The 287,737-nt window shown below is 44.3% G+C and overlaps 12 protein-coding genes and 1 non-coding gene across 23 annotated transcripts in view; 8 read left to right on the top strand and 5 right to left on the bottom strand.

Annotated features, from left to right (window-relative positions):
* Nucleotides 1-9,898, top strand: part of LOC137791399 (chloride anion exchanger-like) — a 12,747-nt gene extending 2,849 nt beyond the window's left edge. For all 3 annotated transcript variants that reach the window (XM_068586315.1, XM_068586318.1, XM_068586317.1), the window contains 18 exons: nt 1,198-1,308; nt 1,537-1,697; nt 1,806-1,970; nt 2,062-2,214; nt 2,428-2,510; nt 3,195-3,342; nt 3,429-3,542; nt 4,010-4,087; nt 4,195-4,290; nt 4,411-4,517; nt 4,597-4,666; nt 5,652-5,744; nt 6,758-6,853; nt 7,571-7,798; nt 8,026-8,080; nt 8,248-8,393; nt 8,505-8,564; nt 9,568-9,898. In XM_068586315.1, coding sequence (XP_068442416.1) covers nt 1,198-1,308; nt 1,537-1,697; nt 1,806-1,970; nt 2,062-2,214; nt 2,428-2,510; nt 3,195-3,342; nt 3,429-3,542; nt 4,010-4,087; nt 4,195-4,290; nt 4,411-4,517; nt 4,597-4,666; nt 5,652-5,744; nt 6,758-6,853; nt 7,571-7,798; nt 8,026-8,080; nt 8,248-8,393; nt 8,505-8,564; nt 9,568-9,594 — 1,991 coding nt within the window. In that variant the 3' untranslated portion in view covers nt 9,595-9,898. The remainder of the gene's footprint in view (nt 1-1,197; nt 1,309-1,536; nt 1,698-1,805; nt 1,971-2,061; nt 2,215-2,427; nt 2,511-3,194; nt 3,343-3,428; nt 3,543-4,009; nt 4,088-4,194; nt 4,291-4,410; nt 4,518-4,596; nt 4,667-5,651; nt 5,745-6,757; nt 6,854-7,570; nt 7,799-8,025; nt 8,081-8,247; nt 8,394-8,504; nt 8,565-9,567) is intronic.
* Nucleotides 9,899-12,243: 2,345 nt separating this feature from the next.
* On the top strand, nt 12,244-20,823 carry LOC137791846 (chloride anion exchanger-like). Its single transcript, XM_068587038.1, has 19 exons — nt 12,244-12,371; nt 12,535-12,674; nt 13,521-13,631; nt 13,930-14,090; nt 14,188-14,352; nt 15,354-15,506; nt 16,031-16,113; nt 16,383-16,530; nt 16,819-16,932; nt 17,099-17,176; nt 17,312-17,407; nt 17,499-17,605; nt 18,519-18,588; nt 18,709-18,801; nt 18,886-18,981; nt 19,079-19,273; nt 20,122-20,176; nt 20,261-20,394; nt 20,714-20,823. Exons 1-19 carry the CDS (start codon nt 12,244-12,246, stop codon nt 20,732-20,734), a joined length of 2,148 nt encoding a protein of 715 aa, XP_068443139.1. The 3' UTR covers nt 20,735-20,823.
* Nucleotides 20,824-21,499: 676 nt separating this feature from the next.
* On the bottom strand, nt 21,500-26,915 carry cbll1 (Cbl proto-oncogene-like 1, E3 ubiquitin protein ligase). Of its 2 annotated transcripts, none has more exons than XM_068586043.1 (6): nt 26,850-26,915; nt 25,674-25,838; nt 24,070-24,176; nt 23,724-23,807; nt 23,556-23,629; nt 21,500-22,860 (listed from the first exon to the last, which is right to left on the bottom strand). In XM_068586043.1, exons 1-6 carry the CDS (start codon nt 26,860-26,862, stop codon nt 21,852-21,854), a joined length of 1,452 nt encoding a protein of 483 aa, XP_068442144.1. In that variant the 5' UTR covers nt 26,863-26,915; the 3' UTR covers nt 21,500-21,851. The 2 variants fall into 2 exon arrangements, with proteins under 2 accessions (XP_068442144.1, XP_068442143.1); XM_068586042.1 differs by lacking the exon at nt 26,850-26,915 and adding an exon at nt 26,431-26,761.
* A 1,348-nt stretch (nt 26,916-28,263) lies between these two features.
* ppp6r2a (protein phosphatase 6, regulatory subunit 2a) lies at nt 28,264-44,854 on the top strand. Of its 2 annotated transcripts, none has more exons than XM_068586039.1 (24): nt 28,264-28,925; nt 32,204-32,373; nt 33,046-33,300; nt 33,852-34,038; nt 34,209-34,346; nt 34,708-34,773; nt 34,885-34,997; nt 35,600-35,713; nt 35,801-35,927; nt 36,100-36,252; nt 36,926-37,150; nt 37,261-37,325; nt 37,914-38,029; nt 38,100-38,212; nt 38,842-38,922; nt 39,042-39,139; nt 39,865-39,922; nt 40,094-40,221; nt 40,323-40,447; nt 40,554-40,725; nt 41,962-42,050; nt 42,153-42,348; nt 43,219-43,326; nt 44,318-44,854. In XM_068586039.1, the coding sequence occupies exons 3-24, from the start codon at nt 33,074-33,076 to the stop codon at nt 44,364-44,366; spliced, it is 2,748 nt and encodes a 915-aa protein (XP_068442140.1). In that variant the 5' UTR covers nt 28,264-28,925; nt 32,204-32,373; nt 33,046-33,073; the 3' UTR covers nt 44,367-44,854. The 2 variants fall into 2 exon arrangements, with proteins under 2 accessions (XP_068442140.1, XP_068442141.1); XM_068586040.1 differs by having other exon boundaries at nt 28,265-28,925; nt 38,127-38,212.
* Nucleotides 44,855-53,119: 8,265 nt separating this feature from the next.
* sbf1 (SET binding factor 1) lies at nt 53,120-102,781 on the bottom strand. Of its 3 annotated transcripts, XM_068586124.1 has the most exons (42): nt 102,578-102,781; nt 86,073-86,158; nt 84,408-84,545; nt 83,672-83,800; nt 83,217-83,327; nt 78,573-78,602; nt 76,871-76,976; nt 76,379-76,511; nt 76,160-76,268; nt 74,747-74,860; nt 70,839-70,916; nt 70,231-70,344; nt 69,999-70,127; nt 69,805-69,903; nt 69,156-69,363; nt 68,749-68,861; nt 68,459-68,608; nt 68,296-68,364; nt 67,934-68,095; nt 67,582-67,841; nt 66,740-66,912; nt 66,567-66,640; nt 64,277-64,469; nt 64,010-64,137; nt 63,742-63,917; nt 62,470-62,606; nt 62,144-62,351; nt 61,759-61,955; nt 61,237-61,374; nt 61,009-61,104; nt 60,662-60,736; nt 60,024-60,196; nt 59,757-59,933; nt 59,569-59,670; nt 59,262-59,447; nt 58,337-58,463; nt 58,017-58,147; nt 57,524-57,868; nt 56,727-56,932; nt 56,502-56,589; nt 56,293-56,424; nt 53,120-55,987 (listed from the first exon to the last, which is right to left on the bottom strand). In XM_068586124.1, exons 1-42 carry the CDS (start codon nt 102,630-102,632, stop codon nt 55,889-55,891), a joined length of 5,754 nt encoding a protein of 1,917 aa, XP_068442225.1. In that variant the 5' UTR covers nt 102,633-102,781; the 3' UTR covers nt 53,120-55,888. The 3 variants fall into 3 exon arrangements, with proteins under 3 accessions (XP_068442225.1, XP_068442226.1, XP_068442227.1); XM_068586125.1 differs by lacking the exon at nt 78,573-78,602; XM_068586126.1 differs by lacking the exon at nt 60,662-60,736.
* Nucleotides 102,782-113,292: 10,511 nt separating this feature from the next.
* On the top strand, nt 113,293-124,962 carry adm2a (adrenomedullin 2a). The gene is made up of 3 exons (XM_068586738.1): nt 113,293-113,434; nt 113,786-114,073; nt 121,648-124,962. Exons 2-3 carry the CDS (start codon nt 113,976-113,978, stop codon nt 122,063-122,065), a joined length of 516 nt encoding a protein of 171 aa, XP_068442839.1. The 5' UTR covers nt 113,293-113,434; nt 113,786-113,975; the 3' UTR covers nt 122,066-124,962.
* An 11,096-nt stretch (nt 124,963-136,058) lies between these two features.
* On the bottom strand, nt 136,059-138,013 carry LOC137791847 (E3 ubiquitin-protein ligase TRIM39-like). Its single transcript, XM_068587039.1, has 2 exons — nt 137,469-138,013; nt 136,059-137,372 (listed from the first exon to the last, which is right to left on the bottom strand). The coding sequence occupies exons 1-2, from the start codon at nt 138,011-138,013 to the stop codon at nt 136,427-136,429; spliced, it is 1,491 nt and encodes a 496-aa protein (XP_068443140.1). The 3' UTR covers nt 136,059-136,426.
* A 1,834-nt stretch (nt 138,014-139,847) lies between these two features.
* glt8d2 (glycosyltransferase 8 domain containing 2) lies at nt 139,848-153,296 on the bottom strand. Of its 3 annotated transcripts, none has more exons than XM_068586321.1 (13): nt 153,165-153,296; nt 152,925-153,036; nt 151,776-152,308; nt 150,011-150,186; nt 147,540-147,583; nt 144,596-144,688; nt 143,588-143,786; nt 143,321-143,438; nt 142,776-142,860; nt 141,823-141,935; nt 141,544-141,722; nt 140,801-140,913; nt 139,848-140,419 (listed from the first exon to the last, which is right to left on the bottom strand). In XM_068586321.1, the coding sequence occupies exons 5-13, from the start codon at nt 147,556-147,558 to the stop codon at nt 140,241-140,243; spliced, it is 1,098 nt and encodes a 365-aa protein (XP_068442422.1). In that variant the 5' UTR covers nt 147,559-147,583; nt 150,011-150,186; nt 151,776-152,308; nt 152,925-153,036; nt 153,165-153,296; the 3' UTR covers nt 139,848-140,240. The 3 variants fall into 3 exon arrangements, with proteins under 3 accessions (XP_068442422.1, XP_068442424.1, XP_068442423.1); XM_068586323.1 differs by having other exon boundaries at nt 141,544-141,710; nt 149,927-150,186; XM_068586322.1 differs by lacking the exons at nt 150,011-150,186; nt 152,925-153,036; nt 153,165-153,296 and having other exon boundaries at nt 151,776-151,788.
* On the top strand, nt 150,866-154,973 carry ankrd16 (ankyrin repeat domain 16). The gene is made up of 7 exons (XM_068586320.1): nt 150,866-151,295; nt 151,797-152,017; nt 152,242-152,284; nt 152,943-153,051; nt 153,140-153,301; nt 153,673-153,751; nt 154,385-154,973. Exons 1-7 carry the CDS (start codon nt 150,958-150,960, stop codon nt 154,546-154,548), a joined length of 1,116 nt encoding a protein of 371 aa, XP_068442421.1. The 5' UTR covers nt 150,866-150,957; the 3' UTR covers nt 154,549-154,973.
* trnay-gua (transfer RNA tyrosine (anticodon GUA)) lies at nt 151,399-151,486 on the top strand. The gene is given in 2 exon segments: nt 151,399-151,435; nt 151,451-151,486. It is a non-coding gene; the product is annotated as a tRNA-Tyr (tRNA).
* Nucleotides 154,974-155,604: 631 nt separating the features above from the next.
* gdi2 (GDP dissociation inhibitor 2) lies at nt 155,605-165,266 on the top strand. Its single transcript, XM_068586319.1, has 10 exons — nt 155,605-155,763; nt 160,195-160,302; nt 161,131-161,230; nt 161,671-161,805; nt 162,062-162,260; nt 162,374-162,505; nt 163,012-163,111; nt 163,211-163,382; nt 163,543-163,742; nt 164,145-165,266. Exons 1-10 carry the CDS (start codon nt 155,719-155,721, stop codon nt 164,295-164,297), a joined length of 1,344 nt encoding a protein of 447 aa, XP_068442420.1. The 5' UTR covers nt 155,605-155,718; the 3' UTR covers nt 164,298-165,266.
* A 2,055-nt stretch (nt 165,267-167,321) lies between these two features.
* On the top strand, nt 167,322-180,881 carry LOC137791645 (ankyrin repeat and SOCS box protein 13-like). The gene is made up of 7 exons (XM_068586746.1): nt 167,322-167,434; nt 168,071-168,258; nt 168,486-168,642; nt 168,754-168,888; nt 169,597-169,788; nt 169,944-170,067; nt 180,824-180,881. Exons 1-7 carry the CDS (start codon nt 167,392-167,394, stop codon nt 180,846-180,848), a joined length of 864 nt encoding a protein of 287 aa, XP_068442847.1. The 5' UTR covers nt 167,322-167,391; the 3' UTR covers nt 180,849-180,881.
* A 60,445-nt stretch (nt 180,882-241,326) lies between these two features.
* Nucleotides 241,327-269,627, bottom strand: net1 (neuroepithelial cell transforming 1). 3 transcript variants are annotated; one of them, XM_068586944.1, is made up of 11 exons: nt 269,448-269,627; nt 261,646-261,709; nt 253,793-253,855; nt 245,395-245,502; nt 245,102-245,266; nt 244,543-244,605; nt 244,152-244,325; nt 243,787-244,044; nt 243,527-243,697; nt 243,212-243,398; nt 241,327-243,099 (listed from the first exon to the last, which is right to left on the bottom strand). In XM_068586944.1, exons 1-11 carry the CDS (start codon nt 269,588-269,590, stop codon nt 242,639-242,641), a joined length of 1,857 nt encoding a protein of 618 aa, XP_068443045.1. In that variant the 5' UTR covers nt 269,591-269,627; the 3' UTR covers nt 241,327-242,638. The 3 variants fall into 3 exon arrangements, with proteins under 3 accessions (XP_068443045.1, XP_068443046.1, XP_068443047.1); XM_068586945.1 differs by lacking the exon at nt 269,448-269,627 and adding an exon at nt 262,042-262,126; XM_068586946.1 differs by lacking the exons at nt 253,793-253,855; nt 261,646-261,709; nt 269,448-269,627 and adding an exon at nt 248,049-248,310.
* Nucleotides 269,628-287,737: the final 18,110 nt, after the last annotated feature.

Consider the following 287,737-nt stretch of genomic DNA (forward strand, 5'->3'; position numbering starts at 1 on the left):
ATGTAAAACAAGGTAGAAAGTCACACAGACAATACCTCACATACATACATTTGAGTCTGTATTATATATATATCTGATGCCTGTAATCATATTTTGACACAACCGGGACGTGCGATGCGTCGTGTGTCTGCAGCCGTCCACAGAGCAACAGTTAACAGTGACGAGGACTCTGTGACGTCAGCGGTCCTTCCACTCTGGAGTTAGAGAAATGATAACGCAATCCAAAAGATAAAAGGGTTGTTTTTATCAGAGGGCCTCATTCCCACTGCATGACCTCACCGAAGGGAGCAGACCAATGCGTCTTCAATCGCACTGCGTCGGTATCGGTAGAAGGGAAAAAACAAACTGTGTGAACTTCCAAGGGAGGGGAGATCTGTAGTATTTTGTTACTGATTTGCCTGAAAGGTTCCCGCATTATTTATGAGGGTCAGTTGGTTTTAATAGAAGAGGAATACTTTTTTTCCATTTTTTTTACTTCCCCACAGAATCAGCATCTGTTATTATCACCTAGTGAAAATGAGAGGCACTTCATAAATTATCTAAATTCTTTATTGTCTGTATGTTTAAAAAAAATCTGTCCTTATCAGAACTATTTTATCATTTACCCTTGAGTCTGATCTGATAATATACGATAGCCTCCACTGTGGTTAGCTTTAGCAGCAGGTGTGACCATATACACACACACACACACACACACACACACATACATATATATATATATATATATATATATATATATATATATATATATATATATATATATATATATATATATATATACATCAAACAAACAAAGCTATATTTGTATACATATAATCCAGTAGCTAATAATTTTTAGATCTGGATGAAGTTGTTTAGCATACATAGACAATGGTAATCCTCATATTGATTCATTTCCAAATAGGTGCTTTATTAATATTCATAAAATGCAATAATCCAACGAAATTTAAAAAAGCAACAAGTCACGACTTCTTCTGTACATCTTACAACCCAAATGTTTTATAAATATCTTCATCACATTAACAAAAGCAAAAAACATATTTTTACTGAGGCAATATATTTGAAGGAAATTCTTTAGGATTTCACGTCCATTTTGAAGGGACTTAAACTACCGGTATAAGGTGATAAGGTGACCGCAGCTAAAAGCAACTAATAGAGACGTGTGTGTGTGTGTGTGTGTGTGTGTGTGTGTTTCAGGTCTGGCCTACTGTCTGCTGGCCTCTCTGCCTCCCTGGTACGGGCTCTTCTCCGCCTTCTTCCCTGTCGTCGCTTACTTTTTTCTGGGCACCTCCCGACACATCTCAGTGGGTAAGGCCACTGTGTGTGTGTGTGTGTGTGTGTGTGTGTGTGTGTGTGCATGTGTTTGTGCGTGTGCGTGTGTGTGTGTGTGTGTGTGTGTAGGTGTGTGTGTGCCTATGTATCACCGGCCATAGGCTGCAACTTTGCTCATCTACTATCCTCTCTCCCTCTCTTTTTCCCTCTCTTTGTCTCTCTCTTTCTCCCCCCCCCCCCCTCTCTCTCTCTCTCTCTTCGCAGGTCCGTTCCCAGTCTTGTGTCTGATGATCGGCTCGGTGGTCACCCGGTTGGTCCCGGATGAGGGCCCGCCCCTCAACATCACGGGCTTCGATGGCCTCACCAGAGACGAGCAGCGAGTGCTGGTGGCTTCTTCTGTCAGCTTCCTCGCCGGCATCATGCAGGTGAAACACACGCTTCCTCTGGGTCTCCTCCTAGATCTGTTGCAAGGTCCTCTGACCTCTGAAGTTCTAATTATTATTTCACCACCTCCCCCTCTGTGTCTCCTCCAGCTGGGGATGGGCCTCCTGCAGGTGGGCTTCGTTGTCATGTACCTGTCTGACACGCTGGTGTCCGGCTTCACCACGGCGGCCGCCGTCCACATCCTGGTGTCCCAGCTCAAGTTTGTGTTAGGGCTGGTCGTCCCAGGCATCAGCGGTCCTCTGGCGCTCATATATGTGAGTACGGGGCGGCCTCCTCGCTGTTCGGCGCATTCAACATTCATCTGTTCGACTTTTTAGTTGTTGTTTTTTTGTTGGTTTCTTTCAGACCCTAGAGATCATCTTCAACAACATCACCTCCACCAACGTGTGTGACGTGGTGATCTCTCTGGTGATCATGGTGGTGGTGTTCATCGTGAAGGAGCTGAACGATCGATTCAAATCCAAGCTGCCGGTGCCCATCCCCATCGAGGTCATCATGGTGAGCCACACACAGGGCGAGAGGATCCTTTTATCTATATTCCTACACTGCTGTTGAGTGTCGTCTGTAGCAATCATTAATCGGATTTATGAGATCATTTATGACAGCGCTCATGTCAGTTTCTAGGAAACAGCTCACAGCACCGTGAGTTAATAAAGATCTCTCATGGATCCAATGGTCAGGCCCTAACGCCTCGTGTCTTCTCTCCTCCAGACCGTCATTGCGTGTGGAGTTTCATACGCGTTTGACTTCAAGACAAGATACGGCATTGACGTTGTCGGCCATATTCCAAAAGGGTGAGACATTTCAGCTAAAAGCAAGGGATTGTGTGTGTTGCGTGCACAGCAATAAGCCATCAAGGGTAATTAACATGAAGGCCAAGCCGCGACTGGACATCAGGACTAGAGCGAGATGCTTAACTTGCCATCACTGCTCCTGATGTCATCTACCATGCCAGTGTCAAGATCATATTTTTTTACTTTTTATATTCTTGATGCCTCAGCTGCAGCCATGTGAATGACGTCGCCGTAGAAGAATTACATTTCGGGTTTTTAAAACGTCAACATTCAAGATTACACTCTATTCACCTCCATTTCATTGAGGTGCAGGCATCTCAGACATGTGTACTGAAATTGTGTTTTTAAGCTTCATAGATTTCTCTTACATGACACATTGTCATAAACAGCTGTCAGGGCTCAATGCACCTGCTTAAGGCACGCACTCAGATACACATTTGTTTCTGGGTCTCTCACTATCTGTCAGAGCCGACGAATTCATGGACCATGACACTCACAGTTTCAAGATAATGAGGGAGTAAAAAAACAGCTATGCACATATGTACATGTATGTGTAAGGCTACGCCTAACAGTACTGCTGGGACATGTTTGTGAGGTGATCATCTGAGGTGAAATTGAAATGGAAGTTTCGTTGTCGACTACTACAGAAACATTTCAGTAAAACAGACTTCCATCTGTTCTCAGGTACGAGGCTCCGATGGCACCAAACCTGCACATCTTCCAGGAGACGGCGGTGGAAGCGTTTCCCATGGCCATCGTGGGTTTTGCTGTGGCCTTCTCCGTTGCAAAAGTCTATTCCATAAAACACGACTACACCATAGACGGAAACCAGGTATGCGAATGTATGTAGCGCAGAAGTAAAAGCGCAAAGTAAAAAGGTTTCATTAGGATTTAAATGACCAGACGTGTTTTCTGTAGGAGCTGATAGCTTTTGGAGCCAGCAACATCTTTGGAGCTTCCTTCAAGTCTTTTGCTGCGAGTACAGCCCTCTCCAGGACCGCCGTGCAGGAGAGCACAGGTGGTAAGACTCAGGTAGACTACCTCCAAACGATTAGTTACCTTAATCTGAGCCTTAATTTATCACGATCTCAACCATTACCCTTCGGCTGGCGATATCTGTAGGCCTGTGCACAAATGATGACCCCGTAAACCCCCCGACACAAACCCCAAAAATCATCCATTTTCACTTGTTATCAGCAAACAGACAATAGGCAACGCAAATATTATATTGTGAAAGACCTTTAAAGGAGTTTTTGAGACTAGAGCACAGACAATGCAGTCAAGTCACAGTAAGGGTCTAATAAAAGTGCTAATCAACAATGACCTCTAGTGTTTGGGCGGGAAAAAGATAGCCCTCTACAAATAGTCTCATGTGATTTATAACAGGTTCGTGGAAAAAATAGACTTTTATTTGGCTGTATAACCAACTGGGACCAACATGTTGCAGCACAGGGAAGCAAGTATCTGTAGATTGACATTCCTGCTGTGCCTTTCCTCAGGTGGCGGGTTTACTGTCAGCTATCATCGTGATGATCGTCACACTGGCCATTGGATTCCTACTGGAGCCGCTCCCGAAGGTAAACCTCAGATCTTCCTCAGATCTTCCTCGCTCTGCCAACACGCAAGTGGCGTCTTTGGAGTTTGGACTGGCTTAAATCTGACCTTTGACCCCTCATTTTACCAGTCTGTGCTCGGTGCTGTGGTCATTGTCAACCTGAAGGGCATGCTGATGCAGTTCAAAGAAGTCCCATACTTGTGGAGGAGGGACAAACCAGACTGCGTACGTTCTCACACATTCACTCATCAAAGACTGTTTTCAAGGCCAAACATCTTTGCATTTGAATGTTTAATATTGTATTTTCCATTCTTGCCCCTTTTTCTTACCATCATCTACATCCAGGTGGTATGGATAGGTACCTGTATTGCAGCCATCTTGCTGGGGCTGGATCTCGGATTGGCTGTAGGCCTTGGTGTTGAGCTCATCAGTGTTGTCCTCAGGGCTCAGTTGTAAGTATCTACTTGATAAATGTAATTTCTGAACTGTTTCCTGAGCAGTTTACATCTTCTCTCTGTGTGTTTTCTTCAGCCCTCGCTGCAGTCTGCTAGCCAACATCAAAGGAACCGATATCTACAAAGACAGAAAGGATTTTGTTGATGTAAGTGTGTGTGTGTGTGTGTGTGTGTGTGTGTGTGTGTGTGTGTGTGTGTGTGTGTGTGTGTGTGTGTGTGTTCTGTCAAATCAGGTGTCGAGTAGAGTTTGATGAGAAAAATGTATACTATTTCCATACATTCCGTAACATTGAAGGCTACAGTTAGCTAAGCTTAGCATGAAGCGAGCTAGCTTAACTCTATCCAAGGGTTTAAATAGAAAATACAAGATATGTTATGTGTATTAGTGATCTTTAGAGGAGCTCGTAGGCGACTTGACAGTCAGAAAAGCTTCCCATGGTTTTCAGTCGTTGAGCAAAGCTAAGCTAGCCAGCTCAGGGAAGCCAGCTACACATTTAATGAACAAATATGACAGTGGTGTCAGTCTTTTCATCTCACTCTCCTTTAGAGGATCAGTGTGTAGGATTTGCAGTACTTTCTATCTGCCCAGTCATGAACATCTAAAGATATGTTGGCTGTATGTTTCAGCAAACCACGGCTATGTTGGACCTATGCATTCGGTCAGAGCAAGCGACGTAGTAAATAAATCAACCTTACTGAAAGTTACATGGTAGAATAATGGGGGATGATTTATGTCCCGTGTGAAACATTATTACCTAACGTTACGTAAGAAAGTGTGCTAAAAGCGGTCGTTATTTACTTACACTAGTTACGCTACTGCGTCAAGGCTGTTTCGTTGTCACATTACGGTTGTTACATTGCGGTTGTTACATTACGTTGTTACATTACGATTGTTGAATTATCATTTAAACACAAAACGTAATTTTTCTAACCTTAACCAACAACTTGTGTTGCCTAAACCTAGCCAATTGTTTGATAATGTCAACAATGTGGCAATGTGTGTGTCTGCTGGCTTGATACGAGGCTGTACTTTAAACCAGAGAGTTGATAAGAACCATGCCTATGCATTTTACAGTCAAGAGACTGTACCGTGGTTTGGGTTAAAAGTCTAAAAGTCATTTCTCTCTGCAGATATATGAGCCAGAGGGAGTGAAGATCTTCAGGATGCCATCACCAATCTTCTTTGCCAACATTGAGTTCTTCAGGAGCAAGCTGGTGGAAGCTGTGAGTACAAAAGCGACAAGTTAACTTCATTAAATGTCTGCAAGCATATTTTCTGGGCTTTTTAACTGCATTACTCTTTATTTTAACTTAGAGGAACTGGTCTCTCATTTTAACTTACACCTATCAGACTGTCCTGCACTGTGCTGCACTCCTTGAAAGACAAAACCTCAATGAGAACACCTCCAGCCCTGGCTAAACAAATTTACGCAAGAGCTGAAGAGAGACTGTTGGGGAAAGCAACAAAATGGGAAAACGTGTTTACATGTATTTTATGAGATTTGGAAAGATTCAATGGCGATCCATCAAATGGCAGTTAAAGAAGCAAAAACTTGCTTTTCTTTCAACTTAATTTTGGCAAAATGTTTTAGAGCTTCACAGAGGACAGAAACTGCTCTTCTTAAAAGAACAAAAGATCTCCTTTTAGAAGCCGACAGGAGAGAGCTCGATTTGAATTGTTTTAGACATAAGTACAGCTTCTGTCGCAGTAGACCATGCCATTTTACTCAACCGCCTTAAAGCTTGGATTGGCATCAAGGATGCTGCACTTAGCTGGTTTTATTCCTTCCTCATCCTCTACATCTCACATTACCTGTGGTAAAGTTCCCATATCCGTGCTCCCACTCGGTCAAATCATCCAACGTCACAACATCTATATTACTACGCTGACGACACACAGACATACCTTTCCTTAATACCTGATGACCCAAGATGCCTCGCTGCTGTTTTAGACTGTCTTCATAATTTTAGCTGTTCGATGGCACAACATATTTGATTTAATTTAATTTTCTAATTTAAATGTATTTATTTTCTGGTCTTTCTGACGTTGTATTGCCTTGATTTGTCCGTCAAAGCACTGTATAAACTCTGTTTTCATAGGATCTGTGTAAATAAAGTTAGTATTATTCTGAATGACTAATAAAAAAAATGATGCTCACAAATAAAATATGCAAAATGCTGAACTTAGCTAATTCAGTTTACAACACAACATCTAATTCACATCTTTGTGTTCCCAGGTTGGCTTTAACCCGCTCAGAGTGTTGAGAAAGAGAAACAAAGCACTGCGGATGATCCGGAAACTTCTGAAGAAGGGAGACCTTCAATGGACTTCAGTGAGTTGTGACTTTGACCGTTTTCTGTGATAACAACCAGCAGGAGGTCAGAGACGGACCTGAGAGCCCATCAGCCATAAGTCAAGTTTAACTTAAGACTCTCTCCAGTCTGTTCCTAGAGCATTTTGTTGAAACAATACACCAACTTTTCCACCTCAGCCAAGCATAAAAACCCTTTAGCCTTTTTTTAATTGTTTTTTTCACCAAATTTCAGGTTTCAACTGTATTTTCTTTTTGTGGGAATTGAAATGTTGTACGAAAACAGGTGGATAGATTGTGTTTGATGAGGACAAACCAAAAGAGCCACAGCTTTGATTACCTTGGAGTCCAAACCATCAATGACTTCTAGCTGAATTGTACTTTGTACCTTGAACTAGTGGAGAAAAAACATCTGTAGTGATATATCTCTGAAAGCACTTCTGAGAAACACAATATCTCACTCACTACGGGAGAGACTTATTCTAAAGACGTGTGATCTGAAATCATGTTTGGGTAAAATAACAAAGTAATCCTATTTGTTACAAAGTAATGACTACAAACAGTACAGCTTATGCTGCATGGATTACTAATTACAATAATCCTGTGGCAGGCAGCGAAGCGCCTCGTCCTCCTCTCATTCCTTTATCTTTCAGCCATCATGCACTGGGATGTGCCGCAGCTCTGTGTGCAGCGAAGACAAGAGAGCAAACGTACAAACAGCATTTGAATCCATTGCAGAAAGGCTTCATGAACACCTCGCGTGGACCCATCAAGGAGTCAGAGGACAGGAGCAACATGGAGGAGCTGGACCTGCCCACGGACTTCAAGGACCTCCCGGTCCGGATCGACTGGAGCGCCGAGCTTCCCGCCAACATCAGCGTTCCCAGGGTGGACGTCCACAGCCTGGTGCTGGACTTCGCAGCCGTCTCCTTCCTGGACATCTCCGCTCTGAAGGGACTGAAAACGGTGAGATGTCACAGAAGCAGTTATTTCAAACATCAGGCTATTTCATTTAAAATGTGTTTAGTTTCCTGTCTATTTAGATTATACTTATTTATTGCCTGTCTTTATTCCACAATATTTATTTTCAATGAATCTATTATTTTTATTTAATCTGATTTATTTTATTTTCATTTAATCTGATATGATTCTTTTCATTTCTATGTAATCTAATTTGGTTTATTTTTCTACAGATGCTGAAAGAGCTAATCCGGGTCGAAGTTGAGATTTACATTGTGGCTTGTGATCGTGAGTATGAAACTACAGTATTTAAAGTAAAAAGCTGATTTTGTCACTTCCAACAGACTTTTACGACATGAGCATAACGGAGACACACAAACAACCAGAATAAAAGATTTCTTTTAACGGGTATAACTCTGACCGAAGTGCTTTTGACTAACCTCCTCTTCCTGCAGCTTACATCCTGGAGAAGCTGCACGACTGTTGCTTCTTTGACGACGAAGTTCAGCCGTCAATATTCTACCTGACTGTGCACGACGCCATGCTGCACATCCTGGAGAAACACCCGGAGTCCGAGGAAAAGAAATCTGACTATGACAAGGTAAGAAAGACGTGACAAACAAAGCATGACGCTATATATACATATATATACACACACGGAATAGCCTTCAGTGCTGCGGATATGTAATATAGACTTCATGTTGCTCTGCAGATTATAACGACGGTCACGGTTCATCACCCTGAAAGCAACTTGAGGAGCAGAGACAGAAGTGTACGTATCAGATCCATACTTTGTGCTATTTGGAATTCATTTTTTAATATATTTATGACTTTTTGTTTCACCTGTTTTGTTTCATGTTTGTGTGACAAAAACTACAAAATGCACCAGTTAGACATCTTTATAACCATAAATATAATTTCTTTCAAGCGATATAAGACAAGTTTTTTAACTACACTTGCCCACTCCCTCGTTTTTTCACCCAAACTTTATTAACGGCATAAATGTAAAAATCTCTCCTGTTGTCCGCTGCCATGTCTGCTGCCTCTACCTAACTGGAAAAACAAAAGCGTATCCTCTTTTGCGCAATGATTAACGTAAAAAATAAAAGTCATGCTTTAAATGAGGCGTTTGTTTTCCCGACAGAAAAGTGAAAGCGAGGCTGAGAGGGAACCAAACTAAATGCTGATTACGTCATTATTGACCGTGTCTACTGACACTTTTAGTCTGTGTCTACACAGTAACACTGATATTATTTTAAATGGAAATTTTGGCCACATGAAAACTGAGTTTTAGGTCACTAAAACAAGTTTGAAAGCGTAGATTTTCATTTGCATCTGTGTGAACATGTAAAGCTCAGCGCTTGATGTCTGAATAGTTTGTGTAACAAGACTCCAAATCAACGTTTTCTTGGGCTTTCATTGCCTCCGATAGTAACATGAAGGTAACCAGCAACTCCATCTTGTCGTCCGTCAACACACAAGTCCATTTTTGCTGTTTGATCTTTTTACACCGCCAAAGTGAAATAAGCTCACTGCGCATGCTCAGAATCTTCTCATCTTGTATTTCACGCATCGCTTGCAGCCTTCGTCGCCTTCTACAGGCCCGGCGAGTCATTTTTGTGTTCTAGTTTGGACGGAGATGATAATATCTGTATAGAGGACAAACAATCTGTTTGAAAAAATATCTGTATACATGTAGAAAGGCCCTAAATATGCCACTTTGAGCTGTGATAGAAGAAATGTTTAATAACCCGGTGTGCCTTCTTCACCCACAGGCTCCAGATCCAGAAACCAGGTTCTAACTTCTGAATGAGAAGACGAGGATTTCTGGAGGAAAAAAAATACCACAAATAAACCACAAAAAAAGTTTTACAGAACATGCTGTAGGCTGCAATACGCTGATGTCATGCATAACGAGATACTGTTTTTATACATCTGACAATCTGAGTTTACATATACAGGATTTACTGTAATGTAAGAAATTCCATGGTATTGATGTTTTTTATATTGTATATAGTGGATTTGTAGGAAATGTAGGTGCAATTTATTTGACATGTTGTATAGTTATATTTTCATTATAATGAGAATAAATCCCGGCACACTGTTCTCTAAAGCAATGTGAAAAAGACTGAATGTGCATTGGCTGAAAGATGGAAATAAATATTTCATCACTCTAAATGATGGCATTCAATGTTTCTGTGTATTTATATATTTTTGCCTATGCGCTTCCTTTGAATTGTTTCTCCATGACGTCATATGTTCATGACTCAAAAGCAAGGTTCAAATATGAAAACATTCAGTATTGTTTAAATAACAGTATAAACTCATCAGGACTGTGTGGGTCAGATTGACAATCAGTCATACTAAGATGAGTTAAATAAAAAAAAATGTTTCGTTATGTTAGTTGCGTGTGCACAGTGTATACAGAAAAGATATATATACAATCCCCCGATAGTATAATCATATAATTCCATCATGGTAAATGGGGCCTTGAGAGGGATCAGGCTTCGTTAATCAGAGACCCACAGAGAGAAAAACGTCTTAAAACAAGAATGAAACATGTAGAATATGGTCTGTGAAGGTGTACCAGTCAGGGGTCGTCATAAAACATAGATCCCAAAGTCTACGTTCAATATCTTGGATTACAGCATAACCCTCATATCAAAATACTCATGGCGGCCCTTTGGCTGAAGTCTACCTAAATTGTCAAACCAACAAAAATCTCCCTTTGGCATGTCTTTCTTTCCATATCTCCTTTCCTTGGCAGTTCAACTTGTCCAGTATAGAGGTGGTGATGCAGAACTGACTCCTGGGTAAACCATATTTCAGAGCTCTGGGTGAAGTACTGTTGGAAATGTGTTTCCATCAGTTTCTTTGTGATATTGGTTCGTGATCAGGATTACATAGTTCAATCCACCTATCCATAAAGACACGTTTATGATCGTGTGATCATATTCCACTGAGAATTTAAGGTCAAGATTTATACTATTAAAGACATTGAGAAAATCATTCCACACAGTGGAAAAGATGTCATCTGGTGTCTGAACCATTTCAGGCTTTCTGTTAGTATAAAAAAACAGAACTGGGTCCAATAAATTAGCATATTCAGGAGCAACAGTGTTTCTTTGTATTGAAGGAAACAATCTCCAATAAAGGAGAAGTACTGCAGTTCAACGAGCAAAGAAGTATAAATTCACTGGTGGGAGATAAAGTATTGCTCACAGGCCTCCAGTCTTCTGTCATGAGAGGTATCAGGGTCGAGGCTTTCCACAGAATATCATTAGATAACTCTTTCTATATTGATATGTTGTTTATTAAAAAGGTGGAAGCCTTAATCAACCAAACTTTTATGGATCATCATGTTCATTCATAGAGATCCACCTCAGATCAGGAACTTGGCTTGTGTTTTTTTTTTGGAAGGTTGGTCTTCAGCTTTCAATAAAAATGTTCTTCACTTAATTGCCGGTCGGCCTTATCTTTGTTGTCTGGCATGTTCCATGACTACAACACACTGCTTGTCAGCAGGTTTGATAATAATCTCAAAGTCTTTCAAAGGTTTCTGTATACCCAAATGTTCATCTCGACGGAACTGATGATGAAATAAAAGTTATATGGCACCCAACAAGAAATATTCTCTTTGTCCCGGCACCTTCTGACAAACCTTGTGAGGTGTTGATAAAGTCAGCTTTGATATGACGCAGTGACGTCATCGCCCTGTGGTCCACATGTTGTGTTGGATGGCAGATTTGCGATTAAAATATGGTGGTGTTTAATACTCTTAAATGCTCGCACATATTCTTACTGGGCTGCTGTACCAATATGAACAATACCGTCCAATATGACACTGAAAAGCTGTGCAACTTTTGCATTATCAGAATGAGATCCAGCTTTAATGGCCATGTACATTTGCACAGATATGGAATTTGTCTCTGGTTTCACTTCGCTCTTTAAACTTATATACATGCAATAAACAAGATAAATATAAAAAAGACATCAAAGAAAACAGTAGTCCAAAAATTGCAGGAAGCGCACATTCACCAAAGTATCTCCGCTGCATTTCTGACTCTCACTGCTTCCGTTTTTCAGACATAGTTTTGGTAAACAACCTGCGTGCCCCTTTTCTTTGGACCTGCCACTGGTCGTTTGAGAACAAGCTCAAACGACAGCAGCAAAATAATTGTTTCCCATTAATAAACTGTGCAGTCCACGTGATCTTTGAATGAAAAGCAAAGTTTCAAAGTCTCATATCAACACAATGAATCATACATCTGTGTTAATGATTGAACGCAGCCAAGACAATAACAACCAGTGATGAGCTTGATCTCAGATTAGAGACGGATAAACCTCACAGCACCGTCACAGGACAGCAACGTGCAAAGGTTCTCTCAGAGATCTTTCCTCCAGAACCTTTCACATTAGACCGGCATTCCTCACGCACCCGAGGTGTGAGGATGGTGACGTTGAGGAAACAATATGCGGTGGTCAGACCAGTATACTCAGAGGACCGCTTGGCTGAAGATCATGAAAAGGTCAACCGGCTGCGCAAAACCATCCCGGACCATCTGAGAGAGTATCTGAAGTAAGAGAACCCCAATTCTTTTGAGTCGTCGATCTGACTTGATCTTTCTTTTTAGTCTTCTGCAAAGTGTCTGTAACCGAGGGTTTAGGGAAATTGTGTCACGGGGGAAGTTGTAGTAAACAAAGTGCAAGAGCTTTTTTTAAATGATATCTATTAAATCCAGCTGGGATTTGAAACGTGCCAAGAATGCGGCGCTCTCTCTCCTGCCCGTCATCGGCTGGATGAAGATCTACAGAGTCAGAGAGTGGCTGCTGGGCGATGTGGTGTCTGGGATCAGCACTGGACTGGTGGCCATTATGCAAGGTGAGGAGCGAGGCCGAGGGAGCTGCAGAGTCCGGCAGCATTCAGACAAACCAAAACCATTTGGCCAACTTCAGGGCAATAATTATGGCAATGCTTGTTTAAGAAAAAAACATTGACTGATGCGTACATGTATCATCTAGACTTATTTCTGCTGTACCGTATGAACATTCCCACACAATGTTGCCTCAGAATGTAGATTGCAAATTAATGTGACTTGTAAGTATGAATTTTGTATTCAGATTATTTTACCCGTTTAAGTAATCACAACCAGATATTTTCTTTTTTAAATTAGAATTTGGCTACTTTCAGACAGTATGTGAAAATATTCTTGTATCGGCTTAAGATAGGATGAAACTTTATGATCCCACACAGGGAAATTAAAGAATCGCAGTAGCATTAGTGAGTGCCAGAACAGATTTATGGAATAGATAAGTTTAATATAATTGTTTTGTCCTCACAAGCGTAACAATTTCGTGAACTTAACATGTCTTATTCAGTGTTTGGTTGCACTTGTAGCTCTTCCCTCTTGTGTTTCTCCTGGTTGCAATTAAACAAGATGGCTGAAAACTCAAAGCTTTAAAACAGCAGCCTACAAACTAATGTCTGAAGTCACTTCTTATATACAGGCTAGGGTCTGCACCAAATGTTTTTTACCAGATGTTTTAATCTTATTTAAATACAGACATTCAAAAACAAGTATTGGTCATTAATTTTACTTATCTTAACAAGCAGCCATTTTCAACTTTTCAAATTTATGTGACAGAAAATCAAGCTTTTCTTTGTATTTCAGAGATATCCGATGATGAAAATCTTCGTACTGTGTTGTTTTGCTGTGGTCTCACTCAGGACTGGCCTTCTCTCTAATGGCTTCGCTGCCTCCGAGCTACGGCCTCTACACGGCTTTCTTCCCCATGCTCATATACTTCTTCCTCGGTACTTCAAGACACATATCTGTAGGTATGTCATGTTGAGTCACTATATTTTTATTTTATTTTTCTCTATAACAAGTCTAAAACCATCTTCTTTAAGTAAATGTGTAGCACTTTTAAACACAACTCTTTATTTATCACAATGTTTTCTTATTTCTTGTCTTGATAAACTGTCCCAAAGTTTTAAAACAGATTTTCTGTCATCAAGCATAAACATCTCACAATAAAAGGCCTGTTGGGAAAGGTCATGGATCTTATCATCTTGACAAGAAGAGATAAGATCGAGTGTAATATGGTTTAACAGGTGCTCCCCCATCTTCTCACAGGCGCTTTTCCAGTCCTGAGCCTGATGGTGGGAGCTGTGGTGACGCGCCTGGTCCCAGAGGTTGGACCACCGGCCAACATCACTAGCTTTGAGGGGCTGACCCAGGACCAGCAGAGAGTCTTGGTGGCCTCCTCTGTGACCTTTCTTATGGGGATATTCCAGGTAGATCTGACTAGCATAGCATAGCATAGCACAGCACAGTTCTAAGTAGAATTTTCAATTCAAGCTTCTTCTTCCCATTTTTTCCTGTCCTACGCAGCTGGGAATGGGTGTTCTGCAGGTGGGCTTTATTGTTGTGTACCTGTCCGACACTCTGGTGTCCGGCTTCACCACAGCAGCTGCCGTCCACATCCTGGTGTCTCAGCTCAAGTTTGTGTTAGGGCTGACCATTCCAGGCATCAGCGGTCCACTCTCTGTCATATATGTAAGTTCAGGATGTATCTCACAGTTATGTTAATATTGTCTATGTAATTAATTCACTAATTAACATTTTGTATCTTGTTTGTTTAATCCATAAATCCTTTAGGCTAAATTAAGCTAACCGGCCTGCAGCTTCATATTTGCCACACAGACAAGAAAATGGCGTCAATCGTCCTACTCACGGCAAGAAAGTGAGAAAGGGTCATTGCACTGTCATCGTACAACACAGTTGCCAAACAGAAAGCAGATTGTAGTTCAATTTTGCTTCACAATGAATAACATAAGTATTTCACGAAATATCAAATCCTTCCTTTAGAAGCAGGCAATTAAGCTAATGTTTTAATATGCTAACGTTGTTAGCTTTTGTTTCATCCTCTGAAAACTAATTTGAAAAGCAGCCAACAGCTGTTCTGAGCACAAGCAAAACCATGTAGCTATCGTAAACTGCCAGGTGGCTAGCTTAAACTGCCAGGTGGCTAGCTTAAACTGCCAGGCGGCTAGCTTAAACTGCCAGGCGGCTAGCTTAAACTGCCAGGTGGCTAGCTTAAACTGCCAGGTGGCTAGCTTAAACTGCCAGGCGGCTAGCTTAAACTGCCAGGCGGCTAGCTTAAACTGCCAGGTGGCTAGCTTAAACTGCCAGGCGGCTATCGTAAACTGCCAGGTGGCTAGCTTAAACTGCCAGGTGGCTAGCTTAAACTGCCAGGCGGCTAGCTTAAACTGCCAGGTGGCGAGCTAGTGGAATTAGGGTCTAAACATCAGTTCACTCAAAGTCAGTGAAAACTCAGTTTCATTGTAGTAGGATGTTGGCAAAGTTTCACAGATCTCAACATAGTTTTGGTAAAGTATTCCTTTACCAATCCTACACTTTCTATGATACAGCCTTTTTATGATTTTTGTACCATGTTCAAGCCCTTTGGCTTGCTAAAACGTGCTGTAAAACTGAATATTACATTTTTAATCACGTTCAAAAATGCTGAGTAAAGAGTGTTTGCTTCTTTTGCGCAGACCCTGGAGAAGGTCTTTGTCCAGATCACCTCCACCAACATCTGTGACCTGGTGATGTCCATTGTAATCATGGTGGTGGTGTTCATTGTGAAGGAGCTCAATGACAAATACAAAGCCAAACTGCCTGTTCCCATTCCCATTGAAGTTGTTATGGTGAGGAAAACCTTAAAGGGGACATACCACTTTTTCAGTGCTTCACATTTGGGTATCTGAGTACCTGCCATCCCACAAACGGAATTAATACTACCCAGTGTTTTAGTATAGTATAGTATATTACGCCTTTTGTAGACTATATCAGCAGGAATACGATTCAATGAGCCATTCAGATTTTGCTGCCCTTTCAATGCATGCAGGCTCATTTAAATAAACCACCCACTACTATTGCAAAGCTGAACCATGTTTTTCTAGCAAGCCAATCAGAGCAGGCTGGGCTTTGGGAGGAGGGCTTAATGAGACAGGCACTAAAACAGAGTGTTTCACAAAGAGGGTGAATATAGATCTATTCAGATGGACAGTATGAGAAAAATAAAGTGTTTTTTAACATTCTGTAAACATGTTCCAGTAGAAATCCAAAATGCGTGAAACTCAAAATGAACATGATATATCCCCTTTAAAGTAATATTTTCCGACTGCACAGTTATTAACTGCAAATCATAATGTCTTTCCTGCTCGCACAGACTGTCATAGCTTGTGGGGTGTCCTATGGGTTCAACTTCAAGACGAACTACGATGTTGACGTTGTTGGCAAAATGGTCAGTGGGTAAGTTCTACACGTCTTCAGTAGATGATAGATCAAAATTAAGCAGGCTGCTGTTTTTCCAGGTGATTCAGATGCAGTGGTGGAAGAACTCCTTTACTTATAGGGTAACTATTGCTCCCATGTTTCTATGTAGAGTTTGAATATGAAAAGTAACTAATAACCCCAGCGGTCAGAGACGTGTAGGCAATATTTCCCTCTTTGAACATGAAATGTATTCAGCTACAGTCCACCACTGTTCAGATCCTATGAATGCTGAATTTATCTTGCAGATATGAGTCTCCTGTTGCGCCCGACATGGAAATCTTCAAGGAGAGTGCTGTGGAGGCCTTTCCTGTAGCCATAGTGGGGTTTGCTGTTGCCTTCTCTGTGGCCAAAGTCTATGCTATCAAACATGATTACACCATTGATGGGAACCAGGTGAGTTAGAGTCTCTCTCTCTCTCTCTTTATATATATATATATATATATATATATATATATATATATATATATATATATATATATATATATATATATATATATATATATGTATATATACACAAAGTTATACCAAGTGAGTACGAGAATAAGACTCCTCGTAATTCTGGTCATAGAGGTATAAAATTACATTGCGTATTGAGCTTTCCTGTGCTGCATGAATAAAAGTAGGTCAAACCGAATCATTTAAGTCAAATTAAAAAGGTTGTCCTTCATTTTTACATCCCAGGAGCTCATTGCATTCGGGGTGAGTAACATATTTGGCGCAAGCTTCAGGTCGTTTGCAGCCAGCACAGCGCTCTCCAGGACGGCCGTGCAGGAGAGCTCGGGAGGCAAAACACAGGTCAGAAAACAAACCTCGCTGTTGAGCGGGTCCAGGACTTTTACTAGCTTACGACACACTGTTATTTTCACCTCCAAAAAGGTTTACTGCAATGTCACAATGAGGTTTATAATGACATTTTTATGTCATTGGCATGATAAAATGAAACATTAACTTACAAATGCAGATTGCAGGGCTGCTCTCAGCCATGATGGCGATGATTGTAACCGTGGCTCTTGGTTTCCTGCTGGAACCGCTGCCTACGGTGAGACTCATCTCTGTAAAGTAACAGCTTTTGACAATATGTATAGCATTTTGATTGTCTTGTTTAACATACATGTAAATGTCAAAAGACAGCTTTTTTTCTTACATATACCCTTTATATTTCCTCTCATGCCAGTCTGTCCTGGGAGCCTTGGTCATCGTCAACCTGAAGGGCATGCTGATGCAGTGCAGAGAAATCCCGTACTTGTGGAGGAGGGACAAACCAGATTGTGTAGGTGTTGCCTCATAGTTCACTACTAAAGCAAAGCTGTACTGTATTTACGTGGTTATTTGCTTGATTGACCTCAGGTGTTTGTCTGTAGGTGGTGTGGGTGGCAACATTTGTGGGTGCCACCCTGCTGGGACTGGATCTCGGTCTGGCAGTTGGAATAGGGGTGAACCTGCTCACCGTGGTTTTCAGGACTCAATTGTAAGGAGACTCTGTTAGCTGTTAGCTCAGTTATCTGTTAGCTGTATAAACCCTGTTTGCTGTTCGCTAAACACCCTGCAGGACCCTACTGCCCCCCAGCTGCTAACAGCTAACTAGCTTTCATCCTACCGCACATTAAAAGATGCGATGAATTGTAGTCAGTAGTGATTTGCAAAGTGATAGTTATTCATACGTAGATACATAGATACATGCATGCATGCATACATACATACATACATACATACATACATACATACATACATACATACATACATACATGTACTACATACATAGGAGTGCAAATCAAGAGACGAACAGTTTTCTAAAATGTTGCAGAAACTAAATTTTAAACAAATAAACTAATGCAGGTGTTGAAGATGCTGCGAACTGTGCAAGTGAACGTAGTCGTTGTGAGTCACTCATTGGTTTGTGGACCGCTGTGTTGCTGCCTTGACTTTGGCAAATTCACCGTTGCTGTCTTAGATTATAACCGTCTTCATTTTGTGTTTTGTTGCAACCGATGAACGTAAATTTCCATATGTGGAATGCGGAGGAGTGACGTAGAGAAACCGCGTACGTCTCTGGCAGCGACCTGTAAAAGCCAATCAAATCTGTGGTCAATACATTTTCAAACACTGTGAATCACTGCAACAGGAGGTGCTTGAGAATACAGTCATAAATAAGCCCAACACATATCAGGCCGATGGGTCCAGTAGTATGCAGGATTACCTGTGGACAGACACAGAGATGCACACACACAACTGAAATACATAATCTTCATTACACCCCATGTGTTTTCACGAGACAGACCTTGTATTTAAAGTACAAAAGACAAATTCCTTTATTGCCAAATAAAGTAAATTCAATTCTCGTATATTTTATGGCAATCTTAAACCTCTTCATGTCTTTTTAGCCCCCGCTGTTCCGTCTTGGCTAACATCCCAGGGACAGACCTCTACAAAGATCGCAAAGATTACACGCACGTAAGCTTGTAAAATCCAATCAAATAAAAAATGTTGAAGACGGCTGAATAGTGTCAGTTCATGTTGTGACATCTGTCTGAATCACATTTGCCTATTTCATCGTGACGCTTCTTTTCCCAGATATCGGAACCAAAGGGAGTGCTGATCTTCAGGATACCCTCGCCTATCTTCTTCGCCAATATTGACTTCTTCAGGGAGAAGCTGGTAGAAGCTGTGCGTACGACACGTCCACTCTGCTCGTGTTTGTTTTTCTCAGAGAAATAAATTAACATAATTAACACCTTGTTGTTGTTCCAGATTGGGTTTAACCCACTTCGGGTTTTGAGAAAGAGGAACAAGGCTCTTAGGAAAATCAAGAAACTGTTGCAGAAAAAGGAGGGCGACGTTACAGAGGTGAGACCTCAAATAAACTCCTGCAGCAGCAAGCGCTTCATCGTGTTCTTCCCACTCTCTGAGCACACTTTTCTACATATCATTGTTATCCCACCAGACGACTGATGAGTCTGGCATGGATGTGGAGGCGCTGGATCAGCCCTCTGACCTCAGCGGCCTTCCTTTCCGGATGGACTGGAGAGCCGGGTTTCCGGGTAACATCAGCGTTCCCAGAGTGAACCTCCACAGCCTGATCCTGGACTTCTCTGCTGTGTCCTTCCTGGACATCTCTGCTATGAAGGGACTCAAAACGGTACTGAGTCATTCGACCAGCTCAGTAGATGCTGGTGTGAGGCTCAGAAAGTAGAAGTTGCTTGTGTAGGATGTGAGGCTGTCTCCACCTTCCATCTTTTCACCAAATCAGTCAACTGTTGCTGCTTTTCCACCTGTCCTCACCTGCATTAGAACTGAAATAGTTGTCAACGTGTTGCTGTGTAGACCCAGAAGTGGCAGTCTCAACGAATAAGACTATAGGCTTCAACTAATGATTGCTATCTACAGATTATATTCTCTATTGAACATTTGGTCTATAAAAGGTTGGAACAGTAAAAAAAAACAATTTTTCCTCAAACCCAAATTACAAATTCCCCTGGGTTTGAAAATTGTTTGATACATTATGAAAGGACACAACTCTTCAGAATATTAAACACAGGGATAGTCATTCTTGTAGACATTTTAAACTGTAAAAGTAACATATTATACCTTTAAACAATCATTCAAGTATAGCACATTATTGTTGCCAATTCATTTTTCTTTCCATGAAATGATTGTTGAATCATTTCAGCTTAATTAGGGCTGAAAGGATGAATCATAAGTTCTACCTGCTGTTTCTGGTGCACTTTCATAGTAAAAGCCTCCACCATCTAAACACCTTCCCCTTGAAACAGCACAAGCAGAAAGTGATTTTAATACAGCAACGACAGCTTTAACAGCATGAACGATCCAAAGGACACGTTTACAGACGGTCAACTTTCCATAAACAAACTGTTTTCTGAGCCGTCTCTGCTGCGACACCTAAAGTAGAGCCGCTCACTGCGTCTCATCAGCTGCATGATGTCATTCTGCTGCTTCACACATTACAACTCACTGTATTCTCCACAGGCACTCAAAGAGCTCATCCGTGTCGATGTGGATGTTTACATTGTTTCTTGTGATGGTGAGTCTCATCTTAGATTCAGTGATATCACAGGTCCACTGAGCAATACTACTAAACAAAACTGTTTCCCCTGTGTGTTGACAGCGTGCATCCTGGAGAAACTACACAGCTGTGCGTTCTTCGACGAGGAGATTCTGAGCTCCATGTTCTTCCCGACACTTCATGACGCCATGCTGCATGTGCAAGACCAAAAAAAGGACAAAAGTCGAGGCTCGGCAGTAAGAGAAGCTATTGACGCTACAAATACTAGCGTCGCGTTAAGATAAATATGCACACAAAAGCCCGACACAGGAACAATTAGCCACGGAGATAAAGATGTCGGGTTTAGATTCAGGTTTGGCACCGGAGGAAAGGTCATGAAGGTCACTATGATGAAAAACTTAACTTCTTTGTTATGATTAGAAGAGTATGAAAGAGTTAAAGAGCCTAAACAAACACAAATCAAAGAAATTAACTGAATTATATATATTCATAATCTAATTTTTAGGCATGCAACAACTGTCATCATTGAAAACTGACATTTTGTTATTGTTGCAGTTAACGGAAAGCAAACTCTAGAAGAGGAACCGTCTCCAGCAGAGGAACCGTCTCCAGGCGCTTCCTGTTAAAAACTCTTCACACTACCACAATAAAGAAAACTAATATTTTGTGTTTAGTGAGAGTGAGTTTTATTTTTGTTTGCATTAATGTCTATAAAAGTTCAAAGTAATTCAATATAGGTGATCCAGCCTGTGGTCACATGACTTGATGCTACAGTACTATGAATAAATGCTATAAATGAAGTTATATAAAAAAAAATTGGCATAAGTTGTTAAATGTGTTGATTGCATCTAAAGTATCTTAGATACTCTACAAGTGTGGCATGGGTCAAACCAGCCATTACTCAGGTTTTTCAAAGACAAATTTTTACACACAAACTAAACTTTATAGGTGAAAATAAACCACCGCACTTCAGATATTGAGATATCTGAACAAACAAAAGTTGGTAAGCGCTAAAAAGGACCTTAAGACAATCAGCTGATAATAAATCAGCTGATCCCTGATAAACATTAAACATAAAGTCCTGTCCCGTCTGCTCCTCCACACAGAATGAAAACAGTACGACATGTTGTGTGTGCATTTTACTTGAAAGCAAACCAACAGACGCATAAGCATGACTTCATCTTCAGCTGAAGATGAACCAGACATATCCAATGGACTGACAGAATGTCAGATAGTAAATCACATTTTGTCATTCCCTCATGAAAACCTTTAGAAAGCTTCAAATGTTTAAAAGGATAGTTCTCAACTCCACGGTGAACAAACCAGCTGCTGACCCTTCGGTGTTCAAACAGAGATGAGTCTGCTGTTAAAAATTTATTGAGACATATTTGGCGTCCTTAAATGTACAGATGTGTGAATTCAGCCGACATATATACAGAAAGATTTACCATACGCTATTAAAAAACAAAAGAAAAAAGAGCGACCTTGCTGCTCCTCTGCAAGTCAATTCCAAATCAAGTGTTCAGCAGGAGGTTCAGTACACTTTATTAAAATGTGCAGCGTATACACATTTGATTTTAAGGGTTTTATCACAATGAAAGTCCTAAAACCCTGAGGTCTACTATCACATTATTCAGACGAGTGGTGTGAAACAGAACGACAAAGGCTGTTGCCCCGTCATTCAGTTGGCAGTTTACTGATAATAAGGTCGGTAGCGGCCCTGATCTGGGTGGTGCGGTCCAGGCATCTGGCCCTGGGGGGGACCCTGCATTCGTGGTGGTGGGGGCCCTCTCGGAGCGGGCCACATCCCAGGACTGAGCCCTCCTGGCTGGCTGAAGGGGGGACTGAGGGTGCCCTGGTCTTCGGGAAACTGCTGCATGGAGTTGGGGTTGTAGTGATGAGGTGGGGGGGCGTTGACTGGTGGGCCACTGTGTTGTGGTGGCGGTCCTGGTGGCGGGTGGTTCATATAGGGGGGCATCTGGCCCATAATGTGCCCTGGTGGTGGAGTGATCGGTGGGGGAGCTGAGGACATGGGAGGAGGAGGGGCCTGGTTGTACACCATGTGTGGCGTGCCGGAGGCCTGGGGAGGATGCTGCATGGGGTGGCTGATGGGAGGAGGCGGGGGAGGAGGGGGACCGAAATGCTGCTGCGGCGGGGCCATCATGTGGTGAGAGTGGGACACCACAGGGGGCTGACCGGGATAGTCCCCCGGGTGGTGGTGGGGTGGCTGAGCGGGGCCCGGACCGCCAGAGAGGGGCTCCCGAGAGGAAGAGTCATCTTGGATGGGCACGGTGATGAGATTGCTGTGCTTGCGGGTCGTCACCGTCGAGATGCGGAATGTTTCGGGGCCAAGAGCAGTCGGGGGCGGGGCTTCGTGGGACGTGGGCGGGGGCGGCTGGCTGTAGGGGTCATGACCGCCGTGCTGGAGCGGGTTGGGCAAGTGAACGTGGTTCTTGGGCAGGTGAGGCGGAGGCACGCGGAAACGGTCCGGGACGTCGGATTGAGGGGGCAGGTGCACGGGCTCCTGTCGGCCGCCAGACGACTTGGCCGCCCTCATGTGGCGGTGGTTGACGTGGGCCTGCAGGTCACGCTGAGACAGGTAGGTGCGCTTGCATCCGGGCACGACGCTGCACATGTAGAGGGCACCGCGCTGGCTCTGCTCGATGCGCTGCACTGGGTCGGTGCAGTTGTACATGGTGAGGCTGAACACAGGGACAAACGGTCAGACTCGGCGCCGTAATGAACCGCATCGTGGAGCTGCGTTACAACACACACTACTGCTACAGCAGGGCTCACAACTGATTTAGAGGGATGCAACGGAACAGCTAATAGAACTTTAAGCTGGTCAAAAAATCTGTGCTAGTGTTTTACTTTTTATAAGTTCCTAATGCTTGTGTTCGGAAGTTAAATGGCATAATAGCAACTTTGATGTCTATTTTGTATTGCTGTTAAACCATCTCCTTCACAAAAGTGGATTAATTGCCACCAACTAAACATGATATTACATTTGAACACATCATTATGCGTTATATTTGACCTTCTCTCAACTCATTTTACTGAGTCGAGCATGTATGCGTCACAATATAACTCAATAGAAACTCCATACGTTAGCGGTTAGCGCCGGTGCTGCCACGTTACAAGCTCTCTTTTGATCTCTGCTACATTGTGATCAGTGAGTAGAAAGCATTAACCCTGATCTCCTCAAACTTCATTTGACACTATAATAACTGTGTTAATCTGTGTGTGTCATTAACATGTGCAGAACCGTATGATCACGGATCAACTACAGCCTGTAGTGATTCAGCACTCAAAATATTGCACTTATAATAAATGACGTTAAAAATGCAAAATTCACCGCAACACATTGAAATGGTTAAAATGTCTCCAGAAATCTCACCCAGGACACATCTTATCTCCTTTCTTCTCATGAAGTAAAGCACAGTCGTAACAGAAAACATGTTTGCAGGGGATCTGAGGAGTCAGAGAACAAGAGTTACAAATGAACGTGTCTCAGTGTCGGCATGCAAAGAAAGAAGAGCTCAACGACAATACATACAATACATACCATACGTCCATATAGGTGGATAGGAAGGCCACACTTATCGCAAAAGTGAATTGGTACGTCATCCCTTTCTCCAATCAAATTTAACTGTTGAGGAAAAACACAGGTAACTCCCATTAAAAAACTAAACGAAATGTTTTGATTAATATTATTGAGGATTTTAAAACTTTATTGTCCAATATTTGAGAATGAATCTGAGAACACTGGGAAAAATAGGAATATAGTCATTTAACACTTCTGATTGTCAGAGGTGAGACATCACGTCCTGTCCGAGAGTTATTCGTGATGACAAAGTTGTCTTTCATATGCGTCTAAACGCTGTACGTTTCCCTTCCCACCGGTGATGTACCTTATAGTCCCAAAACAGGGCCTGGGGGAATCGCCTCTGAGTTGCAAACACGTCACCAGATTTAGCTCCACAATCAAACCTCTCCTCCTGTTTGAAGCCAAAGTTATCTGTAACATACAAGAGAGGACTATTAATGATGTAATGCATTTTCTTTAAAAAAAATAAATAAATAAAAATAAAAATTAGGGGCAACTCGAGCTCACGGGGCCGAGTAGTCGTCCCGTAACTGCAAGACACCCGGTTCGATCCCCAGTCCCTCCATAGTTCACATGTCTAATTTATTGTGCAAGAACTTCTGTAGATTATTTTTTTCTTCTGAAATTTATGGTCAATTTTGGTCCCTATGGGTGATTCATTGACACCCTCTGGGGGTGCATGATGTCACAGTTTCATTTAGAGAACTACGGAACCAGTGAGTGAAAGGAGAGTAGTGGACATGGAAAGCAGAAAGGATTAGATAGGTAAGAAAGAACTGTCATACACACAAATTAACATAATGTAGTGTCTCTATGAGCATTGACAGAACGAAATATCAGTTATTATTGAAACAAAAATCACAATTTATATTTTCCTTTAGAACATACGCTTCATGCCAACCCTCGTCCTGATACCCCCAGTTAAAAGAATCCAAGTAAAACAAGAACATCACAAGCTTCACTTATTACATTAACTGCTAATACTTGTGTTATTTATCCCTGGATGAGAACGACTGAGCCACAAAAGACCCCACTACATCAGACACAAATAAAACAATATCCTACGTATCATGATGACACTTCTTTGTCGTTTGTGTTCATTTGTGCTCTATTGCAAGACACATTTTCCCCCAGTAAGACCATAAAAAAAGAGAACGACGGAATATGGCAGAACAAGAGATCTACATTTGCAAAGAGAAAAGAAGGTCCATCTTTGATCCTCACTATCACTGAGTGAAAGACACCAACTCCACTATCTTTGGGTGCTTTCACACCTGCAGCTGGGTTCATTAGATCTGGACAAAGAGGGAAAGTGATCCATTGTTGCATTTTAGTTCTGTTGCAGTTCACATGGTTAATTTAGCAACAAGTCCGTGGAGTAAACCTAACATTCTACAGACTGAAAAGTAACTTGTTGATTGTTCAGTTTTGGCGATTGTCATCTTGCATCATCAGGACCAACATAGGAAAATCAAACTCTGCTGACTGACAAAAGGCAAAGTCTGATTCAAGCAAAGCACTTTTACCAGCTTTTGATGTATTAATCAGGGTAAAAAGCTTATGTGTATAACAGGTAATACACCTATGGCGTTTTACAGATATGTAGCTCCCTTCCGGTTCAGGAATATTTTAATACTCTAACTTTTATCATCGACTTAAAATGACATGTCTGCTATCATACAATCCTGTGTTTGGTTCAATGGCAAACAAACCGGACTAGTCCAGTTGGAAGCAGCATGTGACCTAACATTTCAGACTTGTCTCGGTTCAATTGTTTGGTTTGCACTGGGGCTTGATTGACAGCTTTCACATCAGCCCAAACAAACCATACTCACAGGGAGAACAGGCCTGAGTTAGTTCTAACCGAACCAAATGGTTTACGGCCCGGCTACTGCAGAATGTGCCTACCGTTTTCTCCAGCTTCAATTTTAGATGGCCTGCTGCTGGGTCTCTGGTTGCGGGGCGGAGGTTTGCTCCTTAAGGGCTGCTTGGATATAAGTTTGATGGGGATTCGTCTACGGACATCCGGGCCACCCAAACTCCCAGAGCCGTCACTTCCTTGAAGATCATTGTCTGTTGGTGGAAAGATAGAAGACAAAAGACTGCTTTAGAGTCTTGTAGTGCATATATCACAAAATGATACAACATGGACTCGAACGAAATGCCAACATCCAGTCAAAGGTGCACCAGCTTGATATGACTTTTGTTAATGGTGGTACAGAATTAAAATGGCATGCGGGAAAGGTGAAATCCCACTGAGTAGGCGATTGATTGTGGCAGTTGTTGTAAAATTAATAGTTAGCTCTTTTGAACAGCGCTTTAGAACTGGCTTTCAAAAAATAAGGTCTAAGTCAGGATGTGCAACAAGCACAGAGACCGATAGTGTGATAGTGGCACCTTCCTGTGTTACGAGGCTCAAATTGACAATCCATTGCTGAAAACGTTACTTTGGAATTAAAATCATCACCGCGGTTGGGATACAGCAAGAATTGGACGCTCAAAGTTAGTAACACACCTGACAATGTCTTGGAGCGGATATCATGAAAAAGCAATTCTTGTATTAAAGCCTAAGTGGTCTGCCGCCACAACCATAAGCACAACGTACCTACTTACACATTTCAGCAAACACTATGCAAGAAATGCAGCTAGTTGTGTCAGCTCTTACCTCGCGTTAGATTAGTTAGCATGATGCTAACGTTGATGATGTAGGTTAGCGTTCGCGCCGCAAGTCAATAGAAGCTAGCGGTTACGCCTACTCACATGTGCAATGTCCACCGTTCACTACACCGTAGTACCAGTCTAAACACATTACCTTGTAGTTTCATTTATAACTTAACGTTAACTTATTGTTAAGTGTACTGGCGCTCCTCCATCGCGAGACAGTTTTTAGCTAACATTAGCCTGAACCACGCTAGCTTTAACGCTACTCTGGAACTAAAGTGGAGGTCGTAGCAGAAGAATGTGCTGAGAGGATGATGTGTCGTTATCTGACGAGTTGATACAAATACAAATATAACTGCGAGGTGACAGTATATCGCGTAGAAGAAGTTTGCTAACGTCCGCCCTACTCGGTATTTGGCTTACCGCTTTGGTCCATGATCCAACGAGTAAACGCAATGCATTGTGGGATAGAGAAGGCGAGGAGAAGAGGTGAGATGAAGGGAGAGAAAAGGAATCGAGGAGAGAAGGAAAATATATATTATATATATGTGTGTGTGTGTGTGTGTGTGTGTGGGGGGGGGGTGTTTTTTATATATATATATATATATATATATATATATATATATATATATATATATATATATATATATATATATATATGTGTATATATAAATATATACATATATATATGTGTATATATACATATATCTATATATACACATATATATACACACACATATATATATATATATATATATGTGTGTGTGTGTGTATGTGTGTATGTGATAGAATGTCATTGTTGATCAAATATTAGTTTTCAAAGAATAAAGCTATTAAACTTAGAATTAATTTATTTTTTTTACAATCATATAATTGAGAGTAGTTAGCACTCATTTCATATGGAAGCAGAGCATGGATTGTAAAGTTTAATCTCTATGATTGTTTAAAATTAAATCCCACCATGCCATTTGCATTGAAATAATTCATTTGGAAAACCTTGTATCTGAGTTTAGGTGGATTGGATTTCCTTCTTGGAAATTTCCAAATACTAAATTGTGCATTTTCAAAAATGCTGATATCAAGTATTACTTGTTTAGCGTAAACTAATTCAAGTATTCAGGTTGCTCAAAGAAATTTTATTGGTGATCTTCAGACATAAAAAAATATACAACATGACAAATTAAAACGATAAAATCTGGGCTTCTGTATAAAAAAAAATCAAGCTTGCATGAAATTGATCAGACCTTTATCCTTTAGGTACATTTTGCCATATAGTCTAAGAAATGAGAAGTTCAAGTGAGGGACTGGTAGACCACCTGAATTTACTTCTGGCAAGTAAATGGCAATACTTGGATATCACCACCTGAGAAGAGGACATCCTATATTCAGATACAATATGATAGGTCAATCCAATTAATTTTGTGCTATTCAAATTGAATCATTGGGGTTTCACAATCAATCAACTGCACCTAACGGACAAAATATTTTACTTTGTAAACCTGCCTGTCCTGATTACTTTACTCCAACTGCCAAATATCATTTACTGCCAAATGTAGTCCACAATGTGTAATATTTAAAGTCTATCTAATAATCTAATTCTCTAAGATTAGAGGTCAGACTAAGCAGCAAAACCCTCTGGTCAAAGTGAGCACAACATCTATTATTTCAAACTTAATGGAACTCAAGATAAAAAAACTAGAGTGGAACTTAAACTTTTTACATATACATAAAACAAATATAAACATGCATTGGCATTACAACCCACGATGCACTATTTTGTTTATATTTATAAATAGTTGTGACCCACATGTATGTACATTGGCACCTTCATAACATCTAGAATGGTGTTAAAATATATAACTGCAGAATTGTTCGTATAGGTCGTTAGAATACCATAAGATGGAAGGTCACTCAGGCTGTGTGGCACATAGACAGGTCCCTAAAGGAACATTATCTTAGCTAATTTTTTGATGTACAAAGAACAGTGTCGCACTGTCGCATCATTCAGTACTCCAAACTGCTCCGCCGTGTTCACTGTCTGAAGTCAATGCACGTCCACCGCGGAGGGCTACTGCGCGCTCTCGTAACCATGTCGCCATTTTGATTCGAAAAATATGACTGAGTTTTTCCTGCTTTGCATGCTAAACTTAGCCCCGCGTTTGAATTACTTTGTGCGTGAGTACGAATCATACACCCTCTCTCTGAAATAACAGCTGTTGTTACCAATGTCAAGTAGCCATTACTGTTTGGGAACTGTTGATTTGATAGATTTCAAAGCCAGATTGGACTAACGTTAGCTAAGTTGAGCTAGCTAACAGTAGCTGTCGCAGACTGACCCCTTCTTCAAAACAAATCACTATTCGCTCACAGGCTAATGTGTGGAAGCTAACACGGCTAGCTCATAGTTAGCTAGAGACTTAGAAGCTGGCTGTTGGACGGGAAACTTAACTACCGATCGAAGACTAAACGGAAGGAATAGCAGCGGGGTTTTCAACCAAGGTAAGTTTTGTACAAAAAGGTCGCTATAAATTCGAGCAACGAGCTTAACTTACGTTAACTCTGATGCTGTATCGACAAAGTTGAGTCTAAGTTGGAGAGCTATTTAAGTTAACTGAGCCCAGTAACGTTACACGTTAACTATAAGTAGCTAATTAACGCTAGCTTACGTGCTAATTAGAGGGAAGGAGGAACTAACGTAAAGTTAGCAAAATTGTTTAGTTGGGTAACTTTGTGACTGAAACTCCCCGATTACCGTTAATAGTTGTTCAATAAACTACTGTTAGCTAATCGGCTAACTAAAGTCGCCGTGGGAATTTGTCTAACGTAAACTGTTCGATTAATTAACGAGTTAATGTAACATAGTCGGTAAGTTACGTTTAACAGTTGTCGTGCAATCAACATGAACGCAACTAGCTAGTTTTCTCAATGATATGTTCTTTACAGTACTGCAGATCGTTATATACCCCTTCCTGTTTGGTAACTAACGAGCTCGAAGTTGTTTAAGTTCTTCAGTGCAGCCATTCGGAGTTAGCTGAGGCCGACAGCAACGAGTCCCTGCTGCGTTTCTGAAATCAAGTTACGTGAAACGCCGCTTTGGTTCATTTGTGCGTTGCTTACGGATGGATACAAAGAGAAGGGACCCGTGCTTAACAACTGTGAAACGTGTAGTTAACCGTGATATACATTTTGCGTTCTTTATCTTGTATTATTTGATCGTGGGGTCTCCACTGAAGTTGACGTAAACAGAAATCTGAGCTCCTACTGCAAGTCAGTTGACGTGCACTTCATGCCAAAGCTACCGGAGCTCAGTTGACATTGCTTTAACAACACATCAGTGTGTCTCTTATTGTTTGACAGTCTTAATAAATCGGGAACCCCTTACCTATAACATAACATATTGTTTTGGTCTTTTGGTTGATCTATACATATCAAATATATCATCATTAGCCATCATGATGGAACATAATGTGAAGTGACCATCATAAGTTATCCAAGTCAGAAGCACTTGTTGATTACGTTTGACAACCAACAAACCCAAAGATAATCAATCATGTTAATGAAATAACCCTCGGGATCTCTTAACATTTATGAAGCAGTATTTGAAGACAACTATTAATTATTCTCAAAGAACTCTGAGTATAAAAAAAAAGTTGATGCAAAGTTTGGACAGTTTGGTTCCAAAACGGTAAAAATAAAAAACCTCATGCTTTGTGCCTCATCTGTGTATCAAACATTAGATCCAGGTCTGTCCACATCATTGTACAACTTCAGTGCAAGCAGGCAGCAACAGGCTGAGTACAACTGTTGGTTTTGTCTGTCCTCAGAAGTGTACCTTTGCAGATTGTTTGATCATTTGTGAATAGGTGTCTCGTACAACATGAAACGCATTCAGTGGCTACGAGTTGCATCTTTTATCTTTACATTCAACAAGTAAAGGACAGTTCATGTAATAAGTGAAGGTGGAATTTCCTTTTGCTTGATTTCACCGCTTTTTAACTTGCCTAATTACAGAGTGTTGTTGGCTCACAACATCTACATGTATGCCCTCAGTATGTGCCATTGTTCCTCTTTTCAATGTCTGTAAATGTGCCAGTAGACTGTTTTTGTTGAGGTTGCCTCTGGTGGGTTCTATTTTGGATGTAAAGTCAAGCGTTTGCTTTCCTGCTCAGTGTCCACAGGGAGCGTTCGCCGAGGTTATTATTGCACTTGTGTACTCTGTAAATGTATGCCAGATGGACGTTGCTGCTCCTGCATGTGCATGAAAGGGTCCTCCTGAGAAAAAAAATTGAAGCGAAGAAGGAGGAAGCGCTTCGTTTCCCCCATTCAGTTTTACTTCCATGATCAACAGTTGGTAGCATGTTGCTCAGGGAGACACGTTCGCTTTGGCGAAGCCAGCAGATGTTATGTTTTTTTGTCTCTACTTGGTGTGTTAGGTGGTCTAGAGTAGCCGCCACAAGGACAAACAAAAGGAACATGTTCTGTTGTCACAAAAACATCAAGTGGCGGTTTTTCATCATTTAGGATCCATTCTCCTTTTACCATCATCTGATAGTCGGCATTGAAAAGCCCCTGCTGATGGGATGGAGAAGTAGATGTTGACTAAATCTAGTTAAGCAGTTGTCTCAGTATAGTAGGACGAGAATGCACTCAGCCGCTGTGTGTTGTATACTAGTGTAGTTCTAAACCCGAATAACATGCAGATTTTATTTTTTTTGTGTCAGCATGGTAACTGGCCACACTCTTTCGTTGTCCTTTCTAGAAGTTAATGTAACATAGCCTAACATGTAGATACACTTTCTGATAACATCTGTGTACTACAAGCTGTGGCCTAATTTATTTTCATAAAATAAAAGAAGTTTACTAAATAAGCAGCGTAAAACCATGTAGGTTTGTCTTGTTGGAAAACTTCTTACTTGCTAGTGAATATTTCCATTGTGTTGAGTAAATACTTCATTGAGTCAGGCATTATTACATGTGGAGCATTGATCTATTTGGGTGGTTATTAAAACCATAAAAGGCTTGTCATTTCAAAATGCATTAGTCTTTTATTTTATACTTTACTAGATTATACTAGATTATAGTTTGTAAAAACCTTGCTCCCAAATGTCATGTTAAATAATCCCAATTAAATAATCCCAATTGATAGCAGACTGATTGAAATATACAAACCCATGCCATTATTCCTATATTTCACAGTTACATATTATAACATGAAGAATCCTAAATATGTTCATATGCACGTTGTAATGAGTATTTTTCTGTCCTCTATCCTAATATTTGTGGTATATTTTTTTTTTACTACAATTTGATGTTTGAACACAACAATTTAGCTCATTTACAACATAATTGTAAATAAACACATGTGATGTTGTTAAATAGGTTAATACTGGGGATGTCTTTTAAATGAACTTTGCCCCTCACTCATGCATATAATGCAATGTCTTTCTTAAATAATTTTGTTGCAAAGAGTAAGCCGAAGTAAGTAAAGTTACATGAATACGTTTGACAGCTGAACGGCTCTGCAGTACGACATCTAGCTTTGTTCTGATGTGCCTGTCAACTTAGATATCATCTGGATTTTTAAAAATTAAATAACCAAATCATGTTCCGTGCTTGGAGATGTTTTGAATGGGGTTTTGTTTAATGGAACAAACTTGTCCTCATGTTATCATTCACATAACATTTATGTACAATGTTAAATGAATGGTTTTATTAACGCGCTAAAATCTTGTTGTACAGTTGATCTAATAATCTCTGCTATGTTTGGTTTGGTGCAGGTTATGGTGAGCCTCTCAGCGTCTCATCTCCTAAAGAGGCCTGCGTTTTAAGAGGAGACCCATGCTGATAAATGCCAGGCCTCGCCACACACTCTGTCGTCTGCACAAACACAAATGCCTGTCTGCCCGTGGGGGAGGTCTGATTAAAGATATCCACATTTCATCCACTGGTACGTGTGAGCAGTATACTGTATGGTGTTTTTGTAAAGGCATTTTTATTTACCTTGACCACAACAATGCAACTGTTATCCTTATCGTAAACCATGTTGTATTCTGAATAAACTGGTTACAGGAGTTGCCAAAAGGTGTATTAAGTTCTCCTGTATTTCGACATCAGACTCAAACTTTCTATCTTTTTAGATCAGTGGCCAAACAATTGCACATTCAGAAAAACAATGTGCCAAACTGTAAAAAAAAAAAAACTATCAAAACTTCAGTAAAGTCTATATCAAATGATATACATGGTCAAACACTATTGTAGCATACATGAAAATAATCTTTGATGAAAAAATCTTAATTTGTTTATAATTAATATTATAAAATGCTGTTTACCCAAAACAAATTATAGAATGAATGCAATAATGTTGCAGCCCCTCTAACCACGTACTGCAAGTGATAGTGCTGTCTTGTTGTTCCAGATATTATTGGTTTAATCCTCCACTTTACATTTTTGTTTACATCCATCTCTCTCCCCTGCTTCCTTCCCCACCTACGCCTCCACTCTTCCCTTTCCTCCCCTTTTCTTTTGTTGTTCTGGCTACTGGTGGGCCCTCTGTTTTCCCCCACCCTCCTTACCTCTGTGTTTTTATCCTTTACCTTCCCTTTCGTCTCACTCGACACAGGGCTGTGTCCCCCATCCCAGCGGCCACCATGTTTTGGAAGTTTGACTTGCACACCACCTCCCACATCGACCAGCTGCTGGACAGGGAGGACGTGACGCTGAGAGAGCTGATGGAGGAGGACGACGTCCTGCAGGAGTGCAAGGCTCAAAACCGCCGGCTGCTACTCTTCCTCTCCCAGGACCACTGCATGCAGGAGCTGGTCAGCCTCATCACCACCGAGCCGCCCGCCGAGCTGGAGGAGCGGAGTCGTTTCAAGTGAGTCCTCACAGCCACGAAAGACGTTGACGGGGACAAGTGAGGGGTTTCAGGATAACCATGTGACTGCTGAAAAAGACAGTGTGAGCTTATAGTCAGTGCCACTGTTATAAACTAGTAATATTACAAAGCCGAATTTATGTCGTATTGGATTGTTATCCATTTTTATCAGATAACTTGAAAAAGGTATTGTGCTAAAAAAAAATACACTAAATTACCTCAAATGAATAGAAAACTCTAAAAGCCTCTCAGATAAACCAGAAGCCAGACATCTTGACAAATGTTTTAACTCTCTTAAGCGTTCATTTTGTCATTATGTTTTCATTAGATGGAGCCATCAGGGCGGTTTTTGCTTTAACTCAGACCTTGTTCTTGTTAACTGTTGTTGTAGTCATTTATTTGATCTCTTTCCATCGTTTCTCTTCAAAAATAATTGGTTTCAAGTTTTAGTTACTTGTGAAATTCTCCAATAAGATTAGATTTAACATAAACAATCATTTTGAAATTTCTCTTTTTAAGTTAATAATTGCACTGACTTCTTTTTTTTTAAGGTTTCCAAACATCGCCTGTGAGCTCCTGACATCAGATGTGTCCATCATAAACGATAAGCTGGGCGCAGACGAGTCTCTCCTTGAGGTGCTCTATCACTTCCTGGAGCAGGACCCGCCCCTCAACCCGCTACTGGCCAGCTTCTTCAGCAAAACCATCGGCAATCTCATTGCCAGGAAAACTGAACAGGTATAATGGAAAAGGTCATAGCTTTCAGAAGCTCTGTTAATCCATTGTACTGGATAGCAAAACACCGATGTACAGTACTAAACAGAAGTGTGGCGTTTTGGAAAAGAGTCGCCCATCTTGATGCTGCTACGAGGAACCTAAAGTATTGAGCGCTTTGTTTTGTTTTGCAGGTGATTACCTTCCTAAAGAAAAAGGAAGGCTTCATTGGTCTGGTGCTGAAACACATTGACGCCTCTGCCATGATGGACTTGCTGCTTCGACTCATCAGCTGTGTGGAGCCTGCTCCCTTGAGGCAGGATGTCCTCCATGTAAGCACTACTGTACTTCCCATAAGTAAACACCAGCTGTTAAATGTCCTCCATACGATATTCAGGGCATCAATATAGTAACAAATAACTATTGTCTATAAAAAATATAGTGGAGTAATGTCTACCTCAGCAGATGTGCTGTTAATAAACTTCCGTGTAAATACAGTTGTTACAGCTGTTGTGGGAGCATAGCACCCAACCCCAGTTCTCCCCCAGGTTATCACTGTTTGCAGTGTTGGCACCGTTAGCTTAGAGCCGCTGTCACCATGTTGAGAGCTGTGTGGTGGCAATAGATATGCTCAGAACTTTGCGTTGAGCATCTTTTAATACATCTAACACCATGTATGTTTGTCCAACCCAGTGGCTGAACGAGGAGAAGTTGGTACAAAGACTCACAGAGCTCATTCATACCGGCAAAGATGAGGAGGTGAGTGTCCTGTCATGATGCTCTCTTTGTCAGATTGAAACGCCATAATTCTGCACACAATATTTAAAGGAGTAAATTATGTTTTTTTTAATTCATTGATTCACATTTCAGAGACAATCAAATGCATCCCAAACGCTTTGTGACATCATCCGCCTTAGTCGAGACCAGGCCAATCAGATGCAGGAGAATATGGAGGCCGACCCGCTATTGGCTGTACTAGAGTCGTAAGTATACAATGCCTCTTGGTTCGTTTTCGAGGAGGAAAAGTGTCTAGTGGCTTGTGGTGTTTAGAGTCAGCGTGTATTGAAAAGCTTGTCATTTATCTGGCAGCAGTACACTAGAAACCAAATCAAAACATGGCACTGGATCTGCTTTGTTTGATGACTAAGCTAGTCAAACTTTCTGCTTCCCATCTGCTGTTAGTTAATGGTGTCACATAATTGGCAGGTTCTTTTCGTGCGTTTTTTGTCTTTGACTTAGTTTGACGGTAGACTTGGAAATAAGTGAGCTCTTATACATGTCGACACAAGCAAGGAGTGTAAACATACGGAAACACTCCTGACTCCTTGACTCCAATGTGGAGCACAGAGTTCATTAAATAATTGTTCTGTGTACAAAGGTTTGCTGGCAGAGCCTGTTTGACAACAGTTTAGATTTTTCTTTGTGTCCTCCATAATGTGTCCTTGGTGTACAACGCGTCACTGTATCAGTATCAACAACAGCAAGCAGAATAATTTCTGGTCTTTAAGAGAAGAACACCTCATTATTATGTCAACATTGTGTAGTCTGGGTGTTCTTGCTGCTTAGATAAACCCTTGTCTTTCAGTAAGGCGAGTGTAGCGGGGCTCCTCAAGAACATGTTTGAGGGGGAGAGGAGTGAGGCCTCCATTGTTAACGGAACTCAAGTGCTACTTACCTTACTGGAGACCAGGAGGTCGGGGTGAGTCAAAGTGTTTCCTGTCAGGTCTTTCATTGTCAACGTTGGGAGCGTTCACGTCTGATGTTTTCATCTGCTTGTGTGTCCCAGGTTGGAAGGGCTGATGGATCTGTATTCTCAGGGTTATGAAAGGTCTTACACTGTCAACAGCAGTATTTTAAATGCCATTGAGCCCCATTTAAAGGACTTCCAGCAGCTTCTTCTGAATCCACCCAAGGTAAAGCCACACAACAGTGACAAGTCATGAAGCAAAATACACTTTAAACATAGGCACTTAGAAATGGTATGGTACGTTATCACTATTTGATGGATTTGGTACAGTTGTAGTATTGAAACTTTGGGTTCTTGTGTATCAAAACAACATTGTGCTTGTCACGTTTCTTCTGCAGAAAAGTGCAATATTGACGACCGTTGGCGTTCTCGAGCAGCCACTGGGGAACGCCCGCCTTCACGTGGCCAGACTGGTGGCCGCCCTGCTGCAGACCAGTGCCCCCAGTATCTGCCAGGAGCTTTGCAACCTTGACACCATGGACCTACTACTGGTAAGGCTAAAGCCTGGCTTGACTCTGCACATTGGACCTCTGTCGCTCCTCTTTGTCATTGCACACATAGTGCCTGCTTCCGTTTGTGTTGTATCTGAAAAAGTTGCGTCAGATTTGCACAAGGTTGGTCGTGAGGCAGGGGAGCACTGATTACCTAATCACTCCACCTGACAAAAGGGCAGTGGGAGGGGCTTATTTGGAGCAGGCCATCAAGCTTTGTGTGTAGCAGAAAGGGGGTTCAAACCCTCCACTGTTACCCAGTATGGTGTCACTGGAGAAGTCACCTCTGGCCCAGATATTACCACCATTATGTTTTGAAATAACCATGTTAGAAAAGCACAGCCATGTGGTGTTGCAGGAATTAGCTTAGAAACTGACATACATTATTATTATTATTATTATTATTATTATTATTATTATTATTATTATTATGTATTGCAGCTGTACGGGAGGTCTCCAGTCAATCCACTGCTGCTTGAATGCAATCTTTTGCAACATGTCACTGATGCTTCTCTCTTTCTTTCTCTCTCTCTCACTCTCACACTCTCTCTCTCTTTTTCTCTCTCTCTGTCTCTCTCTCTCTCTCTTTCTTTCTTTCTCTCTCTCTCTCTCTCTCTCTCTCTCTCTCTCTCTCTCTCTCTCTCTCTCTCTCTGTCTCTCTCTCTGTGAACAGGATCTGTTCTTCAAATACTCCTGGAATAACTTTTTGCACTTCCAAGTGGAGCTGTGTGTGGCGGCAATCCTGAGCCATCCTTCCTCGGAGGAGCGGCCCGGCCCGGCCCTCCAGAACCACGACGGTCAGCCCGCGGCATCCAGCTCTGAGGCGCAGGATGAGGCAATGGAGACGGGCTGGACCAGTGAGCCAGACGCCTCCATCCACAATGCCCTCGTAGCACATGTAGGTTTAGCAGCTCTTTCACGTCCTGATTTTGTCGTCGCCGAATCTTTTCTGGGCTGTTTTGATGCTCTGCCTCAATTCCTTCATTTTGTGTTTCTGTTTAACCTCAGCTCTTCCAGAAGTGTCAACTGGTACAGAGGATCCTCAACGCCTGGGAGGAGAACGATAAAATACAGTAAGGATGTCTTTACATCCGCTGCAAACACATTTGTATCAAAACACAATATAAATTACATTTATATAATTTTTAATAACAGGGTAATGAAGGCATTAGATATGGTGACAGACATTGAACGCTTCATTCAAAAACCTCAATGGAAGCTTTAAATGTTTTTTGGGAAATTACATCTGGTTCAGCCTCCTAAAAAATTATACTTTTTAATTATGCCTCTGCGCTGTCCGTCCCATTCTCGTGAACGAGATTCCTTCAAATTTGGCAGAACCGACCGCCTGGACTCCACCAGGAGCGATCAAAGGGCACCATGACCTCACATGTTTTTGGCCATGATGAGAATTCATCTCCTAATCATAACAATTTTACACAGATAGAATCAGACATGGTTGTAAACTATAAGTTAAAAGTTGGTGGAGGCTCTCTGGCCAGCTGATGTTGCGTAGGTGAATAAAGTAAAGAAAAATATATGCAGCAATATTTAGATTTCTGATCTGAACCGTAACACCGGGGCAAATGGTTTGCTGCAACACTAGTCTTTTACGGACTTGTGAAGCTGCAGTGAAGTTTAATCGTGTTTGTGAATCTCAGGGGTGAGGGCGGCACCAGGAGAGGCAACATGGGTCACCTGACCAGAATTGCCAACATGGTGGTGCAGAACCTGGAGAAAGGACCAGTACAGTCCCAGATCACTGACCTCATGAAAGGTAAGCCGCTACTGGGGCTGTCCAGATGCCAAACATGAGTCAACAGAGGTGGAGTTAACTGAAAAGTTAGTGAAAACGAATATCCCCGTGTCTGCAGAGCTGCCAGAAGACTGCAGAGGTCGCTGGGAAAGCTTCGTGGACGAGACTCTGAGGGAGACTAACAGGAGGAACACCGTGGAGCTGGTGAGACGTCACTCAGTAGCACTTGGAACCTTCAGCATGCAAAGCTTTCGTTTAACTTCCTCTCGTTTCCTCTTCTCTCTCAGTTTGAGCCCGACGTGCTCTGAGAAACCCGTTAATCGGGACATGACCGAGCAGCCCAGCACAGTGTCAGAGCAGATGTTACAGCTTCACGCATTTTCACATGCCATTCAATAAATGCAAGAATATAAGCAACGAAAGATGGAGGTGTTGTTTTAATGGATTTACAACAAAGATGTACAGTGAGCTCACGGACGAGGATGTGTCCTCACAGGAGGAGGAAACGAAACTAGGCGTGTGTATAATTAGATGAAAATTAGAAAATGAGTTTGCCTCACGGAAGTGTCATGTCATGGTATTTAAAAAGACTATTAGTATCCATCCTAAGATAATACCTGTAGAAATAGAAATGATCCTTTATTATTCCCCTTGGGGAGATTCTTCTCTGCATTTGACGCATCCCTGGTTAAGGAGCAGTGGGCTGCCCTGTAAGGTGCCTGTGAGGCGCCCGGGGAGCAGCCAGGGGTTTTTATTTGTTATTAAATGTGCAGCATGATGTTCAAATGTGTCCCGTATGAAGCTGATCAAACCCTCTGCACTGTGTCCTGCAGGTCAGCACCCACAACATGCACTCGTCCAGCGAGGACGACGACATGGAGAGCCCCTTCCCCAACGACCTGTCTCTCCAGCAGGTAGGCTAGCCCCCCGCCGCCCATCCCCCCCCACCCCCACCACCACCACCAGGGACACAGCCCTGTTACTCTTCAATTCCAAAAATATCCATAACGATGTCACCCTTTGACCTTCCCAGGCTTTCTCTGACTATCAAATCCAACAGATGACTGCCAACTTTGTGGATCAGTTTGGCTTCAACGACGAGGAGTTCAGCGAGCACGATGAAAATATCAAGTAAGTGTTTAAAAGTCTTCCACGGGTGCTTGCTGTCTTCAAAGTTCACCCCAAATCAAAACTACACAGTTGTCCTCTTACTTGCAGTGATGTTCATTGATCTAGATTGTTTCGTTGCGAGATGGCTGGTGTTTATAGTTTGAGCTAACCGATACCGCTAGCTCACCTAGCACCACTAAGCCAGCTAGCGCTACAGCTCAGCCGAAGAAGACGCCATTGGTGTCGACATCTTGCGTTGTGACGAGCGGTTGGTGGGTTCAGTTGGGTTGAAAGAAACTAGTTCCTTCATGAAACTATGTTGAGTAACCCGGTCTCACGATTTCTACAAAGAAACGTAGCTGTTGAGTTTTTCAAATGTATTTGTTTGAGGCTTTGAGCCCCACAGCCCAGAGTGCATTATACTAGACGTACATCTCTTAACATCTGGCAACTCACACCGAAATGATCTAGATTGATAAATAGAGCATGAAGTAAGAAAACATGTTTTTCTTTTGGGGTGAACTGTCCCTTTTAAGGGTTAGCTGCTGGGGATGGTATGCATCCCAGCTTGAACAGAACCCTACAACTCCTCACCAAAGCTCAGAAACCTTTGTATTCCTTCTCAGTTCAACTATTTGAGTTGATGCTTGTTGTGTTATTTTAATACTTCAGTGTAGGTGTGTTACTTTTGTTGCTGAACCCGTTCAGTTCTACTAATATATTAATCTCTTGTTCTCTTCCTTCAGTGCCACATTTGACAGAATTGCCGAAATAAACTTCAATCTCGATGCTGATGATAATAGTGTAAGTGTTTTGCTGTGTAAATGTGTAACGATCAATCTGCTCTTTCTGTCCGTGATCTTTATAAAGCAGCCACTGCTGATTGTTCCGTCAAACTAAACTGAGTTAAACTAGCTGAATATTAGGCATCGCCACATAAAGACATAAAGACTGACTTTGTTTAAATGTGTGCAGGCCAACGCGGCTGCTTTTGAAGCCTGCTGTAAAGAGAGGATACGCCAGTTTGATGATGCTGAAGAGGAAGAGGACATTTGGGAGGAGAAGGAGATGAACTATGCAACACAAGCTAAATCCAGAACAAGGTGAACCTTCTGGCTTTCTTGTGTTTGAACCTGTCACAGCAGTTGTTTGGCTTCCATCTTTTAACCCTTTCATCTCCTCAACATTGTCACTTCTTCACCAGGTTTGGGGTCTCACAAACCTCTGAGGAAAGCCCCAGAAACAGCATGGAGAACGGAGGCAGGGAGCGGGACCACGGGTCTGAATCCGATGAGGACGAGGACGGTGTGCAGAACACATCAGAGACGGGTCGGTTACAGGACAGCAGTTACACACAAAACACAGCCGTCGCATGGAAACCGAGGAACCTCGACAATATAGTCTCTCGTCTCTTTTTTCTTGGTCTTGTCTCCAGGTCCAGGCTGGACAGCACATTTCAGGGACTCTGGAGGGACCGCGGCGTCCCAAACCCCGGCAGGGTGGGACAGCTCGTCCAGGACTGGGAGCGGAGCCGGAGCAGAGACGCAGGGAGCGCAGACGCAGGGAAGTGGCTGGGCCAACTTCACTGAGTTCCAGCCTTTCTCCGGGTGAGACGCTAACATGTTGACCCAAGTTAGCACATCTGCTACGTCGGCCCAAGACCAATAAGGGAGCTTGTATTTACTGATTGTTGCAGGAGGCAAACGTCTCTCCTGTCCGGGTTCTGCTTTCTAAATGTTCAGAAACACTCGAGGCAAAAACCCCGCAGCGGAAGTTAACTCGATCTTCTTTTCCACCTCTTCGTGTCCTTTTCCTTCCATCCAGCTCAAACATCAGGGACAGAGCAGTAAACACACATCTGTGGGTCTTTAATGCATTGGTCTAATTTGTCTAATCTGCGTGGTTCTTCAAACGCAAACAGAAAACGCATTAGGGCCTTTTAGTAACTAGTTTAGATGCTGACAATAGGTTTTTTAGTTCCATTGTTCCTGGAACTTTTTCTACCAATACATGTACCTTCTTTTGTAGGAGGAGCTATTGTTTTGGCGTGAGGAAGATTCTTGTTTGTCAGTACAGAGAGTCTACGGTACAGTTTCACATTGTTGGGCCTGTAGAGACGCAACCGTCTCAAAACTTTAGCTGAAGTGCAGAGGGACGACCTTTTTAAAAGTTTAAAATTCTTCCAAAAAATTACAGTGGTGTAGTGGCTAGCACTGACGCCTCACAGCAAGAGGGTCTGTGGTTCGGATCCCGGGCGGGGTTCGGGTACTGGTCTGGCAGGTCCTTCTGTGTGGAGTTTGCATGTTCTCCCCGTGGCAGCGTGGGTTCTCTCCGGGTTCTCCGGCTTCCTCCCACAGTCCAAAGACATGCTGCATAGGTTAATTGGACTCTAAATTGCCCGTACGTGTGAATGTGAGCGTGAATGGTTGTCTGTCTATATGTCTGCCCTGTGATGGACTGGTGACTTATCCAGGTGAACCCTGCCTTCACCCAATGACAGCTGGGATCGGCTCCAGCGCCCCGCGACCCTAATGAGGATAAGCGGTTAAGATAATGGATGGATGGATGGATGAGAGAAACCAGAGCATTTGTCAGGTATATGTAAACACACAAGTGCTGTGGCTGAAGTATATCAGCATCAATACTGGGAGGAAACCATAAGTGTGAAAAAGTAACTGCGATCAGATGATCCTCACCACCAGGAAGTAGCCCATGTCTGCCAGTAAACAGTTGTGTGCTATTATTTTACGGTTTGACTAATTGATCTCAGAGCAAACTCTTCATACATGAACTGTCGTTCTTCTGCGTGTTAACGCGTCGCTCTGCGTCCTTCATGTCTGCAGGACAGAGAGTGACCCCAGGTGCAGCTCTCCTGTGGAATCGGGAGGCGGCGACGCAGAAAAACAAGCCAAACCAAACCACGAGAAGAGTGGTGAGTGTTTCCCTGCCTCCTCCTCCTCTGGTCTGTTAGACGCACACTCAAAGACACCAGCGCTGATGAGAAGAACACAAACTCTTGTTTCTCTGTCGGCAGATGCGAGTGCGTCCTCTGACGCTTGGCCGGTGGGAGAAGAAAGGAAAGCTCCTCTGGTCGCCTCCGACAGCAGCTCCTCCGGGGGATCCGACAGCGAGGAGGACGACAAAAACGCCGGCGCTGCTGCTCCTCCCGCCGCGGCCGTCGCCTCGGAAACAGCCGGCGCCCCCGGCAACAAGACCGCTGACCTCAAAAGGTTTGCAACTTTTTAGCTGTGAGCCGTGATGCTGATTGGTGAAATTCCCCTCTGACCAGTCCACTCTGCAGCCACACACAAAACGCTGCTCTGTGTGTGGAGAAGCATCTATATTTGAAACATAATTACCACATTGAGGTAATTATAGACCGGACTGGGATTTGAAATTACTGGATTCATTCAGTTTTGCCTTTTTTTTAAGTTAAGTACATCCTGAGAGTCTCTTGTTGAAAGTTGAGTGAAAGCAGAGATTTGTAACTTCAGAAAGTAAAATAAGTTTTAGCGTGACGGCTGGTCGAGGAGAAAAGGCAACGTCGATACTTTTTGTAGCCTGTTTTAGTTTTAGCAACAAGTCAACTGACTGTAGGTCATCTTCATCACCCTCTCTTCTCAGAACGGGATGCTAATTATTAACTGGTTAACGGATATTTACCTGTCAAGATCAGCGGCCTGCATGCAGGCGAAGAGCAGACCAGCCTCCCAGCAGAAACAATAGCCGGTGCACAAAGCAGTTAAATCGTTGATCAGCAGCTGCAGAGGGTCCTAAGTGATGACTGAGAAGCTTTTGTAAAGACAATCCTGCATATAATCCTCGTCAGAAACATTAGGTTTCCTGATGTTTCACACAGCTGCAGCTTTCTAGGATAGTGGAAGAACTTCTGCTCGCTGTGTGTGTGAATCCCAGGATGCTTTGTTTATTGAGCCCAAAATAGAAAATGTTCCGTTTTACTGTTTAGGCCGACACGTTGCAGAGTCAAAGGTCAGCCGCAGAACAAAGAGTGAAGCAAAAGTGACGCCAAAGTTCAAAGACTTGAACCTGCATGTGTCCCGCAGTGGACTGGTCGCTGAGTGTTTGTCTGTGTGCTGCAGTGAGGAGAGTCCGGTGTCTCTGGAGAAGCTCTCTCTGTCGGATCCTCCGAAAGCGTCGGAGCAGCCGCCTGCTGAGGATTCACCCGCAACCACACAGACTGACAGGAAGTACGTGCCCTTCTGTTGACACTGGACACACGTCGGTGTTGTCTGCCTGACCTCGACCCAAGAAGCTCATGAGTGTGGTGTTTCCTAATGCGTAGAAAATAAATCGCACAAAAACACCACTGTGTTTATGTTTACTAGAGGTGTTCGTGAGTTTCTTGTAATAAATCATTCAGCATGAAAACGGCATTAAAACGATTAATTGACTGAAGAAATGAGTCGACAAGGAACCAAAACTATCAACTATTCGTCTTATTGACTAACGGGACAGCCCTATCTGAAATAATTCACTCTTTTTCTGGTGAAATGCAATTAGCTGTGACATTTCTTTGATAATTACATTTATATATTACATTTTTAGAACATTGGTCAGATTAAAGCCATTTGATTACATCACTTTGGATATTTTAAACTGGTAATTGCATTTCTTCACTATTATCTGATAATTTATGGACCAGAAACCACGTAGACATAAAACGGAGCGCGAGGCTGAAGGAACACGACACATGAGCACGAGTACACACAGCGAGGCTGAGACACTCGGTAACAACCGGCCATTTTAAATGTGGAGGAGCTTTAACGTTCACAGGAGGGGCATTTACTGCCGTATCTTACGTCGTAGAACTAAATCTGATTCCCTCTGAAGCTCACAGAACTTATTTCAGACATCGAACCAAAAACCATTTGCGTGACGAGGGAGCTGGAAGTGAAGGACTGCTCATCATTCCTGCTGTTCAGGACTCCTTCCTGCAGCACTTCTTTCATGTCACTTAACTGCTGGCGCTGTCTGAGGTGAACTACCGAGAGCAAAGCGTATCTAATCCTCACTTCTTTGGAAGTTAATTTGGTCACTCAATGGCGTATCCTGGCCACGGCTGAAGGTTAAAGGCTTTGCGCAGCTCGTCCTCGTCGCCGTGTGTTTCCTCCCGCATCAGCAGCTGCTCATCCTCTCGGGTTCTGCGAGTGTGTAACTGTGTTCCTCTGTTCCTCACAGAGAGGAAACGCCAGCGCCCCAGGAAGTCTCGGTCAACGGGCCGGTCTGAGCCGCTCTGCTAGACCCGTCGGTGACGGTGCCGTGGACCGCCGGCCTCCTCCAGAGTGACTCCTCCCCCTAAATAACCTCACTGCAACTACGGTGTTTTTTTTACTGAATCACTCGGCCATGTTATTGGACCTGGACACTGCCAATCAACACCAATAATGAGGCGGCGGAACGTGTAGAAAAAGAAGAAAAAAAAGAGAAACAAAACCAACAGACAGAAGAAGAGTGTAGAGGAATCATCTTCAAAGCCTTTTTTTTGATGTTGCACATAATTACGTGCAGTTTTAATGTAGCAGCGATCGTTGAAATGACAGCATCCGGGGGGTAACATTATCATCATCATCATTATTATTTTTCTATGTCCTGAAAAGATTTCTCTCCCGAAGCTGTTGGAATCCCATCGTTAGGGATTTGACATCGTCGCCCCTGAATGGATAGCACAGGCTGACTTTTAATGATGCCTCAACAATAAATATTTTTTTTTTTCTTTTTTTGGAAAACTTTTCTTTTCTTTTTTTTCCTTCAAGCTTGAGAAAAAGCACTTATGCAGCCATTTCCTGTACATTATAGCACAATGTAAGTGTTGTCCCTCATCTCTGCTGCTGCCCTGTCTGTCCTCTCACCAGATCAAGGTTTTTATCCAGTGGTTCCGTTTTCTTTTCTCTCTCTGGGAGCCGTTGGGAGGAGCGTCTCTGGCGGCGTTCCTCTCCAGGTGTCTGAATGTTCTGAAGTGCTTCAGGAAGGTGGAGGAGGCGGTGGAGGTCGCTGAACAGAGCTCTAATAGTATTACTGTCTTTTGCTCATGTGCAATAATGTCAATTAGCCATTTATATTTAAAAATGAAATTCACACTTTTTTTTTTTGTCTTTTTAAAAAGAATCAATCTATTGTTGGAGACTTGGATTTGGTGTAGTTTTGGGGCCGATAAATTTGGATATAATCTCAAGTGGAACGTTCTGATTTTAATGAGTTTCTTTTGTTTTAGTGCATGTATAACCGGTTCTCTGTTGACCTAGCTAGTGAGCTAAGACCTTCTGATTGTATTGACCTTTACGTTCTTATTGCTATCCCCCTTAAATCAACCAAACATTATCTACCTATATACAAATATTATCTACATTTAAAAGTAATTTTACAAGCAATCTTGAGATTACTATTGTCTGTTCCTTTCTGCTCTCTCTCCACCAAGCACTTACTCACAGAGCAAGAGTGGCATCTGCTACGAGTAACGCTGTATGTTTGTTTTTTAAGTTTTATTTTATTTGTCTCTGAGCAGCAGGATTGGAAAGAGGGCAGGTCTGGGTTCTCCAGAGCGTCGGGCCTCTTCGGTGTACGTACTTCAATCATTTTGACAGCGATCAGGTTCTACGATCATTGTTAAAAAAACAAATTTGAAATTAAAAGTGTCTGGTTGACCACATTAATACCAAAAGCTGTGCTTTGACCGTCTGGTTGTTGTCTTTCCACTTCTGCAAAGATCCAGCTGCCTGTGTCCGGCTCCTCTGGAGGGGCACTGAGCTCCGGATGAAGATAACGCGGCTAACATGTCATGCTAACAGAATGAGTCTGCACATGCACATACACACACACATGCATATCTGAAAGTGTATGATAGGCAACTGACGCTGGTGTGTTCAAGGTCATAGAGGTGCGTTGGGAGGTCAGACAGGTAGAAGTGTCTGTATGAGGTACTTCTCCATAGACGGTGTATTACTATGGTAGATGTATTGATGTACTATGAAAGTTGTTCAGACATTTTAAAGATCTCTGTCTATTCTAAGTTGTATTTAGATTATATGTTCCCTGTTACTTGAGCTGTTTTATCTACATTTGCTCTCCTCAAAGCCACACAACTTCATTTTTACCTCACACGTTCTTAATGGTGTTTAAGAACTTTTGTCGATGCCAGAAAGCAACACATCAAATATGAGGAGAGTCCAGCTGGCGACGCAGAACCTCACAGCAAGAAGTGGAACCAAATCACAGAAGCAGCCAGCGGTCACAGTGGTGGAGTCCCTGTTTTCTAAACTGTTCTTTATCTACGTTGTCGATGCATAACATGATGTGTGTGAGTGAGAGAAAGTCGTCCCTTGCACCGGTAATGATGAACCTACAGTGGTTTGGTTCGACAGCCCTCGTCGCTCACCTGCTCTGCACCGACAGCAGCCGGTCGGACGGAGCGGAGGAACCAGAGTTCCCTCAGGAGGCGGAGACCAAAAACAGAGAACCAAGCCGTGCCCCTAGTGGCAAATTAAATAAACCAATTCTTTGATATAACAATTCAGTATGTATTTGTGACGGTTTGCTTTACAAAGTTATTAAGACACAGGCGTCACTATTGGGACTGAAACAGCTGCATGTGTACACACACCGAGGATCTGCCATGATAAGTAAAGGAAGATCAACTTGTTGGGAGGTGCACACACATGTTGCAAGTTGTCATCTTCTGATCACTTCCCCCGTGATGATGTACTCCATCATGACTGGAGCTTCCTCCTGTGTTTACCTCAGGGAGCTGAAATAAATCTCTCTCTATGAAGGCGCTTTGTAAACCGCTTCCAACAGTTTACTGTGGATCAGAGCACGCGGCAGGGTTCTCGTTTTCTTTCCTCGGACCTGTAACCGCAGCTTCCTGGATCCAGATGTGTGTGTCTGTTGGACCAGATGGATTGTAAGAGCCTTCATTCAAACAGGAGACACTTTGTCTTTACTGGATTTGTTTTATGTCCATCCGTCTTTGCAGATTCTTCCCTTCGCTTCTACTTCTGAGAAGATGTCCTCTGGTGACAGTCAAAACATCCTTTGAGGATGAGGGTTTCTTAAGCAGGACTTTTCTTCTTATCCATGATTGACTGGTTGAATCAGGTGGCTTGAACTGAGCTGTTGGGAGATGAAGGCAGCTGAGCAGATTCTGAACATGTATTCATTCATATTCACATGAACAGCTGTTCAGGTCATCATCCACTGGGTTCAATAGCAAAGCCTGGCTTCAAATGTTATGTTCATATGCGGCAGCATGCAAGACACTCTACTTTCATTATTGGCTACATTACATGTTTACACAGAAGAAGAACATTCAATCCATTTTCCATCTTTTATTTTTAATCTTTGGGTTTATTTTGTCTTGTTAAGTCATATTTCTACTGGTAAGAAACGTTACTCACGGTTTGGTGGCCAGTCGATGAATTCAGAGAAGGGTAACGCGTTTGACTTCATTCACTCGCTAAGTTGTGTTGTGGGAACCAAAGTAAAAATAAACTTAAACTTTCACTTCGTCAAAAGGACAAGGAACCGTTCAAAAACCAGAAAGAGCATTTCCTGCAGAAAATGCGTTGGAATGCAAAAAGCTAAAGCTTTTAGCTGAAATATTTGAAAAAAATAGCTGAATATGACTGAACATAGTTGAATATAGCTTAAATTACCTGAATATAGCTAAATAGATTTGAAAATAAAATAATAGCTTATTATAGCTTACGGCCACACCACTCTGATTGAGTCCGATCTCGGAAGCTAAGCAGAGTTGGGCCTGGTCAGTACCTGGATGGGAAACCACCTGGGACTGTAATAAAAGGGCATAGTCAATGATGTCACATGCAGCACTAAGGTCTAACAGGACAAGTACAAAGACAACTCGCCTATCAGATGCAACTTAAAGGTCATCAGTTATTGTCACTAGTGCCATAGTGCTTTCTATAATCCTGACTGAAACTCCTCAAATAAACTATTAGTATGCAACTGACTTCCGACTACCTTCTCCAGTAACTTCGAGAGAAAGGGAAGGTTAGAAATAGGTCTGTAGTTAGCTAACACATCTAAATCGAGGGTGGGCTTCTTAAGGAGAGGTTTAATTACAGCCACTTTAAAAGACTGTGGTACATAACCCGTTAGTAAAGACACATTAATAATATCGAGTAGAGAGGTGCTAATTAAAGACAAAACTTCTTTAAGCAGCTTCATCAGAACAGGGTTCAGGAGACAGGTAGAAGATTTAGAAGTAGAAACCAATTGGTCCAATTATTAGACAATTGATGGAGTTTAATGGGAAAAAAATCTATCCAGACACACATCAAGACCCACAGCCGCCTCCAAGGAGTCCTCTTTTTTACTCTTTTACTCACTCTTAATGAGCCAATAGCACCATCAACAAGACGATCAATCTAAAGTTAACACCGGAGTCCTCTGTTATATTAAGACATGGTAATGAATCAAACACAGAAGGACTCACTTCCTTCAATCTAACAACAACACTGTCAGTTAAACATCAAGTGTAAAAACTCTTGCCTAACGCCGTACAATTCGGTAGTATAAACTCAAAAGTTATAAGGCAATGGTCCAATTATTGGCCCAAAAATATGTACAGGTTTAAGATGGGGAACAAAATCTTAACAAAGCGACAAATAACGGCAAACTAGAATTCAAGACAGACATAATGACACTCACGAGCCATGTACCACTGCATGGTAGATGGCGATCTGTGAGTCCACATCGAGTGAAAGGGGCGAGGAGACCTCTCCCCATAGTGGTGCACAGTAGCCTGGCTGCTGAGGACACCTCTCTGGCTAAGGTAGAAAGACATGGTCCAATCACCCCGGCCAGTCTGATTAGCCAGGTGGGCTGCAGCGGCGCCGGTCTCTTTGAGGGATCGTCGGCTGCAGGCAACTAACAGAAACTGTTAGCACTCAGAGATTGGATGGATGGATGATGATTGAAGGGAGGAAGGTGGGGATGGAGCTGCAGCAGCCTCTTCCAGCTCTTCACTACCACCGCGTGATTTTCTTCCAAATCTTCCGAAAAACCCTGTCCTCTCTTTCTTTTTCTCCTCCTTTGCCTTCATTTTTTGTACCATCTTATCCACCTCTGTCGTTTGATCCGCCAATTTTTTTGCCAAAAACACCTCTGCTTTTCTTCTTCATTGAAAAACATATGTCTTCAAGGTCCTTTTTGTTCATTTTGAGCTTTTGGACTTGGATCTCTTGAGTTGCCAATTCCTCATCCCTCACTTTTGCATTGATTTGAAACAGCCTGATGTCATTCTCGTGACTCCTCAATGTCTTTTCGAGATCTTGGATGCGTGTCTTCGAGCTGATCTCTTGAGTCCCCCATTCCTGTTCCCTCATTTTGCCGTTGCTGTGAAGCAGCTGAATTTCTTTGTTGTGACTCGCCTGTGTCTCTTCAAGGTGTCTGGATTGAGCCTTAAACATCTCAAGCAAATCACTGTACTTCTGCTGATTGAGGATCTCAGCTTGCACGACCCTTCTCATGTTGGCGACATTTTACTTCTCCTTCACGAATCCGTCTGCAGAAATTCCACTTTTCTACTTCCGCTCTGCTTTGTGCGTTAATTAAACGGGCAAAATCTTCAGCGGAAGGAGGTGGAGCGTGGTTCTTTGGGACAGGAGGCTCATACCCATCCATGAGCCGAATGTCGGTGGCACCAAATGTGGCCTTCGGTGGATTGGGGCACTTGTTCTTTGGAACAGGAGGATTCAATTCCCTTGTCTGCCGGCTAACTACAGCACCTTCGTCTTGTAGCAGTTCGGAGTGGTCGTTCTGAACAGTACGAATTAACCTCTTTTGCCGCCGGCTTAATCCAGCACTTGTGGCCTTTGGCAGATGGGGGTGTTTCCCAGCAGGCTTGCCCGTCGTCTCCGATACAGCGAGGGACATGTTTGTATAAAAGGAGCTGTGGTGGACAGATAAGCTGTGGTGGAGTGATGAGCTCTGGTCTGAACAGAAGACCTCCAGTGGACAGATGTCCTCTGGTGGAAACTGGTTGTCTTCTATCGATGTCTTGTAGACTGGTATGACTGCTTCAATACTGGGAATAATGGTATGACTGCTTCAATACTATGGGGTGGTATGACTGCTTCAATACTGGGGATAAACTACAAACTGTAAAAACTCTGGAGAACTGCTAAACTGCTTGTAAGGGTGTGCTTCTGACTTGTATGACGATTTCAATACGTGGCAAAGAATGATTCAGAAGCAGCTCCTACTTATAGACCAAGGGAATGCATTCAAACTGTGCCTTTGTTGTTGACCAATCAGAAGCGGCCGCTGTGAGAGAGAAGTCAGTCTTCTCTCATTAAAGGCAAAAAAATAAGAATTGTAGATCCATCTCCATGGATCCGACAGGGACTACAAACCAAAATGGCGTCCAGTAAAATATCTGAGGTTACATTTCCCCATTTTTAAAAACACAAGTTTACTTTGAAAATACCACACCGGACATAAAAGTCAGTAACGCAGCCAGAGCCCCCGGCTCGACGACGCGGAAACGGGGCCAGATGCTGAGCTGCCAACTTTTCTAAAAACCTTGCCGTGAGATTTTGTCGGAGGGGGGGGGGGGGGGGGGGGGCGACAATTATAGTTGCATCAGATGGGGGACTTGTCTCTGTACTTGTCCTGTTTGACCTTAGTGCTGCATTTCACACCATCAATCATGATATTTTAGACTAGACCAGTTGATTGGTATTAGAGGTACAGCATTAAGCTCGTTTAAGTCATATTTATCAGATCGATATCAGTTTGTTTATGTAAATGATGAAGCCTCAATGACCACTGCCGTTCGTTATGGGGTTCCTCAAGGTTCTGTACTTGGACCAATTGTATTAACCTTATATATGCTTCCCTTCGGGAATATTATTAGAAAACATTCAATAAATGTTGGTGGTTCCCAGAGTCTCTAAAAATAGGTTGGGGGCTAAAGCCTTCAGTTATCAAGCTCCTCTTCTGTGGAATAAGCTTTCACTTTTAGTCCGGGGGCAGACACAATGAACTCATTTAAGAGTAGACTTAAGACTTTACTCTTTGACAGTGCTTCTAGTTAGTGCTGACTCTGATCTTTGATTCAGGAAGCTTTCTTTCAGAGGTTGGATCAGACGACTCTCCTCGCGATGAGGGTATCCACCCCATGGCGACTGTGGCCCAGTGGTGAGCGGGGTCGTCTTTCAATCAGAGGATCGGTGGTTCGATCCCCGGCTCCGCTAGCCCATGTCAATGTGTCCTTGAGCAAGACACTTAAACCTAAATTGCTCCGGTAGCTGTGCCTACGGAGTATGAATAGTTTCTGATACTGATGTGGCACCTTGCATGGTGGCTCCTCCCATCAGCGTGTGAATGATGTCTCGTAGTGTAAAAGCGCTTTGAGTGGTCGGAAGACTAGAAAAGCGCTATACAAGTACAGGACCATCTTCCTTTTTCTCCTTTCTTCTCTCCTTCTGGGTAAATTGTGAGTGATACAGTAAAAGCTGGACGTTTTGTCAACATTTTAAACTTGAAATGGTGTCTCTAGCTGAAAGCATGGCAGAGGCTTTCTCTTTGAAGTTTAAAGCGGATTTGAAGATGTTCATTGAAAACAATTCATTTTTAATCTGATAAAAAGCTGAATAATTTGAATATTTGGAAAAAAAAAATGTAAAAGCATAGAATAAGAGCTGAAGGTTTTGTCAACATTTGAAATTTTAAATCTTGTCTCTAGCTGAACGTATGAAGAACCTGTAAACGTTTGAAGTGGAATTTGAAGATTTCCCCATTGGGTCCCTTTATAAAAAAAATCCTAAAAAGCTTAATAATTCAAAAATTTGAAAAGTCAGATATATGAAAGGTCATAGCCGTCGTGTCCTTAAGTACCTGAATATTTGAATAATTGAACATTTTTCTGTAGCTAAAAATATGGAGTAGATAAGGTCCAAAATACGGATGGAAGAAATAGAAAAATAAAAAGTTTAATAAAGATTTGAAGAACAATAGTTGGAAGCATTCCAACTACACACAGCTGCTGCTAATTACGATGACGCCATCAACAGATGCCAATTAACCAACAATGTCATGTTTAGCCACAAGGGGGCGCAAATGCACAACCCTCAGGCTAACAGTTGTTCTTCACACAAGAGGAGCTCAACCTCCTTTTGGGCTCCTACAACTACACTGACTTTATGACGAACTAAAATTATGTGACTAACTCTAGCGTGACGTGTTGGACATATTTTATCAGACCACATTAAATACATCTTAAAGACAGGTGGAATGAAATGAACCCACATGGTATGGAAATAATGCTCTGCTCTGTTTCCACTCTATGATAGAAGATATGTTTAAACCCTCTACAAAAGAAATGTGTATGTAGTTGTAATTGAATACACACACACACACACACACACACACACACACACACACACACACACACACACACACACACACACACACACACACACACACACACAACACAGATGAACATTTAAACCCACAGTTTTTATTTGGATTCTAAAAACTATATTGACATGATTGACAACATAACCCGGCTCAGAAAGTCATTTCTAATTTAAAAAAAGATGAAAAATAAATAAAAAGGTTTACATCATGCTGTGGTTAATGTTAGCTGCTGTTGAACATCACCACAGAGAGATGAGTACACTAGAGAGAAAAGATGAGCTGAGTCTCACTGGAGGCCGACTGCAGTCAGAATACAGGACAGAGTCCTCTTACGGGCCGGTCCTGCTGCTGCTGCTGCTGCTGCTGCAGCAGCAGCAGCAGCAGCAGCAGCAAAGTTTCCTGCTGCTGCTACAGAGGGTCCTGCTGCTGCTGCTGCTGCTGCTGCAGAGGGTCCTGCTGCTGCAGCTGCAGAGGGTCCTGCTGCTGCTGCTGCAGCTGCAGCGGGTCCTGCTGCTGCTGCTACAGAGGGTCCTGCTGCTGCTGCAAAGTTTCCTGCTGCAGCTGCAGAGGGTCCTGCTGCTGCTGCTGCTGCTGCTACAGAGGGAACTGCTGCTGCTACAGCTGCAGAGGCTCCTGCTGTCACTTTGGTCCATCTGTTCCTTTAAGAGGCCCACAGGACCTGAAACCTAGTGATGGTCATAATGTTGGCTGAGGACTGGAGCTTTACTGTTCATGGACTGAACTCTGTCCTGTTGGTACGATGGTGATAAAAAAAATGCTGCTTTAAATCGGCAAATTAAAATCTACTGAAATTTAATTTGTCATCAATGTAGTAAAAAAAATCTCTTCGACTGTTGGTCAGATATAAAAAAGCAAGTGAAAAAGCTCCCGTGATGCCCAATGGCAGCTCTCCATGTGTGATGAAGTACACCGTGACATCACTCAGGTGATTCAAACTTTCAACCAGAGGGTGAACAATTCATTCCCAATAACGTAATCAACTCACAGAATACATATTAAACAATCTCTAAACTACTTTTGTGCTCCACCGTGCATTTTAACTCCATTTTTTACGATGGACACTCGTCCAGTCACCGACTAGTCCATGAACATAAAGGGGGTCCACTACGCTAGCAGCAGAACCCAGCAGAACCCAGCAGAACCCAGCAGAACTCCCTCCGTCCACACTCATTGTGACTGTAGGCTACATCCAGAACATCCCATCACTGTTGCAGAGCAACACCGTCAGATTCCCCGTCCACTAAACACAGCGTCTCCACTCTGGCTGTAACGGTTGGGATTGCGTAAGGACAACCGTGTTTAAAAAAATAAAAATACAAAAAAACATTGAGGGGTTTACTTGTACATTTAAAAAGAAAAAGCATTAGTCACAATACAGAAATTAACAAATGGCACATTGAATTCCTAATTTAAAAATAAAGTGGTGCTTGAGGAACTTTCTTACTGAGGAGACAAGTTAAATAAATTACTACCATAAACGTTACATACAAATCTGGAGTAGTATATACAAAGGAGTTATTAGACACAAAAAATCTACAATTTCAAATTTGAAGTTCAACAAGAGACAGCAGTAGAACCGTATTTTACATAGCAGGGTTTGTGTTAACAAGTGAGGGTCAGAGTGGTGTGTGTGTGTGTGTGTGTGTGTGTGTGTGTGTGTGTGTGTGTGTGTGTGTGTGTGTGTGTGTGTGTGTGTGTGTGTGTGAGAGAAAGAGGAGGACAAACCAGTAACAAAATAAAAAGTGGCCTAATGTTTGAACCTTCAGCTGACCGTACGTGTCCCTGCAGCTGACAGACACAGGGGGCGGAGCTCTGAGCCATGTCCGAGGCCCTTGAGCGTGAGGCGTGTGTGTGTGTGTGTGTGTGTGTGTGTGTGTGTGTGTGTGAGAGATTTTCCACGTCACAGGTCCTTGAAAGGAAAATTACACGACTCGAGTCGTGTTTCCACAGTTACACGTAAACTCTCACACAGGTGAAGCTGAATAAAATTTTTAAAAAAAGACATTATGAGCACTAAAAATGACACAAAGATGAAAATATTATTTTTTTCTTAGCTCACGAAAGGCCGATGTTTTCCAGATGAAGTTGAATTTAATCGCACACTCGCCTCAGAGTCCAGACAAAAGTAAACAAACAAGTAGCTCCAGGATTAGCTTCTGGAGCTAACGGCGTGGGGATCTACTTTCAGGGCAACCGAGCCGCGGTCTGTTCTTTAACCACAGTGACCACGCAGCTGGTACGCTAGCTGGCTGCCTCTTTACCAACTTAGCTTAAGGCTAGCTCCATAGCTAATCTCGGAGGTACATTTCTGTGGCTACATATACATCTAGTGTGCAGTATACTACTCAAAAGCAAACTAAATGCTCAATTCATCATAGGAATAAGACCTCGGTTGAAAACCACTGGAACTCACCGCTCAGTATCACTCCGCTCTTTAGTATCCCTCCACTTGAACTTCCAGATCTCCTTCTAGACATTTTTTTTTTTAAATAGATATCGCTACAAAATAAATCCCTCCTGTTTCCTTCAGCATCCCTTAAAAAAAACAACTTCTGAGCGTTAATAGTGGTCGTTACTGACTAAAACACACGGGTGAAGAGCAGTTTAGCTTAGTGGGGGAGGGGGGGGGGGGGTCTACTTTGTAAACACTCTCAGCGACCGATTCACAGACACTCAATACCTGACAGACTCCTGCTTTGATCTATGACACGGATTCACGGCTTTCACAGTATATATATATATATAAGTATGTATGTATATATAATGTCATCGCCTGAGCGTTGATCTCTCTCTGGTAAAAATGTGAGATTTAAAAAAGAAAGAAAAAGAAATCCTTCATAAACCGTTGAGGAGCCCCGCCCCCTCGGCTGCACCGTCAGTCTAAGAGCTGCTTCCTCTAGCGGGCTGACGTCGGGCAGTGAGGGGAGGAGAGCCGTCAGCGTTCGGGGTCCTCGGCTCGTTTTGGTCCTCCGTGTCTTTAAAAGGGGCGAGCGGGGTTTCAGTAAAGGGGCGGGGTCAGATCCTGACGCCGGTCCAAGCCGCAGGAAGTCACAGAAATGCAACATGCTCCAATAAAGTCTGTACGTGCACGCGGCAATCCAGCGCACGTAGTGGTCAGACCGCATCGACTCGGCGAGACGACAGTGAGTGGTTCTTTTTTGTACTTTTTTTTTTTTCGATATTCTTTTTATATAACAAAAACACTGAAACGTGGTGACACAATGTTATTAGTTCGACGCTGGCGAACAGCACGGAGCTCAAGTGGGTGAGAGGGCCCGATCCTCCCGCCCCCCCGTCCTGGACGGGCCCGGTCCTGGCGCATCGCTCCTTAAGAGTCCCGCCTCCTCTCTAGGCGTCCGACAGGCAGCTCTGCACGCTGTCCATCCACAGCTGAGCGTTCAGGCTGTCCTGGGCGCAGAAGTTGTACACTCGCTTGGTCGTCTTGAGCTGGAAGACGGCGGGAAAGACAGGAGTTACAGCAACCTGCGCACGTGAATGAACATGCTGGCAGAACACACTGACCAAAAGTAAAGCAAACGGCCTTGCTGAGCAAGGCATCAGGCACTTTAGCATCCGTCTCATAATCTAACCGGCTTGTTGAAACACATGGACGGTTACTGAATAACGTTTTAATATCTTGGACTGTTGGACTATTCCTGGAACCTGACGTCTCCTTGAGGTGGACGCGTTCCACGGTTTTCTTGAAGACCGAGCTTCAAAGAAACGAGCGCACCACGTGAAGGGGGACTTACATCAAAGAAAGCTTTCTCCTCGATGTTTTTCGGCGCTCCCATGGCGGGCGTTCCTGGGATGACGGACTCCACGTCGGCCAGCTCGATCACCCCTTTGCACTCCTTGTCCTGCCGGGTCTCGTAGTATCTCAGCTGGGGGGGACGGGGACGTTAAGGTTAAGACGTTTACCTTTTGCTCTTCAGCTGTCATTTCCTTCCCAAGGACGTACCTGATGCTTGGTCTTGTCCAGCACAAACCACCGTGGTTTCCATGGTTTCAACAACGCCCCTTTCTTAAACAGGATGCCTTCGAAACTCCTGATGGGAGAACAGTCACAAGCAAAGATGAAGACATGTTGGACACGTTATGGGACGTTTTAGACACCCGTGGCCAAACTGGTGTCCACCAACAGGCGTTCCTAAAAGAGGAGATCCCTCCCCCAGCGGGTACCGACCTGTTCTCGCTCTCCGTGCTCTGGAACTGGCTGTACAGCGTGCTGGTGCTCGGGCGGCCGGCGACGGGCGTGGAGGTGGCGCTGGCCTCGCAGTCCAGGGCCAGGTTGATGGAGGAGCCGCCGGCGCTCTCCTGCAGGTAGACGCCCTGAGAACGCCGCTGGTGGCTCAGGTTGGACGACATCAGCAAGGAGCTGGAGAACGACGGCTGAGGACGAGACGGGGAAGCGGTTTCGTGAGGGTTTGGATGGACGTTATGGAAAACTAAAAACTATGGCGTGCTGGGAAGCAGGAAGTAGACAAGTCCTCCAGTCTGCTTTAACAACAGCGTGAACAGCGGTGCTGAGAAGGGGCTCGATTATGATCCAAAACATACAAACAGCAAAGTATGAGCCTCTAGTTTACAACCTGCATTCTGCTTTTTCACCACCAGATGTCAGGAACGAGACATGCGAGGAGTCAGATCATCAGGTTGAGGTTTACACTCACAGCGTTCATCTAATGTTCTGTTGTATGAAATCTCTTCCTGTTTATTATGTTCAAGATGTCGCATCATGAAGGGCACATTGACATGATGTGTGTACGTATACGTGAGCAGTATTTACACCATAAGGAATCAGGATTTGTCGGTGAAAGTCCACAACAGAGTGCAGCGCTTCCTCCAGGCCGAAAAGATATCTGCGGCGGTCAGAGAGCTGGGCGTTGTCGGTGCAGTTGTTATTCACCGGCTGCTCCTCTGAACACAACACCGCAGAACGTCGACTGTATTTCGGGTTATAAACCAACCCCTTGTTCTCACCTTGCTTTCTAGTTTGGTCTCGCTCCTCTGCGCCGTCTTCATTTTATCCCACGTGTCCTTCCACTTCTCCGACGTCTGCCCGAGCTCCGCCTCCAGGCTCTGCAGGTCCTGCAGCAGCTTGGTGATGGCGTCGGGCACCGCCTTGCTCAGGCTGTCGTAGCACGGCCACACGACGTGCCGCTGCGACTTGGGCCCGCCGCTGTCGGCTTTGTCGGGCGTCTCCTCCGCCGCGCGCTCCTGCCGGCCTCTCAGCTCCCAGTCGTAGGACGGCCCCTCCGACAGAGTCTCCTCCATGTAGAAGTCCCACACCTTCAGGTTGGAGTTGAAGGTGTACGGCCGCAGAACCTGGAACACGAAGCCTCGCGTCAGAGGGGCGAGTCTCCGTGACGGTCATTGAACAAACTTATTGCATGAAATGGAAACTAGCTAATTCCACCATGACTCCCTGCTACAGTTACAGAACATTAAAACTGCTCAGAGTGAGCGCTCTCACCTCCTCGTCCTCAGGAGAGAACATGTAGTTGTAGAAGACGGGCGTTTTCTTGTTTAGTCGGTCAATGTAGTCCCACACGGACTTGCACACCTGAGGGCTTTTCCTCTCTCCTTTCTCCTCATACAGCACTCCTACACACACACACACACACACACACACACACACACACACACACACACACACACACACACACACACACACACACACACACACACACACACACACACACACGCACGGCTCGTCAGGAACACAGAAACTGCCTCTATTACTGTTACTGGAGACCAAACGACAGCCTTTCAGAGACTCTGACGTGTTCTCACCCAGCTCGATGCGTTCGTAGTCGGAGTCGAGCAGGAAGGTGCGGAAGCGGTTGGACACGTAGTGGTAGGCCAAGAACTTCAGGTAGTACTGACTGAACTCAAACTCCATGGGGAACTGCAGGTGGATCTGAGGGTGGAGGGAAGGGGATTCAAAGGTCAAAAGGGCCCAAAAGGGCCCAAAAGGGACGAGGACACGGTTCAGACTGCATAGATGCTCGTGTGGACACACACATTATTTATACATCCATGAACTACCAGTCGCCTGGGTCCAGACCTTTGCATTCACTCGGTATAGTTCCAGTCTCCTGACTCGCATCATGACATGAAACAGCTTTTTCTAGATGGAAAAGCAATCTAGCCAATCAGCTCTGGGGGGGGGGCGGGACTAACACCTCTATCACCCTGTTGACCGTGTGAGCTTCACATCCTGTCTCTCTTCCTATCCTTTACAAGGGTGCTACGTTGGCTGTGCACGCAGGTCGGACAGCGAGCGTCCGACGTGTCGGACAGCAGGGGCCACCAAGCGACATGAAGCCGCACTTCCTGCGTGTGATAAGAGGCCGAACCCACGTCACTGATCGGCAAAACAGGAAGCAAAGTGGGACGTACAGAGAAAGACACACACAGCATTGAAACGAGACACAGAAACTCTGATTGTCTTTTGTGTGTTGCTCATTTTGTATCCTAATGCGTGGACTGATGAATCAAAGAGCAGTTAACTATAATAATATTTAAATCTACCGTTATTATTAGCCAGGTTCTGATCTTCCTGCGTTCTTAGATGTTAGTAAATATCTTTTGCATCGCATCAATGAATCAGTAAAGATACGGTCCTTCTGACCTCTGACCTCCCTCTTATTAAAACAGCAGCATTTCAGCTGAGGAATAAACAGCCGAAGCCTCCCACGCGGCGCTGCAGACCCACCTGGTGTACGCAGTCCAGGAACTGCAGGAAGACGGGCGTGAAGCCGCTGCTCTGGCTGCCCAGCGTCTGCGCTCCGCGGTGGCTGAACCGGTGGCCGAACGACAGCCACTCCTTCTCCACGAGCAGCCGGAAGCCGTCGAACGTTCGGTAGTACGGATCGGACAGCAGCTGCACCAGAGACACCACCTACACACACACACACACACACACACACACACACACACACACACACACAGAGCGCCACGTCACTCGAGCGCCGCTCCAAGTTTTCAGCAACGAAGGCGGGGCTTCTGCGCAAGAGTCAAACCTGCGTGGTGACGTCCCAGCCGTCCTCGAGGCTGACCATGACCGACGAGCCCGTGTCCAGGAGCTCCACCACCAGCACCGACACCTGCAGCACCCTGTGTAGCTGCACACACACGCACACACACGGTAAGCACAACGCCCGAGGGTCACAGAATGAGCGGTGCATGCACTGAAGCGGGGCGTACGAACCAGAGCGATCCACTCCGACTCCTCCAGGCAGCGCAGGAAGCTCATGTTGGGGTCAGAGGTCGAGGAGCTGGGCACGCAGGCCTTCATCAGCTTCTTGAAGCTGTTCTTCACCTGCCGCACGTCGCACACCTCGATGGGAACCACCTCCCACTGCTGGAACGTGTCCTGCTTCCCGCCCTGAAGTTGCGACAGCGGCGCGGTCAATACCGGTGATCTCTTTCCAGCCCTTAATCACAGCTGGCCCTCTCGACATCAGCGTGTCCCTACCTTGAGCTGGGCCTTGTCTCCGATGATGTAGAGGTAGGCCTTCTGCTGGCGGAGAAACAGCGCCTCGCTCGGCCCTCCGTTGGGCTGCGCTGACTCCTTCGCTGCCAGACGCGTCCCCACGTCTGGGTTGTAGGCACTTAGTCGCCCGCTGCCCCGGATGCTGCCCCATTTACCTGCGATGAACACACACACACACACACACACACAGAGTCAAGTGGAGTCTTCAGAAGAATCATCAAGCGCTTACGTGGAGGTCTTGTCCACTTTAAACAGACATTAAAAGATCGGAATGATCCTGTAAAACACACTGACGTGTTTAACGTCCTCAGCTACTGATAGCCATGCCGGTAAACGAGGGAGAAATGACAAGTACCAGCCCAGCTCGCTACGTCTAGCTCAGCGACGGCTACATTATGACGTCGACTCTGCTGACATTCAACAGAGGAAAGAATCAAACAGGAAACGACAGACAAGACGTCAGACAGCAGAGCTGCAGCAGCAGCATGCACGGACAGCAGACCGTTAGGACGCACAGGCAGCACGCCATCAGGACCCACAGCAAACACACTACTGTTAGAGAGATCTGATCTGGTTAGAGAGGAGTGGAGGGATGAGGGTGGGGGCGTGGCCTACTGTACCTCTAGGAGGGTTCCTGGCCTTGCCAGACACTTTGGGCTGAGAGAGAGAGATGACTTTCGCCCTTTGACCCAGAGCTGAGGTCAAACGACAGAGATGGCCAGTTAACCAACAACACCACACAATGGAGGATGGTTTCACACACACATTCATTCATTCATTCATCATCCTCCTTGTCGTACAGTCCCGGTTTCAGTTACAACTTTACACAATTCACACATTTTGTTCTGAAACCAGGAACTGCAACCGACTAAAGCTAACAAAAAAACTATAGCAGCAACGTTGGACGGAGACACACTCACACACACACACACACACACACACACACACACACACACACGTGTCTCACCTCCTCTGCTGAAGGTTCCCGGGACGTCCTCCTTGGTGCCCATCACCTGCTTCATCAGAGCGCCAATCTTGGGCTGCCTCAGCTTGTCTGAGGAGTCTGTAGACAAAGGAAACCCGTCAGCCGTGTAACCCCACAGTCCAGTGACAAGTAACACGTGTGTGTGTGTGTGTGCGTGTGTGTGTGTGTGTGTGTGTGTGTGTGTGTGTGTGTGTGTGTGTGTCCACCCACCGGAGGTGCTCATATGAGTGGAGGTGAAGCCGCTGAGTGTGTTCCTGCCGCTGCTCTCGCTGTAAGAAGGCATGGAGCTGATGATGGCCTGCAGGTATTTCTCCTGCTCCAGACTGGTGGAGTCGGCCTGCGAGGGCCCTGCACAGAGGAGAGAAAAGAACCAACCGTTCACGCTGTGAGACGTCTTGTGTTACCGCTACATTGTGTTTCGCGAAAGAGCTTTCTCTAGGGAAAGATACAAGATGCAAAGAAAGCATCTTATCTCTTGATCTCTAGCATCTTTTCCAGGTAATATCTGGACTGCTCGGGTCAGAGTAACAGCTTGCCATGACCTCTGACTCCTGCACCTCTGACTACGGATCACTCCTACACCGGAGGAGCTCTGAGTTAAGAGTCGAGGCGGCTAACCGCTAAAGGACCAGTGAGGACCGACAAATACCCGGCAACATTCCCCAGGAATAAAAGAAGCTTCAGCACACAATTAGACAACAAGGTGCCGATTTGGGTTTGTTTTCTGTTTACCTGAAGCCGGGGCATTGGGGGACTTGAAGAAGCCCACCACCCCCTTGGCGTGGAGGCCTGCGGATCGCAGCAGGACGGCCTTGGTTCGCGGATTCCTCCAGCAAACCACGGGGAAGCGATTCTGCCGGTAGCAGCGGCAGATTCTCTGGATGGTCGTGTCTGGGATGCTCTGAGGCACAATCAGCAGACCCGGGTAGCTGTGACACACACACACACACACACACACACACACACACACACACACACACACACACACACACACACACACACACACACACACACACACACACACACACACACACACACACACACACACACACTCTGTGTGTTAAGCACTGGCAGAAACAACCGCTCGTCTGTGTGCGTGTCCTCCGGCGGCTCTCACCTCCTGCAGACGGTGTACATGCGGTTGACGGTCGAGATGCGGAACGGCTCGTTTTTCGAGCGCGTCAGGCTGCTGCTGAGCGTGCCCAGGCCCAGCCGCTGGTAGTCGCGGCAACAGGCGCGCTCCACCACGTTGCTCATGGTCTGCCGGTCGGACGAGCGGATGGTGGAGGAGAGCGTGAGCGAGCTCTGGTCCACTTCCTCTGAAACTGAGGCACAAGACACGGAGAACTGAGCTATTCCTGACGTTTTGGTGACGTCGCTGCACAACGATGTAAAAGACGAAGGAACGGCGGTCTGACAGAGAGCGTGAAGTGTAAAGATTACTTGAGATTTCATCCTCGTCCATCTCCGACTGGAAGCTGCTCCGGTTCTCCCAGGTGGGGGGAGAGTACTTCTTCCTGGTCACGTACTGCCGGCCGATGGTCCTCTTGGCACTCTTCACCAGGTTTTTGGAAAGTGTCCTGACGAAGACAGAGGGGAACGTTACGCAACACACCGCTGATTTTCCACTAATTACATATTCAAGTGCTTTTTCCGTGCTCCTTTCATTCTCAAGGAGTGTGTGTGTGTGTGTGTGTGTGTGGGTGGGGGCGGGGGGGGATGAGAGTTGATAGGTGAGACTTTGAGTAAAGAGAAAGAAGTGACAAATAAAAAATGACCCAGAAAGGAAGCTGTGGCTTCAGCGGGGGTACTCACCAAAATATTATATTCATACAGAAATGTATAACACCACAGGAGTATTACTCCTCGAGCCACTCTAACACCAACAACATAACAGCCTTTCTTTTCTCAATGCATCACATTCATGATCTCAGATGAAGGTGACAGGATGCAGCCAGTGTGAACTCACTCCTGCAGACACGAGCACGTTTTCACACTGCGCACGATGAGGCGTCACATGACGTGCAGCCGTTTAGAATAATCCAGTTCCTGTAACTGCAAAAGAAACCCTGCTGCTCACAAGGGAACCGGCTCCTGTTTACAAACTGATGCTGCTCGTGCTTTGTGCACATCTGCAGTGACATCAGCAAAGAATAGAGATGAAGACAGACTGACCCTAACAACTTATTTTGTGTTTCTCCTTCAACACATACCAGATGTATTCTCATGTATGCTGTGTTGTTTGAAGCTGTACTCTGCTTCCAATGTAGTCAAATCCTTTTGAGTTGAGCTTTGACTTGTTTTAACTTGATTGCATGACTCGTGTTATATCATATAATTATTAAAATGCTTCATTATATCGTATTATTGTAACAATCACAATTGATATTGTATGTTTTTTTTAAAGATACATTTGATGTTTAATTGATACACTCGATCTCAACCTTAAATAAAGTTTGACGGATGAGATCTGGAAGCATAAGCCGTTAAAACAACTCCAAACACACTTGATGTAAAAAAGCCTTTGGCTTTATCACACTGACTGTTCATGACCTTTAGCCAGCTGACATCTCGGATGCACATTCTTGAGCTTGAGGTGCAAATGAATAACCTGGCAAAGGCAACAGTCGGGGCAGCTGTAAATGCAGCTGATGTGCAGCATCATCAGTGAGTTACTGGGGTGAAAACCTGTTTTCTACACGGAGGGCTGCTTACTTGAGCGACTGGTTCTTGTCCTTGGTCTTGTGTTCCACCACCATCTTCCCGCACTGGCCCACGGTGAAGGCGAAGGTTCCCTGGACGTGCTGAGGATAGCGCAGCTTGTGCATGTGCTTCCTGAAAACCTCGGCCAGGTCGGACGCGACCTCCTCGTCGAACGCGATCTTCATCAGCTGCGGGGGCAGACGGGAGAGAGCGGGTGAAACCTGGGAAGTGAGTACGAGAGCGGGACATCAGCGACGGGAGGTGAAGGTGTGAGTGTTACCTGGAAGGTGCAGGAGCGGAGCTGGAGCCCCTCCTGGACAAACTGGTCCATGGGTAAAGTGACTGAGATCCTCTTCTCCTTCGTCAGAGAGGCGATGGGGAACGAGCGCGTCACCACCTGCTCACCCACTGCAGGACACGGACACGCGGAGAAAAAGAAAGATTTAGACTTAGAGGACCCGCAGACCTGACACAGAGCCGCCATGGAGGCCTTCACAGCTGTGTGCGTGTGTGTGTGTGTGTGTGTGTGTGTGTGTGTCACGCTCACCCAGCGGGTCGTTGGGCGTGCCCTTGAAGATGAGCCGGTAGTTGGTGAGGAAGATGGCGCCCTCGGCAGGCAGCAGAGGCGGACCTCCCATCAGCCCCGTGGCCTCCTCGCGGCCGTCGGGGATCAAGTGGACCCGCATGCCGTCCATCACCAGCTCCTCCCCGGGCAACAGCGTCGGCCTCAGCAGCTTGGGCTGGCAGAGGCAGAAGGAGAGGAGGGAGATCAGTCATCAAGATTCTTTGGCCAAATATTTGACAAACAGTCTGATTTCCAGAGCAAATGAGCAAATAATGAAGCTGACAATTTGTCATAGAGTTCCCTCTAATCTCTGACAGTAAAATCCCTCAAACCCGCCTGTTCTGTCAGTGGGAACCTTGTGTAGAAGTTTATTTTGGCAGGATAATACAGCTGCACTAAAATGATCCTGATAGTGTTCATTTAGTTCTGTGGTTAAAGGTCCCCACAAGGAATCTAACAGGTCAGGAGTAGTTCAAAAAATACATTTAAAAAATCCTCCCTCCATAGTTAAATACTGTTTACTCTTCCAGGCCTTTGAAGATGATTCAGATAAAACCGTCAAACATGCTGCTCTTATTAAATGAGACACTTGGATTATACAACAACACATAAGTTATTGTGCAGACAGTATATATAATACATATATTTATGTTTCAAAGCCAACCACTGCACTCATCAAAATCTCATGCGTTCACAACCATGCTGAGGTTACTGGCTGGATGATGTTTGTGAAGTTTAGTTCTGTTGAAATGATCGTTGCGTAACACACAACACGATCTGGGATCGGTGGGATCTTGGCAGAGAGGATGTAACAAACGATACACAAAAAGATAAATACAGAGACTGTATAATAATATTCATTTGGGTGTGTTTACTCGATGGGATGTTCATTTTGGTATTTCGTACAAATCAAGGACTGTCGAGTTCCCAGAGGAGCCGAGGCTCGTTCACTGGGGCTCGTCCACAGGGGCTCGTCCACAGGGGCTCGTCCACTGGGGCTTGTTCACAGGGGCTCGTCCACTGGGGCTCGTTCACAGAGGCTCGTTCACTGGGGCTCGTCCACAGGGGCTCGTCCACTGGGGCTCGTTCACTGGGGCTCGTCCACAGGGGCTCGTCCACAGGGGCTCGTCCACTGGGGCTCGTCCACAGGGGCTCGTCCACTGGGGCTCGTTCACTGGGGCTCGTTCACTGGGGCTCGTCCACTGGGGCTCGTTCACTGGGGCTCGTCCACTGGGGCTCGTCCACTGGGGCTCGTTCACAGGGGCTCGTCCACTGGGGCTCGTCCACTGGGGCTCGTTCACTGGGGCTCGTTCACTGGGGCTCGTTCACTGGGGCTCGTTCACTGGGGCTCGTCCACAGGGGCTCGTTCACAGAGGGAGGCTCGTTCACAGAGGGAGGCTCGTTCACAGAGGGAGGCTCGTTCACAGGGGCTCGTTCACTGAGGCTCGTCCACAGGGGCTCGTTCACTGGGGCTCGTTCACAGGGGCTCGTTCACAGGGGCTCGTTCACAGAGGCCTCTGTGGGTTGCTGAATACCAAAAGTATGAAAGGTGGCGCTGGCTTTGTACTCAGGACCTTTTTATCTCTTCCTGTCCCCCCTAGCGGGGCCCAGAGAGCTTCCCAAGGAACTCCACCTCGGATCGGAAATGAATTACAACTCTGGTAACCTGTTACACAACACCTACTGCCACACACGTGTCCCTCCAGCTGCAGTAAAATAGGGCGGAGTTTCCTCTGGAGGCATTTAACTGCAGAGACTTCAATGCCTGCACTCAAATGTGTGTTTTTCTGCTCAGATCACAATCTCATATCCACGAGCTGAACGGATTCTGACTTCACAACAAAAAGAGTGCTGACGGGACATTGTGAGATCAGATGCGAGGAGGAAAAGCGCGGTGGAGAAGAGGGGGAGGGGCCAAGAGCACAAGTCTTTAGTGGAAGGACGAAACATGTCAGGTTAAGCCCGGCGTAGCCACCGACACACCGCACGCAGGACCAACAGCACCCTTCAGACTGAAGGCACTCGGCTCGACGGGGCCTCGGAGAAACCAAACGGCACAACAAGGCAGAGCGGTCTACCCAGCATGCACTGCTCGAGCGTGCTTGCGAGTCGGGGGCGGGCGGGAGGGTGTTTCTGCCTCTGACGGACAGACGTACCTGCTGTGACACTGTGAGCCTGTGCTGCAGGGATTGGTGGAGAAGGGAGTGGGCGGGGCTGGCCGGGTGTCTGCGTGGCCTTTGTCCAGCGAAACGTAAAAATAGGAATTGGTTACCTTTTGGATCGGAGGCAGCCGCTTGCTCTCCCTGTGGACTGCGTCCAGCGTCTCGATGTGCATCTGAACGATGTCTGGAGAGAAACGGACAGAAGCATGAAGACGGAGAACAGTTTGGTTTGACGCTCTACGAGGAGGAGATCGGTGAGTGTGGCGGGTGCCGGGCCTCACACCTGGTATCATGGTGTGGAGGGCCTTCAGGTGCTCGTTGGTCACGCCGCTCTCGTTACACACTTTGTCCACGAAGCGGTTGATGAAGCGCACCACCGAGTTCGCCACGTCGGAGCTCTCGGCGTCCTCGAAGCCGCTCTCCGTGTCGTAGCTCTCCGCCATGCTGCCCGCAATACTACAGGAGGAATAAACACAGGAGGAATAAATACAGGTGCAGTGGACGCTCTTGTTCAGTGGGATCAGAGCAGAGTCTGAGCTGAGCGTCCTGCTGATGGAGAGGAAGTGTTTGAATGAAACCACCACCACACCCTCCAGCCACCTCTACTGCTGGAGGTGTGATTGATGAACGTGGGAACAGATTCTCATAAAGAGATATAAACTAAAGCTTAGTGTTACAAAAACTAAACACACATACACACACACATCCATCAGAGCATGCTATATTTGATAAGTTCCAAAATAAAGTTTTGAATTTCCTGCTACACTTAATTTTAAGATAAAAAACAAATGCATGTATAAAATCTACAATACAATATATTAAACAACAAATCAACTTTCCAGTGAAATTGGTTTTGAAACCGTTTTGTCTGAAATAACGGGAGCAACGATCGCTGATTTCAACGTCAATGTGATTATTTTATTAGATTTATTTGCGCAAACATTTGCAGAATCGTGACATAATCAGGTTATAGTGACTTTAACTGTACTGTGAGAAAGTGAGTCTATACTTATCCTTTACAGGACTACCTGGATAGATTCATCCTTGTCTTTTTCAACACTGATCCCTTCTTTTTAAAGATCATTTTAGCGTTTTTATTGCCTTTATTAGAGCATCTGGCCGTACCTGTTGGTGACGTAGCTGTTGCTGACGCTCTCCACGTCTCCCAGGCCGGTGGTCCTCAGCAGCCGGTTCTTGCTGGTGTCCAGCGGCAGCAGCAGGTAGCTCATCCTGTTGGCGTAGTGGATGGCCTGGCTGAACACCGTGCTCTCCTCCTTCTGCACGCGCTCCGTCTGCATCTCCTTGCTGAGCGTCGGCCACAGCCGGCTCTGCTCCGACGCCAGCTCCAGCGCGCTGATTTTCCTCCCGTCGCTCAACCCGTCCTGCTGCTCGGAGAACCAATCAGAGGCTCGTTAGTGACTCATCATTTCTAACCAAAAAGGAAACTTCTTGCTGCGGGGGGCTTCTTCGTGCTTACATGGTTGTTCTGCTGCTCCCCTTCATCTGTCTCCAGGTACAGAGCTCTGATGTGGTTCTGGACGTCGCTGTAGAACATGGCTTCCCAGAACTGCATGGTGGCCCACACCATGTGCTCCTGAACACAGCTGTAGGCAAACTGAGTGATGCCCGCGCCCATTTTCTGTCAGGCAAAACACAGGGAGAGACGTTCACGCCACTTGGAATGACATTCAGATGTGTCTCACCACAAAACCCCCTCACTCAGTCAAATGTAAAACCACGACAAGAGATCGCTGATGTTTAATGGCTGACTGGGTTCTTTGCTGTTGTTGAGGCTGAATTTGGGTAACTTGACTTTGATGATGCTGGTGTTGAACTTACTCTGCAGAAGGCTGTGACCAGTGGGAGGAGAGCAGCTGCAATGCCTTGCTCATCTATATGTGAGCAGTCCTGGACAGAAATAGGGAAGCAAACGAATGATGTGTCTTTTTGTGTGTGCGCTATACTTTTGATTCCAGTCATATTCTAGTATTTGCAGACTCACCTGTAAGGTGCAATTCATCATTCGGACAATGTAGTCAAACTGCTGGTCGTCCAGCACAGCTCGGTTCTGCAGGACGTGCTGATTGAGCTCCTGGGTCAAACAAACCCGAGCTGCCCGACCTTTCAACGCCCGCAGCACAGCTGGCATTAACTGGACAGAGGAGATGAGGACAACAGCTTCACAAAAAGCAAACCAGCAGGACACCATTAGGACAGATTACACATTTTGAAAGTAGGTATGCAGTTGGTCAGAGTTCACTGAAATGGAGGGAGTCAGAGATGGGCTCTTACCTTCTTGGCCTCCAGCATCTTGTTCTCGAAGATGTATGTGATGCAGTTCCGGACGACCTCCAGCCTGCGGGCGCTGTTGGCCATCACGTGGCCGTTCCTGTCCACGATGTCTCCTGTGGAGACGCGGGAGAAGAGATCAGACGCTCGTCCATCACTGCCACACCGAGCTCAACCCCATTAAACACACACTGTGAGACCGACTGTCGGGAGGGAAAAGTTCACACAGGAAGCTGCAGGGGGAAGTGAGGGTGTTGAAGCACCGACACTCGTTTGCCTTGCAAGAAACTTTTGTCAAGTGTTTAGCACCTTATATTTCAAATGATCCAAACCCTTTTAAGACCTGGAGTTGAACAAATTACCAACACAGGCATCAAAACAACTCCTTCTCAGCCCTTTCCCCAGCTCACCCAGTGGGGGCCCCGATGGCACCATGCCCTTGACCTCCGCCTTGACCACAGGAGGCGCCGTCTTGAGCTTGGCGGCGGCGTGGTCGATGAAGAGCTGCACCACCACGTCGTCCAGCGAGGGGAACGGAGACTGTTTCTGTGCAGCGTTCTGGCTGTTTTCCGACGGCCGCTGGACTTTGTGCATCGCAACGGCGGGGTAAGGGTTCTCCTAGAGGGGAGAGACGGGGAGAGGATGAAGAAGAGGGTCAATGTGGAAAACTGAGGGAGTGAGATAAGGAAAGCAGAGGAGCGACTGAACAGAAACAGAGCTATAAAAAAGGAGGATATGTCTCATAGTAGTAGTTATTAGAGACGCAGGAAACACATCAAGACGGGTCGTAAATCAAATAACTCACTTGAAAAACATCCCACACATGGATGAAGATAGATAAGAAGTGAGCTTCCTATATAATGTAGGAGCGAGTTCAAATTGACTTTAAAAGATTTCTGACCGAAACAACACTAACGATATAAAAAGGGAAAGAAAGAAAGAGTCTCACCAGCGGAAACTGATGAGAATATAGCAGGACTAACAGGAAACCAGCAGAATAAGGGGCAAGTGAAGGGCGATCAGTGAGAAATGCCATCTGTCATCAGTTCATCAACATACGTTTCTGAAGAGCAGCTCCGCCAGCTCCTTGACGTGGTTCATGACTTTGTGCGGACAGGTCTCCTCTTGCCGTATCCGCTCCACGTGATTGGCCACCAGCTGTGGAAACGGGACAAAGAAGGTTACCTTTAATATCCCAGCCGCTCTCGCTGTGCGGGGGCGTCTCGCTGCGCGCACGGCGCCGACAGACTCACGTCATCGAACAGGTCGGTGGCTCTGTAAGGCGGCCCTCGCTCCGACACGAAGCCCGCGAACGCCATGCCGTCCAACACCTTCATGAGGAAGTCGTCCTCCGTCAGCGACCTCTGACCCAGGAAGGCGGCCTGCGGGAAACACACGTCACACTGACCTGATGCCGACCTCTCACTGCGGCCGCTCTCGTTCTCTCGTTAGAGCACGCAGCTGATTGGTTGGTTCTTTACTGACCTTATGGAAGCGGATCACCGGTTCTGGGTGAATGCGGATGATGTGTAAACACCAGCGATAGCCCTGGAAGAGCTGAGCGAACAGCCACAGGAAGACTCCCCGGATCTCCTTGTCCTGGAACACACAGTCAAGTTAAAGTACACACACACACACACACACACACACACACACAAACTGAAGGAATAATGGAGTGAGGAACTGAACTGGACACGGGGTCTGGGAAACGTCAAGCGTCCCGGACCCGCAGATTAAATCCAGTTACATTTTTGACCTTTTAACACCCTTTTCATGCCAACTAGAATAAAGAGTAAACTCCACCCTGCTGGTTCGACAATAGGCCTCAGAGCAGCAAGAGTGTATCTGACCACCATACACAACAGTTATGGGTGAGGGTGCGAGCAGTTTGGCTGCAACAATAGTTTACCGGCATCTCAGATTGCAGTAATTCATCATGCCGGCTATTAAAAAATGTTATGTTACAAGCTACATTTAAAGAGGACCAACTTTTTTAATTTGGTTAATTCCTTCCCATAAATATAATAAAGAGAATGAATGTTATAAAAACCTCCATACAAATGGACTTTCCTGTGAGAAAGCTGTTTTATTACCTGGATCTTGAGCGCGGAGGGTTGCGTGGAGAGAGGAGGAAAGGCGTGGTCAGCAATTTCCAGCTCCGGATCCAAAACCTACACACAACAAACACAAAGCCGCCATCAGTCACTGTCTCCCTGCACCTCATAGCGGCTCTGCTGTAGCGGGCTGGTTGAAGCCTCAGTGACTGAGTCAAGACCTGCAGAAACCTGCCAGGTATGGTCGGGACAGTTATTATTTGAGCCTTTTAATGCCTTTGAATGGAGTCAATTTCTTAAAAACACACTATTAACTTGACGAGATGCGTCTAAATACTGTTGGTGCCATCAAAGCTTTAAGGAAAACTAAACCTTTGGAGAGGGAACTCTACCTTGGAAACGTCCTTTGGTCTCGGGCCCTTACATAAACTCAATCAGCTGAGTGGAAGGAGAGCACAGCAGCTAAGCCCTCGATTCACGGTTGCTGCCCAACAATCTGCGGCTCCAACGACCTTCAACCGACCTCCAGATCAGTTTCCCAGCAGCCCTAGCTCTCTGTACGAGCTGATTGGACTTGGCTGACTCTTGTGGGGTTTGCGTAAGTCCGCGTTGGCGTCTGTACACACCGGCCATGACCGGGGGAACTTCCCTTCCACTTCTCCAGCTGTCGCTCCGTCCATGCAGAGCAAGGACCGCAACACAACAACACACAAGTGTCTTTGGGTTAGACGCCATGAAGAGGAACGCTCCAAAACACAACAACACACAAGTGTCTCCGGGGTAGAAGCCATGAAGTCATCTCGGGCATTGAGCGGTGGCCCGGTCAGTGTGTCCAGGTTCAGCGTCTGCTGGAGGACTTTGACACACTGCAACAATAAGTGCTGCCGGGATTGTACACTATATTTCTTAATGCATGGTAGTTTAAAAACTGCGTCACTGATCCTTCAGGGTATTCTATCCTTCATTTCTTTTCCATTCATTGAAGACCTAAATTACAAGATGCCTTCTATCCGTGTGATGACATAATCATAAATTACAAACAAAACTCCAAAAAAGGTCACTTTGTCTCACACTTTGAACGGATGCGAAGACACAGGACATCAGAATAGATACATCGAAAGATAAAACGGATATAATTAAGATAAAGAAGCTTGTGACGGGGTCAAGCGGTCCACACGCAAAACATCTCCAGCAATCTGTCAACGTCTACAAGTTCACAATCCAGACAAAATGCTAACGGCGCAATGCCTTTTACAGGACAAGACACTTTCATCAGCTTAGTGTCGACAGAAAGACAAAGACTCTCTTACTTCTCTCTGCGTCTGCAGACAGAGAGAGAGAGAGAGAGAAAGAGAGAGAGAGAGAGAGAGAGACTTAGAGAGAGAGAGACATAGAGAGAGAGAGAGAGAGAGAGAGAGACATAGAGAGAGAGAGAGAGAGACATAAAGAGAGAGAGAGAGAGAGAGACAGCGACAGCGATAGAAAGAGAGAGAGAGAGCGACAGCGACAGAGAGAGAGAGAGAGAGACTTAGAGAGAGAGAGACATAGAGAGAGAGAGAGAGAGAGAGAGAGAGAGAGAGAGAGAGAGAGAGAGAGAGAGAGAGAGAGAGACATAGAGAGAGAGACATAAAGAGAGAGAGCGACAGCGACAGAGAGACATAGAAAGAGAGAGAGAGAGCGACAGCGACAGAGAGAGAGACTTCGTCTTCGATTTTGTTAAAGCAACAAAAGCTGGCCGATGCACTGCTTACAACACAAAGTATTTTAAACACGGAGACAGTCTGTGGGAAGAGCACGTTTGATTTGCTGATCTCGGGGCTCCTCGCTGCATCCAAATACAGAGTGGAGTGAAGTTGGAGCTCCAGCCTCTCCCAAATAAACACATCCCACCCTCTGACTCGATGACCTCACATCTCCAAAGAAAAAACAACCTCAGCGCCAATCAACCAGCAGAGGGACAACCCGCCTCTCTTTTACCAGAAACACACCAGCCAGAGACAGGAATCCAGTAAAGTGAATCATCGGGTTTTTAAACGTGACTGCAATCGCAAATGACAGCAAACAAATCGCGCCATCCAGGGAGCGATGACCCGCCATCGGAACACACCCACACCACGCGTCAACGCCATCAAGGTCGCTGGAAGTCTTCCGCTTCATCGAGAGGTGGACTCACAGTGTTTGGCCTGAACGGATTTGGTTTTAAGTAGCTGGTTTTTAGCTTTAAGGTTTTCATGTTGTACAACATTGAGTTTCTGTGATTTAGGACTCTGTTTCTTTTACCCCAATGAAAAGAAAAATGAGAACCTTTTTTCAAATAAATATAAAAGACAAAAGCATATCTATTAGAGTTTGATCAGCTCTGCACAACAAGGAGACTTGTCTTTAAAAAGTGTCAATGTCCAGGTCATGGACATGTTAATAATCCACTTCTGTGTAGTTTGAGCTTTATGTTTGGGCTTTGTGAAGATTTGCCTTCACCATGACATTAAAGAGTGCCAGCACGTTAGCGGCACGTTAGCGGCACGTTAGCGGCACGTTAGCGGCACGTTAGCGGCATGTTAGCGGCACGTTAGCGGCACGTTAGCGGCACGCTAGCAGCACGTTGGCGGCACGTCGGCGGCACGTTAGCGGCACGTTGGTGGCACGTAAGCGGCACGTTGGCAGCACGTTGGCAGCACGTCGGCGGCACGTTAGCGGCACGTTGTGGCACGTTGGCGGCACGTTGGCAGCACGTTGGCGCCACATTAGCGGCACGTTAGCAGCACGTTGGCAGCACTGAAACATCTGAGTGAGCATTTAGCTCACGGGGCTGCTGGCTGGGCTGCAGACTCTTCATCTTGTTTTCTGGTAATCGGTGTCGTAAAATCCAAATTGCATCCACTGCATATCAATGCAGTAAAATAATCAACCGTGAAGAAGCTGCAGGGAGTGAATGCTTTTTATAAGCCCTGTAAAAACTCAGTAAAACAAACAGTGTCACCCTTGTTAGTTTGCTCGGCGGACTGTTCACAAGTCTGCAACGGTGAAAACTGTATCTGAGATAAATCAATAAATCAAACATTATCCAAGTTCCAGACAAGCAGAACAATAGTTTGTGTTGACACGCGACTGCAATAAACAGTTCATCCAGTAAATTATTCAAACAGTGTGATTTCCTGCTGCAGCTCAATTGTGATCCGCATATGTGAAACAACCGGTTTACCGCTTTACGGTATCAGCCCACATTTGTTAAGACACGTGCACACAGTTAACAGACGCAACAAAAGGGAAGCAGGAAATACATTCACCATTGATTAAGATCATAAGAAAGGTGAGAAATCATTTGTTGACACACGTAGAAAAAAAACAGGGCTGGCTATGTAATACTGGAAGAGGCTGAAACCGCAGGCTCAATATGAGCTGGAATGATGAGATATGACTCGATATGAACACAAAGGTGCAGGGCTGGAAAGGTACTAGGTAGATAGTGTGTGTGTGTGTGTGTGTGTGTGTGTGTGTGTGTGTGTGTGTGTGTGTGTGTGATCCTACCACGGCCCTGCTCCCTACGTCCTTCTGCTGACATGGACTGTTTGGATCGTGGTGAATACGTATACTGCTCATAATATAAATAATTTCTGCCATATTTATCAAATGTGTGTTACGTTATTCATTCTGGTCATCTATTTATTCTATTCATCTGGGGAGAGGGATGCTCCTCTGTTGCTCTCTTGAACATTTCTTCCCTTTCTTCCCTGTGAAAGGGTTTTTACTGTCTGTATTTGGGGAGTTTTTCCTGGTCCGATGTGAGGTCCTGGGACAGGGATGTCCTGTGTACAGACTGTAAAGCCCTCTGAGGCAAATTTGTATTTGTGATTTTGGGCTTTATAAAATAAACTAAATTGAATTGTGTGTGACTGTGTGTGTGTGTGTGTGTGTGCGCACACAGAGTTTAGGGCTGCAGTTCTTACCATGGAGAGCACGGTCTGGGTCTGCTGGAGGAGCGGCTCTGGCAGCAGGGAGATGTGGACGCACTCGGGGATGGTCACGGTGCCGCCGTCCAGGTCGGCGATGATGACATCCAGCTGTGAACACACACACACACACACACACACACACACACACACACACACACACACATTTCATCTCAGCGAACCAGACTGTTGATAACGCGTACAAAGTGGTCTCTGTCAGCGGCTGCTCATTACAGGACGTTGGTATCAAGCAACAGAACAGTCAGATCTCAGTGCAGACGGCGGGTGGTGGGGGGCGGGACTAACGATAACCTCTGACCTCTGATTGCTGGCACGGTGATGACAAGCATGCGACTACTGTACGAAACAGAGTCTCGTTGTGACGCGGGACGTCTCTAACGGTTCATTACACCTTCATCAAGCTTTAATTAAGACAATATCAAAGGTTTTCTCTGATCTTGTAATCCGGATGGTAATTATGGTCTTGTATATTTTGGTATCATTTATCCTGGCGGGGCCTGTAAAGAGCCTCTTTAGGTAAGGCAGGAGCAGCTTGGATGAACCGCTGCTGAAAGGGTCAGTGAGAGTTTACAAGGAACATTCTCTCCATCGTGATCAAATAGATCAAATAGTTAGATGAGCTCAGTTTATGATGGGATTATACAATAGATCATTTTGGGCTCCTCTGAGTTTTAAAAGTCCTTCTGGTCTTTCTTTAGGGAGAACGTTGGTTAACTACGGAGCGATACCTTCAACTTTTAACATCAATATTGCCTTTTTAAAAAATCACGTTTCCTCCAACAGCTGGAAGCTGGCAGCAGGTGTTCCCACAGTCTTGCACCCAGTGCATGTTGGGTATTTAAATGACGCTGGCTGTTTGCGCGTTGTCGTGCCATTTTTTGTCCTCCAGACATTTTTTGTCCTACTGACTCCATTCAAGAAATACTGGAAGGACAGTGACGAGGTCGTTTCTCTCCTGGACAGGAAGCACCAAAAAATAAGTTAAATGGTCCAAAATAGAAAAATGAGCCGCTGAAAGCTTTGTCTTGTTTTATTGAACTTGCAACGTAAGCCATAAGTTAATTGGGCTAAAGCTTATTGAATTTAAGGTTAAGTCAGATATTTGTTTTCTAGATAAGTCAAATGTCTCCAAGTTAAAAGGATCCTACTTTAAATGTGAGTTGAAATGATAAAGAAAAGCACTTGTTGGTTCTGTTTCATAGTAACTGGACCCCTTAAAACATTAATTGATGATGTACGACGTCATCAGGAAATATTCCAGACTAAATATCTAAAACAAGAATGTAGAACCAGACGTGCTGTTTGGAGACAGCGTACTCCAGCAGAGTTCACAGATCTACAGCGGCATTGTCAGGCTGGTGTAATCGCGCTGCAGTGACGGGAACCCACCAGCTCCTGAGTCTCCGAGCGGAAGAATGAATTGACACCGATGATGAAGGGCGTGGGGGTGCTCAGGACCTCCAGCAGTTTCCCTGGCAGGATGGGAACGTAGGTGAAGCTGAGGGAGACAAACAGCAACCAGGTTCAGCTTCACGCGTGTGACTCCTGAGACTAAGCCAGAGAAACATCGAGAGACATGGCGGAGAGACGCAGGAGTGGATGCCACACCTGTATTTGAGGGGGAACATGATGGCCAGCAGACCCCGGCAGGCGTCCGTTAGCCTCTGGTAGCTGCTGGACAGGAACAGGATCTTGTGCTCCGTCAGAGCGGCACAGAACAGGTACAAGACGTTGATTATACCTGAGGGAGGAGAGGACGTCACACAGAGTCCAGGACACAAAGCACATTCAGACCGGCAGTAAACTAAAGAGCCTGACTCAACATTTAGGGTTTACGTCCTCTCTTACTGATTGGACGAGTAGCAAGCTTTCAATGCAGTTCTGGAAATTCTTTAAAATGATCAATAATGTATGTGATTATTTCTTTCTTTTTTTTTAATAGCATAAAAATGGGGATGGAACTAAAGTGCAGGACTCAGTTAGTGAAATATACAACATTTTACACAATCTGATGTTCATTAGGGTAGAAAGTTGTATTCACCAAGTTCACACGTAAATGAAAAACCTGATTTGTAACGAACCACATATTTATAAGCGTACCAAGCTGTCTGAAGAGCTGGGCCACGGTGCTGCCGCTGACGGGAAGAGAGTCATCGATGGGCGTCTGGATGACTTGCCGGTCGCCAGCACCTAACGTTATGGTCCTCTGTAGACGATCAGAGAGGGAGAGGAGGGACAAAAGAAGGATTTAGCAGACTAAAGGACGCACGCTGCCTCTCAGACAAACAGGGTTTTAATCACAGATTGTGCGTGTCGGACGAGCAGCGTGAGTCAGCGACAGAGATGGAGGACCCAGAGAGGCTTAGCAGGTGCATCACAAATCAAACCAAAAGCCATTCCAGCCGATCAGGGCGTGAATGGAGCCCCATGCCAACGACCTCACTGCAACAAAAAGCCCAACAACATCAGCACCGACGTGTCAAATGAGCCTTTCACGGGAGAGAAAAAACCCAAGCAACGTGGCAGCTGTCATGTGAAGGCGATTTTCCACGGCAGCCTATGGGAAGCACAAGCGGGCAGGAGATTGATCGAAGGCGAGGCCGAACGGATGATTGATTAGGCGCCGTGAAGCGAGTCCTGGGATACAACGAACACCTCCAACCTTTAACGAGCTGGAAACACTTTTCTGAAACAAGCAAGTGATAAAAGCTTTTGTGAGCCGTTGTTGTAATACTCATTTTAGCCACAAGAGGCTGAGTGAAGCTGTAATTATGCTTCTTACATTAAGTAATAGATTCTGCTCTTCTATTTCATTTTGTTTCACTTTTAGACCCTTTGTTGGCCCTGATACACAATATAGGATTATTGCTGGTAGGATTATGTCATTTAAATTAATAATTCTTGTTCACGTTGCTCAGTAACACACAACATATTTCCCTTTTGTTTAGGGAGCATGGAGAAATTAAAAACTCACTTGGAAGAAAACATGAGCGCTTTGAGTCGTATTATAAAATATGGGGGGTGCACTTCAGCCTCTTGTGGCCAAAATGAGTATTACAACAGCAAATGATCCTGACAATAAAAAAGACTATTTGTTTTCCACCTGTTTTGACAGATGAAGAGGGAAAAAAGTCGCAGAAATTAACCTGGCAAAACCTTTATTTTTAACTGCGTCACAGATGGAAAAATCAATGAAAAAATTGACAAGTTTTAAAGAATACTGTCAAGTCATTAAAAAGGAGGGAGAAACTATTTAGATCGGACTCAAGGCTCCCATATTCCCTGACCTTGTGCGTAGAGAAAACACAATTACGTAAAAGCACTTAATCTTGCCAGAGGGCTTTCAGGATTCACAAACCAGATAAGCAATCTGTTCCTGAAAAGTACACAAACAAAACTTCACCTGAAGTGGTTCTAATGGAGCGGGTCAGTGTGCGGCCGGGAGGGGGAAGCGCAGCGTTCATGTCATGCTCTCTACAGCAGCAGCAGCATCCACAGGTGAGCTGTTAGAGATTCAATACTGTGACCCAACATCTGATCATCAGCCACCTTCACATCCACTGAACTAACTGAAGGCAACGCTGTGCGTGGATTCTGCATCATGAGCAGGGGAGACGTTGTAGAAGACGTTTTATGAACTGAACGATCAGATGCCGGTCACACATTGAGCGCACATCAAAGCGATTTAACTTCTGCTGCAGGAGGTGTGCGTGGATTGGCTGAAGGGTGGAAGCTCAGAGCTGATTGGTGTCGGGACAGAGGAGGTAGGGAGGTGGGGGGGGATGAAGTCGGGCCTGCGTACCAAACTCTCCTCTTTCTCCTCCTGGCCCGGCTGCACAAGCACCCGGCAGACAAGCACACACACACACACACACACACACACACACACACACACACACACACACACACACACACACACACACACACACACACACACACACACACACACACACACACACACACACACACACACACACACACACACAACCCCGCAGGATAAGACACAGGTTAGAAACAACAGGAATGAGGCAAAGGATGCCCAAACTAAACAACAACAACAACAACATGACAGTGAAGTCTCAGCATGACGAAAACACTGCAAGACAGCTGCTGAAGTAAAGAAAATATACACGATGAGTGTAACATGAGACACACACATGCAAAACAAAAGCATAGCCATCATTTAGCGTCCGGAAGCAACAGATGATCCATATGTCAAAATAAAGTTCAGCCGTCACATACAGCAGTAATGATGCTCCGTGAGGGGAACGCAGAGACATTACTTTCACTCGAGCAGCTGATATCACACACACACACACACACACACACACGTTTGGACGTTAATTTTGCTGTTTTACAATTCTCATGGACACACAGGTGGCCTCCATCACGTTGAAGGAGGGACCGCCATGAACGATCTCACTCCTTCGTCCATACATTCTTCTGTTTGTTAAATTACATGAGAACAGTAACACTGGTGTGATGCGTGAATTTCTACAGCTGAGATGTTCTTATGTGACACCGTGTGACTGTAATAGGAGCTCAAACTGATTCTGGAAACCAGGCGGCAAACTTCGGCTCTGAAGAGTGAAGCAGATAGAAGTCTATGAGAAAATGACTCTACTTCTCTCGCGATTTATTCCCTCAGTAGATGTTGTAAACATGAATTTATGGTCTCCGTCTCTAATTTCAATAAACGGACCATGAAGTAGGGTATGCTTCAAGGCGGGAATACTACTGATCGACAGGTTGCTGCCGCTACCAGAGCCATATAACGGTGTCTCTTTGTCACTTCTCCACATTCGAAATATAATAACATTACGTTCATTCGCTGCAAAAAAAGAATAAAAAATGGCGACGGACACAATATAAGATGGCGACGGCAAAATTGTCAAACTCAAGGTTTCAAAACAGCAGTCCTCAAACCAATAAGTGACGTCACGATGACTACTTTGACTTCTCACATCCGGTCTGTGGAAACGGCTGAAAGGCAATGATAAGAGGCGAAGCGGTTAAATTCAACCAAATCTGTCACATGTGCTCGTCATGTGACAGAAAGTGTCAACGACCTCCGGCGGAACAACTTGTGCAACTCTCAGTTCAAAGTGTTTTTTCCCTCTCAGTCCTGCCATCGAGCTCTAATGTGTTATTCCCAAATCAAATCCGGTCGGTCAGAGCACTTGGCAGCGGGCCAGACGGTGTCCAGAAACAAGAATTCCCTCCGTCCTGTAAGAGCTCGATCACTGATGGACGGTAAGGCGAGCACTTGACCTCCTTCCATGGGGAAATCTAACATTACCACACAGGAAGGTCAGAGGTCAGGGTCGTGTGGGATCCACGCTGTTGTTCAAGGGGACTTGATGAGAAAGGATGCGTCAGCACTCCGTGATTAGACACGACTGTTCTCACCACAAAGACCCGCTGCTGCACCACCTTTCACCAAACAGCTCGTGTTATAACGTCCTGCTGGTCAGAATAAAACTGCACAGCACTACTGCCACTGGGACGGTTTGTTTTGAGATACATCTGGTCGACCACATATTAAAAGTCAGCCCCATCACCACGTGTGCATGTGCAGCTTTACAAAGTTAAGCTGTACTGTAGCAAGAAAACAGCCTTTTAGGATGAGGACTATAACTGAAGTGTGTATTTAAGGTGACACTGCGAATCAAGAAAAATGTAGAATAAAACGCTACCGGGCCGTGGAAGAAATGCAGAAGGTTAGAGGATTGTCTTCTGTCGCCACGGCAACATGTCTGATGGCCGAAGATTTGGGTGTCACACTGCTAGAGTGGCTCTGGTGTGTGTGTGTGTGTGTGTGTGTGTGTGTGTGTGTGTGTTTTTGGTAGAGGTTGACGTGAACACACAGACTCTACGGTAATGACAGACATTTAGCGGGCTGATGTGGGATCATTCTAGGAATGTGTGTGTGTTTGTGTGTGTGTGTGTGTGTGTGTGTGTGTGTGTGTGTGTGTGTGTGTGTGTGTGTGTGTGTGTGTGTGTGTGTGCGTGTGTGTGTTTCTTCTCTAAGTGCCTCTCCTCCTCTTGAGTCAGAGGAACAGGACAGTTTGTGCTCGGATAGAGAGACGCAGTGTAAACTTACGTATACACTGTGTGTGTGTGTGTGTGTGTGTGTGTGTGTGTGTGTGTGTGCTCTTTGGGTCTGTATGTGCGTTGATACTGATTAGATCTGATTCTCGCTACCCGGTCGGAAGCCATCTGTCGTGCCATATGGTCACCCTGGCAACCCGAACAACGACCTGAACAGCAACGTGTGTGTGTGTGTGTGTGTGTGTGTGTGTGCGTGTGTGTGTGTGCGTGCGTGCGTGCGTCTTAGAGAGTGAAGAATTAATTTGAAAACAATCAGTGTGCTTCAATGACTGCAACAAATCAGCTTTATGACAAATATAAGACATGAAGAAAAAAATAAATAAAAATAAATGATTAACTTCATCCTGTAGAAACTATTTGATCACAAATCACAGAAAACAAGCAGAAGCGCCATCAATCACGCAATGACTTGAAATGATTGCGAGAAAGCAACACATTCCTCAAAGAAGGCTCGGCTGCGCGTGACCAACAGAATCAAGAGCACGGAGCGGGATGCTGATTGCTGAAGCTTTGCAGGACGGAGAGTTACCTGCAGACAGGCCAGCAGCCAATCACAGGCCAGGGCCTGAGACACCTGGTCTAAGCTACAAACTGGGGACTCATCTGTCTGTAACACAGTGTACAGGAGGGTGCACACCAACGACACACATGGTTAGAACACCGGGAAGCAGATGTGCACCGATGGGCATGAACCCGTGAAATAAGGGACGTTTAGTTCACTTCAACGGGGAAAGAAGTCACTGTTTTCTTAAGATGAATTAAAATAAATAAATAAAATGATTCTTATCAAATGTATGGAACAAATAAGAAACGGGGAGGGAGAGGGTATAGATTAAAAAACAAAATATGTTTTGTTTAAAGTAACCCACAATGCTGCTGCTGTTCACTTCATTTACTGTTGCAGATGTTCCACTTGCTTCTCAATACCGGTATGTATTGTATACGATTCCTATAACAACAGATAGCTGCAGTCCTTAACCTGTTATACCTGTATGGATGTGATATAATTCATATCTTTGTTGGACGGCCTGGCTCGAGTTGAACGCTTTGTAAAACACATACAGAAAATAAACGCCTGAAATGTAGTTTCTCGTTTGACTGATTATTCAACATACAATATTGACTAATCGCTAGCTCTGGCTAAAGTAGCACTCCCCGCTAGCGCCTGCCAGATCGGTACTGAGCATGTGCAGCTGTCAGCTAGATGAGGAAGAAGCAGGCGGCTCTGCAGCTACTTCCATCGTCAATATCAGAAAACAGTCTCTTTTTGGTAAAGATGGAAGTCGTGGAGGAGCTCGCCACCTCGCCTCTTCCTCAGCTCTGTCGATACAGAGATATCCACAACAACAAGCCTGGTCACAAGTATTGAGTCGGTACCTCAGCTATGATAGGTTTCTATAAGAGAACACAAACATGTCTGTTTTGTTTATCTGGTTATAAATGGAAGTCTTGTTGTTGTCTTCCATGGACAACGTTGCTTTTGAAATGCAATAAATCTGTCTATATCTGTGAAGTGGGACTAATCATCCATGACAAGAAAAATGAAAAGAAAGAATGCAGCCTGCAATAAAATGGATGTTATATAAGCGCCCGTCCTTCATAGACCTGCTGTAAAACAAACTCTATGGACAACATCAATCCCATTATAAACAGACTCTCTGTACGTAGTAATCCATAAATTATTCCATCCTACATGCACAAAGAACATGTGCAGGCAGTCCCGTGACGAGCACTAGTGCATGTGTGCATGCACTAGTGCATGCAAACAGAGCGTCGAAACTACAGCTAATGCTTCTTTTCGCTGTTGTAGCGCCACCAGCGGCCCCGCGATGGCCGAGCCGCTGCACTCGCCGCCAAGAAACTGCCCTGCTGAGCGATGCGCGTGGAAACATAAGGAGGGAGCACCATCCAGCAAAGCAGAAGAAATGAGACTGGTGTCAAAGCTCATCATCGTCCTCCGTCAGCTTTTGGCTTCGCTGGGCAGTGTGTGTGTGTGTGTGTGTGTGTGTGTGTGTGTGTGTGAGTGAGAGATTGAGAGTGAGAGAGAGAGAGAGAGAGAGAGAGAGAGAGAGAGAGAGAGAGAGAGACAGACAGAGAGAGAGACAGAGAGAGAGAGAGAGACAGACAGAGAGAGAAACAGAGAGACAGAGAGAGAGAGAGAGAGAGAGAGAGAGAGAGAGAGAGACAGAGAGAGAGAGAGATACAGAGAGAGAGAGAGAGAGAGAGAGACAGAGAGAGAGAGAGAGACAGAGAGAGAGAGACAGACAGACAGAGAGAGACAGAGAGACAGAGAGAGAGAGAGAGAGAGAGAGAGAGATGAGTGGTCAGCAGTTACCTGGGAGCCTCCAGCGATGGGAATGATGCAAGTGAGGAGATTTCCAACCACCGTTTCCATGGGGACAGTAAGGCCATCTACGTGGACGGTGTAGATCAGCCCCAAACAGTTCTGTTCAATCGGGCGGGGTCAAGGGTCAATGAAAGCACGCCACGGCTCATGTCAAATTTACAGAAAAGACGGCAAATATGCTTTAAAATAAATGTGAGAACTTGAATTCAGGAGGTGCATGGTGGAGGTGGAAGAATATTTAATTTTTTGTCTGCGTCGGTTTATTTTGTTAGATTAAAAATAATTAGATGAGAGGTTGTGTAACGTGGTCGCTCTGCTGAAACACCAACACGCGCCTGTTGTTGGGCTGTCGGTGGCCGGTTTGTAGATACCGCCCGACCCTAATGTCGACTTAACAACACATGAAGAAATGACGGCGTGTTGGAAGTGTGTGTTTGTCGTACCCTGAACACCTCTGTGTAGTCCAGTCGGGACACCAGCACCAGGCTCTTGGGGGCGAAGACCTGAGCCAGTTGGACGACGGCGAGCTCATCGTCCGCCTCGTCCGCCTCGCTGGCCTCAGCCTTCTGCAGCTGGACAAAGAGAAGCATCGACGTCACGGCACTCGCATCGGGGCCAAGAGATAAACACTTCAAACTGGGAAGCCTGGTTGTCCCACTGGTTCGGTCACCAGTGGGTGCTTCCTGGCTGTGGGATCCAGCAAAGACAGTCGACCCTTCGCTAAGTCCCGCCCCTCAAACGCAGACTGGCCAATCATAGCACAGCATCCGACAGCTCTGACCAAGGGTCCGCCAACGACCAGAGCTCTGCTCCATAGACTCTCGCGCGTTGGTTCCACGTTCGGGCTGGTTTAGTGGATTCGGAGCTGGTCGTGGTTAAACGTGTAACAGCAATACTCGTTACGCGGAGGAGCCGGAAGGAGACACGCGTTTCTAAAACTTTGCGTTTCTATGTAAAAACCTGTAGCGGGAACATCAGCAGAGTACGTTAGTACGTCATGAACTAACCGTGCTACTGTGCTAATGATCCCAGGGAACTTAGCGAATAGTCAATGGCTGGTGTTCATGGTGGGGAAACATCTGTATTAAATTCATATAAATGAAAGATTGCAGCTTCTAATTAGACATTTCTTTGCACCCAATATTACAAATAGCGCAGGATTGGATGAGTCGGCCTCACCTGTGGGTTGTCCAGGCCCTCCCAGAAGGTGAAGCAGGCACAGTAGTGACGCTCCGAGTTGATGTCAGTCAAAACCGCGACAAAGAAGGAGGCAGGTTGTCGCTCGGGAACCAGCTGCCAACCGCTGGGCTGACAGAACTGGAGAGGAGGAGGTCACAGAGGTCACAGAGGTTACAGAGGTCACAGAGGGGAGAGAATCAATAAGTATACGCACTAAACCTTGACAACATATCAGACAATAAGGTGACGTGTTCTCACAGCACCTCAGGGTGACTCATCCAAGGCTATCATTAAACGTATACGCAACAAAACAGGTTCTGAAAAGGTTACGCCTACTTTAATAACACAGTGACTGAACCATGTGAACATCCATGAACGGCAATTTTGCTATTGTTTTTTTTTCTTTTAATCAATTAGTTTGAAGAATCTATGTTATGCCGTTTCCAAATATTTAGTTGCACAACAAGAAGTAGTAATGGAGCAATCCAACAATGTCAGGGTCGACCGAGGCCACCAAACTGAAAGTCAATATTCGCTGTTTTCTTTCTTGGGGTATGCCATTTATTAAATGATGCTCATTATTCATTAATTGGCCCTCAGGTCAATCCACACCAAAACACTTATGAAGCAATTTTGAGTTGCCGGTTTCCCTGAGCGCACACGCTCGTGTCCAGCTGACATTCTTGTGAGTCCATGCTGAGTCAACAGGCCCGACAGCTGACCTGCATTAAGCATCATGAAGAGCGCAGTAATCTCACTCCCCTCCAAAACTGACTCCAGATACCCAGAGGACTGATATCTGAAACCAGCGATCCTATTTTTCAAAATGAGAAATGTTTCTGTGCAAAACTGGTGGAAGAATCATAACGCTCCAACGACTCAGAGCATCCCTAATTATTATCAATGTCCCCCTCTGTTTTTAAGCAAGCGGTCCCTTCAAATCAAACACATGGGTGCGTGTTTCACTTGAATGTCTGTCTCCTTCAGATCATTCTCCACTCTACATGACAGAACTTTTAATATGGTTTCTTCTGAACAAAATATTTCCTGCGACTTTTACGTCCCTCTTGGCTCCACGGTGGCATTGGAGGAAAGAGCAGTGGGTCATTCACAGTATTAATCCTCAGAGGAACATGCATATCCATAGTGCATATGATGCAACCATGTTAGTGTTTGTTAACGCTGCACAATAAACCAGACGAAGCAACAAAGGGACCTTACAATCCTGAGATAACCTTGTGCCCTGAGATCCATGACTTGTTTTCTTATCAGACATCGGGGTTAAACTGGTCCATAGTGGATCTCGAGTTCCAACGTTTCCTCACTTGTTGATGTACTTCAATGTTCTTTTATCTATAAATAACATGAGCTCTGAGGGGATGCACATCCGACAAAAACACAACAAGTCGTTTCATTATAGGCTTTAAAAAAAAAGAAGAAGCTTCCTTAAAGATTTAGATGGGCTAACCTTCCTACAGCCTAGCGTATACATAACTAGTACCAAACCTCTCACCGGGGTCAGAGGGTCATGAAGGCATCAACCCCACGAAACCTGGAATACTTGTTAGTGTCTCGCTCCAACCAACGGAGCTGCCAGGGAACTGAACCCCTAACCCAGACAGGGTCAAGTGCCCCACTGCAGTCTGCCTATAAGGGTTGACTCACCAGCTCGACGCCTTGTGGGAACGGGCTGTCCTCCCAGTCTTTCTCAGGGAACCGCTGGAGAATGCGACCTTGACCTTCACCCTCCACTGCAGAGACAGACACAGAGAGGGACAAATACAGAGGTCAGTCCATGTCACTTACATTGTTTGTTGTCTGTTTGCTTCTTCAAATAAAGTATTTTGAGGGGTTTATTTTCAAGCATATCAGCACATTGATTGTTTTGTGATGTATGTTGACATAAATAAACAATGAATTCCTGTTAAAACACGACATGTGTTTTGCTACAACGCGCCACAGCGATTGGACGGGATGCGGGAGAAAAAAAACAAGTAGCCTCCATTAAAAGAGGAAGAATACACCTCTGACAAGTGTGTTGAGTTGACAACTTCCCTGTGAGGACAGGACTTGGGAGGCGATGCGTGCGGTCACTGGTCATTTACTGTTGTTAGTCAGTAAACTGCTTTTATTTCTACACATTCACTACTAATTCAATAAGGACATATGAATGGACCTTTGGGGTAGAAACATTTTTACAACCACTGAATGGAAGTGACAATATTTGGACTGTGGTAGACGCCGTGGTAGAGACGCCCTACACGGCTCTGTCAAACACCTTGTAGCCCCGCCCCTAAAGTTCCCCTGCTTTATGGTCTAATTCACTTTAAACGGACCATTACTTACGAAATGAACATCACGCTGTATTAAAGAAGACTTGGAACAGTAGATTGAGACATAAACTTATGTTTACAATATTTACTGAGGGAATAAATCAAGAGAGAAGTAGAGTCATTAATATAGACTTCTATACAACCAGAGGAGTCGCCCCCTGGTGGTCAGGAGAGAGAATGCAGCTTTAACGCACTCCGGCATTGAAACCGGAGGTTGCCGCCAGGTTAGTGGTGACAAATGAATCCAGATGAAGTCTGAGAGACATCTATTGGTTACAGCAGTTGTTTCATGTCAATATGGTCTTCTAAATGAGTCCATGTCTGCCTGTTAAACAGCAGAGTGATGTGTTATGCTGCTTTTTTTTGTTGTTGCTACTGGTTAATGAGGCCATTTCCACTGCTGGCCCGGGCCTGGCTCATCACAGTGGCACAATGACACGACAAAGGCCCGCTTATGTAACCACCACAAGCCCGTCTTTCAGCTCGGTTCCATCTGAAGCCCTGCAGGCCGCTTAATGGCAGCATTCATCCGCACAGAGAATACACTTATCCTCCAGATACAAAAGGACATAAATCTAGCATAAAACTAAACAGAACTAAATATTATCCCATGCTGACAAAAAGGAAAAGTTTTCACCAGGATCCAGAGCAAACCTGAACAGTTTGCTGCCTCAGAGAAAACAACAGAGCCCTTTTACCAAGGGAACTAAAACAGAAGCTCAGACACACGGAGACAATACACAAACAGAAAGTAGGCCAGCTCCCAAAACACACAGGGAAACGCTCAAGTCATCCTCGCTCCCTTGCGAACCGGGGCTGCGTGGACGCTTGTGGGAGCGGCGCTCTGGGATCAAGTCATCAAAGACAAGAGATTCATTTACTTGCTGCTTTGAGATGATTGACGACCTTCTCTGAGACTGATTTAAAGTTCTCAGGCATCAACAAAAACGTACTGAAACCACGGAGGGAACAGCATGAACTGCACCGTTTCAGTTCTGTTTAAGGCCGGGTCTCGGTTAGCGGTGCAACAGATCATAAAACCCACGGTTAGCATCGGATCACGCATCAGATCAGCACAGAGGAAAAAGTCTAAAAGTTTTAGAGATACCTGAACATGCATTTTTGCCATTGATACAAATTGCTAATGTAATTGTATCTTGCTGAAATACACGCAATTCAAATGATTATGAAATAAAAGGTTGTGTTTGTATGGATAAGAACAAAAAGTCATGAGTAGTTGTAATTATAAGCTGTTTAGAGGTAGTGTAAACAGCACAGAATTCATCTCTTATATTTATTTATGTTGGTGTGAAAACATCTTCAACATAACATGTTTCCACAAGTTATGTGAACAGAACCTTCGTTGGTTCTCCGTTAGCGGCGTTAAGGTCAAACAAAATGTTTTCTTTTTGTGGGCAGATCTAGAAAAATGTGTATGGTCTTGCTAGCAGCCAATTAGGCGGCACAACGATTGCGTTGATTGGCTGCGAGCAAAACCATACACATTTTTGGCCGATAATAGCAGCAGACACAACCAACACTGCCTGCACACGGCTACACACACAAATGCACACAGTTTCCATTCACAGGATCTGTATCGAATGAAGTACTTTATCAGTATCTTCGTCACTTTACTGGGGTCATTACTCATATCAGTATTTTATAAATGATACACAGCCATACTGCTGTAGCTTTTGTTGTAATTTTCCAAAGGCAGAGTTGAACCATCAGTGATCCAAAGTTTGTTGGTCCACACGACAAGGCGACAATTAATTGACACGTGACCTTGTAAGCTCACACAATAGGCCCTTTACCAGGCAGCCATTTTGACGAATCACTGCAGGGTAAACATAGGTGAAATAAATAAATAACACTGACTAACTTTAGTTCGGTGGGCCGCGGCACTGTGACGCTGGCTCACTGCAGCGGCTGTGACACACTTAACAGAAGGGGACCATAATTCATTCCCTCAATTACGACCTGTGTGTACGCTGCTCGGACTGTGAAAAGGGCCCATTATGTCCTCGAGACAATCCACATACCACAACCCAGCGCGTGTACGATCAAAGATTTCCATTCGTCACGGGTGCTGCGTGCACTGCAAATGAGACCGCGTCAAAATGACATTAAAACTACATTCAGACCACTTCCCACAACACCGACACGTTGTACTTAAATCCCAATCTGCTTGATAAAAAGGTCCTGATTGACTTTATGACGCCGAAGAACATGTGACTGAGCCAAACCCAGCTGGTACACTGTGATGACTCATGCGTCGGTATACCAGAGCTGATGCATGCTGGGACCCGCTGTCACCTCCCAGCTATGTCCTTAAAGGCAAAGAAGCAGCGTGCATGTGTATGTGTGTGTGTGTGTGCCTGCCTTTCAGTTCATTTTGTGTCTTGTGTTGTGTTCTGTAACAATGTGTTGTCATGTGGGTGTCAGAAACACAAACACAAAGAGTGAGGCGGCGTGAGAAGCAGATGCCCGCTTCAGAAACACGTTCAGCCAATAGCAGGGCGGGGCTTGTTCGGCCAGTTAAAGCAGGACAACCTGCGGCTGAGGGAGGAGTACGCAAACCTGTACGAAGCACTGTGTGTGTTCGCTACGTACAAGAGGTGTCTCCTCGTCACAGGAGGCCAATTTCCACTTGAAAGGAATCTATGGAATGCAAACAGAATTCAACGAACTTCACAAAACCAGCAATTGAAAAAAATGAGAGAGCACTGAATGACAGTGAGATGTGGTGATAAGACGAATCACAAACACTGCTCATTACAACGCCTTTCTAACTTAAAAGATGTTTCCATTGGATTTTCTTGGAGCTAAAATATATTTTTCATGACAATGACGAGCCGCTCAAGATGCTGCTTTAGTGAACGCTGCTTAGCCAGAATCCTGTTGTCTCTCTTACTTTGATGAGACCAGCTTCCTTCTGCTTGTGAGGTTAGTCATACATACATACATATATAAATAAGCGAAATGAAATTGTGGTTGTAGCCGGGAGAGTCCCATCTGCAGACAGGAGAAACTAAACTGTGTTTTGTTTGACGTTTCCTTTTGGCAAATGGGTTTGAAATGGTCATTACGATGACAAACGGCACTACTCGTACTGCGTTTCCCCGAAATGCGAGCAGCAGTAGCAGTACACCGCTGCAAAAATGTAACCTCCGCTGATGATTTGTTTTGTTTTTTCAAGAGGAGAGAAGAATAAAGCAGAGAAGAGGAGAGAGAAGAACAGAAGAGAGAAGTAGAAACGAGGAAGATAATAATAAAGCAGAGAAGAAGAGGAGGGAAGAAAACAAAACAGGAGGAGAGGAGATTATATCACATTTGGCATGTTGGCTCAGGTAAAACAGGAAGACGAGAAAGAATCTCTTCATTTGTGGTAAACGTCTAGCTGGACTGACACAAACAACCAGGATGAAACAGGCCACAGGGTCTCACCTCATACCGGTGCGTCATTTGCATTAAAGAAAACTGACAAAAAATATGATCATCGACAACCTCTATCGACGAGTAAGGAGCCCTCGGTGTATAGCCACGCTGCTTTCTTATTATACTGGTGTTTTTCATCACTTAATGAACCGCAAACTAGACTAAAACTATGACTGAAATGTGAGCTGCTCCTACTGTCAGAAGCAAACTCACATTAGAGCATAACGTCATTTCCTTGTAACCACAATCACACAGCCGTGAGGGGAAATGCTCAAATGGATTTCCTGGCAAACGTCCACTCTGGGTGTGTTTGAACAGCGGATAAAAAAAAAAAAAAACATGAAATCTGACTGCTTGGCAGATGCTGCTGATGTGAGACGCCGGCTCGCGCTCGTCCCGCCGTGTGAGTGGAATGTGAAGCGGGTGGCGTGGCCTTGCAGGACAGATACCAGCGCACCTGTTGTGGTTCAGGAGCGTTACTAACTAGACAGATAACGGTTTCCTTTTGAGGAGGGATCCTTATCTCTGCAACTGCCTGCATCTTATACACCGAATCCTTGTGTTTGGGACAACGTCTTTTTGGCACTAGTTTGTCTTCGCCTCCTCTTTGGGACTTGGATGAATTCCTCCTTCAGGACATGTCCTCGACTCTTGATCTTGATCATCTGGCATTTGTCGAAAATGCCCCCATGGTCTACTCCCTCATTATAAAAGCTCATGAAAACACCATACAATACCACGCCCATACCCTCACCGCCTCGCTCCAACAAAGACAAATGTCTCCAACAGTTACAACAACCAAGAAGCGGGAAAAGAATCTTAACACTGTGCCAACAACGAGTCAGAGGAACTGAGTTAAACTACGGTGTCACCAACTAAATCTGCACAAGCACTCAAAACCCCGGACTGGTGGTCGCTGTGAGGCTGCCTCTCCACGCCGGTGTTATTGAGTCCGTCCCGTGAATTGGGAAAGGGAGGACCACCAGCTGTGTGAGCAACACAATCAGCGAGTCACAATCAGTGCATTCAGTTCTGACCGCGCCGAGTTCAGACTGTGAGCAGGCTTTTTTTTTTGTCCTTTTTTTAATTTGCCATTAGAGGCTTTCCAAGCAGACAGTAACGGCCCCACCTTAAAAATAAAATAAAACAGGCTTCCACGCTTCACCACCCAAAGTCAAACACAATAGTTCAGCCCTGTTTTGTTTTTTTCTCAAAAAAAATGCTCCAGAAGTGGAGAACAGACATTCCAAGTGGGTTGAAACGGGTTTTTGTTGGAGCGAATGAAAAGGGATCTGTTCACATTTTAATTTATGCTAAGTACAGTACATATAGCCTGATATTTTGACTAAATGGCCATTTTGTTATTAATTATACAGTCCACTCTTGTAACCTTCCAATCTCACCAACGCCGAGCATCATTTGAGTTCGACAATGAGGCTGTGTTAGCCCGCAGACCGATCATTTGAAATTCAGAACATTTATATGAAAGCAAAACTACGTGTTATGTAATGATATCGTGTCGAGCAGAAGTACTGACATTTGGGTCGATACAGAGTACCAATACGAGTATGAAAAAATACCATCAAAGTTCTAAGAACAACTTTGAAAACGCGTTTTAGTTCATCAGACGTTAACGATGCAACGTGATGCTGCTGCTGACGTTACGACATTCAACGCTGTGCTTTGAACTCGCTCTCAGCTGAACAGTTTGAGCCGTGTGGAGGCTCGATCCGAGGCATGATCAGAATTTCTAATTCAGCACCTTTTAGGCAGACGTACAGAGCACAGCAGACGATACTGAGAATATGTGGTGTAGATGCAAAGTTAACGGTTCTGCTATCGGTACTTTACATGTTACGGAGTGAGATCTCTCAGGGGAAAAACATTACAAACCTCCCCTCTCTGTTTTACTCTGAGGCGCGCACACACACACACACACGCACACATACACACACACACGCACACACACAAAGCCGAAAGCCAAAGCCGACAGAGGACGATGATGAGCTACGACACCAGTGGACTCCAGTAGATGCTGAGAACTCTCCTATCAAATGCACTAAAACCCTCAGCAGGGAGAGAAGTACTACGAGCAACATGACGAGAACATAAATGTGCTGACATGCTCAGTTTTCGACTGTTGGTGGAGCAGCCGTCTGTCCTCGTCCTCTGCAGGTGACGTTAGCGATGCCGTAAGGAGTTGTAGAGCAAGAACAGACTCATCAATGAAAGTGTTGAGCTGCGACTGTATTTTAAGCATTGTGTGCGTGTGTGTTGTGTGTGTGTGTGTGTGTCATGACCAAGGCTCCTCGTTTGCAGGCCTCTAAACCGCAGTGGCACGACATCGGGTGGTGTCCAAGGCGACTGCCAAAGGGCGGGAACAAAAGAAGTCCGAGCTTTGTGCGTTTTCATGCGTCTGCTCGTGTGCAGTGATGTGTGTGTGCAGAATTGCATGAAATAAGGAATACAATTTGGCAACTGACCCCGGCACAGGCTTGGGCGATATGACCAAATTATCGCTCAACGCAACATTTGTAGCGCATCAAACAAAAAAGGTAACATGCTCGCATACGTCTGCTTTTGACTGTTGTGGCATTATTAATGTAATTAATTAATCGGATTGTTGCTCCACCCAACTGTGGAAATGTTCCACTGCAGAGTAACAACAAACGAATCAAGCAGAATATTATGTTGTGAATGTGGTAAATGATTACCTTTTTTCAATAAATGTTGGACTGAGACTGAGAAGACACAACGCCACGTCGCTGTGGATGTGTGAGAGAGAGAAAAGGGGGAAGGAGGCGGACTCGCGCGGTGGACTACTGCACACAGTGTTTCTGTACGTTTTCAATCCTAATAATATGTATGGCAACAGTAAGAAGGACGCTTTGAAGCTTCAAACTATTCGTTACAGCTCCTAACTTGTCTAGCAAAAAGAATAAAATGCACCTTGTTCAGCAATTCTTTGGTTTTGAACCAAAGAAAAGAGGGAGAGAACATGAACAAAGTGATTTGTAAATCAGGACTAAAGACGGAAACAGCACAAATCTCCCCTCCCGTCTTACAACTCACAACATCCAACACAAGTCTTCCTCCGACTCCATCCATAAAGAGCAGCCGCACCAAGGCTGCTCGACTACTACCAATTGAAGGATTTTATCGATCGTCATTTTAAAGAATAGGTTTGTTTTTTTTGTTTTTACATGACCAATATCCTCAGTAGGGGGAAGTTTCATAGCAGCCAACCTTTCCTCTGCCTCAGCTTCAGAGAGGTTTACTCAACGAGACCACCTCCTACTGATGTGATGTCTTCCTCGCGTTCATACTTAGGTTCACTCACAGGCGCTGTGACCTTGTTTTGTGACGACGTTCATGAATAAATCAGTAACACAAAAAAAAGAATCCCATGAACAACTTGCAGCGTTGCAAAGTGACATGGAGTCAGTGTGCTTGGGAGGAGCGGCCATCGCTGCTCTTCTTTTCACAACAGCAGCAAGATCACATCTACCAGAAACTATGTGAAAACGTACATAACTATGACATCATTAAATCCAGGCGCTACACCACACCCTCTCACAGCTCTCTGCTGCCCGCCCAGTTTTCTTATTACACACACACACACAAACACACATTTGGTCACACATGAATGCACGGGGCACTCACTTGTGCTCTCTCTGATACACACACAGTCTCTCTGAGTAATAGGATGGGTTGTGAGTCACTTTCTGATTAAAAGCAGGACACGAGGGGGGCTACGAGGCCGCACACAGACCGCCGCACCTGTAAGTAGTACCTGACATTCAGAGCCGACTGAATTTGGTGTCAGATGGCGGCAAAGATGTCGATCCTGCATAAATAACTTTTTATTTAAACTGTTTGAGCGACGCTGCCAGTCTGGAGCCAAATAAAGAGTGAAAAAAAAAGCCATTGCTCCATCTGGAAACCGCCGTCGCCAGGGAGACAATGTGGGACATTTTCTTTGTGCGAAAAGCTCTTCAGCAAACTCACATCCTTCCTGCAAAACCCATGCAACAAAACCGAGAGGCTTTCCAGGAGGGGAAATGGCATTTCAGTTCTACGTAGTGGGCTGCTTCAGGTCGAACTCAAACCAAGTCGTCAAAGACGGATGATTAATAACAGGAGTTGGATTTCTTCTCACTTCGCCTCCGCGGTCAGGCGGCTGTGTGATAATGTGCTCGACTCGAGTCTGAGCCACCAAACTGACTCAATAGAGCGGGAAAACCTGCCAAAGCACACAGACTCTCCGGCCATCTACTTTCTAGTCACTCCGGCCCGTCGTTGGGACCAAAGCACACCCAGGATTCAACTTCCGACTCCATTCGATGCAACGCTATTAACCACGGAGTTCAAGTAAAAACAGACAGGAAACAGACAGACACGCTCAGCAGACAAGCAAAGGAGCTTTGGGCTGAACACAAACAGACCTCGGCTTGTTTAGTCGTTCACATCCTGGTCCTAAACAGCACATTGCTGCGCTAGTTTGAATCGAATCATGAACCGAGGAATCTCTGTCTCTCTCTGTGTGTGTGTGTGTGTGTGTGTGTGTGTGTGTGTGTGTGTGTGTGTGTGTGTGTGTGTGTGTCGCGTAGCCCAAAGAACCGCTCAACCTATCAGACTGTGCCACAGGACTCTGTGGACCGAGTCGAGCATGACGCCTGCAGCCGGCCTTTTACAGGTTCAGTGACTGCAGTTCACTTTTTACTTCTGGAGGATGGATGTGCTCATGTTCCAACCAAACTCCTCTTCTTCCCCCAAAGTCAATGAGCCACGATCCAAGCAAAAACCCCCGCTTGGCCTCCGAATGCACACACTCCAAACTGCCACTGCACGAGTTGTTTTTAATAGCAGAAAACAAGCACATTGCATTTCACTTGCAATGTCCAATAGCTGAGCAGTTCTGACAAGTACCTGCAGGGGTCAAATGTAACCACAATCCCTGAGCTGACAACTGAACAGAACTTAAGTAACTGAAATAATCAAAGCGTATACTTTATTGTTTCAATATGTCGCAGGACAAATAAAGGGTTCTGGTGCTAAGTGGCAGTTAGCGGGCGTGAAGGGAATCCAACAGCCTTGAAAGTACCGTTACAGCCATCAGTAACGTGCTTTCTTCTGAAGCGTTGACGAAACCCAAGTCAAAAAAGAAAAAAGTCAAGAAGAGGTCAGGGAAAATATTGCAGGTCACTTTACGAGAGGTATCCATGTTTTTGACGCCACACCAAGAGTTTTCCAGTCGCCAAAATATAACATTGAGTCTGGTGTGAAGTGTGAGAGCAACATGAATCAGAGGTAGCACGTGTGTCCTCCTGCAAGCTGACATGACGCTGTCACGGACAAGGTTCAGTCTTTGGGCTCTATTCAGTGAACGAGGCGATGAGGAGAAATAATTCACTGTGCACAAGCAGCTTTAGGATGTGAAGAATACGTCGTTTAACCATCAGGGCAACACTGTTATTGTACCACAGGCCCAGCAACTGCGAGTATAAAAGGCAAGAACATGGGGGGGAGAGGTATGTTGTCTTCACCTCAGATACACAATGACGTACAGGAAATATGGCCCTAATGCAAGCGGCTCCTCAAGAACAACATGCGAAACAAGACTTCCGCGTGCAACCCCAGAATACTGCGACAGGAAGCGCGATAGCTGAGCACTCAATCACATCTTCCGCCGCCCAGACGCTTTGTCTTCCCTCAGCAGCACAATGCATCCCCTCTAATCGCTCCCACCAAACACTCTCCTTTCCCCCTCTTTTTAAATCACGTCGCCTATATTCTTGTGCCACATTGTCTTCTGTTGCAAATCAACCCCGAAGCTCTTTCTCCCACCGCAGCGCCCACGCAACACGGCCCCGGAAATAGCTCTGCGTCACCCGGGCAACCAATAGCCAAGAAGCAGACTTGTGCACGTCTCGTTAGCAAACAGGAACCAGGCCGAGTGTCTCTGAAACAATGGAGGCAGACAGCGAGGTCTGAGCCGAGCGTGAAGCTGACGAGCTCCATCTATTCTCAGAGTGTCTTCTCAGCACTGGAGCAGGCCAAAGAGGCGGATACAATGGACCCCTAAAAGCACAGTATAGACCCACGGACACTTCAGCACATCTGGCTGTTGTCTGAAGTGGGCCGATGTTACAATCGGCATTCATTCCCAGCAACAGTCGCAGGTATTTATCGGCTCCGATCGGCACAGACGGAAACATGACACCCGGGTGGACACGCCACGTTATGAGACGTGCATTAAAGTGAATGTACAATAAATTAAATCAACAAGGGATTGGGACAGTAATTACGATTTATGAACGTTGCAAACATACAATTCATATGTTTGCTGCTTAAAGCCACCAGGCTGTCATTCCAGACACTGAAACTAAATTAAACTCCCCTTTCTAAGTCTTTTCATTGGTCAAAAAAAACAAACATCAACTGTGGTTGAGAGATTGAAAGAGAGATTGAATGAGTTACAAATATTAAAACAATGAATCAACATATTTTCAATGCTTCCAGCGCTGTGACGTTGAACGTATAACACCAGGAGTATGCTGCATTTTTGCAGACATTATGATAAATATACATTACTGTGCTCCTAAAAAAGCATTGACCTACAGTAAAACTGATACAGACCCATCTCAGACGCCGTGCATCGTATGCAACGGTGGCTTCAAAGTCGTACAATCGACAGCGTGATGTCTTACTTTGGTCATATCGCCCTCCCTGTCGGAGGAACCAGGAGACAATAATCTGAGTATCCTTTAAACACAGCGGACCTCTTTCATTGGGGGAGGGGAACACAGTACAGATCAGAGATATTGAACCAGGTCTAAACCCATAACAGTGCTTTAATCGCCATTTTTAAACCAATCACATTCTCCACATCAGATTAGAGCGGGTGCAGTGGTGGGAGGCAGATCTCTTTTTCATTTTTTTGTTTGTTGTCTTAACGAGAGATTTGACCTGGGGGACGTCTTAATGAAGATGAGACTTAATCTTCTCCGACCAGTCACTCGCCCGTGCTTCTGGTGGATTTATTAAGCCACCTCACAGAAAAATGAGGGACATTCAAAATCCTGTTGACCTTTGGAACTGAGCCAGAAACTCAAAATGGAGCCTTGGAAAGCACCGTCGAGTATGTTGTGTGTATCACACCATTTGTTTAGCTATGGAGGCTCCATCTACTATCCATCCACCGACTATCCCACAGTGTTATTATTCAACACTTCAGAGTGCTGTGCTTTTTTTTGTGAGGCCTGAATATTTTTTTGTGTGGTCACAAAGTATCGTCTCCATTTCTTATACCAACTGTAGATAGCGATTTGTCACAGAATATTGAACGTTAACTCCAGGCGTGCGCTTCATTTTTCTGAAAAGGCCCACAAATAAATACTGAGAGTGTCGCCTCAAAGTGTCAAGATTTACTTCCACGATTTTGAGTTAAGTCGCATATTTGAAAAGAAGATTGGCAAAAAGACAGTTTAAGAAGTCAGTAAATTTAGGAACTGTGCTTATATTAAAACACATCTCATAATATTATCTCTATTTAAGCTTAAGAAGAAGGTGTGTTTATCCTTGCAGCGGTGTGGTTGCCGGAGCCTTACACAACCAAGTCTGCTAATCCGAGCGACCCCGTATCTTCAAATCAAACCGCTCCGGACACGCTGGAATCGCCCCTCTGGGATTGGAGCGATTGCTCCCTTGAGCGCCAACTGTGAGCGACACTGACTCAGCCTTTGTCCTAAGAATTCTCTGAATACCGGGGAAACCATCAAAGCACCAAGGAGCAGGGCATCCCGAACGCCCCCTCTGACTCTGACACACATACACACACACACTCCTACAATCATCGCCATGTTAAGATGCATTAACCTTCCAACGTGTTGAAATGCACTATGTGGCAATGAATCATTAAATGTGCACACTGCCTACTTGAACTGTGCATCCCTCAATCTAAATTTAGATCAAGAGACCAAGCACACACCCTGCAGGGGGGGTTGCTGATCACTTAATGACATACACACAAAAAGTTTACGCACACACACTTGGATTACAATTTGAGTATACAGTTTATTACAGAAGAATACGTGTCTGCTGAAAGAAGTGAAGATGTGTGTGTATGTGTGTGTGCTTGTATCCCTACCCCCAACACACAGACACACACACACACACACACACACACACACACACACACACACACACCCCTCTGTATCTGTGTAGCAGAAATGAGGGAATGAGGGCAACATTGGGCCCCTGGGGCCACCGTCTCCCTCATGAATAACAAGTATTCAGCACAGCAGACAGACTGCTGTAATACAGTCACGCACGCGCACACACACACACACACACACACACCATCACTACAGTGATATGATGGAGGTCTTCCCTGATTGATGACGGCTGCCTTTAAGGCTGTTTTTTGAATGGCATAATTATGAATCATAAAATTACTGTTTAGTTCTCTGCCATAATAAAAAAAAGAATAAACATGACCTACAACCGCTATTTCAGCCTTCGTGCAACTGCTTACAATACAATAACTTTAGGGCCAAACAGTGGAGAGTTTTGCTTTAAGCAGAAAAGTGCACAGACTAAAAGTGACTGCATCGGAGGACAAAGAAAAATTGACAGTGGCACCGTCGCATCATGACGAACTGGTCAATATGAGACGCCGACCACAACCACGCCGCCCGCAAAGAGGAGGGGTAAACGTTGCCGTGGTAACACAGCAAACACACACAGACAGCCACAAACATCCAGTCCGCCATCTGAATGGCCGACGGGAGAGAAGCCTGCGCACGCACACACACACACACACAGACACACACACACACACACACACACTCACACCAGTGAGCAGTGCTCTGCCCCCCTATGAAAGGCAGATTGTGAGGGCTATTTCTGGAGGGCCTGAAAGGCTGCAGCCCTGCTCTGGAGCGATGGAGGAAGTGGCTGCCCGCAGGCCGGCACTGCTGGCAGCATCTCACACACACACACACACACACACACCCCTCTCTCTCCTCCTTCGCTCACTCGCTTGCTTCCTCTCAATCGGCGTGGTTTCTATTTCCCCTCGTACGGGCTTTTGCACGCAGTCACACGCCACTCAGTGCACCTGCGAGCGCGACGTGAATTAGTCACGGCTCTGTCACGATAACGGAAACCAAATTCATTCTATATCTAAAATGAGTATGCATTATGTACATGTAATACAGTTTAAAGTACTGAGGTTGGACATGCCTAACATCACTGTCAGAAGAGATGTTCCAATATCATTATTATTTTTTGATACCGAGAACAGATTCATTACCAGTGCTATAATTAATATATATATATATATATATATATATATATATATATATATATATATATATATATATATATATATAATAGTTATAACTCAAATCTGGTGATAAAACTGGTGCCAGCAGAGCAATACCAAACCACTCATCTTCCAGAGCTGACAACCAACTGATAACACAACCTCTGCAACATAACTGTGCCAGTCCAGAGCTCACTTCATGGTGGCTCCCGTATGATTTAGTGTTGCATCACAGCGCCCTTGATCCTCAAACACACCGTTAGCAACGCCACAATTCTACAATCATGAGACATGACAACCCTGCAACAAAGAGAAACTCAGATTTGTAAACACAACAATGGATGCTCGGTCCGCCCTGGGTGCACCTCTTTGTGTGCTCGCTGGCTTCGGATGTTGTGAGCGTTCCTAGCTTGTTGGGATGTGTGCATGCGTGTGTGTGTGTGTGTGCATGTGTGTGTGTGTGTAGAAAAGGCTGGGATTCAAAGCTGTCACTCCGGCCTGAAAAGAACTAGTCTACGGTTCTGCTGCAACAACCGCCGCTTCTCAAACTGCGCCGCCAGAGGCACACAGACAGTGCTACAAACAGAGCCTGAGTGTTAGCGTGTGTGTGTGTGTGTGTGTGTGTGTGTCACAAACACGCACACAATCTGGATTCTCGCTCTGAACATCTCCCTCAGGTCCTCTCCCTGGCTTCCTGTTTGGGCCTCGGACAGCATACGTGTTCGGCTGCTGCTGGGTACCCGGCCGAGCGGAGGAACCGCTGTCAAAACACACCGACACGCTGAGGGACTTTCTCAAGAGACCCTCGCGAGGAGGACCACACCCCGACAGCTATAGATTCAGACCGACCCACACGCAGTGGAGCTTTCATTTAAATAAGCTCCACTGTTAGTATAACTTGAGCACAATGTGAGTGACATGACACCTTAGAGACAAATGTAGAGGGCTTGAATGGAAGATTCAAGGCTCTGCCTTCAGGTTAGCATCTGTTAAACAAGCCAAGCAAAGCTGTTTGTTTGTTTTTTTAAAGAGAGAACAAGGACCACAAGCTCCCTCGAGTAGGTAAGAAACAGACGTTCAGTTGGTGACTGCTCTGAGAGGCGATGATGAAACCTGTCAGTGCCCACGCTCGCAAAACATTCCACTGATTGAGTGACAACCAGCAACCACTTACACACAAACACAAACACACGAGCAGACAGGAAGTATGTTATATTCATACAGGAGGAAACTCCACTGTGCTTCGAAATTCCTGGTATTCTTATAACCGAGGAGCATTCACTCTTGATTCATAGTGTTTCCTTTACAGTAAGTTTAGCACTGCAGATGGGGAAAATAACTAGTGCACATATTTATAAAAATGTAGAAATCTGGAGGGGGAGGGCGGGGCGTCAAACGGTGCAAATTTAAACCCAACTCTTGACGTCTACGAGTCACCGATTGGTGTATGGGAACCTGCCCACAATGTTGGAAACATTCTACATCACTTGTAGGAGCTCGGCAATATCGCGTGAGGACAAAACTAGAAAAGCACAGAAGTCAAGACTGTGCAGAGGATGCATTCAGGGGGTTACAAATGGTTGCCGGTGCATAGAGTGCGGACGGCCACAATGTAATGATGGGACTCATCTCACCCGAGCTACTGCAGGCGTTTAAGACTCTGCCTCCCCCTAGAAACTTGAGCATGGGTTCGTAAACTTACTGTAAACAGTGAGGTTGCAGTAGGGGGTTCAACGCCAACAATCATCATCACTAAGTGTTTGGTTTTACAAGGCCTGGGAGCCTTGATCCATTAAAGTCAGTGTGGCTTTAATGTCTGGTTCCCAGATGCTTTTTACAGGCTCGTTCTGCACTGCGTTGCATGCGGGCCGGGTAGAACAGGAAAGAGACTTTCTGCAGCGCTTGCAGTGTCCACGTTATAACATCCTGTATGCAACGCCCCTCATCCTCTGATGAAAAATACCAGGTGCAGTAAGTGCGTTCATGCAATGAGAAAAGTGATGTAGGTTGCTCCAGCATCATCAAGCTAAAAGCCAGTTCTCTGCCTCCTTTTAGCCACTGAGGGCTTGTCATGTTACGATTTGCCTCTTCTGAATAAATCATAGGCCAAAAAAAAAAAATCCACTCTATATAAAAGACTTCACCGCGTTACAAGCTGCATGCTTCCACTGGATCGGCGGGTTGAATATTTCATGATTAAACGGGCCATTATACTGCAAAGATCTAGGCCACGGCCCCGGCTGCAGGGAGGGGGCGGGGGGCCCAGATAACGGTCCAAACCCCGTCCCAGCAACACAAGGGAACAGAGCCCCGGTCCGAGGGGGCTCAGGGAGGGGCAAAGCCGTCTGCGTTAATCCACAGCAAACACAGACAAAGAAAACAATCAGCAACTCCGCCGAGGAGAAGCATCGATTTCCAGTTGAAACATCACGCCTGAAATAAAGTCCAAGCGGAAATCGGCAGGGGTTTTGTGGTCGGACTGTCCCCAAGTCATTGCCCAGGACCCTGCAGCCTCGACACTGACAACTCGCTGCTCGGCACAGTGGAGTTTTAAAAATGCCACTTCTAAAAAAAAAAGGGAGACGGTGGCAGGCGTGACTTTTGCAGACAACTGGGGAAGATGCAGCGGAAACTGTGAATAAATCCATCTTAGGTCCCAGCCGACCAAGCAGCCCCCCCTTCAGATCTAGCCCGGCTAACGTTAGCTCTTAGCAAATAAAGTTAGCCTAAGTTTGCTGTCAAATAGGGTGCGAGCGCTTCTTTTGCTAAAGCTAAAGTGTGCCTGGGAGCTACGCGTTGCAATGGTGCCGCGCGTCCGACGTGTCCCCCTCCCCTCCCCTCGCCTGGACTGCGGGGCACCAGCTGACAGGCTAGCATTTAAGCACACTAATCCCGTGAGGCCTGCGCGTCCTCGGCACAAAGTTGAAGGCGAACTGCCAGCTGTGGCATCGATTGTCGGTCGGTCGCGAGCGGCGGCCCGTCCCGTCCCCGCCTCCCTCCCCGCCTCCTGTTTACCCACGGCTAATAATACGCCGCTAAAGCTAGCAGGGCAGGCTAACTCAAGTACCCACCTCGCTTGTCGAGGTCGTAACCGACCACTAGATAGTAGTCGGCGAGCCTGGCCATCTTGGGAGCTCACGGCGACAAGCCTTTTTCGCTAAATCCTCTTCTCTTTTTGCCGTCAATTGTCCATTTACGTCCTACCGGCGATAGACACATCACAGGCGACAGTAGCATCCTTCCAGCTGCACCCCGCCGCCATACTGTCAGTATGCCTTGCCCTGACAGCGGAGAGCCGCGAGTCTGCGCAGTGAGGGACTTGCAGGGAGGGGCTGCTCGACAGGAATGTCCCATGCGAAAGGAGCCAAACCAGCTCAGGGGCCAAAAGGCTGACCCAAACCTATACTAAACACAACAGCACCGTGGCTGGAGGGGTTAGAGGTGTTGTCCCCCAAGCTTTGTATCTTTTTTAAATTAATGTTTTACTACTTGGGCTCCAGTTTCTGAATGAAGATGATACATGTAAGAATTCTGTTAACCCAAAAGGGCTATTTGGCCCTTTCATCTGATGTGTCAATTATACTTTCAACGAAGGAAATCTACTGAACGTGGCCCTTCGTTTAGATGCAGTTTGAACCTTTTCTCTGTGGTTGCATAGACAGGACAGGCATGTCCACCACAGGGGCCATTGCAAGTCTTACCACAAACTTGATGGGATGGATGGTCTGTTGTTTTTTTTAGGAGATTGTTTGTGCTTTAGAAAAGGGACTCTTGAATCCACAGTTTGCTTTTGTATGTATAGTCGGAGGGTGAAGTCATGCATGATCGCTTGTAAGTGAGCATGGTCTGATGTTCTCTGGGATGGTGTGTTTTATAACATGCAGACTTCATCTTTCTCTGCTTTTCTACGTGTACTTCAAAAACAGTTGAAATTGTTAGATCACCCAAGCATTTAATTCAATTTAATTTATGTCTTAAACTGATTTGCATGAGTGCATTTGTTATTGACACTGGCTGTGAGAGATGTGGCCGGATCTAAAAGTAAAACTGTAACATATCGTGTTTGGGTTGTAGCTTTGACTTCAGGAGTTACTAGACTGAGTGATGTGTTGGAAACATGTAGTCGTTAAAATACATAGTTCAGGCCAAAAGTAAAATCGGCCAAACATTTTCTCGGCGTCCATACACACAGCCATAGTGCCAAACCACTTCTGGAACATCCTCTTATAGCTTCCAGAAACATTGAACGTCAGAGATGGATTTCACCAAACCGCTTGCGGGCGGCATTAATATTAGTTTCTAATGCTAAACAGTTTCCCAAACTCCAAAATCCATCTCTTTTATGTCAGATATTTCCCCTCATGACAGTCCTCACTATGGCCGCAACCTTCAGCAGCAAACAGAGCATCCTAAGTGAGAAAAATATAGCGTTTACCGGAAATATGTTGAACTTTTGGCTGCGAGACACTTGAATTATGCCAAGTAAGGTCAGGGAAAACCTTGGCATGATGCTGCATCCCCGTGGCCCGTCCTTCGCTGTCAGCACTGTAACGGCCTCGAGATAATTCCAACACTTCCTGCGCTGTGACCTCTGACCTGAAGTGCTTATCGTTCTCTGGCAGAAAACAATCCGAGCATATCATGCCGCATTTTTCTTGAAGAGCTTGGTTTCCCCAACGCTCAGTAACAAACTCTGTCTTCCTCTTTTCTCACACAGTTAATCTGACCCGGACAGTGTTAAAACTGGAGATAACAAGCCACTCAGGCCAGATTGTGAACACTGAGGTCCCGCTATGGTTTTGATCCTAAAGTTGACATTAACTGGATCATAACCTTGAACCAAACACAGTCTGACGAGCTGCCAGAGAGAGAGACAGCAGGTGAGAGAGAGACAAAGAAGAGCAGCTCAGTCTGAACGAACCCTTTAAACAAACAAACGATATATCGAGGCAGCGGTAGACCAGCAGCTCCTGAGTTCTGAGATATAACATTTCTATTTCTGTCAAAGTATTCTGTTGGCTTTGAAGAGAGCATAGATAATGCTTTCAGTTCCAGATCAGATAAGGCTGTCGGACGGCCGGGTTAGGCGATTAAAAAATATGTTAAATATAGGTTGAAAAAGAAGAAGAAGAAGAAGAAGAAGAAGAAGAAGAAGAAGAAGAAGAAGAAGAAGAAGAAGAAGAAGAAGAAGAAAAAGAAGAAGAAGAAGAAGAAGAAGGAGGAGGAGGAGAAGAAGAAGAAGAAGAAGAAGAAGAAGAAGATGATGATGATGATGATGAAGAAGAAGTAAAAGAAGAAGAAGATGTGGACAAGGAGGAGGAGAAGATGAACAAGGAGGATGAGGAGGAAGAGGAGAATGAGGAGAAGGAGAAGAAGAAGAAGTAAAAGAAGAAGGAGGAGGAGGAGAAGATGAAGAAGGAGGGGGAGGAGGATGAAGAGGAGAATGAGAAGAAGATGAAGAAGAAGGAGGAGGAGAAAGAGGAGGAGGAGAAGGAGGAGGAGGAGAAGGAGGAGGAGGAGAAGAAGAAGAAGAAGGGGGAGGAGGAGAAGAAGAAGAAGAAGGGGGACGAGGAGGAGGAGAAGAAGAAGGAGGAGGGGGACGAGGAGGAGGAGGAGAAGATGAAGAAGGAGGAGGAAGAGGAGAAGAAGAAGAAGGAGGAGGAAGAGAAGGAGGAGGAGGAGAAGAAGAAGAAGAAGAAGAAGAAGAAGAAGAAGAAGAAGAAGAAGAAGAAGAAGAAGAAGAAGAAGAAGACCTATCTGTCACTGATAATGTGTTCTTCTTACACTCAGCCCAATCAGAGCACAGAGTCACTCTCGGCAGGATGCGGCAGCTGTGTGACTTCCTGCAGACGAACCGACACACAGGAAGTGGTTTGAAGGCCTCTTGCACATCACTGTTCTTCGTGGGGCGATTCCAGCCGCCGACTTCCCTCCAGCTCAGGTGAAGCGTAGCACATGAAGCCGCTTCATCAAGCAGGCCGTGCACCCATTACTTCAGTTCCCCAGAGCTGAGACAAAGCAGACGTGTAGAGTCACAGCGAGCCTTAATGTGACGCTGTCATTCCTCTGAGCTCACGCATCAGTCGCTCGACTGTACTCTGTGGTGAATGATAAACCGTATACAAACACTGCTGTAATTGGAGCTCCTCTCTTGCTGCTATGTGGCAGAAGACTGTGTGTACAGTAAACTGCTGCAAATCCGGATTTGTAATTCATGTGTTTTTACCCATAATACCCCACCGATGGGACAATAGTGTCAGCAATGCGTTCTGTGCAATGTGTTATGCCTCCTCTGCAATTAAATAGTAAAGTATTGCATGTTATTGCATGTTTATGTAAGCACAAAAAGTTATATACATATTATTAATTGAATTGAATTAAATTTATTAATTTCATACTGCTGAATACAATAATATGAAATAAAAAACACATCGTTCCCTCCATCCGTCCACTATCTTTATTAATTTCATTTTCTTGAATAAAATAAAATAAAATAAAAACGATTCAACCATCATTCCATATATATATATATATATATATATATATATATATATATATATATATATATATATATATATATATATATATATATATATATTATTACCTTCAGGTATTATTTACACAGAGTTTAGATTCTGTAAGTTCTGCTCAACAGTGACCACTGTGTTGACACATGGTGAATCCAGAACAAAGGAATATTGAAATTCCCACATTTTCCCGAAGTCTTCAGTCATTTGCTTTCAAGGTGTCATCATCAGCTGACCTGGAGAGAGTGCAGCAGGAGAGAAGAGCCATAAAGTCAGTGAATGGACTCAGTAATGTCAGTGCACTCATGCTTGAGTCTGCAAACATTCACTATCACTACCTGGTCATACCAGAGAAACATACCTGTCGTTTTTAAAATGAAGATTTTGTCCTTCATGGATCAGGATCGGTGGGGGTGCGGTTAGATCAGAAGTGACTGAAGTACTGAGAACACGCAAACAAAACACCAACTTTCATCACATTTTGGTTTGAATCAAACTGAGTGATCATGTACGTTCCCAGTGCTCATAACAAGCTGCTGATTGAGAGAATACTGTAGATATGCACAGTCTAAATCATCAGATATGGAATTAAAGTGAAACTACAATCAAGGCGGGCTATGATGCCACACAAAGATTCAAGCATTCACCAAATTGCATGTGTATACATATATACTGACATCAGATATGTAACGCTCAGGTAGGCAACATTTAAACTACCAGCAAGAGTATGCTGGATAAGAGTCAACCTAAACACCTTTAAAGTCTTTTTTAATGAAAAGCAGCAAACAGCACCGGCTCCAAAAGTGTCTCCATCGTGTTTGTGATGACTGAATGAAATAATGGACGTGCTTGTTACAGTCCTGCGACGGCTGTGGATGCTGTCGGTATTTCAGGAGAATTTCAAAAGAAATTATAAGGTGCACTATGCACCGGAGGAGCCAACAAAGCAGGCCTGCCTGTCCCTTTAACCAGTAGGGACATCTGGCAGAGGTTTCTACATGATCTATCTGTGCAGTACAGAGTGCATGGAGACAGGAAAACATGACACCGGGTCATGCAAACCTGAAACGCATCTCGCTTCAATGCAACACAGGAAATGACACTTTCTCATGACACGTCTCATTTTACTTGGTAAGGCAGTCATTTGTATCTTTCTTCTTGCAGTCAGCTTGTGTCATAGAATAGTATTAAGCTATTAACCATGTCAACAGATGTCCCGCCGGCTGTGGCACTGAATCCCGCTCTGTTGCCAAAAGTACGTGGACACCTGAAAACTCTACACACACGTGTGATTGCTGAACATTTTATTCCCAGACCTTAGGGCCTCAATTAATTGTTATTCCGCCAGATTTCAGAAGCCTGCTGCAGGGATTTTGCTCCCGTTGAACCACGGGAGCATCGGTGAGGTGCAGCACTGATGCTGCGAGATGAGGCCCGGCTCAAGTCGAGGGTTCTGAATCATCTAGATTAGTTGGATTAGTGGAGGTCAGTACTCAAACCGGAGGAAACTCTTCATGGAGCCGGCTGGCTTTGTGCACGGGGGCTTTTGTCACACCACAAACGCGGAATCTCACTTTTTCTTTCATTAGGCGCCGGGATTTCGAGGGTGCTCCGCCGTTATCAGCCACTCCTGTCCTTTGCCATCGTCTTTCCCACACTGAAATCTGATACCTCATTTGTCCACAAAACCTGGCAGAGCACTGTCCAGTTAGCTGCCTCCTCCTCACACACACACACACACACACACACACTGGTGAGCAGCCATGACAAACAAACTTTGACTGAGAGGGCTCGGGACAGAGACGACCAGGCTTGGTTGAACGTCGTCTCATACCAGAAGTGTAAATAAAGTATACTGAAGCAGCCAAGAGCAGGCGAACAGCACGACAGTGGGAAAGCATCTCCAAATTGATTCTCAAATGTAGACTCTACAGTGACTTGCGCAACAATTACTTAAAAAACTCGAGAGCCAACTCTCTGATATGATGTTTGTTTTCCTCGTCCAAGGGATAAATGGTATTTGTTTTGTATTTAGGGGGGTTAACTCAGGCTGGTCCTCATGGGAAGCATCAGAACAGAGACACTGTCAGCAGGAGCTGCTGTACAGTGTGCACTCTGTTGATGTAACATGAGGTTCACTAGGGGGCAGCAATCATTAGACTATCACACTGATGGAATAAACCAGAGCCTTTGAGAGGATTCACTCCAACATACCCACAACAGAAAGCCCAGCACAGGCCTTAGCACAGATATGATGGTGACTTTAAGAGAGATGCGACTCATGCTCATCATTTCTGTCTGCGTCGCCTCTTTGTGTAAGGCGGGAGGAAGAAGTGGAGGCCGAGTTCCTCCAAGGCGTGGTCATTTTTGTCTAGAATCACTGGAAAAAATCCCCTGTGACAGGAACACCTTGCTGAAGCGTGAGAGGCGTCGATGCAAAACACGTGGTTGTCCATGATCAGCAGGGAGCCAGAACCAGCACCGGACAGTGAGGATGTAACGCTCCACCGTCACGAGCCACGCTCCACTTAAGTGGCGACCTGAGCAAACATGCACTTTGGATCAAATGTTCTTAAGACACACAAGCTGGTTTTCTCAAAAGCCGGGGAAAACCAGACGTCGTTCTCCCGTAACATCAAGCGAGTCCTCCTTTAAACCTGCAGGTGTTGGGTGTTTGCATATGAAGTCCTTCAGCTCAGCCACTTCAGATGGCCAGGATGATTCATGTGTTTTGAATCACAGACATCTCTGTTCAGAGCCAGGACACTTTGGCATCAAGCTGTTGGTCATGTCCTTTTTTTCACGTTGGCCTCACAAAACACACAGCAACATATCTTTATAGAAACAGGGGCACTAACTATGAACAATTTACTTAACTCAGGTCTACTTACTAGCTTTACCTGGAGCTTTCAACTGCATCCCACCTTAGGGAATGGACTGGTCGTCAGCACGCACTCCACATCAACTTTTGAACTATTTCTATGGTCAAGAAAAGTATGTCACCAGGTCTTGTCGAGGCCAAATTCCAACAGCAACTTTTAAAAACTAACCTCCATTCTGATTCACATACATTGTGCTTAAGTCGTAGAGACAGATATTGCAAAACCTGGACAAAGAAAACTAGAAATATCCACAAGGGCCCTTTGAAGCTACTATGTGACTTATTCTACAATGGAAAACGTGATTTTTATCTTAACAAATACTTAACAAATCCCATGAGCAGCCCACAACCAACAATTAATATCTACTAGTATATAGATTGTATATATAAACCCTGATGAATATTTTCCTTTGCTGTCGTAAAAACATGTTTTTATCTGTAAATGAAACAATGTAATTATATACAAGATTGGGAGCATTTCAAAGTCTCTCAACATGGCTTCCACTAGCTAACGGTCCTCACAGCGCTAACAGCGCAAAACAATGGCACCGGTGCTGACAGACTGTTGGGGAACCGGAGGGCTTGTTTGAAATGATCTTGATGGCAGTTGCTGCTTGAGGCCAGACTGGTGTCCGCAGTGCAGAAAGATCACACCATCATCAGCAACTAGCAGTTCATCAGATGCTGTTGACCAACTGAATGAACAATCAACAAGCAACGTACCTCCTGCCTAAAAATGCATGTGAGAGTTCGCTCACATCCTAATGAGACATGCGCTTTATTCGCAGCATTTCGCAGCCTTTAAAGCAGGCTATGTCCCGGTCTCAATGATTCACATGAACAAAGACAAGACAGGGAAAGCCGCACAATCAAGCAAAGGTCCCCCTGCTCTTTGATCACTTGACTACGTTCCCGAAACCCGTCAAACATGGAGCCTCTTTTTAAAACCGCCCATGTGGCCCGCTCCACAGAGTGAGCTCTCATGTTCGCTAATTGCCGCCGAACACAAAAGTAAAAGCAGCGCACAACTGAAAGATCAAACCCGGCGGGCCGCCTCTATTCAGAGCAAGGCGAGTACTGATTCACTGAGCCGCCGTCCCGCGCCAGAGAACGCTTACATAAACGGGTCAGGATCAGAGAAAAAGTGACCTGCTTCCACTGCAAAAGTCTGAGTGATGAAGGAGTTCCCATCAGCCGTTTGTGTTGGTAAACACATCATGAATAGCATGGTGTCATGGCGGCCAAATCAATAGGTGCCATTGCATTGCACGCTTTTGCTGGTGTATGCAACATTCAATGTGAATAAATCCACCGTAACTCGAGCCACCAAGGTCAGAACCGCACCTGACAACCGGGCTGTGAACATCATCCTGTTTCATTTTTGAAGAATACAAAAAAACAAAAGTAACCTGACCTAAATTGGCTCTCGACGGATTGCTTCAATGCGTCTAAACGTGGATTAGTGTGTCACTGACAGGTCAAACACATCCAGCCGCAGCACTGGCTCTGATGGTGTTATAACGACTGAGGGACTACATGAGGCGATCAAAGGGAGGCCTGAGCAGAGCCGAGCTGCGAGGGACGATAGCAGAGTAGGGCGAGAAGTTGGCAACTATCACTGACGGATCTGTCTGAGCGAATATCACTCACACATTACCAGCAAGAGCAGAGGTCACGTACCGAATTAAGGCCGAAAACCTGCGTTGTGAGGAATTCACGACACTGCTAGCATTTTTCCACTGATGCGAATCATGGGTTTGTGATTGTGATTTTGTATTAAAGACAAACATAATCACACTGTTATTCTGAAGATACTTCTAACCCATTTTCTAAGTTGCAGCTCTATCCAGTTAGAACGACAACATGACGTGTCCGTGCAAAAATACACTAATATCACTGAAGATACTTGGATAAAATGAACTGGTTCATCTTGTACAAATTGACACCCTGGGTTTCCTAATCAAAACAAAGATGGTCACGGGAAATAATGTACAGCTTGAAACAAAATTTGAATTATTGTCTATGTTTAGGGCGTTTCATACTGCACCTTCGGCTAGGAGAGCTGTTGGGCTCGGGGCAAAGAGAGCTGTTAGCCTGGGGCTAAGTGAGCTGTTAGCCTGGGCCTAAGAGAGCTGTTAGCCTGGGGCTAAGAGAGCTGTTAGCCTGGGGCTAAGACAGCTGTTAGCCTGGGGTTAAATGAGCTGTTGGGCTTGGGGCTAAGAGAGCTGTTAGCCTGGGCCTAAGAGAGCTGTTAGCCTGGGGCTAAGTGAGCTGTTAGCCTGGGGCTAAGTGAGCTGTTAGCCTGTGGCTAAGAGAGCTGTTAGCTCTATCATTTACCCAGGTAAAATAAGTACAGAAGGCTTAGGCTTAGACAAACCCTCGGTTAAAATGTGTATGTGAAAAAGGAGTAAATTATCCCAGAGTCACTCAGGCTTAGCCAGCTGCGCTAAGAAGGTGAGTAGCATTAATGTTATTATTGATGTTGCATACTTTTTATTATTCCATCATATCATATGGAAATAACATCGTTAAACAACTTCAAAGGACATCTTCAACTTGTAAGCAATTAGACATAAGTGTAATTTCTTGTAGGTTAAAACATGTAACACAGGCAGTATTTTTATCCAGATGGTTGTCTATTTATTCTCAATAGAAACACATGCATTTACATCTATACTGCATGTTCTGTTTTCTGTGGCAGGCCGACTGATGTTTATTTAGATGAGGCCCATGGTTGTGCGCATCCATAAAGAGGAAAACACAACAAACATCCCATCCTTGCATTCCTCATGAAGACTCTGGCTGTGTTTATTGTCTCTTGCTCGCGGATGCGCCGCTTCTCTCCGGGACCAGGAGGCCACTCGTCCGACTGTCGGCAGCCATGCTCGACATTGCTGTCTTGGCAAATGAATGTTGCACAACAGCATTTGAGTCAGGATCAGGTGTATCGCTATTGTGTCGCTGCATCAGTCAACCGGGTTAGAAAGGAAGGAGGACAGTGAGAAAAGAAATAATCCTCTCTAGAGAGATGGAATAAGCTGAAAATGATTCCTCTGCGTCATTAAAATGAGTTGTGAAGGAACCTGTTCAGACTTGTGTATCTGCCTCATTTCCTGCCTCATTGTAACAGGTTTTCAAACCACAACTGACAGCGATAGAGTCCGCGAATCGGGAACAACCACTATGCCTTCAAGACAACTTCTGCTGGATTAACAGCTCCCCCGGTGAACCGTGTGTGTGTGTATACAGTATATAACAGTCTGCTTCCCACCAGGGAGCTTAAGTCAGCGGTGACACCAGCAGTAAACTGGGCGTCAGCGTTCAGTTCAGAAAGAAATGTATCAATGTAGCTTCAATAGGTGTGCCTTGCAAAGAGTTGTGAAGATTCAACGAGGATTCCTGGGTATTCCCCTCTATCTCTCTCACACACTTGGCTGAGGGCAACGATAAGAGACAGAGGGGAGGGCTTGCTCTGGGAAATTGTTTGAGAAATTCTTGCTAATTGGGCCTCTTTTTCCCCCTGAGAATGATAGTGTGAAGCACTTTGTGCTGAGTAGAATATAATTACAGCTACCTTAGCATCCATCCCGAGCGATCAGCCACATTCCTGTTTGACTCAATTATCACTTCAAAATTGTCCATTCATGTATTTTATGGTGTTTTAACACTCACTATGTATACCTTCTAGCCTGGCTAATGGGACCTCTAACGTTGTGCAGTGCCACTAAAATATGAGACTGGATCCGTGCTGCGCAGCACTGTTTTTACAGTAAACGTGAGGTACTTTATAGCAGCTATAAGGAAAATAGTAGGAATATATTATATTTTAGAATCCATTAGGCACTGTTGTTAGTATCCCTTCTTATACATTACATTTATTTTATTTGTTATCTGTATTTCTACTTGGTTGTTTATTATTATTATTATTGTTGATTTCTTTTGTATTTGTAATTTATTTGCCTTGCTCTTATAGCTAGTGAATTCCTTTTACAAAGGTGTCGGTATCATTTATTTTACACTCAATAATTGTTATTATATTGCTCATTGCCGTTCATGTTTTTATTCTATTGTTTTTATTATTATTCTGGTATAATCTTTATTGAAACTTTGGCACAAGAATGTTCTTTTTATCTTATCTGCTCTGTAACAACAACTTCACATAACTTTTTTTCCCCTGTACAATCTCTGCACAATGACTAACTTACTGAGGGCATCCGGCGTTTTTTAGCCACGTAAACGCTAATATACTGAACATGAAAGATAATAATGTTACAGCAGCACCTTTGCTCACCGGCACTTGAGGCAGTGGACTCCGCCCCCTCGGTAGCTATTTAAACCCTCAATGTCACCAGCTCAGCTTCACACTGGAGAACTTGATCTTGACCAGCACGTTTGGATTCAAAGAGAGAGAGAGAGAGAGAGAGAGAGAGAGAGAGAGAGAGAGAGAGAGAGAGAGAGAGAGAGAGAGAGAGAGAGTATAACTTACAAATCAAGTCACATTCTGAGCAGTGAGTGAGAAGGTAAGGCTTCACTTTGTGTTATGAGAAGGTTTATTCATAAAAAATATGATTTGCTTAATGGATCGAGGTTGCATTTGTTTTGGGACATTTTTTTCAGGAGAATGTAAAAGTCTTCATCATTTAATTTGTTTATGTTGTGAAAAAAAGAAACAGAAGTTGTGGTCACGAGTTCAATTAGGTTGTTGTTGTGTGTGTGTGCAGATAGTGTGTTTTTAAAAGCTTTTCTAGAAGGAGAGGCTCTAAATAATAAAGCTAGTTATTTCATGAGGCGCCTTTCACCGGCTCTCTTCCTGTGACTCCAGTCTGTGAGCTGCAGGTTCATTGACCATGTATCCCTCTGCTTCCCCCAAGGTTTCATCTACAGTATCCACTGCCACACCTGGATATTTTAACCTTATTTCAACTTTTTTTTGGGTGGGGGAACAAATATTTTTTGCCTTATTATTTGATCCCCTTGCCCACCCCCGTTGGGAATAACCCCTCGCCGGTCCCGTGTGGCGGTCTCCTCCCCAGAGGGTGGAGAGATAACGTCGGCCCGGAGATGCCGTCCCTTCTCCCGCTTGCTGTGTGTTGCATCAGCCTGGTTTCCCTCCAGCTGCCGCTGGCTCTGGCTGCAAAAGAGGATCCCGACAGTTACAGGTAAGACACCCTGTTTATTTGGGTTACTACTTATATTGAGCATAAAACCCGCTCCGCGCTCCTGATTGGCTCAATATGACTATTTAACTACGCGATAACGCACCTGGAGCCGCGTCACAGTTAATTTGAGTATTCTTGCGCCAATCCGCATAAAATAGACACTTTCTTGCCACTTTGACCTGTTTGGTTTGGAGTTAAGGCACAGTGTTGTATTAATTATTTAATATAAATGAACTGTAATGGAGGTCATAAAGTTTAATGACGTGCTGAAAAAATATATAAATAGTTTACAGCAGTAGCCTTTAAGCTGTTCATATGTTAGTTAGCTGCAAAAACTTTACTTTTTTTAAGGAAGCATATCTTTTTCATCAAGCTAACAACATTTGTATTATTATTCCAGTGGACCATGGCATTATTTAAATAGGCGGACATTAGAAAACTGAACACACAGGACACACACTGACATTCCTAAAGCTCTCACCTCTCTATGTTGTGTTGGCACCACGCAGCTTATGAACGGCTGAATGAGCCTGAATCACACAGGGTCACTGTGTGTAAAAGTGAAAGTGCTGCGTTGTGTTGTTGTGTCGGGCAGATAGAGGATAGTGTGTAGTGGAAGGTCATATAGGCTCTATTGTGATATAATAGAACATGGCTAGTCTCCTTGAGATAAGCCCTACTGGAGACCAGATCTACTGTGTAAAAAGTGATAGTGTGAGGGATGAGTATTTAAAACATCAAGACAATCACAAATATATGTATATTTATGATTGTGTTTATGGTCGGAGAGGCTTGGTTATCACAATTCCTGTTAGTAAAGTAGACCAAAGTGTAAAACAGGTCATCATGAGGTCATTGAGATAAAACTGGTCTTCTCCAGACTGTGAATATATGCCATGTCAGTTTATTGGCATCACTAGCGCAGTTAATCTGTATTGAACAAGTCTTTTGTTCTTCACATTTCAAGGATTCTCTCTTCTCTTCCTCCTCGTGTTCCTCCTCCTATCGATTAGTAAGTAACTGTTCATAAAGGTTGGGTTTGGTTTAATCTCCCTCACGTGATTCTGTCTGCATAAAACTGTTACTTCCGAGGTGGAAAAACTTGTTTGTTCCGCAGCCCGGGCCAGAAATACTAGTCTGGACTTTTGTAAAAGGATCTTGTCAGGCGCTGAGTGGCACCTGTACTTTTCCACGCCTTAAGTGGCATGCCGACACGCACGCAGCACCCTCTGCCTCTCTGAATGTGTGATGGAGGCCTGCCAGCGCATTACGCCTGTGGAGTTGCATGTTGAGGAGCAGGATGAGTCGGTGTGGGATGCCCCCTTCTGGTGGACTTTGGATCCACATCGGGCTTACTGTTAGCACTGACAGGGATGTGATGTGTGTGTGTGTGTGTGTGTGTGTGTGTGTGTGTGAGGGGGGGGGGGGGGGGGGGTCCACCATATAGTTGTGATTGATCAAAGTAAATGTTTACTGATGAAGACATCGGTCCCATTAATCAACAGCAGCTGAAACGTGTGGAGTTATATCAGTGGCTTGATAACATTAATGAAGGAATATGTTTTATATTCCTTGGTAGGAGGAGAGGTTTATCAGGAAGAAATTGTATTCCAAATGGATCATAATCTTAACACGCTTAATCCTAACCCTAACCAAGATAAAGGTAAGTGTGGCTCCTGTATCCGCTCTCTGGTCGTGTTGCTGATCCCCAGCGTTGCCTCCTCTGTTTGAAACACTATCACCCCGGGTCAGTGGTTTTATATTTCTCAGATTGAGAGAAACCCATGCAGCGGTTGAGCAGGATTTATAAGTAAAAAAAATGGATTAGTCCTTCAATTTGTCTCCATTCAAATGTCGACTGTGGATCCAACGTAGATATTGTTTTCATGTTGTGTACTGGAGGTTGTAGAAGTGAAAGAAAGTCTTCCTTATACGTGGACTCAGGACAGTCTCACCGGGAGGGGACGACCTCAACTAAACCCAGACCAACCAACAGAAATCACTTGCACAAGATCACGATCCCTCAGCGGCTGCGTGCGCCACACCCATCCAAGTCAAAAGCGACGCGGCTGCGGTAGCTGGCAAATACTTCTCTGGCCTCCTTAGATCAGACTTCTTACAGAATGATAAATCATGAATAAATCCCATTAAGAGAAACCCCATCACTTTGGATCATGTGTCTGCAGCTGACTGCTGTGTTGTTGGACATTTCACAAACTGAGGGCTTGTGTTTGATAGTGCAATTTTGATAGGACCTTTAGCACTGTAGCTGATCACAGTGTATACAAATATATTTCACTCTGACAAGTGAGAGATCCTGCCGGTCACTTCTGCCTCACGAGCCTCCACATTTCTCCCTTTGCTCATCTCCCATAAATGTCCCGTCTGGCTTCCATGAGGACAGTCCTTTCTCCCTCTTCTCTTGACCACAGAGCACATCCTGTTCTGTTACCATCACATGCTGACAGCGTGATTACAACAGACGTGACGACGACTATGTTTTCTTTTACTGGTGTCGGAGCTCAGATGTCTGTCATTCCTTTCCACTTCCATCTTGGTGTCTGCGTTGTCCCGATGTGTCCTGATAAGGACACGACAAAGTCCCAGTAAGACATTTTAACAATGCCTGGTGGGCGTTTTTTTTTCTCCAAACAAGGACAAATTGCATGTTCCTTGGGAGTACATGCCCTTCCTTGTCGGTATACATAATGTCTGGAGGTTGTTTTTTTTTTAAAGGGAAAATAGCCGGTGTCCGCAGCCAAACAAGTTAAATATGGCTTTAGCACCGAAGCGGCTTTACAATGCAGATTTCAGAAGTGGGACGCGGCTCATTGCTCCGAGACGAAGGATGTGTAAAGCTGATTTGCGATCGAGCTTTTATTACATCGACCTACTCTGCTTCTGCTCCGTCTGGACCAGGGAACGCTCTGACAAATTGGTCTTTGTGTACGTGTTGAGGCCGCAGGTTTGTTGGAACTTTGTCAAGGCCAAATAAAAACGTGTTTTCCCCTCAAAACAATTTGCTAAATCATTAACCCATTCTTGTAAATGTGGATTTGAGAGGTTCAACGTACTCTCAACATATTTACCTGAGAAAACAGACGGAAGTCGTCTCCCACAGGGTGACTTCCTGCCTGGGTGATGTTTGTCGAATCGCTCTGCTCATGCAGTCGGCTTGGGGGTCCATCCTTTTGATTTGCTATCTATATTGTTTACACCTCATCAAGAAACAACAAGAACATTACTTTCCTTTTTTTTAAATTGTGTATACAAACTTTTGATGCTCGCGGACTGATTGAAACACGGATTGCCTCGGCTCAAAATCCGCTCAAGAGAGGCCTCTTCTCATATGTCTTGGAAACAGGAATTTTGGCTTGGACTACCTAGATATATGGACGCTATAAGCAGTCGTATGGCTTCATGGAGTTCAATATAACCAAACACAGGCTGAAGTTGCGGAGGGTGAAAGCTGCGACCAAGCCGACACAGAATTCCAGTGTGGATTAATGGATAAGACCTAAATTCCTCCCTTCACATCCTTAAAGAGCCGGTCTCTGCTCCACACAGAAAGCCACAACGCCGTCAAGGCATGAATGCACATGTAAACTAGACAGTATATATAAGAAGAGTAGCTTATGGTGGGAGTGTGAGGCTTCCAAAACAAAGGCAGCTTCTGAGGGGAGAGGAAACCTGATGTTTGATTTTGTGATTGCGAATGTGTTCGGTCTACTCGTTGTGGTTTCAGAGGAGACATAACGCTTTTACCATGACATCCTGTCTATTGCCTGCGTAAAGTAGATCCTATACCCCTCAGGAGGTTGTGAAATCATGTGCTCACAAACTAGCAGAAACAGTGTTTTGTGTGAAATAAATCACCTCTCCTTTATTTTCTGCTTCTGGCTAATAACAATCTCCCCACTGTTACCCATTGGGAGATTAGCAATGAATGTGCTACATTTTCCGCTGATTAAGGCTGCACTTTGGGAGCTTCAGCCTCTCAGCAGCATGGCACTAGGGTTAGGGTTGAGCAGGGCTTTTCCTCTGCAGGGTTTTTGTTAGGGTTGGTGTTATTGTTAAGATGCAGAGGGGGCCTAATCAGAAGTACTAATCAGAAGGGGCTGTTTTCGCCAAATCCAATAACTTCCCAAAACTGTTAATCTGACGTCCGTGCCCCCTCTGCCTTCCAGTGTGGCTGTTCGGGACACTTCGACAATTCCAGCAGCTCTCAGCGCAAAGGGGGAGGGCTCACCCTCTACCAGGTCATGGTTGGGGTCATTGGGAGGTCGGGCTTACCCTCTACCAGGTCATGGTTGGGATTATTGGGAGGTCGTGCATACCCTCTACCAGGTCATGGTTGGGGGTCATTGGGAAGTCGGGCTGACCCTCTACCAAGTCATGGTTGGGGTCATTGGGAAGTCAGGCTTACCCTCTACCAGGTCATGGTTGGGGTCATTGGGAAGTCGGGCTTACCCTCTACCAGGTCATGGTTGGGGTCATTGGGAAGTCAGGCTTACCCTCTACCAGGTCATGGTTGGGGTCATTGGGAGGGCGGACTTCCCCTTTGCATGGAGGGCAGCAACAGCACAAAGGGAATTGGCTGAAAAAATAATCTACAGCTAGACCTGAAACTAAGAAGACCATGCAAGGCATTGAGAACCACAGCGCGCTGAACAAGTAAAGTCAAAGTAGCTTGGATATCTTTGATCGTCTGCCAATCACAGGGATCTCCATTACTGTGGAGTTATGGGACGAAACTCCTGATAGTCATGGGATCTTGTGAGATCAAATAGGACAGAATGAAATAGTTATCTCGGTATAATTGAACTTCTGGAAGAAAAAGTAGGGCAGTCCCAAAGTACTTTAGGAGAAAACGTGTTTATAACTCTAACTTTAAGGGAGGACTGTGGCTCATTGGTTAGCATGCCCGTCTTTCAGTCAGAGCATTGAAAGATTGGTTCAAACTCTGCTCCGCTAGTCCACGTCGTTGTGTCCTTGAGCAAGACACCTAAGCCCTAATTGTTCCTCATGGCTGTGTCTACTGTGTACAGAGCAGCGTCAGCTAAATGTAATGTAACTTTCAACCTCCAGGATCCAAAGTGCATCAAACAAGATTAGGATACACTTATGTCTTGTACTAAGTAAATCAGAATAGAAATTTGGTGCAGGGCCACCACGGCTGCCTTGTGAATAGCTTTCATGTGCAGTCAAATGCAACCATTCCCTCTGCAGACCAGGTGGGTGTAACTTGGTGATGTGGCACCATGGCACACCAAGCCTGTCCTGGAAATAGTGCTCGCCTCTGTCTGTGGCCTGGCATGGCGCAACTATTCATTCAGCCACTTTCACCTCCAGACTACCAGACCTGCCTGGAAGAGTTTGACTCAGAAAAAAGCAAATGTGGATTTTTGCCCCGATTCTTTATTTAAAACTTAATAACAAATGACAGATCCTATGCTACTGTTGAACATTGATATGCTATTCACCTACTGGTGTAACAGCACTTTCCTTTTCACTTTGGATGACTTTCAGCAGCGGTGATGGGTTAACACTCAGGGGCTTGAGTCCCACTGTGCTGTGCAAACACAGCGGTGACAATTCAGTGAAGAGCTGCACGGTCAAGTTGTGAGAAGCGGCTGTCTTTGTCAAACAATGAACAGATGGTGAGTCGGTGGCCGCTGTGTACTCACCGGTCCACCGCGCTGCAGAACCTGATTTTTTTTTTTTAAGTGTCTGTTCACACAACTAAAAGTACAACTAAAAACAGCGACACATTTTTTTCCATTCAGTAAAGTGATAGTTTGGGGTTTTTTTGCCAGGTTTGAGGTGTTTTGAGTAGCCTTTAATATTAATGTCTGAACACCAAGACAGTGGAGGAAAGTGGAATATTATCTGTTGTGCTCAAGCACTGAACAGTGCCATTTGAATAATTCATAAGCACCTTATCTTTCTCTCTGGGAACAATATGTTAATGTTCTCCTCTGGAGTCCATCAGGACATCGACCACTGAGAAACCACGGCAGGCCGGGCTCAATCTCCCATAGTTACTGTTTGCTGAAACCCAGCTGAGCATTAAATTGCCACGAAGTGCAGGTTTTAATCATATTATGTAATACACTCAGGCTCAGAGCACCTGTTGTTTTCGGCAACATGCGAAAACAAAGCCATTAACTTTTACATTGAACATTAAGAGATGAGCATGGTGTCCACGTGGACGGGTGTGCAGAGAGACACGCTGCGTTTAGACAGCAGGCAAAATATGATTTATTTATCAAAGCTGCTTTGTACTGCTAATCGGATTTCTGCAGAATTACCTGTGTCCTTTTCTTATCGTCACAATGCTGGCATTTATTTTAAAACCTATTCCATCATCGTTCTGTCCCTGTTCTATTCATAGCGGCAGCAATCATTTAGACACAGGTTATTTTGTATTTTTATGAACCAAGTTAGCTTATCGTTAGTTAACCCTGGACAAAGTCTCGCCCCTCGAACAGACTGGCCGATAGTAGCGCAGCATCGGACCGCTCTGACCGGGGTCCGATCCCAGCTGTCATGCAACGGTTTCTTTATTTTCGAGCTTTGTAGCTAGTCGTGGTTAAACATTGTGTAACAGTGATACTTATTACCCGGAGAGGTTGGAAGAAAATATATATGTTTCTAAAAATGTAAAAACCTTTGAAGCTAACATCACACGTTAGCACTTTTATGCTACGCTAGAAGCTATACTGAAGGCACATGCTGCTTTGGCTTTTTAACAACTGCAAAGGTGAAGGAAGACCTCACCGGCTTTACAGGAACAGTATTGTTCCTTCAATTCAGCAGAGCTAACAACTCTCACGGTTTTGCCGTGTGACACAAGCTTTTGCATGTTTTTTAACACGCACTCACGCCACACAACCAATCTCTCTCCGTAAAAAAAAAAAATCAGATTTTGGGCCAAGGCGCGTTCGTTCCTTTTCAAACTCCACAACGCTAGATGGCGCTAAGGAGCGCATCTGTAAACCTATTCGCTGAATAGACATCTTGTTTACCCCAAAGAGTCCGGAAGTTAGCGACAGATCTTCAAACAGCCGCGGGAGAAACTCAGGAGGAGCAGAGAGACGAAGGTATCAGGGCTCCCAAGTGGCACGCATTGACTGTCACTCATTTCGGTCTTAAGTCCCGCCCTCCCGCCACCCATTGTATTTCTCACGCGTATTTGTCATCGTCGTCGCACTATCCCCTCCCGCAATCCACCCCCGTCCGTCCGTCCGTCGACGGCTCTGCAATTTTTTTGTCACTTCCGACAAAATCTCACTCCAAGGTTTTTTTAAAAATTGGCAGCTCTGATTTCAGTGTCTTCTGTCTGCGTCACATGATGTTACTTTTACTGATTTGTAACTTTAGTCACTTTTTCCATAGTTTTTCCTGAGAAAATAGATACGACTTTTCACTGGAGTGCAGTTAGCAACAGTGTGGGCTCCATGGTAGCTCTGACAGGTTGACGCAGTAGCAGCGGTGGTCAATTGAAAGAAATTATGATCTGAATCATACTAATGACTTCACTAATTTTCACCTGATTTCTGTCTTCTCCCCAGGCTGGACCTCCTCAACAAGCTCTTTGACCAGCGAGAGGATAAAGCCTCAGTGTCAGGAAGCCAAACCCACATGGCCGTCCCCTCCTCAGCCCCGGGTCCATCCCCAAAACTGCTGCCCGGTTTCCTGAGACGCCAACCAGCTTCAGGAGTGAGAGCAGCTTTGCCAAGCCTGGCGTGGGCACGACCTGTCGGGACGCCACAGATCGAGCCGAGGGCGCCAAGAGCCCGTCGCCATGCCCACTCTGGATCGCGTAGTGGTCACCACTATCCCCAACATACCCAGCTGATGAGGGTGGGCTGCGTCCTCGGGACCTGCCAAGTGCAGAACCTCAGCCATCGGCTCTATCAGCTCATTGGCCAGAACGGCAGAGAAGAGTCGTCCCCCATCAACCCCAGGAGCCCCCATAGTTATGGATGAGTCAGTCGATACCCCCATACAGCCGCAGCAAGTCTATCTATATCTCCATTTATTTATCTCTTAATGTATTACTGGTATTCTTTGCATTAGAGTTTGATGTAGTCCGTAACTTTTGTTTATCCATCTCAAAATGACAATTATACTTCCCATAAAAGACTGCCGTGTCTCTTTACTTTTTCTGCTGATTGATGGAATCCAAGATTCAAATCCAAGATGATGACCGACTGAAAAGTTTTGAAACTCCCATTTTGAGTTTTCCCACCATTCTGAGAACTTCTTTTCTTTTTTCAGGGACTTTCAAATCTCGTTCAAGTATTTTTGGTTCTCCCTTCTCAACGCTCAAAACAAGGCCTCACTTTGACGTCTTAATCCTGTTAATATTAGAATGAACACCATCCAGGGGCCGGGTCCTGTCTGCCAACTGACCTTTTCGGCGGTGGTTATTCCGCAGCTCATTGATCAAACACTTAAGCCCCTAATGTGGATTTCAACCTGCACTCAGAGGCGGGGTCCTGTCCAAACCAATGTATTCCCAGAGACCCCACAAATGACCCAACGAACCCTTTTACCTCTCTTTTTTTGTGCCCTCTCTTTTTTGTCAACATTGAAACTCGCGGGTCATTTCACAACTGCATATAGAATTACAACATGAACATATTGCACAAGCGCTGAGCGGGAATTTGTCACTCAGCAGGAGTTTTACAGTTTACACTTGAAACCAGCCACCGCACTTGGGTTACACCCGAATTGAAGAGCTTTCTGAGGCAGGACTTGACCACATAAACTTCACAATGAAAATGAGAAAGAAGAGGGTGAGCATCCACTGCGTTGGACAGAACCTACACAGAAACTGGGACTGAAAATTGTCCCAGAGGATCAGTTTCAGTGTTGCAATATAGTAGCCGGTTGGCCAGCACAGTAGGTGGCAAAGTGAACCTTGGAGCCACCGCTGCTGGCATTTTCCCCGCTGGAGGCCGAGTCTGAAATATTAGCCTTTTCCCGTGATTCATAAGTTTCCCTTGCAAGTCAGGACTTTGGGTTGACGGCTGTTTAATAAAACTGACCTGATCACCTCAGGCATATGTAACGCCACAGCAGGAGGGGGCTCAGTTTCCCAGGGTCTGCATACTCCAGGCATGTGGCTTCCACACATGTAGCCTTGAAGTTTGCAGATTTAAAAACAATCGTAAAAAAGAAAAAACGTTCCCCTTACTTTGCAGCATATTTTGGGTGATGTTTTGAGTAACATGGATTCTTACTGTGGATCTTGTTTTTGCTGCTGAGCTCTTTTAAATTCTTTTTTTTTTTTTACTGCTGTGATAAATTCACCTCCATTTGTATTGTGGAGGAGGTAGATGTCTCTAAAAAATAAGTCCAATCGTGAAGACTGGAGAAATACAGGTCAATTGTTCCTTCATCGTTCCTTCAAGGCGGGCGCGCTTGTTCACATGTAGAATGGTAAACGGGTTCAAACAAACCCCTGAGACGACTGTTACATTGCGGTGTTCTTATGAGACACCGCAACGACCAAAATGTTAGTGTGCCTAATTTTAATGTCCACAAAATGGTGGAGCGCCGTCAAAAATATATGCCTGGACATGTCCTCCTTCTCTGCACTCTCTGAGATGGACTGAGAGTAACGGAGAGCAAGCTCTACTCATTGAGCCCGCTTTATTCTGACGGGCCTCAAAGAAACACAACCATATGGATAAAAGCCACATTTTTGGCCCATAATTATATTACATATTATACTTTTATTCCAAGACTACTACACGGCAGCCTGGCCCTAACCTGCAGAGAGTTTCATAGTCATTTAGATCATCACATGTATAATTCCATAAAACATGAAAGTTGGCTATTCCTTCGCAGCATTACATTACATTTAGCATTAGTTTAAACTCATAAAATACCTGGCAATACTTGACAAACTGAACGACTTTACATGTGACCTACATCATATAATAATGTGTCCTTTTTATATCTTAATCTGTGTCTTCTGATTTTTCTTGGGTGTCTTTCTTTTTACATTTTCTCGGACCGCTTGGCTTCTCTGTTTGTAACCGCTGAGGTCACAGGGTGATCATCAGTGGTCCCTTGGTCTTAAAGCTAATCTGCTCAAAGGCTTGCTGAGGTCAAACATGCCATTCCCTCTGCTGTAACCGAGCTGATCAATGTCTCGTGATGGATCATTAAAAGGCTTTTCAAATGCTGATGAATCCTGGTGGATATCTCTGCTTTTTAATAGTGTTCTACTTCACACACACAAACGTGACGCGTGTGTGTGTTGAGCTGCTGCACGTAGCCTATCAGGACACTTATCTGCTGCGGTTCATCTGTGCTCTGGGCCGTTGTGTTCCTCGTCTTTTTGTGACGTCAGGAGTTGCGTCACATCCAGTTTTGATGGGAAATTTGTGCACTTCCACAATTACCTCCCCGTAGAAACACCTTCTTTTTGGGCTCTCTGGTGCAAAGAGGAATGAATGCAGAATGTCTCTGTTAGTTTTGTCGTAAAGCGTCGATCCAGGTAGATCTCGGTAGCTGTCTCTCCGCTGATTTTCTCCTCTGGGGTCACAGGAAAGCACTTTAAGGCAAACGCTAGTTTCCCTGAAACTCCCTCATGTGATGAACTTGTGAAAGTTGGACGCGGTTCCTCTTGTAAATGTTGCGTTTGAGATTGTTTGCAAATGTGTTTCGAGGACGTCGCCTGTGAAAACACACATATATTCAGCCAAACTATTTAAAAAAAGTTATGTATTTAAGTTATGATTGTATGTTAATATATGTATATGTCACCAAAGAGTATTTATCTCACCTTTTCCACTGCTAGCTATTGTAGGAAACAAAATCTTAACTGTAGTTGAAATGTTACTGCTTGTCTTTGTCCTTCACTCTGTAAAATAAAGAACTCCACTGTATTGTGAGTATGGAGTATGATTTAAGGGGGTGTGTGTATATGTGTGTGTGCATTACTCAAAGACATGCAAAGACAGAATCACATGAGGCTTTGAAATGCTCTTAAATGTACCAACCGATTTTAAATACAAAAAATATTCCACCCTCCTCCTCCATGTGACTGTGGCCTTGACCAACCTGTTCTACAACAATAACCTCAAATAAGTCCATCATTTCAAGTCACTGCATGACACAATAATCAATGTAGCGGGGGACATCTTGACTGACACATTGCATCAGCAGACACGTTGGCGGTAAAGGTTGTGCGACTGAACGGAGTTAATGAGTGACGAGAGGTCTGCGTGACGGCAGACAGGCTATTGGATGATTTCACAAGAGGTAAAGGAGAAGTTCATTGCTGTTCATGGTCACATGACATCTATGGTGTATGTCCATCCTGGGGTCCTCCTCTGTTGCTCTCCTGAAGGTTTATTTCTTTTTTCCCTGGGTTTTTTCCTGGGAGGTCCTGGGACAGGGATGTTGTACGTGTAGAGATTGTAAAGCCCTGTGAGGCAACTTTGGGATTTTGGGCTTTACAAATTAACCAGAATTGAATAGAGGGAAGGGAAGGACAATGGAGAAGGCCGTGTTGCATTCATTCACTAATAACTACAGCAAAAATAATTAGTGGCATGAGTCGTTACTCTACTGTAGTGACTGAGCACAGCGCCGTCGTTTCCTTTGAACAAGTCAAAGCCTCCACAACCACACGTCACATACTCTGTGTGGAAAAAGAAAAGAAAACGTTGCGGTTTAACAAGCAGCCAACCTAAACTTCAGAGGTGCAAGGTTAACGTTCATCCTCACACATCCTCACCAACTGCTGTGTATGTTTCCATTGAGGGAGCGCAGACCTCCTCCAAGGCCTTATGCGTGTTACCGCCCAGTGATTCAGATCTTCTCCGAAATGTAGAGGGCTCGTCCTTGGCTCATGCTTCACCCTTCCACTAAATTTCATGAAAATCAGGGCTTGTATCTTTGTGTAACCCTGCTGAAGAAAAACATTGAAAAAGAACCAAAAAATGAACCTCCTCGGGGAGGTAACTATATGAACACTATGCTTACTCAGCACCAAGCAGCAGACACCGTTAGACAGCTGAAGCATTTAGCAGGTAAAGAGCCATATATCTCCTTTAGGAGACCAAAAACTCTCACACCTTTTATGGAGGTGTAATTCTTTAAACTGAGGGGAGAAGTTCTCAGACACCCAAAGGTTCTTCTCTGGTTTTGAAAACTACAAATACTCATTCCTGTTCTGTCTTTATAACTTGTCCCCGTCTCTCTGTTATCTCTTTGCTCTTTTTAATTTGATCACCGTGACAAATACTAAAAGTCAACCGGAATGAATTGTGTCATACTGTCCTGCCTGTGGCTGATGTATGTCTGCCAGCAGGAACTGTGTCACATACCAGTGAACGACCTCTCCTTACATCCACAAGCCAGGCTTTGGGCTGACCCTCGTGGAGTGACATTTAATGAGAGACTGAAGTGATCATGTCACTTTCTAGGCCACAAAAATAGCTCACATACTTATAGTGGTAAAAAAAGAAAAGAAAAAAGAAGCTGATAAATCATTTTGAGAGTCAAGAGCACAGTTTTTGTCCACACTAGCCACTAACTGAATAGTTTTTTTCCAGGCCAAGTGACTGGAGATAGGTGACTTATTACAGTGATTTCTAGCGCAGTGGAAACTTACAGATCTGGTTCATGTTGATGACAAAAGAAAAAGAGAACAACCAAACAACATTTCACACCCGACGGATCTGCACAAACCTTTGGAGCGGCACAATGTTCCACAGCGTCCAGTGGAATGCGATCCTGCAGCGTAAATCAGAGATCTGACACCGACCAAGTGGACGAAGAGACACACAGAGCAGGAAATGAAGAACGAGGTCGGTGGCTCCACCTCGCTGGTGCACGTTGGGACTGAAAAGCTCAAGAAGGTTTTCTAGTAGATGGACGCTGCACACAAAATCCATCCAGGTCATTGGGTTCGTTCGAGATGAGCCAGCTCTGCGCAGAATTGATCAGCAGCGATCAGCAGCGATCAGCAGCGATCAGCGTGCTACGCTGGGGAGATTTGTGTCTGATCCCGACTTGTTCTGACGTCATGCACGCGTGGTCAACGGTACTCTTACGAGAGAGAGGAGGCCGTCGGTTTCAGAGCCAGGCGCTGCAGCAGCTCTCCACCGACTGCCTGGCCCAGTGCATGATGGGAAACGCCTGGCTGTCGCCACATCACAGAGCTGATTGGCTCTTACATCTGACAGCAAACACCACGTGTTGTAGAAAATCCTCATTTTATGTGCAGTTGTAATACTTAACGGTTGACTGTTGACTATTAGTCTCATGTTTAATCTAAAAACATATCTTGTGTGGTTGATAATACAAAATCGTCTATAAATCAGTGACAGAATGGCCACAAAAAGAGTCCACGATAACGTCAATATATGACTTGTGGGTCTAAAACCTCAAATCTAAAATATTTAATATACCATGTATATATATATATATTATAATTGACGGTTTTGATTATTGTGTTTGATTTTGCAGGCCCAAGCCTACCATCGTATTGTTTCCAGCTGCAGTTAGCAAGTTAGCAAGTAGCTGGTGAGCAGAGTGGAGCATTTAGCAACGGAGCGAAAAGAAGAGTGAATGTTGAACGAACGTTCATCAGGTGGACAAACACAACTCCAGTATCTGTGCTAATGTTGCTCCGCGTCATCTGGCTGATGAATAGGCGACTGCCTGCTAATGTGTTAGCCGCAGCTACTTTATAAGGTGGTTATTGCAGTCACCAAAACTTAAATATTACTTAAGAAAACACTGACGTTCTCATAGCTAGTGTATGAGTAAGTAATTTCACACTTTGCGTCTTTAGAAGCGACGCCCCTGTCCTCCACATCGATGCTAACGTCTGTCTGTCGTCTGGTGGTGGACAGCGAGCTGCAGACGGGTTATCTAAGGGTAAAGGAACAGCCTGGTCTCACTTCCAGGGCGTCAAATACCATTGCTTGGTCAGTAGCCCTCGGTGTCTCAATATTGACACACAAGGCACCCTTTAGCATCTGTAAGAGACGCACCGGGCATTCAACTGATTTGTATTAATGACGTTATATTGTGTGACACACGCTATGCCAAAGAGTCACACAACATCATGTCCGCATAGTTTAAGTTACTTGACGAGCATCCTTATTTTCAGCGAAAACATCATGTTTTCTGGAACACTGACCAAGTGGATTTGTTGCCTGAATCCAGCCACCCTCGAGTGAACCTCCGGTGACAAGATGCAACCTGGAGGGCCGCCGGAAAATATGACGAGAAGGGATGAGATCATCATCTGCAGTTCACATTGGCTAATGGGCAACTAAACTCGGAGTCACTTCCTTGGAGTCGACGAGTTATAAGCGGTTCTCAACCACGCCGCACTTCTGAGGCCTCAGTAATCGGCCTGATCCGAACGGTCACGCTTCAAAGGGGTACGCCCTCCAACAACACTGCAAGCAGCGAATGCCAAGCGTTTTCTAAAAAGGCTAATCGGACACGAGGAGCGGTTCATGATTAACGGAAAGGACAACCAGAATGTACTGCATTCCCACGTGACACTTTGCATTCATGTGAGTTTGGTAAACAGACAAAAGGCAGACGCCGTGCTCACGCACCTGTCCACGAGGCCTCCGGATCGGCACTGACTCCCTTTGACTGTCATAACATTTACATTCCGACACGCGACACGACTCAGGGCCAACTTCCATGTAACTTACTCTGACATACTGCATCTCTGACACACCGCCAGGCACACACTTTGGACTGAAACACCTGTTAAGGTCAGATGCTCGTGTGCAGTTGACAACGCAGCTGATTGTCATATTGGGAGTGATTTGCAAAGAGCGCCAACTGCTTCGTTAGCTTTCGTCAAGCATGCACCAGCCCGCCGAATAACAGCTAAGAGTGGCTGTTGTAGCTCCGATATACAGCTACTATGTGGACATTGACAAGGAAGTTGAATCTATGCTTTGTAATAAGCAACCCTAAAATCATCCCTGGACAATCTCGGAGCTAAAGATGAAATTACAGATATATTTATTATTTACCTACATCTAAAACTAAACTCTACAGAATCGTTGGCCCCTGCTGATCCATTCAGTATGGACCAAACTTAATCATGTCTACACAACAAAGCTAAATAAATGTCTTTTGGGTTGGACCATCACCTGCTTGAGGCAAATCTCGGAAACTATCATCTATTGGATAAGCCTGTGGGGGCAAGTAGCTTTATTTCTGGAGTTTCAGGTTAGCCAGCAGATATTAAAGACTTCCTTTTCCGTTTGTTGTTTAAGGTCCAATAAGCAGCTTGAGATACAAGACCGGAGTTGGAGAGAGATGCCGTGTACGACCGGATTATTTCACAAGTACATTTTAAAACCGACAAAAAGCCAAATCATTGTCAGACGATATCAGATGGGTTCAGACTTTGCATTTGGGCAGATGAGTTATGAATGCAGATTGCATAATTAGCTATTTAGCCATTTATAAGCAATGCCAGGAGTTGTTTTGAAACATGCAAATCAACAGAAATCTTTCCGTGTACACTGACACACGTCTTCGTGTCATTGCACGTTTTTTGCGTCTTTGTGTCATTGCTACAAATCCATGCTGACCACAGCTGCTGTCTGGACACTTTCCTTAAAGTTTGAATCTAGACAAAACCATGTTGGCTTTAAGTCCTTCAAGTGGACAGAATCTATTTTTTTATTTGAACACCTGTACATATCCATGCTATTTTAATGCGTCATGATTATTTGGCCTCAATAATGTGTCAATAATGATTCTCTGTAGTAATGCCCCTTCTTTCTGACTTCCACACCTGGCCTTTATTTGTAAGTATGGCACATTTTGGAATTTGTGGAAAATGCCTGAAAAGAGAACAAAGGTGTCACAGTGCAACGCGTGACTCCTACAGACTTTGTATCAGCAGGCCAGCGTGGATAAAAGGGTTGAAGAAAGCACCGAGCTGTTTAGGCTACGACTCAATAATCCAAATGGACAAGACTATAGCTTATATGGTTGGATACAATATCTGTGCAAAAATATCAAAGCTGTCACAGAGTAGATACACAGAGCAGCGAGCACAGCGGTTATCCGTTAGCTGACAACCGTTTGGGCTGTAACACTGAGATAACGCAGAAGTAGGAAATGAAGAAGGAGAGATTGGTTTCAAGGCTTTTGGGTTGCCCTGCTGCTTCTCAGCTGTATGAAACATCAGAGCCGAGTCAAACCGGAGCTCTGTTAGACGCAATAGAGCCGACAGTGTCGACATGAACTCGTCGGATAGCTTAGAAGCCATGCTATCTGACGCCGTTGTAGCGGCGCAGGAAATATCCAAGCCTGACGTCACTCGGGCTACAGTACACCGTTTATCTGCTGAAATACAGTAATGCCCACAAAACAAGTCCAGAAACTTAGACAATACGCTGCCAGTAGATTTCTTTTTTTCAGTGGGATTTAGTTGACAGAATACACTTTTTACACACTTATTTATGATAAAATGCAGCAATGCAGAGATCTTAATCTTCCAGATATCTGCCTGCTCCTCTGCACAGTGAAGCTGAATGTTTCTACACTTTGTGTATTGACTAAGTAAAAGAGGTACAGTGTGTTAACTGATAGTCCGCTGATTATTGAATTATGGACAGCGTCAGGCTCTTTGCTTCTGCCTGGTTGTCCCCCGAAGACAAGATAATTGCCTCCAAGCTCGCTGCAAGATACTAGATAGAGCAGTGGGATTCTTTGTCTCTCTGTCTCGTCCACAAAACACACAAACATGTAGAGTAGGACTATTTACTTGGTACAAAGTAGAAAATAAGTTAGTTTGCCCAGTGGCAAAAAGAAAAAAAAAAGTACATTTTCTGTCTCACAGTTTGGCCAGGTGCTTCTTTGTATTACAAGTACACTAAACTGAGCTTAACCAAACTAAGCTTAATTTAACTAAGCCCCAACCAGTCCATTGTTCTCAGCTCAGTTTGAATTGTAAATAATAACCCAGCAAAATGTGAATCGGGGTCGCCTAACGCATGCTGCTTTCACTTTATCGACTATCAGGAGCAATGTTGCCCTTTGGCCGAATTAACTGCTGACTCTACTTTCAGGAATCTCTCACTCTCTCTCTTTCAACCCAAATCGGGCTCAGGGTTTCTTCCCGTTAAAGGAGTTGAAGGAGGGGGCCGTGGGTGTCGGGTCCCTGTGAACGAAGGAGTGCGGTCTAGAAGGGTCCCGTGATAACTTCTGTTGTGATTTGGCGCTCTAAAAATAAGATGGACTTGACTTGTGGTTACCTGGTGTCAGGCGGTTTTTGCTGAGATAGAAATATAACAGTGAGTCACTGGCTTGAGCAGGAACGAGTCTCAGACATGAATAGGGATATGAATAGAGGCTCCTGAGATACATGCGAAATCACAGGCATGCATCAGATTGAAAAGTTCAAAGAAGTGCTGCAGAAAGGTGTCTGACACACACACACACACACACACACACACACACACAGGGATTCATCCTGTCATCTTCCATTTACTTTGACTGTACACAGCCCGTGGTTGTCACTGAAGGCCGAGGACTTTCGGTTTCATTTATTGCCAGTTGTTTCTACACTCTTGGATGTGTGGGTGGAAACAAACATGGGATGAAAAGCCACACATTCCCACTGTGGGAACATTTGAGATGGAAAAAGTGGACCTGACACTGCAATTGCTTGTCCTGTCAAACGTCGTCTGCGTGTTCAGAGGCTGGGGGAGGCTACCGCTGACCGCACATCTGTGCAGCTGTGCAGTGATGGACCGTCATGGCGTGGTGTAAATTTAGACAGTCAAATTTGTCTGTTCACAGGTTTTCAAGGTCAGAGGGATCACAGCCTTCTGAGGTTGTATATTTTAGGCTGTCAAAAGAAGTTTATTACATAACAAGCAACAAGAAAGCCACAAGGGAACGTTTACGGTGGGAGAAACAAGGGAATATAGAAGAGCATCAAGTTTTGGTATCCAGCTGTATGTATATATGTATATATATATATATATATATATATATATATATATATATATATATATATATATACGTGGAAAACAATCAGCTCTAAAGCTGAGGCTGCCGTTATTCTAAATTTGATCTTTCATTACTATTTGATTTAACAGGGAACAAACAGGAAATTGTGAACCATTACCGAGCTGCGCGTCACGGTTGCTTTTATTCACGGAAACTTTGAAAAGTGACCTATTTTTTTTCCCCGACTGAGACGAGACTGCACACACGTCCTCAAACACGCACTGTTGCAACGTCAGCGCGCAATATTGTTGACAGAAAAACACCAGCTAGCATGTAGTTTAAAAAATGAAAAACCTTCCCAAAGTCGCTTTTTATTCTTCGTAGAGGCTGCAAAAATACCGTCAATCGGGATGAATTGTGACCGCATATACACATAAGTGAATGCACTATTTACACCAGGAGGTGATTGTGGCAGCAGGACGGTGTGTGTGTGAGGTTAGGTCAACGTAAACTGCAGTGTGTGTGTGTGTGTGTGTGTGTGTGTGTGTGTGTGTGTGTGTGTGTTCATGGAGACAAAGGAACAGGACACCCAGATATAGTTATCAGGCTAATGCTTATTAGCAGGATACATTCATTGCTTATCTTTCAAATGGTTATCTGTGTGTGTGTGTGTGTGTGTGTGTGTGAGTGTGTGTGTGTGTGTGTCCAAAACCTCTAAGCAGGGGTGACACAACGTATACCGTCTCGCTTCAGTGGAAATAAACGTGACTCGACACTATGCTACACACACACGCACACACACACACACACACACAAATGTGACACTATTATCTAAAACCTCCAACACACAACAAATGTATCACTTACACACAATCTCTCTTACACACACACACACACACACACACACACACACACACACACACACACACACACACACACACACACACACACTCTCTCACACACACACACACACACACACACACAGCCCTGTCGGCTGCTCTGCAGCGGCATACGTGCCGTCTCACACATCTCACCAGCCACAGACTTTTCCTCACAGTGGTTTTTAACACAACGTTGCCTGGATGACTGGGCTCTTTGCGGTGTCTCCATGGTAACGTGCAAAACTGTCAGAGCAAAGTGAGTTCCTGTCAGGCGAACGCACGCGGTCAAAACACGAGCTTAAGGTTCCTCGTGGAGGTTTTTCCTGTTTCCCCGTCTTTCATCTCCGTTCTTCTGTTCCGCCTCCGCTCGGTCAGGGTGCATTGACACCTGGTGATGTCACTGTCAGGTGTGTTGAACGTGCAGCAGAGCACACTTCTGGCCCCGCCCATCGGTCACATGGGCCACATAACTCTGTGCTTTCCCGCCTCCAGTTTGCACGGATCATGTATTTTGTATTATTTCCCCCAATTTTATTGGATCTTTGTGTGAATTTAAAGAATATATCAAGACTTTCAAACTTATGAACATCAAGAAAAATGATCCACCTGTCAAAATATATGATTATGAAGCGGTCTAAATGTGATGCTGGTGCCTCTATATGGCTGGCCCGCTGGAGGGAAGGGAGGCACGGGGGACCAGAACCAGAACCGAGTCGTACAAACCGTCAGACCTCTGCTGCAGTGAAATGAGGTTTTCTTAACCCTCCTATGACCTTTGGGGTCTATTTGACCTCTTCCAATGTTTAACCACTCGAAAAAAAATTGGTTGACATCATTTTTTTTGCTTTATATTTCATGACTTTTCCTAATTTCATGTGAACAACTGTGCTAACATAACATTAAAATGTGTTTGTCGGGTCAGTTTGACTCCAGCCTTTTTTTCACAGTGTAAAACATATAAATATCTACATTTTACTCACATGGGTTTTGGTTGTTTGGAATGATATTGTCACTGATGATGTCACTAAAACATACAATTGTATAATCTTCAGAACACTTTAAGGGCCTTTACTTTACATAAAGTGGGAAACACGACCACTTACGTCCACAGAGGCTGCCAGAATCAACTAAAGATATTTCCTTGAGGTAACTTTTAGAGTAGAATGTGCTTTTCCCCATTATAATTTTATATTTTTGTAGTTAATACATTGGAATCTACTTAAAATATTCTGTCATTATTCCCTATCTTCTCCTTACGTTTATGTTGACAACATGCCTGCAGTGAATTTTTAAAACACATTTAAATGTTTTATTTTTCAATTAAAAGAAAACCTCAAAGAGGTAAAATCTGAAGTTAAACCCGAACCAGAACCAGAGGAATAACTAAAAAGAAATCATAGTCTCTCATTCAATAACCATAATCTCACTTTCTATTATGATTACATAAGAATGAAAAAAGACAAAACTGGTTAAAGTCATATTTTATACAGCGTGACCTTTCATTCCATTCCTTGAGGCTGCAGACCCCATATGAAGCTGCTCGGCCTGCTGGGACATTTCCATAAGCTTTGCTCTAAACATCGACTTCTGTTTCTGTTATCAGGCTGCCGGCGGTGTGGGAAACGTCTCATCACGCTGCACAACTGTTAAGTCTGAAAGCCTGCTACGTCAGGAGCAGGTGAAGTAAACATGGAGTCAAAGGTATTGCTCTGCTATCAGCAGATATGAACAAAAATTCATTTTCAATATACAATTTACATTCCTCGTGCAGATATTTAGACGAGCGTCTCATTTCAGTTTCCTTTCGGGAAGCTACTTAACCTTCATAACTATTCAAGCTCCGGCAGTCAGCCGAAGAGGCGTGTAAGCGTCCAACAACTCCACAACAACATGAACTTGAACTCTTGACGTCCCGATGACGACATCGGAAAAAAATCCCTCATCAGATCCCGAGAGGGCCGAAGGGGAGCGATAACGTTACAGCACCCCCTCCCCTCTAAACACACACGGGCTAAGAACCTGTGACCTTAACTCCAGTTAACTCCAGCTGATGGACGTCATGACGGAGCACGTGAGTGACATCACAGTGAAACAATAAACATGAGAGACCATCCACTCCAGCGACAACACCTCGTACTAAAGTGTTTCTCTCTCTGACTGCACGTCGCGTGTCAGTCATAGCGTTCAGCATCTTTGTTGAAATGGATGAATTGTTGAAAGCAAAAGAGTAAAATAAATCCCCGGCTGATTTAAGACCATAATCTGTGACGCGAGGCAGAAAGCTGGAGGCCGTCTGTACGGACTCCCACAGGGGCTGCTGCAGCTTCAAAGGTGATTAAAGGCACAAGTCAGCAACACAACACTCACACATCTCCCCTGGTGATGGATGGGACTCATATATACAATGACTCCAGTGAAAGAACGATACAGTAGCTCCTGAACAAGTTCAATAATAATAATAGCAAAGACAGGCCCAATAATGTGAACAATGCACTTTATTAACAGTTTGCTCTTACAGCCCAAAAGAAATAACCAAACAATAAACTTTACCACATAAGCAGAGCATTAAATGGCAGTACAAAAATACATTTACAATTGTATGCTCATAACTCCGAAATTAATAACCGGTAAAACATAGGAATCAACTCAGAAATTGTGATTTTAACACATCCTCATCTCTCAGGACCGTAGCTATAATACTACAATCCAACGTGGCATAAAACTCAACCATCTTTCAGAAAAACAAACATTTGATGAAAGACACTTTAACAGTATAATGAACTACTTTTTTTTTTATGGTGGCCAAGTTTCATTGGTGAAGTTGTATAGTTTTAATTATTGCCATTTTTCCTTTTGGTCCTTTAATGTCAGAACGTGTCGGGACAATGTTGTATCCAACTGCAACAAACTACCATGTGTGAGAATAAAAGAATAACGTTTCACAGTAATGATATTCTTATGATCTCTCCAATTTGTCACAATTTCTTAGTTAAATTAACACATTTTTGTGCATTTATTCATACTTGTAAGTGATTTTCATGGTGTATTTCAAATATGTAGGCCGATTATAGTTTTACCAGACTTTAAATTGTGTCTGCTGCCAAACAGACTGCGTTACCTGGAATGTAACGTATACATTCATACTATTCAATCAGTCAAAACTGCATTTTAAACCTTCAGAGAGCACCAATGAAACCATTAAGGAACTGGACTATTTCTCTGGCTCCTCCCAGTGGAGCAGACCCAACGGTGCATTTACCCTAAAGAGAGAATTATACTCTTTGGGGAATCTGTATTTAAAGAGATTTAATGCCAACAAGTGAATCGTTATACATCACGAATCTAATGTGTATGTGAGGCCTGAAATAACATTTACATGGAATGAAACATTTACTTAAGTTTGCATTAATGACAACGTAAAAATAAAACAATCGAAACAAAATAGGAAAGCGATTTCTGTCATTTACATGGCGGTGACTCGCGTTATGATCGTCTAATCGGCGCGATCGACGGAGCAAATGATCAGAGGGGAGGTGTTTTTACCTTCGTTCCTACGCTTGGGGTTGAGATACGGGTAGAGCTTCTCAGTGAAGGCACAGCCAGTAAAGGAGTAGATGAGAGCTGGAGCGTCGACGTCATAAAAGGAGACCAGACCCTCCTCGTAGTCCACAAACACGCCCACCTTCTGGGGCCTCGACTTCAGAATGAGCTGGATCGCAGGCGCAGTGCAAGCTTTGTACTGATTTCCATTCATCAAGCGTACAATCCAGTAGCCATTTACTGGAGCCATTGTGATGAAGACGTCCTTCCTGCTGACCGACTCTCTGACCACGCCCACAGTGCAGTCAGTCTTCCCTCTCACCTGGACTTCATGGTAAAATCTTCCTGAAGAGAAACTCTGCTTTGCTAAGACACAGCGTGTGGAAAATCTCTTTGGGTTGTCTGGAAGAGTGCGCTGTTTATGACCTCGACTGACTCGCTTCCCATCATCAGACAGGATGAGGTCCTGATGTGCCGTTTCAGGGTCCAGAGTCACATCCACCGCAAACTGCTGGGCGCTCCTCAGCTCAATGAGCCGCGGCCCTCCTAACCGTCCCGTGATAGGACGTGTGCACTCTGACCTTTGTCCAGTCCTTGGTGGGCGGAGCGGGGCTGAAGGCTGGGAAGCTTTGGAGCAGGTGGAGGTGGTCTTCTGTGTGCGAGAGCTGCTCCAGCTCCGAGTGTCTCGCCATGAGCTCAGAGACGTCCTCCTCCAGCTCTTTGATAATGCCTTCCGCCTGATTCTCCGTCGTTTTGTGCTTCTTGTCAATCGTCTCAATGAGCTCAGCCAGACCTTACTCAACAGACTGCGTCGTAGCCGCGAAGACCAGCACACCCTCCGCCGTCTCTTTGCTTGCTCCCTCGTTGCTGAGCTCCACGGCCCGTTTGATCTGGGCAATCTTCAGGCGCCTCTCCTGGATCCTCTGCTGAACCTCCTTCCCAGCTCGGCTTTCTTTCCTCCATATTCTTCAGCTAGAGGGACGACGTAATGGGACCTGTGACTCGAATCGGTGCAGAACCGACACACGCACGTCTGGTCGGTCCTGCAAAACAGCTCCAGGGGTTTGTAGTGGTTCTCGCACAGCCTGCTTTGCAGGTTTTCCACAGGATCTATCAGCGTATGCCCTTGAAGGCCGGCGACCCTGTGATGAGGCTCCAGGTGAGTCTCGCAGTAGGAGGCCAGGCACACCAGGCAGGACTTCAGGGCCGTCACTTTGCTTTTAGTGCAGATCTCACAGAGAACTTCTCCTGGTTTGGACTCTTGCCCCTCTGAGCTGCTGCTGCTGGCTACCTTTTGGACCGAGTGCCTAAACTCAGCGGCCATCTCGGATATGAACGTGTTGACGTGCAGTACCGGTCTTGTTTCAAAGAGCTCGTTGCACATGGGGCACTGACTCCGAGGGTTCATGTCCCAGTGTTCTGTGATGCAGGCCTTGCAAAAGTTGTGCCCACACGGTACGGTGACTGGAGCCGTGAACACATCCAGACAGATGGAGCACAGAAAGTGATCTTCAGAGAAGGGGCTGCTGGCGGCGGCCATGTCTGAGGACAAACGTGTGACATAGAAACAAGAAGAATAACAGGCATTAACACTATTAAATTCAATAAGTATTCTGTTGCAGGACACTGAAACATTTGACTGGGTTATACATTCCTCCAGGGCCTCAACCCTTCAACATCTCGGGGCCCAATCCCAACCCCTTGATGGATCCTTTACATAAAGCAGCATTTCAGCAGACTGTGCCTAAAGGATTTACCCACAATTCACTGCACTGTGACATTAAACATAATGTGACTTTTCTTTTTTTTTGAAGGGAGGAAAAAGGGAAACAAGATCTCAGCACACGGGTGTTCAGTCTGGTACATTACATTTAAATAGAAACATTAAAGATGGAACATAGAAATACATGAAATTAGGGGAATGCGAGTAGATTATAAACCTAGTTTATTCATCAACCGTCTCTTTTCATTTTGTTATTAATGCCGTTGTGACAAAAAACAGTAACAGATAAATGACCTCATCTCCTAAGGGGAGAGACTGGAAGACTTGAAAACAAAAAAATACTGTAATTTTCTGTTGAGATTGTAAATAATGTAATAATAATGTAAACAACCTCCACAATGATGAGGGGGGATTGTAATTATATATACAATCATATTCATAGACTACTTAATGTTTTTTGTTTAAACACTGTAAAGCAACAAGTCAGGTATTACATCATAAAAACATTTAGGTTGAATATTCTGTAAACTATTTAATTTGGCTGCTAAATATTTACTCAAATACACATCTTTAAAAAGAATACTTACTTCTATATATGACCCTTGATATGTAAATAGTGCTTTTATTAAGTACTATATAACCATTTGGGGGTCACGTGATCGCCCGAACCGAGCGCGCCCGACACAATGAAGTCATTTTCTGGCGCGTGGTTCACTCCGGGCGAGTCCAAAGCTAAGCTAAACTTTCTGTGGACATTGGGATTGGGTCAGGGTCGCAGTTTAACTGGCCTGGACCACGACACTGCCAGGAAACAAGACGGACACGGCCCCCCGTGTCCTGGAGGACAGCAGCACGTGTCCACGCGCCGCTGACCCCTCTTTCCTGTTGAGCCCTTTGGGTGCGCGCGCGTGTTTAAAAACCCAATGACTCCCATCAGATGTACTCGCCTGTCGGACCTGTAGGCCTGACCCGGTTCGTTGAGAGGGACAGACTTGTCTTGTCTTGACTTGTCTTGTTCTTCCTTCAGTGTGTCTCACGGTGGCGCGCGCCTCCTCTGCACGCGGCCCGCTGCGCGTGAGAATCTGTAATACGGAGCCTGTCGCCGGCCACAGAAAGTGACGCGCAAAGTTCATATTACCGTAACTCTTCAACAATTTACGCTCTCAACGTAGGTCTAATTGTGAAAGCTAAGAAAAAAAACAACAACAACTAGCGGCTTACCTGTGGGAGCGATGGAGGCGAGCAGGACAGGAGAGCAGCCGGGAGAGCAGTTTGAGTGGGCAAGTTTAAATACATTTTATGACACCTTTATTGATTAAAAAAAGACTAAAAAAGACCAGACAGTCATATTTACACATGTAAAGCACACAGTCTGTGTGGTAGTCTTTTAGGTATGGCGGTCCTCTCAGCAGTGTTTATGGTGACTTTACCACAAGGTACACTGACTACATCACACTCAAATGACAACATATATAAGTTGTTTCATTCAGAAATATTTTTTCATACATATATATATATAATTATTTTTTTATGTTTCATGCTGACGTTGCTAAAGTCGTGTGAAGAAGAAAGTGAGGCTGATGTGAATGTTTATTTCCTGGTTCAACAATGTTCAGAAGCTTAGATTAAGCCTAACTATCCATAACCAGTGACATATCTTAACAGGACACATAAATGTATTATTCAAGATTCCAAAGCTTTATTTGAAACATGAGAGTTCTGGAAATGTATTTCAGGTTCACATGGAAAGACATTTTCTCTTTCTTCACTCGATTTACAAAGACCTGGAACTCTCGTCACATTTTCACCTTCGACACATTCCTCCAAGTTATATTCTAATATCTTTACATACTTGCTGTCGACAATAGATTAGTCACATTTTTGTGTATTTAGCATTCGTAGTCTAAATACGTAGGGCATTGGATTCCTCTGCATTACATTCTCTGTACGTTTGGCAGTACACCTCGCTCCTCTGCTCCTGTGAGTCCTGAACCTCACGCGCTTCATGTCCACCTGAGGCTCAGACAGGGACGTCCCAGAGGCCTCAGCTGTCTCTCTTTTGTCGTACCAAAGAGAACTTCCTGGAGGGGTCTGGGATAAACCACCTCTCCCACAGGTCCAAGTGAACAGCAGGGTAGTGCCATGGTTTAAAGGGCCCGTTCCAGTGCAGCAGGTGCGCCTCCTGGAGGAATTTCTCTGAATATCGGGCGTCTGGACTCCAGCCTGGACACACATGAGAGCGCTTTGAATTCAACTTGCAGCGCCTGTACGTAGCATACGTAATGGTTCCACTTCACTTTACTTGCCATAATTAATGTCAATAAAACAAACGAATTGGTCACTTCTGAATAGAATATGTTAAATACTATTGTATTTCCATTCATCTTGTTGATAATGTATTATTAATAGTCTGGCGCTGAGTCCTCTCTGTGTATTCTTGTCCCTACAATTGATTTGTGATTCACTCTGTTCAAATATTTTAATAACTTACATGTTATTTGTAAAAGTGTGTTTCTTTTACTTTGTATGCTCAAATAAGTTTTCAATTAGCACAGCAAGTAACAACAACTAATACTGACACTATTCAGTGTTGGTCCGTCTTACCCATGTGTCTGACGTGCCACAAGGGGTCCATTGTTGTGTATTTGTCATGAAACACTATTAGCATGGGCGGAGTCGCCACGCCTCCTGCCATCGCACTGCTGTATATGTTGTGCCTGGTGGGGAGGGGAGGAGGAGGAGGAAGAGGAGGAAGAAGAAGAGGAGGAGGGTTTCTGATCATTGAATATAAACATTGAAATATGTATTTATGTTACAAACTACACACGTAAAATGCAGTTAAAAGTGCTTGACATTGAAAAGAAAACAGCCAACATACAATAAAAAGAGAGCTGGAACTATTATAATATAATTTATAATCTTAAAAACCCAAATGTAAGAAAAAACAATGTTAAATGTAATCATTTAAAAAGAAAAAGAAAATCAGTTTTAATTCATATTTGTTGACGTTTATGCTTTCAAAAATAAGAAGTACTCCCCCACTGGCTGCACACAAAACACATTTAATAAAGGTGCTTTAATAAAAAAAGAAATAAAAAAAGACTAACTAACTATATTCAAATACAGGATCTTTTATTTTTTTGCATTCTGTCCAGCCAAGTACAAAAGTTAGAAACTTCATAGAAACTTCTCAAAACACTTAAAGTGCTCAATTTGGTGCAACTACGTCCATCTCTTCTATATCTAGAAGTCATTATGAACCATTTAAATCTTTGTTCAGTGAGTAAATACAACGTGTTGCAAAATGCCGCTGGAGAGTCTCCAGAAGCTGACGGCCATCTGCGTACCTGAAATTCTCCTCCATCCATTTCTCCAACTGTTTAGTGATCTTCTGCTTCTTCCATTCCCTGACATCTGCCACGAACACTCCAGGGTTGAAAGAGCAATCTCTGGGGTCGATGCCCAGGTCTCTAACTTCCTCTTTCCTATAGTCCAGGAAGCCCATGTAGGTCGTCTGGGGGACAGGCTCAGACCAGAGGACGGCACATTTCAATAAACCAGACAAGCAGAATGCCTCTCCACACTCGTGATTATGAATCAATATGATGAAAGACATTAGCATCCACCTGCATGCCGATGCTGCGCACCATCTCATGTGTGGAGGGCAGGTCGCAGTCAGTGGAGAAAGCAGCAGCATGACCGGGCTTCAGCTTCATGTTGAACAGGTCCAAGATGTCGCCTGGGAAGCATGACAAGACTGTAAGTGGTACCACACACACACACACACACAGACACACAGACACACACACACACACAGACACACACACACACCCTACTACTGTTACCCACCATCGCCCATCTCTATACATGAGGCTATATATCTTTTATTTCACCCTCATCTGCATAAAGACACAATTAATATGAAATAAATATAAAAAACATTAACAATGTGCGGATCTAAATCATAAAAACTATTGAGGTAAAAAAGTTTGAATAGTTTAGAATTTGAACGTACATTTATGTTATATATATATATATATATATTTATTTTATATATATACATATCGACATATAACAATACTATATTACTATTTCATTATTGTGTTTCTATATTATTGTGTTTTATCCTAGTATTCACTTTAATTTCTATAATATATACTTCATAGAATTGTACGGTGTTGTACTTAATAGTGTTTTATAGTAATGAGTTCACAAACTGTACATATATTAAACTTACCAATATATACTTAATGGTATCATTATGCATGTTGTACTTATTATTCAGACCAATACCTATATGTTATAGTCTGTATAGTTCACACAACATGGCAGCTGGACTCACACTACTGGACTCTCTTTTTACAAATACTAATGAAGTGTTATTGTAATCTCGTAATAAAAAAATATGCATGATGGTCCAAAGGTTCCTCATCTGTTTCCCCACCACTCAGCCTGTCGGTGCTGCGTTCCGCCTGAGTTAAACGTGTCATGAGAGAAGGCGTTTCATCAACAAGCCAACCTCGAAACCATTTCATCTGAAGGGTGCATGGGCTCCTTCCTCCCAGGATCACACACATACCCTGCACGATGACATCATCGTCTAAGTATATCACCCTCTTGTGTTTGATGTCCAGCAGCGGCAGGTAGAAGCGCACAAAGTTGAGCTGCAAAACCAAAACAAAAGTTATGAATAATGTCTCATCTTTGTGACGGTCACACTCACATTGTGGGGTAGTGCACGTTGGAGCTCCGTCTATGAAGGTGTGTGTAAGGTGTGTGTAACTGTTGCCACTATGTTAGATGAATATTTTCTAAAGGTTTTTTTCTAGCGTGAGACACAGAAAACTAGCAGGTGGAGTTACACACATGTCTAAGAGTTTGTGAGAGAAATATTAATGCCTTTAAAATGTGAAAAGAACTAATGTTAAGGATGTTAAGGTGTTTGCTAACTAGCTAACGTTGTGTGTTAGGGGTTTAAACCTTGTGTTACATAGTTTTCACGGTTTGATGTGGAGAGGAAGAATTCATTAAAAACCCGTAAAAGAAACTATTTTCTGTCTGACTGTGCTTGGAGGGAGTCACAGTGTGTGTCCATACATGAACAAAGACAAACCCAGAACTCACTGGATGTAACAGCTCGGGTCGAGAGGAGTCTGGCTTCACTTTTCCTTTCAGGACCATGGGGTTGAACTCCAATATCTTATATGCGATGCCTTTCAGCTTCGTCTTCACTATGTACTGTCTGGGAAGACGCGAAGAAAGAAAGACTGGGTAAAGAAAAGGTCACGAGGATAGGCAACAACACTGGGATGCCAGGTGCTCCCCTCCTTCCTCAAAAATATTCATTTATAATGAAAGATGCTCTACATTTCCAGAAGACAGGTGACAAACCTCGTCAGCTTCACGGTATCGCGAAGAGTGACGATGTAGAAGAACACGCTGGCGTCTGTGTTGCTGTAGACGCTGTTGATGACCGCCATGGTTGCACCGATGCGCTCCTCCGATGCGCATATGACGACGGGGACGACAGGATCCTCCGACGCTCTCTCTGCGGGAACTCGTGCTGCGTGTCCGAGGTTCTTCCAGTGATCTGAGAGACATTTCCCCCCCAGAGATCATCAAGAACGTCCTAGAAACAGAGTAACTGGTGCATTTGTTGGGGACTAATTTCAGCTGTGCATTGCTACGCCTTTGTCATTCTAGTGAGTGTTTGTTGCAGCAGGACGGTTTAACCTTTTGGAAACTGTGCGCGAAAATCCTCCCACAGCAATTTTAAGTCCCAGCATGCCCCATTCAGACAATCTTTTGGCATAAAATAAGTCATTTTCCCATTTCGACACAGGTTTTTGACTGAAACTCCTTCCTAACAGGCCAAGACTTTGTTTTATTGTGAGTTTTGTTGCAGATTCAGATTCTTCAGGTCCTAATCTTTCCAAAAAGGTGTCTTGTTGACCGCTTCAGGAAGCATTTTTGGGGAATCTGAGTCATATAATGCTGTTCATAGTTATGATGAAAATATCTTTTAAAAGTGTTTTTTTTGGAGATATACATTTTTTTCCCAAGACTTAGCTGAACAAATACATACAATAAATACAAGTATTGTAATTAATTTGGGGTTTCTACGACGACTCAAACACAGGGAAAAAGAGGTCTAGAGACAAAACTGGTTCCACAGTTTTCAACGGGTTAAGTTGGATTTAGTCAAAATCAACTGTGTGTTCATAATAATGGAGGAACGTGTCACCCAGGGCAACAGTGTGGCTCATTGTGTTTTTCATTGTTTTTTTGTAACAACAATGTCGCCCCATGGCACAGAGGAAGAAGATAGATCCGCTTTTTTAAAAACACACACAAAGTCATTAGCTGTGTTCGGATCTGAACGGCGCCTGTGTGGTGTACCTGAGGGCTTAGGCCGAGAGGAGGCTCTGAGCAGCGAGCTGTGCAGCAGGAGACACACCAGCAGCACCAGCAGCACCAGGAGGACCCGGTTAACTGGAGCACAGGGAGAGGCAGGACTCAGACAGATAATGTGCACGAGTTACTCTTCTTTGAGTGACATTCACAAATGAATGACATGAAGCTAACGAATGATATGAAGCTAATGAATGACATGAAGCTAACGAATGATATGAAGCTAATGAATGACATGAAGCTAACGAATGATATGAAGCTAACGAATGACATGAAGCTAATGAATGACATGAAGCTAACGAATGATATGAAGCTAACGAATGACATGAAGCTAATGAATGACATGAAGCTAACGAATGATATGAAGCTAATGAATGACATGAAGCTAACGAATGATATGAAGCTAACGAATGACATGAAGCTAATGAATGACATGAAGCTAACGAATGACATGAAGCTAACGAATGACATGAAGCTAACGAATGACATGAAGCTAACGAATGACATGAAGCTAATGAATGACATGAAGCTAACGAATGATATGAAGCTAACGAATGACATGAAGCTAATGAATGACATGAAGCTAACGAATGACATGAAGCTAACGAATGATATGAAGCTAACGAATGACATGAAGCTAATGAATGACATGAAGCTAACGAATGATATGAAGCTAACGAATGACATGAAGCTAATGAATGACATGAAGCTAACGAATGATATGAAGCTAATGAATGACATGAAGCTAACGAATGACATGAAGCTAATGAATGACATAAAGCTAATGAATAATATGAAGCTAGCGAATGACATAAAGCGAATGAATGATATGAAGCTAACGAATGACATAAAGCTAATGAATGACATAAAGCTAATGAATGACATGAAGCTAACGAATGACATGAAGCTAATGAATGACATAAAACTAACGAATGACATAAAGCTAATGAATGACATGAAGCTAACGAATGACATGAAGCTAATGAATGACATAAAGCTAAAGAATGATGTAAAGCTAATAATTGACATGAAGCTAACGAATGACATAAAGCTAATGAATGACATGAAGCTAACAAATGACATATGCTAATAATTGACATGAAGCTAATGAATGACATAAAGCTAACGAATGACGTAAAGCTAATAATTGACATGAAGCTAATGAATGACATGAAGCTAATGAATGACATGAAGCTAACGTCAGGACGATAAAGACACTACGCCGCAATGAAGTTGCAAGACTTAGCGTCCTCGCCACTGAGTCTGTATCCTATTGTGTATTTATGCACAGTTATGGTTGTATTCTTTTGTAGATATATATTTCACATAATTTGCACACTGTTTACATTTAATTAAATTCCCTTAATTTCCTGCAGTTATTTGTATTCATTGTATATATATATATACAGTTTATTCTATCTGGTGTCTCTAAAGCGTGTAGCGCTGCTACTATGACAACAAATTTCCCCTTGGGGATTAATAAAGTACCTAACCATCCATCTATCCAAAGGAAGATGAGTGTTTGGCTTGATGATGTTTTGTAGTCTCATTTAGCCATTTGTTAGCAAGCTCCTTTTTCAAGGCATGTACGAAAATTCAAAACATGTTTCTTTATTGATTCATTTCTTCTTTTTTCATCTTTTTTTCAGATAATTTGAAATAAAAAAAGAAAGCTCACAGGTGTAACTTTGAGCTTTAGACAGCACAAGGCGAGTCGGCCCTACAGCAGCATACTTATGAAACAGAAGTGAGGATGCTCCAAACTCACAGCAAGAACAATACTATGTCTTACTATTCCTTTCAAGATTAAAGTGTTGCACAGCAGACATCTCTCTAAAGTAGAACACCAGCGTCAGGCAGGCAGCCCTGAGAGAAAGATCAAATACCCATCTGCAACCCGTTAGCACACACTTTCATCAGCTCGAGCTGCTCAGTCAGGTGCCATAACTTCTGCACAGTACGCTACCCGAGCAGCAGTTCTTTTTCAAATATTTAGAATTTACTGACCCAGAAAAGATGTACTTTTGGGTGGACAGTTAAAGATGAAACGTACATCCAAAAAGCAAATACATTCCTCAAAAGCAGGGGTGGAGCCAAACATTTAGGGCTCAGCCCGAAACCTTTTGGGTCCAATTCCTTCCCTAAAGAAAGGCAAACGTCATCTGAAGTACAGAGGAAACAGCATTGCTCACCTAAATGTGGGCTCCAATGCTCTGAATGGATTATTACACCAACAAAAGAACATTTAATCAATTAAATTACATTTTTGTAGGGAATAGCATAGTAGTAGTAGTAGTAGTAGTAGTAGTAGTAGTAGTAGTAGTAGTAGTACTAGTAGTAGTAGTAGTAGTAGTAGTAGTATCATAGACACCCCAAATGATGGGTGGACATGATGGGTGGACATAGATGGTAATATTAACATTCATTTGTCGGTCCACTCAGAGAGACTGAGGGGGACGACACACAGTTGAAGGTTTTTTAAAAACCTAAAAGATTCAGAGCCTTTGACAATACATTCGGGAAGACAGCAGGTGTTACAGTTTTTGTGTTATCACATTTAAAAACTACACACACGTTAAAAAAGCATGTGTTTTTTGTTGTTGTGTAAAGTCTAGTTTTATTTTTGAAGCATTTTGCTTCCAGTCCAAAATACTGTTCACACACTGGATGGAATCCTGATATTTAACTCTTTACAGCCTTCCATCTGGTTCCCTCATCAACCCTCCCACACACACACACACACACACACACACACACACACGCACACACGCACACATGCACACGTTCATGGAAGCTGGATGCTTTCCTGGAGAAAAGAGATTTCCTCGCTGGCCTGAGCACAAAGACGTACTGATAGTATCATTAATATGAGTCTGTCTTGTGTTTCTGTCCATCATTTGTACATTTGTATTACAATTTATTTGTTGCTTACTTTTTTTCAGGAGAGTCATATTTCATGCTTGCTTCCAGCAGCATCTGCAAACACACATACACAGATATAGAGAGTGATATTTAGTCACTGAATGAACAGTGATGAGCAACACCTCCCACCGCATGCAGCGCTGCACAGACACCGGCTGATTCATCCTCCATGTCTGAAGGAGACGTACCGCCAACTCAGCTAAAAACTAAATTACTTGTTGGTCAATTTAACCACTGCTCTGGTGCACTATAATTTAATAACTTGTTTATTCTGTCTGTACATTTAATAGTGCTATTGTGAATTACTGTTCCTGTTTTATTACTGTTTACTTCTATTTTGTACTTGTTTCTTATTTACTACTATCTCTTGCTGTTGTTATCCTGTAATTTCCTCACTACAGGACTAATAAAGGATTATCTTATCTTATCTAAAAAGCCCAATATACATGTATTGCTCTTCTAAAAGTTATTTCACGTTCCTTCTAAGCCAAAATGTTTCTCTCAAACCAGGAAATACTGCTGCCTCAGTTTGGGTCCTTCTGCACTGAGTCCTCTATGTGGTTATGTTAAAGGCGTAGTGTGTGGAGTCCACAGGGTCTCCAATGGCTGACGTGCCCTCACTGGAAATGATGATCGTTAGCTAACAGCATGTTGTTTGTGAACGTGAGTATTCACTCCAAATAGCGAGTTTAAGTACAGAAGTATGCAAAATAAAACACATTAATGTACTCTGCATTGACAGGTTGTTTTCACAGCAGCCATGTTGAGATTTCATAGCAGGTCAAACAAGTTTAATTGATAACATGTATCATGGTCCCATTCTCTTTAGTGTGCTGGTCAGCAAGTATGCACAACTCCTGGGCCCCTAAATGGCACGGGGCCAACCAATGACGTGTTTTAATGGCTGCTGTGGAACAGTCGAGGTAGTTATAAAGTGTGTTTGGGTTCTTTTGTTCATGGAGAACGTTGTGGACACATCTTTGTCAATCTTAAGATTTGTGTAACCACTGCAGGGCCCTCACATGGCTGGCTTTGATTAAGAATTGTTGATGTCCCATTGAACACTTAACACAAAGAGAAATCTGTTAAATGTGAACATAAACACACAAGCAGAAATGCCACATGTCTTGCACACGTGTGTGTGACTGTGACTGTTACAAACTGCCATAGTGACCGGACCTGCAGTAAAGCCTCTGAGGCCCAAAGCCAGGAGACAGAGGACACGCTTGTCAAATCCTGCCATCACTTCCTTTCTTCCTGGTACCAAAGCTTCTTCAAGGAAAAACCCTCCTTTTGTTTACTCCCTTCCTTTCTCTATTTTCTCCATCCTCTTTGTATCATAAACTCATGTAAGTCTTCATCTGTGCGCCCGGCGTGCAGCGGTGAGACGTTCGGCAGGAAACGCACACTTCAAAGTTGCTCATCAGCTTCACACCTGCAGTAGCGAATGCTTTTCACGTTTCAGCACTTCCTCAGAGACCTGCAGACTCTCACAGAACGAGGACAGGGCGTGTGGTTTGGGTCATGCATTTGTTTCTGGTTTGTTTGTCCCTGTTTAGAGCAGCCTATAACATCTGGGCCTGATTAGCTCCAGATACTTAACTGCCAAGCACGCTGCCTCTGGCCTGCGTGCTGATATCCACTCAAGATTTTCTAAATGACAATGCATTCTGCTGACATTCAAGGGCACATTGTTAATGTTTTTGCATAATTGTAGCACACACATGTTATTTTTCCAGCTTCGGAGGTTGTAACTGTGTGGAATCCAAACGCACAGTTACATGCAAACTCTTGGGGGACATGGGGGTTGGGGGTGCAAACCATACCACTTAAGTCATCCCACTGCAAAAAATTCCAAACCTCGGTGAAGTGGCTATTTTTTTCAGGACTCAAATTCACTCACAATGTCCATTTTCCATAGATTTGCAATGTAGTTGAATCATTTTGGGGGAATTGGAAGAAGCTTAATGCTTCCTACAGTGTTAAAAATACAATACAAACCCTAACTATTGAATTGCATTGAAACAATGACATGACTATTTAAAAATGTTAGTATTTTTAAATAAATTTTTAATAAAGTACACTTAGTATTGCAGTAAAATATTTAACTGGACACGTTTTTTTTCTCCAAATATAGACTTTTTTTTAGTGTGAAGGAACATAAGGTTCTCTTATATAACAATCACAATACGTTTGGATACACAGCACAACATGCACAAATCATACTTCCCAATATACAACAGACATACGTGCAAAAAGTGCATTATTTAAGGAACATGCAGTGGAGAAGTCAGAGATAAATGGAGGAGGTGTGTCCCCGTTGGTTTGGTGTGTAACTTATTAGTCACGAGCACAACTTCAAGCACATTTAAAATGTCACAAATGCAGCCTACGTACCAGAAATAAAGAAGGTGGTCAGCCTCAACCTTGGTGTCCATTGTCCATGTTGTAAAACCTCTGAGGACTGAGACTCACCCTCACCAACAATCCCACTTTTCTTCTCTCCCTCCTTTTTTCTTTCTCTCTCTCTCTCTCTTCTTCCAGATGGGACTCATCTTGTTCACCAGCGGCCGGATTCCTCGCTGTCATTTAGCCAGACTCCCTCGCCATGCTCTTCCCAATTCATGGAATCAGCAGTGGTACTGGAAATGGGATTTCTGCTTAACAAAGGGAGCCCTGGTGGTTAGTTTTTTAATTTGTTTAATATCTCGTTCCAGGCTACCGATCCCACTTAACCACTAAGTTAGAAAAACAATAAGTATTCTAACCAGTGGGCTGAGCCGTGTACTTAATGTGCTATTTATTAACGTAATACTGGTCAAATCACATTTTAAGTCATATCCTGGAAGAAATAACTGATTTAAAACAGGTTGGAGGGGTTTAGCGAGCCAAATCGCACTTACGTCACCAAAAACTACATTTCCCATAAAGGCCAGCGTGTCGTTGCGCTGGAAGGGCCGACTAAAGTTTATTCCTTCTTCAACAGCTTGAGTCTTCACATTTGTTAGGCGTGCGGATATTATGAATATTTGCTGACCATGAATGAATGAATGTTAAAATGATGATTAGATATAAGTATTACTCAAGAACGGACCAGTTTTATTTAGTTTAAAACTTAAATTCATGTTTTTAATGTATAAATCATATCTGTGAGCGAATATGGCCAGACTTTAAAAACGTATTAGCTCTAATTACTTACACAATAATTACATGATAACAATAATAATAACCTCCGTTTGGCCTTGCTCTTGTGTATTCCCTTATGGATGGACACATATTAACAGTGTAAGGTCATGGTTGGCCACTTAATATTTTTTTACTACTCTGCGAAAACAACGTAAACAGCGCTCTCCAGCATGCCATTCAAGAAGCCCATCTGACTATTTCATGTCATTTTGACACTTCGTGTTCATGTTGCAGCCTCTAACATGGACGAAAACACGAGCAGGCTGCTCGTGAAGCTCGCTCAGGAGGGAGAGTTAAGCTCTCTGGAGGAACTGATATCTTCAGGCGGCTCGGCGGCGGTTCAGACTGTCAGCAGCAAACACTTTGGTCGGTCGGGGGACACCCTGCTGCACTACGCTGCCAGGCGGGGACACCTGGACATTGTGGAGTATCTAATAAAGCAGCTAGGCATGGATGTGGAGGTGTACAACAACGACTACAAGAGGCCGCTGCACGAAGCTGCTTCCATGAGCCACCAGGCTTGTGTTAGCTATCTGCTCCGGGAAGGAGCCAAGGTGGACAGTTTGAAGAAAGCAGATTGGTGGGTATTCACGTATGCAGCTGCGTACATCGTTACATCCTTAACATGTGTAGCGCCCTCTTCTGGCTTTAAAAACTAACTGTTGGGCTGTGTCCGTCATCTCCCTTCGATAGCTCAGTTGGTAGAGCGGAGGACTGTAGTGGTATCAGGCTGAAATCCTTAGGTCGCTGGTTCAAATCCGGCTCGAAGGAGAATTTTTTTTTTGTACTCCATTGATTACCGTGTTTTCTTATCGGTATCTTATTATCAAATTGTCCTGTTTATTTCATGGTGTCTGGACTAATAGTTTAATAGAATCACAGATTGAATTTACCTTAAACTATTTACAAATGTAATTCAATTCAATTATGTTGCCCCCTGATATAATAATATTTGTTTCATTCTATATGTTTACTTCATCTCTTTGACAACTGGCTTTAAAAGATTCTCACTGTTTATTGTCACGTGAGCTTGTCCTGTGACTCCCAACACTGATTTCACCTGTTGCCTCTTCTCTCTTAGGACTCCCTTAATGATGGCCTGCACTCGGAGGAACCTCGCCGTGGTCCAGGAGCTGCTGTGCCGCGGCGCCGACCCCGCACTGAAAAACAAGGACGGCTGGAACTCCTTCCACATCGCCTGCAGGGAGGGCGACCCCCCGGTCATCCAGCACCTGCTTGCTGCCGCGCCGGACGTCTGGAATACGGAGAGCAAGACGCGCAGGACTCCGCTGCACACTGCAGGTATAAAGCATCCTCACAGTCCCCACGGATATCTCATCATGGGATGGCCTGACTACAGGCCGGATGTTCTCTGGGGCCAAGCTGTGTTGTCACCACACACACACACACACACACACACACACTTGAAGATTACACAAGTAACATTGTTTTGGTTCCTGTTGTGTGTGGAGCCTTTTGCGTTCATCCTCAGTTCATAACCAGAACTCTCTCTGTCCACCTTCCAGCGATGCACGGTCGTGAGGAGGTTGTGAGGATCTTGCTGGAGACGTAGGTTGGAATGTTGTACTTCCACTAAAACACATTGCATGGAAAGTCACATGAGTTCTCTGGAAACGCTGTGACCTTTTTAAGTTCAAATTTGGAGCAAACGTCCACCTGCACTCAACCTCACACATCACCTTTTTTGGGCTGTAACTCAAGAATTTATAGGATTTCACACACATTTCCAAAAAGGATAAAAGGACCACATTCTGGACAGACTTGGTTGTGAATTGCAACTTGACTTGGTTCGGCGGAGTCGTGCAACAGCTTTTTGAATGAAGATATTGATTATCACCACTATGAGGGGGGACGGGGGGTGCAAAAACTGTGACACACAAAGTACAACTGTATGGTACATGTACTTAGTATTTTGGAGCTTTCAGCTATATTTGAAAGTGTAGATGTGAAAGCATACCTTGCGCTGGACTCAAATCACTACTTTTAAGGTCAATAATCACCCTTGAAGGTCATTCCTCTGCATCATATACATGTGATGACTGATGTTACGACCCTGTTGGTAGACTATCTTTGCCACTAAAATTTGTCCACACTTTTAATTTTACATGTGGGATAAATATAGCCCTGTACTTTTTGAGCTTTAAGGTGATTTGCAGCTCACAGCTATCCATGTCTGACTGACCCTCACCTTAAGTCCCTCTTCCAGATGTGGCTACGCCCCGGGATGCACTGACAGCTGTGGGGTTACTCCTTTCATGGATGCCGTCAGGAACGGACATGTTTCTGTGGCCCGGCTGCTTCTGGAGAAACACCAGGTAGAACAACTTTGAGTTTATTACCGCCTCGGCTTCTGCAGCAATAGAGGTATTCATGTGCACCGTCGCGACGCGGCTTGTCCTGTAGGCGTCTCCAACAGCGGCTGACGTACTCGGGGTTCAGGCGTTGCACCAGGTCGCCATCACCGGCCAGGAGGAGGCGCTGCGGTTCCTGGTGCGGGACTTAAAAGTAGACGTGAATCAGAGGGCCACCCGCGTCCAGCTCACGGCCCTGCATTACGCCGCAAAGGTTAGAGCAGTAACCAGGGTACTGTACCTTAAGGGGGGGCTTGTACTTTAAGGGGATACTTCTGCAGTTGCTTAGAGAGTGTGTGCGTGTGTGTTTGTGTGTGTGTGTGTATGTGTGGTAACACACTAAAAAGGGTCAATAGCAGTGAACATTATTATAATTAAAGGAAAAGAAGGTCATAGCTCTGAATAGTCATCAATGTGATAGAAGTGTGTCAAATATCAATCTCTGTAACTGATGCCATAGATGTCGTTTGTACACAATAGTGCCGGTAGTAAGATTACAATATGGCAATATTCACAAACCTATGAACAAACCTTGTACAGTGTGGGAACAAGCTCTCCTTCCTCATTTCAACGTGTGTTTTTCAGGAGGGCCACACGTCTACTATAAAAACTCTGCTGGAGCTGGGGGCAGATCTTCATGCTCGGGACCAAAAGGGAAGAACTGGTAAGCAGTGGATCACACTCATGTTCAAGTCTAAAGTATCTCTTCATAATATTACTATTCAAGACTAAATAGCCAACGATGAAAATTCAAATTTAGAGAAAAGCACGCTTCAGTATTTTTAAATCAGGCTTTACCAGTCAAGCTCTGCTAATCTGCTTTATATCATTTTGAGGATACAGTGGTGATAACATGAACTTTTCACTACTGGTTACACAGTTTATTTAAGCAATAATGACGATATTAGATAAACAGGCGGCTCAAGAGCATTTTATTCAAGTGCTGCGTTGTCCCTAAATGTAATCCAGTGGAAACATTTAGTTAATAGACTTTGAAAATAAATATCCTCCAGGTTTTGATGTAGAAACCTTCCAACAGAACGTGGACGCACCAGCGAGAAAACACTTTTGAAGTAGTTAGCGCTCCCAGCTGCGTTACCACTTATTATTTGTAATAAATACAAGTAACATAAATAAATAAAGGCTATCAAACGATGTGTAATTATTATGTGGAGTAGTTCAAGAGGAGATCACAAGAGTAACAGCAAATAGGGATCTACATCAAATGTGAGGGTTTTGAAAATGAATCCCATGCTGCAGGGTCATAAGTCACCCGGTGCTCTCCTCTCTCCTGCAGCCCTTCACATGGCCGGCATCGGGCAGCACGCCGACGCCGCCAGGACTCTTCTGCAGCTGGGACTCCAAGACTCCGAGGACGCGTGTGGCGCGACAGCGAGGCAGTACGCCAGGAAACCAGACGTCGTGCGAGTGTTTGAACGCGGCCAACCAGACTCACCGTGACATCACATTTGTGACAAACGGCCCAGATTTGAACCTGAAATCTTTAATGTGATTAAAGTCAATCAATTTATGGTGGAATAAACCTCAACTTGTACCGTGTGGTGGAGTGTATTGTTGAGTGACAGAATTTGGGACCTCAATCTCATTGACTTGGATTAAAGTCTTGCTTTAGTGTCATATATTTAAATCGGGTCTGACTTTCACTCGTAGTGACTTGAATGAGATAAAATATAACTTCAAAAGGCCACAAGGATGTTTGTGCCAAGAGGCCGGCCTCTCCGCCACACAGGAGCAAGTATCTTGTTTAGAGAACAATGTGCAGTTCTCACAAAACAAAACCTGAGCTTTAAACATTACCAACCATCTCTGATAGTTGTGCTATCATCATTTTTTCAACCAGAACTAGTGTATTCATGTAAATGTGTTTAAGGAAAATGTATTGCATGTAGTTGTTGCCTCCCGAGTTGAGTCACCTGGTTGAGGTGAGTATTAATGTCACAGCATTACCCGGGTTTGCTCAACAGCTGTGTCAACCATAAATGTATGCCTCTCTGGCACCTCAAACAGATAAACAATCATTTACAGATCGTTACACTGGTGCTGGTGATGGGTTCCTCCCGAAAATTGACATTTAAAAAAATAGGTCAAACTTAATTGAATGAGCGTGACTGTGAATTCAACATAAGGAACTGTAGAGAACAATACATAACATACATTAGCACTTGTTGTTTTTGGTTATGTGGTTAGAAAGCAGAACAATTGAATAATTATAAAATGGTATATTAAGAAAGTTGACTGATTTACCAAAGCAAGACAAAGTGTTAAATATTATAAATGCATAACCGGATTCTTAAGATATGTACGGCGCACACCACACGAGGCTAATGCTGACAACTGAAGACATTATAATTATTATAACATGTCACGTGGCTGGTCTATCTTGGTATTTTGTCTGCCTGTCCTCTTGCGTCTCTCGGTTTCGGAGACATTGTTTTTTCACATGGACACTTTTGCGCCACTCTCGTGTTCCAAGTGATTGACAGCTGAGAAGCCCCGCCCCCCCAGAGGCGCCTGACGCTGAACCGCAGCCCCTTTCTCATTTCCAGCCCCGCAGATCTCCATTTTCTTCTTTCCCGAAATTCAGTAGCGGAGTAGTGAAGACTTGGAAAAATGAATGAAGAATACGACGTTATCGTCCTGGGCACCGGGCTTACGGTGAGAAGGAATACAACGACGCATTTTGCAGCGTGGAAATAATGTTCAACCTGTTACCGACGCAGTTAGCGCTTTGAACTAACGAGGCCTAATCAGCGGCGCTAGCGCTAAGTAGCTATCTTAGCCGCTAAGAGTGAGCGACTACCTAATAGCTAACAGGAACTGTTAGCACCAGGTTAGCTGCACATGCTATCGGAGTCTGGACAGATTAACGGTACCTTAACGTTAGTGTACTGCGGATACGTTCAAACTCTCACGCGATTGCGGTGGCTTTGTAGCAGCGTTGTTCCGGGGACTGTGTCGGTGTAGAGACCGCGGTGAATGAACCGGTTATTTGGCCGCCAGACTTTCGGTCAAGATAAGATGATTAGTCCGCTAACGTTAGCCGAGCCAAACTAAGCTAACTAACTAGCCTGCTAACAACAGAATAACGACGTGTCAGCTTCACCGACTAATCTGCCTGTCAACCCGATTGTTGACGTTATCCCGGTCTCCGTGTTATTTTGTTCCAGCCAGCCACTTATGGAAGTATTAAACAAAACGTTAAGAAGCTCACTCACTAAGCCGTCCTTGAGTTCCTGTTATGCGATGCACTCAACAGGCGGACGAGTAAGATCAATGAATCTTAATAACCGTCGCAAAGTGAGCGAAGCCTCGTCTCTCTAATGGGGGGACGTTTTGTGAAAGACCATACTGCTTATCCGATGTCACAGGATTACTGTGGACTGTTACTGTCAGTCGGGAACTAATTTAACCTGTAAAATAACGAAGACTCCTTGTGTCGTTTTAATTTGCATACTAAAATAAAGCTGAGGATGTGAGCTGGCAGGTCATGAGCGGTTCCTCTTGTGTAGCGGCTGTTTACCCGGATTATAAACTTGTCAGCATTGACCTTATGGTACTAAAGCCCTCCTGACTTGCATCTTAATCTCATCTCATTCCAATACACTTAATATTTTCTAAAGAACGTGGCATCTGGATTGACCATCTGAAAGTGATGTGAAAATAAAAGTCAAACGCTGCTTTGTTCCATTCATAACAACGGCTTCTACATCCGCATTCCTGGGACTTCCGGTGTTCTGGGGCATGACTGCCATGCAAGCACCGTGATGCCAGTTGGCAACTTCCTGTTGACTCTTATAGCAGTTTCTGGACTTTTTTTTCTTCTCGAGAGCCAAAGTACGCAGTTTTGATTTTGATATCATGAACACAGATTTGTTGAGGTTCTACAAATTGATATTTTATCATGACATCACACACCCTTGAGTTGTAATGGTGTGTTGATTTAGCTGACATTTGGGTGTGGTTCCACCAAGACTGAGGAAATGAAAGTACATTGCTAGTATTTTGAGCGCTAGACTGACCACCAGCCTAAAAAGCCCTGCAGACTGCTGCATGGAAACCTCGTTGCGTTTTAGTTCCGTTAAATAAGTGACTTCACTTCTGTATCTGACAGATTTTCATTTAATGTTACACACTAACATTAGCCCTACTGTGAATAATAATTCAACAGGTTACACTGAGCTCTAATAATATATAGACCAGTAATGCAACAGTATGCACTAGTTTTGTACTCTTCAATAGAATATTTTCTGCCACCAATGGTGCCTTTTTATATTAATTGGGTTATGAAACTGGGGGATCGGGTGTCCCCATCTGTCCACTACTAATGACACATGATGGGAGTGGCTTGGCAAACAATATCAAACTGCACCTGAATGCAGTCTGGTCACATTGTGATGCCCAAGCAACTAGTTGCCTGAAGAGGAGAGCGGCGAACAGGGCGGTGTTTTAGTGGTTGTGGGTAGAGCACAGAGACAGCAGTGATGGCATGCATTAGTTACATGATAAATGGAGTGATGCATGAATGGCATGTTTTTGTTGGGCCACCCCAGAAGTTAGCATTGCACTGGTTCACTCCGCAAAAAGCCGATGGGATTGTTCTATTGGGTTTCAGAACATAAATAAGCTTTGTGGGAAAGACACATTTTTGTGTTTTTTTTATATTTGGTATTCACCAATTAGCATTACTTTTATGATTTTTGAAGCTGACTGCAAAAGCCAACATGCACTGCAAAATCACTAGTGGTTGTGAGGGAAAAATTAGTAATGTATTCATATTTAACTTAGAAAAAACTAACAATAGTACTGTAGCATTCTCCATTAAAAACTATTTTAATAATTAATCAATCATGAAGACAGTTGTCAAGCAATGATGCACAACATTCCAACTTTAATTTTTTTTGTCTTCAAACAGCAATTTATCAGAATATATATATATATATATATATATATATATATACATACATACATACATACATACATACATACATACATACATACATACATACATACATACACACACACACACACACACACACCAAAAAAAGTTTGTTAGTTACAGCCCTAAAGTTTAAGATAAAAATATAGTATCAGTAAAAAATGATTAACAGTACTAAATGGCTTTTGCATTCTTACAGTTTCTATCTTTGTTCCCATCGAAAGGAGAAAAGGGTATTAAAAGAAGAGGAAATAGACACAATGCGTGCATTCACTCGATTATATATATATATAAAGAATAAAGGAGGTAAACTTGTGTCAAAGTTACGAAACAATTAAACTGTACAAAAGCACATAAACATTTGCATTACTACTGTAAGTTAATGTTCACCAAATTTGGCTGGAAAATGATTGTCCTAAATCTCCAATTTGCGCTTAAGCCACCTTCCCATCTGCTTTTATAGGCTTGTCACATGTTTTGCATGTAAAACTTTATTCTGCTGTCTATCTTAACGGATGTCAAAACAAAGTCCAACAGGTTCTTGTGACTTCTGTGTCATAAACTGAAAGGAAGTATAGTCCTGCCGTGATTGTAAGTTCCTGTCATGTGTTAGTATCGTTTTGAACCGCGTAGACATATCCAGCTCTTGTCTTTGGACTTTGCTGCCTCTCACACGCTCTGATTTTTATGGCTCTAATGTGTTGAACTGAACTGAGCGTTTAGTCTTTGGTCACAATGGGTTCCATACTGGCTCAATTTTCTGCTTCTGCCTGACTGTACACTGGATCAGTGTGTCTTTTCCTCGCCGTCAGCATGGCCCCTACCAGCTGGCTGACGTAGTGATGACTCCGCTGCCTCCGGCTATGTGTCAAAGCCTGTATTCATATAAGCAGCTGAAGATCGGCTTCAGTCACATGTCGCCCGAAAAGAGTGACGATGACCGTCTTACCCAGAGATTTACGTGTCGACTGATTTCATGTCCTTCAAGTCGACTGGATTGCAAGTTTAGACAATAGATGAAAACCCAGATGTTTTACAGAGGCGATCGGGTTTCACTGGCTCATGGGTTATTTTGGGAGAGCACCTATGCAGAAAGCTTGCTTGGATGTGGCAGGATGCAAGTCATTGCGGTTACGAAGGGGCGATTAAATGTTTCAGTGCGTTCGGTTTTGATAGCAACAAAACAGCGCCAGTAAAACAAAATTCCATACACCCTCTTTAGTTAGGGCCGGTGGAGTTTATTGTGGGAAGGTTGCTCTGCCGGCTTCGCTGTATCGTAACTGGATGGAGGCAGACCATCTGAAGGACGATGTTCCAATGTTCTTCTGATTTTAAAGCCGATTGCATTCATGCTTCAGAAGACATAAAAGTAGTTTGTAATTTGTGGTGCTTTATCTTGCTGGGGAAAAAAAACTAAGTCTTACAAAAAATGTGTTTGCTTCGTGGTTGACAAACAGAAATCGGTCTCTTCTGAAAGAATTAAATGGAATGAACTCTGATACTTCCTGTGTCATTTCAGGCCATGGTCTCCACACTGAGCGTGCAAAGGTGACATCACCTAGTAAAAGCTATGAGGCATTGATGTTTTTTTATTAGTCATGTGAGAAATGGGTTATACCATGCACGGCAGTCACTCAATAAAACAACTTTTAGAGTAAAGTCCACGCAGTCACATGATGCACACAGTAATCGCATTATGGCCTGTGGTCTATGTGAATTCCAGTCTCTGGTCAACATGCACATTTCTCCTTCTCATACCCAAAGCTCTGAGACTTAAGCCATGTGAAGGCTATAATCATCCGCCCAGCTCCGCAGCCGCATGCCAGACATTATGTTAGTCCTGGGTGTGGCAGAACTGAATTCTTGGACACTCTTTTAATTGTAATTCTGTTAAACTTGCAAATTGGCAAATGCATTGTTCCTTCAGTCTTTTGTGTCTAAAGCAGTCTTTAACATTTATGTTATTTATTTATTATTATTCATGTTTTACAGCCTATCCGTCACTCTTTATTATTAAAGTGGTTAATGTGGGATGGATCATTGAAGCACTAACAATCTCTGTTCCGATGCTGCTGATGCTTTATCATCACAATCAGCGTCCTATTGGTGCTAGTCTAATTATATATATATTTTTGTATTTCTCCCAACAGGAATGCATTTTATCAGGAATCATGTCAGTGAAGGGGAAGAAGGTTCTGCACATGGACCGCAACGCCTACTACGGAGCTGAGAGTGCCTCCATCACGCCTCTTGAAGATGTAAGTTGATCTGTGATGCTTCTGGCTCGGCTTTGTGACACACAAGATTGTTTTGAAATGTTAAGAATGAGGACCAGAACTGCAGACCTCTGGAATTGGAATACATAAACATCAAAGATATTTACATAACAATAACTAGTTATATAGCAGCTTTAAGAACTGTTTACAAAGTGCTTTGACAGACAAAGCAGCAAGGAAAGTCAAGCCGAGGGGTCCTGATGGCAAAAGTACGGTCACCTTTAGTTTTCAGCCTCAACTGGAACAGCCAGAACCTGAGCTCCTAAGGGGTCAACATTTCCTTTTATATATTTTGGGGTCAGATTCATATGTGCTGAAAGTGATCAGTAAAATCTTAAACTCAATTTTAAAACAAACATGGAGCCAGTGAGGTGAATCCAGGACTGGGGGTGGGGAGGCAAGAGGAGGGAGTCATTTGGGATCTTAAAGCAGACATTTGGGAAGAGCTAAAGAAATGAGGTCTGCAACCAGTATGAAGGTGGCTGCTCAGACGGGGTTATTTGCTGCCAAAATTGTCTGTGTTGTTGTTAGCGGTGTGAGTGAACCTTGGTTTATTATTGGTGCGTGGCTCCGTAGCACGAGCTCGTAGCATGAACAGAGGCGTTTATACTCTGTGCTGTGAGCTGCATTATTCTCAGAAACGCCAAAAGGCACACAAATAAAATAAACTGTGAGGATTCAAGACCTGTAAACAGACTTTGATTTGTGACATTTTAATGCTGTCCTTGCCTCCTGGAATGCACCTCCAGTGTAATTGTGAGTTATTGGCTGTAGCTTGTGAGTAAAGTCTGGTTCTGTGTCTCCCTGCAGCTCTATAAGCGCTTCGGGCTTCCGGGCAAACCTGCTGATTCCATGGGAAAAGGCCGGGATTGGAACGTGGATCTCATCCCCAAGTTCCTCATGGCCAATGGTAATACTTGGATAACTCTTCTGTTTGAATGTTTTCTCAGCAAAGGTGTGAGCTTTAACTTGTTGTTGGTCTGCTCTCTGTGTCATAGTTGAAATATATATTAAATATAATTTAATATCCATAGTAACCCTTTAGCATGTTGTAACTCAAGTGGAGGCCCAGTGTAGTCAGTCTTCTGGAAAAAACGCCCTCAGTCTGCATCTCTGTCTGTAAGCCCCTCCCGCTAGATGTGCATTGGCATATCGGCCTTTACAGAGTAACGAAGTGATTTCTTTGCAAACCTGCGGACCTTTATAGTGAGATGACATACTGTGATTTGAGGCTCTAGCTAGCTACAATATTGGCAAAGTGTTTCAGAAATGGAGAGAAGATGTTGCTAATCGCTTAGTCTGCTGCTAATAGCTAAGCCTGCTGCTGATGTTTGCATCTCCTTCCCTCAGGTCAGCTGGTGCGCATGCTGCTCATCACAAAGGTGACCCAGTACCTGGATTTCAAAGTGATCGAGGGCAGCTTTGTGTACAAGGGGGGCAAAATCCATAAAGTCCCCTCTACTGAGACAGAGGCTCTGTCATCAAGTAAGTTATTTAGGAACGCTGTGGCAATCGACTGAACGGGGATAATATGTGAAGACAGCGTGAAAACCGTCAAGAAAATGTTTTAGATTTTATATGCTGCATGTGTGCCTTTCTCCAGAAGAATCTTTGTATGACTCGTTGATACGGTTGTTTCGGTCTAACCCATAAGACTCTCAGCTGCTGGTTGATGTAAAACTTGCTCTTAACTCACTTTCGATACAGGCCCATTCAGTCTAAACTCTCTACCTCTGTAAAGGTCTGATGGGGTTGTTTGAGAAACGGCGCTTCAAGAACTTCCTTCAGTTCGTTTCCAACTTCGATGAGAGCAACCCCAAAAGCATGATGGGCGTGGACCCCCAAAAGACTACCATGAGGGACATTTTCGTTAAGTTTAATCTAGGCCAGGAGGTCATTGACTTCACCGGCCACTCCCTCGCCCTCTACCGCACAGACGAGTCAGTACTCTCCAGTTGTTTGATAAATGTTTTTTTTTTTTTTACAATAAAACTAATTGCAAGTGATTGTGATACCCTTGCACCGTTTTAATTAGTTTGTTATCTCCACTCAGATACCTGGATCAACCCTGCATTGAGACGATAAACAGGATCAAGCTTTACAGTGAGTCTCTGGCCAGATATGGCAAGAGCCCGTACCTCTACCCCTTGTACGGCCTGGGGGAACTGCCACAAGGGTTCGCCAGGTAGGGGACTCTCCCTTTGACACACTCGGGAACTATTTGTATGTCTCGCATTATTCACCACCACAAGTAAAAATGACTTTTAAATGCTTGGCGCAGTCTCTGAAAATTCCAGTTGTCTACGACCAAAACATGCAAAGGAAGTTATTGTAATGTGTTTTGTTGACTTGGCCCCGAAAAAAAAATAGACTTCTTTTTAAAAGTTAGGAACTCACCTGTGAGCCATCAAGTATCTTTTGTATCAAACTCCCACAGTGATTTTGTCATTGTCTGTTTTTTACACTACTGAGTCCTATAATGCCCGTCAATTCAACAATAACAGTCTTTCCATAATGACAAAGAGGGGATACCTCTTGATTAAAAGGAGGTTCCTACCTTTGAGGCTCCCGACCAATAACTGACTAAACCTCTAAATCTCTCATCTCTGACCCTTGAAGCAGAGATATGGGGTTATTGAGTTAGGGAGGAAATATATGGAAGCAACATCTCACACTTTTCTTCCATTCTAGGCTGAGCGCCATCTACGGCGGGACGTACATGTTGAACAAGCCCATCGACGAGATCGTGATGGAGAACGGGAAGGTGGTGGGAGTCAAGTCCGAGGGCGAGGTGAGCAGCTCGCTCTCCGGTTGCGTTTCGTGTGACCGTCTACAGGATTAAAACTCTCCCACGACCTCTGACCTTTTGACCGTTTTTGCCCCAACATAGATCGCCAGGTGCAAGCAGCTGATCTGCGACCCCAGCTATGCCATGAGTAGCGCCAACAAAGTGGGTCAGGTGATCAGAGTCATCTGCATCATGAGTCACCCGGTCGCCAACACTGGCGACATCAACTCTTGCCAGATCATCATCCCCCAAAATCAGGTCCAAAGGAAGCATGGTGAGCGCACACGGGCAGTGGATGTATACTAGTTTCAACAGACATTTATGTTAAATCATTAAATCATTTCCTTCGTATTGTGTAACAACAGCTCATTGACTCATTTTTTGTAACTCACCCACCAGCAGTCATTAACTATCGTCATTTCTTCGTTTTCCAGACATCTATGTTTGTATGATCTCCTCTGCTCACAACGTGGCCGCTCAGGGCAAATACATCGCCATCATCAGCACCACGGTGGAGACGAGCGACCCAGAGAAAGAGATCAAGCCGGCCCTGGACCTGCTGAATCCCATCGAGCAGAAATTCGTCAGCATTAGTGACCAGTTTGCCCCTACTGACATGGGCACCGATAGCCAGGTGGGGTCTTTTTTCTCTCTACCTTGTGTTTACTTGTTTGTGGCGCGGTTAACGGTGAACATCATCTGTTGTCCACCTGCTCAGACATTGACCTCATCAGTATGTAAGACGTCCTGCCCCTTCAACCTACCTGTCCACCGCATTGGTTTTTAGATGTTGTCAGCTGTGTATAATGTTAATATTGCAACTTCAGAATAAAACTGTTGTGCCGTTTCCTGGTAAACAATTTAAATGAATATCTAAGTAGTGATGACTTGCTGTTGTGTAAGAATATGCCAGTTTTGCACGATTTTTTTGTGGCCTGTTTGAGCAGAAAGTTGCGCGTCAGCACAGGAAACACTTCCTGAAAAACAAAAATCAGTTGCTCTTTAATAAAGAAGAATTACTTTACTTTTCCCCTAGGTCTTCATCTCCCGCACCTACGACGCCACAACTCACTTCGAGACCACCTGCGACGACATTAAGGACATCTACCGGAGGATGACGGGCTCAGACTTTGACTTTGCCGAGATGGAGCGCAAGAAGCAGGACACCTTCGGCGACGCCTGCGACTAGAGGCGAGGCGACCGCTACAATCCTGATTATTACAGACGACGCCGACTGAAATCTTACAAAAAATAGTATAAAAAAAAAAACCTACACAAAAATGTACACCCCAGTGGGCTGGCTGGTCATCTGGTTTGCCCATGGAGGAAGTTCATGATATAGAGTATGATATAGTGTTGTTGGACCGGGTTCAGGGAGGGAGCTATGTGTTTTAAACCCACACTCAGATGGATGTCGCACTAAACAATGGTTATGCCGATTATACAGTAATACTCTACATTCTTCTGCCGCGTCATGTCGACATGATGCATAGTCCAAAGATGCCAAATCAAGTGATAATTCATAAAACGATCTTACAAAGTGGGTATCTGTGTCAGTGGGGTGGGTTGTCCAATTGTTCTGTCATTGTATAAAAGGCGTTTGTAAGATAAATAATATCTATACATCAGTTATTGGTCTTTGCAAGTATTCTTTCATGTCAGGGTGAGAGAGAAGAGGATTGGCTTTGTGCGTCTTAAGTTAAATCATGCGAGCAGCGGAGTGTTCCTCCGAGCACATTCAGGCAGCAGCAGACCGCCGTCAGCCGCCAGCGTGGGTAAAGGGTGTGTGGGCGTGATATTTCTATGTCAATGTTTTTTTTTCTTCTTCTTTCAACCCCTTTCCGGCGCTGCCAGATGCATCCTATAAACCGAGCCACACAAGGGCGACTAGTTACTATAATGCATCAGAGATCTATGAGTTCCTGTTCCTGTATCATGCAATGTGATGGAAGAGCTGAGCTTTAACAGCAGATTGGTGGGCCGTGTGGTTGACTAATTGCTTAAGAAGGACCAAAATGTGTACTGCAGCAGTATTGAATTGATGAGAGCCCTTTTGGTATCTTCTGTCTTGAACAACTTTGGGAGAAAAAAACACAACATCTCGGGCTCAAATGATTTCTATACTGCAAAGTAAAAACAAAGTTTGTCAAAAACCAAAGCTGTGTGTGATCACTTTTTTCCCCTCACATTGCAACTCAAGCAAAACACACCTAGATTAATTTTTTACTGATGGGGAGGCGAACGATGAACCACCGGTGAACGTTAGACCAACTTAATACAAAAGGACTGGTTGTTTATTAATGAGTCATTTCAGGTTATTGTGATAATCAAATATTAGCAGCCCGCTACCTTCCTAAGTATTTCACCGAAAACAAAAAACACTTCTAACGGTTTACTGAGTGAGGCCTCAGCTTCAAAGACACAACTCTGACACGCGTGGACGCAGAATCCAAAGCATTGAACATGCTCGTATGTTTGGTGAACGCTGAAATCATCGCATTTGTTTTTCAACTAATAATCGTGAAGGAAGCTGACGCTCGCTCACTGTGTGGACTGCGTGGCAAAGGGGCGGAGCCATCAGCCTCTGTCTTTTACATCGCTGCCTCCAAAGACTCAAAAGTCCACTTGATGAGTCAGCGATTACAACGGAGCAGTAGCTGCAATGAAGACTAGAATCTCAGGGCTTTATACATATATGTACTCGCGGGGTCACACGGTTGACCTCAGTTCCTTTAATGCAGCTCAACTGCTTCTGTCATTAGAGTCTGGTCTGATGGTGTGTTCAATGGCCTCAGACAGGGACAGCAACATCACTAAATATATATATATATATATATTTTTGCTGTAGCATTAAGCACACCTGTTCATATTTTAGCTTGTAGGCTCAACACTGAAACAACCTTTTTAAATCTGCACACATTGTGTTGCTGAGATTTCAATTTCATTCACATAGCATCGAGCTATAATTTCCTTACCATAAATAATTAAATCAAAACAAGTAAAATACATAAATCCATTGCAGTCAATATAATCATTAAGATGTAGCAAAATATGCAGTTGTATTAGAAACCAGCAATGCATCTGTATGAGGAACCGTTTATCAACACTCTGCACATGAAGGTTCACTTTGGCTGATTTTACTTTGATTCATTTTTATACCAAAAGGATTCTTTCTGAATTTTAAGTTATTGAAGAGTGACGTTAATATGATGGAAACGATGCTGACAGGCTCTTCATGCTCCGGCCTAAAAGGGTTTGATTTTATTGTAATTCATGTAATTCATCTTTAAATGACAGAGAAGCATCTGTAAATGTAATAATCGTGTTTTAAACACAAATGACTCGAGACAAGTTGACACTTAGTTTAGGGAAAAATGTAAGATGTATGTACAGTTCAATAAAATACAACACAATTTAAGCTGCATGTACAATACCATCAAACGTAAGATAATATGTACATTACAATGTAAGATGTACGTACAACACAATACAATATCTGGAGTATCACAGGAGTAGCTCTAAGGCTGGAGCCCGGCCTCCTGGAGGAAACTCATTTCGGCCGCTTGTATCCACGACCTCGTTCTCTCAGTCACCACCCAGAGAGGTCATGACCGGAGGTGAGTGATGAGCTGTCATTCAGTCATTCAGTTGAGGAAAGAAATGCTTTGCAGACTGATCATTACCTCAGGTTTGTCTTTTTTAATGATTTGTCATATACATTTTAGATGTCATTGAGAAACTGATTGCACTTGTGTAATGTGTTAGAAAACTGGTCAGAACTAAGCCAAAGTCCACAGAGGAAGAAAGATGGCCATGATGACTGGGTAAGAGCCCACAGCATCCACAGCTACCTCCAGTATCGTGATCATCCTACATTGCTGCAAAGAGACTTTAGGCATGTATCGGAGACTGGTGTTGGATTTTGGGGACATCTGCTTAATATAAATAATAATTATTATTAATAATATTTATTATATTAATTAAAATATTAGATAAGCACCGTATTACTTGCATGTCATGTGACTAAGGATTGATGTCGAACTATGTATTGTGTTGCATTATTTATTCTGACTTTGAATAAATGTGTTATTTTTTCTAATATCCTAAAAATAGTCTATTTTGTGTAAAAACTCCTAATCCCAGCATACCTTTCGAGTTCCGGCTCTGTCACGTGACTGCCGCCGCACGTAAACATATCAAGACGCGGCTGTTTACAAACATCTCGTGTCATCTCATATCTGCTTAAACGGTGTTCATTTCGCCGGGAGGGAAACAAACACAGGATGGAAATTGAAAACGCTCGTCCGTATTTCTTTGGCGATATCGGTGAGTATGAAATAAAGACAACATGGCCGGTGAGAATATCGCTTTATCGGGTCTTGACCCGGTTCGGCTGTCAGCGGGATGCTAACTATATACTGCTAACGTGCTAGCAAGCGACAGCGCGTTTGTGGCAAGCTGCCAACAACATGTCTTACATGTCAAGTAATTGGAGCTTCTTGGCTGGGACCTTTTGACGCTCGTGTTAACTGCAGGGGATGCGCGTGGACAGCTGGTCAGGAAGCTACGAGACGTCATCTTGCTTACGGTGTTTTATTCGGGGACAGTACACAGGCTACTGTGGGCGGTGCCTACACCAAAACCGTTAAACGTTCTGGTAACGTGCGTCACACTGCTTCCGGTCATAGACTAACTCACAAGCTAGGAACACAGTCCCACCTCACTGCTCTGCCAATCACAGGCACCTTCCTGTGTCCCACCCACCCCCATAGGTAGCAAAGATGATTGACAGGTTTCACAGCTACACAGGTCATGAGACCTTCACTGAATTCAGTGATTGCAATAACCAATCTTCTTATCTAGAACAACTTCTTCCTGTTAACACAATAACTCTCATAACTGAACAGGTTAACATCACATGTCACTCAGTCCGTTACAATACAAACAACAAACTCTGCTCAGGCTGCTGGTCGGAGAGAACGGAGGTGCACAAGGCGGCGGCGCTCGGCCAGACTTCACAGCTGGAGCACCTCATCAAAAGCGGCGCCTCGGTCAACATCGTGGCGGTGGACTCCATCACGCCGCTGCACGAGGCCTGCATCCGTGGGCAGGCCCAGTGTGCACAGCTGCTGCTGGACGCTGGAGCCCAGGTGAGCCTCATCACGGCGACCTGAAAAGAAAACGGCTCGCCTATATGTGTAAATGTCATCAGTAGATTGTATCACACATTTTATATCTTCACATTTCATCTATTCAAAATAGCGGGAAAAGAAAAGGACAAAAACAACAAAAAGGGGGAGTGAACGAGGAAAGGAAAAGTTAGAAGAGGTTGAAGTGCCTCCGTGTGTAAAATCCCGTCTCCCATAATGCATCTCAGGTGGATGCGAGGAACGTAGACGGGAGCACCCCGCTGTGCGACGCCTGTTCGGCCGGCAGTCTGGAGTGCGTCCGGCTCTTGCTGGATCACGGCGCCAAGGCCGACCCCGCCCTCACTTCCCGCACGGCCTCGCCCCTCCACGAGGCCTGCATGGGAGGTGAGGGCCCTCGGCTCACGCCGCACGCCTTCCAGGCTTCTGTGAGAGCAAGTTACGCCTCATGTAGAGCTTTACAAACAAACTGAGCTCGCGACAAATGTCTTTTTCCAGGAAACGCTGACTGTGTGAAGCTCCTGATCGCCTCGGGCGCTCGTCTGGAGGCGTACGACCTTTACTACGGGACCCCGCTGCACGCGGCTTGTGCCAACAAACACACAGAGTGTGTGAAAGAGCTGCTCAACGCAGGTGAGCATCAGTGCAAAGACTGGGGGAGTTTGCCTTCCTTCATATTAACGTCTTGTTTCCTGCAGTTTTGCATGTTTTTTTAAAAAGTTTAGACCTTCCATGTTACCAATATTTTCAGTTTGCGCAGTATACTGTAAAATGAGACATGCCGTGAGTTGAAATGTTAATGAGATATGCCAAGTAATTACCTTTTTTATTTGGACAACTGAGATTTGAGCATCAGTTGCCAAACACCACCGACTCTGATGTAAAAAAAAAAAAGCCAAAAACAATCTAATTAACATTATTATTCCATGATAATTAACTTTTTTTTAAATATCAATCATACCGAACAAGTCATTATCAACCGTGAACACATTGTAGTTTATTTTGCCTGAATCTCACAAACACCATCCAGCTGCTATGAATACTCACCACAGCACCATATGTGGATTAATCCGCAGCTGAAAATAGTCCTCAATAATTGCACTTTTTCTTCCTGTTTGAGTAACTATTGTTTAAAACTAAAAAGTGATGGGTACATAAAAAAAAGGAATCTATATTGTGACCCATTTTTTAAGCTTTATGTCTTCAACAGGAACCAATGGTAGAAAGTTTGGAGCACATTTTTAGTCTTTTCATGAGTTTATGTTCACAATAACAAAAATATAAAATATCACCAGCCTTACCCTTCAAGAACTGACATGAATGTTCTTTTCCTCTTTCTAGGTGCGAAGGTGAATGCCGCCAGGCTGCACGAGACTCCGCTGCACCACGCTGCTAAAAGCATGCACGTGGAGATGGTGGAGACGCTGGTGGAGTTCGGGGCCAACGTCTACGCCAGGGATCAGCACAACAAGAGACCTGTGGACTTCACCACGCTGGGCTCGCCCTCTGCAACCTGCCTGCAGTTCTATCAGAGTAAGTCGGGGTGCGTGGAAAATCTACACCTTGTTGTGTAGTCGCAGGTAATCCTGCACAGCGCCGTAGTGTCGCCGTTGCTCCAGCAGATGGCGAGCAAGGATCACGTTTCACTTCCAGGAAGTCTCAGACTTGTTTCTCCTTCCTCTCCCCAGCTAACCCCATGAATCTGCAGCAGCTCAGCAGGTTGGCAGTGAGGAGGATGCTGGGCACCGGAGCTCTGAAGGTCATAGGTCAGCTGAACATACCGCAGCTCATCATCGGATATCTCTGCTATCAGTGAGTGTCGCACGAGGGAAGGAGGACGGACGCTCAAAGAGCTGCACCGCGCTCTGAAGGAAAAGAAACACAGCTGTATTAGATGTGATCAGTCGACTCGGAGACCGAGCGGCGTATCTCTTTTCCTGTTCATCGTGTTCACACTCACGCCAACGATTGGATTTTAAAGTGACGATGACATTTTTTTTAACCGCTTACGAAACCGTCTCAACATTAATACCGAGCAGGAGATGGGAACCCAAATATAGAAATCCAAACTGTCTCCTCAACAGCAGCTCCTTGTGGTTTCTGCTACTGGCGACGATCACAGGCTCAGGTGGACGGGCCTTAAATGTATTTTATAGGGCTGGGCAAAGTTGAAAAAAATTAACTGATTAATCGTATGATTTTTGTGAAATTAATCGCATTATGCGCCAAATTCAATAATGAAGTAACAACTAGTGTATTGCACAATTTTATTGTAAAGTAATGTTATCAGAACAATGTAACAGGCTCTCTGGAGCAACAGTAACTTAACATATATAGTATATTAAATCTTTCCTTTTTTCTCTGAACAGGTACTGTTCAGTTGTAAGTGTCCCTGTGAGGGACAAGCCACTCCTTCTTCGGTCCATGTTCAGTGTGTTGCTTACCTTTTTAAAGACGTTTAAGACCAGCAATTGATTCACTTTATACAAAAGCAATAAGTGCTTTTCATGTTTTCAGTTCAGTTTTTCCTCCTCAGTGAGAAAAGTCCAATCTGTGTTGATTTGAATAAGTTCACTGAACATCTTGCGATGTGAGGAAAGTTCTCCTCTTTGTAAAGATCCAGAAGTGATGCTGCTTTAAGGCGGTCTGCATACTGGATCAGACCGCGGGGTCAGGAGCTTTTTGCGCATTCGTGATTAACTTTCAATCTGGACGCGGAGGCTGCCGGGACACATACATGTGGTGTATTTGACCGTTTGTGAGCGCGTGTGAAGCGGCTCGCGGCAGCACTGCTGCTCATTGAGAACAGAAGCCACATAACAATACGTGCTTTCACGTCAGGCTCAATTCGTCAACACTGCTTGTCAGTGAGGCTACGGAAGCGCGTGCACAGCTACATAAATTGCCTTCAAAGTAAAAGCAGTGTCGCCGTAATACGTTCATGGCGTTTATCTCATTTATTTACTTTTCCTTTTTGATTGACCTCACGCAGGCCGGACTGGGAGAGCCGTAAGACGCCAGGTCTGAACTACGCCGTCTGGAGAGATTTAAAGCGATAAGCCCCTCCCGATGCAAAAAATAAAAAATAAATTTAAAAAAAAACATATAGTTAACGCCGTTAAATGATTTCCATATTAACGCAAAAATGAAGGCGTTATCTGCCCAGCCCTAGTATTTATTTTCATTAGTTGTTGCCATTGAAGGCACCAGTGTGCAATATTAACTTATTACTCTGGATGATCAGCAGTGCGGTTGTATGAGGCTCTTCTTTAGAGTCAGTCTTTTACTACTAGAACCAGCACAAGAGCAAAGTAGCGTTATTCTGTGGACGTATTTTAGACACAACTTCATAAGATTGAGTAAACGTTATATATTTAGATTACTTTCACCTCCGTTAAGCTGTGATTGCTGCTCTCTTCAAGGCCACCAGACTCCCCAACACAGTGATTTGACCTCTCAGAACACAGGAGCTCTGGTTTATCGCCGCCTCCACCGGTCACTTAGTCTGTGTTATTGTGTGACTTGTGTTTTTTTTAAGCGATTCCTTTTGGATTCACCAAAGTCACGCTGGCACTCCGGTCTTTCCTGTCTCTATACAGTCGCTGTGGAGAACCGCTTTATACTTTTAAACACCTAAAAGTCTTAGTTTGTCATTATTGTAAATAGCAGCGTGACATGCACTGCAGGAGACGCGTGTCCCTCTAATATTAGAGGTTTTTATTTTTATCTGAATAAGTGTCAGAGCTCAGGGAGAGGAAGGAGACAAAGGGCCTAGTTCAAGGTTGCTGGGTTGAATCCTGGATTTCCAGAGAAACTGTGCGTGTGTCGCTGAAGTCGCCGGCATCCCGTAAACGCTGAGCAGCAGACAAAATGTGAAATGGTCGAGTCATCGCGTTGGTGCTCCGTCAACAGAAGGCCGTCTCCTTATTTTAAAACGTGCTAATACCGAGCGGTGCTGCTGTCACGCAGCTCTCGGATGTGACTCTCTCCAGATGCTTCGCTCCGTCTCCTGTGATTCACACCCCCGCGCCTCGGCGGCGGCGGCCTCCTCCTCTTCCAGCGTCGAGCAGACGGCGATCCTGGCGTCTCTATTTATAGCGTTGTGTCTGTCGCTCGCAGAGAAGACCCAGAGAGCTTGTGAGGTCTGGGTATTTTTAGGAGGTGCAGGAAGTTCCTCCGCAAAGTGTTTTGGACCGCTTTATCGTCTCTCTCTTGAGTTGATGTGTTCCTGTTTTGGAAGTCCAGCTGCTGCCGTTGCTGAGGAGATGGCACATCTTCGTACTGGGACTTCAGTCAAAGCATTCTCAGGTTTTTCTCCCATTAGAGGCACGCGAAGAAAGATACTGAATAGAATAATAAACCTGACTAAACATGTATGTATGTAACACTGTTAACACCGTAACGCACGTTAGCTTAGCTACTAAGTACAAAATATCATCTGTGAGCTTTAAAAATAATCTACTGTGTTCATGAGGCTATTGTACTCTGAAGGTCATGTTCAGCACCTCGGTTTGGTTCTTCTCTTTGCTCCCCGTCAGTATAAAGTCTAAAGCTACAGAGTCCCCCCTCAGGGTTTTTTAGGGGTGTGTGACGTTGACAGTGTTCAGACCTTCTGCTTCAGCGTGGAGCTGCCGCCGGGCTCAGTGGCCTCGCCCGGCTTTGAGGCGGCTTCACCTGCGTCTTCACCGTCTCCCTGACAGATTTACCAACCATTCAAAAGCAATATTTCACTCTCGTGGCCGGCTGCACACCGTCTCCCTGACACAGAGCCCGTCTGCTGCTACTCTATAAACATGCCGTTGCGGTTTGTTTCTTCGAAAATGTAAATTCCTGGAAACCGACTTTCCATCATTATCAGAGATTTTTACTAGTTTTAATGCTACAAAAATGCAGTCTGGTTCATCATAATCTTCGCCTGTAAATAATCCCGAAGCACAGATCGCTCCTTCTTTCTGTGGAGCGCTCTCTTTAAGACTTCAAATATCTGACCTTGACACGATGAGGTTTCTACTTGCGGCTCCTCGACGCCATGCAGGGGATGTCCAGTGTCTAGGATGAGAAATGGTCCATATTCCAAAATAGGAGCGCTGAACGACTGGGCTGGTTGGCACTGTCTGCTGTCTCGCTTTAAGTGTTGTCATATTGAAGTAAATAAAGTCAGGTTTAATCTGCTCCGATGTTCAAAACACAATTTATCTGTTTAAGCTGCTGAGAACAAAAAAAAACTGAGGAATGATCCCTAAAATGTGTCATCACTATTTATCTTATTAAGCTGTACAGAAGTGTTGCTCTGAATGTTTTATTGAATAAATGTTTCTGTTGACGTGCCTGCTGTCCTCGTGCTGTTGCATGAATCACTACGGCAAACTTTTGATAAAATGATTGCTTATTTAGCAACATTAGCATTTATTTGGCGTTCATTAAGTCCAATATTCCTCCTGTGTTGTGCTCTTAGTTGCCGAGGGAAGTTTCTGTCTCTCGCTGCTGAATGCGCCGCCATGTTCTCCAGCTTTGTGTTGGCCCTGACACTGAGGAGCTTTCTACTTGTTTATCAGAGCTCTTCTCTGAAAACGCCGATCAGCAGATCACCTTGTCCCAGGCCGAGTTTTAAAGTGAGCACGCACTTTGTTCTCTTTTCTTTAAAAGCGATCTCTCGGCCACCGAGAAGACGCTTGTGGTCGTGCAGAGTTTGATCTACACGCCGTTTACGATCGACTTCAGTCTGGATGTTCTAACCTGTCAGGCCGCTGTTAAAACTGTGACTTCATTGTAACTGATTGACGACCCGGCATCATAACTTACGAGCTACTTCTAAAGAAAACACATTTTCACCCACTGATTTGAAGACCGTTAGAAAAGGGGATCCTCGTCTGTGACCATGAAATGAAATCACACCACAATGTAGCAAAGTAGCTCCTGCTGTGCTCACACCATTAGTTAGATTTTTGATTATTTAATCCATAACATCATTATCATGATCTTTCAAAGTTGTTTTGGTCTCTATAGTGTTCTACAAGTTGCTGTGTGTCAACTTATCTGGTGTTCAAATCAGTGATTCCAACAATAAACTCAGTTGCACCTGTTTGCCACTAGGGTGCGCCATGGATAAAGAAATGATTTGTCAAAGTGGCAGCGTTTCTGAGCCGAGGCCACTGAGGAAAGCGGCTCCTCTGCAGCGCGGGGCTGATTAATCCGGCCCTGTTGATGGACTCGCCTGTCTGTCCGGCTCATGGGCTCTTGGCAGTGAGCGAGGTGAAGAGGAAAAACATTTCAGGAGGGGGCAGATTGTGGATTTGAGGCGCTAGGCGGACAGGAACTGGGAGGCTTTTGTTTGGGAATGGCATAAACAAGGAGCTGGATGCTGTGATGGTCCAGTGCCGCGCTGCTCATCAGACACAGCAGGCTGGAAGTCAGCACCCTGAAATGAGCCGCAGATGTGAGACTGATTCCAACAGAATCTGTTTCACGTGGAGGTACAAAACAACCCACATCACCACAGAAACACGCCTCCGATTGAACAGAACGTTCAACATCTTCAGCAGGTTATAATTCGTTAGGATGCTGTATAAATAGTTTCTACATCAAGATGATGAACGCTAATCAAAAGTAGTCTGACGGGAGTTTGGATGTGTGAGACTCTGAGTGGAGAGAGACTGTTAGTATGTCTCTGTATAAATAAACTAGGTGTTATATACACCAGGACAATGGGGAGCTGAGCCAAGCACTGATCAGGATTGAGACCATGTCTGCTGAGAATATCTAGAGCGAGCTGTGTTAATAGTTCTCTAGTTTAGAGAAAACATCCCCCCCAAATTTGAATCTAAAAATGTGTCCGTCTCTATTGGTGGTCTTGGGGTCAAATCCAAACCCACGTTTCCAGTTTGCTTGAGTAAACGTCTCCATGCTCACCGAAGGGCGCGATATGAAAAATGAGTTCAGGGCCAAAAGCAAACTTAAATTCACCTCTTTGGTTTCAAAGATGCAGCATTCAAGTCAATTTTGACTCTTCGTTGTGTTTGTGACCTCGTCAGGCCGGTTCGATTTTTATATCCCGTCTGAACCAGCGACCTTTGTGACCTCCAGGATCAGCTCGTCCCGCCGCTTTGCGTCTAAACACTTTGAAGAAAGACTAATCTCTGTGATCAGAAGTCACAGCAGCTGTTTCACTTCTGTCCAAACGTCAAAGACAACTGGCTCAGTGAGTGTTTTTGCGGCCTCGGGCCTCTGAAAGAAGGTTTTACAAAAAGAAAATCGAAAAACAGATAAAAATGTTTTTGTCGTTTCTCATTGCAGTTCCCATGTGAAGCGAATTACACTGGTATGTACTGTGGCTTATTCTCCTGGGTGGACTATCCAGAAAGTACTCAATCCAAGTATTTATAAACAGCCAAAGAACTCTTTAAAGGCTATGAGACGCTCGACCTCGAGCAGCTTCATCAGGAACATAACTCTGAGCCTGGTGGCAAACACCAGGAACTCATCACGATTCCACAGAAGAAGACGCCACAGCGCCAGCAAGAGCTCACTGGAGGACATGACGCAAACCCAGGAAACACACCTCTTCTAAATAAGAACTTGAAGGAAAAAAAAACAAGTTTGAGACAAGTCACCCTTATCGTATCGTTCACTGAAGGCCCTGCTAAATGAAAGAGTCCTGGCTGCAGTTAATTGTTCCCAGCCAGCTGAGACTCTGGCCTCCAGCCTCAAGTCTGCTCCCACACTTACAGTAAAGCAGACCTGCTTTGGTCTGCGAAAACGAAGTTTGTGTGTGTCTGGACGACAACGCCCAGGGAAACACACACACAAGTGCGGGGACACTTCAAAAGCCGCCATCTGGTTGTATTTTCTGAAGGGAGTCCCCCTGACCGGGAGTCGCCCCAATCTCCAGCGCAAATGAAGTGAGCAGAGTTTCCTTCCCAGACGCTTTCCCTTTGTTTGCGTCTCAGCTGCTGAGGCGCACGCCTGCTCGGCAGCAGCCAGCGGGACGGCGCGCTCCGTTTTTTCCACGGAGGTTCGAGGCGGCCTGCAATGCCACGAGGACCTGGCCGTCTCTCAGCTGTTCTGGGGGATAGTATTTCCCACTTTGTCTTATTATCATTATTTTGTGGGGAAAGCGAATGACTAAACCGTTCCTGCCACAATGGTGCCAGTTCTCCTTGTAGTCGGAGGTTGTTTTCATCCTGTAGAAGCCACTGAAGGGAATGTAGCAGACCAGTGACTTGGCCTCTGCAGCGCAGATCACAACACTGTCTTACATTCCTGTCTACTCATTCCTCAAGAGGGAAGCCAGAGACACAATTCCCGGTCTGGGATGAGGACAGCAATGAGAGGAAGAACTGACCCTGACAGAGGAAACGCCAGAACCGCAATGGCCGGTATTAATTCAATTCAGTTTATTTTGTATAGCCCAGAATCACAAATTAGAAATTTGCCTCGGGGGCTTTACAATCTGTATCCATACGACATCCCTGACCCAGGACCTCACATCCGATCAGGAGAAACTCCCCCAAAAACAGAAAAACAATATTTCACAGGGAAAAAAGCTATCAAGAACATGTGTAAGGCTTCCTTTTAAGCGACGTACTGAGCTGAATGAGTTTTTCAGACGCTCCAAGGCAGGCGGGGGTCAGAACCAATAACGGCTGCGACTGCCCGAGCCCGTCTTCCAGGGTATAGGGGACACACTCCTCTATACACTCCCTGTCTGGATGCTCAGGTGGTCCCGTTGATGTGGAAGACAAAAGTCCCTCATCCATCCTGCGGGTCCAGTCTTCCTTACATCACTTAGTGAATTCGCCACAAACAAATCAATAAAACCAACATTGCCAAACAGCAATAAGCGTCTCGTGGACGCTCCACAGTCAGAAACGAGCATCTACCCTGACTCCAAACTTGGCGAACTTGCATTCACATGTCAATGGACGAACAGGACAAAGACCCGACTTGCCCTGAGCCAAATGTGAGGTCAACCCTTAAGGAAGCTGCAGCAGGGAACATAGTCTTCTCAGCTGTCATTACGTTCTCTCTGTCAAATCTGTGAAGAATACCTGAAGGTGAAATGTACGCCTCTTTGGCATTCAGCACACCTGAGAAATCAGCGGCATCCGACCGGACTACATTGCTGCAGCTGTCTTTTGTTTTGCATCAGGAGCAGATATTAATGTGGCAGCTCGAGGTGAGACGAGAACATTTATACAACCTACGGAGTGACGAAAGATGAATGGCTGACAGTCAAAACTCCAAGAACATAATTGCAATTTGTTGTTGTTGTATTGCTTCAGGGGTTGATCCAACAATATATATAGTACGCCAAAATTGTTGAGGCTGCACTATTACCATGCACTACGTTGAGGTACACCTGATTAGCCTGTACTTAATTATTATTAAATTGGACACTATTCAAACTATTATATCCAATAAATAGTATTGTTACAATCATGTTTTCATCAAATTGAACCGTCAATGTTTCGATCAGTTTGCATTTGTGCAGCTTCCACTGTCAACCATGTATCAATAACTTTTAGATAAGCTATCAATTTCCTCTCTCTTTAACTTTAAGGTATTTCAACCATTTACTTATTTAGCTAAGTAACTATTTCATCAGTCTATACTGTGATTGCACTTTAGTTCAGCCAAAAAAGCAGTCGTTCATAACTTCTAGCTAACCATTGCAGCAATTTTCCAGTTGAGATTTCTTTTATCTGACTATCAACCATGTATCATACGTTTATCAGACTACGTCAACCATGTCGCCATTCTTTAATCTGACTATCAACCATGTAGCCATACTTTTATCTGATTATCAACAATGTAGCTATACTTTTATCTGACTATCAACAACGTAGCTATACTTTTATCTGACTATCAACCATGTAGCTATACTTTTATCTGACTACGTCAACAATGTAGCTATACTTTTATCTGACTACGTCAACAATATAGCTATACTTTTATCTGACTATCAACAATGTAGCTATACTTTTATCTGACTATCAACAATGTAGCTATACTTTTATCTGACTATCAACAATGTAGCTATACTTTTATCTGACTATCAACAATGTAGCTATACTTTTATCTGACTATCAACAACGTAGCTATACTTTTATCTGACTATCAACAACGTAGCTATACTTTTATCTGACTATCAACCATGTAGCTATACTTTTAGCTGACTATCAACCATGTAGCTATACTTTTAGCTGACTATCAACCATGTAGCCATACTTTTATTGTACGTTTCAGGCATACATCCATCACTGTTCGCCCGTTCCTGTCAGCTGACTGTTCGGCCCTCTGCTAGCTATCTTACTAGTTTCCACGCAGTCTTAATCACAGCGTGTAGCGTCCAGCTGTTAGCCGCTAGCTCAATGCGTCTACATATCAAATCCAATCACGAGTTATGTTTTCTTCCTAAATAGTTGAGCTTCTCCACAAGCATTACTGGTCCAGAACTCAAAATGTATTTATTCACAAGTTGCTGTTTGGCACACAGTCATAAATGTGCGAGTAACCCACGGCCTGCAACAGCACTTGAAGGCAGCATTTCACTGTGTCTGTGCTGGATAATAGAAGTCATTCCTTCGTCTGAAAAACAACTGTAAAGTACAGAATGTGCTGCAGGTAGTGCCGTGTTTCAGACTCCTCAGCTAGTTATTAGACCTTTATCACCGCTGACGCACTCCTACTCTAACAGACCTGCTCTGATGTCACGCTGCTCTCCTCCAGGTGAGAAGTTTGTTAATAGCTGGAAAGCCAGGGAGGAGGAGGAGTGTTCAGGCAGAAAAAGCCTCGGCTGAGCTACTGCGTATTCGTGAACGTGACTTTGTTTATTACTTGTGTCCTTGATTTTAATTGGGCAGTTGTATGCTGAGACAGAAATGTAATTTCAGTAATTGTTTAATTAATGTTTTAAGCCAGGGCTCAGTGTTTATTGAGCAATATGCAACAGTGCGACGACGTTCATGACGCTGTTCCTTTGTAATAACACTTAATTAAAACACGTAGGCTTAAACAGGCGAGGTTACCTAACTTGTTATGTTTGTGGGATGTGGCTAGGGTTCAAATTCAGGGTACAATATCAGTTTTGTTGAAACCTGTGAAGACCAGAAGGGGAAGTTTACACCCATTCAGCATGCGGCACATCAACAAGAAAAGACAACATAACATCAAAACACATAATAATGAAAAGCAAGACCTGATCATTTATTGTATTCGGGGCAATCTTTGCCTTTAATTAACCACTGATAATGTCTGTTATCTAACACGTGTATGTGTATGTGCATGTGTGTGTGTGTGTCTACTGTTTTGCATCGTGCTCTGAAAACTTGAGTATCCATCTCAGTGTTGGAAGTCTGGGATGTGAATGAACATGCACTCAGAACATTCAGCCACACACTGATTCAACAAAGCATTTTTATTTAGTTTTCTTCCCTGCAGCTATAAATCACTCCTCGCGCCCTAAACTGTAATAATAGTTTATAGGAAGATGAGATTAGCCTGAAAACATGGTGGCGCCTGTGAGGTGCTGAGGAGAGAACACGTTACTCCCGTAAGTCCCGCCCTGCTTTCATCCCCCACGAACCTCAGCGCCTTTACTTTTTTGGGCCGACTGCAGCTTAATTTACTGTCTGCCGTGTTTATCTGGCGGTGATAAGGTGGCACACCGTGAAACCTGGTGATCAGCGTTCCTGCTCGTCTTCACGTCGGCGATTTTGAGCACAGCTCGCAGAAAGCAAGACGTGTTCTCATTGCTCTGATGTTTGAGCTGAGTTTGTCTTTTGCAAGTCCAAAACAATTTTTTTTGTGCCAATTTTTTTTAAGATTGGATTTGATGAGGTCCAACCGGCTGGTATTAGACGGTAAGTGTTGCATCAGTCCCCTGTATTGATTATCTACTGTGATATTCTGGAGATTCAAACTACTTTTTGTTTCATGCAACAGCCAAACAAGTAGTTGTCATGCATCTCTCGGCTCTTTTGCTCCTCCTCTACATCACTGTAAAAGTATCAATGCACAGTATGCTGAAAAAAACATAATACATATATAAATATATATATTTAAAAGGGACCACGACCACGTACAGTTAAAACATAAATGTATTACCATTTGATTCACAGTACCAGATTTTAGCTATCGCTAATTTGCATCTGCAGTCCATGAACAGACCAGTACAAACATAAAACAAGAACAAATAGTACAGGATACACTATAAAACATTATATGAGGGAAGAGGGTACAATACAAGCAATAACACAGCATATTAATAATAAGTAATAATAACCGTTAAAAGTAAGTAATACAAACAATTAAAAGTAAATAAACGAAAATATTAAAAGTAAGTGATACGAACCCTAATCATTTAGTTCAATGAGTACAGTGCAATAGTAGGAATGTGATAAGGTTGTTTATTCCTTCTACACATGGTGATTTGAATATTCTTTTATTAAACTCAATAATACATTTAATGTGTGTGTGTGTGTGTGTTCGCTGTATGTCCTGTGTTTGGCAGTATGTTGTTTAAGGTTAAATAAAAGATGAAAATGTATCCAAACATTTCCTCTTTCAGACTCCTATTGATGACAAAGTTCTGATGGAACTGACCAATCAAATGTCCAGACTTAGAGTAAGTGGGGGGTAAGATGGGCGAGACGGAGCGGCAGGTCGACAGCTCATCACTCACCTCCGGTCATGACCTCTCTGGGTGGTGACTGAGAGAACGAGGTCGTGGATACAAGCGGCCGAAATGAGTTTCCTCCAGGAGGCCGGGCTCCAGCCTTAGAGCTACTCCTGTGTGTATATGGAGATATTGTATTGTGTTGTACGTACATCTTACATTGTAATGTACACATATCTTATGTTTTATGGTATTGTACATGCAGCTTAAACTGTGTTGTATTTTATTGAACTGTACATACATCTTACATTTTTCCCTAAACTAAGTGTCAACTTGTCTCGAGTCATTTGTGTTTAAAACACGATTATTACATTTACAGATGCTTCTCTGTCATTTAAAGATATGCAGAACATGAATTACAATAAAATCAAACCCTTATAGGCCGGAGCATGAAGAGCCTGTCAGCATCGTTTCCATCATATTAATGTCACTCTTCAATAACTTAAAATTCAGAAAGAATCCTTTTGGTATAAAAATGAATCAAAGTAAAATCAGCCAAAGTGAACCTTCATGTGCAGAGTGTTGATAAACGGTTCCTCATACAGATGCATTGCTGGTTTCTAATACAACTGCATATTTTGCTACATCTTAATGATTATATTGACTGCAATGGATTTATGTATTTTACTTGTTTTGATTTAATTATTCATGGTAAGGAAATTATAGCTCGAAGCTATGTGAATGAAATTCAAATCTCAGCAACACAATGTGTGCAGATTTAAAAAGGTTGTTTCAGTGTTGAGCCTACAAGCTAAAATATGAACAGGTGTGCTTAAGGTTACAGCAAAAATATATATATATATATATTTAGTGATGTTGTTGTCAACCGTGTGACCCCGCGAGTACATATATGTATAAAGCCCTGAGATTCTAGTCTTCATTGCAGCTACTGCTCCGTTGTAATCGCTGACTCACCAAGTGGACTTTTGAGTCTTTGGAGGCAGCGATGTAAAAGACAGAGGCTGATGGCTCCGCCCCTTTGCCACGCAGTCCACACAGTGAGCGAGCGTCAGCTTCCTTCACGATTATTAGTTGAAAAACAAATACGATGATTTCAGCGTTCACCAAACATACGAGCATGTTCAATGCTTTGGATTCTGCGTCCACGCGTGTCAGAGTTGTGTCTTTGAAGCTGAGGCCTCACTCAGGCTAATGCCTCCATACAGATCTATTTTACAGTGCAGACTGTGAGCAGCATCCTCACAACATTGACCTTTGACCCTGCCCCCTCTTTATTTAAAGCCAGAGATCGGTCATCTCACAGTTGACACAGCGGTTTTTCCTTTCCCTCCACATCTGCACTGGCCGACTGTTTTTCATCCGTCTGTTAACAGAACCTCGGCTGCTGAAGCCAAATTACTATGTTGAAAATACGTTTTCCACAGGAAACACTTTCTCACACGTTCCAGGCCCGTTGTGAAAACTGGAAAATGGGTGAAGGATAAGAGGGCAGGGTCGGGGATGATTGCTGGAAACTGTCCACACCACCACCACCACCACCACCACCACCACCAGCACCACCACCCTCCTTCTCTCCCCAGGTGTGAGTGTGAGGGGGGTAAAGGTGAAAGGTGAGCCGTGTGAAGTGACGGTAGTGAAAGGGTCAGCCAGCTGGCTCAGACATTAAGTGAGCTGGTGGGGGGTTGGTTGGTTATCTGCTCTTCTCGTTCATCCCTCTACACACATACATACACCATGTGGCTGTTTGCATCAGCACAGACATGAATATTCATTTGCAGCGGTCCTGCGGAGGCCATCGTAGATATACACTCACGCACAACTATTTTCATGGAACGATCCAAAGTTCATTTAATAAAGCATTTGACTGTGACTTCACCATCCTGTACTGGAGAACCTGAGCCCTCAAGTTGACTGTGATTCTCAGCCAGAGGGTATTTCATAGGGAAATCATCTAACACGTAAACACCGTTAAGAAAGTAGCATCTCACAAAAGTAACGTCCTGTAATCCGCATACAACCCAAAATATACAAACCATTGTGTGAGGATATGTTGCTTAAACATGTATTTTCCTAGATAACTGATCACTGACATACTACCAGTGCAGCTCAAGTGTTTTTGATCTTATAAAAGTAGTAATCGGCTTTATTTGGTAACTTAAGGGCAACATAATACGCTGTATAAACACCACAGTCATACATAATCATTTATAAAGTTGGCAGATGTGTTCGCAAAACACACAGCAGCAGACATTAAACCGTTATGTTCACCAGCTGAATGTGAGTAATATTCACTCTCCGTGCTCGGCTTTGGTCTCCACCAGCTTCTAAGAGACATGTCTTTAGCTGCTGAATGCACCAGTACGCTCACCAGTGAAGAGTGGGTTGTCCTTGTTGTTGAGTTTAATATCCCTGTCAGTGTGTTTTCAGTTAATGAAAGTAAAGGATATCTCTACTTTGCTCCACCCTCTGGTGTCACTTCTGGTTGAAAACAAGACAGTGACGGTGAAAATGCCAAACTCAAGGCTTCAGAACGTCGGTCCACAAACCAATGACTGTGTCCACTTCTGACACACAGTCTATCATCTACAGTCTATGGGTTTAACCAGTGTAATTAAAGGACGAAGACAAAAGTCATAATATTACAGGACAATCCCTAATCGACCCGCAGTATTGTTCAGTTTTGTTATGGATTTGCCCCTCAAGCTTTTTTTTCAATGAACCAGGAATCAATTGTTTTTTGGGGAAAAGGTGGGGACGCCTCGTCTTTTACACTAACAGAAGAAGAAAAGGGTTCTTTGGTGCACTGAAAAGTAATCCTCAAAGTAACTTCCAGACACGCGCCGACTGCCACAGACGAGAGACATTCATACGTTTCTCTCTGCAGAGCAAATATTGACATCTCGTTCTTTCGATGCGTCACTGATAAATCTCCCTTGTGCCTTCAAACCGCAGACCTGCCGCCCGGTCACACGGTGCGTTGGCCTAAATGAGCAGCACGCAATATCCTGACCCTCTCAGGATATTGGGTAATGTCTGGATTCCTTTGCGTTGTGGCCTCTCAGCGTGGCGCGGGCCGGCTGCTAAGGCAATTGTCGCGGCGCTGAAAGATATTGTGATCGCCGCAGCCAAAATATGAACTAACGATGTGAGCGGAGCGCACTTTTTCCATCGGAGGCAACGTGCCGAAAGTCTGCAACGAGGGGCCGAGCGCCCTGAAGGACAGACGTGTAACAAGAGCTGTAGTGTGTGTGTGTGTGTGTGTGTGTGTGTGTGTGAGAATTGGCAGATGAAGAGAGGGTGTGAACAACTCCGGTGTTATTGTTCGTAAGCTGACCAATGATGTGTGAGTGTGTGTGTGTGTGTGTGTCTGTGTGTGTGAACAAACCCAAAACGTGTCCGGACCCACAGCGTGGCGTGTTTGTTCAGGACGGTGGTGTCCTCACACAGCAGAGTGTGTGAGCTCTACTGAGGCTGAGACGTGCGGAGACAGCGATGTTCAGAAAAGTCTCTCTTCCGCCACGTTTCCCACGTTGTTTTCATTAGTTTGAGGCTTGACTGGAACTCATCTCTTCTTCTGCAATGTTTTAGTATTTAGTTCAATATCAACAGAACTCAGAGAGGTTTCAGTGTTGACGTAGCGTCATTAGTTTTTATCCATTTGTCAAAGTACTTTGACCTGATGGAGGTGCAAGAGGAAAAGTGCTGCGAGTGTCGCTAAAAACAAAAGCTGTGTGCATTTGTGCCTCAGTTGATAAAGCAGATCCAGATATTTAAATCTATATATCGTTCTGAGGTGCTTTCAGCACAAACACACTTGTATTGTCGATACTTGCTGTATCGACGATGCCACAGAAAGGATGGGGAATATATATATATATATATATATATATATATATATATATAAAAGAGAGGCAGAGAGGAGGCTCGGCCAGCTGGCAGCATCAAACATTGCTGCGGGTTTATTAGCGGGTATCAACTTTCTGAAGGAAAATCCTCTTTGAATATTTTACAAGACAATTAAAATTCTTCAGGGTCCTTCGAGCACATCACTTTCAGGAGGAATTCGTTTCGCACGCTAAGAAACTGTTGACAGAGGTATTTTGGAGTCATTGTCTCGGTGTGTGTGTGTGTGTGTGTGTGTGTGTGTGTGTGTGCGGCAGGCAGGTGGGCTGTCCTCAGGCTTTCAGGCCGTGCAAACCAAAGGTCAAAGGTCGAATGCTTAAAAAAGCCGGCCTGGGGCTTTGATAGCTTGTCAGGTGGATGCAAACTTGACATCTGCCGCCTTTTTAGCTGTTTGAGTCTTTTAATTCTTGAACATGACTGTCAATGTGGACAATGGGACATGATGGACACCTGTCAAGATATGAAGGACAGCACCTGGGGATTACCAAGGGAACACACTTATCATCGCAGACTGAATGTAACATTTTAGGAGGATCCAAAGTCGGTGTTTTCCTTCAATTAAGTAACACTCATGCCAGCGACACGTTTAAACCTGTTCCCATCCGACAGAGAGCCACGCAGGTAGATCTTATGTAACAAACCCACCACGGATCAGATGTCTTGTGCCCTGAAGAAAGGTCCCGCAGTCTGTTTGTGCTTATAACGAATATTACAGGAGGGAAGATTGGATTACACTAAAATGACAAACGTCTTCTTTTATTCCGCCAGCAACATCCATCTTTTTGTTATTCTGGTTACATAATCCCTCTGCAGACACTCTGACAGTGCAAATGTCTGGTAGCTTAGATTGAAAATGCTTTGTGTGTGTGTGTGTGTGTGTGTGTGTGTGTGTGTGTGTGTGTGTGTACACAAACGGTCTGACAGTGTGTGTACGTGTGTATTCATCTTTGCAGATTACCGGCTTTGTGTTAAATCACTGACTGTGTTTATTTTGACTGGGTTAAGACTCTGAATAGGAAAATCCCATGTAAACAAATAAACTATTAAATAATCAGTGCTTTCCCATTTAAAGTAAATAATAAATGGAGTGTCCACTAATATTCATTGTCAATCATGTGTGTGTGGTTACATGCAGCATCTTTGCATTGCTTTCTTCACAAAAGGCTTTGCTTGCTTGTTACTATGTCAGGTCGATAAAACTAAGCAGTAGTTCCAAACCCCTAATTTATTACCAGCGCCGCAAGCAGCCATGTAACTGCACAACAAGCCTCTGCTGAGCTGTGGACGCCTGCGCATGCCGCAGCGGTGTGCACGCCGCTGCAGTAACAGTTAATCTGGGTGCTAAGAGTGATGTTGGTAGCTTTTGACAACAAAAAAAAACAGAAGAGCAAAAGTGTGAGGAACGGGTTTAATAGTGTTTTTTTTTTCAGCTCTATCATTAGCATGTCCCGCTAACTAGCTTACTTGCTATTAAATGCTAAAGCAGAAGTATCTGCCGTGGCTTGACATTAGCTTTCTTCATTAGATGTTTGGTTAGCAGTTACGTTAGAGGCAGCCATTTTCATTAGCGGTGTTTCCTCGCTGCTATTTTGAGTTTAAAGTAGCGGTAGCGTTTTAGTTTTAGCTTCTATCTTTCAGCATGGTACCATGTGCCACGTAGCTAAGACATTCTATATTTAAGACACTTTCACATGGTTTCTAGTTATGAAACTCAGTCAGCTGCACACAGTGATGTCAAGCAACTCATAGTAATGATTTTCAGATGGCTAGCTACAGGTAGCGGCTCGTCATTTTCATTCTACAGTTTTTTCTCCATTTTTATTTTACCACGTTGTTGTAGTCGTTGATGCGAGTGAAGAAATTGACTAATGATATGCTTTGGTTTCATATCATGTAGTAAATATTAGACCTACAAATTTTCTGATGTGCATTAGATGACGGTATAGTTAACATTTTGAGTTCCACAACAATCCTGTTTTACAAGACAAACGTGTCGGGTTTAGGCGGATTAAATTGCAAAAATGTAATATATATTCATAACTATGTTTTCTTTAGTTCATAATGACCTGAAACTAAGAATTTTGTGTTTGCCACCTTACAATGAGTCTGTCACCCACATAGGGATCTTGCACTGCCATTTTTATACAATATCCCTCAAAAGAAGAACCAAACGCTCGGTCTAGAGAGGGCCTAATTGGGTTTTTATGATCGGGGAGGGAAGGTTTGGGCGGATTCACTCGGCACCAATCTGCAACCTCCTTTAAAGATGCCACCGATGCTGTCAACGTAAGAACGGTCTGTGGTGCAAAATCAAGGGTTTCTCCAACAACTAAAACACAGTGAAGGCCTCGCTTTAACATTCTTGTCATCACGCGACACATGTTGATCATTAGAGGTGTTAATATGTTGGCATCAGTCTCTTTTGTCAGGCCATATGATCTGATTAACCAAATGCCTCGGCCGTGTTAACTCTCAACCAGGTTTTTAAATTAGGATTTAGGATTGGCACAGTACAGCTGCGCTGGCAGTTTGCCTGGAGGGCAACCCACGTAACGAGCTGCTACTTCATAAGTCAACTGGTAATTGCATTCAGGTTTTGAGTGTGAACTGATTGAATACCCGTACCTGTACTTTCTGTACAGCTACTGTGAACTTGGTCTAATCTAAGCTTTCTAAAAGTATATTTTGCAGCACTAAATGTACTAAAACATTTACATCAGTCTTGATTTTTTTCTTTCAGGGTTATTTGAAGAGTACACGCTGAACTCACAACCTGTACCAAACGTTTGCCAACATTTGGCCGAACAGGATATTGAAAGCGCCACAGTTTCCATTTGTGAAAAACGCTTTGCAAAGTTCTGGCAATGCTGAACGCCACATTGCTTTTGAAGTCTCTTTTTGTCTCGGACCTAGAAGAAGCTTTTGTTATCACTGTGTTTTTGGCCACCTGATGAATGTAAGTCCAATATTAGCTGTCAATTCAATTCAGTTTCTGATGTTTAGCCCAGAATCACACATTAGAAATTTGCCTCAGACGGCTATACAATCTGTTAAACACCCCTGAATGAACAACTTTCCTCTTAGCTCTGTTTTCTACGTAGCCCATAAAGGAGCAGCGGAAGAAAAAGCTAAATAGATTGATAAAAAGAAGAAGATAGATAGAGATACATTTGTGACACTGAATTTCATGAATTTGGTCTTCTTCAGACCACAAACAATACTTTTGCTTTTAGCTAGCAAACGCACCTGTGGCGTAGACGGACCTTCAGTCAGCGGCTGCAGCGGCTCCACTTCACCTCGCACTGGCAGAACGTTTTCTGATCGGCGATTCTGTGGATCAGCTAAACGACGACGACGACAACAACAAATACGCGCCGCCGGACGGCTCCAGTCCCACCTGTCATTACGTCTTACCCAGATACAACAGACACAAAAGATACATCTTTCTGATTGGCTATTTGTGGAGCCCATTTCTTTTTTTGATTGGCTGATGAGTGGCGCCTCATGGCAGAACTCCAGGGAATTCGGGGGAGACGTGCTTGATTCCTTTATTGTGAGGGCGGCGCTACCAGGTCATGTTTGCGCGCCGCGGCACATTAAATAGCATAGAGTTTTTTTTCAGCATGAGAAATACGATGTGTGGCGGGAGGGCGTGACTTAACCAGTTTGCTACTAACTCTGTCTGCTTGTTGCTGCACAGGAAGTAGGTGTATCGGAGCTCTTAGCCAAAAATAACTGCTGGTCCGGAGATGACGTCTACGCCAGTGGTGAGACCGGGCAAAAGCGATAAAGATTTTGGGTCTGTGGAACAAACAAAGAAAGTGTTTCTGATTGAAATGAGCTAAATGTTTCCAATGAGCGATTTGTAATCTCCAGCTATATTTCTTCCTGATCAGTAGCGATCTCATCTCTGTCATGGAGAGCGAGAGGGAGATCAATAGAGATCATGAATTCCTCATCGGCCCTTGTGTTTGTGCTCGTCAACATTGAACTCCTCCTGCACCGTCACTTTCCACCAGATGCCTTCTGGGATACTTCTCCCCACCCGCCCTTTCCTGGCCTCACACCTCTCACTCGGTCTGGTCTGGTATTTCCACAGTTCCAGTCTCTCAGTGTCCACCGTGTCCATACGTTGAAGATGGAAAACAGCTGCCAGCCTCCTGGATTTCCCAGCATCCCGTTGCCTTTGGAAGACTCCCTGGTCCGACAGGCTTCAGCTGCAGCTCTACACCCTCTTCTCCGTCTGGACGGAAACTGTAAGAAAGCACAGACAGAGCTGCTGCTGGCCGCAGCCTTTGATCCCGGGTTTAACACCTAATGCCTGACACATGCGTGTGCACGCACACACAGAACCCTCCCTTTCAAATCTCATTAGTTACAGGGAGCACTTTTGGGGCGAATTATGTCCAATGATTCATGGTCCGGCCCCGTCCCACTCGGATGATTTACCAACATCACCGTGTGACCTGGTTGGATGCTTTAAAGCCAGTCGTTTATCATATGTACGTAATCTGTCATGCAGAATGTGACGCTTGTCCCTCTTGAGAGTCATTGTTGCTGCAGGTTTCTCTCCATGAACCGTTGCATCATTTGAGGAAGGGGCTTGTTTGCGATGAATGAGGGAGTGGGAGGGGGAGGAGGGGGGTGCTAGATCCAGACTACACAAACACACACTTTAGGAAGAGTTTGGGAGTATATCTCCTTTGGGTATATCTCCTTCTCTTTTGGGTGACCGCTAAAAAGTGAGCAGGCTTAGGTTTTAGCGGTCCAGGGGCTCTGCAGCGCCCGAGCTCCTTGCTGGTCATTTCAGGTCATTAAATATTGCCAAAGTTTCCCTTGAATGAATTAGACCTCAGCCACAGTGTTTTGGAAATGAAAAATAAATCTCTTCCCGTCTGTCCCCATACTGCTCGTAGTGAAGTGTGATTTCCTGTGACCGGTTTGTCTAGCGAGTTGCTCCAAGTCTCATTTTATAGGGCGACATTATTTTTTTGTAAACTGCCCCTGAGTGCAGGAGAAGCAACAGGTCAAAATACTCTGATACAGATATTTTGACATATTGGTGGAATATAACAAGGGATAAAGTATCAACACAGAGACACAGGACTGGGAAAGTATTTTTTATTTCGCTGGCACTTAAAGACAAACCGCTTGCATGCAGCAACGCACACCCTCAAACTTTTACTTCCAGGCGTGCACACAAACACACACACACACACAAACACACACACACACTCTGGCCTTGCAGCCAGCCTCTGTCCAACATCTGCTTTGGCGAGACATTTAATTTCACTCGTTACGTCAGCCACACACTCTGGCTTCCAGGAGAAGCCATTAGAAACATGACACTGGACAAGGTCTGAGGCTGGAGACAAAGGAGGCTTTTCAGCGCAGCGTCGGGCCGTCCACGTCTCAACGTCACCTCCGATTGGAGCTTAACCCCAGTGTTATGACAACAGCGCCGCAGAGAGCACATGGACGTGTACAACCGCTGCTGCACATGGCCATGAATACATACAGAAGTATATGTTGGATTTGAGCTTTCACGGCTATGAAGTGCAATATTAAAGGACTTTTTTTAAAATTTAAAACAAAGAAATTTACTTGGTTAAAGCTGCCCTACTCAAAAGATCAGCATGAACAATGGATCAAATGACTGTGTATGTGAAAGAAGTCACTCAGAGGAAATACATCCACAGAGAATTATCACCGAGTCTGCAGTTCCTCTCAGCTCTACGGAGCAATTTAGATTCACTGGTGAGGTTTTACAGGCCACAACTCTACTGTTTTAGTTCACTCTTCACTGCTTTCATGGGCTGATTCCAGTGAACAGGCTCTGGTAAAGCCATCGTACGCTGCCTGCATAGCACCAAACAGCAGGCAGTCAGTGCATTGAGCAGCGAGCAGGGGGGGAGACCAAAACAAAGCAAAAAGGTGGATATTGGACTGAACGCTTGTGTTGCTTTGTGTCTGCTCGGTGTGTCAATATGCATTCAACATTCACCAAGACAATTGTATTAGACAGAACTAAAATAGAAAAGTGTCAAGGAAAGTACATTTTGTGTTAAAAATCAAGGTTTTATACCAGCATCTTAACAAATACCCTGAGATGAATACATTTCTCTGTGTCTCACTTGTCCATCCTTCCCTGACTGGACGCTTAGAAGAAGAGCGCTTAGCAGCTCTTCCTCGCTCCCCGTCTGTGCTGCAGTCACCCTGAAAACGTCTCGAGCGGCTTGAAACACAAATTGCCGCCTGGTGGAGAAAGACGACGTGGACTCAGGATGTTGGTCAATAGAGACGTGAGGTCACCGGCTTCATGTTTGGATTCCGAGAAGCGAGTCTGGAAGGAGCCGACTCACACTGAGGCCGGTACATGAGGTGGCTTCAGGTCAGGAGCAGAGTCTTTCATGCTGTTTTGTACATAAACGGCCCTCCAAATGTACTCCATTCAGGCTAGTCTGTCTGTGTGTGTGTGTGTGTGTGTGTGTGTGTGTGTGTGTGTGTGTGTGTGTGTGTGTGTGTGTGTGTGCGTGTGTGTGTGTTTGTGTGCTGGACCGAACTGGAAGCTACGGCTGGAAAAAGAGACGGTTGGTATGAAAAGGAGAAAGTTCTTAGTGGTGGTTGCGGTGTGGCACATAACCACCGTACAAGACGAAAGGACTGCATGTGTGTGTGTGATTTGTGTGCGTGTGTGTTTGATGTGCCAGATTTGTGGGTCTATTAGCTGCTCTCAGGGGAGCAGGAAACCAAATCTTTTCATGGCTGCTGTAAGTCACTTTACCATGTGGAGCTCCCAGGGCTTTAAACTGGTCTGCTACATGCATTAGGAAGGAGGTCATAGAAGTAACCCCTGAACCAGTGCTGTGTGTGTGTGTGTGTGTGTGTGTGTGTGTGTGTGTGTGTGTGTGTGTGTGTGTGTGTGTGTGTGTGTGTGTGTGTGTGTGTGTGTGCATGTATGCAGTTCCCCTGCTTAGGAAATGAGAGCCCAATTAAACTGGGCTGCGTCAGGCTTATTAGTGCAAACTGTGTTTACTCAGGGAGTGTTGGAGAGAAAGAAAAACAGAAAACAGAGAGGAGCGTTAAAAGGAGCTTGGATCAGCAACATATGCGCACACACACACACACACACACACACACACACACACACACACACACACACACACACACACACACACACACACACATGGATAACTCATACTGACATTCACTGAGGCACAAGTTGATTGAACCTTAACAGGAGCTTTAGGGAGAAAAACCCTCCTTTTTTTGGAAGGCAGGGATGGTCAATTATTTTTATCATGCACAATTTAGCAAGATATACAGTCGAATAAACGCTGGACTTCCACCCAGGAGACCGCTGTTTGTGTCACGTGTGTGAAAGCTCTTACAATGTAACTGACTTAACGATTGTAAGTGTAATAATGTTTCAGAGACGAGGTTGATGCATTTTATCAGATGCAGGAGAGAACAATCGTATCTTGTAACTGTTGGTCTTAACTTCCTTGGAGCTTGTAGGTCAGTTTAAGGATAAAGGAGGGATTGACTGAACGCTCCAGAGAGCATGTCATTTCATTTCAAGTTTTTCAGTATTTTGAGTGTGAGTTGCCTTCTCTTCCATCTAAATTATAACGTAATTGTAAATTCAAACGTATCACGTAGAGTTAGTCTCATCCAACGTCATGCATGTTCAGCGTGCTATAAAAATAAGACACAATAAACCAATATGTTTCCTTTAGTACATCCCTGGCAAACATGGATGCCTTTATGGTCTGTGTTCGCATCACGTAACATATCTGTTAATCCCGGAGACATATAAGAAGTGGACATGTTCACCGTGACGTCCCTCAGTGGTTTGTAGACTGCCGTCTTGAAGCCTCGAGTTTGGCATTCTGTACCAGCAGTAAAGTGAGAGGGTTGAGCTCAGTCCATCTAAGATAAGACATCAATGAACACAGTGTGAAAGGGTCAACGTTCTAAAACTAAAAAACATGGACAACTCCGAGACGGGACAAGGCTGTAGTACCTGTCAATCACAGTAAGCCCGCCCTAAAGCATCGGCTGCTTTATGGTCTGTTTTACTCTAAATAGACATCATGCTTGATTGAAGAAGACTTGAAACTGGAGCTTGAGACATAAACTCACGTTTACAATGTTTACAGAGAGAATAAATCAAGAGAGAAGTAGAGTCATTTATATAGACTTCTACACAACTGGAGGAGTCGCCCCCTGATGGCCAGGAGGGAGAATGCAGCTTTCAGGAACATCTGCAATGACTTCACTTGTCGGGCCCCTGAATCCTGATGCATGTGTTTTACAACTGGAATAGTTTGCTAAGTGTAGATGAAAGTACATGTGAACGTGGGAGTTAGTAAGAAGAATAACACGAAGAGAATAAAACTGTCTGACAGACAATCCCTGGTGATGCGTTTGAGGAGCCCGGTGCGTTGCTCATGTGCAGCCTGAATGTTGGCTCTCTGCCTTCCGCTCCCGGCTTACTGTCAGCTGGACGTCTCGGGCTGCTGTTACAAGCGGCTACTGTCAGACACAGCTCAGAGAAAGAAATGCAGTCAGAGGGTCAACGCTGCGGTCGCGTTGGATCGTCGAGCCGACTTCTAACAGCACTTAGAGAACGCCTTCGGGACGGGGCGGCCGCTCGCGTGCTCGCACACGAGCGGATCCAGGAGCTTTCAGAACCACTGCTTACACACACATACGTACGAAATTAAAAAAAAGAAGCCTGTCGGGATTTACTCCGTCCCGTGATTACAGCTTCGCATTCTGCCAGAGCGGCTATCACGCCAGCCATTGTTCGGTCCTGCAGGAGCTCCATCTTGTCAGAGCGCCAGCTCGCACTAACTGAGAACCTGAGGGAGGACGTGAGGAGGTCGAGGAGGACGGGGCGGAGGGGGGGGGGGCATTAAATTGTGCTCCACGAGAGAGGACGCTCAGTAGAGTGATTGTTGGAGCCAACAGACTGGGGTTTGGAAAGGATTCCTAGACAGTCTCGTTCCACTGAGCCACGTGTGTTTAAAAGCAGCAGAGGAGGAGGACAGGCTGAGGAGGTTTGGATCTCTTCTCAGGCTGAAGAAGAAAATGCATCAAACTGATTACTGTTGCATCCAAACAGCCGCGGGACGCTGTTCTTGAGACAGTCTGAGAGAAATGTGTTATGGGGTTCTTGATAGATGACAAAAAGTATTTTGTTTGAATCATACGCACCAAACTCACCAGTAGTTTGATGTGTATCGCTTTTGACATTTTGGGTTTCGTGGTTTACAACAGAGAGAGAGGCAGGGCAGGAAGAAGGGGTCGGCATGTGGGGATGAAAGTCAATACAAAATGCCGCTCAAGGCGAGTATTCTTCTTTAATGATGCGAGAGCACCGCATTAACAGAGGGGTTTCTGGGTAAATGTGGTTCAGAGCGGCCTCTGAATTCTTAACTGCTTCAAGGAGCCACACAACACAAACCCCAAAAGACAAATTTGCTCCTTGTTTGTGTTTTACGTGGTTGAAAACAAGATATTTTTTCTGTTCTTCATTTCGTTTCTAGCACGATCATTTGTGTGTTTGGCTTCTGCAATAGAGCCTTCGTAACTCTGCAGGTTGGACCATCTTTATAGTTTATAGTTACAGTTTTTAATCCCACAGAACTAAATAGTCAGCGTATTGACAGGCTGATAACTCCATCTCCATTCACCGTCCTCTTATCTACTTGTTCTGAACCTGTGCCACGTTTTACAGCCAAGAAATGGTAGTTCATCTGCTGATAAAGTCTTTGTGTTGTGGTCATTAGCAGCGGTACAAGCAAGTAGGTGGACTTTGAGCATAAAATATGCACATTTTTGGGGATATAAAAATATAAAGGATGCGTCTTGAATTTCTAACATAACAGCAACAGACGTTTAACCCCCAAAAGGCCCTTTCAGCTCCTCAGAGTGAACTTAAACACATTGTGAACAAAGCTATAATGTTATAAAAGTGCACTGACCTTTCGTGTGGTTATTGGAGTGCTCAGAGAGCCCAAACATGCTGGTTATAACTTCACAGCTTTGTCTAAATCTCAGCTCCATGTGCTGCAGCTGCCTCTCTGCTCTGACTCTACGCTCCGCTCCCGGCCGTCCGTGAAGGAGGCCATTGTTGCCCAATGCTCAGGTATTTTGGCAGGTCACAATCAGCGAAACGACAGACAAATGGTACCTCTGGCTCACCTGCTTCAGCGGCTCACAAAGGGAGGATTTTGTGCGAGGAATTGAGCTCCCTGCTTGGTTTACAGCCTCCGATGGGAATCGGGAGATTGAAGCAAGAGAGGGGGAGATCAGGAGAAGGTATGGAGTAATGCAGCTTATCAGATAACGCTGTGCTTTCTGCCTGCCAGGTCATTACACAACTGGCACGAACAGATGCAGAAAAACGAACACTCGCAAACTGATTCAAGCTTGTTCCCAAAGATTACATGCGGCTAAAAAGATGGGGGCACAGCAGTGGATTTTTAAATATTAGGATCATAAAAGTCAATCTGAAATTTAAAATCTACCGTCTTTCTGTGTAAGTAAATATAAACTGTGACTGTGGCGCAGTGGTGAGCAGGGTTGACCTTCAGTCAGAGGGTTCGGTGGCTCCGCTCGCCCATAGCGACGTGTCCTTTGGAAAGACACTTTACCCCAAATTGTCTTAAAAAAGTGGAACTTTTTCAGACTTAATTTATATCGCAAAACGTTTGTTTACGTCTGTATTAACCCCAGAACCAGGAGTGCCAAAATGCTAACTCATCTCCTGTGGCACATAGAGAAGCCCTCCACAGCTGGCTAACTGCTCTGGGTCTGTCATCGAAAGCTAGCTTGAAATGAAACACACACTCCAGGCTAACGGACGCTGTAACTTAAAAAGACAAAAGGGGAAATGTGTTTGCGAGTTCAAGTTATTTTTGTCTCCATGGTACTTGTACGACACTGCACCGGACCCAAACAAACTTTGAACAAACTTTTAATAAGCCCCGAAAAATAATAATCGTGAGCTAACGCTTTGACTTTTCCCAAAAAACCTTGAAAACAAACATGGCGCTCGTTGAGAAAGAGTCTCCTGACATTTAATTATATTGTTTACACTGGAGCAGCACCAATAAAATAAAAGCACATAGAGTCTCGCTTCTGCTATATCCTGCTATTTTCTACCGGTCTTGTTTGGCAGGTGTTGCTGTTTCGTGTTAAGGATAAATCAGAGGTAATTGCCCTCCATTATCGCCCTGTGAATCATGGAAGCCATTGCGAGGTAGTGTGAAGTGTGCAGGCCGTAGGTGGGAGGGTTACATTTGGGACAACGACCTGTAATGCACCTTTGGAGGCTAAATGGAGGCTCCGGTGCTTTGAATACCCCCCAACACACACACACACACACACAAACGAGAGGTTGTGATCCCTGATGAGTGAACAAAGGCGACGTGTGTGCATGTGCACGAGCAGTGAGAGAGTCCATGTGTGCGGTTGGCAGGGTTGGAGTTTAGGGGGTCAGAGGTCACCTCGACCTGCAGGGAGCGCAACTGATCTTACAGCGAAGACACGCTCGCTTCCTGCTGCCAAGTAGGGGAGAAAAAAAGATTTCTGCTGCGAGGAGGGCCCGAAACACAGACAAAAACATGATATATAGTGCTGAGCTTGGCCAGATTACAGCTGACAAACACATGACAGGCCGCAACAAAAGAGAGACACGGAGAGAGCAAAACAAGTCAGGGTCTTGGGATCTGGAGAAGCTCAGCGCAACGCACTGCTCTGCAAGGAGCCGAGTGCGAGTGTGTAAACATGGCACTGGCTTCTGGATAGATGGATACCAACACAAATGTATCCGTCGACTGCTTGTACAGCCAACCAATCACCTGTGATAGATTTGAATGTCTCGCGCTGATATGAATTACCTCCAGTTCCCCTTTCCTGTTCTCAAGTAAGATCGGATATCAGTTCTTATGAGGCGAAACGGAAGTCTCTTAAGACTTGGGGTGACTTCTCTAGTTGAAAAAAGCAGTCAGGTTGTATAGAAGTCTATGAGACAATGACTCTACTTCTCTCTTGATTCATTACCTCAGTAAACATTGCAAACATGAGTTTATGTATAAATCTCTAGTTCCAAGTCTTCTTCAATACAGCATGATGCTCATTTAGTAAATTATGATCCATTTAGAGTCAGATAGTCTATAAACTTATATTTACAACTGCAGAATAGATGGATTTATGACGGGCTTACTGTGATTGACAGGTTGCTGGCGCTACAAGAGCCTAACACAAAGTTTCTACTCGGCTCCTCCACTTTTCAAACATGGTCACTTCCAACTGAAGGCTTCAAAACGTCTCTCCACAAACCTATGAACAATGACGACGTCCACTTCTCATATCCAGTCTGTGGCGTTATCCCATGTGACCAGTTGAGTCATATCAAGAGTGGATATTTGAGTTTCCTGGAAATCTTTGGCTCTGGAGAAGTTGCCTACTTTGTCCAGTGGGAAATTGGGCCACTTTGACTTCTCCACAACATGTTAGCTAACGTTAGCCTGCATTTAAAATGAGTGAAGAACTCAACGTTACCTCGAGCTTGTTGCTGGCTGGACAATTATACAAATGATAGCACTTTCTAATAACTTCAGGATATGTTGTAATTATGAACTTTATTATTGGTTAAAAGGGCATTTAACAAAGGGTAATCTATTAATCAACAACTTATATTTACAACTGCAGAATAGATGGAAAGTTCTAAAAGAGCGAGCATTGTAAATATCACGGCTGACCTATTCCTCAAATTAGAAGACAAATGTTTGGTGCACGGCTCCTGGCAGCTGCTCGGCCTTTTGCCCGTCAGACAAAATACTAAGAAGAGAGAAGGGAGCGAGTATTGTGTTGCGTGAAACTTAAAAGATTCAATGTTTCTGTGCTAAAAATGTCTGCACTCAATCTTCTTTGGACCGGTTCCACCAAACGCCAGACATTACAGAGAGCCAGCGCACATCATCTGAGACGCACCAGTGGAGCTTAAACATATGGGATTTTTTTTGGCAGTGCAGCGAGACCAATGCTCAGCTCATCAGCCAAAATGTGGGCTACATCCAGGACAGCGGAGCAGGAAATGAAGAGCGTAAGAGAGAGAGAGGGTGGAGCAAGACTGTCTAAAAGCCTGAAGAAGAAGAGGTTGCAAAAAAGGTAGTAGGAGAAGTCTGTTTGAGAGAAATGGTCGAGAGGAAAGGCCCAGACCACGGCTGTGCAGAGTCAACTCACTTCAGCTTTTAACTCAGGAAACATGTGAAGGGAAGGAGCCTCCACGCCTCTGGATGAAGTGCTAATTGAGTCCTGTGGCGGATAACTTTGAAAAATAGGCTTTCCCTTGTTTTAAAATCCCCTCCCCCTCTCAAAGGCTTCCTCACCACACGCTTCAACTGTGTGTGTGTGTGTGTGTGTGTCGGTCTCGGTGAGTGTAAAGGTTACACAACAGCTCTGTAGGTGCCGGAGTCAGGGAGGTTTTTAGTGAGGCTTAGTGAAAAACCGCTGAGAGAGCTTTCTGCTAAAGCTCTGCGCTGAACGACTTTCAAATTTGTCTCTCTTCTCTTGTGTCAGCGTTGTGAGCGCGGGCAGGGCCCCTGCAGCTGAAAAACACTTATGGATAATAACATTTCACGTTACACTTTGCAGAGGTCTGGTCTTTCCTCCTGTGTCACATCGGTTAAAGTAACAGTCCGGTGTTTTACTTTGCAGTGTTTTCACGTGAGCCCCTCGTATTACAGGCTTTGAAGGATCTGTTTGCTGACGGATCAAGCTGAAGTTTTTAAAATAGAAAAAGCATGCACGGGCCGCCGCTTGGGTGGCTTCGTGTTCGCCTGCGTTCATCTTACGTGGCCGTTTGTGCGTGACAAGAGCGAGGCCCCGGCTTCGTGGATGAGCTGCAGAGGGGGTGCGAGATCGAGTTTCAGCAATAAAAAGTCAGTTACCCCTCGGCTTGCCTCTTGTCTCGACCTCCATCCGCCCGCCTCCAGACCCTCCACGAACACTCGCCACCCCTCCCCTCCTCCCCTCCTCTTCCTCTCCGTCCGCAGCATGTGTGTTGTCTTTTGACCCACTTTGACAGAAAATCAAAGGCCGGCTTTGCTGTGTCAACATCACAGGCTGCAGGAGTATCGCTGTTAGGCCCGGCCGAGATGGAAGGAGTGAACGAAAAGAGATAAAAGCAGGGATCCTGTGACAGAGCCATTAGGGCGGCTCTTTGGACTGAAGTCTGAATCACGGGTCACTGAACTCTTGGCCTTAAAAAACAACCAAAAAATAACTGTGAGCTATTTGTAAGAGTGATTTTCAAGTTTTGGAATCTGTTTATTGGCCGAGACGGGGGAGTATCTCTACAGACGATGAACACAAGAGCTCGGTAAAGTGTTAAACAGCCTTGGCCTTATTGTGTTTCTGTGTGAGGAAACCCGAGCGATAACAGTTCCAGACAGACATTTAGTTGTATTTGATGAGGAGGGTTGGACCGGAGAGAAATGAGATAAGTTTATTGGTTTCAGTTTTTTATTTGCACTTACGCGTACACTATAAAGTGAAGACACCTCAAACAGATGGCAGTTTGATTGAAATAGAAGGAAACATTATTCGTCAAACAGGTTGACAGGTTTGTTGAACTTTAAAGTCCTTTGTTCACAGAATCTCTGCCTAATAATCCATTTTGTAATCACTGATGGGTGACTTCAGATATATTTCCACAATGCTACACTAATTCCATAATTTCTTCGTCAAGCCGGACGCTTTTCTTCCCTCCTGAGAAACGACCAGATATAAGCAACAATCGTGCTGTGTATTAACACAACGAACAACTCTTTAACTCCAGTTCTCTCTCCGTGCTCCCTGTCTGTTTTTTTCTGCCCGGCCGGGGGAGAGATCAGAGGGCCTTGAAGCGCAGATCTCTCCTGGATTAGTCTGGAATGCAGATTCATAAGGGGCTCCAACGCACTTTTCATTTCCAAAGCGCCCAGCCTCTATCAATAGCAGCCTGCTGTGAACCCTGTGCCTAAAAACAAACTGGTCGCTTAGACAGGGGCTTATCACAGCTGGGGTCCGCTACTGTATGTACAACCCCCCGCCGGAAAGCGTTTCTTTAAACACCTCCAGCAGAAAAACACATACTTTCTCCACTCTCCAAAAAGTACATGTATATATGTGTGGAAAGAGATGTTAATGTAAATGTCTCAATAAGTAGCGTTTATGGGCAAACTGAAAATAAATGAATGTTTATGTCTCCTACAGGTCTGCTCTGTTAACCACGTGTTTCCAGCTGGGAGACATTTCTATTTCATTGTTTCATGATGGCTGCTCATAGTTGATTTCACAGAATATGGGTCCTCTACGTGGTCTGACTTCTGGTTTCACATGGGGAACAAACAGCGTCCCGGCTGAAAGACCTCTGTTGGGTATCTCCTTCCCTAACGCTCTTGTTCCCTACGGTCTCACACCTTCATGCTCTCGTTCTCTAGCGCTCTTGTTCCCTGAAGCTCTCGTTCCCTACGGTCTCAAACCTTCACACTCTACTTTTCTTGTGCTCTTGTTCCCTAATGCTCTTGTTTCGTAACGCTCTCGTTCTCTAAGTTCTCACACCTTCATGCTCTTGTTCTCTTGCACTCTTGTTCCCTAACCCTCTCATTTCCTAAGTTCTAACACCTTCACACTCTCGTTCGGTAGCGTTCTTGTTGCTCTCGTTCTCTAACACTCACGTTCCCTAACGCTCTCGTTCTCTAACACTCACGTTCCCTAACGCTCTCGTTCTCTACGGTTTCTCACTATCGTTCTTGTTTTTCCTTTTAATAAATAAAAACCTATAAACCGAACATTTAAAAACATGTAGATCATAATATTTCACATACAAAATGGATACTAAATAGGATTTCAGGTGGAAGACAGTCAATGTTTGCCGTTACCTTTTTTTGAAAATTACGTAAGTAAAAGATGACTTCAGTTTAAACAACAATAACATTTGACTCCTCATCGCCACACTTTTATTTTATTATGAAGATCAGCTGTGTTACAAAAGTTCACGTTGGCTGCACTGCTGTGTGTGTGGGCCTCCACGTGGCCACACCCACAGTGAGTGATGTCACTGCAGGTGTTCCTTGTCACTCAAATACAAAACACCTGTGCTGTACTTCTGAGTCAGTGTGACTCTAGTATAGTAATTTGTAGCCCGACAATGTTCACCAAAAGAGACCCAACACAAACATGCAGGAGAACAAACTTTTACACGGTGTTCTTCAAGCAAAGAAAACACCCTGAGATCAGGTGCAACCTGTACTTTGACAGAGTGAGTCACACCTCCAGGGTTATTACAGCATATGGACTCTTGCTGTGTAGCAACTGCAGACGTACTGTGATGCAGTGCTGTTTTTGGAAATTATTGTTATTATTATTAATATGAGTAATTGCAGCAACTGGCAAAAGTCTCCCGTAATGAGTCGTATGTGTTGTTTAACGGGTCCGGAGCTGCTGATGCTCTGAACACGGGTCTGGGGCCCGGTCACACCTAAAACTACGTAACTTTGAATGAATCAATTCATTTGAATCAATCAATTCAAAGTGACAGGTTTGCAGAGGGGAAGTCTGTTGAGTGCAGCTTTTGAGTTCAAATTGGGGAAAAGTTTGACACTCTTTTGACACTGTTGGACGTGGTGAATGATCTCGACAGAGCCGACCTTTGGAGGGGGTGGAGAGCCCAAAATGTAGGAAGCCGTTGCATGAGTTGAATCACAATATCACAATTTGTACTGATTATTTAAGCACACGTGACAAAAGTTCAGTTTTTTATTTTTGCATTCGCACCATCTCTACAAAAATTGCCTGAACACACTTTATTTTGTTTAATGGCAATTTGTTACCCGTTTGCAGCATCAAAGGTTTTCCTATTCGCAGGTGTGACTGATAGCCCATCATGTGGGGGTGTAATCCAGGTATGAAATAGGCCAGTCAGAGGGAGACGTTGAGGGAACATGGCACGATAAGACGTCCCTTTATCTGTGACAAACGGCCACGCGCTGCAAAAAGACTCCTTTATTTCATCATGTCTTCCATTACAGTCACAGATAGGATGGGCGACTGATGACAATGTCAGCCTGACTCCTCACAGGTTGCTATTTTTCAACTCTTTTATCCTTATTTTTCTGTATCTAAGTGACTGATAGTGGCCGTAACTTTTGAAACGGCTCCAGCAATGAGGGAGAACGCTGCAGACAGCAGGCGCTGAAAAGGGGAGTGATGTAATCGCTCGGGGAAACTCCTCACCGTCAATGTACGACCACTAAAAGTGCTGATTTGTTATTGTATGTGTCAGACAACATTATGGAAAGAACCCAACAGAGAAATGAACCTTTTTCTTCCTTTGTCTTTACATTACCAGCCTTTTGACTTCAAAAAGTCAAGTCACTGCCTCTGAGGAACACTAATGTAGGACGGGTTATCACTGCAGTACGATATATATATATATAAAAGGTCCAACATTATTATTTGTAGTGTGACGTGCCTCCTTGTGGGCAGCTCAGCTCTCTGTTGGCTCTGCTGCTGTGAAACCTGTTAACCTTTGGCCCAGTGAGATAAGAGCACACAGGTCAGTTTCCCCTCCAACACTGAAACCTCCTTCTCCTCTTCCTCTTCTTCCTCCTCCTCCTCCTCCTCCTCCTCCTCTTTCTCCTCCTCCTCCTCCTCCCAAAGTCAGAACAAATGGTTGGACTGTGAGAGGCCGCTATCACGTCCAACATACTAAAACATCTAAAGTGCAGGCGCTCACTTGGTTTAACACGGTGCAGACAAACAAGTACGTCACCTTAAAAAACCCTTTGAGAGTTTCCAGACACTGGAGTGACCTGGAAGAGAAACTGAGTTTCTAGGTTTCTGTCAGTGATAAAAAAAGAAAGCTGGATAAGTATTTAAAACTGCACCTTTTGCTGCTTTATTCCATGTGTTTTACATGCACTATAGCACACACACTGATATGAAATTAGCATGCTTTGCCTGTCAAAGATCGAGCACTGAGTCCAAGTCAGTGTTCATGGTTAACACATTCAAATACAATACTAAAAAAGTGAACTCCTTTATCTTGAAATGAAAGCGTGGAGTCAGACCAACGTCTGCCCACATGAAAGCTCTCACGCAACTTTTCCAAAACTTGGGAATCCATTACTTAAAATGTCCCGTGCAGATCTGACATTTATATGTTAGGAAATGTTCAGGAATCCTGCTTTTCCATTTCTAAGCCACCAACGGAAACAGGCTTTATTCTCCTTTCGGTGTTTGTGATTTTTTACAAGTTGACATAACTTCAGTTGAAGTGAAAAACCGGCTCGGCTGTGATTAAAGCGCCGTTTTGGCAGAACCGACCAGACTTCTGTGGCGCTGTTTAAGCAGCCAACAGAGAGGGAGCACACGGCTCTGCACACACCCTTCAATATCTACACACACAAAGACACACACACACACCCCCACACACACACACACACTCGCCCCTAACTCACTGAAATAGCCGTAGATTGTCACATGAGATGGTGGTCCTCGTTCACTATCAGTGTTTGGGTTACCCCCCGCCCCGTCAGAGTGTGATGGAGCTGCAGTTTACATGAGCTCATACCATTCAGCTGATCTAAACCTCTCCCTGCTGAGGAGGAGGAGGAGGAGGAAGAGGAAGAGGAGGGGGAGGAAGATGACTGGGGGCCGTGGAGCATGAGGTCACCCAACTCCAAAACAGCACCCACACCCAGCGGCATCATGTCGATGATAAAGAAAAAGAAAATATGTTTGTAATGCGGTAAGTAAGGAAATAAAAGGACAGAGGAAAGAGGAAATAAGAAACAATACATTTATTGGGATAAATCTGATGCCGTCAATGAGAGGAATCAAAAAAGAGCTATGAGGGCAAAGACACCACTCCTTGGAGAGACAAACTGGTATACCAATTATTTATGCGCGTTGGAGAGCTGGTGTTACAGGAAATCCTATCCTTAATCAATAATGTGTGGGAGATGGTTTTCCAAAGGAGTGGAAACACGCTGTAATAATCCCAGTTTAAAACCCTGGCAGCAAGACCATATCAATCACACAGACTCTTCTATGAAGAAAGCTAAGAAAAAAGCCATCTTTCTTGACATTGACAAATCGTAGGACGTGCTGTGGAGGGAAGGGTTATGAATCCCAGAACCTGAAGTTGACCTCTGACCTCTCTGCATACTGCGCAGTGCTGAAAATGTCCCGACTGACGATCAACTGATGATAATGTGGCCCAACACCAAACACCCTCGGATACAAAAGTTAAATGTGTCCAATCACAAAGCTCAAGTTGAGACTGCAGGTTGTGGGTTCTATTCTCATGTGGGCCAGTGGATTTTGAGGTCTTAGACCCAAAAGAAGTCAAATACACAAGGATCACGTGGATGAAGAAACTCCATGGTCCTCCGTTGTGGTCCAGAAACTCTGCACTCATCTGATAAAAATAAGAGGAGAGTCAATAATGCATAAATAATAAATACATGTTCTTCACGTGAGATGATTCACACCACGTGATGGTCGCTGTGTTTCATGGACCGCTGAACGAGTGCCGTTGAGGCTGTAAGAGCTGAGACGGGTAAAAAAGCTGCTCCTCAGCAAAGTGTATATGTGCAGGGTCACATGACCCTGCACATATACACTTATATTGACACTTTTACTTTATTGTAACATATTTTACAATGTCATTTTATTTGCATAATAATATGCTTTTCTTGTCTTTTTTATGTAATACTAGTCTTTTTTGGCATCGCATTTTACAAATAAGATGTGTATATATATATATATATATATATATATATATATATATATATATATATATATATATATATATATATATATACACACACACACTTGTATGACATACTATCTCATGGTTGCATAACACTGATCCAGCTCCACATGTGCAGCGATGATGCAGAAGTTCAACAGGGTTGAAGTCCTTCAGCCACATCTGTAGAAAATACTTTGTATTCATTATATGAATGTCAGGTAAATAAAGCATATTTCCATCTATAGATGTTTTTTTATTATTAGGATTATAGTAGTGAAATTATACTTGCAACTTCTGATACAGACTGATTATGAACTCCTACAAACTCCAGGCATGCTAAAACCAAGCAGACAGTTTCTGGGGACTAGTTCAGCCACATTAAGGTTCACTAGGTTTCACTATCGGCTCTGACGTGTGTTAAAATGGCAACAGAGTTGCTTGAAGACTCAAAACATTTTTTTTTCAGATATTTGTCTTATGCATTAAAACTTTTGAATGCATTTGTTCATGCAAAATGTTTGCACACTTTCAGATATGGCCCGACACGTCTACAATACCTTTACTTGAGGAACCAGACAGCTCATCCCATTTTCTATGTGCTCTTTCCCCTTTACTCCCTTAGGAATTGTGATCTCAGGGCCCTACGTCAATGTATTTGAAAAACTGCAATCAAACACAACAAACTGGCTGCTCAGGGAAGCGGAGACGTCAGATAGAGCTTCTGTCTCTGCCTCCGGCTTTTTACTCAGTTGGTAGACGTGCGTGTGTGTGTGTGAGCAGGACATACGTGCAGGCACACATTCCCACTGGAGGTAATAGCAGGCTTATCTCCCTCATATATCTGCACCTGTTGTGTTTTACATTGATATCACAGTTTGATTTGGGCATGAGTGTTTTTTTTTTTTTTTTTTACAACGCCTTCGGTGGAGTTCAGGAGAAGTTCCCAGGATGATCCTGATAATATCAATTTCAGATGAAATCCCCTCTTGAAAAATTGCAAACCAGGACACATGAGTTTATAGATCTCCGTAAAGGTCAGACCTCCTGTACAGAAAGGAAACTGGCTAGTTAAACCATCTAGGGGGAAACCTAGGCACTGTTGGGCCTCTTTTAACCCCACATGCACCACACACACTCTGTCTGTTCACTGTGTGGTAATCTGAACACACATTCTTTAGATCATGTATCTGAAGAATGTGATATACATTCATGAGATCAGGGCATAAATCAGGACTACCTTCTTTTATGTATTTCTTTATTTATAAGGGGCACAGCTTCTTAGCACTGCCAAAGATAGCTATAAGCTAATTTATATCTGTTGCTTTAGTGATGGATATTCCCACACAAGTTTTCAGTTAATCGCTTTCACACAAAGACGTTTGTATTCACTTCACCAGCTTTGCCAATTTAGTAATATGGCCTCAGAGAGAGCAAATTTGTTAATAAAAGCCAAGACGTTACGCTTAAGACATCTATGTATTGTGTTGCAGAGGTAGCTACTAAAATAAGCATGCTAGCTAGCTAGCTAGCCCGGCCCACTCTCAGAGTTTTCAAAAGTCTGGTTGATTTTGGCGTGTTGTTACAGTGTATTTCGCCTGTTAGTTAGTAGTAGGATTTTACACATTGAACATGTAACTCCTGAGGGAACTATTTGACTGTTAAGCTGCTAAATACTCCATTTTGTTAACTAGCTAACTGCTAATTGTGTATGTTTGGCGCTGAGCAATTGTCTTACACAGTCAGTTTATTAGCCACAATTGCTCTCTGTACGGCATTAAAACGCTCTTTGAAACTGAGGGGAACTGCAGAATCATGAACATCCTCGTCCCTGCACTTGAGAGGTGGAAGAGACAAAACACATGTACTCAGCTCTCTGTACTTTGTGCTTGCTCCCCAACTGTCCGGAGTTTATAGTCTCTTCAAATGGCCTCTGCTGTTTAAAGCCAGACAGATATCTCATTTACAAACCTTCCGATTCTTCAGAAGTCTGAATTGGAAACCTGCCGCCCTCCTTCTGACCCCGGCCCGATTCGTCTCGTTAACTCGACTTACAAAGTGAGAGGTGACTTTGTGACAGCACAGCAGCTCTTACTGTTCTCCAGGCTTGATGAATGAGAGGGCCAACGAATGATGAGCGCGGAGAGAGAAGCCACATGTGCATTCAATTCAGTCTGCTCTGCTCACATGAGCCCCACATAGGAAGAAAAGTGTGTGTGTGTGTGTGTGTGTGTGTGTGTGTGTGTGTGTGTTTGTGTGTGTGCGTGTTTGCACAGGCACAAAAGAGCCTTTGTCACCCAACGGCACCGCAGGTGAATGACATCATCCGTCCCACTGTGGGACTGCAGAGAGATTGGATTAGACTTGTGTGCGTGTTGCTGTTTTGTGCGTGTGTGCGTCATCCGCTGTCACTTTTCCCATGAGAAACTGGTAAAGGCACACAACAACTGCCACTATAACTGATATGCTCCCTGCTTCTAATCATATCCATTCAGGTGAAACCTTAAAGACTGAACACACGTATACGCGACACAAACAAACGTGACTTCCTGCAGCAGCAGGTTGGGTTACACAATGTAAGCCCAACTCCAAACAAGCAAATATGTAATAGAATATCCTTCATATATATCTATAGGAATACAAAAATGTAGAAGCTGGAGTTCCAAGGTTGTCCTTGCTTTCAACCAAGCTTGAAACACTACACTGTTATGTTTAAAAGTAATAGTTTGACATTTTTGGAGATACATTTATTCATTAAATTTTCTTGCAGAGAGTTAAAATGGATACTACGCTCCTGGTTGTGTGTTAAGTACGGAGCTCGAGCCAGGAGGTGATTAGCCTAGCTTAGTTTAGCATAAAGACTTGAGTCGGGGGTAAACAGCTAGCCTGGCTCTGTTTAAAGTTGAAAACTGTAAAGAAGGCTGTGAGCTGCCCGGCGACAGCGTGACACAGACATGAGATTGGCGTTATTCTTCTCATCTCACTCTCGGGGTGGAGGGCTGCACGGTGGTGTAGCGGCTAGCATGCCTCACAAAAATAAATTGCGATAACAAAAGTGTAAATGTGAGCGTGAATGGTTTTCTGTAACCCGGTCCAGTGTGAACCGTACCTTCTCCCAATGACGGCTCGGGATCGGTTCCAGCCCCGCGAGACCCGGAACAGGATGAGCAATGACGGATAATGGATGGATAGATCTCACTCTGTATGTAATGTAATAGAACATGCACACTTTCCAAAATATCGCTCTATTTCTTTAATAAGTACCCCCTTATGCTATAACAACACTTAAAGCGATAAATACGGCCAAGCATGTCCAGCTACTCTACATTAAGTGTTGCTAAGGTGCTCATTATAGTATTTATGTGGTTGAATAGCACTGGGAACTCGCTACCAGAAGGTTTTCTCCCCTCTTTTAAGATGTAACGGAACAAGAAAGAGGAGAAACAAAATCATCTGATTGGTTGATCTCTTGATTCAACACGTCTTTCAGCGCTGTATGCCAGCTCAACTTTGATTTGTAGCGCGTCCCACAGTGTCGCTCGTCAGTTTGTAGCTTCATGTCATCGGCTCCCATCAATGACTGGGAGCCTGCTGCCGATCATAGTGTGAACAGTCCATTAAGATGATGAGGGGCAGGACAAACTATGATAAATCTGACTTTTCTAATTTGTCTAATAATGAGTATATTGGAATGCAACCTCTGTCGCGTAAACATAATCCATAAAATCTGAGTGTTTATCAGTCCGCTGATTGGAATTGATCTCTGCAGGAAAACGGTCATAACTGAAAAGAACGACCAAAAATCAATCACAGCAGGAAGAGAACACACAGTGACACGTTTGTTCAAACACAACTGTGGCTGAAGAATGTCTCACAGCGTCCTATCCAAATGACACAGAACTAATCACACACTCACACACTGGGGCTGCTGGTGTCAGTGTTTACTCAGTTAAACCCTTCGTGTACATGTGACACCATGATACATGTGACTTCACCTATTCACACATTAACAAGCAGACTCACCCCAACAACAATATTCACAAGTTGTCAGTGTCAGGATGAGGTCATCTGGACCAGCGAGGCTTTGCACATCATCACAAAAGTTGTTTATTTCTGGGTTAGTGTGTGAAGAAAGCTCCCAGTTGTGTACTGAGTTCATGCAACACACAAGGTATTGATTCTGCATACATCCTGTGGCCTGTTGGTGTCAACAAGTTAGTCACAACAACTAGATTAATGGTGTTTGCTTCAAGGGAAGTGGGTGTTCACCAATTTTTCAAAATCCACACACTGCAGTGTGACTGAATGTATCCTGGCATTTGAAGGCCTAAATGACTGCACTGTGTGTTAAAACCCAACAAAGACTTGCCTCCACACGTTGGAATAAAATGACGATACCACAGTGAGTCAATAAAGGATTTTCCTAATAAATATTATTACAAGATCAAAAATCACAATCCTGTTCTGGAAATGTTATACTGAATTCAAAATTCAGAGAATATCTTTCATTGAGGAATTGTCTCCACTCGGCTCTTAAATTGGCCTCGACTGAGCCGGCGTGTAGCCGCTAACAGGGCCGAGAGATACAAACAACAGCAACAGCGCTGACACCGCCAACAGGGTGGGCACTACACTTCTGCCGTGGTGCCATTGGTCAGGATGGCGCAACTAGCTGAAACCGCCATATGAGAGCTGTGAAGGGTGGAGATAAACTAGCTCGGAGGCTAGCTCACATGAACTAACATGCTACTTCCCCAAAGCACAGAGAAGCTCAGATTACACACACACACACACACACACACACACACACACACACACACACACACACACACACACACACACACACACACACACAGAGGGGGAGTGACTTCATTCCTGGCTCAGGGAGACATTAATCAACTACATCTTTATAAGTAAAGAGTTTTTTGCTGCATTTTAAATCCTGCATTGTGTACATTGTGTTAACAAGCAAGCAATCTTCTCCTTCCCTGCATTTTCACATTAAACATAACCTGTTGATCCGGATTCAATAGAACATATTCATGAGTGCAGCTTTAAATGCAATTAAACAACTAGTCATTATCTTTTTACAGCATTTTTTCAGTTCTTGTTTTGTGAAGCCATTTCATGAAAAATGCGCACCCCACTTGTGTTACGCTGCACCGCAGTCGGACTGATGAGGATTCCAGCTTTGTCACAGTGATCCACTCATGTTTACTTTGTAGGCGACAAGCCTGCAAAGCCAATGTGTTTACATGAGGATTGTAATGATCGGCATGTTGCTCTCATCAATCAGGTCACTACGAAAACATGAGCGTGGCGCTCTGAGCGGCACACTGTACGCAGTGAGCACAGAGGAGTGATGTGGTTCAGCAGAGCTCCTGACGATGACAGCAGCTGCTGCTCCCCCATCAGACTCCTGAGGGCTGTAACCCGGCAGGACGAGTGACACGGATTCCACATCAAAGGCCGCCACACACACACACACACACACACACACACACGCACACGCACACACGCACACACACACACGCACACACTTTAATCTACTGTACAGGATCCTTCAGTGGGACCCCTGCTTGTCTTGCTTTCAGACCCAGCTGTATATATTATATTAGAATCTAATCGTTGTTTAAAACCGGACACAAGTGAACACGGAGGCCTCGGATCCGCTCAGAGGGCCACATCACAGGAACACAGAAGTATTTCAAGTGCAGAACCGTTTTGCCCCAGTTCCCTCCTTATTTTTAGACTCTCTAAATGCTCCTGCACCTGGCTAGTAGATCATATCTCCCATTATGAGGAGCGAGCACGCATTAGCAGCTCCACTGTTTAGTCAGTCTCGTTAAAAATAAAACGTGAACATTTTAACTGGACACAAATCACTCAATGCGACAAACTGCTGAGGGGACGAAATAACAGCTGAAGAGGATTGGAGCAAAGATGGAGAGAAATGAACCCTGTGATTGAAGGGTGAGCCTTTTAAAAAGCAGCAGATGAATGGGAGGGAAGCGGCTGACCTCTGACCCCGGGGCCCTGCTGGACTGGCTTTATTGACGGCTTCCAGACCTGAAATACTTGGTTGACAGCCGTGTACGAATCACAGCACATTCAGTTCCCACAGGGGGAGGACAGCCCTCTTTTCCGTCAGGTAACAGCCTTTATTTCAGTGTGTCTGCTCGTGCGCTCCTGTGCACACACTGCAGGGAGTACTGCGGTTCAGCAGTCCTCTCTTCTGGTTCCTTATTCAGCGATAACAGTATGTACGACAGGTGTGTGACTCAGGAAGCATCCGTTTCCTCTCTCCTAGTTTTGGGATCAGTTTTGTGTAATTTTTTAAACCTTTAAGCAAACAAGAGATATTGGACTTATTCTGAGAACTGTTATTTGTAATTTCTTGATTTTATTTCCAAAGTACTTTATTCATCCCCTCAAGGGGCAATCTGAGTCCAGTCTGCAGGAAGTTTACACGTAATAAACAATCCAAAGTAAAGCCCACACATCACGTAATGCTCAAATGCATCTTGATTGTTAATTAGATTAGATAATAAGATAATTTCGGATTACATTGTGTATGATTTATTTATTAAAATGTGTGCATTTATAGGAATCATTTGATCTGTTTATATCAAAATTAAATACTTATAAATTACTTTTGACAATATTGTTTTTGCATCTTTTGATAGTCCAAAATCAATGTTATTTATTGAGCACTGTATTCAGATATTTACAGTTTCAGTCTGGTACTTCTGTAAAGTTCTGATAGAAGCAGGTACAGATCAAAATAAGAGCAACCAGAAGCCAAGATATCCTGACACCTCATATGTGTGAAGTGTCAAAACTGGTTCATCGATAGTGTCTTTCATTGGAAAACATCCACTCCAGGTTGTAACACAAGTTTTATTTCCTTTCTTTTTTTTTAGTTTCCAAGCCCATGATGACATCACTGTGACACATCATCCGCGTTATTTATTTATTTTGTAATCTCTTCAGTGGTTTCTTGAGAGCCACTGAAGAGATTATACAACTGATTCCACAACTTGTGTTAGTTGGTCAGTTTACATGAAAACAACAGACTTCGTGAGATAAACATGATGCCTTATCATTTCCCTCGGATGATTGCAATGGAGATGTTATCTCGGTTTCATTCAGGTCACCGTACAGGGTGTCAAAACCGTACAGGGACCAGAACCCACGTGCACCTCGCTGTCTGTGTGGGCTGTTTTTTTTGTCTCGTCAGATGATCAAGGGTGACAAAGACGGTCCCTTCGTTTCACCCTCATCTCCTCGGAGACTGCACCTATTGTGCTATATCTGCGCCCTCAGGTCAGAGGGGCTGATGGGTACCTGCAGCGGCAGCAGACAGACAGTCGCAGGGACAAAAACAGCAGCGGGTCGTTTGTGAAGTGGCAGACAGCGGAACGATGGGAGGGACGACAGGAGACAGAGAGCAGAGACACACACACACACACACACACACACACACACACACATCCTGCCCAGTGACAGTGCTGCGGCGGCACAGAACAACATGTCCCTTTATAAACAATGAACTCAGAGTAGATTGTTGCTGTGCATTGTTGCATTGTTCCCGACACCAGAGAGGAGTTTTCAGAGTGTCGTAATCTGCTTTTTAAACAGACCTATTGCTATAATCAGCAGATGAGGTGCGTGCGCTCTGGTAGGTGGTGTATTTCTGGCAGGGTCAGGCTGAGCTGAGGGAGCGCTTCCAAAATAATGCAGCAACGCTCATTTTATGGGGTGATCATGACAGAGAGAAATAGCTGCAAATAGTTGTGATGTCAGCAGCGCCACTGCCAAGCATCTCCTTCTTATGAAGTCAGTTATAGTATCTGAGTCATTGGGACACAATAAGGGAACATAATTGTGAGAAAAGTCCTAATATGACATTTAAAAATATCATCATATGACGGCAGTGTCATGAGGAAAAGGATAATGAGAACACAACGTTGTATGGATTTGTTAGAGTAGATTGTTTTTATGTTTCTTTTTTGTACTATGCTCAAACCTTTTTTTCATCAAAATGATTACCTTTTTTCACATAAGATAACGTCAAAAAGTATCACTTTTTGATGTTATCTTTAGTGTTTTTTGCACACTATAATCACAAAAATATGCCGAACCAGACCTATCTCCGCAGCGCTAAAAAAATACAAAAATGGCTTGAAAATAAGATTTTTTGCAGCGCACATGAGCACAATAACAAGTAATATCTCCCTGAGCAGCTTAAACAAACAGCAGGCTGCAGGAGCCGTTGAGCACATGCTCATCCTTGACTTTTACTCCTGCTTTGATGTGAAATCTTGTAATGGGACAAGCGTTAAAGCACAATATTGGTTTCCAGATAGCGCTGATATTGCATGTTGGGTAACAGTCAGTCAGTATCATCTGCTGCTGATATGATACCAAAGCAGACTGTAAACCCTGCAATGAAGTTTCCCTTTCTTGGCCAATGCGTTCAATCTCACCACATTAAGCGGCTCGCTGTGCTTTAAAGAGAGGCCAGCCCTGCAGCACTTTCATCAGTCGGGATTTCAGAGGTCGACCTCGGACCCAGAACTGTTGAAGACCGCTTCACAACCCAAACTTACAACTCTAGTGTTTTTTGTGTCATTCATTCTTTAGATCTCCTTGTAGGAAGTCAAAGCACAAGGGGAATCTGATTATGTCATGAACAAATAAATGCATACATTATACTCTATGTACAATAATCTAATGTGACCTCAGGGCAGAAGCCGTCAATATAATGATGCTGGGGGCCTTTTGTGTAGTACGTTGGTGAAGAAGGTTAGCGTGTGGTTGACGTTGGCGAAGACTGGTTCTCGGTGGTGTTAAGTTCAAAAACCTTTGGACGATCGTGCGAAGAGAAAACGGATTTAATAAAAAGGTTGATGATGATACAGTTGCCTCACTTCAGCAATCTACAGTCCACCTATACTTAAACCTGCTAGTAGTTTGCTGTCTCTCGTCTCTATGAATGCACACCGAACAAAGGTTTCACGTTGTTAGATACCCCTCAGTCGCTGAGCCTCTATCCTCTCATTGGTTAGTCTCACAGCATGCATAATAGCTAGACATTTCACAGCATGCCGTTGGCTACTCGCTTCACGGGGGCGGAGTCTTCCTCTTCTCCGGCCACAAAAAACAAGGTCCGGTAACAAAAAACGTCCCACACTTAGTAGCTTCTCCACTTCCGGTGTCTAAACGTCCCCCTTCGTCCTGATCAACTATCACAAAGTAGTCCTTCCTAAGGGGGAAAGTTAGTTGACGCCCCCTTAAAGGGACAGTTACAGTCCTATCACATGCAGCATCCATCTTGTTTTACACATTCCATGCAAACCTGAACCATTTCACAGTAATAAAAAACAGATTTCCCCCGATGTATACCTATACACATTCTGCAGAACATTTTTCATAATATCTCTAATGATCATATCCCTCTTCTGCATTGCAATTTACACATAGACATATTTTATGCTTACGGTGTGTGAATGTCAGCTCACCCTGATGGGCAGGCAGGACCTTAACCACTGCCATCAGTGTGTGAATGGGTGAATGATGACAAGTTGTGTTAAAGCGCTTTGAGAGGTCGGAAGTCTAGAAAAGCGCTTTACAAGTACAGGGCCATTACCATTATGAATGAAAACAAATAACAGAGAACAGAATATTATTCAGTTGAGGCGAAACTAAAGTCAGACTCCTGAGCACATGAGAACGTTACCGGGAGCGGACAAGTTCACGTGTGTGTGTTTCCATTCTGCGCTTCACAGACAGAAAGAAGCAATGTGCAGTTCTACCTGTCACGCTGAAGTCAGCGTGGGCAAAGAACGGTATGCTCTGTGCTCTCTGCCAGAGCTAATCACCAAACCGCGGAAACTGGTAAATAACACCAGTATGACGCTATGGAAGCCACAAGCTTTTGGTGCTCTCCATTAATGTCTGGTCTCAACCTCGAGTAAAACCAATATTTGACTTGGCCTCGTTTTGGCCCTTCGCTCGCCGCACTTAAGCCTCTCTGGTGTTACTAAAGCCAGCTGTGGACTGAATCATGAACGAGGAAGGATAAAAAACCACCGCTGCTGGGGAGCTCCTGCTTGACCTCGTGACCTCTCAAACGTACTGAAGCACACGCCACGACGCGCACGTTGTTGTGTTCAGTACTCGGTGGTGAAACTTCTGCAGAAACAGTGTCCGGGTGTCTTCTCAGAAGTTACATAACAAATCCTCAGACTTACAAGAAGCTTGAAAATAAACCCTGAGTGGGATTAAAATGATGCAAAGGGTCTAAACTAAGTAGACAAGAGTTTAAATGTTTTAGGAACCTTTATATAATGAAGATGAAAACGGAAATCGCTTTCTTTGTTGATTCATTCATGACATTTAAGATGTTGGAGTTGGTAAAGAAGACCTGTGAATGTTCACAGCTGACAAAAGGTTTTTAGTTATATTGTATTTTATCATTTCATTATCTCAAAACGTCATTTTTGATGTTTTTTAAAGCATTTTTTCAGCAACAGCAACATATTTGCACTCTGAAATTGCTTGTAGATTTCATTGTTATTGGAAAAATAAGCCGAAAATACAGAATTTACATTGTACCAACACAAATGTAATTTTTAAGGAGTAGTTTGCTAGTTAAGGGCTACATTTACAGTGTTTTGTTCAATGTTTTCAACTGATTAAACGGCCATTATCTCGACCACAGACCAAACTGCACCGACCACGTTGTGCAAGAAACTTACCAACTGGAATTGAAACAAAACAACCTGGTCGACAGCGAAGGTCTTCAATGTCGCCTTCTTGTACTTGTTTCGGTCATCAACCATGTGAATAGATTATAACGGACCTCTGAACCTGCAGGAGGTGTAGCGGAGGCTCCTTCTTACCAATGTCTATGGGGCTGATTACGGCCATTCAATCTGCTGATAACATCCAAAGCAGTCGAGGTCCACCTCTTCAAGAAGCTCTGCGCTCACACCTGGCCAAACAGACACGGTGGAAAACGCTCCAGGGTTCAAATCAACCAAACTAAACAAGGCAGGTTTTAAAATGCCCCCCGGCCTCTAGTAAAGAACCTGCAACAAACTAAGTTTTAGTCTGGAAATGCAGTCTAGTATTTTAAGCAGTAGGAGCCAGCCAGAGCTCATTATATAATATAATGCTGCCAAATTTCTCGGTACACAAGCACTTCTAGTGCAGAGGAAGCTGACTTCTGCACACGCAACCTTCATGTGACGAACTTTCCTAACTTGCACTGCTCGTCCAGGATGGGAAAGCACTTTCATTACCTCGTGAAACGGACACAGAAGCAGGCAGCGGGATCTGTGACCCGGCAGGCTGGTGGGCCGCCGGCCGTGAGAGCAAACCGGCCCAGAGGGAACCCCCCAACGCCGTAGCCTGTTGGAGGGAGCGGCCACCTGCTGGCTCAAAGCGTGAAGGGGAAGCCAGACGTGTGACAGCGACACGCTTCCCACCCACCACCCTGCTCCTCTACTTTTAATAAAGCTGCCAGAGGAGCCGAACTCCGCTGGTAATCAACCGTTAAGGTTGAGTTTACAGGCAGCATGGAGAAACTGAGGTTTTACAGTTCAACACAACTCTCACAATGACTATTAAAAACCATGTCTGGGTTAGTTCTACTGCTATGTTAAACTCTACCTATAAAATGTCTGCCCTCACAGGTTAGAAAGTGTTAATACATCAGGAATGTGATGGCTGCTGCACAGTTTTGGCTCCAGATCGTGACTTTTTTTTTTTGGTGGTTATTTTGTTACTTTGGACAGAAACAGGCTCGATGCTTTATATAATAGTCTCTCCATTCCTGATTCAAGGTGCTGGTCTCACTGGCCACATGCGTCTTCTTGCAGAACGCCATGTGAACAAACAACTGACTGTTGGGTGTCTCGCCCGTCTCTCTCCAGTGTGTTTACATCTCACTCAAGCTGGATGCTTATTGGAGTACTCATATTTGATTGGCTGAGCAGCATGACGTCAATTGATTTACAGCTCATGTAATTGGTCGGTGTGTTTCCTCGACCGCTGAACGAGTGCTGTAAAGGCTGGAAACACTGAACCGGTTAAAATAGAAGCTCTTTATCAAAATGTTGTGATTCTCAATTATCTATCGGTTTTAGGATCCAGATACAACAACGCCTGGTTCTGCACCGCCTATTAATGGATCAAACGTGGATTAAACCTCACTACCATGAACACACACACTGCACTGCACATAACTCTCTGAACAGAGAACTCCTCAGCAGCCGCTTCTCCAATTTTGTCAGTTCACGTATGGGGGAGGTTGATGAGGAGACGTCCACTTAGAGCAGCAGAGGTAAAATAATACCCCGGCCGCTGCCGAGCCCCTTGATGCTCCGGGCCAGTCGAACAGGAAGTGCTTTAATCAAGGCTTCCTGTAGGGTCTTTGTTTTGTCTGAGGGAGAGAAGGAGAGAGCGACGGGTAATGCACCCAGCAGCTGTTGCAGGAGGCCCGGTGTCTCGGCTTAACAAGACAAGAGAGCTTCAGCAACTCAATCACGACCTCAAAGACGCTGGAGATTCGTCTGAAGTGCAAAACCCTTTCCAACACCGAAGAGGACAGACGCAAGCAAACAAAGACGCAAAGACCATCATTGTGTGGAGGAAAGACCACGAATGAGAGTTTGGAGATATAATTTCCTCCTCATATCAACTATGATTAAATTGAAAATTGACATCCTGGCAATCTAGATCCGTCACACTAGCTTGTTGTTCACGGACTGGATCAGGTGATCAGGTACATCGTGTCCACAAGGGTGCACAAACAGCCTCGTGACCTCATGGGCTTCGAGCTTCTTCATTTTGACTACCGCGTCTGCCCGCTGGGTCCTCGTTGCGTTTTCCTTCGATTTGTCTGCGTTTTTGTCTTCAACCTCCCGCGACAGCTAAACAACAAGCACATTATCAGCAATACATATCTGAACTCGTGGCGAGACGAACCGGACAATGGAAACTTTGTTGAGTGAGACATGAGCTCACCAACCGGCACATTTATCCCTGTGAACCGGTTCTCTGACACATGACACTACAGCAGGACATTGCAGCGAGTGTTGAGGTATGCAGAGAGCCATCGCTTTTACAGCTCTCAGACATAAAACAAATGGAACTGGAAAGTCGAGGGTTCAAAAGCTTTGAAAGTTTGGCCAGAGGGTTAACAACCACGTCCTTCTCCTTTTAGAGCCCACTGAGCTCAAGCCCCTTCTGCTCTCACACAGCACAATCCTTTTCTCAACGCTGTGCCCAGTCTTACACAAACAGTTGATATATTATTAATAATGCAAACCATTCAGAACAGCTAAATGTCAAAACTATTCACCAAATGCTTTATATTTGTTATTGACCCAAGAAGACGTACTCAAGGACTTCTGGTCAGGCTACATCTGTAAGCCAAGTGTCACTTAATGGTCTCTTGATCCTGGACTGGAGACGTTTGTCACCATTGAGTATGTAATCAACATGCCACTGCAGAAGGAGCAGTTACAGAAACTCTTCAGACCATCATGGAGGCTTTTCTGTCCCAATGAAACACATGGTGGAGCTGAGAATCTTTGAAAGTAACAATCTGCCGTATTTATCGCACTTATAAATTTGTCTTGTTCTGCATTTACATTTACGTGCTGTTTTTAAAGGCGACATATGATACATTTTCAGGTTCATACTTGTATTTTAGGTTTCTACTCAAACTCGTTTATGATAAAAAAGAAAACACACAATATTTTTCTCATAATGTCTGTCTGAATCTACCTGCATTAATCTACCTGCATTAATCTACCTGCATTAATCTACCTGCATTAATCTACCTGCATTAGTCTACCTGCATTAATCTACCTGCATTAATCTACCTGCATTAATCTACCTGCATTAGTCTACCTGCATTAATCTACCTGCATTAATCGACCTGCATTAATCTACCTGCATTAATCTATCTGCATTAATCTACCTGTATTAATCTACCTGCATTAATCTACCTGCATTAATCTACCTGCATTAATCTACCTGCATTCACCTGTCTCTTTAAGGCTCGCCAGAACCGCCCAGTCCGCTCTGATTGGTCGGTGTTTGCAGTCTTCCACAATTGTGCTGTATCTGTTTCACATCTGCGGCGTCACAACGTGTGTCTGTGTCAGGACACACTGAGGCTTCAAAGAGCGGTTGGGCTGTGGGGGCGTATTCCTTTGATTGACAGACATGATTATGACACACATTAGTTGTATTATTGTCAGCTCCACCTCGGCGCCACCCTGTTGCCATGACAGTCATGTTCATTTAAGTTTCAAAGGTCATGACCAAAGATTCGTTAATCCTGTTCATCAGCTGATAACTACTGTCACTGATGTTTTGAATTTCTCATGTACTGAGAGATACAATTTATTTATTTTTCCAATTCTTATCACCAGTTTCAGTAAAGCTTAACTTCCAGGGCAAACAGGAGGTTGACTTTTTAGTTTGTGAAATATCTCAACAACTGTTGGACTGATTAACTTGACCATGAAGACATTAATGGAGCACGGACTGACCCTTTAATCGTGAGCTTCAGCCTCACAGTTCACAAGGAAGCACATTCTGATTGCAGCAGACATGAGGACAGCTGGGTTTGGGCCCAGCCTGTGACTGTACGGGGAGAACGAAACAGGCCGAGAGGTGTTTATCTTATCTCCTGATATGAAGGTTGTGGCCTCCTAATGTCTCCGAGTTGTTATGTCTTCATGACGTTCACATCTGTGTGAGTCACAGCTAAACAGCACAACTCGTCTTTCTGCTCTCGCTTTGCGGAAATTTGAGTTTAGATCACGTTAATGTGTTTAAGACACACCAGTTCTCTGGGATCCAGCATAAGCAGGAAGTTGTTGTTTATCGTGTTTATTGCTTGTACTTTCTTAACGTTGTTTAAGTTGACTTTGCTGGAATAAGAATTACTTAATCATTGTTATTATATTAGTATTTCAGTAGAAGTAAATATGCTAAATTTAGCCAAGTCCTCTGAGAGATGATTTAAGTCCGGTGAATGACACAGGCAGCCGATAAATATTTCACGGTTTGATAAAATAAAAAAAATCCAGTATGTATATATGCATACTATGACTAAAAAAAGGACCAGAAATCTAAGAGCTAAGAGCTAAAACTACTATAAAGGTTTTACTCCCTTAAACGCATGTTCTTCTGTTTCTCTCTCACCTTCGGTTCTCAGGTGAGAACTGAACCGTTGGTTTGGAGGGTGAAGAGTTAACGTGTGATGTTTATGTCCAAGCAGCTGATGACCTCCAGGTTTCTGAGAAAAGTTCCCACGGCATCATCTGCTCACATTTCCCTGAAATGAGCAGAGTAAAAATATCAGACCACCAGGACTGTGTTGACACATCAGTGACCGTGCAGGTAGCGTCTGGGCATCGTCTGCTGCTGACGCAGCGTCACACTGCGACCGCATGGGGAGGAGCCATGCGAAGGTTTCAACATGGAGGCCATATGGAAGATGGGAAAGTCTTTCTCTGGAGATGTAACATGAATAATATGTCCAGGCGCTGTTGTTGTTTGTGCAGTCAGCTGATCTGTCTGGATGTCAGATGATGGTTCAGCTCCCAGCAGGTGTCACGAGAGAAACCTGAGTGCAGGAAGTAACCGATGCTGCTCAGATAGTCGCAACACATCCAGCAAGTCTGAAGTTACTTCAACCAGCAGTTTAACTTCAGAAGAATCAACTGTTTTCCCATTGAGTGCATTATTAAATAATACACTGTGTGATATAATAATAGAATATATTGTATTTATTATATTTAATACAATAATACAGTACGTGATTCAGCGGACGTTGTTGAACAAGCCGCATTAGCACAGCAAGCTGTACAATGAAGGTTTCATAAAACTCCATGGTTGGGCTTCAAATAGGTTTTTATATTTATTAAGGTACATATTTAAATTCAAATGAGAAGATCTAGACTTTTGGTTTCACTATGGGACACGCAAAGCAGTCTCCTGGTGAAAGTCCTGTGTTCCTTCCTTTCACCTGGATTAGAAACATATTTATGAGATGTCAAAACCAACATAATCCGCTTTATACATTATTGTTTATTTTTTATATGTAATACATTTCATTTTTGCTTTCAAGGATACTCTTTTCTTGAGTTTAAGTCTTAATCTTCATGAATATTGGTTGTCCTAATTTCTGTCTGGTAAATATAAAGCGACAGCAACCAGCAAACAGTTAGCCTAGCTTAGCATGAAGACAGGATAGGGCAAAATGCTAGCCTGACTCAGTGCAAAGAAAGAGGTTATGTTTTGCTTCCCGGATTCTCTGCTAGCAACTATTCCCCCTGATGTCCAACTGTTCCTCTACTGGGGCCCTGAGACTCATCTTAAAGACTCATAAGAGAAGCTGAGCCGTATCTCTGTAGGAATGGTTGGATCTGTGCCACAGCTGAGTCAGATATTGTCACAAGCTGTCCTGGTGTGACAGAATCCGACACCTTGCCACCAACAGATCAGCTGTGAGTCCTCATCAGCTCGGCCTACATTCAGGTACAGGTACGCCAGCAGCCGCTGCAGGGCTGAACCCACCACTGTGGCTCCTGTGGATGAAGCTGAGAGGCAAAGGGAGTTCCCCGTCGCTTTTCTCACGCCGGTCACATCCACACCGCAGCGGATTGGTTTACAGACGACTCGCGCTGTGCGGATCAGCTGCAGCGATCAGTCATCGCTCGATTGCTGCTAATCAATTCAGAAGGAAAGGGAGCGGTGACAGCTGGTGGATGGAGGTCACAGGGGAAGAGTAGAGCAGCAGCTGCACTTCAGGGGACGATCAAGAGTACGAGGAGATAAAACAATCTGACACCCAAGCTGTGATTTGAACCTTGGACATTTAACAATCAAAACATCTGTAAAAAAAAAAAAAAAAAGGTTCAGATTTCATTATCCATCATATCCTCAACAGACCAGAATGCAATGCAACCTGCAATGAGCTTCTTCTTCTTCTAACTAGCATTTTAACAGATGCTGATGCATTTATTGCCTTTATTTATTGCATTTGTCAAGTGAAAATGTGTGAAGATTATATTCTCTTGTTGAATAGAATCATTAAGTTTCATAACTGTTTATTTGCCACAAGTTCATTTTCTTTAAGAATCCAAAAGCCAACGCAAACATTTTATTGTCTTTTTGTCGAACGAACCAGTGCTTTGCTAACTTCCTGGTTGGCCTACAACAATGTGTCATCCCTGCAGCACTATATAGATAACATGTGAGTTATCTTGGACTTTGAAAGCATCCACTTATCTCAATATGTCAAGATTTGCACATACTGAAACATATGATACGAGGTGCATATAACATATTCTTGGTATTTTAAGAGTCTGAGGGTGAACTTTCCCTTTAAGTATTCAGCTCAATAAAACCATCAAACCCACCTCTGACCGCAGATTAAATCACAAACCGATGATGTAAATCTGTAAAAGCCTCCTGCATTGATTTGTCCTTTTTATGAGGGCGTCCCTCCCCCCCCACAATCCTCTCCTCAAAACCTAAAACAGGGAAACTCTGCCAATTTCCTTCACATGCTGCTGGAAAACGAGAGGAAATGAACAATGACTACCTTTTAATAATTAAAGATAATAACATCCATCAGCCATGACTTCATCTAATGGCCGTTTAATGAGAAACAACATTGTGTATCTGAGCAATCTGCATGCACAGAAATGTTAACCTCTCATCGCTGTTCACCTTTTACAGTTTTATGAGCATCCTCCGAGCGCTCATGAAACCCCGCGCTGGACGCTTTATTAATGAGCCCGTACGGTCGTTTCGGGTCCACGAGAGGTCACCGTCATTAGACTGATGAGGAACTCGCAGCGCGCACATTTTTTTCTCTTCTTCTTCAATGTTTCCGTTTGATTTTTGCCAAGTTGGCTCAGTGACTTGAGGTCTCCAGACTACCTGCGTTGTGCTTTCCAGGTAATCGCTTGTGACATTTCTGGCTGAGGGGATGGATGTGGAGCTGGAGAATGTGGATTGTGCGTGCGTGCCTTGTAAACACCGCAGGGAGGCCGTCGTTACAGTTTCACTACCAGAGCTGCAAAAATAAATACGCTGCAAATTATAGTTTTTTTCCCCATCTGTTTATTGACTTGACATGGAAAGGAGGAAAAAAGTAATATGTGTGTGTGTGTGTGTAGGTCAGTGTGTATTTATTTATTTTTTGTCAAACCTTTTCATCAAAAAGGATGTTTGAGATTTGTCCATCTGGGGAACAGAGACGTTGACCATCGTTATGTGTTTGATGGTCTTTGTATTGGACACGTGATCAAGTCTACGAGTGAGCGGACGTGTTTGACCTTTCAGCGATGGCATGGGGAGTCCAGAAAGAAACTTGTTTCAGTTTCTTTATGTTGTGTTTTGGAACAATCAGCTGCTCTGATGTCAGACTGTTGTCATGTCAACATTGAGTTTTAGAACGACGTCACTACATCTCAAGAGAGATTGGACCACAAGTATTATAACAGTCATATAATGAAGAATTTGACATTGGTAATTAAGGAGGTAAAAACTCTTATAGGTGCACGGCACCCAAGGGAGTCAGAGGGCACATGGAGGGAACATGGGGCAAACATGCATGAAGGAAAGGACCTTTAAAAGGAAAATTCCAGTGAAGCCTGGCATAGATCCCTGTGCACTTACCTGTTTTATCTGCCCAGGGGCCTCGTGTCTGAGTCCAAAGTCTACACAGACACGAGTGCCCTGGGGTTTGAAATGATTCACGTAAAAAAACATGTTCATTGGGAAACTTGTTCTGCGTTTGGCCAAATCGCTGAGCGGAAGAGTGCAAAGCGAGCCACAGAGCCACAATGGCCGCTGTAGCGTCCTTTTCCCTGAAAGTACAGGTGCATCTGCTTTTGATGGTCAAAGAGATGAAACAAAAATGTACTTAGTTACACCCCAAGTTCTGAATGGTTGCATTACGCTCGTTCTGCATTCTCAGTGCTGTTTTTCGGGCAAGAAAAGGCCTCAAACTCAATAACGAAGGCGTCAGTTTAACCCCACACAGACCAAATGACGGATCCATAACAGCGGTTTCAAAGTCTAGACTGGAAACAACATCATCAATCTTTGTCTCATAAAGACTTTGAAGCAACCTCTGTAATTAACGTGCGCCACGTCGGACTTTATCAGCTGTCAATCATTTCTAAACCCTGACCGTACAGTAGTAGCAGTTCAATAAAGGTTAAGTGACACTGGACTGCTGGTTGAGTGCGTTTCACTGGTGAGGAAACATGTGCAGCACAAAGAAAGAACAATACAAGATATAATTCACCACAGATCTGAGCGGATGATCGCATGAATGCATCCAGTAATCATTCATTTCGTCTTTTTTTAAGTCGTTTTTTCTCTCTCCTCCCTTTCAACCCTTCTGCTCTGCACGTTTGATCCATCTGTTGCACCGCGGGATGCCTCGCTGCCTTTCAAGCTAATCTCAGGTTTTTTTCATTCTCCTCCTGCCACTTACCTCGTCACCCGTTCTGTCACCTCAGAGAGGCGGGAGGAATAGGTGAGCCCGCCGGCAGACAAAGGAGCCGTTGTTCCAACCTGTCCCGCAGACATCCAGCGACACAAAAAGAGGCTCGCAGCCTGACACCCTGAGAGACTCTACGTCTAAGAAGAGGCATGAGGCAGGTGTGCAGGGCTGGTGAGGTCACCTCACACACGCTTTGAACTTCTCTGTGATGTTAGCAAAGCACAAAAAACTTTGTTCCGCTAACAAAACAACTTGCCCATTAAATCTACCATCAAATTAGTTTTCTCAATAAACCAGAGTTCAGGACTGGGCCGCTGTCTACATCTGATTAAACTGTCTCCAGCCTGAAGGGAAATCTACAAAAATGTATGTTTTAAATTACAAAACATCCCACGCAGAGCCTCCTCTCCCTTATGTTCATAAGCACAGAATGCCTTTTTAGAAAAGTTAGTTTTAACGTTAAATAAAGACAGTAAAACTCTAGCTCATTCTCCGTGGCATGGCCTGCTCACAATGACAATGCATTCAGCATCTTGGTTTAGTGTGTTAGCTAGACAACAACCTACAGCTCTGAAAAGTGAACCCAATGTGGAGGAGCCGAGCCGCCGCAAAATTCAGAAGGCCTTAAACTTGCATTATCTCTAATAACCTCCAGCTGTGACTCCTCTGGTTGTATAGAAGTCAAAAGAAAATGGCTCTACTTCTCTCTGGATGTATTCCCTCAGTAAACGTTGTAAACATGAGTTTATGTCTCAATCTCTAGTTTCAAGTCTTCTTCAATACAGCGTGATGCTCATTCAGTACATTTTTAGTCAAAGCATGTTTATGCTATAGGGCGTGGCTACCCTGTGATTGAATATCCTCTGCAGTCCAAATATGGTCACTTCCGTTCACACGTTGCAAAACAATAAGATGACGAAGGCCAAAGTCCAAGTTAGAGGAACGACAACCTCGAGGCTTCAAAACAGCAGTCCACAAGCCAATGGCTGACTATGTCCACTTCTTTTATACAGTCTACAGAGTTAGCATAATGACATAAGTTATTTAGATGCTAACTAATAAGCTAATTAGAAATAAACACAAAGTTCGGTTTTGAACAATTCAGCAATTTCATCTTTGTTGTCTTCCAGGAGAATGCCAATAACTTTTGTGATCCCAAAAGTTCACTTTATCTTTGCTTTATGACCAAAAACCTGCAAAACTAATGAGGTCCTCATTAGCCTTGATCATTAGCGCTAATTACAAATGATAGCATGCTAACAGACTAAACTAAGATGGTGAATATGGTCAGCAGTATACCTGCTAAACACCGGCATGTTGGCCCCGTCATTGTGAGCATGATAGCATGCTAAAGCTAGCATTTAGCAAACACGGCCTACACAGGGGTGCTAGCATGGCGAGTAACAAAAATGAAATACGGACACTTTTAGGATTGCCCTCTCACTTTTGACTTTCTCTCACTCATTTTCTCATTTTTTTATGAAAATAGAGACCTAAAGATCATGCATGAACCAAAATGCACATCATCTGTGAACAGACATGTTGACCTTGTGTTTTAACTGCCACTTCAGAGTTTGTACTTATAGGGTGTGCCATGTTTTCCTTGGAATGGGTGTGTAATGCCCGAAAGGCCTGTTCCAGCTGCACTCGAAGGCAACGTTCACCTTTATTTACTTCTGGAAGCGTTCAGCTGCATGTATTCAATTACCTTCATGTGGGATCCTGTCCCGTCTGGGTAGCCAATGAGCACATGGTCAGCTGCAGGGAGCCAATGAGACGCCTGCAGGCACTTTCTTAATTGGTATGAGTAACAGTACAGTTGTGCTGTCATAGTCTATTTTATAAATTCTTCACAATGGGAGCGCCTGCAGCGTGACTTTTTTCTGCTCACAGGAAGTTGATAAATGTTGAATTTTGGGTAAAACGTTGCGCTCTTCACTGTCACTTTACCCAGCAGTCCAATCACAGTGGAGGAGGGGCGGGACAAACACCTACACATACACCTACACCTTGAACCAAACACACCGAACTGTTTTCAAACTTACAAACTGTCATGAGTACACATCGACCAGCCGGTCGTCCTCGCTCCAAACTGTGCTTCAGCCTTCCCATCGTCTAGAGGGTTAGTTACTCTTACTTACGGCAATATTCTGTAACTTATTAACCAGAGGAAACCAAAGCAGGCAACCAGAGCAGGAGAAAAACATCTCTGGAAAACCATCAAAACTGCCTCAAATCTTTTACACTGTTAAAAATGACAAGGATCTGAAATATGTATCATGAAATTATGGCTTGAAACGGGATAGAATCTTTTAAATCATTATATCATTATAATCATTATAATGGCATTTTAGGAGTTTGAAGCATGTTTGGATGATTGCAAATACGCTGGCCAGGATGAACACACCGTAATACCTGCACGCCACACTCGCTGTGCTTGCTTCAAAATAGCAGAGTGAGGGAAACGCCCACATGCCATATCTGGCTGCAGTGGCGACTGTTCAAATGGGAAAAAGGAACAATATGTACAAAAAACATCATTCTGGAGAGAAAACCACAATATGCAGTTTCAATGCAGTCAAACATGACTGGTGTACCTTGGTTTCATAACCTCACAGTCTTCATATTCCTCTTAGGAATCTGATCTGTTGGTTTGTGGCTGAGCTTTTTTGATGTGGCACGGCTTACTGTTTTAGATGTTACATAACTGTGGTGCTGGTGAATCATTGTTCCTTCAGTTGTCTTTCTGTCACCGGCGGGACGAGGAAACCCAGCTTTGTTTCAGCTCGTCACCGCCGGCGAGAGGTGTGTTCTGTTGGCAGCGATCTGCTTCTGCTGCTCACGCGAAAATGTTTTCATGAGTGAACTAAGAGCCAGGGCGTGAAGGTGTGAGTAATCCGGCACCCGGCGGTGAGTAATGGCTCGAATGGCTCGGTGTACCCTGAAGGGGGCACATCCTGCAGCGTTAAAACTGTGAGGTTTGTTGTGCCTATAATGGTGGTTCAGAGACAATAGTCAGTGGTATTATTGTATTGGACTGTGATATCTCAAAAGGTAATTCTAATGTTTTGTACATTGATGAATTCAATGCACACAAACCCAACACCAATGGTGACAATGACCTCCAGCATGACCTTAGAGTTGGAACAACGCCTCTCTCATACAGTCTGAACAGAAGCGGCTCTACTAAGTTGAATGTACTGATGGGAAGGGATTACAATACATTACAATACATTGTATGAGTTGAGTCAATAAACTGATAAGTTGATCAAATCAAGAAGCAGAAAAAATGACCCTAAAATACAAGATGCCCAAATTGCTCAGCTAGCTGAGCATAAAAACAAACTGCTGTGTGAAGAAAGGCTCATATTCATCCATCATTCACAGATAAACTCAGATTGGACACTAAAATGTGTGGAGTAATTATGACTGTATAGCTGTTTCCATTCATGTATTTTATGCGCATTAGAAATGCAGTTTTTTGTCTTTGTCTAAAGAGAGTTGATGTGTTAAATGGGTTATGAAACTACTTCTGCCGAATATATTCTGAAATAGCAAACATTTACCTCACATGAGCGATGCTGTTTGGGCTGTCGCTGACTTCCTGGACACATTGCGTTTGTCTTCGTCTCCAGACGGCGTGCAACATGACCAACGCCAGCTGACGTGAAAGAACAGATTTTGTTTTTGGTTCACGACCTCTACTTCTTCTTCTACACTGTTTACTGGCAGCTTGCAGCCTTTAGAGACCTTCCAGACTACGCAGAAGTTCCCAAATAGTAAATGAAAAAGCATTTATTTTTTGCAGAATTTCAAAAAGTTTGCTTGAATTTTGCTTGACAATGAAATCACTGCTCGTGTCACATTTGTTTAAAAAAGGAGTCGAAAAAGTTCTGGATGTACCAACTACCATAATCCATCCTCTATGTTTACACCACTGCACTCGACTTTAAAGATTTTTCTAACGCTGTGAGTTCAAAACGCACTTTGTGATGAATCAGATAGAAACTTGTATGTGGGCGAGACCACTTCAAGTCCAAGTCGAGCTGGTTCACAGGACAGCTGGCCCAAAAGGGTCAAGACCGAGAAACTGAGATGACCGGAAAAGTCTGAAATGTGCATTCAGATCAGAGTCACGCTGACTGCACTTAAAATATCACATTCCTTGTGTCTTTGGTTTTTGTTTTGTAATTTTTGCAATCAGATCAGCGCCAAACACGACCAAATACATCAAGTGGGTCAAAGTTAAATGAGTCCAATGAAACACACTGAGGGTGTGACCGTGACTTCACAACCACACGGCCAACTGCTGACCATCATGACGGATGTCATTGTCGTGTTCCCAAACACACACACACACACACACACACACACACACACACACACACACACACACACACACACAGATGTGATGCAGCAGAAGAAGCCTCCTCGTGTTTCTCCAGTGGCTCACGGCCCAGAGTCTCAGCAGGGTTGCTGATGAGAGGCCGCTTGCACATCAATATTCGCCTTCACGGTCACTTCTCTTGGTTCCACCGGCAGGCCAACCTGCTGTACCGCTTTGTTAAGTCGGGTTCAGCTGTCGTCTCGCTGTCCCTCATGGCGTGACTCGAGTAAAAAGAGAACAAACGCGGCAGAGGACACGTTTACGAAACATAATTACTGCCAGTCTGCGTTGCTCACCGCTCCACGCCCGACCAGTGAATTAAAGCAGGTCGATGTGATTTTGCGGCGGCTCGGCTGACTTTAGAGGCGGCGCTGCTCTGCGGCGGCGGCGTTTACGAGACAAAGCGACAGCGGTTGTTTTCCGATCGGTGCTTTTGAGAGCGACTGGTTGACAGCTGGTATTTGTGTCAGTGTTTCAGGTATTTGGCCACAGCTCACAGCAGAGTTCCCACGCTCCATGAGAGCGTACGCTTAATGAAGGAAGAAAAAAGTAAACTGTATTGATAACATTTCTATATATCAAGATATCCTAATACGTTGTTGTCTTTTCCTGCTGTTAAAGGCTGCATAACAGTAAAGAGATGTAATTTCATGAAGTCACCTGATTGTTGACACATGTAAATATTGGGGGTGACGGCGCGTCCAACACATTTTACATAGTTTATTTTCCCAGGCCTGTATTTGCTCATGGGACCTGTGGATGAGGACAACGATCTGTGCTGCTCATGCACGAGAAAACCGCTCTGCCAGAGGACGACGTGTTGTCGTCATTGGTGATTTTACTAAAACAAAGTCAGGCCTGTAGTTCCATGTTGGAGACATTTCTTTTCTTCAAATAATTCAGAATGAATAGACAGCATGTGTCCTGAGTGTTTGTTTTGACTGCTGTATTTAACATTTTAATTAGCAAAAAAGACAAAATAAATATTGATAATTTTACAATAATAACGTTAGTTGTATCAACTGAATACCGAACGCCACACAAGTATTTCAAACTGCAGCTGCTAACTTTTGTCGTATTAGCTCAAACTGTCAGTAGTAAAACAAATAAAACAGGTTCCTTTGCTTCCTCTTCGTTCTCCCGATGCCATTCACAAGACTCCACCATCCCCGAAGAAAAACAACCAATCACAGCCAAGTAACGCAGCTGTCAATCACTGCATGGCAGCTCCTGCTTTATGGTCTTTTTGACTCTAAATGGATCATAATTTACTAAATGAACATCCTGCTGGATTGAAGAAGACTTGAAACTAAAACTCATGTTTACAACGTTTACTGAGGGGATACATGCAGAGAGAAGTAGAGTCACTTATATAGACTTCTATACAACCAGAGGAGTCACAGCTGGGGTTATTAGAGATATTGCACGTTTAAGACCTTCTGCATTTTGCAGCGGCTCGGCTGACTTTAGAGGCGGAGCTGTGACAAAGTGTCAGCGCTTGTTTTCCGATCGGTGCTTTCGAGATCGACTGGTTGACAGCTGGTACTCGTGTCACAGCTCACAGCAGAGTTCTCACGCTCCATGAGGGCGTACACTTCATGAAGGAAGAAAAAAGTAAAGAGTATTGATAACATTTCTAGATATAAAGAAGATATCAGGATATGTTGTTGTCTAAGGTGTTAAAGGCTGAGAGATGTAATTTCATGAAGTCACCTGATCGTTGACACATGTAAACATTGTGTAAATATTTAGTAAAGCAACAATAGTGAACCCTAGAATATCATCACAATATTTGGCAGTGCCATGCTTTTATGTTTATTAAGTGTTTTAGAACTAAAACAGGAGCTAACTGAGGCTAGCATCATTAGCTACGGGAGGCTATTCGCTATGTGCTGAGGAGGTGGACGGTCACCTGAAGGTTGACACGTGTAAACATTGTGTAAAAATGTTGTAAAGCAACAATAGTGAACCCCAGAATATCATCACAATATTACCATTAAGGTATTTGGACAAAAATATTGTGACAATATTGATTAAAGCAATATTAAAGTGATTTGTTAAAAAAAAATCACAATGTAACAAATAACTTTGCAGTCTCCGCCGCACTTTGGCAGTGCCACACTTTTATGTTTAGTCAGTGTTTTAGTACTGGAACAGGAGCTAACTGAGGCTAGCATCATTAGCTACAGGAGGCTATTCGCTCGCTAGCTAGCGTCAGTCCGCCACAGCTGCAAACAGTACTGTGTCGGGTTGTATATTTCCAAGTTGTGTGTTTGCAGGTCAAGTTATATTTTTGTCTTAAGCAAGTTCGACCAGCCAAAGAGTGACGGTCCAGATATGAAGCAGATATTGATTTGGGACTGTCTTGTTGTGTTTACAGCTAAATAAATGAAGTCTCGGTCCTGACTTGAACTCCACTTCAGCCGGTTGTGTTGCCTAGAAGCCTGACACCGGAGGAGGAAGAGGAGGAGGGTGAGGAAGAGGGGGACCGTTCAGACCGAGTATGAGGACACATGGAGGATTAGCTTGGCCTGCTGTGGGGTCCTCACAGACCTGGTGGGGGAGGAAGGCCCATGGCTCCACCGTCAGGACACCGGCTCGCTTTCATGTCTGGAAATGGACCACAGAGTTTATGTAACTGTCACCTCATTTAACTGAGATGGGAGGCAGAGGAGGGAGGAAGGGGGAGGAAGAGGGAGGCTGGTGGTGACGGTGAAGACCGGCTTGATAAAACACTTCTTTGATCTTCATCCCAGTTGTTTTATTTCAATGTTCAGAAGATTGTTTCATTTACTGTACCTCAGGCTCTTCTCTAGGAAAAATGTTATTGCTTTCTCTTTGTATTTTACAAGAATTCATTTTTTATAATTCCTCTTGGTTATATTTTATCGTATCGCGTTGTTCTTTTCACCGGTTTCTATTGATCTCATTCTCTTTTATTGTAAAGTTTGATTTATGAACATGTGTTAAGCATTTGTTTCCCCATTTCACTGAAGTTCTGCACACACAAAGTTCTGATTCACTCGACGGTTTTGCGTCCGGCCTCGCCGTTACACCCTCAGGCTCTTAATCCTCGTCCTCACACAGGAGCAAAACGCCTGATGTGAGCAGAGCCGCTGTGGGCGGAGCCAGAGCCACATGGGATTACGGCGCAACAATGTTCCCCTGGTTCACTGGCGCTGTGCTGTTTTGTCTACAACAGGAACACTGTTATGTGCTGAGGAGGTGGAGGGGGGGGGTGACGGCACGTCCAACACATTTTCCATAGTTTTTTTTTCCCAGGCCTGTATTTGCTCACGGGACCTGTGGATGCTGACAATGATCTGTGCTGCTCACGCACGAGAAAACCGCTCTGCCAGAGGACGACGTGTTGTCGTAATTGGTGATTTCACTAAAACAAAGTCAGGCCTGTAGTTCCATGTTGGAGACATTTCTTTCCTTTAACTAATTCAGAATGAATAGACAGCATGTGTCCTGAGTGTTTGCTTTGACTTCTGTACTTATTTGGTCAATATTTTAATTAGCAAAAAAGACAAAAGAAAATATTGATAATTTTACAATAATAACGTTAGTTGTATCAACTGAATACCGAACGCCACACAAGTATTTCAAACTGCAGCTGCTAACTTTTGTCATATTAGCTCAAACTGTCAGTAGTAAAACAAATAAAACAGGTTCCTTTGCTTCCTCTTCGTTCTCCCGATGCCATTCACAAGACTCCACCGTCCCCGAAGAAAAACAACCAATCACAGCCAAGTAACGATAGACTTCTGTACAAGCAGAGGAGTCACAGCTGCGGGTTATTAGCGATAATGCAAGTTTAAGGCACTTCTGTATTGGCTTCACTTTTCAGGTAATAATAATTAATTAGATGTAGTATCATTATAGTTATTATTTCCTGACACAAAAATCACGTCTCTGCTCTGTCCTCTCGACCTGACACCGGTTTGGAGAAGTGGCAAACACGGGGGCTACACATCCGACAGAGGGATCAGTGTTGAACTTCGCTCGTCATTCTGATAATCAGCCCATGTTTTGATTATAGATCTCAGTCTTTTGGGGGGTGGGACCTCGCAGCTCGGTGGAAGAGCCTCTGGGGGGTACAATCTCACAGATTTCCTCCCGGGTCGAAGCGCGAACAAGCGGGTCTGTGTGGTCTGGAGGCTCGGTATCTCGTACGCATCTGTGAGCTCAGCTCCAGGTTTTCCAGTCTTACCGCTCCATGTTTTGTCTGTGGAATTATTTTATTAAGAGTGACAGGTGGTCCGCTCTAAACACCGATTCCTGTCCCTCGTGACTCCTTCCAGGTGGAATGAACTTCATGTCTTGTTCTACATTTCCTCGACGGACCCTCTGTATTCACGCTGGAGGTCTTCACTTTGCTGTGGTTCTGTCTCGGCCTCCCTGATGTATTTCAGTGACGTAACACTTGAAACCTGTTATACATATATAATGTCAGGTCCATGGTGAAACATCTAAACGTAAATCTAAAACAAGGGAAGGTAATGTTTGGACTCTGCACAAAGGAACGCGTAGGTGAAACCATGGAAGATTTACAAAGCGAGGTCAATTATATAACGCTGAAGATAAGAGCTTCTTGCCAAAACAATGTTTTAGTGCTGAGATGCCGTGCGTACCGATGGAGCCGTCACTCCAAACGGATGAATCACTGTCCAAATCCCTCTTTTATGAGGCCGTGTCCTCTCAGCCTTATCTTATATGTACACAGCTTGCTCGATTATGAAGGCACATACATGTTCTCAGAGGTGTTACGTTATGTCCTCTTGCTTATGAGAAGGCCGTGTTCACACCATCGTGATTTATAGGCAGCTCCTGCCAAGGTGATGCAAACGGCAACCTGTAATGAGATGTGACACCAAGTGTAATCAGGCCCTGGGATTCTTCAATACATTCATGTCATAACAAAAGAAATAGGTTATGTGTGATGAGAGTATACTCTTATCACACATAACCTATTTTTTTTTGGTCATCTGGTTCTGTACGAAAGCTAAAAGAAAGAGAGGATGCTTACATAAATGCTTCTCAGTTAAGTAAGCATTTATAAATGCTCACTTAAGTGAGGTTTTTACTCAGATGATTGTATTGCATAGTTTTCTTCTTCTTTTTAAAACTAAATCAGTGCAGGCGGGTGTCATCTGGCATTCGTGGGGATACCCATGTAAAAGAATGCGCCGTAATCATAAGGTATCCTATCAGATCAATTATGATCATGTACTATGATCATGATTGATCATAGTACATGATCAACAAACAGCGACCTTTGAGCCAGGAGGCCGTTGTTCATTCACTCTTATAACTTGCGTAATGTTACCCAAGCAAAGCTAATTTCCTAAATGCTCTTCCTAACCTCTTCTTGTTCTCTTTTTTGTTCTCAATCTTTTCCTAAACCTAACTGAGGAGTTTTGTTGCCTAAATCTAATAAAGTACTTTTGTTGTACAAACCTAACTAACTATTTTTCCTCAGACCTAACGAAGTACTCCTGTTGCCTAAATGTAACTCAGCTGTTTCCTGTGATGCTTATTTGAAAAAAAAGGACATGTAACAAGGGGATATGATCACATTTTGCTGGCCTTTTGCATTAAAACACACACAAATTGTAACTTTTCGTAAGATATCCTACGTACGAGTTAAAATAATGCATTCATAAAGAGGGGACATCTTTCTGCATTGAGTGCTTTAACTTTTAATACTCTACATTTTCCTGATTTATATTTTATACTTACATGCTTTGACTAAGTAACATTGGCGGATTGGCTGATTGGCGCTGAGCTATCGTACGGCAGAGTTTCATAACTCTAACTATTACCTGGGAATGCTGCAGCTTTCATTCCCACTGGAGCCATGAACATAATACTAATAGAAATGATACTGACACAGGGTCCTGAGCCAGGAAGTTGCCGGAGCGTCTCGCATGGAAAATGAACTGTGGCTCCCGATGCAGAAATGGAAAACTGCAGAACCATTTATGGGTTGTGGTGCAGCGAGAAACGGGGCTACAGAGCAGCACGCTCTCAGAGCGCAATCAGAGATAATCTGAGATGCTCGGGTTTCTCAGGGTTTTCAGATAATCTCCTCTCGAACATTTGGAGGCCGGGGAAGAGGGCAGTAAACAATCCGGTGACAGATTTTAAAACAAAGCGCTCACCAGAGGAGCATTCATACCTGATGGAGTGAGTCAGACTGGTGAGGCAAGCAGGGGAGGACGCCAGGCCTGCTATTTTGGACTCCGCCAGATACGTTCGTGAATGCATGATATGTGGAGCAGATTCCTGTTTGATAGCTCCGGTGACTGAGAGAAAAGCTACATCAAAGTGGAGGCATTCCTCTCCAAATGAAACCGGCATGTGGTTCTCACTCCAAGTAATATGGAGAAATGCACCTCAAGGTGCGTGATAACCATCTTGTTTGTAAGTTATTACACCAGTCTTGGCAGGTCATGTGCCCTCAAAGCCCTGTTGCTTGACCACTGCACCTTACCTCAGCCAATGTCAGCATATAAAGAATGATTACTCACTCCCACCGACCCGCAACATGAAAAACACGGGGAAAGTTTGGCATTACTGCCGTTAGCGCAGGGTGAGCGGTCGCCGTCTCATGCCTCCAAAGCCCTGGGCCTCTCCAGGAGGAAATGAAAGAATCCAGAGTCTCTCCAGAACACAGGACTCGATAGATCTTGAAGGGTAAACCCTGTTTTACTGAACATCACACACACTTGTAAACATTTGTTTTACATTTTCTTTCAGCTGGCACATAAGCTTGTTTGGGCTGCGCACAAAGGGCTAGCCTGTTAGCTTCAACCCCTCCGGCTAAGTTGAGCTGATGTTTGTTCTTGAGGATGATGGCAAACACAGCCTTCATGTGTCTGTCGTGAAGCTGGTTCCACTTGTTGGTCTCACGAGTAAACATCACCTTAGAGGAGCAGCAGTAGAGTCGTTGGGATGCAGTCATGTCGGTTACGCTGCAGTGCTAAACAAATGTTTGCTAACATTAGCTGAAGCTGAAACTCCACCTCTACTGCTGGATAGTTAACTCATAGTTTAGTCATATTGTGACCGGCTGAGCTGGTGGAGATATGTGAAGAACGGACAGACACAGAGATTCTTGCTTTATACTTTGATGAATTCTACATAGTTTCCATTCTAGTTTTTTATAAAACATGGTAGTTTAGACCTGAAAGCATTCTAAGTATTTGAGCTGTGGGTCTGTCTCCAACACCCTGAAGGATTTCTGTCTGGTATGCAGAAAATCAGGTCTGTAGATTCTGCATGAAAATAGTTCACATTTTATCGAGGACATTACATCTGTAAATAAGCTTTTAACCTCACATTCAGATTATGTATATTCAGCTTTTTATTGCTGGTAATTGCATCTGAAATTGAAATACAGGAAGAAGGCAAGTTTATCAATAAGCAACAAAGCAATTCAAAGCGCTTCACATAAAACAATAAAAGACATTTCAAAAAAACATCTCGACACTATTAAAAATGAGATAGGTGAAAATGAATCACACACCCTGTAATGTTCTGTTCTCACTGGAACGAGTGAAAACACACATACATCCATAAGAGATCGCTAACAGATGTCTTATTGGTTAGCGATCTGTTCTGTATGTATGGAAAATGGATATATAACTTCTTGATTGTGTGGTCCACAAAACAATGTCCCACTGCAGTTCTCTTCTGGACTTGTGGTTAACTTCTATAATGGCGTATTTTTGAAGGCCAACCCTGTGAAGTGTCGCCCTGGTTCGCTCCAATGGGATTTTTTCCATAGAATTTGGGATTATTGCAGAATACAAGCTCTACGGCGTTGATGTTACTTACACATTGTTTTGGGCGAGACAATCTTCACAAATGAACTTTTAGGATCGTTGAAGCGTGAACTTGTTAGCCACCACCTGACTTAAGACACATAAAAGCTTCAAAAGTCACTAAATGGATATTTACCGACACATTTTTAATTAATGTTGGAGAACAAAACAGTTTAAATTTATTTCACTTGTGTTAACCACAGACCACAAAAGACATTGACTTTATGACTCATTTTGTAGGTTTTAGGTCTTTTATTCTTTACATTACATTTCATTGAGCTGACGCTTTTATCCAAAGCGACTTACAATAAGTGCATTCAACCGAGAGTACAAACTCAGAACAACAAGAAAGTACCATTTTTTTTCAATAAAGTCAAACTACAAAGTGCTATCAGTTAAAGACATTAATGTGCTATCACTGCGCTACCTTCCTAATTCAAGGTGTAGTCAGGTCGCTCGTTGCTTATACAAGAGGGATACTGAGTATTGTGAAGCCTTATGGTTGTGGTCCAATAGCTTAACCCGACACACTCTACTAGCAGACACTTTACTGCAGTTTATGAGTTAAAGACTTTAGGAAACAAACTCCAGGAGAAACAGACAGACCAAAATGCCACTTTCAGCCCGGATTTTGTTTTGTGTTAAACATCCCCGAGGGCAATCGTTTTCATCGTCCTTTTTTAAAAACACATGAATGTTTTAGTGTTTTGTTGTCGAAAGCTTTTTTTGTCTTTCCCACCATCACACGTCATCTCCCGAGGCGAAAGGAAATCCAGGAGACAAAGTGATGCGATTTGTCTGAGAGACGCGCTCCGAGCTGACAGCTCCTTTCGTCAGCGTGTGAGTGATGACTGAACAAGTTCCCGGTCTGTCAGGAATGAGCCTGGCAGAGTGTATTTTGACATAAACACAGAGTCCAGGTTTGGATGGAGGGGGTGCTGTGAACCCGTTTGACGTCCGGTTGTCCGTGATTGCCTCCAAGGGCTACTTTGCTGGTCAGATCTTTGTCTTGAGCTCACTGTGTTATCGGCCTTGGGCGGGTTTTTGTAAACTGATCTGAACGCTTCATATCCAGGGAGCTTCCAGTGCCATCAAACATTGAATCCACCGGCGAGGATAAGAGAGACGTTGTTGTGTTTAAGTGACACAGAAGTATTAGACGACACAGAGAAGCTACACAGCTTGCAAACCTCCACGCATGTGCATGCTAACCCCAGAGACAATCCTTCTGTTATGTTGTCTCCAGCCTGTGTGGGGCTGCGTGGCCTTTTCGCCATGCACGGGCCTCCAGTAAATTAATTCGCCACCCACGTGGTCCCACAACATCGACAGAGGCTCTTCAACAAGCTGCAGTGTGTTGTTGTGCGTTATTAAACCGGCTGCAGAAGGTGTTTATTCTCCAGCTGTTTTACTGACCGTTTTTGTCAAAAACAGTCCTTTGCTTGTCGAACCTCTTCGTTAGGAACTTTCTTTGTTGGCAATGACGGCATTGTTGTGGCAGTTGAGTCCCAGATAAATGAGCTCAATATACCCCTCCAGACAGCAAGATCTCCATGTCAATGCAGCAAACTGCTGTTTCTTCCCCACCCTTGGTGCTGGATGAAGCCAGATTAATATTTATATTATTTTTTAGGAAGTAGTCAACATTTTGGGGAATGTGCTTATTTGCTTCCTCAGTGAGAGTTTGATGAAAAGATTGGTTCTGCTCTCATGTCTGTAAACTAAACATGGAGCTAACCAGATGTCAGTTAGCTCCATTTGGCATAATGACTGTTTCCAGTCATTATAACGACTGTTTCCTGTTATTATGCTGTCATAAAACTGTCAATAGCTAAAAAGAATCTCTGAACCTCAGTCTTTAACATGTTCTATCTTGTTTGTTTCATCTATAATATTGATTTTCTCATCTAACTTGGCGTGAAAGGAAGTCCCTGTGTTTCCCAAAATGTCAAACTAATCAACTGTGGCATTTAAAGACGTATCAATGTAAATGTGCCAGGTTTTCATCACACGATTGTGTTGATGAACCAAAATGTTGACTTCATCTTGCTGTTGCTGCGTCCTTTGGAACATCCACATGAATGAACAAAGTTCCCCTTATTCCGAATGCATCTAAACCTAAGATGGATGTGGGTTTTATTCCCAAAAAAATGAACTGTTGAGCTCCATGGGTAAATTCTGCCACTTCAGCAGCTCATCGTCATGTTGACTAATGCCCAGAAGTCGGTGTCACTTCCACATTGTAGTAATGGTGGCTGAGTCAGACCAGTCAGGGAAGTTTCTGCTTCCTCAATTTCATCCTTTCGTCAGGAGCGGATCTGACCTTCCCATTCATATTAACGCCGCAGAATGGTTTTGTGCTATTGCCATTGTGACCGTGCGAGTAACTTCTGTATGAAGTGAACGTGAACGCACTCTGCATGAGGCTTTGCAGTAACGACTAAAACAAGCAGTGGAGTGGTAATGGTACAAAGTGTGGAGAGCTTGCACATCCACACAACCAGTTCAGCGTTAAAGCATGGTGGCAATACATGGAGAATGGCCTTGCTACTCTTCCCATCACTCAACAGACTTTAAAGTACACGTCATTACCCATTTGCACACACTGATGGCAGTGTCCATCATGACTAAAGTAATTCACATTTATACCAGGAGCTAGCTAGTGGACACCTCGCTAGTCATTCAGCGAAGATGCTAATTCTGCCATGCTTTAATGCTAAACTCACAGAAACTGCTCCTGTTCTAGTTCAATGGTCGGGAGCCTGTTCTGCTGGCTGTGGCCACGGGGGCAGCTCAAACACTGGAGCTACAGGCAGTTTTGTAGCTGTCAGGGTGTGTTTGTGGAGCTTTTTTGGTGGAGGGAGATAAGCCTCAAAGGATGTGGCGGTGACAGATCACTGACAGGAGGCTCAGACGTCTGTGTCGGTCAATAATCTGGCCCACAGCTCTTTCAGGAGCACAGATGAGAGGGAGGTTTCTGGTACACTGGAGGGAGCGTCCTGCTGGGAGCTTATTTCCAGGCTGGTTATTTTTGCTAGTTAAGCTAAAAGAGAAATGCATGGTGCTGTTTTAAAGCTGCACGTGTTTGAGACACAAAGTTCAAGAATATATCTACTTTTACTACATGACAGCATGTTGAAATGAATAGACTTCATTTGCTTCAGCAAAACAACACGTGAATATACAAGCATGGATGAAGGGCAAACCAAAATAAAGCAAGGTTTATTTAAGCGGAGTGGTTCCTGCTCAGAAGTCAATGGGTGGTCTCAACAGTAATAATGGTTGTCTTGTACTTATGGGTTTTGTTTAGCTCTGCTGCGGAGGAACTGAGAGCGTCCATCACATTGACGAATGCTGGTGCACATTCAACTTCCATTAAAGTAAATTGGCAACTGTGTGGCGAGCATGAGCGAATGTTTGGAGAATGCTCTCTGTTTTCTGAGAAGCAGACGTGAGGCCATCACTTGGTGCGGCCAGGCAGACAAACGAAAAAGGGAAGAAAACTTTCCTCACTCCAGCAAAAACTTAACGTCTCAAAGTTCAAACGCTCGGTGAAGGCTGAACCGAAGCCGTCTCTCTTCATTTTTTTTCTGGTGAAATGCATCGTCACTCACAACAGTGGGCTATCGTGTATGAACTAAGCATCCCTTTCAGTAAGCCAATCTGTTTACTAAAACGTTTGAGAGGCTCTGGACCATTTGTCAGGTCTTCCAATAGATGGTCTTTTTTCATTAACCACTCTCTATCAACAAATAACGTAGCTCCAACAGGAACCAGGCAGCGATGTCGCGGTTTGAAAAACAAAAACAAATCCTGACTTATTCTTGCACTGCAAATGTTTCTCTTGGCACTTTCATAGAACCGACTGTTTAGTTAAGACTTAAGAGCGGTCATAAATCAATGGGTATCTCCATTTCTCTGCCTTCATTTAGTGCTCTCTTCCAATCAGTGTCATGTGAGTCATACGACCTAGCCCAAGGAGGTCGCACAAGCTATTGTGTCTATTTTAAAAAGTCTCCTAAAAGAATAGTTTGTCATTTTGAGAAACATATTTATGTGGGTGATAATTACTTGTTGCTTAACTCTTCAAATACCTACGTCTGTCCCTCCATGATGAAGCTACAACAGCTGGTTAGCGTAGTTTAGCATGAAAACAAGAAGCCGGTTAGCATGAAAACTAGCAGCCGGTTAGCATGAAAACTAGCAGCTGGTTAGCGTAGTTTAGCATGAAAACGAGAAGCCGGCTAGCATGAAAACTAGAAGCCGGTTAGCGTAGTTTAGCATGAAAACGAGAAGCCGGTTAGCATGAAAACGAGAAGCCGGCTAGCATGAAAACTAGAAGCCGGTTAGCGTAGTTTAGCATGAAAACGAGAAGCCGGTTAGCATGAAAACTAGAAGCTGGTTAGCGTAGTTTAGAATGAAAACTAGAAGCCGGTTAGCATGAAAACTAGAAGCTGGTTAGCGTAGTTTAGAATGAAAACTAGAACCCGGTTAGCATGAAAACTAGCAGCAGGTTAGTGTAGTTTAGCATCATGACTGTAAATAAGTCTAGCACATCTCAAGCAGACAGATTTCAACATCCACTTATATCTTGTTTGATTTATCTCTTCAAAAACTAAGGTGTAATGTAAAAATAAATGTTTATACTTATTTTTGTACCGATTGAACAAACAAGATAATACCTGTAAATTATTGAGCTTTTCTAGGCGCTCAACATGAATTATGGTACCTTTGCAGAGCAACACGAGCCATTTCTCTGCTTCCATTCTTCATGCTAAGCCAAGCTAACCAGCTGATGTCTCAAGCTCCACAGTCAGCATCAGACATCAGACTGGCATCACTGTGAACGTTAATAATCACTGTTTCGTCAGTCAGTGGAAAAAAAATAACATGAAGACATGAAACCAAAAGTTCAGTTGCAAATCTTACACAGATCTTTATTGTTCTTTAATTAAATACAGTTCGAAGCAAGCAAGTTGCTCTTTTCTTTTTTTCTCCTCATCATCTTGTTCACACTTACAAAAACCTTCTTTTATCTTCCTTCCCCTACGTACTTTTTCCTGTCGATTACACTCACTTGATTTTCGCCACCTATCATCCAGCTATACGCAAGATATCACATCAACTTATACAGGAAGTTAATGGAGTTTCACACCTTGCGTTTAACGGTCCATTTCAGATCCAAAACATAGCTTTTTCCATCTTTTCTCTTTTACTTTCAACCTTCAACAACTTCTCTCATTTCCATCAACCGGTCGTTTCCATGTTTAATTGTCCTTTTCCCCTCGGACCGGTAAATATGTCCTGCTGCCTGTACTGGTGCACGCAGTGTCCACAACTAAAGCTCCATGCAAGATGCTACACTGAAAAGTGATCCGTTTCATTCTGAAAAGTCAGCTTTTTCAAAACCAACATGGCTCAGTTCAAAATTCTGTTTCAAAACAAAACTCCTCATCACTTCTCTGATATTGACATCAGATGATTTAATACCACTCCACCTCATAGTGGTGTTCATTTTTTTCCCCAAACAGAGAGAGGCTGAAGTCTCATTTGTCACTGGATTTAAATTAATTCCTGCAGTGAATAAAAAAAAGTGTCCAGGTCCTAACATCTGTCATTAAAGGAATGTATAAAAAATAAGACGTGTCTTCTGAATAATCAAACAAAAATCAGAATTTTACAGAAGAGTGTGTAGCTTTGTGTAGTACATCTCATCCTTTGTGGGAATTATCCTCCTTTCATGCCTGTTAAACATGCTCAAAAATTCAAATAACTTCACCTAAAAGCTAAAACAGTGCTGCTTTATGATACCTAAAAAAATACTAAGATAAATTTTTAGAATATAAAAATGTAAAACTTTCATTAGCCCCCCAAAAAAGGTCTAGAATAATGCTTAAATATCAAATTAATAGTAAACAGGATTTAATGCACCACCTCTATCTCCATGAAATCAACACACTCTCAACACACAGATCCGTGTGTGAAAGGTGCGTTTGTTTCTCGTTACGCTTCCCTTTAGAGCTGGTGGAAGCCGCGCACGTCTCTCCAGAATACTGTGTCTCTGTGCGCCGCACTCGGATGGAGGGGTAAGGTAAATAGCTGCCGAAGAGGACAGTAACACAGAACACTGTAATAATATGCACGCACGCAGACACGCATAAATACAAGTCCCAAGCTTCTCCACGTCACATTTATGTACAAAAAAAAAATGAAAGTGTCCAAACAGGAGTCCATTTTCTCCTTCCACCTCAGTTCACACCATCGTCTCTTTTCTCTTCCCTAAAGAGCACAGAGACTTCTTGTCCTTTTTGGTTTTGTGCGAGGAGAGCGGCGAGGAGAGCGGCGACGACGACGAAGATGACGACGTCGTCGATAAAGATGAGGAGGAGGAGCGGGACGAAGGAGACGTTGAGGTGGGGCTTGGGCTTGTGCTGTTGCACGGCGAGTTGGGGGCGGACTGAGAGGCCGGCTGCAGGCAGTTCTCATCCGCTTCCTCCATGTGGACGATGGCGGAGACGGAGGACGGCCGGCGCTTGGAGCGGGCGTCGCTCGCCTGCGGGGAGGGCGTGGAGGGCTCGCTAAGGGGCCGGTGGACGGAAATGGCGCTGCGGAGGCAGTTGAGCCACTGCTGCTTGTGGAAGACATCGTTGACCTGCAGCGTGTGGGACTGAGCCTGGCTCGGGTCCTGGGAGCGCACACGGAATATGTTCTTGGCTGTGGAAGGAGGGGGAGAAGAGTCGAATGAGCAAACCGCTATAGAGAGAGAAGACGATGTATATTCCGACATTAACCGCCATGAACTACTTGACGCGGGCACCAGCCTCACCTTTGTCCGCGTTGCTGAAAGCGCCCCTGAAGGAGCCGCCCATCCTGACATCTCCGTCCTGCAGGTCCTCCAACACGAGGTCGTGCACTGGGATCGGCTGCCGGTAAACCTGGAAACACTGGCGCTCGTTCCTGGTGACGGGGCGGGTCAGAACCAGCAGCTCGGTGAACAGGAACACATGCAGCTTCTAGAGGGAAACACAGAACAACCACAACAATTAAAACCTCATGTACACATGACCAGCAATATGGGATGTGAGGCGTATGATGATGAGTGAAGAAGGTAGACAATAGCATTTGGAAGTATTGTGCTCACCGTGCCGCTCTTGTTACGCAGCTCGCCGTGACACAGCAGGCTCTTGCACTCCTCGATGAGAGGGTCTTTCTGCCTGTCGTCCAGATACTCCAGCTTGTCGATGTAGTACCGGCACTCGGACTCTCCCTTCTTCATGTTGATGTCGGACAGCACGCCCTGCATGATGGTGATCTGAAGAAGCCAAGGAATGAGAACATTAAGCTCAGCCACGTTTCAAGATTCACGTCCTGTGTCTGGACAAGTCTGTGCCCTCGACTCACCGCTTCCTCCAGGCTGGCGGCGTCCGGGTGCTCTGGTGAAGTGTGTCTCAGTATCTCCTTGAGCAGGAGTGGGTACTTGACCAGGCGGGAGCGCGGGATGTCCAGGAAGCTCCACAGGTCCAACTTCCTGCTGAAGGGTGACTCGATGCAGCGCTGCAGGAAGTCCTGCACCCGCCGGTCCTGCTTCTTCTGGTCCAGCAGCGCTTTGGCTGCCAGCTGGTTGCTGCAGTAGTCCCTGTAGGCGTTTAGCCGAGGCAGCTGCAGGGGAGAAGAGACACTTACTCATGCTGCCTCTTTTACTGGAAGCCCAGCCGAACATCAACAGAATCAAAAGAGGCTGAAGCAGTTATGACAGGGAAACTTACCCAGTTCACCACAATCTGTCCGATCTGGCCCACGGTCCCATCTGGACCCGTGGCTTTGGCGAGCTGCACCAGGAGATCCTCGTGCAGAGGGATGTAGGTATCCAGGTTACCGAAGATGTGAGTGAGCTCCTCCTCTGACATGATGGAGAGCTTCAACATCGGGTCATGGTACGCCTGTGTACAAGAGGAGAGCCAAAACGTCAAATGACAACATTCCTTCAGCCCAAGAGGGCGGGCTAAGAATAGCTTTGAGGGTACAAGAGAAAGGGAGAGGAGTAACTCTGGTCTTTTTATAGTTACTGGCTGGCTGTGTGGAAGGCCTGCCAGACTTTGATTTAATCTGTTTGTTTAATATGTACTCCCTCGGCCTCAGAGATTTAAAAGTACAAACCTTGCGTGCGAGCTGGAGGTCCTCAATCAAGTCTTGTTCTCCACGAGACAGCTCAAATATGGCCTGAGAAGGTGGGGAGGGGGCACAAAAAGAGACTTTTTTTTAGCAAAACGCATGAATCAGATTGTTATTACATTATCGCAACCGATGGCAATTAGACTCGATGGTAAAACAGCCTTGGTGCCAAACGACTGAGGTCAACTTTAAAATCTCTCTGGCTGCTCGCTCTCTGCGTTCGAAAACCTTTATGGTTCCTGACAGTTGGCCAAGATGTCTAACATATGCACCACAAGTAGGGATGTGGGGCAGGAGAGCGCTGGCTTGTTGGCTTGTCAGGTCTATGTGAGCTCACACAGACGGAGAAATGAGCCCGGGAAGGCTTTTTGACCCATTTAGACTATCCAACACGAATACTACACGGGCATGTGAAACCTGTCTGGTAGACAGGTAACGTTAACCACTGTCTGGATTTCTGGCACCGCCCCTTGGCATCTCAACCATACTGTACAATGCACCATCTGTTCCTACTGTCTGTTCATGACTCAGTGCTGATTCTCACCTCCTGCCGCTTGATCTCTTTTGTGGAGAAAGTTCCTTTCTGGTGGACGTCTAGCGTCTCCGACCACAGCATGCTGTTCCTCCTTTTGGGTGGCGTGGGGGCCGCTGCCTTGCTGCAAGGCTTGTGGGGCGCGCTCGGCGACTTGGCATCACCCCGGAAGGAGGCCTGGAGATGGAAAAGAGGAAGCCCCCGGGGGTCAGACAAGTGGAAGCCGAGCTGGTTTGGTGCAACAAGCAGAGCAGCAGAGAGGTGTGCCTCCAGCTCCCTTTCAGCGCGACGTCACAGGATCTTACCTGGATGGTTTGGCCGAAGCGCCGGACGGCCCCATTCTTCACCGGAGAGATGAGGTTGGCTAGCGACGTCACCCTGCCGAGAGGACGGACACGCTTTGTGCTGGGTTCCTGAAGGAGAAAAACGGAAGGAGAGATTAGTTAATTTCATTGTGAAAAAGAAAAGTCTGAACTTTTCATTCTGCAACGCGGAGCGAATTGATCGGCACTGCCAACTGCGAGCTTTCCACAGACCTCAGCAGTTAAGTGCAGACGCTCCCATGCGACTCCCTTATGATAAAACGCATCAAGTCCGGTCATAAATCCTCATTATTGACTGAAATGGGAGTAGCCGGAGCCGAGGCTGAGCCGCAGACAGACTGACTGGCGGACCGGCGGACAGATACTGAGAAGGAGGAAGCGGCTCCAGCAGCTGTTGGCTCCATCATGTGAAGAGTCCCAGAGCCAGCCCACCGAGCACAAAGACCCTTTCTGGTGGCTGATCTGGAAGGGGGTCTGGAGGAATGCCAGGAATGCACGAGAACCTGCTCTCAGCTGTTCGACACCCCTCCCCGCGCACACTCTGCTCCTATCTGGCCCGACATCCTCTACAGACGCTTGAGAGGATCTGGTCCATCACTCAAACAGCGTGAGATAAACGCTTCTGGGATTGCTGCGGCTTCTTAACTGCCTTTTGCCCGGGGGACACTTTTTCCCAGTGTGGCAAACCTGTCCCCCCCGTCCCGTGTGTGCAGAGTGCGGCGATATCACAGGAGAAGGCGGGGGGGCAGCGGCCTCTGCGAGTCGAGACAGGCTCTCCTACAGGCCTCGCGTGAGAGCTGAACTACACCTGGGCCAGGTGGAACTCCCCCTCACCCGGCCCCGAGGCTGGGAGAAAGGAGAGAGCTGTCTGGCCTCGTGCCAACAACAACAGGCTGCAGGATTCAAAGAGCTGGAGATCTGTGGTAATGATTTCAGCCCGCAGAGCATCTTCAGAAGATGAGATGGTCATAATTAGCATCACCGAACAGTCGCACATCCACGCAAAACCTTTTTTAAAATCACGAGTACTTCGCACTAATGAGGGCTCGGCCTCTAAAACCGAGCAAAGCCGCGTGAGTGCGTTTTTCTCCTGAGTCAGGCCAAATGGGATTTTGCCTTGGCTCAGCGAATCTGGGAAACAGAGCAGCCACTGAGGCTGGCGCTCTGCGGACACAGCTGTGGAACAGATCCACTCCGTCTGCTGCCGCGGCTGCGGTCGACTCACGGCCTGCTCTGGGTCTCTGCAGTGGACCGGAGAATCCAGACAGCCTTGAGAAGTTGCCGGGCCCTCTAGTGGCACGGCACAGCAGAGAGATGTGGACTGCTTTGACTGTGCTCTACATGCAAAAGGGCACCAGACTTGCCTGAATCTAATATGTGACCTTTTATTATTAACAGCAGACCACTACAGTTACAGGTGGGTGGGGGGCTCCAAAGTCAATATTGGAAACGCGTGTTGGCCAGTCTGCACTTCCTGTCTTTTGGGAGCCAGCCCCAGAACAACAAAAGGCCACTAGTCCCACTCTTTGTTCATCAGCTGTGAAGTGAAAAAGTGCAGACGGACGGGGAAAGTTGCTATTTCTGGCAGTTTGACCCGGGGACTCTGTTCTCACTTCAGGAAACCAGACGGACCCGGGGTTTGTGCTGCTGCTTCAGACAGACTTTCACATTGCACATGTGCTCCTTAAACTCCGAACCGAAGAGTACAACCTTATAAACCTCGGGAGCTTTTTTCCCCCTCAGGGATCCCAAAAGACTTTCCTGTGCTCTCCCTTTGATGTAACCTCGTGTGTGCTGTGAGCTCATATCCCAGATGTGTCCCTGGGTTTTTACAGCGCTGCTTGAGCTGAACAGTCAAACCGAGGTCAGCGACCAGTCAGCCCGGCGGAGACGGGCTGCCTCCAGTTTGCAGTTCTGCAAGAACAGAATGAATCACCCCGGAGGACTTCTGCTTTCTCCGGCCGGTTTACAGTCAACGAAACAGCATCTTCCCTGAAATCTCTTCCGAAAGAGAACCGTGCAAGCCTGAAAAGGGGAAGCAAGGGGCTGAAGCTGTGGCGTTCATAAGTACAGAGAGCACACCTGGGTTTCAACACCCTTTAATTGTATCTGCTGAGGCTGAAGGAATGCTCCCGGGCTGCATGGACATCAAAGATAACCTGGTTACAGTTCAAAAGCAAAGTAACTTTAGACTGGGTTGTTGACTTACACCCCCTCCACTGCTTCACTGTCCTGACTCTCTCTACTCGATAGGGCTGCATATTTAAGAACAGCCGGTGGAATACACAACACTGAGGGGGGTCTGTCCGCCATTAACAACTTCCTAGTTGCAGTGGGATCCAATGATTAACATTTCCAGGTTAGGCAGTATCTCAAACATTCAAAGTCCAAAGTCTCATCTTAAAGGCACAGTGCGATTGGAAGCCCACACACACACACACACACACACACACACACACACACACGCACACGGTTTCGCCCATGTGAGATAAAGACCGGGTTAGGCGCTGATTCACTCCCAGTTGGACACAAAAGGGCATGACTTCATCTCAAGGAGGGCCAACAAACATTCACAAACCCTCAGGTAACCAATCCAAGCAGAAAAAACATCGGCCTCCACTATGTCTGCATCTCACCTCTGACTCTTTGTTGGCTTGGTTCTGGTAGTCTATCACTTGCAGAGTCCGTTTGATAGGCACCAAGCTACCCAGTTCATCGTAAGCCACCATAGCTTTCAATGAAAACACGATATCCTTGTTTTTCTTTTTTAATCCTGGCGAGTCAGCTTCAAGTAATCCACATCAGAGAAAAAGTTGATGGAAATCGAGAGTCTTGTGGGTAAAAATAGAGAAAAAATAAATAAATACACCTTCTCCCCTCATGAGCTCTGAAGAAGTCCCTCACACACTCTTTCTAAACTTTGGTCTGAAGTACACAGAGAGAGGGAGGGCTTTATACAGCGAGGACAGACAGGGGAGGAGCAGCCTCTGCTCAGCCCTCATGGCTGCATGAGGCGGGACCAGGGTTTACTTGGAAGAGGGGAGAAGCTGCCCGTAGGCTCTGTTGACACTCAGGAGTGAAAACAGTAGTGAGAAGATCCCGGCTAAAGCGTCCTGCCCAACGGAGTCCATCAAAACAACTCCGATGAGGGCAGGTGAACCATGGAAAAAGACTGGAGCTTATCTAGTAACACGGGCCGGTCTCAGATCAGAGTTCAGGTCTGCAGTGAAGCACGTAGGAAAGAAATGAGAAGTGCTTTTGCTTTGACATAAACACCCTCGGTATTCATTCCATTTGGTTATCAGTGTGATCGAGGATAGTTAAACATAAAAAGGTGTCCAAGGGTTGTGATGCTGCGGTCGCTCAGTATACAATCAAAAGGCATGGAAAGGAAAAAAATGTAAAATGCAAAAGAGTTAAATAAAGTGACGGACGCTGGAATATACCGGAAACTTTGGAAAACTCAAATTTGAGAACTTTTAAATACTAAATATGTGTACTATTACACTTCAGTGAACACTTTCCCAAAGGCAACACGTCACACATGCAATAACACTGACACACTTTGAAATGAACACAAAAGTTCCACCAGGTTCTAGTATCAGGTACTAAAACCTTTGAAGCTAAAGGTGTAATTCTGTTTAACAGACTAATTAACGAGCTACGAAGTCATCATTACTTGTTGGCTAATTATCAAAGCAGTTCCTGCTCTTTAAACAGTCGTTATCAGTCTCATCAGCTGACCTGAGGGGGGTGATCAATTACAATATCAATAGTGGGGGATAGAATGGGGGGGGAGACGAGCACACAGACGTTTAAACTGTGAAACCTGTTTATTGAACACAACTGAAGTGCAACTGCCAGCCAGATGTCGATTGATCTCAGAGTGGGGAAAAGTGCAGCATGTTGAGAAGCCCAGTTGAAACTCGTGGCTTTTGTTTGTGCGTCTGTGCACACACACGCACAGACACACACGGGGGAAATTCACCCGAACCGACGGCTGCACACACGCCCGAAGGACGATCACACCTTTAGCCAGCACCACACGTCCCTCCACCGCTATACAGCCGGGGCACAAATGCACGGCAAAAAAAGTGGAGGTGTTGGATCTCACAGAGCGGCTAATGGAGCAGAGCGTCACAATGTGTGTGCGCTTTGGGGCAAATGGACAAGCCTGATTGTGGCTCTACTGCATCCTTCTGGGTCAACACGCAGGTGTGAAGCAGGACAAGGACTTTATGCTGTTGCTGTGCGTGCGTGTGTGTGTACGTGAGAAAACACAGATGCCCACGGAGGCGTCTGCATGTTGACACCTTGCTTTGTGTCGACCGAGCGGTCAGGAGGGGCTCATCACGTCGCAGAGCGACGGGGAGTCTCAGTTAAATCACCCAGCATGCACCACCAAAACAAAAGTGTGATCATGAGTCAAGTGACTTCACTTAAACCCGACATGTATTTACTTTTTTTTTTATACTGAAGGATAAGACAGCAGAGCAGAAAAATATGCAGACTGAGGAGTCAGAGAGGATCTAATAAAAATGAAAAAGTGAATGTGTGTAGTCTGTGCGTGCCGTCAGCAGACAGACCGCGTGTGAAGCCCTGCTGTTACTCACGGCTGCATGGGGAGACCTGGGGCTGAATCAGCTGTGCGTCTGGTCCCGCTGCTATAAAAACTCAACGCGACGTGGCTCGGCCTGCCCGGCCCCCGTAGGCTCCCCCTACCCCCCATCACACCGATCTGCAGCTGCAGTGCAGCCGTGATTTACACTCCATAACACACACACACACACACACACACACACACACACACGGCAGTCTGAGTAATGCCGTTTCCCCGCCGTCTAACACATGCCGTGCCATGGACGGACTGTAGCCGGGGCCTGAGGGACTCGGCTCAGCTAAACCTCCACATCAGCAGCACAGGGCCGAAATTACAGACTTTTTTGCATTAAGCATCAGCTCTGTGCAGAGAAACACTGGCCAGTGCTAGCTGCCGTAAAGCAACAGGAGGATGGAGGTGCTGCTGCCCTCTGCTGATGCAGGTCAGCAACAGAAACAGCTGACCTCTCAGACCCGATTGATGTCACTCTCCGTCTGCTGCACAGTGAACATGATTGTATGAGTGACGTAAATGTTTGCAGGGACTTTTAGTCAGACATGACAGTTACAGAAGGAGAAAATGAATGCTTGCGCAATATCTGGAAGGTGTTTTTCCTGTCCTGGAGTTGAAGGAAGAGGAGTGTTTACGGCCTCTCAGGCTGCATCAGTGACAGATGTTAACTCTGATTTTGAAGCCTTAAAGCTAGACGTAATATATTTTGGAAACCTTTTTTTAATGTTTCTTTTAAGAAAGAAAATGTCCGTTATCTGTGGCTGACGCAGCCTGGAATAAGCCTGTGATCACATCGTTCATCAATGTGATCAATGGACGGTTAACGCTAACAGCTCGTTATTGGTTTGTTTTAGTAGCAGCGTAGCATGTTATAGTGCTGCTAACGTATAAAAGAACATGCTTCTAACAAAGAGTTACATGCCATTTAAAAAATAAAACAGGTATATAATAGTATACTGTGAAATTGTGATTGTTGTCTGACATGCTGTATGAAAAGCATTTTGCTGAATATTCATTTATTTGTACATGCAGCTTTCAAATTAAAAATATAAGACGTGAGCTTGTTTGATTACAAGATGGTTGAACAGTCTTTTACCTGCAAGACAAGAGAAACATTTCGTTTTCTTGTAATGGAAATATTTGCATTCGTTAAGTTTCTCAAAGTTGAATCCTGATGAAGGACTCCATAATGAACCTGTGCTTGTACAGTTAGAGCCACCACCTCAGAGGGTTGAGGCGCACGCTTGGTTTCTAAATCCGGCCCCCAGTCGGGGCGTGACTGACCGATCTTAAGACTTTTAATCCAAGAGGTTTCTGTTCTGAGGGCAAAGAACTATAAATACCTCCACTCCTCCGTGGCTACAATTAACTGAAGATGAAGAGATGGGAGACGTAGACGATGATCTAATCGCACGACTGCCTGTAGAAACAATAAAAACCAGACTGACATGATACGGTTACTCAACACACTGGGTCTTTATGTCAGCGTTCACACACCCCACAGCCGCGCTGGTTGCTACCAAACACAGGTTGGTAACCAAGACTCGCCGGGGATCCGCCGACGCTTTGCGATACCGACAGATTCACTCTTTTACTGTGAAAATGTCATCATGACGACAGTCCCTGTTAGAGGCACCTGCACACACACAAGGAGTCGGATGCAGAGTTGGGTGATGTTGATGTACAAGCACAAGGAGCAGCTACCAACATCTTGTTGGGCTAAAACCAGATTTGCTAAAAGAAAACAAAAAAAAACGACAACTCAACAATAAAAATGATCGCTTCTTGCAGCTGCAATCATAGCAAATATTACGAAACACTACACAACAATACAAAGTCTGCTTTCTAAGACCATTCCTTGCAACTCTGACATTTACTTATCAGCTGCATTCGGAGTCAGAGCCAACGAGCAGCAGCCAAATGGTTAACCAGGTGTCTCTGCCATAACGGCCTCGGCGAGGAGGGATTTCACTGTGCGGCTCAACTGGAAAAGAAAAAAGAGAGCCAGAGCAGAACACTGTGATATGTATCAAGGAGTGGCCCCCGAGACTCTCCACAACACTGTCAGAGCTTTGTTTAGTTAAGTCAGAGCAACTGATCCAACTGGTTCCAGAGGTCCAGGCTGTATGTGTGTCTGCTAATCCCTCTGGTGTGGGCGCAGGACAGAAACAGCCTCCCTGCAGACGAGGGGGTGTTTAAAGTAAATGTGTCAAATGAGAGAGAGACTTCAGGTTTGTAAAGACATCTATTGCTTCTGCCCATCCGGGGACAGGATCGTCCTCTGTTGTGCTCCTGAAGGTTTCTTCCCTTTTTTTTTTACCCTGTGAAAGGGTTTTTACCATCTTCATTTGGGGGAGTTTTTCCTGGTCCCATGTGAGGAATGTTATGTGTACGGATTGTAAAGCCCTCCGAGGCAAATTTTGTATTTCTGATTTTGGGTTTTAGAAATAAAACTGAATTGACTTGAAGCAGCTGGGACACCTTTGAGCACTCAGATAACCTGCGTGGCTGGTAGAATGTGGAGATGTGCCTGAAGCTAAACGCTGTTTACTGGTGACTGGATCATCCTCAGTGTGTGTAGCATTAAGTGATTGTCATGCTCATTTTCACACCCACTCACCCAACGAGGTGCGTTTTCTAACCCAGGTGCCGCCTTACAGTGACGCCAAAGCAGGCTCCAAATGCAGCAGCAGGCCTCACGGGCTCCTCTCCAAACCAACACAGCCTTTATCTAGAAGCCTCATCGTGATAAAGACTCGTCATTTGATAATGCGCTCTGAGTAAACAGACACGGCCAGATACGGGGAGATCAGATATGGCGGCCAGGTTTTTCAGCTGTTGCCATCACTAGTGTCTTACCAACAGAATGAGTGTAACATGAGACACTGTTACAGTGGAATATATATTTCACCACTAAAACTCTGCAAAAGCAACTTCCGGTCACTAGATCTCTTCTTCCTCCGTCTCCTCTTTCAACATTGTGCTCTACGGTTATTAATGAAATGCAGGAAAACTGACCCTGGATCTGGTATGAATGATCACATCTCTCTTCTGCCGAGATCTTGTAAGAGTGACGCTTGTCTTTTAGTGTTTTCAAGTGTCAAACCGGTTCTCAATACGAAATTCAGATCACACCTGTTGTGCACGCTCTTAACGCGGTGGCTTCAAACTAAGGGCGCTAGTGGCGCTAACAGAGTTTACCTGCGGGGGAAGCACAGGGTGGAGCTACACTTCTGCGACGCCACTGTCGGTCGGTACAGCGTTATTAAGCTAGTATAGCTGAAACCAGTGGGGCGCACTCACATGCACCAACACGCCCAACTGCCCCACTATGTAAGCGAAGAGGCAGCAAAGCAACTGTTGTACTGGTGTTACCTGCTGTAAGGGCAAAATATTGTTATTTCTGATGGATGCCTTTATTGGATGGAGTTGTACGCCTCAATTGCTCATTGTTAATTCTAGACTTTTTCATTTGTCTATGAGTGAACCTATGAATAGACTGACTACATGACAGAAACACGGCTATATAGAAAACCAGGAGTCTATGTAGCAGCACTGAGGGCTACCAGCAAGACAAGGAAAGGATCACTTTCTGAAAAGTACACATGCTTCACTTTTCCACAATACAGATAAACAACTTTTCGATCAAAACGGGTCTTCCTGAAACTCAATCCTACCACCAGGTTTTCCCTCTTTAAATAGAAAAGCCCTGGTGTTTTCTGGAGGCTCAGCTGGAGTGAAGCCGAGTGTCCGGTGAGGTGTTTGTACCTTGATGTCGAAGCTGCAGAGGCTGACTGCGTCGCCGTCATCCTTCTCCCTGCGTTTCCGCTTCTGTGGAGAGATGAACAGGCAGGATGTCAGCTGGACTCCACGACATGAATCACTGGAACGTCTTCATGTGTGTGTTAAACGTTCTAATGATGCAGAGGGCGAGGACTCCCGTGCACAAGGAGCACCAGTCTGGAACAAACACGCAATACCACTATTTTCCCCTTTTCAATTTCACCCTCTATACATTCTTATTGAATTTAGTAATCAATACAAAACTAAATATAAACACAGGCCTTACAGGACGAGTGCTGATTGAACATTTTAACTAAATAGGACACAGCCATGACTTCAGTAATCATTTCTAGAATAGGAAGATCTTTGAAACTTAAGTTAGGATAGGACAAGCAGTCAGGATCCTTTGTTCTCTAGTTGCACTAAAGATTGTTAAACTCTAATCCTCAGATTGGAATTACGGGCTCAGACATTCTTGGAGTTCCATGTCGTAACACATGTTTTCTGTGCTTTGTGCTGCAGTACACATCCTCGTCTAGGGTGTCAATATGAGACTAACAAGTGAAGCACTTTACAGCCACCCCATTCCCGCTCATACTTCAGGCCAATTATGCTCATTGCCCCAGTAGCTCTATTGTAAAACCACAATAGGCTCGGCTGGAGGTCCTCCTGGGAACAGGAAGGGGTTAATGAAGCTGCGGGACGCTTTAACACCTGCATGTGGACTGTCAGTCAGGGAGGGTCAGTCAGCAGGTGAGGACAGCGGACCGGCCTGGTGGCCCCTGGGCCCCCTGTGGCTCTGTTACTCACTGCTCCATTAACCACAAAAGGGCCAGACTGCTTCTGGCTGGACGTCAAGACCTGAAGGCCCAGCGAGGCGAGGAGGGCCAAAACAGACATGTAATGGTCAGGGGCCGGCTGACGATGACTGATGTGTTTGTTTGTCTTGGTGCGGGGCATTTCCTCCACAGCAGGCCGACCTGTTTGTTTTGCCACATGCGTAACGATTTAAGAGCCGTGTGCTTTGCAACTGCGTCAGCCTTAACAGCAGCCAGCGGCACGGTTGGTTCAAAGTGGGCCGCATGTCAACAGGAGACAAACGATGGCGTGATTCACTTCAGAAGTGACGAGCTGACAGGCTAACAGCACGTTATAAAAAGATAGTTTAAGCGCAAGATGTGAAATGGACACATTAATTTATTGCCGTCGTTTGGCGTTTTGACGCCTCAAACTGAAGTGAGAACGCTGTGATAACAACAAGGATTACACCTCGCAGTCAGCTCATAACTTAATCTCTCAGTATACATATACAAAGCGTTTGTATGTCAATAATAAAAGGATGTTAAGCACTTGAAAGTATGCAAATCCTTTGAATTAAGCCTCCCTCCATATTCTAATGGCTGTAAAGACTTTTAAAAATGTATTCTCCAACAAAAAGGATTAGTCTGAACATTAATTTGAAAACATTAGATCATTATGACAAAATAACCATTAAGGGTGAGTGTTGTGGACAAAATGATCACAACATGTCCGTTTTCTTGTCACAGTACGGGGTTTCCTGCAGGTGAACCCAACCAGACGGATCCTGACACATCTCATGATCAAGGGAAATACTAAAAGGTGCTTTAAGCAATATCACTTATTATATGGGTTTATATGTTACATTGTATGAAATGTAATAAATGCTTTGACATTAGAAACAACTCGTTACATCAGATGAGATGCCTCCACGATTAAACATTGTGGAAAACTTCACATACATCAATATCAGGATATTAAAGATACTTTGGAACCAACGAAATGCCAAAACAACGACTCCATGTTGAAATGAGGAAGAGCGATAGTTAGCGTTAGCAGCACAGCCCTGACGAATGGACTCGTACACGTGTAGCACTCAAAGCGCTTTAACACCACATGGCATTCACACACTGATGACAGGTTGCACCTGCGCATCAGGACTAACGTACACACTCATGCACCGACAGAACAGCCTTCGGGAGCAATTTTGGGCTTAAGTGCCGAAGGACACATCGACACGGACGAGAGGAGCCGGGGATCGAACCACCGGTCCCCAAGCAGTCCTGCTAGGCTTAAAAACAGAGCTAATAGCTAATGTAAATGGAGATTCTAGTGAGTCACATTATGATGTGTTCAAATCTTGTAAAAAGTATCTTTTGATGAAACACTTGAATTAATTTAGAAGATTTTTTGACACCATTATATAAAAGACATTAGAGAAAGAATTATGAACCGTTTTCCTTCTAAACAGGAGATATTAAAATTCTTAAAACTCATCACTAATCACCACCGTCAAGAGGGTTAAAATACTTATTGTTGTATTACATTGTGTATTGAGAATCATATAAAAACTAAAGCAACACTGCCCAATGTTTTAAAACCTAAACTTTATTCCTGGGAAGCCTCTTTTTAAAAATGACAAACCATCTGTAAATTGTTCCTGACCAGTTTTACTGCCATCACCTTCTATTATCTTGAATAGGTAAACCAGACATTAAGTAGACATCCAGGTAACGACTTTGTTTTTATGCAAGTGTTTAAAACATGCTCATGGTAAACACAGTCGTTAAGAATTAAATGTATTTTGTATAGCCACAAATTTGCTTCTGGGGGCTTTACAATTTGTTCCAGGACATCACATCGGATCAGAAAAAAAACTTTCACGTGGGAAAAATTAAGAAAATGACTTTCAATAAAACTTGAGGTATCCAGTCAGAAGTTCCACACTCCCAATGTAAGCTTGTGGTTTTGTACCAGCTCTTTGCACAGCATACATCTCCTCCACACTGCTGATTAGACAGTAATTGTCTGTGTGTGTGTGTGTGTGTGTGTGTGTGTGTGTGTGTGTGTGTGTGTGTGTGTGTGTGTGTGAGACTTGGAACAAGGTTATTTAAATGTCCACAGAGACTGAATGGCGGTGGCGAGTACAAATCAGCAGCTCAGCCTGCTGTCCCTCAAGCGTGCGTGCTCAGCGTGAACGCTCCCGTCCAAGTTAAATATTGCCTTAGCCTTGGGTCTTACACATGGCGATAAATAAAATAAAAAAAACGACATGGGAGTAATCTCTGTGGAAAAAGCAGACGCGGCAGAGGAAGACGAGAAGAAAATTAGCCGCCCTGTTCCTGCCACCTCTGAATGTCCCTCCGTCAGCAGTTGCAGAAGGAATAACACGCGCCAAGCAGCGACTTGTTCAGATGCTGGGCCGGGTTCAACGTCAACACTGTGACTCAAACACAGCCCCCTCGTATCTGCTCATCACACACACACACAGGTCATATGAACTGCTGCGGCCTGGGCCGGGTCGCTTTGTTGCTCATATGCGGAGACACTGACAGATTTGTGTGTTACATAAAAGCCTGATGATGTACAGACAACAGAAACACAGCAGACATAATGAGCCAATGCCACAGACACCTTTCAGTGCTTTTCAGACAGACAGCGGCTGGGTTTTGGCTTTTGCTGCCTTTAGATAGCGGCCGGCTGAAAGAGCTCGGAGGAACAAGCCTCTCGCAATATCACCGGTTCATATTACCATGACATCATACGTCAAAGAAAAATCCATCCTCTGACCTCACAAGCGGATCATTCAGACTCAGGCCCGGATTAGATAGGAGGCCGAGATAGCGGAGAAATGTTTAACCTTGTCCAGTTTGGTGAGAAGGAAGATCAATATTTGCCGAGACCAGGGGGAGATTAAAGCAGAAAAAAAGAAACACTGAAGCCAAAGATGGCGAGACTGGTTCAAGTCAGCAAATCAAGTTTAAACATTCAAAGGCTTTGGCAGCGTCGGCAGTGGAACAGTTATGCCAACACGAGTGTATCGAGTTCAACCGCGAGAGCGAAAGATGTCGGCACGCCAGCGTTCTGCTCCGTCTCAGCTAGAGCACCAGTTACTTACAGCCGTCCAGAAAAGAAAAAAAAGGTCAACTTAAAGCTGGCGTGCCATCCACAATTAGACGGCGCTGCCGGATCCGTGTACGGCACGACTCATGAACCAATTACTGTGGATGAAGCCTAATGCTTTTATACAGTCGCAAATACACGTTTGAAACATGTGGATCTCGTGTGTTCACTGAAACGAGAGCAGAGCAATCAGACTGCACGTCGACATTGACCCATTCACTCACACGAGGTGGTCTTGCCCGAGGACGCTTTGACAAGGAGCCGGGAATTAAACCGCCGAGCTTGTGGACGACCCGCTCTATCTCCCGAGCCACTGAATGTAGTATTAAGGTGTACATTTGTGACCCCTTCAAGTTTCAACATTAATGTTTTATTTCACTGAAATCTACTTTTTTTCAAAATAGACTTTTTGCAGCTCTCAACAGAGAGGAGAGGGAAGAGAGATGGAAAGCTTACTCCTGAGCTACTTCCATCATCGATGTTTTAATTCTGTTTTTACCACTTGCCCAATCCTACGAGGAAGTTGGCTCAATAGCCCGACATTTTAATAGCCCCGGACCAGCCGTACGGTTGAGCCCGGCCTGTCAAAAGTCTGGAGCGCATCACAAAGAGCTAATAAAAATAAAATGAAAAAAAATCCCGTTTCATAACATGAAACACGTTATCAACCAGTAAGGGCCGCGCAGCGAGGATGCGGAGCAGCTGCAGTGCAAACATCAAAGTGCAGCTGATGATGATGATGATGATGATGATGCAGCCGGACCGGGATCTCTGATTGAAATGGATGAGAGGCCTCTGGGAAGCGTTGGACGCATCACGCGTTATCAAAGGGTTCGGTGATATAAATCCTGCTCTCTGCGGAACGCAGAGGAATCTACCGGCAGTCAGTGGTGGAAGACGTCGGCTCGGTTTGCACACAAATTGCCGTTGATATGGGCAAGGCCTTCCCACAGTGATTATCAATGTTTATCTGTGAAAAGCCCGACGCGGCAGCCACATTAAAAATCACACATCATCCGATTAAGAGCTGGAATGCCGCTCATCAGACGGGCCACTCTCTCTCTCTGACATCTCTGGCCGCCTGAACTTGTTGCTTGAGGAGACAAATAGAAAAAGAATCTGACTCTCGCCGTCTGTTAATTACCTTTGCATTCCAACAAACGCCAGTCTGGTTTGATCTGCTCCACCTTGGCATTGGGTTGGAAACCTGACTCACATTCTCTCCCGTTACAGAAAGCCCCTGGAGGCCTCGTACTTTATGTAGTCTGAGCGAACGCACCAAGCGCCCGGGGAATGCTCGCCTCGCCCGCTTCCAAGGTTCGCCTGAATGCACCCCCACCTGTACCTAGACCCCCACCCCAACCACTTCAAAGCCCAACGGCTCGGCTAAGTTTTATTCAAAGCCTTGGCAAAGGCTTCCAGCTGAAAGTGGCAGGGGTTTGAGATAAGAAGGGCAACGAGACCAAAGACACTTCCAAGATTCTTTACTGTTCGGTAGATTTATAAATGACAGAACAGGGAGGGGTGAGAGCTAACGAGGCCCACATGGCTTTTTAAGCGTGCCATGTTTAAGAATCAAGAGCAGCAGGCTGGCACGAGATAAAGAGCCGTCGGCCTCCTCGCTCTCCAAAAGCACGCTTTCATTTCTGCTCCTCGGCCTTCAGTCTAGCGATGGATCGTGTTTCAGGCAGCTGTAAGAAAAAAGAAAAAGAAAAAAAGAAACCTGGATCGCCTCGCGACTCGGTCACGCTGCTCGCCATGTAATCGGCTCGCTCTTTTTCTGCTCCTAATCAGCGCGTCTCATTGAGGGCCGACTGTAAAACCGCGAGCGGCCTGGTCCACCAGAGGCGGCGGTTTGGAGGCCATTATGCTCCTACGAGTCAGGGCCGGATAAGAAATCGGAGCAGGCTGGCTTTCCTTTATCCAGCATTTGGTCTCTGGCTAACATGAGCGGGCCCCGTTCAGCCATGAGGGAGCCGCATGAGAACCGCCATCATGGTTCCATGGAGATGTACTCAGGGAGCTGCCCAAAGGGAACGACGTCCTGGAACGTGGAGCCGTTCCAGGACGTCTGACGGCATTTGAAGAAGCAGAAGATCGAAGCGGGCGATTGCTGTGAAGGTTGAGTATAAATGACATTTGGCACAAGGCTGTTGGATGGATCGTGCTCTCTCCACAGGACAAAAACTTTCCAACTCCAGCTACACTTGCAACAATGCGGTTATCGATCACAGTAACATGAAACGTCACAGGCGGTCAGACCATGTGCCAGGAAGTCTGAGAACCTCAAACAGTGTGTCAATGACTGTTGTCTGCGTTTTGTGAGATTTTAATGTGCTTATTTTACTTAAACCATATGCACCACTGTAATTATGGATGCACAATACATATCGGGCTCGATAAATCACACGCCAATAATGGGACAATTATTTGATTTGGTTTTATTAAGATCATGACATTATAACTGATAAATGATCAGCTGATCATATAAAAAAAGGCAAATTTCTAGCGCAGCATCAACACCAGCGATCCCCAACTTTTTTGGGCCAAGGACCGGTTGTGTGTGAGAAAATATTTTCTTTCACGTTGTGTGCGAAAACCTGCTTATAAAGACAGGATGTTGGAAATGGAAGCAGCTTTTCAGAGCTTGTTTGCGATCTCAGGATATTGTGCCGAGTCAAGAGGTTCAGACGCACAGACTTCATAACCTGGATAATCAATCAACATTATTATTATTATTTTTTAATGCCCATTACCAAGGGACCCTCTGACCGGTACTGGGCCGCTGCCCGGTGGTTGGGCACCGCTGATCTACACCGTCCGATTCTGCACCTTTAAAGTCGGTTTGAGGTGCACCAAATATTGATTTACTAGAATTAAATAAATACATATTTGTGTTTGTTTGTTGTTTTAATTATGATGTCAGTTAGACTGGGTTGGGTTATTAAATCATCCATATATGCTCACATCAGGTGTGCGCAATAAAACTACAGGTTACAAATGCACAATACAATTATTTAATATTTTACAAACAATTTTCTTAGTTATCTTATGAATGGCCATGAAAGCGGGGAATTAAAATGCTCAACATGCGACTCTTCACTGTACGAGTCGAGTGTATGAATCTGAAAAATCATTTGAATCAGGACCTTCAGTATTTTGATCCAGTAGCTCGTGAAAAATAAAGTTGAAGGAATTTAGAAGACTACAGCTGTGATTTCACATACATTCACCCAAAAGCAGGAGGACGATGACTGGGATCAGGACCAGGAGAAACTTGATCGGGACGTCCTTATTTCTAACAGTACACATTCATGACTGAATAAAGAGCAGTCCTACTTACATTCTGTATTCCTACACATTAAGCTCTCAAGGTGACGCTCTCCAGACGCCGTATGAAGCGCAGCGCTCACCGTGCTCAGTAGGAGAAAGTTCAAGTAAATAAGACATTTGTCCTCCAGCCTGCATGGTTTATCGGGGTTACGGTGGCGGCCGGCCAACAGGGAGCTGCCGCCCAATTGGCCGTGACGATGAACAGTGCTGCCGTTTCCGAGACCTTGTTGAAAAACTCAGTGGGGAGATTTAAAACCAAAACACGCCGCCGTGATGGGAAGCGGCGCTCCTAGCGAAGAGGACAGAAGTCAGCCCAAAGCCAGCTTGCAGGAATGTGCCGACGGTAAATGTGTCCTAAAAGTGCGTCCATCATGCGAGTACTGTATACTGTATATAAAGTAAATAAAGCCCGGAGGTAATCGTCTTGACACTTTCGTATCTTGGCTTTGGACCACTTGGCACATTTTTTGCCCGTTCTGTCAGGTAGATGAAGAATAAACTCACCAAACTGAACGTCTGGCAGGTGGCCCAGTACCATCTGCTAAAACATAAACATGAGCCCCTCATTACATTACATTACTCACCAGACTGAAGTCCCACTGTGGTCCTGGGGTGAGGAAGGTGAAGGAGCTTCCTCTTCGCAGCGACCTGAACATGGGATGAGGGGGGGGTCACGATTAGAACAGAAGATCAAAGCATCCTTTGCTACAAAAAATATCAACAAGGCCTGCAGGGTGCATCGCTGGAGCCTGAGTGTCATCACTGTCATCCTTAAAAACCACACCGCTGTGAAGGAACATGACTCAGCTGGATCTCACCCCAACTGGCCCCCCAGTGGAGTCCACTCTGACCTAAAGTCCCAGCAGAGGAGTGAGTAAAGCCGGTGACTTAGTGAGCTGAGCTTCAGAAGGTGATAAGAGGGGGAACTGTGACTCATGGAGCACTGGTGTCCAGAGGAAAAACATCATCCAGTGACCTACCACAGCCTCAGCATGGTGTCGCCTCTCCGCTTGTCCGCCAACTCAGACAAGGAGCGTCCCAAGTCAGGGCGGGAAGGGCAACATGATGACCCACGGTCCACTTCCTTCAAAAAAACAAACAAAAAAAAACGGCCTCATCAACTGCTAAGCTGTCCCCATGTGTTTGAAGGAGGAGTCATTCCTTATCCCATCATCTTCCTCTCCGACGATTTGGACGTCAACCAAATGTCTCTTTTTGCTGGGAATAGGGAGCAGCCTTGCCTTTTTGGGGGATCTCCACAATGGGATTGTCGGGAACACCCCCCACCCCTGCTCTGCATACTGTAAACCCTACATGTCAAACATAATCTCTTCAACCTGTGTGATTATTACAGTGTTATTACAGGCCACCCTGAGGACAGGAAGCGGCGGCCCCCAGAGAGGATGAACGCGGCCAGAAGGAGAACATCAAAGCTTCACATCCACCTTGTGCCGCCGAACATCTTCATTCTATTGAAGCACTATTTCACACTGATGAAACAGGAGAACTCTCACGACTGCCGTACAAGGAGAAGTGTGCAGCTTATGAAACTCACTGAGCACACTGTATCCCGTTAAGATGCAGCGTGCTCACTGAGTTTTATAATGCTGAATGTGTTCTTTTTTGTTGTTGCAATATTTACAAATGCATGTAGTTTGCCTTTTTACATTCATATATTTGTGTGTACTAGATATTTTTTCACCTTTCAAGGCTTTTATTTGTTTTAACCTCATGACTGATGGAGCTCTAAAACTAAACTGTTGAACCTGACAAAACAAGAGGCGTCTGGTCATTGAAAAGGAATTTAGTTAAAAATGCATAAATATATTTCAAGGAGGCGACGGTGCACATTGTTAAAACACGCTTACGTTCTGAACATTCTGTTTAAAGTGGATTTCTGGCATGTCTTTCTTCTTCTGTGTTTTATTCATAACTTTCTTTTTAAATTCTACCTTTTTTCTCCTTTGCCTCCAGATCCCATGAATTGTCTTGACATTTGACGTTGTGGTATTTGTTGATCAAAATCGTTTGCATTCTTGTTGGCAGAAATTGTATGTTGCTAGTTGTTTTTTTTAAAAGATGAAGAAAAGCCGTGTTCGACACCACAAATGAACATGTGGAAAGTTAGGCAGAATGTTAGGACACGGTGGAGTGTGTTTAGGGATCTATCACGCAACAATAGTGCATCACACTCAGCAGACATGACGGCACGGTGAATCAAAACCTCCTACGTTGTTTTGTGTTCGTAAAGTATTATCTCAGACATAATCATAAATGGTGTCAAGGCGGTTGATTCTATTGCAGATGTATGTCTCGAAGAGTGTGGGGGGGCATGGCGGGACTTAAAAAGGCCACAGTAATCCGGAGAATGCAGAGCTGCTCAGAAACACTTGTTCTGTGCGTGTGTGTGTCCGGCAAGTGCTGCTCATAAGACTCGTAAGGCTGACTCATTCCTGTTATACCGCCGCACCACTCCTGCTGCTGCTGTCGCTCCAGTTGGCATCTATCTGTCGTCCAGCCGACTGTCGTCTATAGCCAGCGCTGCGGGCAGCTGCAGCCACTCGCTCTCTGCTCTGACACCTTTGACGGTGGGCTGGGGGAACACTCAGCTAGTCCATTTAAGTGGATTGACAGAAGATTATTGGCCAGTCATTTTGATGAGAACATGTAAAACTATTAAATCACCTATCACAAACATTCCCTGATTCCAGCCTCTCACATGTGAGCACTTACTGCTCGTCTTTGTTATATATCTTTAGAAACTGGATCTCCTTTGTTTATCTGACTGTTGGTCAGATAAACAAGACATGTAGACTGGTCACATTGGCTTTTTTACACTTTAAATTGAGAAAATAATGACAACAATTGTTTGTCCCAGTCGGAGTGGAGGCCACGTCAACATTTACATTCTTTTACTTGAATACAATATTTGTACATCGGCCACCTTGGACGTCGCTGACCATGTCTGCTAGTGTTTGGACAAGCTATAGTGTTGACCCAAGTTGACAGAAAGGGCAGCCATTATTTACAAATAATAAAGAATATATAACAAAAAATATGTGATATTTTCATGTCGATACATATTGAGTTTTACTGATCAATAGATTGACAGAACTAATATGTTGATAATCAATAAATAACGTAATAATTTCTTGGTTTTATGTTGTAAAAAACAGAATATCTTTCGGTGATAAAACAAGACCTTTGAAGAGGTCGCACTGGGGAATTGGATTTTTTTGTTTCTTAGAAACTAAACCAGGTTAACGGACCATGAAAACAAACATTTGTCCCAGTTTTAAGTTGTGCAATCATTTACAGTCTTTTACTGTAATGCAGTGTTTGAACATCAGAACAACAAATTATTTGCGTTGCCGTTGCTGTTGTAAGAACCCCATGCAGCACAGCGCTTTGTGTGGGACGAGTGGAACAGACCTGGGGAGCCGAAGTCAACTGAATATCCACCACAGCTGAACTCGACTCTCAGTGAGGAACAAACGATCCCCGGGAGAAACCCGGTGCACAAACAGTGATGATGCTTACATTGCACCACAAACGCAGAAGCAACTCCCACCACTGAAGCCCAGTAAACGACATCACAGACATGTTTGACTGAGCGGTACAATGAAGAGGGGCGGGTAGCGGACATGTCCCGTGGAGCTCAGTGAGTGGAACGGAGCACCAACGCGCACTAATGAACTCAGCTAGGTTTCCAGTTGGGACCACCCATGCTGCGTGCACCGATGCTACTGTAAGGGGTTCAGGGTGACCAGCATGTGTTTGCAGAACAACAAGAGACAAGGAAAACGAGAAGCTCCTTGGGTGTCCTGGAGGCAAGACAGGGGTCAAAGGTCACCGCAGGTGTTGTTCAGACTTCTAACTGTCAAAGGGCTGAATTAACTTGATGCTCCTGCACAGGAAGTGCCCTCAATCTCACAATTTTGGACACTCAACATGTCAATCTGAACTTCCAGATGAGGCGATGGACTGCACGTCTTTGGTGGTTAAAGATGACAGATATACCTCCCAAAATCCGATTCAAATGGAGGTGTGAGGTTTGTGATATTGGAGGGATGATTTTTGCATTATTCTCATTTTCTTAAAAAATATGATGATGAAATGATTATTGTGTGATTGTTGCTGAGATGTGCACTAAAGAAATGTTTTTTTGAGTCTGTAGAATCATGACAAACGTGTATTTGACTCATATTGCACCCACTGCCATGTGAAAACTTTAGTATACCATCTTGCAATTTCAATAACGATGTTGAGTTATTGTGCAGCTCCACTTTGATGCTCCTGACACGTTTACTTAATCCATAATCATCATACTTATATCATAAATAATTGTAAAGCATTTGCTTCTGTAGCACTTTGCTGAATATGTAGACATTAGCCTACTTTTTTTTACTTGGTAGGGGCTTAATAGAAACTTGTATTTAATCTGGATTTGCACTACTAATTTAAATAATCCTCTGTTAAAAATACATTCTATCATATTAGAGTTGCTCGTTTAAATTTTTGGAGGAAATGCCATTCTTTAAATTAACCAATTAAAACAATGGACAGTCGATAGAAAACTAGTCGTTTGTGGCAGCCCTGCTGGAGCACTTCCTTTAGCTGTCATGTAGAATCCTACGAAGATCATTCATTCAGCCCACCCAGCAGAAGAAGTCATGATATGAGTAATTCAGTCACAGCGAGTCATCATCCCGTAGTTTTTAAAGCTATGTTGACACATAGTTAGGAGAGAAGCGGGCTGCTCGATGGATGACGGTAAAGACAGAGGCTCGTGTCGAATGGGTCGAGCTTCAAGGAGAGCTGACCGTCATCGTGGCTCGCTGCTGAAAGGAATGACAAGGATTGGCCCAGGAGCGCGGCGTGGACACACGCACTACCCGACAATTGTTGCATCATTAGGCTTTTGGCCAAGGCCAATTTTTCACACTAGTGTAGAACGGCATGCTGGGAATTCCTGCAGAGGGAGATGAGAGACAGCAGCAATTAAACATGACCGCTCTTCCGCTCATTGACTTAATGTCTCAGTGCTGAATCCTAACCTTTGTTGGATGTTTGTAATAAAAGAGTCCGGGGAAATAAGCTCATCGCCAGGTCGGCACTATGAAAGAAAACAACTATGGGCTGCATTAGTGCAGGCGTCTGGCCAAAGCCGTGAAATATGATGTAGAAAGTCCAGAAATGGAATGTCGAAACAATGTCTGGTTTCACAATTCTAGAAAGTTATCACGCTATACCGCAGCACTGCAGCAAAGCAATGAATTAGGTTGAAGTTTATGAGCTTAGCTTACTGGGACAATGACTGGGAGTCATCCTTTTACTGTTATCAGAATGTTCTGGCTGCGGACAGCTTCGCCTTTTTTGGGACTGCACGGTGAGATTGTGCAGACTGAACCACCCCCAAAAAAAACGGTTGTGCACACAGTTAATCCTTGTCTTGTCAAACAACTCATCTTCAGCCTGTATGATCATCAAAGCAGTAGTCTGGCCCAGCATTTTCAGTTTAAAAATGTAAAGAATAAACAAATCAGTATAATGTGGTGTGGTGTGTTGCAGAGCTATCCGCTGGAATGAGTGTGTTAACCGGCTAGTCCGTCCTGTTTTGTAATACCACTTGTACCTCCAGAGGCGATAGTGAGTCGCTGTATCATCCAGTCCGTCTTCAGTCCAACATGAGAGAACAAAGTGCTTTTATTGGATTGATTGCTAAGTGGCAGAAATGAGACAACTTGTGTGTTGTCTATCCTACATCATATGGACCTCGTCGAGGTAAAGTGCTGCCCTCTTTTCCTTTGGAGCGTGTTGCCAGATCCGCACACATTCCCCCTTTAAAGTCCATTGTCGAGGCCACGCTGAGGACAATTACACAACATATTGCGCTCAGCTAGTGGATGAAGGTGGCAAGAAGGAAAACATTGAAGCAGTGTTTAACATTCACCTTGTCCCTCCAATCATTTTAATTTCTATAGAAGCACTATTTTACTGCCGTACAAGGAGAAGGAAGTGTGCAGCTTATGAAACTCAGTGAGCCTCGACAGACTGAAGAGAGAGGACGGTGTATCCTGTTAGAGGATTTGTCAGAATGCCTTTTGTTAAAAAAATTGTCTCCACCTTTTTCGAAAAACAGACTTTACGTATTGAGATTTTTTATGCGAGTTTAAAAAAGGGAAAAACTCCTTTTTTAAGAAATGTTGACGCCAATTATCATTCCTAGATAACAACTTTTACATTGTAGACATTACAATTACGCGCAACAAAAGTTAGTTTCAAGCCTTCTTTATTACAGCATGATGTTCATGAAGTAAATCATGGCCCATTTAGAGTCAAATTGGCCATAAAGCACGGTATGCTTCAGGGCGGGGATACCTTGTGATTGACAGGTCTCTTCCAGAGCCACATGGCGTAAACTCTAGGTAAAAACGAGAGTGATGTCACGACGCACAACATCCACTTGAAAAACAACCTGACATCTGTACTTTTACTGAGGACATCTTAGCAAACTATCAGATCATGAAAACATATTTTTCAACATAAAATCCCCCAATGGATAACCACTCCTTCGGTGGCAAGTTTCCCCACAAGATGAGCGATTGTGAAAGCTTTTTCATGAATATGTGATCGGTATCTCCACTAAGTCCTCAGAGCCACCAGCCAGAGGACAAAGGTCTTGTGTCCCTGCGTACCTGCTCGTACGTGTTGATGGAAGTGCGGCCAGTGAGTCAGTGGATTACAATCCCGGTTAGCCAAGCCCTTGTTTGTTAAAGCCGACTCTAAAACCCTGCGCTGACCCCCGTCCGTCCTCTCTACCGATACTGTGGAAGGCATGCACAGGAACGCTCACACGTGGCAATGGGATCATACTGCTGTTGTATTAATTGTTCCATTAAGTGCACTTTATTGTTCCCAGTTTTTGAGGCCCAAACCCAACCAAAAGAGAAGGTCTGGGTATCTCTGCCTCCGCCCATTTAACGTGCCGTTCTCACTAAAGTGCTTTACATGGACAGAGAACTTACAATGCCGAGTTCACAGGCTTTGAAAATTGTCTTTATTGCCGTCTGATGAATTCCACTGCCAGTCTACTATTTGATGCCAGTCTCACTTGGGAAATCAAAACTTATTTTCTCTCACTACCCCCCCCCCTCCCCTCTCCCATAAACTTTGTTATGGAGGTCAGATATTGGGTGATGCTTTTCCATGTTTGTCTGCAGAGTATCCAGTTGGGCACTGGGCAGGGCTCGGCCACTTTGGCACAGAACGTGGAAAACCCTTGAAAAAAAAAAAGCGAGACTCCAGTATAAACTCTCGCAGGGGTTTATAATCCCCAAAACATTCTGATTGCTGTTATTGTATGTCAGCCAGTCTAAAAAAAAAAAAAACTTACCAGATGAATCTCACTGTATTGATACAAATCATGTTATTTAAAGAGCCAATGAATTAAAGAGAATACCTGAAGGGACAATGATAAGGGTTTGTGTTGCCGGTATCCAGAATAACACACTCTGTAACCACAGAGATGGGACTGCAGACACACTATGGTTCACTAGTTTGGGTACTGTCTCACGCTCATAACAAACGAGTATTGCTGTTAGTTTGTTTTCAGGATTTTCAAAGTCTTAAAACCTAAAGTTTTTTTGTAAATAATTCTCTTTAATCAAACAAGTTAAATTATGAATATGAAGAACAAATGTAGTAATTGTTAAATCTTGAGTCTTTTTCTGTCCCGAAGAGTTTTATTTTCGGATTATTTGCCATAAGAAGAAACATGAAATGTTTGTTCTTGTTGAGTTTTGTTCTTCAAAGTCTCATATGTGCTTAATGACAACAAATCTCTCTCATATATGTTATATAGAAACATATAGTTTATACCAGACACATGCATACATGGATATACATGCATACATGGAAATACATGCATACATGGAAATTCATGCATACATGGACATGCATAGATGGATACATGCATACATTCATACATACATAGGAACAATGACCGGGCTCAACGAGCGGCAGGACAAGTCCCACAGTGGATCTTTGCTGACATCTTGTGGCGATTTGACGCAAAAGAAAACAGCTACACGCAGGTTAAAAAGACTGCAAACAGCCTTGTATGTATTTGGAGAATGTAATAGCTTGTTAGAAATGACAGCTCATACTCTCATGACTATTGGGGACTTTCAGCCCCTTCGTTAGCAAACACTCTTAATCTAGGAATTCAGCAAGCTAACACATGCTAGCCGCGGTTAGCTCACCTATGAACGTATTCCCGGACTAACACTAGTTTACTAATTAGCAAACTGTTCGGCTCTGCTGCTTTTTATTTATTATAGCAGCTTTAGTGAGTTTCATTCAGAGTCTGAACAGACGGACTCACCGTCTCAGACTCCTGCTGTTGTGCTCGTGAGGAGGCTCTTCCTCATGGGCTGAAACCCTCCTCTTCAGGGTCCCGGAGCTCGGTGGTCTTTTTGGTTTCTCTGACGTCGAAACAGGAGCTCGCGCCTCCCCGGTGTCACCCATTTCAAAGCCGGCCAGAATAATAACAATATCTCTATTCTACGGCTCTACTACGATGGCGGAAGCTCGCCGCTGTTTATTTGAATGTGGCGGATGTCCAAAAAGCGACCAATGAGCGGAGAACAGAGGAGATCATAACGAGGGTATTACGCCTCAATGGGCGGGGCCAGAGTGGTTCAACTTCAGGGCACGTAAGGCAATACAACCGTCTGAAGTCACAGTTCATTAGCTTTTCCATTTAAGACAGACATTCGTGTAATCAGAAAGCCACAGGCTCTATACTTCATCCCCAGTGCCCGTGGTAGTTTTTGTAATTACATTATTTAAATTCCTGAATATATTCATAGAAAAGTAAGAGCAAAGTAACACAGTGGATTGTTGACTGTGGCTTGGCATTTTAACAAGTGGTGGCATGTTCTAGTCACCAGATACTTTTGTTCAGGTTATATACTTTTAGGTTGTATATAGATTTATAGCAACAGCCTTTTCATTCAACTCCATCAATTGTTGCAAAAATACACAACAGCCACGATAAAAGACCTAAAAACTGCACGCAGTTTGAGAAGATTTCATAACATACACCAAATAATTATTGTATTCTATAACATAATCACATCAAATTACAATGATGCAAGAATTATTTGTACAACAACGTTTAAAGAACAGAAAATAAGGTGTAAAGAACCAACAACAATGTGCAAAGAACAGACAACGAGGTGTAAAGAACAAACAACAAGGTGCCCCATCAGTTCAAACTGAAAACACAGGTAAAACAGTTCAGCGCATTGAGACGGTTGGCCTGTGTTGGCCTGTGTTGGCCTGTGTTGGCCTGTGTTGGCCTGTGTTGGCCTGTGTTGGCCTGTGTTGGCCTGTGTTGGCCTGTGTTGGCCTGTGTTGGCCTGTGTAGTTCGGTAGAAAGAATACAGGTTTTTTGTTTGCGCTTTAAGAACCGCAAGCCGAGTGCCATCTGGTTCCTTTATACTGGAGAGAAGGCAGACATCTCTACGGCTGATATCTGAAAAACTAAGCAACTCACACCAACACTAACTCTATTGTAAAATAGTAATATACAGGTACGAGGTCAAATGTGTATTTTTGATGTTGGATGTTCTCTCCATTTTCATCTTTTTTAATTCTACAAAGTGTGGAATTGAGTGGCTTAAAGTCTCCATTTCTCGAGATGAACTACATGTATTGATAGTGTGAGAACAACAAACAGGGACAGCCAGTTACTTATAAAACACATTATTTAATAGGTGTTGAACCCTGTGCAAGCGTTGTGCACCCATTCACCGTATCAGGTGGAAAGAGCTCATTGGGAAAGAGAATACAAAACAGACTGCCTCTCACTGACATTTTCATACTGAGGAACTTCACCTTCAGTGGCCACCGTCTCTGCCAACACTGCATTACACCCTTCTGTATCTAATCTCTTGTGACTTTGGGCACTTCTACTGTATCATTGTGGCCGCATACTCATAGTAAACAACGTCCCTCTTTTTAGATAATCGCCATAGTGATTTATTCAGCAACAACAGAAAAAGATACATGGAAAAATAACTCCTCCTCTTGACCTGCAGCACCTCGGCTGTTTATTCTCAGGAAAAGTCTTTGTGGCAATTCCTCTCCTTTCCGCCTGCTGTCTGTGACTCCGTCATCTTATTTCATGCAAAACATTTCACGAGTTACAGGCAATCAAAACACGTGAAATCATTGTCATGTAAAAGATGTGTTTATTGTGTATTTGGAAAAGGCCTTTTCTTTTCCTTGGACCACCATAGAGGCCTATTCTGTGACTTCTATCAGCCTCTAGTGGTGGTCAGCAGGAACTGCAGTTACATCCACCTGTTGCTGGCAGTGTAAATCAACTCCCATTATGTATTATATTCATAAAAAGACACAAGCAAGATTCTTTAGAGCAGAGATCACGTTATAATCTATTAGTGGTAGAAGTTGAAAACTCCTGATGCATCTTTTCCAGCTTCCGCCAGGAAACAAAGGTGCCGTGGTTGCCTTCTTCTTGGTGTTCTGCGCCTTTTCTGAATACTCACAGATGCATTGATCCACAGTTTCATAACCGATTTCAAATGGTGCTAGAAGGCTGCAGCGGGCTCTATGCACCAGAAGAAATCAGTTATCTTTTAGAGGAGAAAGAAGAGGAGGAGGAGGAAGGACGGTTCTGCGCTTATCCTCCTGAGACTGCTGGAGCTGTCCTCCTGTCCTCAAGAACACTGATTTCAAATGGTGCTAGACAATGGGAACACACATCTAAACCACCATGTGAAACCAGCTTCTGGGGGAAGACGCTTGTTTTGGTGTCACAGCTGCAGCAGTGGGATGAGTTACAGTCACTAGTTCCATCTATGTATTTTTAATATATAGTATTTCATTAGCTCCTCAAGGCTAATAAGGGTCATACCTGGTTGGGGATGGAATGCAGTTAAATCCTCACTCAAGTGTTATAAAGTACACGTCGATTGACTGAACATAATGGTGTTAGTGGTTAGTGTTAATGTCCCAATATCACTGTGGCCCCCGTCACTTCTTTTCTCACAAGAGTGAATTCAAAACAAAGCATCAAAAGAACAGTTGGAGGAAAAAATTATATTTTTTTTCACCAATTTTGTTTCACTTTGATTAAATATAATTTGGATGAATTATAGAGTCTCATCATTGTGGATTGTGGCTGTATTCAAAGGGTTCAAGAGCCGCAATCATTGTATTTTGGGAATGTCATATTTCGTGGTTGGGTACTAAAGGAAGTGATTTTTCAGGAAACTAAGAAAAAAAAGTCCCTCATAATGGAGAGTTGAGGGAAAAATAAATAAGTAAATAAAGGCTATAAGTAAGTCAACAAACAAATAAATACATTGCAAAGTAGTTAAATTCCAATTACTAGTTTTACCGGAGCTTTCACTCACGTGTCATTTGCAGATGAAAACAGTGAGATGCAGTTGAAAGCCTTGACTAAGTAGATATTATATTAAGACACATTTAAAGGGTGTGTGGTGTATCTAGCGGTGTGGTTGTAGATTGCAACCAACTGGATACCTCCTCAGCTCACTTTCCAAGACTGCGTAAATGTGAGTTCAGCCAATGTTTGGTTTGTCCCTTCTGGCCTACTGTAGAAACATGGCGAAGACGACTTCTTTTGCGTACACGCTGCTTCTATTTGAGTTGGAAGGAAGTGTGTTTTACGACGCCATAAAGACGAGGAGGTCTATTCAGAGATCGACCAGATGTTGTGCGCAATAAGGCCCATTCTTTACCAAAAGCACATCACGATAATGAAAACAATGCAACAAAAACTACCGCCATGCAAAGCTCCGCTTCAAGAAGCATCGCATCGTTGGCCGTCGAGTCAGTTCACCGTTTACTTTCAGACCGACGTCCTCCCTGCAGTACGTCACTCTGTCGGCACATGAGCCGTCCAGTCAAGAGGAGCAAATAAACGTGACAGCGCTTCTTATTCACCGGAAATCTGTCCTAAACATGAACGTGGTTGTCATGGCAGCACGACGACTTGGACAGCTGGCACGTGAGCGTTTGCCTCCGGCAGCAGAGGAGTTCAGACAGAGCACACATCACAGCAAACAAGGCTGACGGCACCTGGCAGTTCAGAGCTGGCGGTCTCGGCTCCGTGCTGAAGTGCGGCCTAATTTTAGACATTATAACATATTTATATCTATATAATGATGTGCGAGCATAATGATGCGTGCTGGCTTTGTTTTAAACCCCGTTTGGGTACTGGCAGCCTCACGCTGGCTGCCACCGCTCCTACAGGAGCATTACGTAACAACCCTTGTGAATGGAGGAATACGTGCATTAGTATTCATGAGTGGACTGTACACACCCTGACTCCCACAACAGCCGAATTAACATCAATTCATGGGGATTTCTTTTGTTTTTGAAACGTTGGTTCATGATTTCACACAGTGGTACACGCAAGCAGCTTATCAATTCCAGTCAGCTAAAGCACCGCTGTTGATGGCAGATTTGGTAAGCCGTAGCGAGCTAACCAGCTAATTAAGCTAAAGTTAGCTTATTTGTTTGAGAACGCCTTCTCCACCCGACTTGTATTAAAACAAGAATCTTGAGAAAAGGTTCTTAAATGTTGACTTAACGGCTTAATACATGGTATCGTGCAAAAAGACTGCGGCTAAATAAGCTAACAGGTCCACTATCCTCAAATTTAAGAGGAAATAAGCATTGTTCTGGAATTGCAGCGCAGTGCTACAGCGCTGAAAGACTGAGATGGAAATATATTAGTTAGTTTTGATATTAGTGAGTAAGGTAGAACACATTAGCTAAGGGCCCAATATTAAGTAGCCAGGTATATATATACATGTAATTGGTGGAAGCGTGTGACGCTTCAGCAGCGACACATCACGAGCAGCTTTAGACGAGCTCGGCTAAAAGTCACCAGTTACTGCGGTCGCTTGTCAGACTGAAACACTCGTTGCCGTTCTTTACAGCTTGAGTTTGGCTAATTTGTAATTATTTAAACCAATCATAATTGTCTTGGCCAGTGCCAATCACAGGATGCAACAGTGCTTTTACCAAATAGAAACAATGGACCCAGTGTGGGATTTCTCTCATGTTTCTCACCTTTGTCAATATTGTTGTCTCAATAATCCCGATGGAAAGTGTTAATTAAGAACCAGGGGTGTCATGCTTACGTTGGTCTGCACGGTGTGAGCATGAAACTGGTTGGTTCTGGCGGGCCGGCCGGTTAAAACTGCAACAGTAGTGCGAGTTCACACAATGTATGAGTCCAACAACATGGCGCTGTGTCTGTCCAGCTGAAGAAATTCAGTGAGATCACTTTATTAGTGAGAAAACCGCCAACGTTTCATTTCTGATATATATATATCGAGTATAAAAAGGAAATTGTTGAGTCTATTTGCATGGAGGGGCATATTGTGTCATCCAGCAGGCAGCTCCTCCCTACTGGCTTAAAGCAAGAAAAAAAAAAGGATCTCAGACGTCAACGCTGGCTCACGTGGCTTGTCACACAGCTCCATGTTGTCCATGACATACGAGCAGAGGAGCACATCCAGCTGGAGGAATGTACAAACAGTGACAGGGTGTGTGTGTGTGTGTGTGTGTGTGTGTGTGTGTGTGTGTGTGTGTGTGTGTGTGTGTGTGTGTGTGGTGTCTTGTGTCATAGCACAAAGACCTTCGTGAGCCATCCATCTGTGGGAACCGGCGCCCGGCACTTATGTAACCGGCCGTCGTCGTCATGACAACAGGGCTACAGTAAATGCTGCTTTGTCCCAGCGGTCCTACAGGTGTTTGAAGGGTGTAAGGTGACCCGTAACGGCGAGGAAGAGGGTGGGGGAGGATCTGCATTCGGGAGGCTTTAGTGACAGCCAGGTGGAGGCAGTGGACGGAGAGGAGGCTGGGAACAGATAGGACCCCACTCACACACACACACACACACACACACACACACACACACACACACACACACACACACACACACACACACACACACACACACACAGATCCCCTTAAACCCACCACACAGTAATTCACCATGGAATCCTGTGATTCTGCTCACTGGCACAAGAGGGCGACATCATGTCTAGAAACGACTCTGGGAAAAATGATTACTATGGTGATGTGGCTGCCTGTGGAGGGGGGAGGGAGGGAGCTCTCATCTCTCCTGCCCTAGGATTAGGGAGGTCAAAGGTCAGGGTCAGCTGTAATCACCCTTGCAATCCAACACAGCAACACCATAGAGTCAAGTCTCAGAAATCACATGTGATGGCCACAAATTTGCCTGTTGTAAGTAAAAGTGTAAAGCTTCATGTTTTTGTGTCTGGAACAAGAGCAAATATGAGGGCCGACGCTCTGAACACTGTGAGCTGAGTCACGGCCGCATTGTAGTCACATCAGACTTACTGTGAGTTACGGCGAAGTTAGGTTTCAGTTTTAAGAGTTGCTCTCCCGCTGTCCATGCTGCCTCTCACTTGATCGCCCTTTGAAGGTCCCAACGTGAGGACGTCCTCACTCTCCAAAAGCGTCCTCACTCTCAGGGGTTTTAAACTCAAGTTGTGCACTTGAGGATAGCTGTACAACTCACGCACACACACACACACACACACACACACACACACACACACACACACACACACACACTCCTTTTTGCTCCAAGGGGAGAAAGGCTCCCTTGTGGAGGTGAGGCGAGCGCTTGTTGTTGACTCTGACTCCGGCTTCCTGTTCTATTCTCTCCCAGGAAGTGACACACAGAGACATAGGCGCTCCCATACACACACACACACACACACACACACACACGTCCCTGGCAGGCCTCCGGCTCCCACGAGTCACAGTGATGTCATCCTCCGTGGTGCTCCATCCGTTCACGCGCCTGCAAGAGAAGAGAGGTAGAGATGACGTTACACAATGACCATTGTGAGTTGCAAGGTTTCTTTTTTCGGACCCTTGGTTTGAGTTTTGCTGAGTCATGGTGCAATAGTTCACTGCGCTGATAATCGGCCCCTTTCATAACAAGTTTGTTTTTTTGTTGGGGTCGAATACACGTCTTTTGTGAGTCGTCGTTATTCCGGCTAGCTGCAGCTTCTGGTGGCCCGGATGGGAGCAGGGGAACGGGGACTGGAGGGAGGGGAAGGTGAGTGGGAATCGAATAGCTGTTCAGGATGTTCACTCCGTTTAGCAACAAGCGTTAGTCACGCTGTCGGTGACGGGCTTCACTGGAAAACTACACAAGCGCTTGTTCAATTCAGTGTTTGAAGCCTCGTCGCCATGCAATTATGGCGATTATGAAAAGATTGCAGCAAGACTCTCCCTGAGCTCGTGGTGTCCACTTGGTCCTGTAATAATACCCAAATTGTATAAACAGTCACGTAATGGATCGGCTGTCACACCGAGTTGCGTCACAGCTTTTTCCTCTGGTATCAAATGCAGTTCAGTCCGGTGGCGCGTGGGAGTTACGGAGGCCCGCTAGGGCACACTAATGGGAACACACACACACACACACATACACACCATTGCATTGTCAAACATCAGCATACTGGAACCCAGAAATCATCATATCTGTGTATGATGTAGGAAAATAAGAATGATTTAATTTAATTTAAAATGTGTTTTCCTAGTTTACTTAGCTTGGGTATGAGGCAAACATGCCACTGCTGATTTAACCAACAGAAAAAAAGAAAGAAAGCATGACGGAGATGGTTTTTGAGGGAATATTATGGCAAATTAAAACCTTCGATGTTATTGTCAGTTTTTCTTTGGGCACGTTTGGTTTTCTAAGCCGGTGGCTTGATTCTATGTCCAACACACTGCTGGAGGGCCGGCTCTCTCTCAGCCTCTTCCCCGGTCAGCTACAGAGCCCTTTAACTCAAACTGAATGAACTCTCACCTCAAACTAACATCATTCCCTCACAAGAGACGGCTTTTCACAGATGCTGCTACCGATCAACACGGTAAGATCGCATCCCGTAAGTAAAACCACCCGAGGAGTTTTTTTGTCGTCAATTAATGTTGATAATTAGATTTTGTGGAAAATTACAGAGACAGTGGCTCCTGTAATCTCATGTCATTACTTTGGCTCTGATTCCTCGCCAGTGAAATGAGCACAGAATTAATCTATTCCTCATAAAGTGGAGGTCCCAGGACCCCATTTTAGGCTCTAATGCCCTGAGTAACTATCGTCTTAGCTTGCAATAAATATCACTTAACATTCATTTCCTGAAGGAGGCATGCGCTGTGGTGGGATGAAACCACCCGGGTGTTGCTGTGGAGAGAGGACAGACTTGGTCAAAACACATCCATTTGCGTGACTCCCGGTGGACCTCTCCTCTCCGGCACCTCAGGGCCACAGTCGTGTTGTTCATATGTAGCTGTTCCGGGAAAAAGAAGAGAAGCACGACACCACGTGTAGATGCTTGATGCGTGAATCACAGAGCCGTCACCGCTCGGCCGACGCAATTGATTAACGCAATGATGCCATCCTCTAGACATCCCCTAAAGAGCACCGACGTTCTGTAGTCTGGGATGATTTGTTTCCTGGGATGGGAGACTGAACGTTGGCCCCAACCCAACCATGCATCATTGGGAAAGCAGCCACAGCATACAGGTGTCTGGAAATGTGTGGAGAATGTGTCTCAACACGTGTGTGCGTGTGTGTGTGTGAAGTGCACAAACTCAAATTGTTATCCAACCACGCAAATGACTGTTCTCCTCTTTGAATCAACGAGCTCTTTGATGAAAGTCCCCCAGGCCTCCGAGGGGCCGATTAGACCTTGTTATAACAGTAGCATGCAGCACTGTTGTTTGTATTCAACCAGATGGGTGCTGGTGTTTGCCACAATGACTCAGTGCTTTACAACTTTATTAGTCGATGACTTTGTTGTCATTGTTGCGTCAACTGCTTTAAGCTATCACAATAATTTGAAAAAAGCAACAACCAGTTATTGGTGCCTCCATCAGGTTGATGATGCTACGTACTAAGAGGCGGGAACTGTGTCCATATGTCTCAAGCCTCTGTACAGCTGGTACACCCTGCGAAAGGGTTTTTTACAATCTTTATTTGGGCGGGTTTTTCCTGATCTGATGGGAGGTCCTGAGACAGGCATGTGTACAGATTGTAAAGCCCTCCGAGGCAAATTTTGTATTTGGTATCTTGGGCTGCGTAAAAGAATTTGAATTGAATTTAACGCCGACCTGACTGACAGCGTGACCGTGGAAGCGTCGCACCCGGCCTCTCGTTCCCCCCTCAGGTAAACCCTGTTTGCTCCGTCAGCTCATTTACAGTGGTTCGCACTGTTCAAGCTTTTAGCATCGTTAAAGCTATTGCTCACCAATCTCGTATCTTGCACTTTTAAACTTGTATCTATAATTGTTGTACAAAGTTTGATCAGTATAATTATCCCAGAATAGGTTACATCATCTCTGAAAGACTTATCAAAATCAGATAAGATAAATCTCAAAGTTATCATAGCCTTCTCAATATAATCCATATTACGGCACGAAGACCTGAAACAAAAATGAGTAATGCTGCCGAGACTAAATCAAAACATGAGAAACAATCCGAAGCCTTCCGCCTAATGCAATGGCTCGTCTCTGGGGACAATTAATCTTGGACATGGTTTATTATCCCACATTGCATTTGGCCATAAGGCTCCTTTCTGCGTCGTGAATATCTCTGTGAACCAACATCTGGATTTATAGACAAATGTCAGGCTCCGAGACAGAGATGACATTACCATAAAGCGGCTCATGCCGTGGTGGTGTGTACAGCCCCCGGTTCCTGCTAGCGTCACCGCGAGTCAGCGATGCCGGTTCAGATGGAGGTCGTGCAGAGTAAAAAGCCCGCAGGGAGGCGGGCACGATCCCCGGCGTGCACAGTTATGCTAATGTGAGTGTTGCTGACGGCGGCAGCGGAGAGGATCAATCTCAACTAAGGAGCATAAGGATACTTTAAGTCAGCAAGGCTGCTACGCCTCACAGAGCCACACACACACACACACACACACAGCTGAGTGCACAGCCAGAGACGCACTTATGCAGAACAACAGTGGATTTTACAGTTTCCCGTTGCCTTTGTCGACTTTGCATTTCATGCTGCATTTCACGGCGCGGTTTCAAACCGGCTGCTGCTTACACTCAGCGGCTGTCGGGGAAAACAAAAGACGGCCCAGACGACGTGAAGGTGACGATTCAGAATGATTGTTGTTATTTCCTGGAGGAGGCTTCCATTACTTTCGTGAATGTCAGCCCAGAGGGTGTAAAGTAGCACGGCAGGGACATGGAAACATCTAAAGCAGGTTCAATGAAATCAGGATGAAACACAAACTCTGACGAGGCCAAATGTGGCCTCAGAATGCGGAAGCTGATTTTAATAACGGCTCAAGGTCGATCTGCGGATCCCCTCTAAGGTAACCGCGGATGAATTAACCAGTTCAACGATAACCATCACACATGAAATGTTGGCTGAACCAATATTTAAAATCCAATGTTTACCAAGACTGCATCACCTCAGAGTATAGTATATTGAAGAAAACTGAATATTTCATCAGTCCAGGTCGAGTAGACAGATGTCTGAAGGTATGCCTGAACACCAACGTGTGTAATGTATGAAGTGCTGAGAGGATAAAACATCTAGAAGTCATCAGTAATATAATCTGGGACCAATGAATATATAAACCAAAGTTCATGGCAATCGGGCCGGTAGCAGTGCTTTTGACATAGTTGTTGAATGAACCAAAGCCACAGAATGACTAACTTTGTCAGAAAGACCAAATGATGGACGATCTACAATATTGGCAAACATTAAAAGAGTCAAAACAGAAAAAACAACACCACAGTACCCACAGGTCATCAATATTCCTTAGGAAATGAAGGCCACATCACAAGATACGCCTCAAGAGTTCCTGCCTTTTCTGAAACACAAACAAGGCTGACGTCTTTCTCTTCTCCCTGTTTTCCGTCCAGGGAAGGAAAGAGGACAAAACATTTTTTTTTTCCTTCTGGAGAATTTCAAACATCTGGCTTTGTTTGGGCCCAGTTCCGGGAACAGATCACAACCCCGGTCCACTCCCAGCGCTGCGGCGGCTGGCCAGCCGGCCTGGCCGGGAGGCCTTCCTCCCTGGCCACGGATAAACTATCTTAATGGGCCAATTTGAGGCGGGGCTAAAAATAGCAGCATGTTGCCGCTAGTGGATCTGAAGTAAACTGGAAAACCGTCCGGAAGGAGAAGCTGTTACGCAATGAGGACGCAAGAGAGAGTGAAGGAAGAATTTAAAGACTAATATCAGATGGATGGATGGATGGATGGATGGATGGACAGATGGATGAATGGACGGATGGATGGTTGATGATGGATCATGGATGAACAGATGGATGGATAAATGGGTGAATGGATGGATGGATAAAGATGATGGAACGACAGGCGTATGAATGGTTGAACAGATGGATGGATGATAGATAGATAGATATATTGATGGATGATAGACAGACAGATAGATAGATAGATATATTGATGGATGATAGACAGACAGATAGATAGATGATATATTGATGGATGATAGATGGATGATATATAGCTGGATGACTTATGGATGGATGATAGATTGATAAAAGAGGGATGGGTGGATGGAAGATGGATGATAAAGGGATGGATGGATGGTTGATAGATGGATGGGGTGGATGTGGATGTCGCCATGACAACAGTCTGGGTCATTTTTAGATGATTCAGCTTTCAGTCTTCTGGTTTTAAAAGAGAGTGATTGGGATAGAATGTGCATGCATGTATCTGTGTGCGTGTGTGTGTCTCTCTCTCTCTCTCTCTCTCTCTCTCTCTCTCTCTCTCTCTCTCTCTCTCTCTCTCTCTCTCTCTCTCTCTCTCTCTCTCTCTCTCTGTGTGTGTGTGTGTGAGTGTCTACAAAAAAAGGAAAAAGGTCATGACTGAATCTTGACACATCACCCACTTTCGGTAAAGCAAGATATTTAGTCATTTCCTTGATAATAACAGAACATACTCCCCCTCTTTTCATCTCACACACACACACACACACACACACACACACACACACACACACACACACACACACACACACACACACACACACATGCGCACACTAATTTAAAACACCCCTGAGACCTTTCTGGATTACACTGCAGTTGTTTTTGAGTGTGACACACTTCTCTTGAAGCCCACAAAGCGGAGTGACTCAGAAAAACACTCTCTCTCACACACACACACACACACACACACACACACACACACACACACACACACGAACACACACACACACAATCACACAGAGAGAGCGATTACAAAGAGCAGCCTTTACTGGTGCCAAAAGCACCTCGTCACGTAACTCAAACACTGGCCTCGCTGCCGGGCAGACATAGCATTTGTGTGATAAATGCATTTAGGCTGCACACACACACACACACACACACACACACACACAGACCCACACACATGCACGCACGCATACCCTCCCCTCCCCCCTCCCACACACACACACACACACACACACACACACACACACACACACTCGGAGTTAGTCAGCAAAAGCACTAACCGCAAGCCAACTTATAAATCTTCAACTTCCCCTCTGCTTCCCTCTTGGCTCGCTGCCATGACAGCTTCCCACAACGAGCAGCCCGTTACAGTAAGAGCCGTTACGTTCCTGGAAACGCCTGTCTGCCGACACGCCGCCGCTATGACTCCACAGAAATGTTTTCATCTAAAGCCAAATATCCCTTCTGACGTCTGACTGCGCTGCAGGGCATGTGAGTGGTGTGTTAGAAAGTGGAGGCAAATTGATTTTGCGAGAGAAAGATGTATGTCAAGGTCCGCTGGCTCGAGTGTAAACAGTCTGTGTGCGAATGACGAGATGAACTAGTTGAATAAATGAAACAGTTGGCAGCAGTTCAGTGTTCGATACGTGAAGATGTACAACTCTGATCTGTCCATGTGTTGATATTCATATTCACCGAGGACCAAGAAGCCGGTTTGGTGGAAAGCTTGACGTTGTATTTAAATTGGCCAAGTTTCCAACTCAACCGAGGCTCGTAAACAAGACACTTTGGGAACGATTCTTCATTGCACTGGAAAAATGTGTGCAAGTGAGTAACTACAGTAGGTCAAAGTTGAACCCAGAAGTAGCAGTTCCACGGTGCAGCTTGGTTCTCGGCATGTGTTTCTAACCACGTCAGACTTCTCTTTCGCGATGTCCCCACAACCTTCAGATCTCAGCCACTGGAGTTTGCCCAAACTATAAAAAATATGATCCAGGAACATCAGTCCCACATGATCACAGCAAACACAGCCCAAGTCACAGTATGTGCGGCCCAAATAAAGCAGCTGTTGACTTCATTCCCCTTAAAGCCGCACTAATCATCTCTCATACAAACGCAGGTTTAATGATTATGTGAACCAAACCAGGGTTGCGGCCAATAATCGACAGAGGCCACAAAATAGATGTTCCAAATTAGCTATTAAAAATCCAAACTAGTCTAAGAAGTTGGCATTGTATTTTGGCCACTGATCATTTTCTAATGTGTCACTTTTTTCAGAAAGTTGTCTATCTTATAAGTATCCTTACTTTGAGACCCACACATTATTTATTTGTCTCAGTCCTTATTGGTTTTCACTGCAAAAATTCAGCTTCCAAAAACAAGAAAAAAAAGTAATAAAATGAGGGAAATATTGCTTGAAATAAGACAAATTATCTGCCAACAGAACAGGAACATTTGACTTGCCAAGACTTCTTGAAACAAGTGAAATGCTCTAAAATTAAAACTGCCTGATAAGAAGAAATATCTTGTCAATCAAAAAACAAGCGTATAATGCCTTGATTTAAGATATTTCATCTTACTTAGATTTAAGTTTTTGCAGTGTTCTTTTCACCTTTGGGGCAGATTCATCAGAAACCCGATGAAATAAAATACATCCAGTGCAGCACAGCATCCTGCGGCACGAATACATAAGGTCAATCTTCTTCACTCTCTGAGCCTCTTCCTCCTCAGGAGAGGCGGCTCCCATCAAGGTAGAGCAGAGTTTGCCCAGTAACAGCAAACCACTCCCACGAGTGCCAATGCCAACTCTCTGTCTCCTAACAAACAATGGCCGAGCAGGAGAGGAACATTCCTGAGCCGTCCCCCTCGACAGAAATCAATAACGTCCTGCGCGTCATTCCCATCACGCCATTTTGCAACACCGGAGCCCAGGATGGAAAAGACACCAGTCAGACAACAGGGAGAGTTCTGTTTCAAAGGCCTCCACACCTTGAGAAAAACACCTACGCATTCGCTACACTGTCATTAATCATTAACATCCACAAACAGCCACTGAACTTTTGGAACCACCTGAGATCTCTCGTTTCAAATATGAATGAGGAGAATATCGCTCTGCAGGAATATAGAGCCAAGACAAGCACAAACCACATGCGGCCTCAGTGATCACCCCCTGGAAGCCCAAAATGTGAGTCCTGCCAGTGAAAAACACAATTTGAAAGCATGCAAGGACAGTGAGAGGTGTACTGGATGTTTTTGTTGGATGCTACTTGAGGAGCTAAGTCATTAGATTTTGGAAGTCTGGTTCTTTCTTTCAAATTCATGAGATACTACTTTTGATTTAGAAATTCAAGCGTCACCATGTAAGACCCTGACCTCCGCGGGTGCTTTCAGAGTTGAGATATGGCAACTGGATATGAAACGTCTCAGAGAAAGAAACTGTCAGCAGGTGCCTGCTAAAAGCTGATGGTGAATAAATCAGCAGTAGATACTAATGTCTAGCTAACGTAAGAATATGTGTCAGACAGGTGAGGCTGAGATGAAGCTGAACCTCCTGAGAAAGTCAAAAAGGGGTTGAGCACACTTAAAAAAACTATTCCATAAACTGTAGGATCATGGAGGCAGAAGCTTCCCCATCCCACTCCAAACATTCATCATGTCATGCTCAGTGCTACTTGTGAAAAGTGACAGCGATATATGTGTAAAGATTATCAGAAAATAATACTGATATTGCATGCAAGGCTGAATTTCAGTTTGGGCGTATTTTCAGTGTCCAAATATTGTCGGCCACGGGCCCCTCCAATGTCGACATCAGCTTCCAACACTGTTTGACAATCCAACAAACAATTTGCTTCAAGCATACTGAGGCCAGTTTGAAAAAGTTCTAGATCCAATGTCCCCAATGTCACAGAGCTTCATAACCACAAACACAGACACCAGACAAAGTTGGTCTATTCATCCTGATATTATGGAAATATGGACTGCGACCTTTTAGCCCTAACTATAGAATTAGAATAGCGAGAAACTAAAGTTATTTCGAGAGACCATGGTTGGTGTGTTTGAGGAAGTCAAAATGTCATTTGTGTATTTTTTTTAATTTTTAAATCTAAGGGTGTGTCAGTCAGGCAAAAGGCCTTTTTGTTTCATGGAAACAGGAACTGTGGGTTTTGACCCCCCAAACTCTGCAGAAACTCTTTTGGTTTCGGAGACAACAATGGCAGCATGGCCGTGATGACAGACTGATAGGCGCGGAGGGACATAATCCTTCATGCTACTAAAACATGTATGAGAGAGATTAGATTTGGGAATACAAAGAAACAAAGAAACAGAAGAACAAGTTCTGCCTAATCTATAAATGCAATTAGAAAGTGCTTCAAAAGGCTACATTAGGCGTAGCTTCATTTAGTCATCACTTTTATGCATATACAGGCATCATAAAGATAGGGTAGGTAGATTATTTTGGGGAAAAGAAGACAATCCACGATAACATTTAAAGATATTGTATTTGAAGTGGTCTGAGAGGAAACTAGACTTCTACTTTACTACCTCTGTTTTCAGACTTTCAAAAATTCAGCATGACGGGTGACTTTGACCAATCACAGGTGATTTAATTTGTGCTACAATTGCATATATGTTTGTGCATAACCTCCAGGAAAAGTTTCTATTCCAACATTGGCAACATCTGCCTATACCGCAAAGCAACCCAAAACGGACAACTCAAAAAGAGACAATACGGTCAGGAGTTTTAGAAATGGAGAGGAAAGGTATATATATATATATATATATGTATATATGTATATATATATATATATATATATATATATATATATATATATATATATATATATATATATATATATATACAACATACATACACACACACTATCGTTCAAAACTTCTCTCTCATGGAACAGCCTTCATTTCTAAGAGCAAGAATTGGTGAGTTTCACATGAAAGTCCTCTTTTTCTGGCCATTTTGAGATTATAATGGAATCACAAATGTGACGCTCCAGATACTCAACCAGCTCAAAGGAAGAACAGTTTTATCGCTTCTTTCACCAGCAGAACGGTTTTCAGCTGTGTAACATAATTGCATAAGAGTTTTCAAGGGTTTTCTACTCATCCATTAGTCTTCTCTGCGATTATTAAACACAATGTACTACTAGAACACTGAGTGATGTTGGCTGGAAATGGGCCTCTATACACTTCTGTAGATATTTCATTAAAACCCGACAATTCCACCGAGAATAGTCATTTACCACATTAACAATGTCTAGAGTGTATTTCTGATTCATTTAAAGTTATCTTCATTGAAAAAAACTGTGCTTTTCTTTGACAAATAAGGACATTTCTAAGTGACCCCAAACTTTTGAACGGCAGCATACATATATATATATATATATATATATATATATATATATATATATATATATATATATATATATATATATATAATATGAAAATGTTATTATAGTACACATCAACACATACAATGTATACAACAACATGACTTACTGTTTTCAGCTGCAGATGTGTACTGCATTGGTTTAGTCCAACATGTTGTCACACATCTCAACCTCTCCGCTTATGTCTTCTTCTTCTTTTTGTTCTGCATGGGTGGAGTAAAGATAAATTAGGCCGGTTAGATGGCCCTGCCTTTAACATGGATTATAAATCACAACATATGCTGGCACCTCACCCTAAATCCACAACCATAACAAAATTTGATCCAGATTGATTTTACATTGGTTTCACAAATAGATTTGGCTGCTCCACTCATGACTTCAGTCTGAATGAGTTTCAGTCACTCATATCCAGCCGATTGGAGCGTTAGGGTGGGCTTGATCTTTTGTGTAATTTGAAACAGCGCTGTGAAATGCCATCGTTAGCCTCCCCATGTCATTTCCTGTTCTTCCTGCCAGAGCATGCCAATGTACTTCGTACTGCCATTCCTGTTTGACCCATCCAATTTGAGGGCCAGCCCTTGCCATCCCTTCATCCCGCCCCCTGTTGGACCGGCCTGTAAACAAGTATAACTGGACTTTCAGAAAACCTGAGCAAGGATTAGCACTGGAACCATTGATGTAGTTTAAACAGTTAGAGTTTCACAAATGACGTTTCTTCCTCAACCAAGAACATTTTGATCCAAACCCCGACTCTGACCACACACACACACACACACACACACACAGCCACACACACACAGATATCAAACAGCAGCATGAGATCACAGCTCCTGCTCCTCAGCGGCGCTTGTGCTTCCATCGAGAGCTGCCGAGTCAGAGGCCCTTCCCGCGGCGCGTCAACACTCACCGCGGCACATAAACACACCCTCGCTGTGACACGGGCTCTCCGCCGCTACTTCCAAGTCAAACAAAGTGCTTGGCGCGGGATGATGCCAGCTCCCGCCCCGGCAGGAAATTATGTGAGTTAGGTTTGCGTACGCAACTCTGGATTCAGCCCGAGGGCGCTCCTTTGAATGCCTGTTAATGGTCCGGTATCAAATGTTAGCGGGGTTTGGTGAAAAACATGTTTTCAGCTCCGATCCCTTGCCTTGGACAGGCTGTGCAGGTAAGCGGAGAGGAATTAGGGTTGGGCAATTAAACAAATGCATCAGTGATCAGCGTTGGGTGGAAATTCCCCTTTTGACTATCTGGCAAATAAGACAAAATCAAGTGTGCGTACGTCTGCCATGCACTGCAACGTGACGCAGAAGCAACTACGTGGAGACAACCGTGTGGATACAGCGTATGACTCTATATGACGCTGGTATTGCACTTTAAATTACCTTAATATGAGAGAAATATCAAAGAGCCCAGAGCAAGGTCCTATGTGGAAGAACACGGAAGGACAAAATTACACTGAAGTTGAGTTTAAACATACTTTGAGTGAGCAGACAGTTGCCTAAACACAGGCGGCACTCTCTGGAGTCTGTCTGAGTATCCAGCAGTTTAGTCTAATGTTGAGTGTTTTGGGGCTGCTACTTCTTACAGCTACTCCATGCAACAACTTTAAAAGCAAAATCAACACTTTCTTGGGCATGTTGTCCTGGAGAGATACATTTCATCTATACAAAGTTAGGCACCAATAGCTCCTGCTTTATGTGTATCTTGCTGGCATTGTGTCGCAACTGCAGCTCCATTCAGAGGATGTAACGGCTTGTTTCTCGTCCCGTTCCTCCTCAGCTTCCAGCGTTCTCTCTCCTGACCACCAGGAGCGACTCCTCTGGTTGTATAGAAGTCTATGAGAAAATGACTCTACTTCTCTCTTGATTTATTCCCTCAGTAAACATTGTAAACATGAGATTATGTCTCAATCTCGATCAGTTTCAAGTCTTCTTCAATACAGCGTGATTTAGTAAAGTATGGTCTA

Source organism: Clinocottus analis, unplaced genomic scaffold (genome assembly GCF_023055335.1).
Source record: "Clinocottus analis isolate CAN_PGR_092001 unplaced genomic scaffold, fCliAna1.0.p SCAF_20, whole genome shotgun sequence".
Classification (NCBI taxonomy): domain Eukaryota; kingdom Metazoa; phylum Chordata; class Actinopteri; order Perciformes; family Cottidae; genus Clinocottus; species Clinocottus analis.

Excerpts from the sequence above, each read along its gene's own strand:
- LOC137791645 (XM_068586746.1), top strand. The coding sequence starts at position 167,392 with ATGGAAATTGAAAACGCTCGTCCGTATTTCTTTGGCGATATCG. Across the intron at positions 167,435-168,070 it reads GTATTTCTTTGGCGATATCG|GCTGCTGGTCGGAGAGAACG; the intron begins GTGAGTATGAAA and ends AACTCTGCTCAG. Across the intron at positions 168,259-168,485 it reads TGCTGGACGCTGGAGCCCAG|GTGGATGCGAGGAACGTAGA; the intron begins GTGAGCCTCATC and ends AATGCATCTCAG.
- glt8d2 (XM_068586321.1), bottom strand. Across the intron at positions 141,723-141,822 it reads TGCGCAGCATCGGCATGCAG|CCTGTCCCCCAGACGACCTA; the intron begins GTGGATGCTAAT and ends CTCTGGTCTGAG. Across the intron at positions 140,420-140,800 it reads GTGGCACGTCAGACACATGG|GCTGGAGTCCAGACGCCCGA; the intron begins GTAAGACGGACC and ends ATGTGTGTCCAG.
- ppp6r2a (XM_068586039.1), top strand. The coding sequence starts at position 33,074 with ATGTTTTGGAAGTTTGACTTGCACACCACCTCCCACATCGACCAGCTG. Across the intron at positions 36,253-36,925 it reads ACACCATGGACCTACTACTG|GATCTGTTCTTCAAATACTC; the intron begins GTAAGGCTAAAG and ends CTCTGTGAACAG. Across the intron at positions 38,030-38,099 it reads GATCACTGACCTCATGAAAG|TGAAAACGAATATCCCCGTG; the intron begins GTAAGCCGCTAC and ends CTGAAAAGTTAG.
- gdi2 (XM_068586319.1), top strand. The coding sequence starts at position 155,719 with ATGAATGAAGAATACGACGTTATCGTCCTGGGCACCGGGCTTACG. Across the intron at positions 161,806-162,061 it reads GACAGAGGCTCTGTCATCAA|GTCTGATGGGGTTGTTTGAG; the intron begins GTAAGTTATTTA and ends ACCTCTGTAAAG. Across the intron at positions 163,743-164,144 it reads ACATGGGCACCGATAGCCAG|GTCTTCATCTCCCGCACCTA; the intron begins GTGGGGTCTTTT and ends CTTTTCCCCTAG.
- LOC137791847 (XM_068587039.1), bottom strand. The coding sequence starts at position 138,013 with ATGGCCGCCGCCAGCAGCCCCTTCTCTGAAGATCACTTTCTGTGCTCC. Across the intron at positions 137,373-137,468 it reads TGCACCGATTCGAGTCACAG|ATTGCCCAGATCAAACGGGC; the intron begins GTCCCATTACGT and ends AGGCGCCTGAAG.
- adm2a (XM_068586738.1), top strand. The coding sequence starts at position 113,976 with ATGCCGTCCCTTCTCCCGCTTGCTGTGTGTTGCATCAGCCTGGTTTCC. Across the intron at positions 114,074-121,647 it reads GAGGATCCCGACAGTTACAG|GCTGGACCTCCTCAACAAGC; the intron begins GTAAGACACCCT and ends TCTTCTCCCCAG.
- cbll1 (XM_068586042.1), bottom strand. The coding sequence starts at position 26,452 with ATGCTAACTAATCTAACGCGAG. Across the intron at positions 25,839-26,430 it reads GCTAACTAATCTAACGCGAG|ACAATGATCTTCAAGGAAGT; the intron begins GTAAGAGCTGAC and ends TTCCACCAACAG. Across the intron at positions 23,630-23,723 it reads TCCACCTATATGGACGTATG|ATCCCCTGCAAACATGTTTT; the intron begins GTATGTATTGTA and ends CTGACTCCTCAG.
- ankrd16 (XM_068586320.1), top strand. The coding sequence starts at position 150,958 with ATGGACGAAAACACGAGCAGGCTGCTCGTGAAGCTCGCTCAGGAGGGA. Across the intron at positions 152,018-152,241 it reads GACTCCGCTGCACACTGCAG|CGATGCACGGTCGTGAGGAG; the intron begins GTATAAAGCATC and ends TCCACCTTCCAG. Across the intron at positions 153,302-153,672 it reads CCCTGCATTACGCCGCAAAG|GAGGGCCACACGTCTACTAT; the intron begins GTTAGAGCAGTA and ends TGTGTTTTTCAG.
- sbf1 (XM_068586124.1), bottom strand. The coding sequence starts at position 102,632 with ATGGCCAGGCTCGCCGACTACTATCTAGTGGTCGGTTACGACCTCGAC. Across the intron at positions 59,671-59,756 it reads AGTCGGAGTGGATCGCTCTG|CTACACAGGGTGCTGCAGGT; the intron begins GTTCGTACGCCC and ends GTGTGTGTGCAG. Across the intron at positions 59,448-59,568 it reads GCTGGGACGTCACCACGCAG|GTGGTGTCTCTGGTGCAGCT; the intron begins GTTTGACTCTTG and ends GTGTGTGTGTAG.
- LOC137791846 (XM_068587038.1), top strand. The coding sequence starts at position 12,244 with ATGGTGACGTTGAGGAAACAATATGCGGTGGTCAGACCAGTATACTCA. Across the intron at positions 16,531-16,818 it reads ACACCATTGATGGGAACCAG|GAGCTCATTGCATTCGGGGT; the intron begins GTGAGTTAGAGT and ends TTTACATCCCAG. Across the intron at positions 20,177-20,260 it reads TTACATTGTTTCTTGTGATG|CGTGCATCCTGGAGAAACTA; the intron begins GTGAGTCTCATC and ends GTGTGTTGACAG.
- net1 (XM_068586944.1), bottom strand. The coding sequence starts at position 269,590 with ATGGGTGACACCGGGGAGGCGCGAGCTCCTGTTTCGACGTCAGAGAAA. Across the intron at positions 261,710-269,447 it reads AACAGCAGGAGTCTGAGACG|GTCGCTGCGAAGAGGAAGCT; the intron begins GTGAGTCCGTCT and ends TCCCATGTTCAG. Across the intron at positions 253,856-261,645 it reads CACAGTGGGACTTCAGTCTG|AAGCGGAAACGCAGGGAGAA; the intron begins GTGAGTAATGTA and ends ATCTCTCCACAG.